Source organism: Trichosurus vulpecula, chromosome 2, assembly GCF_011100635.1.
Source record: "Trichosurus vulpecula isolate mTriVul1 chromosome 2, mTriVul1.pri, whole genome shotgun sequence".
NCBI classification, from domain to species: domain Eukaryota; kingdom Metazoa; phylum Chordata; class Mammalia; order Diprotodontia; family Phalangeridae; genus Trichosurus; species Trichosurus vulpecula.
The window spans coordinates 218,840,675-219,129,032 of NC_050574.1; the positions used below are offsets into that span (position 1 = coordinate 218,840,675).

At 37.0% G+C, this 288,358-nt stretch overlaps 1 protein-coding gene across 3 annotated transcripts; it reads right to left on the reverse strand.

Moving 5' to 3' along the window:
- Window positions 1-14,755: 14,755 nt before the first annotated feature.
- Window positions 14,756-147,919, reverse strand: LOC118835675 (sodium channel protein type 1 subunit alpha). 3 transcript variants are annotated; one of them, XM_036742904.1, is made up of 27 exons: window positions 147,613-147,919; window positions 132,088-132,206; window positions 128,485-128,574; window positions 125,156-125,284; window positions 122,004-122,095; window positions 120,853-121,122; window positions 109,584-109,647; window positions 108,739-108,880; window positions 107,905-108,111; window positions 105,441-105,725; window positions 103,791-104,138; window positions 102,002-102,134; window positions 98,762-99,000; window positions 96,688-96,861; window positions 95,491-95,847; window positions 80,851-81,333; window positions 61,445-61,565; window positions 57,317-57,471; window positions 54,528-54,701; window positions 53,219-53,341; window positions 50,209-50,277; window positions 41,845-42,126; window positions 40,933-40,986; window positions 31,633-31,770; window positions 26,428-26,532; window positions 23,924-24,194; window positions 14,756-17,399 (listed from the first exon to the last, which is right to left on the reverse strand). In XM_036742904.1, exons 1-27 carry the CDS (start codon window positions 147,874-147,876, stop codon window positions 16,234-16,236), a joined length of 6,054 nt encoding a protein of 2,017 aa, XP_036598799.1. In that variant the 5' UTR covers window positions 147,877-147,919; the 3' UTR covers window positions 14,756-16,233. The 3 variants fall into 3 exon arrangements, with proteins under 3 accessions (XP_036598799.1, XP_036598798.1, XP_036598797.1); XM_036742903.1 differs by lacking the exon at window positions 50,209-50,277; XM_036742902.1 differs by lacking the exons at window positions 50,209-50,277; window positions 122,004-122,095 and adding an exon at window positions 122,190-122,281.
- Window positions 147,920-288,358: the final 140,439 nt, after the last annotated feature.

Genomic DNA, 288,358 nt, shown 5'->3' on the forward strand with positions numbered 1-288,358 from the left:
ATGTTTGGATTATTTTATGTGGAATATGCCTGTGCTTAATTTAATCTCTCTCCCTTTATATACATGTATAATCTCACATTTTATTTATATGTAGGTTATGTGATATATGTCACAGTATATCATGCTAGTGCTGACACTTTTGTTTTAACGTAATGGTTCATTTAACTGCTCCTTATTGTCTCCTAAATCAAATATAAAATCTCTGTTTGGCATTTAAAGCCCTTGATAATTTTTACTTCTTTGTACCTTTCCAGTGTTAAACTTTATCCCCCTTCAAGTCACTCTGTGATCTAATGATGTTGGTCTGCTCGCTCACATGCAACACTCATCATCCAGTGATAGTGGCCTCTTTGTTATCTCTTGCACATGATAATATATCTCTCAGTTTTGTGCATTGACTGCCCTCCCCTGCCCCCCACCATGCCTGGAATGCTTTCCTTCCTCACCTCCAACCCCTAGTTTACCTGGCTTCCTTTAAGAAACAGTTTGAATTCACCTTCTGAGGAGCCTTTTCCTGGTTCCCCTCTCCTGCCCTATAAAATTTTATATATACACATATATATGAAATATATAAAATTTAAATATATTTTGTAAGATTTATGCATTATTTATTTATATTATATTCATCAAATATATTTATATAAATAATGTATAAATATATTGTATCATATTTATATTTAAATTTAATGTATATCAAATATATTAGTATTTGTGATATGTATATATTTACCAAATTAAATATTTAATAAATATAATATATATTTTATAAAATATAAAATATAAAAATTCTATTTATCTACCTATCTCAGGTTTTAGTTGGGGGAGCAGGAAAGGAGAACCAGGAAAAGGCTCTTGTCTAAGGTGGTTAAAACTGTGTCTTGAAGGAAGCCAGGCTAGGGGTTAGAGGTGAGAAAGGAAAGCATTTCAGGCATGGGAGGACAGTCACTGCACAGAATTGGGAGATGTATTGTATATTATAGGTTAAGCTGTTGTCCTTCATTCTTGAAGAGGACCAAAATGACATCACTATGTTAGAGTCAAGTTATAGTGTGTCTGACTGTGGCTGATCAGACTAATAGGAGTTCAGAATGCCCTACCACAGGTTGGGCAGAAATAGACCATGTGAACATTGGGGGTGGACTCTCTAAATTTGGGCATTTTGTGTTTCTTTTGAGTACTTCAATTCTGCTTTGCTCATAGAACACAGCACCTTCTCTGATGAGGGCATGCCATGCTGGGGAGTCCTGTGCCAGTGTCTCCGATGTTGTACGATCAATTCCAAAGTTCTTAAGGGAGCCCTTGAGAGTGTCCTTGTACTGCTTTTTCTGACCCCCATGTGAATGCTTATTTTGTGTGAGTTCTCCATAAATTAATCTTTTAGGCAAGCATATGTTTGGCATTTGAACAATGTGGCCAGCCCACTGGAGTTACACTCTGCAGCAGAGTTTGAATGCTTGGCAGTTTAGTTTGAGAAAAGATCTCAGAGTCTGGTACCACTTTTATTGAATGCAAATATTTATCTTGGAGGGATAAGTCTATGATCAGTCTAGTACTCTGTGCCACATGTTGCCTTCGTCACTCTCATATCCTATCTCTTCTCCTTACAATCACATGGTCTATTAAATGCCAATGTTTGCTGTGAGCGTGCATCCATGAAGTTTTATTGCATTTAGGTAAATGGAAGACAGTATATAGTATAAAAGGAAGGTAATCTCACTATAGTCTACTACTACTACTACTACACACACACACATACACTATATATTAAAAGGAAGGGAATCTATATTCTATACATAGTATAAAGGGAAGATAATCTCATAGGGATTAACAGTGAAGAAGGTGGTGGTGGGGACCAGGATGTATAGTATATACACACACACATACACACAGTTGTATGCATGCATTATACACACATATGTCTTATATGCCATTGCACATTTTCTCCCCCATTATAATGCTAGTATGACTGAAAATAGTGACTATTTTTGTTTTTCTTTGAGTGTAGAGCACTTTGCATAGTGCTTAGCCCTTAATACATATATCTGTTAACTGACTGACTGTCCTCTTTATGGTGCTAAAATGCAACAGCTAACCTTAAGGTGAAAAGACAATCTACCAAGTCAATTCCTTCCCCTGTCACACCTAACAAATATGACACAGATAGCTCCTAATGAAGAGTATAGCCATGAGAGAAACTGGTACTTCTGAGCACTCTTCATTTCCCTCAGCCTAATTATGGAAGAGATACCAAGTTGAAAATTGTATTGGCTGTCATTTTATTTCAAGATGGTAGGGTAATCCATAAATATTATTTAAGGTACATCTTGAGATTCTTTAGTAGTATACCAGATTTGCTGAAATCGATGCACTCCTGGAAGATATCCTTGAAAAAACAAACTGATAGATAAACAAATGGGAAATGCCAAGTGGTCAGACCTCACTTAGTTCAGTCAATAAATAAACCACTATGCGGAGAATCACTTGTTCTAAACCTACACATGGACCTCCTTGGATGTTTAATGCTGTCCTGTAATTGTATGAACCTAAGGATTGAGTGTTCTACTTTGGGAAGGGGTATGGTGGTAGCTAATAATTCACTTAAAATGCACTGATGACAGGAACGGGGAAAGCAATCCAAACTGTCAGTTACCTGCCAGCCTTAGCTCCTTGTGTCTGGCTTGTCTCCCTGATATCTGTGACCCACTGGCCTGCTTAATGGGCCTATGAATTGGCCCCAGTTTCTGATCCAGTTCCAGTTTGACTCTTCTTGCTCTCTCATCGTACATAGTGTTTTGCGCCTACTTCTCTCCTTGCTGTTAGCTGTTCTCTGCTTACCTTGAATTTTTATTGATTCTCCAAACCTTACCTCAGTCTGTCCATGATCAATTCAGGATGCTTATTTTGTCACCTCAACCTCCTGAACCTGGGGAATGGGGATGGAGGATGGTGTGAGAAGAGGAAAATTTGGACCTTGTGGAATAGGACTTCACATTTTTCTTCATTAAAATACTTTCATCAACTTTGGCTCATCATTCTAGCCTATTGAGATCTTTTTGAATATCAATTAACTGTCCCTCCAACTTGATGTTGTCCAAATCATATCATTTTAAATTTCATCTAAGTCATTGATAAAAATATGAAACAGGATAGGACTAAGTACAAAGCCCTGTGCCATGATGATGAGTTTTCCTTCCATGTTGACAAGGACCTATGAATTTTTGAGCTATATATTACCAAAGTACTTAACACCTTTCCTTCTAATCCACAGAGACTTTGAAAAAAAATACCTTTTTGAAATCAAGAAATGTCATTTTTGTTATATACCTTTTATCTATTAGTTAAATAATCATATTTAAAGAGGAAATAAGAAAAAGTAAACACATAAGGTCATTGTGGACATGCTCTATTCTTTGTGAACCTTGCAGCCACTACTTACTTAAATGCTCACAAATGATTTGTTTAATAATTCGCATTACAATTTTGCTAGGGATCAACGTCAATATGCTTTTTCACCTGTACCATCCTCCTGCCAAGAACTAGGACTGAATGGGGTCCACGTTGCAAATTGATCCTTCATAGATTGGGAGCAGGGGAGAAGGACGCTTTGGTATAGAAGCATAGGTATCATTGTGTCAAAAAGTATGTACACGTTAGTGATTTGGAGGGCATAGTTTCAAATTGATTTCCAGAATGACTGGACCCATTCACAGATTCCTCCATACATGCATTGATGTGTCTATTTTGTCATACTCCTCTCAACAACTGTCATTTTCCTTTTTTAAAAAAATTATCTTTACCAATCTGTTGAGATGAAGCGGAACTTCAAAGTTGTCTTTAATTTTGATTTCCCTTATTTGTGATTTGGAGAGTTTTTAAAAATATGATTGTTGATAGTTTGCAAATTGTCTTTTGAGAACTGTTAATATCTTTTTATCATATATCTATTGGGGAATAACTTGAGGCAGCTAGGTGATGTAGTGGATAGACTGCTGGGCATGGAGTTAGGAAGACCTGAGTTCAAATTCAGCCCTAGACTCTTACTACCTATGTGATGCTGGGAAAGTAAATTAGCTACTCTCTGCCTCAGTTTCCTCAATTGTAAAATGGGAATGATAATAACACATCTCACAAGACTGTTGTGAAGATCAAATGAGATAATATTTACAAAGTGCCTAAGCACTTTATGTCTAACATATAGAAGGATCTATGCTCATTCCCTTCCCTCCTTTCCCCCTGCCTTTTTTTGTATTTCTAATAATTCCATGTATATCTTGGCTATCAGATTTTTATCAGAAAAATTTGCTACAAAGATTTTTTTTACTAGCTGACTGTTAACTTCTAAATTCTTACTGTGTGGATATTGTTTATGGAAATATTTTTATATTTTTTTGTAATCAGAACTTGGTTAATTGAGAATTCTCCTCCTTTCCATAGTTGTGATGAGTATTTCCTTTCCTTCTATAAGCTGTTTTAACACATTGTATATATATATATATATATGTATGTATGTACATATTTGTGCATACATACATATATATGTACACACATGTGGTATATTCTTATGGAAATTATTTTAGTATAATGTGTAAGGTGTTGCTTTGAGCCTAATTTTCCCCAGATTGCTTTCCAATTTCTCCAGCAATCTGTAGCATAACAACTTCTTACCATGTGGTTGGTGTCGTATTAACTGAACACTATGTTACTATATTCAAATACTTCTGGGCATTGTGTGTCTAATGATCCCATTGATAAATTTTTCTATTTTTTTAAACAGTACCAAATTGTTTGATTATTATTTCTTTGTAGTCCTGTTGTGATCTCGTACTGCTAGGTTCCCTTCCCTCCCTTTTTTTCTCTCATTATTTCCCTTCAGTTTCTCAATGTCCATATGAATTTTATTATTATTTTATCCAGTTCTATAATGTAGTCTTTTGATAGTTTAATTGGCATGCCATTGAATTTGTAAATGTACATCTTTGCTCTCCCCCTGATCTTACTGGAAAAGCCTCTAGAATTTCACTTTTACAAATAATGCTCACTGTAATTTTTAGATAAATATTCTCTACCACATTAAAGAAGGGTTCACTGATCCTTTTTATTTTTTTAAAAAACATAAATCAGCTTTGGATTTTTTAAAAAAAATCTTTTCTGCATCTATTGGTGCAATCATGCATTTTAATTTTTTCTTATTAAGGTGGTCTATTATGTTCGTTTCCCCCCTCCATACTATATCACTTCTGAATTCTTGGCATGAATCCAATCTACTCACGATCTTACTATTTTTCTGCAGCCTCTTTGCTAATATTTTATTTAGTATTTTTCTCATAGCTATTCATTAAATATATTAGTCTATGGTTTTCTTTCTCTACTTCCTCAGTCAGTTTTTGGGTATTGGGATCATATTTGCCTCATGGAAGTAATTTGGTAGGAAGCCTTTTCACTCTATTTCCCCAACAATTTATGTAACATTTCACTTGATCGTTCTTTGAATATTTGATAGAATTCATTTGTACTCCCGTCTGGTCCTGGTTCTCACTCACCATCCGTCCTCCCCCCAGTTTGTGAATTTCTTTATGGTTTTGTGAACCAGTGAAAACTAGTTTGCTGGTATGGTCCCAGTCCCAAAGGGGCTGTGTATATTAAAGCTGATAAACCCAGAGGCTAGGCATTACCCATTATCCCCATTCTCTGACCAGATGGCACAGTTGGAGTTAAATTCCTCATGTCCCTGAATCTCTGTCCTTTCTCCTTATTCAGTTTATCAAATACTCTCACTCCACTGGTCCTAGCTCTATTCCTATGGATAACAAGACAGTCTTCTTTTAGTGTAGTGTTAGCATTCTGTCTAAAACTCTATATAAGGTGATCTTTTTTTTTTTTGAAGGACTCTTGGTCTTTGACCAGAGTATGAAAGCCATTCCATAGTTCCACATCTGTAAACTATATCATTGTATATTGCCCTTGGCCAAGGACAATGGGTAGGGGGGCCCACACTGAGATTGCTCTCTGCTGGCATCTGTCCTCCCCTAGTGAGTGGTAATGAAGTAACTATCATACCTGTGTGGCTTTTCCATTCTTCATCATGTTAATCTGGTTATTTTATATGTTTGTAAATATTTTTACCTATGTATTTATCAGTTTTGTTACTGTATACTTGGCCAAATCATATGATATAACTTACCAAGATAATATTTATCTGATAGGCTCCTTTATTTCCTCTTTATCTGTAGTAATTTGTTTTTTCATTTTTGATTTTGGATAATGGTTTTTTCTCTCTTGTTAAAAATCAAATTAGACAACAGTTTTTCTATTTTATTAGGTTTAAAAAATTTCAAACCTCCTAATACTTAAAAGAGCTCATTTTCTCTATTAATTCAATAGGGTTTTGTTTTCAATTTTATCTCTTTGATTTTCAAAATTTCCATAATTATGTTTTTTTTTCAAGTTGACATTTTAAGTTTTTTTTAAAAAACTTTTATGTCTAATTCAATGATCTGTTTTTTCTTCTTTTCTTGGTAATGATGTTTAGAGATCTAATCTCCCCCTTATGACTCCTTTAGCCATATATAAAAGTTTTGTTGTGTTATCTCATTTTAATAAATTTTGCAATGAAATTATCTACTGCTTTTATGATTTATTCTTTAACCCACATATTTACTTATAATTTTTATTGTGTTGTAGTCAGTAAAGAATGTGCTTGATATTTCGGCTTTTCTGCATTTACTTATAAAGTTTTTATGACTTGTCATATAGTCAATTTTTGTAAAGGTGCTGTATATATTTGAAAATATGCATACTTCTTTCAATTCCCATCCAGTACTCATCAGAGACCTATTCTATCTAACTTTTATAAAATTCTGTTTCGGTTCTTGACCTTTTTGCTCTTTTTGTTAGATTTGTCTACTGTGCTAATGTGTGAAAAAAGGCATATTGAGGTCCTCAACTATTTAGGTTTCTCCCTACAATTAGATTAGCTTCTTTTTAAAATACTTAGATACTTTGCAACTTGGTTTCTATTTATTAAATATCGATTTTATTTCATTATCTAACATAATTTTCCTGCTTATTTTTTTAACCAAGTCTATTTTTTACTGTATCTGTGTCTGAAATTGTGCTTGCCATACCTGCTTTTTAAAATTCATCTGAGGCCTGATAAATTCGGCTCCAATTCCCCATTTTAATTCTGAGAATCTTTTTGTTTCAAGTGTGTTTCTTGTAAACAACATATTGTTAGGTACTGTTTTGTAATCCATACTTCTACCCTTCACCATTTAATTAATGAATTCATCTCACTCACATTCATAGTTATTTGCATTTTTCTTCATCATACACTCTTATATTTTAAAAAATTCTCTTTGCTTCAACCCTCCCCCGCTTTATGAAGAAGAAAAAAGTGGTGAAAAAAGGAATGTGATCAACACTAGTAATCTATAATTGAAGTAGTCTGCTTGTTTCTACTCCTCTTCCACTCCTCCTTTCACCTGACCTAGATCTCAGCAATTGGGTCTTACACTTTCTTTTTCTCTTTTTACTCCCTTCTTTATGGTGCAATCCCAAGAGTTGGAGGATTTTTCTCTTGGTACTATTTCCTTCCTGACTCTACTTTTCCTCTTAAACCTCTCTTCCCTTTTCCTGTCTGTTTTTTCTTTCCCTATAAAATATAATGTATGTTTACATAAATTCTTTGCCTAGTTGAGTGAGGTTAATGAAGTATTTGATCTCCTCACTTTCTCCTTCATGTTTATATTTCTTCTTCTGGCATACCACAGTTATGAGAAATAGCAAATTCCTCCTCTTTCTTCTTCATACCTTCTTTAGTATATTCCTTCCATCACTTCCCTCATCCTTTTTAGCCAACAACATAAAACAAAATCACTTCCAGCCTTTGTATCTTTCTTATTCTCTCTATATGCCTAATAGTCAAATTCTGAAAGGGACATTTATCTAATTTATCCCATGTGAACACAAGTAATTCATCATTATTAAGGCTTTTCCAATTTGTCTATTGTATTTACTTAAATTTTTCTTATCTTCTATGTTTATATTTTGATGATTCTACCCAGCTCTGGTCTTTTCATCAGAAAAACTTGAAAGTTTTTATTCTGTTAAAGATTTTATTTTCCTCTCATTTTATAGAAGTTATAGTATATTCTTGTGGGCTTCTGATTGTAGTTCCTTGGTACTTGAACTCTTTTTCCTGATTTCTTAGAAGTTATTTTTTCTTTGATCTGGAAGTTCTGATTATGGCTATGACATTCCTAGATGTTTTAAATTTGAGGTTTCTTTTAGGAGGTGAATTCTTTTGAATTCTTTTTGAAGTGTGAATTTTTTTAAAAAATTCTTTTAAATTGAATTCGTTTAAAATTCTTTTTAGTACTTACTCTTCTTAAAACCACTTTTTCCTTTGCTTTTAATAGCTCTGTGCTATTATGATTTCTTGAAATCTGATATCCAAGTTTCTTGTTTGATCATGGTTTTCAAAGAGACTAATTATTGATAAATTATCTCTTCTCAACTAGATTTCCAAATCAGGATATTTAGTTAAAAACTCTTTTTTTTGGCAGTGGGAGTAGATGCCCTACATGTTCTAAAGTTTTTGGCTTTTAAAATTTGTTTTAATATATCTTGTCTCATGGAATCATTGAGTTACGTTTATTCCATTTTATTTGTCAAGGAGTCCACTAGTTGGATAAAGTTTTCCACATATTTTCTAACTATTTATTTGCCTTTCTTTTTTTCCCTGAAGAACTGTATTTTCATCAAAAAGTATCTCATTTTATTTCTCCCGGTCACTGTGCAGTATCTGTGGCCAAGTCATGTACTTATTGTGGAGCTGTTCTTTTCTGGGCACGTCTCTTTAAGTGTTAATTTTTTTTTTTTTGTATTTTGAGTTTTCTTTTTTCCCCTTCATCTCCAGCCTCAGTTCCTGGATTTGGACTTCATACCAAGGCCAGGCCTTGTCCTTTATGCCTCTCTGGGATGGGATGCCCCATCTCTGCTCTAGTTTGTTTCTTACTGCTGCATTTCTGGGTGTATGACGTTAGATCCCTACCCTTTGCTATAATCCGTGGATTCTGTCTCCCTCGGTGGCTCCACGCATTCTTTTTTTGGTCCATCTTTGTCCCTTTTGCCTTGCACAGTCCAACGGAGAATTATCAGTGTCTCTCTTATAGCCAGTCTCTAATAGGGTCTCGGTTTCTGACAGTCCTTAATAGGATATCAGAGATCGCATTAGTCTCATACCTACCGCAAAGTCCTTTGGTATGCATGCCAGATTGTTAAGCTGTCCCTGTCTCTGAATGCTCCAAGGAACATACTACTTGGCCTTGTTTTTCTACACCATGACTTATCAGGAGCTGGCTGTGTATCTCATTACTTTTTTTTGACAGTCTAGGGCCCAGATTTTGATGACTTTAGTTCCTATTTATAGGAGGTCATGCTGGCTTCATGTATCCTGGTGTGTTCCAACTCAGAGCACCTTCAGGCTTCAGGCCTGATTTAATAATGATAATTGATGATTGTGAAGATGATAGTTAACATTTTATAGCACTTTAAGGTTTACATATTACTTTACAAATATTATTTCATTTCATCCTTACCACAACCCTCAGAGGTAGGTGCTAATACTATCCTCATTTTATGGCTGAGGAAATTGATGCAGATAGTGGCTAGACAGAGACTTACACAAGGTCACAACAACTAATTAAGTATTCAAAGCAGGATTCCTTGTCGTTGTTGAGTTGCGTCCAACCTTTGTGACGCCATGGACCATAGCACACCAGGCCCTCCACTATTATTTGAAATATATCCAAGTTCATATTCGTTGTTTTTATGATACTATCTATTCATCTCATCCTCTGCTGTCCTCTTTTCCTTTTGCCTTCAATATTTCCCAACAACAGGATCTTTTCCAATGAGTCCTGTCTTCTCATTATATGGCCAAAGTATTTAAGCCTCAGCTTCAATATTTGACCTTCCAGTGAATAGTCTAAATTAATTGCTTTAAGTATTGACTGATTTGACCTACTTGTTGTCCAAGGGACTCTCCAGCACCACAATTCAAAAGCATCAATTCTGCAGCATACAGCTTTCTTTATAGTCCAACTCTCACAGCCATACATAGCTACTGGAAAAACCGTAGCTATGACTATATGGACCTTTGTCAACAAGGTGATGTCTCTGCTTTCTAGTATGCTGTTCAGATTTGCCATAGCTTTTCTTCTAAGGAGGAAGCATCATTTAATTTCTTGTCTGCAATTGTCTGCAGCGATCTTTGAGGCCAAGAATATGAAATCTTCATTGCTTGCATTTCTTCTTCCTGTTTTCCAAAAAGTAATGGAACCAGTTGCCGAGATCTTAGTTCTTTTGATGTTAAGCTTCAAGCCATCTTTTACTCTCCCCTCTTTCACCCTTATTGAGAGGCTTTTTAATTCTTCTTCTCTTTCTGCCATGAGTGGTTTTGTTTGCATATCTGAGATTGTTGATACTTCTTCCTTGATAATATTGTAACTCTCTAGTGACAAACTATTTTCTCCTAGCTCTTTGGAACTCCTTTCCTACTTGACTCTTTCCAGGACAACAGGCCTTACAAAAGAGACAGCAGAAATGAGTGGCTTTATTTTCTTAATAGAACTGAAATTCTTTGGTTTGAAAGAAATTTTCCCTTTTAAAAAGAGGCAGCATCCTGGTGACCCTTACATTTGGCAAAGAGTTTAGGAAGCAAAAGGTGTGATTTTTACCTGTAGTCTTCAGGGATAGTTGATAGAGTAGAGAGGGTATAGCAAGATACTGGCAATGGTAGAAAGGATATAAGAACAAGCCATAGAATATAGATCCTCTATTCTTCATCTGTTTTTCTTTTCTGGTGGCTTCATTAGAGAAAGCATTGCAATTTCTCCATTTGGGGGAGAAATTTGGTAAACCATAGCTCTTTCTCTGTATTCTTGTATGTGAAGTGGCCTAATGACAAAATATACTCAACAGGGTCTAAGACAAGTGTAGGTTTGTATTCTAATTCCGTCTGTTTGAGAGACATACTTGCATATGTATATTTTTAAAATTATCGTTAAGAATAATATTCTCAGTCCATGAGTAAGTTTTGATAGATACTTTTGTATTGTCAAAAAGTTTTCCCAAAGTCCATGGATTTGCAGATTATTGCATATTACTTTCGTGTTTTCTCAAGTACAATCATCTGAGTAGTTTTCAGTATACCGCAACACCTTAACAGCTACTGCTTAAAAGTTGCCCTTTAATTTGTTAAACTATGCAAATAGGTGGGTAGTTGGTAAATTGTTTGTTTTGCTCCTGGCCACCTGTGGACATCATTGTTGAGAGTTAGTCCAGGGGTTTGCTATCTTTGTCAGTGAATTGCCAGTTTCACAGATGAGCCTTTCATAGTAGGCCCCACCAATATCTGAAAGTAGGAGATGGGTAGGATTGAATCCTAGTCACTTGGCCTGGACATATTCCTAACAACTTACATTCACATAGTGCTTGCAAGATTCAGAAAGTGGTTTACATGATTTAATGTAAACACACAACTTTATTTTACAGATAAAAAACTGGCTTAGAGATATTAAACAACTTGTTAAAGTTTATACATCTGGGAAGTAGTAGAATACAGGAAAGGACCTAAGCCCTTTGACTCAAAATTAAAGTCTCCACTCTCAAACCACATCCACTGTAGAACTTCCCAAGGAACTGAATAAATTGGCATATGGGATTGCTAAAATTTTGTGTGTGATTATCCATCCTTGAGGAATTCCAGAGAATTGGAGAGATTATAAAGCCCATTTATTTGGGGGCTGTCTGAAAATTGCTGTTAGCCAACAGATCATTCCAAAACTGTAAAGCAATCCTGAGGCAATGAAGAGCTCTGTGGTGGGCTTAAGAAATAGTAGGAAACAATGGTTTGTACATGAGTGGCATAAATATATCAAGAAACTGTGTTATTAGAAAGGCATGTACTGGTCATGTAGTGAAAGCAAAAGATGACAGATGAATAGTGTAGTCTATAAAACAGGTGACAAGAGTATTTAAAGACCTAGAGAAAAGCCCTTTATCCACTCATACCTCCCATGGGGGATTTATGGCAGGACATAGACAAGAATCACACTGGAGTCAGAAGGAATGAGTGGATTGCTACTCTCCTTTGGATGGAGGATTCACATCCATGAGATAGATGATGGTTCCTTTGAATTACATAGAGAATAAACCATTGACGTGGAGTTGAAGAAAATAAAGTAACTATTAATTTAGATAGCAATTTGCTTGAGTACAGAGAATTGACTCAAGAAAACTATAGGAACCTCTACTGGTAAAGGAAAATCAACCAAGCAATAATATTAATCAAATACCTACTTTGCAACTAAAATAGTCCAACTTGTAGCGTATTTTCTAATTTCTAGTGGCAGCAAAATCTCTTTGAGAGAAAGGCTATTACGTACTTATGTGAAGAAATAGGTGACTATATAATTTAAAATGAAAAGTGTCCCCCGACATTTATGATTTTAAAAGTGAAACCCAATGTTGTAGTATATAATGTAAGGCCTTTTTATGGCAAGACAAAACCCAGAAGCCAGTATACTAAAGGCTAATGAGCACTAGACTATGAATCAAGGGACCCGACTTCTCTTTCTGGTTAAAGAAAATATTACTTAAATTCTTTGGACCTCAGTTATCTCATCTATAAAATAAGTGACTAGATGCTTTTTCGGGTCCCTTGTACCTTGTATGACCCATAGGCATAACTTGGGGTCCCTATCAAGTCTCAGTTGTTACGGAATATAAAATTAGGAACCAGTGGAATGGGGAAAAAGACTTTTCCACTGATTGCTGTTTTGTTTTATATCTGGACATATGTCATCACTGTAGTAGAAAATGTATAAAATGAGAAGTAGAAAATGTATTAAATGGAAGTTATAGGGCTTATAATCAAATGGGAATACTGAGTAACAATTAAGGACAACAATTCAAATGACCATCAGCTTCTTCATCTGTAAAATGAGGAAGCTGAATTTGATGGTTCACAAGACCATGGATTCAGAGTGGGTAGGTACCTCCAAAATCATTCAGTCCAACCCTCGCTTCCCCAATTGTATAGGAAAAGAAACTGAGGCCAGCAGGATTTAGTGATTCACCCATGGCCCCACAGTGGGAGAAAGAGAAAGAACCCAGGTCCTCTGTCTGACTCCAAATCTGGCATTCTTCCCACTGTACCACATTGCCTCAGTGCCTTTCAGGGCTACAATTCTATAATTCTTAGGATTCAAATCTCAGTGAGACCTAAATATGATTATGATAAACATTACCATTAGCTATAATGAATAAGAAACTTTCTAGATCATTTTACTCAAAGCTCTTAATGGAATGGTATGTTCACAATCTGCTTAATCTTCTCCTTTGTTTCTGGGAAGAAACCAGCAAACAGTAATCCTTGTGTAGAATGCAGAAACCACTGGAGACGCTCCCATATTTTTGGCTTAGCTTGGTTAAAACAGTGAATTTCTCCACCAGCAAAAGAATTGTTTTTTTCTGTGTTGTGGAGAAAGGCAGTGGCCAAAAGAGTGGGATGATACTGTTTGCTCCTAAGCCTATCTTCTGACATGCTCAGGTCATACTTCTCATTTCTCCTGCCCAGCTGAGGCTAATAGATACTAATTATATTAACTACCAGTTACAGAGCACGTCAAAGTTTGCAAAGCACTTTACTTGTGTTGTCTCATTTAACCCTCACAACAACCCTGTGAGGTAGGTACTATTATTATTATTCCTACTTTTTAGATGAGGAAGCTGAGTGAGAGAAGTTAAGTGATTTGCTAAGGGTCACATAGCGAATAAATGAGGCAGAATTCAAACTTATTTTCCTGACTCCAAAACCACCATCTATTCATATCCATTGTGATGCTTCATTCCCTAAGTTCTGATGATATAGTGCTACAGCATGTTGAATGTGTGTGTGTGTGTGTGTGTGTGTGTGTGTCCAGCCAAGTCCAGTTTTTGCTTTAAAAACTTGTTTTGTCTCTTTCCTTCCTCTGAGGAGGAAGCTTCTCTGCTTTTCTAACAATTATAAAGTGCCTACAGTAATCATAAAGGGATATTCCTTAAAGTGATAAAAAGAGGTTAGCTAAACATACAATAAAAAAGTAATCTTTATTATTTTGGCGCATTTGTAATGTTGCTTAGCATCATTTAGGGTAATAGTAGCATTTTCCTGCATGCAGTTCACGAATACAGTTTACTTAAATAGTTTTAAGGGGGGAAAAGGAGTCTACAGTTTGTGTAAGAAATACAAAATGTTCTGATGTGACTGATCATACAAGTTCGCTATTTGGTTCTTGTGAAAAAGAAAATATGGTGGAACCCATATTATATTTCAGACAGTTCTAGTGCTGCATGACTCCAAAGGAATAGAAAGAATGGAAGGTTAAAGATTAGAACCGAAGGGCATGACCACCTTAAATTGTCGATGCAGGCAGTTCCAGAAATTTTCAACAAAAATGCACACCTTTTTCTAATCTCAAAGTATAACTTGGAAGCAACTTGTGAACCCATTGTTTTCTTTTTAAATTTAAGTTATTTAACATTGGCAAATATAATTTGAAAAAGCAGAAATCTACAACTACCCATTCTTCCATGAGAAAGTGCTATGGACAGAAAGTAAGAAAAGTGACTGTGACATCAACCTGAAGTTAATTTTCATTTCTCATTTTATGTACATAATGCTGAAAAATAAAATAAAATGTTTTTTTTACAGTATTTATATTTGGTTATAAAATTCTAAACACATTTTTAACAGTTTAAGCAGTTTGTATCATGTCTGTACAAGTCTGGCTATACACCATAAGTTATTTACTTAAAATTTAAAAATACAAACCCCAAAGCTCTTAAAGTGCTGCAAACTATTGCTTAATGATTTAAAGGAATGAGCTCTGTTGAACAAGTTCCATGACTTTACCACTGACATATGGTTTCCCATATAGGAGAGTCTCAGCAGTGGAAAGAGCAGGATACAGCAGCATAGGCAATATAAACATGCATTGATAGCATCCAAACTATCTCTAATGGTACAGAATACATTATATTACCTGTTGAAAGCTTGCACTCTACACTTCTTGTGGTACATATTTGATGCAATAAATACTGTGCTCTGGTCATTATTTGTTTGCTCAAACATGCACCACAGAGTAAAATGTCTATTTACATAACACAGGGCGTTTTGTTAACACAGACATGTCAACCTTGTTGAGAGCTGAAGATGGCTAAACAAAGTACAGGATTAAGCAGAACTTTATAAAGGGCTCTTTTGGTCAATTCTGTTTTCCAGGGGCAGCCTCATTAAATTATTCAGTGTTCTGTTTTACACAATAAAGAAAAAACATAACATGTGTGACTCCAGACGTTTGTATGAAGTTTGCACCTACTGAGATATAATGACCTGCCTAAAAACGATCCACTTATTATGTTCTTGGGTGGGGATGGGGGAGGCTTTCTGGGTATAAAAAGACTTATCTGGCTTTGATCAAACACAATCAGATAAGCACCTCCAATTTATTACCCAACTCCCCTCCCAGAAACACTGAAGTAATTGAAAAATCCATTGGTTTCCTTGTAACTTTTTCTCATGCATGATCTCTAAGTGCAGCATGCCTTCATGCAAACCATTTCTTTGTGTATATTGGAGGATCCATAGGGTAGAACCCTCAGAGGTCATACCTGTAAAGTAGTTCTCAACCCCGTTTCCCAACATAAACCCCATTTACAAAAATAGTCACATATAACAGTCACATATAATAAACAACATATGAATTAAAAAAAAGATGAATCCACTAACAGATTTTGTAAAAATATGACAAATGTGGCAGTTGAGATGCAAACAGTGGATACAATTACTATACTAAAGTATTTTATGTTACCCCCACCCAAAATTTTAGGTTTGCACCCCCTTTTAAACTGGTCCCTACAGTCTGAGTAGCCATTTGTCTCTTCTCTTCAGCAGTGTCAGCTGGTAGTAAGAACAGTAACCTCTTGTCAAGGTGGTCTCCTCTTTATGCAGAGTCACAGTTTGCTGACGAGGGGTCACTGTCTTATTATAGGCACTGACCTTAGAGTATATTTTTGTAAAAACAGTCAGTTTGGCATAGACCTCTGAATGGAGTCTTGTTGACAAAAATACATCACCTTCCTAGACTGTAAACAATTTGTCACGCAATCATTTTTATTTGCTTTAGTTTACTTTCCCTTGGCCTTGTCATCTTTGTCTTCCCTCTCATGTTTCTCCAGGATTGGCTTTGTTACTCGGTCATAGGAAGGTGGGCAAGCTGCTGTGGACATGGTCAGATCTGTTTTTTCTGTGATAGAGTTTTCAATAAGAATGTCTTCTTTCACCAGAAGGTTTGCCCCACCTTTGAGTTTATTTTTGTTATAAGTAAATGAGGCTTGTTTTACCGTTCGCTTTAAAAGGTGACGTCTGTAAGCCCGTTGAATGATAACAGCAGACACTTCTTCTTGTTTTCGTTTCAGTGTTGTGGTAATTGGCTCATAGGAGGCTTTGGAAGGATTAGAAGCCATGAACCTCTCTTCCATCTGTATTCGGAGGGCATCCATCTCTCCACTCTCTCCCAAAACACGCTTTGTAAAAGCAAATAGGATGTCAAGGCAGTGAATTCGGTCCCCACTTACCATGGGCAGATCCATGGCAATAAGTTGAATTTTGTTTGGTTGTGGCAAATTGAGAGGCGGATCTAGAGCAGCTGCAAACTGAGAAAGTTTTTCGAATTCCATGAATTGAGTAGCATCAGGATCAAACTTCTCCCAAACCTCATAAAACATCTCAAAGTCATCCTCACTGAGTGGCTCAGCACTCTCTTCAGTAGCAACACTGAAGTTTTCTAGGATAACAGCGATGTACATGTTTACTACCACCAGGAATGAGATAATGATGTAACTAACAAAAAAGAAAATCCCAACAGAGGGGTTCCCACAATCTCCTTTGACAGAGCTTCCAGGGTGAACTTTTTGAGGGTCACAATCTGGTGGTCCACTGTTAAGAATGGGTGCAAGCAAACCATCCCAACCAGCAGATGTGGTAATTTGGAAGAGGCAGATCATGCTGTTGCCAAAGGTTTCAAAATTGAACATGTCATCAATTCCAACTTCCCTCTTGACATAGGCAAAGTTGGACATTCCAAAGATAGCATAGATAAACATGACCAGGAAGAGAAGGAGCCCAATGTTAAACAGAGCAGGGAGGGACATCATCAAAGCAAAGAGAAGTGTTCGGATTCCCTTAGCTCCTTTGATGAGACGAAGGATTCTTCCGATCCTGGCAAGACGGATTACACGGAACAGGGTAGGGGACACGAAATATTTTTCTATCAGCTCTGCTAGAAACATGCCTGTTAAAAAATTAAAAGTGAAGGAAAAACATTAATATAAGAATTCTTTTTTACCTCTGAAGGATACAAAATATTAACCTACTGATCTGGTTACCAATATTCATTAATACAACTCCAAATTCAGTTTAATTTTAACAAGTGAACACATTTTAACAATCAATCATTTATTTAGAATTTATTAGGTTGACTGATTCGGAATTTTAGAATATTTAACAGTGCACATAGAAGGCATTCATAAATATTTGCTAATTAAATTGAATTGAATTAAAGACCGGAAGAATTTTAAAAATTATCAAGTTCAATCACCTCATTAATTGATTAAATGCCTACTGTAGATATAGTCCATAGGAATGAAGAAAACAGGCATTTATTAAGCATCTACTATGTGTCAAGGGAAGAGTCAACAAAAGTAGTAGTTCTCATCTCAACTCTCAAAGAACTTACCATACAATAATAGAAAAAAGATGCATATATGTGAAACAACTAGAAAACAACTCAATGCAATATAGAATTTCCTTGTTCTCTTCAAAAGTTTAATAACAACTTGTAGGCTATTTTACTTTATGATAAACATACTCTACACCTGCTTATGATTAATTCTTATGTCTGATCCTTAGACAAAGGAAAAAATGATTATTTTAGGTGAAGAAGTCGACTGTATTGTCTGGCCAGCAGAATCACGAACCATACCAATTGTGAGGAAAAAGTTTAATTTGTCTTTAGTTGAAATTTTCAGGTTGTTTCTACCATCCCTACAGTCTAAGTTAACAGAAGCCTAAATATTTTAAAAGTACACAATGACCTTATGTGAAGGCTCTATGTGAAACATACTATAGTACTATAGACTTAATGGTTCTCAAAATGTTCTCAAAAAGACTCTTTTGGGGATCTACAAGGTTAAAACTACTTTCATAATAAGATTAAGAACTTTTCATTTCTAATATGGTAAATATAAAGGAAAGCTTTTTGGGAGGTCCTCAATAATTTTCAGGGAGTCCTGAGACTATAATTTGAGAACTGTTGAACTATAAGAACAAATTCTGTAGGAATCCAGAGTAGATAAGCATCTTTATATTCTGGAATTGTATTATAGGAGTGGTTTGAAGCAAAGCCGAGCCTCAAAAAAAAGCAGGATTTGGCTTGAGAGAGAAGGAAGAATATTTGAAATATTCTCTAAGGTCTTCAAAATCACAGGAGCTCCAACTTAAGTCAGGGAAAAATGTTGAAAGTTTCAATTGAATATTCATGGTACCAGTTTGCAAAGGAGAGATTTAATGGCAAAAAAGAGACTAGTTCTGAGGCTAGGTTTTAACTGCAATTTGGAAATATAGACTAAGGGATTGCGAAAGTAGTGAGGGTAAGTAGAATGTTGAATAAGTTGATAGGGCTTTAATCAGAATCCAGAGGGAGAAAGAGAAAGTTTCAGGATGTTTTGAATCTCACTGTGATCAGAGGGGTATCAGGAGATTAGAATGCCTATAAATTTGTGAACATTATTTGGAGTCATGCTGGTTATAATTGATTTTGAGCCTTTTCATTATCTCTGAGTTATATTTTAGCTATTTAGATTTTTTTCTTGATAGAGGAAAATGGTTAGAATCATAGCATGATTTAAAATGAACAGAATTCTGTTTATTCATAACATTTAACAAGTGAAAAATTTCAAAATGAATTTGCAGCATGGAATTATTTCAGTATAATATTCTAATATATTATATTAGTATAATTATATTTATAATTATATTAGTATAGTTATACATATAGTATATATAGTATAAGTATAGTATAATATATAGTATATATATAGTATAGTATGTGTATTATAATATATAGTATATATACTTATATATAAGTTTATAGATAGTTTATATATAGTATAATTATAATTATATTAGTATAAATATTATATCAGTATAATATTGTTTTTCTTTGAAGGACCAATAGAAAGACTTCAAATAGTTGCAGTAAAGTTATCCTTTTCTCTTTATCTCATCTGAAAAAAGTATGTTGTAGACTCCTTTGTAAAAATTTAAGCACTTTTTTGGTTTAATATCTGCCTTCTCCAGCTTATTATCCTCTAAGTGAATGTTTGCTTTGTAAGAAGCTGTTGGTCCTTCTGGCTCACACACCTCCAGAAGAGGACAGATAGGCATATCATCCTTGAAAATGGCACACACATCCATCACTTATTGATAGGGTGTGTGAATCTCTTGAGTGAATAACTGCATTTTTAAGCAATTTTTTGGAGGGGGGAGGGCAGGGCAATTGGGGTTAAGTGACTTGCCAAAGGTCACACAGCTAGTTAAGTGTGTCAAGTGTCTGAGGCCGAATTTGAACTCATGTCCTCCTGACTCCAGGGCTAATGCTCTACTCACTGCACCGTCTAGCTGCCCCCGAATAACTGCATTTTACCTATCTATCTGTATCCTGTGCTAGTTTCTAGCAAGGGGCCCTAGAAACAATATTGTAATGCAATCTCATTTAAAGTGAGATTTTTTTTCCTCTTAGAATGATTGTGATATTTGACCCTCTATAGTAAAATAGATCTTAATGGAAAATACATTTGAAATCTGGCATTAAGGTAAAATGTTTGTAGACTACAAGAATAAGAGCCACTTTTGTAACCATAAGTTCAATTATATTTATTTTATATTGATCGCTGAATACCTGTTACAGAATGCCTAACTTGATAAACTTTCTGTAAGATAATTCAGAAATGTATTCAACTATAATTAATATCATATTATTGGCAATAAATTTGTTTAAGTTCAATGTTTTAAATTTGTGATATTGTGTTATTATGCTTAATTTCTTTCACTGCAATTTGGGAAACCATTATATGAGAAATGCTATTAATTTGAGATAATGATACCTAGAGTATAATACATTTATTCTAGATAATTTATTTAATCTGAATGTTATGATTATACTGTAATAGTTAAAGATAGCCCTGAATGTATAAAGGGGACTGCTCTGGTTTGTTTACTTAGAAAGAACTGTTGATTTTTTTATGTGAATGGCAGAGTTTGTTTCTAGTTAAAGAGGATCTATAATATTTTGATGGGGATCTTCTGGCATACTTGGAAACCCCATTGTCTGTGAGATGACTCTGCTAGCCCCACTAAATTTTGCTTATCAACTCTGTGTAAAAGGTATGGAAATAAAGACTTTTGTAAATTCTACCCTGAGACTATAAGTGGCTTGAGTCATTATCTTATGGAGATTCTAAGCCTTTCTCCCAACATACATCCTAAAGTGGGGAATAACTTATTTGTTATTATATGATGAACTCTCTGGTCACTGACACTGAAAATTGTGGAATTACATCCAGAATAGTATGTATTAAAATCACATCTTTGAGCCAACTTAGTGTTACCTGAATACCTTAATACATCCAAGCTAATAGTGACCAGTATTTTTGTTCTGGGTTATTAGTTAATTATTATGTATTCACATTATATATAAACCTCCAAAATGGGAAAATTTTAAAATTTCTTCTTAATTGATTTTTATGTCAGGATATATTTAAACTAGAAGAGTAAAATGATGAATGAGTGCTTTTTGAAAGATCTTGTATGCACTCAATAAGTACTTTCTATGAATGTTTTTAGTGTTATTAATTTTTAACCAACTGTTATTACTTGATAAAAAACAACTATATACAGTGGAACTTGCTATGTGGGACAAAAGTGTAATTCGATTTGCTTCGAATTTTAAATTCAGATATAGCTGTTTTTGCTGTGCCAATACTCCACCATTCAAGGGAAAGGCTCAGAAAAGTTGCCTTCTGGAGACTGCTGTTAGTGAATGCTAATGACTGGGAAGGTCGAGAAGATGACTTTACAAAGGTAATGGTAGAAGCCTGTTGACTCAGTTTTCCCTACTGTGCTGTTTCCTTTCTGAACATGAATGTTTCCCATCTGGGTGATTCTGAGCCTGACTGGGATATTTTGTTGATAATGTGGAACGCTGTTCCGAAGGTATCTATGACTTTTACCTGAAATCAAACAGAGTTATGGGATTTTTTCTCCTTGTATACACTTATGAAAGGTAGTCTGTGGCTATCCTTAAGCCTAAGGAAATAGTCCTGATTTTTTTTTGCAATAGTATCCTTCCTTGTTTCTTAACAGCTTTCTCTAGCAATGGCAAGAGAACTACAAATGTTTTATAATAGATCTTTTCATTATAGTCAGCAAGCATCTCTGAACTGCTATAATGGGGCACAAGGGCAAAAGACCCTATTGCTTTGCTTTTACTATTTTATCTTTGTGCGCATTTCTTGTCTTAACTTCCTCATTTGTGTGACTAGGGAAAATCTGTTCTTAGATTTACACAATATTTTAATAATTACATGTTCATGTCTGAGATTATATAGTATTACATCTTTCTGGATGATATGTGGATAATATATACCCTCAAAGAGGGATAGGATTACATACACCTCTCTCTCTCTCTCTCTCTCTCTCTCTCTCTCTCTCTCTCTCTCTCTCTCTCTCTCTCTCTCTCTTTCCTTCCCTCCCTCCCTCCCTCTCTCTCTCTTTCTCACACACACATGCACACACACACACTTTCTCTCTCTTTACACACACACACACACACACACTCACACATACATTCTCAAAGTGGGATAGGATAAAGATGTGATGTGATAAAGACAGAAAAGTTTATTTTATTCTTTAATGTGGTAGTAAATTTTCCTTTAGTGAAGGCAACAAGATCAGAGTTTCCACCTGAGGACTAGGATATATATGATTGGCTCTCAAATGTTTTATTGGTTAAAGGAACATGCCTAAAACTTCCTGAGATAGCTGTAATTGTATTAGTATCCTTAAAACTTATGCTGTTGTGCCAGTAAAAATAATAGAAAAGGCTAAGTAATGATGACACTCTTAAATGACATACTTTTAAATTTTACCCTGGAGCTACTAGGGAACTACTGGACTTCTTTCATGTACATGTGAATATTCAAAGATGCTACAGATGTTTTAGTAATAGGTTTTGAACATGTTTTATTAAAGGGCTTTAGATATATTTTAGTGATCGGCTTTTGGATATGTTTTAATAATTGTTGACAAAGTCTCAAGTTCGATAGAAACTCTCACATATCGAATTATTTTTAATTGTCAAGAAACTTTTAAAACTACTATACCTGGCAGTACATACACTGGGAAAAGAGAAGGAAATATTTGTGGTCTTCAGTATGAGAAGTGGAAAGCCCCTTATCATACCACATGATGAGTTTTTACAGTCACAAAACCTTAAAGCACTAAACTTTAGGAAAAAAGTTTCACTTAATTTGTTGAAGCTCACACATTAAATGTAGTGGTTGTCCATAATATTTCAGTGCAAGAAAGATAGTTAAACTCATGTAATTTTTAAAAAAATAAAGTCTGCAGTGTGTTCTAATTGCTTGATTAAAGGCCAGTTTTCAACTTACGACAACATTAGGGAGTTATTCATTACAAAGAATGATTTTTAACATCATAGCTAATTTTTTTCTTACTAAAACTTCAAATAATTAAAAAAGTTTCATATCTTATTTTCTGAACTTTTTAAAAAAGGAATTGATTTTTTTCTGTTTGAGATCTTTTTCTCTCTCCTATAATATCAGGAGACAGCAAGGCTTATTCGAACAAAGTCTAATTCTTTGGCCTATAGATAGCATTATCTATATCATGTACAGGGTTCAGGTACACATAAAAAGAACAAATGGTATGTGAAAACTGAAATTCTCTAAACTTTCAGATAAGTTACAGGTAGGCTAATTTGATGTTCTTCCTATAGTTCTGTCATTTATAATATTAACTCCATAACATTTGAACTGGCTTTTATCATATAAAATAATTACTGAAAGGCCAATTTGAGTAGTATTATTACTAGCAGGTTTAAGCAGCATTACCTCTGGGAATCTCTGCAAGTGACTTGGAACCTGGTAAGTGGATCTATTGGGAGAAACATCTCTTTAAAACTGCCCTAGAAAAAAAGGCCCATTCCAGATATTGTTATCAACTGAAACCCCAATTAGGGATACTAGGTTGTTGACTCAGGGATGCATATCTGTGAGTTTCAATATACTGAACTGAATACTTTGTGAAGAGTTGTCGAGGCCAGATCCTTCTGACAAAATTTCTAAGGGAAAATGTTTCCCAGAAGCAGACGACTCTGTGAGGTAGACAGCTAAACCCAGGATGACAAAACAAGAAATATGTTGTTTAAATGACAAAATGACCAAATCCTTAATCTTTTAAAATGGAAATAAAATGCATATAAAACCTTTAAAAAAAATTAAGAAAGCATTAATGAATTACATAAATACCTTGTCTTCCTAGGAAAAAATATGTTTCAGATATGAGGAGAATATAAAACTCTCAAGTCTCCTCAGAGGACACCTTTTAGTGTGCAAGGCTAAATATGAATCAAAGATGAATTCTTATCATCATTTATTGTCAGTCACTCTACACATGATAATTTAGTCTTTCATTTTTATGAAAGGCTAAAATAAGATGAAACCGACCGCTTCTTACCTACAATGGATAGAATGACCACCACAAAATCAAAAATGTTCCATCCTATGGTGAAGTAGTAATGGCGGAGGGAGATCATCTTCAGCACACATTCTCCAGTGAAGAGGACAATGAACACCAGGTTAATCCGGGACAGAATGCTAGTCATTTCTTCACTTTGATCATCAGTCTCTACCATCATGGTGACCATATTGAGGCAGATGAGAATCATTATGCTGATATCAAAGACTTGTCTGGTTACAAAATCAAAGACCATTCCCTGGAATTTGTTCTGAAGAGAAGAAATCACCTTAGTAATCATGCCTTGCATGTGTATATTAACACTGCAGCACTATTTTTTACAACTGGCCCCCAAAAGCATGGAATTATGGAGGCAAAGTGATGTAGTAGGTCATTTTGTCAGCTCTCAGAGAGCTGCATTCTATTCCTCATTCTTAATTAAAAATAATGATAATAATAATAGTAATAATAATAATAATAGCTGACATTTATGTAGCACTGGAAGAGCGATAAAGTGCTTTCTTCACAACAATTGGGTGCTATGTATATTATTAATCCAAATTGCATATCAGAAAATAAGCTTCCAAATATGATGTGTCAGGACCTAGGCCTTTTGTACCCAAGTCTTTCGAGTCCAAGTCAAGCACCCTTCCATGATACCATGTTGTCTCTCTTACTATTGTTTGGAATAATCTAAGCTCCTTATTTTTGAGGAGTCTCCCTCTCTCTAATACAAGGTGAATGATTTTCTAGATTACCAACTTTCAAGGTACTTGGTTTCCCTGATGTACTGGGTATATTTTTACTTTTTACAGTTGGCAAGTTTACTCCCAGAGAGTAGGCTATCTAGTTCTTCACAAAAATAGGAGAGCTATTATTTACCTATCAATAAAGGTAACTTTAATGAAAGCTCACATTTAAGTCATGCTCTGTTTGTCTGCCCTCTACTGAAGTCCTCACTGTGAGGAGTTATGGGAATGATTTCGGATTTTCAAAGAGATTAGCTTTGGCACATCCTTTCAAGCTGGAAAGGCTTCCAGTCTGAGCCTGGTGATGAACCATATGTCCCTTGTCTGACGACCAGTCTAACTAAGTTCAGAGAGACTTATCATAGCAACTCTTGAGCACCATCTACTAAGGTTCAGATGGTTGTTATCTGTGTTAACAGAGGAAGTACCCGTCACAGCAGGAACCAGGGGCATTTGAAAAATTTATAGTCTACAAAATGTTCATGTCAGCTATTCTGTATTGATCAATCAATCAATATTTGTTAAGTGCTTACTATGGGCCAGGCACTGTCATAACATATGCAGCATGTCATGTGAATGTGAATTCTTAGCCTTACTATTCATTTCTAAAGTCTTCTAAATAATCCCTCTAAATTTCTATGGAAAAAGCACAAAGGAAAGAACATCTGACTTGAGGTCAAAAGACCTAGGCTTAGATCTTGGTTCTGCTTAGTTGTTTAACCCTGGGCAAGTCACTGAATCTCCCTTAACCTCAGGCTAACTTGTAAAATGGGAATAATGTTTTCAGGGTTGTGATCAGTGACTTAAAAATGTTAGGCATATATTACATGAAGGAAGTTCGGCAGCATAATGGCTATAGTGCAGGCCTTGGAGTCAGGAAGGTGTAGATACAAATTCCTTCTCTCAAGTTGTGTGACTCTGGGCAAGCATCCTTCCTGAGCCTCAGTTTCTCCATCTTTTAAATGGGTATGATAATAGTACTTACCCCACAAAGTTGTTGTGAAGATCAAGCAAGATAATATAATGTAAAGTGGTTTTTGTAAACCTTAAAGAACTATATAAATGTTAGCTAGTATTAGAAATGCTTTACTGAATTGTCACAGTATGCAGAACAAGATATGCAAGTGTGACTTGTCGGTAGTGGTTACTGAGCCAGCAGCAGCAGCACCTCTGTGCCTGATGAAACAATTAGAATGGATTTTTAATCTGACTAGCTAGATTATAAACTCTGTGAGAGCAGGACTGTTTCTTTTCTATTCTCTCAAAGTACCAAGTAATTTTCACCACATAGCAAGCTCCCAGTAATTATGATTGATTTTGGGAAACTAGTGTTGGAATTGTCAGATGGTAACTTTCTACCCAAGCTCTATTCAGATGCCTTACTGTGATGTGGAGGTGAGATTGGGGTCTTAAGGAGAATGCCAAGAGAATTATAGCTCGGTTAGGACCTAACAAGCTCAAGAGGGCAGAAAAGGACAACTGTAGGCCTGTTTCCATAGCACCAGACAAAATAAATTCAGAGCCTCAACACCATTTTGGCTGCAGGTAATGCATTTTTCAGCCAGTTACTATCTGGTGATGGTGCATCAAGTAGCTAGCGGGTTTGTTATCTGAATTGATGGGACAGAATGGCCATACCAATGAAATCATGTCTTCTTGAAATATTCAAGTTTAAGTAACCCATGTGTTTATAATCTTATGAAAAAACATTTTTTATTTCATTTCTATTTGCACAAAACTCATAGCATGGCTTACCCCTGGCCGTGGTATTGGCTTTTGTGGTTTCTTGGACCCCAGTTTTTTCATTGCATTGTAGTATTTCTTCTGCTCCTCTGTCATGAAGATGTCCTGGCCTCCAAAGTATAGAAATGAAATAAAAATTGGTTAATATTGTCTTTCCATTCAGAATTTAATCCTTAAGACTTACAGATTTACAATAGGAAAGCTATGAAAAAGAAAACAGAAATAGAAGCTTTAAAAGTAGATATAGGCTTTACCTTGAGGTTGAAAAGTTTCATGTATTAATATTTCCCCTGACTAGAATGTTAGACTGGGTCTGTATAGTCTTTTAAAAAAAAGTCATTTCCTGGGATAAGACAATGATCTAGTAAGTTTTTTATTTCTCCCTCAAATACACCCAAGAGGTCAAGAAAACATTTCTATTACATCAGAAAAAATAAGCTACATTTTAATGTCTTTATTACCATTTGGTTCCAAATTCATAGTACTGCTATCTATGTTCAAACTGCAGGCTGCTCTGGTACCCTGAAGACAAGATGGAGGGCCTGAGAAATGCCTCTCTGTGCTCCAAGTTATCAGGAACAAGGAAGAGTTTATTTTTTTAAAAATGCCAAAAACCCAAACTAGGACTTCTATGCGAAAATAAAGAAGTTAAAACATCTGAAGACACAAAGGTGAATCCTGAACTTTGGCAGGAGATGGAATAATGGAAGAATGTCACACAGAAGAGGGAGGGAAAAAACATTAAACATCTGGTGCTGACAACAACAACAGCAATTCCCAAATGAATTTGAAGCTCTTGTTGAAGAGAAGGGAGCTGAATACTAAGAGGAAGCAGATGTTTGTCCTCAGGGAAAAGCTAAAATAGATCCACCAGCACTGAGCTAAGGTATCAACCAAAAGAGTTGTAGTGGTTAATGATTTCACATAGAGGGCAACAAAGGCAGTTATTTGTTGACCTGCTGACAACGGGGACATCTGCTGTCTCCTTGGGGCCAGTATCCAAGACTTGATAGAGACCTTCTAAGACTTGCGATACCTGATGATTCCCAGCTCCAAGCGAGATATTGATGATATTACCAAAAGAAAATTAGAAAGTACAGGGGCCGCTAGGTGGTGCAGTGAGTAGAGCACTGGCCCTGGAGTCAGGATGACCTGGGTTCAAATCCAGCCTCAGACACTTGACACACTTACTAGCTGTGTGACCTTGGGCAAGTCGCTTAACCCCAAATGCCCTGCCTTCCCCACTCAAAAAAAAAAAACGAAAAAGAAAATTAGAAAGTATTGACCAGATGGCAAAGTTATACATAGTAGGTGCTTAAGGATTGTTTATTGATTGATTGGGCAAGAAGTTGAAGGCTATGGGGAAGAGATGGTGTCTTCATCCCTGCTGTCCATTGAATGCAAGGGATGCAAGAGGGAAAATCAGATTTGGGAACTGAATGGTCAAGAAGATGGCATCTGAGGATGGGATTCATATTTCTGGATTATGGCTTAAATTACATAAATAATCTACTTCAGGACAAGGTTGGAGTACATTAACATATGAATGAATTTATATGACATTTTGCAAAGGTAATTTAAAGGGTTTTAAACAGAAAAAGGAGGGGGAAGAAGAAACTCCCAAACATATCCATTAAGCTAAACTCCATAGAGAATAGCTACAGTGTAGGAAGAAAAGCTTTGGAGATATCCAGAAGTATGTAGGAGACAAAAGCTAAAAAAAAAATGAGTAATAAAACTCATAATCTCACATTTTTCTATATAAATGCACAAAACACAGGCAATATGCAAGAATGTGTTGATCTCTAACCTCTTGAGCATAGAATCAAAATTCCATAAAGGCACATGGCCTAGGGCAATGGTGGCAAACTTAAATAAAAACAGACTACTAATCCATACAGAAGAATTTCTACAGGGAACATATTGACCTAGTTTTAAATCTTAATTTTTTCTATCTTTTATTGTATTTTTAATTCATTTTAAAAAGTATTCCAAATCATATCTTAATCTAGTTTGAGCCACACGCAGGAGGGTGTTGGCTACATGCAGGCCATGTGTTTGACATTTCAGGTCTAAAAGATTTTGAAAAAGGAGATGTAGAATACATTCTTGAAAATTTTAAGGATGCAAAAATGGCTCTTCTACTTTCTGCCATGGTACCAATATGAAAACTTGAGGAAGGAAGCTACAAGCCTGGCACAGATGTATCATCTATTAGTAATGAAAATTTTCAGTTATCTAGCTATCTCCTGGAACTTATTCTGTCTGCCAAAAACAGAACACTAATAAGATGTTGATTTGCTTTAATGATGTCATCTTTCAAAAGGTGAAGAGGAAATTATCTTCTGGATATGGTTCTCACTCATATGGAGGAGCTGGTTGCTGGGGTGGAAAAAATGGAGGAAATTCAGTTCAACAGAAATGAAACAGTAACTGTCCTCAAGGACCTTCTCATTTACTTGGAGGAGACAATGTGAACACCAATATGAAACAGTAAATATATATGAAGTAATTAGCTTGATGTAGTAGATAGGGAGCTGGTCTTAAGAGTAAGAAAAACCTGGGTTCAAGTACTACTACTGAAATTTATTGGATGTGTAACTCTAGCTAATGCTCTTAACTTTTTAGTTCCTTTGAAAACTTTCTAAAGCTTTCAATTGTGGAGCAGTTACTGATCCACATTAGTAAAGGAAATGTCCTCCCTGTCAGTTCCATACACCAACAGAATCATAGTTCTGAGTCCCAAAAAAGTAAATGTAAAGCAGTTTTTGCATTAAGGTAGGTAATGCCAGCAATTGGTTAATGATTCTGAGGTTATTAATCCCAGTTACTGGAAGGTGGTGATGCCTCAACAGAAACAGGGAAATTAAGAAGAGCGGATTTTTGGGAAGAAGATAATTAGTTCCATTTGGACATGGGGAACTTGAGATGCCTATGGGACATCTAGGGGTAGATGTCTATGAGGCAGCTAGTTGGTGATACAGAACTGGGAGCTTAGGAGGAAGATGAGGGCTGCTTGTATAGATTTAGGAATCTATAAATCACCGAGAGGTCTATAAATCAATAAGCATTAATTGACAACTTGTGCAAAGCACTGTTGTAGGCCCCAGGGATACAAATACAAAGAATGAAACAGTTACTCTCAAGGAAGTTATACGATAATAGTAGAGACATAGATATATAATAGATAAAAGAATAAATACAAAGTAGTTGGGGAGGGAGGGCACTGGTGAGGAGGCAGTACAGATATACAGGATATACAGATGATGATTGAATCAATGAGAATTGAGAAGTTTTCCCTGTTAGAGAATCTAATAGAGAAAGAGAAGGGAATCTGGCATAGTCTGATGTGAATGCTAGAATTTGGAAGAATATATTTCAAAGAGTTCAAAGGAAGGATAAGCGGGAAAGACAGATAAGAAGGACCCTATGCACTAAAATTCTGCATAGGAAGTTAAGTTAGGACGTATAGGAAGCTCTCAAAAATAAAATTTTGAAAATTCAAAGAGAAACAATTCTGAGAAGCAGAGAAAAATAGGATTTGTCTGAAGATATTCAGGTGGATACACAGGGAATTCACCAGTCAATATAGAGTTAAAAAGACATGTGTGAAAGATGGAAGGAAGGGCAGGTAACAAAAACAAATATAAAAGTGTGGCCTGATATTGTAAGAATAATGTCAGTATTGCTAGAGCTCTAAATGGGAAGCTAAGAACACCAAAAAAGGCAGGTGTGTGTGTGTGTGTGTGTGTGCACGTGCGTGCGTGCGTGCGTGCGTGTGTGTGTGTGTGTGTGTCTGTCTGTCTATCTATCTGTCTGTCTGTTTAAAGCTATATTGAGAGAATTGAGGAAGATAAAGCAGGGATTGGACCACTGCTTATGGTGGTAAACTCATGAGAGCTGGCATGTGGAAGAGGGATTAAGGTTTATTCTGTTTGTTCCTTGATGGATAATTAGGAAAAATGGGTAAAAGTTGGAAAGAGGAAAATTCAGGTTTGATTTTAGGAAAAACTTTCTAACAATTATGAGTTTCTAGAAAATTAATACCCCCAAAGGAATGGGTAACCTCAGGAAGTAATATAGTCCTTCTCATTGGAGATCTTTAAAAAGACTGGACCACCACTTATCAGCTAGGTAGCAAAATGGATTTTTAACATATATTTTTCCCCCATCATGTGGCAAATAGGTAGCATTATGCATAGAGTCCTGGGCATTGGGTTTAGAAGCCCTGAGTTAAAATCTGGCCTTAGACTAGCTGTGTGAACCTAGCCATGTCAACTTAATCTCTCTAAGCCTCAACTTTCTTATCTGTAAAATGTGATAATAATAGTACCTATGACCCAGGGTTCTTGTCAGGATAAAATGAGATTAAAATTTGTAAAGCATTTTTCAAACATTAAAGTATATAAATGATAGCTATCCTTATTATTATCATCATTATCATTACAATGTACAGGTTGGATTGGGTAGCCACTGGGGTTCCCTCCAACTCTGGAGTTCTATAATTCTTATTTTGGAACAAAACTACTTTTGAATATTGACTTTTCTATTTTGTATATTGACTTTTCTATTTTAGCAGATTAGGAAGAAATAGCATGATGTAAACACAGAGGTGTCAAACTCTTCATAAAGCTCCATTGGGAACAAACTTAAAATGTAATTGGGAACAAAAGAAATAAAATACAATACAGATAACATTAATTTATGGTTTTCTAACTCCAATGGATCCATTTCTATTTGAATGTGACACCACTGGTATAGTGGATAGAAGGATGACCTTGGATTAGTTACAAAGGTTCTTAACCTGGAGTCTGTGAACTTAAAAAAATTCTTTTGTAACTATATTTAAAAATAATTGGTTTTCTTTGTGATTGATTTGATATATTTTACACATTTAAACACATTCTCCTGGGAAGGGATTAAAAGGCTTCACCAGACTGCCAAGGGGGTCCATAATACAAAAAATGGTCAATAACCCTGGAAGGAAGATGAAGTTCAAGTCTAGCCTCTGTCATGCTAGCTGTATAGGCTTACCTCTTGGTGACCTGGGAAATTCACTGAGAATATAAATTACATAGGAGTTGCTGATATGCATTGGTAGAAGTATCTTCCAAATCAGGCATTCTCTGCCTCAGTGAAATCCCAGAACACAACATTCCCACCCTCACTCCCACAAACCCCAAAACAAATGTGTTAGGCAATGTTATGAATACTTATCTTCTTTTTTTGTTGATTGAAATTATCAATGATGACACCAATGAACAGATTCAAGGTGAAGAATGACCCAAAGATGATGAAAATAACAAAGTAAAGATACATGTAAAGGTTGTCTTCATATTTGGGCTGTAGTTCCACCTACAAAAAAGAAGAATTTACAAAATTTAGTAACATAATTTGATGTTGGAAATATTGATCCTTTTAGAATGAGGATGGACAGGTTTATTATTTATTTATTCTTATTTATTCTGGTATCACTGAATACATTGTTGCCAAAGAAATTTTCAGTGGATCTCTTAATGTTAATGGGCTTCAATGAGAACAAATGACTGTGAAGAATTATTTCAAAGAAAGAGGCAATTTATTCTCACATTTTAATATCTACTTTCAGTCAATAAGCGTAGTTTCAATAATATTGTGACAACTCTCCTTGTTTACTATTCTTGGAACACTCTAAACTTTTTAGGAATTTTCTTCAATCTTTTTTGTTTGTTTTAACTAATAAAAGCTTATGCCTTAATCCCAATATTTATAAGGTATGTTTAGAAATGCCAAGATGTTTGGTATGATGTACAAAAAAGCTAATAACAATAATAGCAATACTTGGCACTTACACAGTGCTTTTAGATTCCCAAAAATCCTAGGAGGTACATGCTATTATTATCCCCAACCTATAGATGAGGGAACCAAGGCAGAGAGAAGTTGTGACTTGCTCAGGGTCACAGCTGGTAGATGTCTGAGGCTAGTCTTGAACTCAGATTTCTGACTCCTCATCCAGCTCTTTATCCACTGTGCCATCTAGACTAGTGATAAATATTTCAGTCTTCATCTAGATGTTTGCACAGATATTAATGAAAATTTAATTTCTTAAATTATCTCATGAGAAATTAATACTGTTGTTTTCCTCCACTAAAGTCTTACTTTCACATCCCCTTGTAATAATTAAGTGACTGTAGGGTCTTTAAGCACACTTGACATGCTAAATTAGAAAGGCTTAGAGAATGGGTCCCTCAATGGACCATATTTATATGGGGTGAAAGTCAGCCTAGCTAATCAATGAGAGAAGTTTAGTCACTGGGTGATGGATTTTTTGGGGGGCAGGGAATAGTATCTCACAAAGATCATCTATTAAGGCACAGAGAGGGTTGATGTCTACATCAACAAATACTTCAACAAATATTTATTAGGAACCTACTATGGACATGACAATGTGCTAGGTAGGGCATAAACACAAAAATGAAATAGTCCTAATCCCCTGCTAGCTTATATTCCAGTGGTGAGAAGACACCAACAGAGATACAAAGGGTAATTACAAATGTAATGAAAGGCAGCAATGAAGAGTACATTCAAGGTATAGGAATGGCTCATATAAATATGTGAGGTATGAAATTGTTTAGGAATTTAGGAAAGTGCAAGCATCCAGTTTAGCTAGACTATAGAATGCATGTGAGGTGGGCAGGAAATGTGAAATGAGTTTGGAGAGATAGTTTAGAGTCAGAATGTGGAAGGCCTTAAATGCTAGGCTAAGGAATTGGTATTCAATACCATTCTCCTCCTGGCCCTGCTCCTGGCTTCCAGACTTCAAAACAATATCTCTGCCATTGTCTTATCTGGAACTTTCCTCAGTGCTCAGGGCCTCCTAATACTGAACATCCAAATACCCCTTTAGTCTTCTCAACCTGGAACATTTCTCTGTAAGACCCATCCTTTTCTCCCACTGGTGAGTTCTTCCTGGAGCCTCCATTTTGTTGAGGGGTCCATGCTGCCTTTCACACTCCTCTTGAACCTGTTCTTTGTTTCTGGACTTCAAAACTATTGCCCTGGTTTCAGGTACTTTTATCTCTCGTCCCTTCTGATTTCTTCCTCCTCCCACCCCACCCCCACTCACCTCTAAGCTTGTTATCTCCCTCTTTGGTTATTTGAATACTTGTGCTTTCACTTCCCTCATTAGAATGTTAGCTCTTGAGGTCTGGGACTCTCTTTCTTTTTGCTTGTATTTATGTCCCTAACAATAAGTACAGTGGCTGGCAAATAGTAATTGCTTAATAAATCCTTGTTTCCTTCTTTCCTTCCATATGCAATAGGGAGGAACTAAATATGTATGTAAAGGTGTCAGTGATAGTAATACTTAATGAAATTAATGATATGTGCTAGGTTTGGGGGATAAAGTGCAAGCAATTCCTATTCACAAAGAGCTCATATTCTAATGGGAAAAATAACAGGTACATGAAGATAATATAAATAAATACAAAGTAGTGAAATATAAAGAAGTCTGAGGAAGATGGTATTAATGGTTAGGAGAGAAAATCAGGAAAGTTTTCTTAAAGATGGTACTTGAGCTGTCTTAATGCAAGAGAAAGGCTTTATGAGGTGAAGGTAATGAGAACTGAATTCGAGGCCTCTGGGATAGCCAGTACAAAAATACAGAAAGTGACCTGGTTGAGGTATAGAGAGAAAGACACTTTGGCTGAATCATGGAGTGAGGAAGGGAAAGGAATGTTTAAGGTGTCTGGAATGGGGCCAGATTGCACAGGGCTTTAACAGTTAGACAGTGGGAGGCAGAGGCAAGATGGTAGAGAAAAACCAGGAAGTTGCCTGAATTCTCCCTAGTTTCCCTTGAAACAACATTAAGTCAAGCCTCTGAATGAATTCTGGAGCCACAGAACCCATAAAAATACAGGGTGAAATAATTTTCCAACCTAAGATAACTTAGAAGGACTGCAGGAAAGGTCTTTCTCACTTGGGTAAAAAGAGAGCACAGCCCACTGCAGGCAGGGTCTGGGAAAACCAGTGGGAGACTCTTAGCAACCACACAGATCAGCAATGAAGGCCTTGTAGTCCTGACTCAGCAGGTCAGAGGCACAGCAGGCCATCTAAGAGGCCACCAGCCCCAGTACAGCAGGCAAACTGGAATCCCTAGTACAACAGGCGAGACTAGGCCAGGCCACCCCAGCTCAGTGGGCAAGCCACCAGCCCTGGAAGCCAATGACCAGGCCCATGGCCTCGAGTGAAAGAAGCTTGGGACAGTGGCCCTGTACTCCAAAAACAGAGCTCAACATTAAAAGTCATGAAATGGCCTGGGAAATGAGCAAAGAACAAAAAAGAGCTTTGGCCGTAGAAAGCTAGTACAATGACAGGGAAGTTCAAAACAGAAACTCAGAAGAGGACAATAATACCTATGTGTGAAGCCTAAAAGAGGAATATGAATTAATCTCAAGCTCAAAAAGTCCTCTTGGAAGAGCTCAGAAAGGATTTTGAAAATCAAATAAGAGAGGTAGAAGAAAAATTGGGAAAAGAAATGAGAGTTATGTAAGAGAATTATGAAAAAAACAATCAACGGCTCGGAAAAGGAAGCACAAAACTTAACTGAAGAAAACAACTTCTTAAAAAGTAGAACTGGCCAAATGGAAAAGGAGGCACCAAAGCTAACTGAAGAAAACAATCCCTTAAAAATTAGAACTGGGCAAGTGGAAGCTAATGACTCTATGAGACATCAAGAATCAGTCAATCAAAATCAAAAGAATGAAAAAAATAGAAGAAAATGTAAAATACCTCATTGGAAAAATAACTGACCTGGAAAATAGATCCGGGAGAGATAATTTAAGAATTATTGGACTATCTGAAAGCCATGATTAAAAAAAAGAGCCTGGATGCCATCTTTCAGGAAATTATCCAGGAAAACTTCCCTGATATGCTAGAAACTGAGAGTAAAACAGTCATTGAAAGAATCCACTGATCGTCTCCTGAAAGATATCCCAAAATGAAAACTCCAAGGAATATTACAGCCAAATTCCAGAACTATCAGGTCAAGCAGAAAATATTGCAAGCAGCCAGGAAGAAACAATTCAAATATTAAGGAGCCACAGTCAGGATTACACAGGATTTAGCAACTTCTACGTTAACGGATTGGAGGATGTGGAATATGATATTTTTGGATTGCAACAAAGAATCAACTACCCAGTAAAATTAAGCATAATCTTTCAGGTGAACATGTACTTGCAGACCTACTTTGAACCTTAAAAGATAGTTTTTGGATAAAGATAACAAAGTATTATTTATTATTCAACACTTCAATAGATACATGATCTCATCAGCATGAGCACTCTCTCAACTGCTCAGATGACTCCTTTTCATTTTTTGTGGGGACTTGTATCAATGTGTTCCAAAACACTGGAGATCTTGTTCTAGTGTTTTAAATATTTTATGGATAACTGTAGCATGGCTGGGCTGTCTATTCATTTACCCTTAGCTCAATATGACAAGCCCACATCCTTTCCTGGCTTTGATCTTGTCATGGACAATGTTTTTTTTTAGGGCTATTTTTGTGCAGCTCATTGTTGCTAACACATAGCAATCTGCTTATAACCACCGCAAATCTTTCCATTTGTCCTTCGGGTCACCCACAATTGTGGTTATTGCCAGACTGCGGTGATCCATGATTCATATTCACATAGGATCCCATGGAAAATAGTTGTGTGTAAAAAGGCAGGCTTTTGGACAGTGAATGGATAGTTTGGGATTATTGAAAGAACCACAGCATATTCCAAATGTTATCTACTGTGATGTCCTGTTGTTCAGTTCTGTGTCACAGACCAACTGAGTGGGCTACCTGCCCGAGTACATATCACAATCACACAATGCCCACTAAGGGCACTCATTTTGTGCTTCATTCTTTCTATCCGGATTGATTGGTCAATCTCCTTGAGCAAGTTTTCTTAGATTTCATTGAAGCAATCAGCAAAATGTCCTCTTCAAACAAGAGAATCTGTAGAACCTCTTTATTCAGGAGAGAATCCCTCTTATATTTAGACTCTGACTAGGATGTTCTGCATGACTTCTAGTCCCTACATCCCTGGATACTTTCCCAGATATTTTGCCACCCCCATTTTTTCCCTCATTTTCCCCCTTTCCAAATCTGACCCTATAGTTATACTAGTTCTACGTATTGTTGTTGTACAGTTGTTCTCAATTATATACAACTCTTTCTGACCTCAAGGGGACTTTTCGGATATTGGAGTGGTTTACCATTTCTTTCTCCAGCTCATTTTACATATGAAGAGACTAATGAAAACAGGGTTAAGTGACTCGCCCAGGGTCACACAGCAAGTAAGCATCCGAGGCCAGATTTGAACTCAGGAAGATGAGTCTTCTTGACTCCAGGTCCAGAATTCTATCTACTATACCATCTAGCTGCCCCTAGTTCTACTTTACAGTATCCTTTATCTAAAATCCTTTCCCCTAGAATATTGCTTTTCATGGATTACTCCCACCATCCTCCTCCTCCTCCACTTCCACTTATATACTTCTGTGAAAGTAACACAATTATTCTGATGAGGTCTACAGTTCATCTTACTTAATCTCAACTAGGCCTTTACTACAGCCAAACTCCTAGGAAAAGGTTGCCTACACTTGTTGCCTCCTTTTTGGCCTTCATTTGCTTATTTTCTTGAAATGTATCTTCTGATTTCATCACTCAGTCAATATTTGATCTAATGTCTTTTTAACAGTCTTCATCCTTGTTTTTATCTTCAGCATTTGACATATTTGACCACCCCTTAATTCCTCTGAGATATTCTCTCCTCTCTTGGTTTTTGACACTGCTCTCTTTATTCTCTTCCTACCTGGTTGACTGTTCTTCCTCACTTTCCTTTGATGGATCATCATACATATCCTGCCCTCAACTGAAGCTCTGTCTCTGGGCCCTCTTTGATTCTCTCTCTCTACTCTCTTAGTGACGTCATCAGCTTCTGTATGTTTAATTATCAGAGTTATTCTGGTAACACCTACAGCTATGAATCCAACCTTTTCTTTTTTTCCCCTTGAGATCCAGTGTTATGTCACCAACTACTACTAGACATTTTGAACTAGATGTACCACAGACATCTCAAACTGAACATGTTCAAAATAGAACTCATCTTCTTCCTTCTAGGAAAACCAACCCCTCTCTAGAACTCTCCTGTTTCCGTGGAAGTGCCATCCTCCTTCCAGCCACCCAAGTATGCAGCCTTGGTGTCACCTTTGACCCCTCACTCTATCCCTTATTCCACATATCTAAGCAATTGCCACGTCTTGTTGATGCTAACTCCACAACTTTTATTCCATCCATTTCCTTCTTTCTATTCACAGAGCAACCAATCTAGTTCAGGTTTGTACCTCTTTCTTGCCTGGAATATGACAATAACTTTATATTGGACTGTCTACCTTAAAAGTCACTTCATTTTAGAGTTTAAGGCAAGTCAACAAGTATTTATCAAGTACCTACTATGTTTTAGGCAGGATGTTATATGCTAGGCATACGAAAAAGGGCAAAACTCAGTTCCTGATCTCAAGGTTCTCAGCCATACTTCACACAATTGTCAAGATGATTTTCCTAAAGCACCTAAAGGTTTGACCATGTTACTGCCTTCCTCGAAACTTCTTGGCTCCTTATTGTCTCTAGGATTCCTGTTTATTATCTAAAGACCTTCATGATCTGGCTTAATTTCCTGCCATTAATTTTCATTCCCTTCACAAAATGGTCTGCTTACTGTCTTTTGCACATGACTTCCCAATTTTTGTCTCTGTACCTTTGCGTAGACTTGTCACAATTTCTGGAATTTATTCCCCTCTCTCTCTCTTCTGCCTCTTAGAAGCCCTAGTTTCCTGCAAAGCTCCATCCAGACACCATATCCTACATTAATCCTTTCATGATACCCTCCTCACCAAGCTAATAGCTCCTTACCTCTCCAAATTCCTCATATTTATTTTACATATGCTGATGTGTGTATAGGAGGCAGTATGACAGAGTAGAGAGAAAACTGGCCCTGTAGCCAGGAAAACCTGCCTCTGACATACAGGCTACATATGACCGTAGCAAGTTCCTTAACCTCTCAGTTTTCTAGGCAACTCTCTAAGATTATAAATTGAGGAGAAGGTATTAATGTATGTTGGTAGGTGAAATTCTTCACCAGGAGCTCCCTACAGCAATGAAATCACAGATCCTGTCCCAATTCCTAGATGTACACTTGTTTTCCCCAATTAAATGTCAAATACTTGAGTGCAGGGATAGTTTTTTCACACAGCACAAGGATTAAAAACACATGTTGAGTAACTAATGATACTGGCAAACAATTGTGGTGATTAATGCCTAATCTTGCTACTCAGGAGGTTGTGGAAAAGACCCTTAAAGATTTCACTTTGTTGCACTAAGTCAAATGAGTTTTTTTTAAACAAACAACAGATATTGTGGGACCTTATTCTCTATTTTCCTTTGTTAGATGTGTGATTATAATGAAGTAGTCTGCTATGGAAAACAATTTCTGAGATCCTGCCTGTTTCTTTCTTTTGTTTTCACCAAGAATACCCTGGATATGTGCAAAGACCATTTTCATAAAGACTTTGTAACCCTGAGAAAGAAGATACATGGTCAGTAGATGCAGATGCTTTTATCTCTTCCTTGAAAGTAATAATATTAGCTGTCATTTCCCCACATTGTGTTTCAAAATTGTGTTCCTTCTGGTATGGAGTTCATCTCTTTGTATTTGGCTAAAGCAGCTCCTCTTTCTAAGTTAATCTTAAGGGTCACTCTCAGTCTCTTGCATGGGTATTGAGAACTGTGAAGAATCAAATCCCATTTATCTCTGCTGATGAGAACAGATTACCATAGAACCAAATCCTAGCAGGTTTGTTCCATTTCATGCCTATCTGTAGTCCTCTTCCCAATTTCATCTACAAATATTCTCAGGATAATCTGATTCATTTGGATATCAAAACAAGCTTTCTGCAGGTTCATTTTCTTCTCAGTAGCTTTTCACTGTTTTGTGAAATGACACTTTTCATAATCTTCCATCTTCCTTTTTATTTTGGAAGGGGGATGTCAGGGGAATTGGGGGTCAAGTGACTTGCCCAAGGTCACACAGCTAGTAAGTGTGTCAAGTGTCTGATGCTGGATTTGAACTCAGGTCCTCCTGACTCCAGGGCCAGTGCTCTATGTCTTCTTCTTTAGTGTTTTACAAATGGGCTTTTAAAAGTTGGTAAAGTTCTGAGGAATGCTTAGATAAATTTAAGGATTTTAAGGACAGTATTAAAAAAAGTTGTTGCTGTATAGGAACAAGACCTCAAGCAACACTGCCTTCAAAGAGATAAAAGAGGAACATCACACAGAAGGCAATAGAAAGGCACATGGTGGGTGTGAGTAGGCTGTAGCATATAACCAACTCCAAACTCCTAAAAGAGTGGGAGTAAAGAATGTTGTTAAAGAATTATATGGCAGAAATGAAAATTGAGTCGGTTATGTAGCTAGAGCAAGGGATTAGAGCTAGCTGGCCAAAATGCTTCACTGGTGTCCTTGAAATATTAGGACAAATCAAGGAAGTCTTTCAGCATAGGATGAGAGTCACCAAGGATGGACAGTCATGTATATGTATATACATATGATGAGAGTTGATGAAATCACTGATCTATCTGAGAATTAAAATAGGATAAAGATGATACAGATTATCTAAATTATCTACAATATGTCCCCATAGTGTACAGGCAGGCATAGTTTCCCATAAAATTTCCCTTAGTACTTATCAGAGGGAGGCTGCTGGATGCAGTGGAACATTTGTCTGACTTATTTTGACCTCTCTCTCTCTTTCTTCATCTTTCTCTCCTTCTCTCTGTCTCTCTGTCTCTGCCTCTGTCTCTCTCTGTCTCTCTCTCTCTCTCTTTCTGTCTCAATCTCTGTCTCTGTCTGGCTCTGAACTGTTCTCTTTTTTTTGCCCCTGGAGGTAGTAGTCATCACTATCATATTTGGATGCAAAACCCGGATGTGACTATATAACATATGCATATATGTATATTATGTAAGTATAAGTATTGCATCAATACTTTGAGGATGATTGCTGTGTAGGTGCTCCCTTCATTGATTTACATCAAAACCTCTTTAAAGCTTTATAGATAACCTTTAAGAATTGCTATGGCCAAAAAATTCATTCATTTTCAGACAGCCTGATGATGGATCTCTCTGAAGTTAGCCAGGTCCTTGGAAAGCAGACATACAGTCTATCACCAGGCCCATTCGATATAAGTACTAAATAGAATATGATACATTTATCATCTATTATTGAACATGAATAATTCAGAATGTAATTTTAGTGGGGCTTTCTTGCAATTTAACTTCTTTAATTTACGTACTTCATGAAATCTTCTCTTAATAATAATTATACTGGTTTTTTCCTTGTTATATAATTCAGTTAATTATACAAGTTCTAGTAATTGCATCTAAGGACTTACAAAACACCCCCAAAAAACCTGCTTTAGTACATTGATTGTACTTACATTTCTTGAGTCAATAGCTGCATACATAATGTCCATCCATCCTTTAAATGTGGCCTGTAAATACGACATATATGTCTAACTTTGGTATAAAACAATGTTAAAGTCTGTCAAGAACACAATGTTTTATAGATGAACTTAGTGATATATTGATAGATATTTAAAACACAATCAATCTGTTAAGAGCATGATGTTTTATAGATGAACTTAATGATATGTTGATGGATACACTAATGATAAATTGATAGATATTTAAAACACAGTATGAGCTCTGTGCATTTTTTCATATAATGTGCTTAATATATCTATCTATCATTTTTCTACTTGCTAATAAGATAATATATACTTCCCATTTTATTAGAAGAATCTCCCACAATTTGTGAACTGTTATTTTTTGTAAAATTTATTAATTTACATATATTAGCATAAGTAAAGCTTATATAAAATTGAAAAAAAGTTAAATCAAAGCATTCAAACTGGAAGATGGCAATTGAGGAAGAGAGATAGCTAAATCACTATTTTCAGGGGTAAGGAACCTACAGCCTCCAGGCCATATGTGGCCCTCTAGGTTCACAAGTGTGGTCCTTTGAATCCAAACTTCACAGAACAAATCCTCTTAATAAAAGGATTTGTTCTGTAAAACTTGTACTCAGTTAAAGGGCCACACTTGAGGACCTAGAGAGCCAATGGGGCCTTGAGGCCCCCTGATTCCCCATCCTGCTTTAGATGTTACAAATTCCTGCATACCACACACTAGTATAGCTTCCCATTAGTTTATGCTAATATGTTAAAAAAAAAGACAAAAGAAATTAAGGATGTTTTCTTTTTCTTAGTGAACAAATTACAAATAAGTGTTTTTTAAATTTTTCATTAACATACACAATAATGAAATGTTGACAGAAAGAATTTACTTACTACTTGAAGTAAAGAGAGATACCCAAATCCTACATTATCAAAGTTTACTTTAACGTTTTTCCACCGGGCAGTCTCATTTCTTTCTATAAGTTCCAAACACTGAGACCGATTATAGACTTCTGAGATGTCAAACATATCACCAGTTGTGGTATTAACACAGTGGTAGAACTTGCCGGCAAACAGATTGACTCCCATGATGCTGAAAATTAGCCAGAATATAAGACAAACCAGAAGCACATTCATGATGGAGGGAATGGCTCCTAAGAGGGCATTCACAACCACCTGGCATACAAATGAAAGGAAAGAAATGTCAGAATGCTTAATCAGTAGAAGAATGAAACATTTTTCTACCAACCAATTTTCAGTCCTTCTAACTTGATCTATTCAAGGCTACTTGAGGCTTTTAAAATGTAAAATGAAACAAATAAAAAAAAAAGTTTACTCCTTTTTAAACATTTAACAGAATAGATCCATTCAGGGAAACAAACAGGGAATGTAACAAACAAACCCACAAGTATGAAAAGTGTAAATGGAAAGCAAAATCAGAAAAACCTTCTGGCAGATAGATGAAGTCAGAATATTTGGTGCTTTCTAGAAAAGAGAAATGGGAAAACATAATACAGAAAATTAACTCATTAAAAAGGCAACACATCAAATAATTAAAACAAGTAACAAAAAAAATTGACAATGGGCTGATTTGATCAACATATTTTTCCTAAGTAAAATTAAAAAAATGCGGATATCATGATCTAAAACCTAAGTGCTTGGTTCAAAATATTATTGAAAGCTGAAATACCTAACATATTTGTGACCTTAATTATTCATGCATTATTATTAAGACTAATAATAATTTTTGCATAAAAAGCAAGACATTTTTGCGTTATGTATTTCATTAGATCATAACAGTTTATTTCAAGCTCCAGTCATGTCATTTGTTTCATTTATTGAGTTTAATTCAATAAACTTATTTTAAATGAAACATCATAAAATCAGCCTTTTTGGGCAAAGAGGATAAGAGAAGGGGTTTGTGTGTATGGTAAGTTGTTCCTAAATTTGAAGCAATTGGACTAAGCTCTATTCTGTGATAATACTCATTTTGCACTTCCTTCCAGAAAATTTATTAAAAGATAAAATGCATTTGAATCTTCATGTTTAGCACTGCTGTGGGGGCTGTAGTATATTAAATTCTGCCCTTGGCTGCTCACACACAATTTCCAAGGGAGCTGCATGTGAGTTGCTATGAGCTAAATTAGGCTTTGAAATGGGCATATATAACTGAAGACAGAAGATGGCCCTGGAATTGAACATCAATAGCTAGGCACATAACTCTACCTAATGTGTCTCTAGTTTTATTAATGCTAGGAATCAATCAAATCAAAAGAATACCACTGGCACCTATTTATATGTTATCCTACTATAATTTCTGCTACTTTGCTGTCTTCTTCTTACTTGGATAAGGTTTTTGAAAGCCAGTCTCCAAACAAAATCTATTTGCCAACTCTTTGTAATGCTCCTGAGCCACTTATGATCTCTTTGAAATCTGACATGGTGTCCATGATTGGATTAATACCTTTGAAGATGCTGAACAATGAGAGAAATGACCCCACAGACATGTTAAAACTACCCAAGACGAAGGTGAGAAATGAACATGAAAAAGCAATCTAGGCTGTGCCTACTGAGAGGATCAAATAATAAACAGAGGTTAGTTGTCTGGTAAGGTGGGCCAATGCAGACTGCTAAAGTAGCTCAGTGGTCTAAATTAGTAGTATGGTTATCTTCATTTATCAATCTGACTGGAAAAATCCCCAATCTCCATTTCATTTTAAATCCGGGGATTTGAGTCTTTCAGTTTTCTTTTATGTTCACTATCTCCAACTTCTTCAACACTTCAAAAGACCTGGGACTTTATCAATGAGACCATTCCAGTGACACTGATTGCAACCTCTCAATACCTTTGGAAATGGTCTTCGTGAATATTTGTGACCTTCTTTCAAAAATATCTCTGGTCAACATTCTGATGATAAGCCTCATTGAACTTAACCTAGTCCTTGGGCAACAACTATATATTCTATTGCTAAACCCCTATTCAAAGCCTTTCAAGCTTGGTCTCACCAGTTAGACCTTGGAAATCATTGGAATAGCCTCTGAGAGCCCAGGGTCACCTTCATTGTCACCATAAAATAATAGCATTAGAATTTAGTGAATTCTTTTTCTAACTTCAAAGTTAATTTGTTATTTATTTCTTCCTCATCTGAGTATTTGAACAACCATCTAGATCAGTCCCTATGGGCTGTATATTGACTTAGAAAACCACAAATTAATATTATATAACTTATATGGTATTTTTTATTTTTAAAAACATTTTAGTTACATTTTACTCTTCATCAAGTTCTGAGTTTAACACATATCATCTAGATAATAGTGAAATAGAGAGAAAAGAGAGTAACAACTCAGAGCTAGAAGGTACTTTGGAAGGAATTTAGACCCACCCTGTTATTTTGTAGATGAGGGGACTGAGACCAACAAAAGTTAAGCTACTTGCCCAATGTCACACAGGTAGTTACTGGCAGAGGTGGGATCTGAACTCAGGCTTTACTGATTTTAAGGCCAGTATTATATCCCTTATGCATGTGGATTTACAGATAATACATAATATATAAAAACATGCAGGTGCTTCAGTTAGGTGAACAGCTAATCCAAAGCAAATAGAATCCTTCAGAAATGATGGATAAATATGCCTCCAGATTTATCATATTACTTCTGGGATTTACAATAGGTGCCTCCACTTTCTTCCTACTCTTTTCTAAACCACTTACAATCTGGCTTCTGACTATCATTCCACTAATACTGCTCTCTCCAAAGTTACTAATAATCTCTTAGTTGCCAAATCCAATGGTCTTTTCTTCATCCTTATTCTCCTAAACATCTCTGCAGCCTTTGACATTGTTTATCTCTCCCCTACCTGATATTCTCAGCTCTCTAGGTTTTCAGGACACTCTCTCTTGGCTCTCATCATTCCTATCTGACTGCTCCTTTGGGTAGATTCTCTTCTAGAACATGCCTTCTAACTGCAGGTGCCCCTCAAGGTTCTGTTCTAAGCCTTCTTTCTCCCTCTATACTACTTCACTTGGTGATCTTATCACCTTCCATGGACTAAATTACCATCTCTATGCTGATGATTCTCAAATCTACCTCTGCTGACTACCAATCCTACATCTCCAACTGACTTTAGACATCTTGAATTGGATGTCCAGCAGACAACTTAAACTCACCCCCAAATCCTTAAATACCCCAGAAGGAACCAGTTATCTTTCCTCCTAAACTCTCCTTCTCCTCCTACTTTTCCTGTTTCTATAGAGGACAACATCATCTTCCCAGTCCCTCAGGCTCACAACCTAGGAGTCATACTGGACTCCTCACTATCTCTTAACCCCCATATCCACACTGTTGCCAAAGCCTCAATTCCACCTTTGCAACATCTTTCCAATGCCTCCTTATCTCCTTTGACACTGTCACCATTCTAGTGCAGGTCCTTATCACCCCATACCTGGACTATTGTAATAGCCTGCTCATGGATCTTCCTGCCTCAAGTCTCTCCCCATGCTATTCGGCTATTAGAATTATTTTCCTAACGCACACATGTCACCTTCTTATTCAATCAATTCCAATGGCCCCTTATTACCTTCAGGATCAAATAAGAAAGATTTTGTTTGGCATTTAAAGGCCTTCATGACCTAGCCCCCCCCCCCCCACCTTTATGTCTTACATCTTACTCCCCCAACAGATACTCTTCAATTCAGTGATGTTGGCCTCCTGGTTGTTTCATGAACAAGACATTCCATCTCTAGGCTCCATATCTACAATGCTTTCCCTCTTCTGCTCTTTCTACTACTGACCTATTAGAATCCCATCTTTTACTGGTATCCTTCCCCAAACTCTCTTAATTCTGTTAATTATTTCCTATTTACCTGTATATAGCTTGCTTTGCACATATTTGTTTGCATTTCTCTCCCATGAGATTGTAAGCTCCTTGTGGCCTGAGACTATTTTTTTTTTCTTTTTTTGTATCCCTTGTGCTTAGCACAAAGCCTGGCACATAGTAGGCATTCAATAAATATTGATTAACCTAAAACTGCTTTGCCAAAAATTGGTTGTAATGAGTTTTGGATTTTTTGATTCTCAGGGTAAATCCTTTGACTGCCATAATGAAGACAATTATGTATCTTTTACTCCTACTGGGAGGTATTTGAAAGTAAAGCTTTAAAGGTATGATAGAAGACAAATTAACACGGAAATAACTACAAAATATCTGAAATTTTTTTTGTTCTGCTCGTTAAAGAAAGGATAGATTCTGCAAAAATTTCATCACTTTAGATAATATAATCACAAGCAGAGCAGGAAGGACCCACAAATATTGTCAAATAAAGTCTCTTCATAATTCAGAGACCTGTTTTTACCAGATTTCTTGAGAGTTAACTGTGTCAATAAGAAGAGTTAAGCAATAGTATACCCATGAGAATGTAGCGAATGCAACCATTTTCTTTTTAGCTTAGTCCAAATTCCCTCAGATAATCCACAGGACCTGGAGGAACAATGGACACTTGAATACACCAGGGCTAAGGTAGAATTTCCTGAATGGTTTGATTGAATATTATATTGCTATATCTGATATCCTCATAACATATAGGCCCATATAACATATCTGTTATATAATATATAATATATAATAAATGGCATAGATGCCATTATTTGTTTGATATTAAGGCAATCACTTAAACTCCCTGTGCCTTATTTTGAATAACTTTTTAAAGTTAACATTTTTGCCCAATTATCTTAATATTTTTTCCTTAGAAAAATATCCATGTTTTCAAAATTATAGGAGTATGTTGTTTTAGTTATTCTTAAGTAATATGATGTTAACACCTATCCAGTTCTAGAAGGAAAATCCAGACCCAATGGGTGGCAGTTACAAGACAGTGTTCTCTAAAATGTCAGTGGATCTGTGATCTCACCAAAGGCAGCATTTTGTCCAATGCTACAGATCACAACCAATCCATGCCCATTTATCCTGGATGACTCTCATGTCCTCATATCAGTTTGCTAAAGGAAGTCCACCCAAGGTGCAGAAGTACTAAAAGAGTAAGCAGGGTGATCATCTAGTTTATTTTGTCCAAATAAAATAAATTTCTAATAATTATAGTTGTCTCCAAATCAAATAGACTTGCCTGTGAGATTCTAAGTTCAAAATTCTTGGAAATATTCAAGGAGATTCTGGATGACTGTCTCTCAGGGACACTGTAATATTAATTCTATTGACAAATACACACATTTGTATCCAGATTCTCCCTATTACTTCTGGGGTCACATTGACTGAGAGGTGATGCAGAAATTTATTAGACCTGATGACTCCTGTAATCCTTTCTAATTTTAATGGTTTTATGAAGTTTTACCTCCATAGTGTATCATTCCAGGAAACAGAAAGATTATAATGTGCAATATTATAATATGTAAAGAGAAGGCTATCTTCTGAACCAGTATGTTCTAAAGAGTTCCAAGCTAGACCAGTAGAATTAGATAACCACTGTCTCAAAGATCTATCACTTATCTTTTATTCTCATGCCCTAGAGCTAGATAGTAGAATTATTTATTTTAAATTCAATTTTATTTTATTTTCGGTTCCCAATGGAATAGCAATGGAAAAAATACTATTACAAAAATCACATAGTAAGATTCTAACATTCTCAATTCTCTAAACAAACTTCATCTTGAATATAATCCCAGGAAGGTACTAAGCTCATAGAAGACAGTTATCTGTATAGTTTCAAGTAAGAAATAAAAGAAGTGGATTTTTTTTCAATTGGAGGAAGGCCTAATTCAATTCAATTAAAAATACTTAGTATTCTTTTACTATATATAGTCATGACACTGTGCTGGGCACTGGGGATACAAAGATGAAAGAAAGAGAGAGAGACAGGAAGAAAGAAAGAGGGAGAGACAGAGAGACAGAAAGAAAGAGGGAGAGACAGAGACAGAGAGACAGAAAGAAAGAAAGGAAAGAAAGAAAGCAAAAGAAGGTGGCTCAATCAATTGAAAGGAGCAGATTTAGGTTTCAGTATACATAAAAAAGAGGTTCCAGAAAGGAGCTATCTTAAATGAGGTAAGACAAACAGAAAATGTACTTCTCTTTGCAGGAAGATTTCTACTTTGACACCTTAAATGTCACCATATGCTTTCTTTAGTCTAGTACTTTCTGGAAAATTTTATAAGATGTATAATTTGAAAATAAAAACATTCATCATCCAATTTTTTATAACCTTATATTCTAACAGTTTATCTTTTGAATAAGTAAGATTAATAATATCTCTTATGCTTAATCTAACTAGGCTGACTAAATATATTTATTTATATAAATGTTTAACTATTTAACATATATAATGTGCAATGTTATAATATGTAAAGAGAAGGCTATTTTCTGAACCAGTATGTTCTAAAGAGTTCCAAGCTAGACCAACAGAATTAGATAACCACTGTCCCAAAGATCTATCACTTATCTTTTATTCTCACTATCTAGCTCTAGATAGTTTCTGAATGATAGGGAATTATCATTCAATCATCATATCTAAGAGATTATCTGTTGTTTTAGTGTTCAAGGAAACAGAAAATGCTAAAAGTATCTAGCCTTGCTCTTATATATTTAATTTTGGTGCCATTTCCCTCCCCCCTTCCCCATCATAGTGGCCCATTCTAGATTGCTCAGTGACTTGAAACCAGTATAGAAGATGGACAAAACTTTGAATTTTCTGATCCCTTTAAAATAAATATCTCTGCATAATTTACATAAGTGGAATAATTAAAGCCCTATAATCATAATACCTAAGGGTCAGAAGAACTTTATAGACCATCTAGTTGAATCTCTTCCTTTTACTGATGAGGAAAAAGAGATGGAATGCCTTGACCAGGATAGTAAACTAAGTGAATAAAGAGCTGTAGTAAAACCGATGCTCCTTGATTCCCATTTCAAAATACTTTCCAATATACTGCACTTTAAAGTCATCCAATCATTAATTTCAACATAAAATGACTAAGGAAACAAACAGATTTTGACAGTGATCCTACTGTAAAGATTACCTGGCCCTTTTCCTTGAATAAATGGTTTCTAAACTTAAAATCAGTTCCATTCATGGGTTTCAATTATTCTGTAATCTCAAAAGAGAGGAAGTGCTGAATTGACTGGTGCCACAGATCAAAATCAAAAGACAACAGACTGAGGAAACTGAATGTTGGGTTGACAATTTTTATGGAATATGGTATTTTAAAAAAAGAGATCCCTTGGTAAAAGGTCTGGAGCAGAGTGGCAGTATTCTTTTTTCATGCAATGACAGCTCATAATTAAAATCCAACCCTGCCTCCCCCTTAAAAATAGAAGCTATATTTCTTGACTAATGCTTTTCTATTTCAAGATTGAAAAAATTTAGACTCTTTTGCTACTAATTTTTGGCTTACATATATGTATTTGTATATATTCATATACATATGCCTTCTAAAGACTAGGAAATCAATCAGTAATGACATATCTCTCTTTAATCAGAAGAAATAATTTCTTGTCTAAAACCTACCAAGACTGTCAGGACTTTACAACAAAAATGATAGTTAAAGACTTAAAATTGTAAAACTGTAGGATGGGAACATGTGTATGGACCCAAGAGAGTGGAGGTTTTTATGATATAATGTGTTTTTTCATTTTCTTACAACAGTAACCTCATAAATTTACTGACCACTTCTCTATTTTCTTACATTTATATTTTGAAAAGAATCTCCAATAAACATACATTTAACAAAGAATGAGAATGGTTACACAATCAATATCGATTCCTATGAAGCCTAGCACACTGGACACTTGTGTCTGCTCAAAGCAGCAGGACAAGAAATCTACTGCATATTTTCTGAGTTTGCAATTTCCATGACTTCAACTTTCTAAGAAGCAAAGGTTATCCTTTCATGACAAGTTTGAGGTTTTAAAACAACCATTCTGTATGAATTGCCCAAGGGTTCCCCCAACCCCCAAAAGGCATCTGAACACGTTTTCTCCAAGTGTGTATTACTTAATTTGTAAATGGTTAAATCAATGTTAATGAACTTTTCCAAATAAATTGATAGCTGGGGCCAGGGATCACACAGACCAAATTCAGGCCCCAAAGGCAAGTTTTGGAGAAAATGTAAAGCAATTGAAAAGGGGAATTGGAATGGAAAGTCTGACTATGATGTCCTACTGTGACACTCAAATTAACCTGTCCACTCCCTCCCACCCCACTGCACATTAACTAGTCACAGCGAAAGGATTAAAGGTAGCAAAAGGGGAAATACAGTACCCATTATAAAGGGTTGAGGGGAGGAACCAGCGCTCCACCCCATCCAAGTTGGAGAAAGATTATCCTATATAAAATAGAAATATATAGTTTGTTATTAGGAACCTGATATGACAGAACATTTGGTGTTAGTTGTTGTATATGATGCTGTCAGTTTCCCTATTAATGAAGTCTAGAGTACTTTTGTAAAATAAGGCATTTATCTTACCAGATTTCTTAGATTAGGAAATTAAAGAAATACAAATTTAATGGTACTATAGATATTTAAAGACATCAATTCTCTCAGTTCAATTTTACATGTTAAAGAATTTGGACTGGAAATTTGAAATACAATAAATGTATAAAGCTGTCAGCCAGAAATGTGCATCAATCATGCAAAACTAAAAGTGCCAGTATGATGATAATTGATAGATCATTTTATGCCTCCTTGTCAAGCACTGTAAAACATGCTTTATTCAGTGATGCTACACATAAGCACATGCTTTGAAATGACCAAAGTGTAATCTAGCAAGCAAACAAAAAAGGCTGCTTTTTATGTTTAGCATACAATTTTGCAGCTACTCAAATTTTGGGCTACAAGAATTAGAATTAAAAAGAAAGTATCTGAACATATTCAAAGCTCAGTTTCTGGGTAGAATCATCAATCGTCATCATCTCTCTCTGGGTCTCCACAGTGAAAACAATTGCAAATGATTGAAAAGAGAAAAAAACTCAGTCAATTGGCAATGCCAAATGGTGTTGGACTGAAGTGGATGGAGGTTTTAGTGGTGTGAAGATCCTGCTGCAAGATGAGACTACATAAATTTTTTACTAATTTGTTGCAAGTAAATAATTTCTCTACTTTTCCTACCAGAGGCTACTAAGAAGCTTACTTCTTAATTTCCATTAGTTAAAAGTATAAAATTATTAAAAGCAGATGCATTTTAGAGAGTTCTTTATTGATGTATAGCAAGGAAAACACTGCAACCAAGATGTATGGTAATCTTAATATGGGCAATACCTCTCTAGAAATAGGTCAGTAGTCATCTGGTATAGAAGATAAATCCTAGAGAGGCACATTGAAGTTAAAAAAAATTGCCCAGGATCCTGATGTAGGATTTGATTCTAGGTTTTCCTAACCTCAAGCTCAACTCTACCCACTATACCAAGATTAAAGATAGTGTTTTAAAAATAAAATAGAATTCTGAGTCTCTTTCTGTGAACGTCTAAACATGTATATTATTAGCAATGATATCACCATGAAAGAGAAACATTTGACTCACGAATTTATAAATGATTTGAGGTTTTAAACAAAACAGTTATATCATAGAAAATTTAAGATGTGACAGCTTCAAATTTGTAGTGTTGTGCAAAACTCAGATTCTATACAAAATTGAAATTTTCCCCAGTAGAAAACACATCTTCAGAACAAAAAAGAAATTGTCAACCCACAATAAAATAAGTGACAGATTTTATGTATAAATCATGCCAATTGTTTTTCATGGATAAACATAAGGTAGTATCAGAATTTCCTGCACAAATTTCTTTATGAAAATATGATTAGCTCTGTAGGAAAGCAAGTAAGACATTCCTATTATCTATATTGCACTTAAAGGCTAGTATCTTCCTGACCTGCCTAAATTAGTTCATGAGTTTACATGAACCATGAATACAAGATAAACCGCATATTCTTAAATCTAATCAGCTAGCATTTATAGTATTATTTGACTAACTTTTGAGACTTTAGGAGTCACATTCTAAACTATTAAGTACAAATTGAAATCTAAAATCACTGTTAGTTTTTAAAATACTAAATCTTAGAGAGCAAAGAGATTGGTCCACAGGAAATCAATCTATTTCACTATGCTTTGTGGAGTTGTAAGTTTAATTTTCTTAAAGTGGAATAGATTTTTACAACACCATAAAAACTCTTTTAAAAAAGAATATGCCTTTATAATAAATGAAAGGAGTAGAATGTAAAAGAAAATCACAGTATACTTATATGATATTTGGTAAATGAGAATGTAAGTTTGGGTTACTTAAGAGCCATAATTCAGTGACAAATTCAAAAAAGTCTGAATTATTTTATTGTTATTTGCTGATGAGAGAATAAGACATATTTAAAAATACATTTGTGACAGCAAAATATAGGTGCTTCCAAAGAGGGATGTAAATTTTAGATTTTTTATGGATTACATTTCAGGTGGAAACTTAAGTTGTAGTCAACATCGAAGCATCCAATAGAAAAAGTTAAAAAAAAATCCCAGTCAATATTTAAGCCTAGCTATGTTAAAACCTGGATATTTCCCATCATTAGTTGCTTTGGTTTTTGCTTGTTTTTAATTTTCGGTCTAGAGCCATGATTACTTTGATGCAGGAAGCACCAGGTAAGGAAACTCCCTCTACTGATGCAGATCTGCACTTATTCAGTCACTTATTGTCTTAGTGAGTTGCTTAGATACTGAGAGGTCAAGTGACTTGCCAGGTTCATAGAGTCACTGTGTGACAGAGGAAGGACTCGAACACAGCTCTTCTTGAATTTGAGGCTGGCTTCTTAACTACTATATTACTCTGTCTCTCATTTGGGATCATAGAAGAAAAAAAACAAAACCCTAAAACAACACCCTAATGATATATTTTACATTTCATCCAGTTCAGGCATTATGCAGATAAAGCCAGTTTTGTAATCAATGACCAGAAGGAAGCACATGGTTTAGAATTCTCTTTAATTCACTACTAGGGCTGGACAAGTGACTATAATAGCAAGTATAACACTCTTCTTATTTGTACTGGCTAATAGAAAAACTCTTGACATTGACCAGGATGTGGGTAAAGCAATTTGGATGAGCCCAGTGATGTGTGATCCCTATTAGTACCAGGAAAGTCCAGTCTTTTGCATATCTCTGAATGGTAAATATGCAACAGATAAGAGGAAGAGTGTAGCATTTCTGCAAAGATTTGCCATTCCTTTTGCATGCATGAGCTCTTTCTACTGCATGCATTACCCTAGTTTCCTTCATTTGTCTTACCCTCATTCCCTCAAATCTTGATAGGGCTCTAAGAGGTCTCAGAGCTCTTAGTGTTCTGAGGGATTTAATGGCACCAAGTTCTGAGTAGCCCAAGGCATTTGCTGTTAAACTAACCAAAGAGACCTGTACAAAAGAGAAAAGCAATGTATTTCTTTTAATTTAGAATGACTTTTGCACATATAACACGATAAGATGAGCATTGGCTTCTAAAAAAGAAAAAATATATAGAACAGTTTCAGGAAGCCATGAAAGAAAAGAACTTTTTCTTTAAGAAAAAGAAATTCATTGATAATTGGTAAAGAAAACCAATTAATTAATAATGCTTGATATGTCTGTATCTTATAAAATACTCCACTGACATTTACTGACAGAGGAAGTCATCTATGTAAAAGAAGCAAGTGAAAAAAATTTTTGATCATAGGTGAAAGCTGTAATTTTGTAATTTTTTTTAAAAAGGTAGCTGCCATTCTGTTCTGTTTTTCTTCAAATCCTGATTAAATCTTATCAACTTGATTGTGGCTCATTGGCAAAAAGCAAGGGCTGATACTCCAACTGAAATTACAGGAATACTGCACTCTCTCATCAGTAGATGCAAATCTACCTTTCTTTGGAAACACATTTACTCCATCCATATATAGCTTGATCTTACCTTTGTGTTTGGCATTTCATTTCAACCTATGGGAAGAATAAACTCTAACAGTGTAACATAGAGGCATTCGAACAAAAATCTACTTTAAATTTCTCCATATTAACGAGTGAGAAGACAAAAGACAAAGCTTTCTGAGTCTGGTGGAAGTTTTTTTAATGTACCTTTTCATTTTCAAAATCTCTTTTCTTTAAAGAAAGGAATAGATAAAACTCTGCCTCTAAGTGCTTGTTTACTCTGCCTTTTAGTTATGCAGCTCACGTTTTTATGGTGCTTTAAGGTCTACATAGCATTCTGACCCCAACACTGTAATGTCATTTTGGTCTTCTTTGATTATGAAGGACAACAACCAACAAAGGAGCATTCAAATGACAATAATCCTAAGGAAGGGAGTAGCATAAACATTATTATTTTCATTTTACTGATGGGGAAACTGATGGTGTGAATATTCCCTACATCAACAGTCAAAGTTCTCTCTATGATGTCATTTTGAGAGCTGCTGTGACTGAAAAGTCATTACCCAAATCTCTCTATTGTTAGTTAAGTTTGTCCTCAGCCAATTGAATAGAGTATTCCAACACTTATTAAAAAATAAAAAATAAGATTTGTGCCAAGCTCAAATATAAACTCTATAGATAAAAGATAAATACATAGAATACCTACATCAACAATCAAAAAGTCTAACCAACACCAGGCATTAGTGAAATAAGTTTGATAGCCGTATGCCACCCACTTTAGAAGCATTTCTAGAATGAAGATGTAAGTGAAAACTTTGTCAGCATATTCCAACATGATTTTAATAGTCTTGCGCTGTTCAATGTAAATGTCTTCAAATGCCTGTATAAAAAGACATATATAATTTAGTATTCATAGCATATTATGATCTGTAAACTAGGTTGAATGGTTAAGAGAAAAATTAAAATACTAATAATAGCTCATGTTGGTAGAGTATTTCAAAATTTGTAAAGCACTTTTTATACGTTAGCTCATTTGATATGGACTATGCCTGCGTGAAGAAGGAGCTAGTATTAATACAATTTTATAGATAAGGAAATTGAGGTTCAGTTTGCCCTCAGAGATTATAGGATTTGCTCAGGGTCATACAGATAGTGTTTCAGATGGGATTTGAATCTAGATCTTTCTGCTTTCCAGTTCATTTCACTATCCACTGTCTTGTGCATGTGTGTGTGTGTGTGTGTGTGTACATACACCTACATACGTATGTATATTACAGCATGGTATATTACTGTATAGTACAGTATGGTATTATTTTGGTCAGTCATGTCTGACTCTTCATGACCCCATTTGGGTTTTCATGGCAAAGATACTGGAGTAGTTTGCCATTTCCTTCTCCAGCTCATTTTACAGATGAGGAAACTGAGGCAACAGGGTTAAGTGACTTACCCAGGGTCACAAAGCTATTAAGTGTCTGAGGCCAGATTTGAACTCAGGAAGATGAGTATTCTTGAGTCTAGGCCAGCTGCTCTATCCACTGCACCACCTAGTTACCCATATGGTATTATATGGCATGGAATGGTATGATAGAGTATGCTATATTATGGTAGCGTATAGGACAGTACCATCTATACAGTACAGTGTAGTATGGTATGGTAGGTTAAGGTAGGTTAGGGTAGGATGAGGTAGATTGAGGTAGGCTAGAGTAGGGTAGGGTGAGATAAGGTAGGTTGGGGTGGGATAGGGTATGGTATGATATAGGATGGCATTATATGGTATCATATAGCTTAGAGTGTAGAGTCTATAACATTTTGATATAAAAAGAATGATTTCTCTCTTTGGGTTACTTCTTGGCCTCCACTTACTTCATTAACAGATGGGATGTAGGAGGCCTGCCTGCTAATGCTGGTTACTGCTCTTTTCTTTCCAAAGGCCTACAGATGTCCAGCATTAAACATTTTGGGTGAAATATGCTTATTACTAGGGAAGCCAAGAAATAAGAAGAAAAAGGTAGGTTTTCACTGAATCAGTTTATCAACAGCTTTATTTGAGAGGTTACTCTAGATTTCAAGTTTTGATTGGCTGCTATTAATTAATTAAAAATAAAGATGAGACCAGAGCTCAGCTATCCAGGTTTAAAGTTGGAGGATTACCATTTTCCCCCCATTTGCTATCCACCTCTTGGCCGTTTTGCTGCTTACTAGTACTACCATAAGTAAATAGAGAAAGTAAAAGCAAATGAATATCCTGCAATTCATGTCCTCATAAAGTAATATTTTGACCCATCCTCCCTCATTCAACCTTTGCTAAATACTGATTTGACCTAGCCCCTTTTTACTCATTTAGTGTATTAGATAGTTTTTATGCCTCAGTAGAGATGAATGCATGACTTGCCATGATGAATTGGAATCACACATCATCTGTAATCCTTAGGATATATCTGCTTCTGGGAACCTCTCCTTCATGTTTTCTACATAGGAGAAATTTTACTTCAGTCACTGGTAGAAGATGGAACCCTAGAGATACGACTTTCAGATAGGATTACACTCAATGTGACGAAATGTAGTCAGATTGAAGTCCTTAAATCATAGGCCTCTATCACAATTTTCAGCTTAAAAAGAAGAAAATGTCCATGCAACAATATGGGCTTTTTTTTTTGGCTGGTCCTCACTGAAATAGAACCATATTTTTAGATGTCATTCACAGGATCATAGGGTTTAGAGCTTCAAGGCATCTTAGAGATCATCTAATCCAACTCCTTTAATTGACAGATCAAGAAACTAAAATCATTCCATCTTTACTTAGTGGTCCTTTTCCCCCTAATGTTTTCTGTAAAACTATACCTTAGGTTTCTTAGGGAGGAAAAGTCTAACTCACTCAAAATGTTGATTGACTTTGATAAGAGTGAAACACTTGCATATTAAAGGAAAATAAAATCTTTTAATGAGCTACTTAGGCATGCTGCCCATTGTTTATTATCATCAACATTTATTGTTTCCTGAGTAGCAGGAGAATACTGAACACAATACTAAATAGATTGAGAAATGATCCCTAAAGACTTAGAGACTCTTTCTCCTAAATTGTTCAAAAACAGAAGAGCACAACTCTGAATATATCCTTGACCCTAGAACCTCGCATAATGTACATATTATTAGATATATTATGTCATAGCTTTGTTTATTTACCTAGCAAAGTAGTAGAAAAACTAGTGATTTATATCCACTGGGTGAATGTGAAAACATTTTAGGCATAAATTTTCAGGATTAACTACTTAACGTCCACAGAAATAAAAAAATTAGTTCATTTAAAGAGCAGCTATGAGAAATGTAGGTCCAGAAATGGATTTGTAGGCTGTAAGTTTATAGTATGGGAGATTTGAAGTGTTGTTATATGAATAAACATTTTGGGTATGACATTGATTTGGAAACAAATTTCTAATTTGAAAATTCTGGGAAATTTCTTTTGTATGAAATAATTTAGCTTAATGTTTCACTCACCAGAGCACCACTACTGAGAAGAATCATGAAAACAATGAAAGTCTCAAACCAGTTATGTTCAACTATCCTGAAACAGGTTTTTCTCAGGTTCCACCACTGTTTTCCTCTGCCTTCTTCCACGCTGACTTGACAGCATTTGAACCTTCGTACACAGCCTGTAGGGAATAGGTTCAAACATGTGGAGCTAAGACATCTCATAGCAAAGTAAATAATTTTGACACTTCCTTCTTAATCATTTAACTAGCATTAACTTATCTTAACTTTCTGGGATATAATTTTCTTTGCATTTTGAACCTTACCATAAAATCTATGGCATTTGACATGTGAAGTAAAAAAAAATTATCAAAAGAAAGTTACCAAGAGAAACTTACAATAATAAAGTCAGCCTCTCCTGACACATTAGGAACATAGCCTTAGAGCTATAAGGGATCGGAGGAGACATCTAGTCCAACCTCATTTTCAGAGATGAGGGAACAGAAGACCTGAGAGAAGTGACTTTAAAACATGGGTAGGAAAGTGCAGAGATAAGATTTGAAACCAGATCTTGTGACTCTGAAGCTGGCGCTCTTTCTGCTTTTGGGTTTTCCTTAGGAGAGTTTAGGGCAGCATTGTAAGTGATTTTCCAAAATTGCATGGTTCAGAAAAAATATGAATGGCCCTGGTAATGCCCACATTTGTCAATAACCCCTTCTTATTTCTTCCAGTTTGTTTTGATGTTATATAAAAATTAAGTCAATAAAATATTTGCTGAGCACGTACTACATATAAAGACGTACTACTACATACTAGACACCCTGGGAATATGAAGTGTGATGGGAGGAGCAGGGAACAAGGACACGAAAAAGTTGAGTAATAACAGTTGGCATTTATAGAGGGCTTTTAGGTTTACAAAGTGCTTTAAATATGTTATTTCACTTGATCCTTACAAGTGCTATTGTCATCCCCATTTAACAGATGAGAAAACTAAAGCCAGAGAGAGGTGAAATGATTTGCCCAGGGTCACACATCTACTAAATATCTGAGGTAGGATCCAAATTCAGGTCTTCCTAACTCCTCATCCAGTGCTCTATCTTACTATGTCACGTGACTCATTTAAATAAGAGTGCAAGAAAGCAACAGAAGAATATCAGGGAACGTTCATGTGGAGAAGGTGGGATGCAAGGTGGGTCTTGAGGGGGGATAGGCAGAGAAGAGAAAGGAGAGCATTCTAGGCTGATAAAGTAGCATGAGGTAGAAAATACTAGGAAGAATGCTAGCCTATAAACTCTCAAGGTCCAAGAGATTCAGATTCCCATGAAAACCAAACAAAATGGGATTAAAAATTCTGGGCATTATCTTAAGCCTACTGTCTTATGTTCAAAAGGCTCATCTCTTTAGTGGCAACTAACTGGTGCAGTAGAGAGAGTTCTAGATCTGGAATCCAGAAGATTGCGTTCAAATCCCCCTTCAGATATTAACTGGCTGTGCAACCCTGGGCAAGTCACTTAACCTCTGTCTGCTTCAATTTCTTCATTTGTATAAAGGGAATACTAATAGCACCTGCCTCTCTGGGTTGTTTTGATAATAAAGTGAAATAATATTTGTAAAATTCTTTATAAACCTTAAAGTGCTGCATATATGTTAGCTATTATCTGCTAGGCTTAATTAGTATTCATTTTCATAGTTCATCTAAGGAAACTGACAAAACACGCATTCTTAACTACTTTACTAAAACTGGGTACAAGTATTTTGTCCAGTTTTCATGCATAGTCAAGTGCCTATAAAGCAGATTCTGTAAATATGAATTTAGACTTCTCTTCAAATGCCAATGGGTCCTAAAGCTCTTCTTTAAAAAAATTAAGGGAACACATTAAATCAAACATCTGTTTTGTTTCCTTTAAGAGAACATGTTTACTTAATAGTAGGCCCAGCGCTTAGCATAATGACTGGCACAGAGTAGGTGCTTAATAAATGTTTCTTGATTGATAGTTAAGATTCCTTTCAGTCACTTATAATTAAGGCAGGAACTACCTTAATTGAAGTGACAGACAAATGCCAGTTAAGAAACTGATTGACCTTCAATAATATCAACAGGATATATTCTGAGGTACAATACTATGGCAAATACTTTTGAATGCACTTGCATATTGTGTTTTCCCCCCTTATTTTTTAGCCCAAATATATTCCTCTGCTTCAGGTATGTTCCACTGTTATCTCAAACTCAACAAGTCCATAACTATCTTTTTAATCTGTTCTTCCTTCTGACATTACTCTACCCACCATTCACTCACTTAATCTTCTATATTTGCCACATTGGTATTATCTTCAACTCCCTCTCCCTCTCCTCTCACATGCAAGCTGTCACCAATTCCTGTACACTGGTTGTACCTTTATATTACCTCTCACATCCATTGCCTCCTTTCTACTTGCATTACCATAGTGTAGGTCCTCATTACCTCCTTCCTAGTGCTTTTTACTTCCCTTGGCTACATGATAGCAGCTCCGATTACTGCAAAAGCACTCTAATGGGTCCATCTGCCTCTCCGCTCTTCTCTCTTCAATTTAGCTTTCATATGACTACCATATTCATCTTCCTTATGCATCAATCTAGTCCACTCAGTTCATATTATTCTATACTCTAGACAACTGGACTACTTTGTCCCTCAAACATTTCTTGGGTCATCTTGCCCCTATTCCTTTGTTTATGTTATTTCATATGCCTAAATCCTCCTTCTCCCTACTAAATTCCTATCTGTCTTTTAAAACTTGAATCAAAGGGAAATTGCTCCATGTAGTTCGGCATCACCTAGGACTGTTGTAGCTTGACATCAAATGTGAACTTCTCTTTTTGGCATATGAAGCCCTCCCCAATCTGGCTAGACCCACTCTTTCCTGTCTTATTTCACCTTATCCCCCCTTTTTTGACTCCAACTCATTGGCCTACTTTCAGTTTCCTACACATGGCATTCCATCTCCTACATCTGGGCCTTTAAAAATCCTATTCATCATCCTCAAATGCTTTCCTTCCTCTCCTCTGTCTCTAGCAATACCTACCCTCATTTAATACTCGCCTTATGTCACATTCTAGAGGATTCCTTTCCTGACACCATCCCCAATTATTAGCAGTTCTCTCTCCCCCTCCAAATAATTTCACATTTACTCTGCATATGTTTCTCTTATATTTATCTTTGTGTACTGTTTTCTCCATTAGAATGAGCCCTTTGAGGGAAAGGGCTGTTTAGTTTTTGTTTTATAAACTTGGTGCCCAGTACAGCACCTGGAACATGTTGGGTGCTTAATAGATGCTTACTGAATTCACACAATATAAAATTATATTTAAATATTGTATATTATTGTATAATATCATTTATATGAGATGCTCATTATTGTATGAGACATAGTATGGTATAGGTTCTCCACCCCTGAAGACTATCATAGACAGCTGGCCTTGGAAGTTGAAAGATCCAGGTTCAAGTCCTGTCTTTGTGAGTAATGCTGGGCAAGTGATTTAACTTCTCAATGCTCTGGGCAACTCTCTAACTGGAGTTCTTAACCTGGAGTCTACGAACTTGCTTTTAAAAATATTTGAAAACCATATTTCAATTTAATTTGTTTCCTTTTCATTAAATGTATTTTATTTTAAGCATCTAAAAATTATTATGAGAAGGGGTTTCACCAGATTACCAAAGGGGTCTATGACATACAAAAAAGTTAAGAACTCCCTGTTCTAAGACTCTTTGTTGTCCAGGAGGTGTACATCTGTACTGGCAGAGGGTGTTCCCTTATGTGGGAGTGCCCCAAGGCAAGGAAATGACAACTTAAGCTCCTGTCCCTATCTTATTTTATTGTTTGCGTGTTTTTATTTTTCCTGGATCCATCAGAGATAAGACCACGTCTTCTCCAAAGTTTGTATTTCCCCCAGCACCTAGCACAAGTGTGCTTCACACAGTAGATGCTTGATAAATATTGGACTGCTTTTCTACTTGCAACATAACTAAGTAGTTCATGGCTTTGTGAGGGAGGAGGTAGACAGATGGATAGTTTCGTTTCTTAATTTGTCATCGTTTAAATATCCCAGGTTACTATGCACCCAGTTCCTTTCTTTCCTTCTGTCTTTTATACAATAGAACAGACAGTTGACTCATTTACCTTCAGTGAAACAGGCTTCAGGTTCAAGGGCTTCTTCAGGCTCTGCTACAGGCTGTTCCTCCTCGGGAAGCCCAATGTCTACCGTGCTGCCTTCAGATGAGCTGCTGCTCTCATTGAGTTTCTGCATAGAAAGGGCACAAAACAAAAGAAACCACTTTATTTCTGGTAACTAACAAAGGACCTGAGCAGCAAGGTGTACTGCTATGAAGGTGATCTAGCACCGAGCTGTGAAATCTTCTTCTAGGAGTTCCCTGGAAGTTAAGAGAGTTAAAGGAGGAAACACAATCAGAATAATGAGAGACGTTATTTCAATACTCGGTGGTGTCAGCAACTAATGTGTGCCCATCACGTAGAATAGATTGTATTAAGAAGTACTGGGGGAGGCGGAAAGAGGAAAAGAGAGATAAGAGACAAAGAGAGAGACAGAGACAGAGAGGAAAACAGAGACTTAGACAGAGAGAGACAGATGGAGTAGAAAGGAGAGGGGGAAGGAGGAAAGACTGTTTTCTTTTTGAGGACAATGACATTGGTTGTGTTATTTTACATTTTAATGATTAATTTATGAATTTTTCCTTCATCTCATGAATAAATGCAGTGGCCTACTTTCACTTTCCCTAGATGGATCTCATAATGTTAGAACTGGAAAGGACATTAGAATTTATATAGTCCAAGTTCCAAATTTTTATGGATGAGAAAGTTGAGACTCACAGGGACCAAGTGAATTGCTCAAATAAACAGTGGAACTTAGACTTGAACCCAGGATTTTTTTTAAAGCTTTACATCCAGTTTCCCCCCTCCCCCCTTCCCATCTCCCCATATCCACTGTATAATAAATAGGTCCTCCTGTGCAATTACCATTATAATGGGTTTCTGCAAAGTTCATCTAGTTTTTGTTGTTTTGTTTTCTTTTGTTTAAGCCCAATTCTTTTACCTTTTACCTACAAAGACTGTGCTGACATAAACCTGGGAAAACTAAGCATAGTGGATGAGAAAATTTTATTTGATCCACAACAAATTATCTATAGAGAACACAGCAAGTTTCCAAACGCTTTCCAATGTATTCTGTGAAACTAGAATGGGTGCAATAGGCTGACCAACAACTCTTAGAATGACTTTCATCAATTTTAGATAGTACTAATGAAATACACATGGTTTTTTTCTAGGATTTCTAAAGAGGCCAGTAATGCTTGAAATGGAATGGTATACACACTTACCTATTTGGATGAGAAACAATATCAAAAATCCTGGATTGTAGAATTTTAAAAGTTTCTGTGAATTTTGGAACTTCTAGTGAGGCAAATTGTTTTACTCCCTGAAATAGCAGCTTGAATACAGTGTGATAAGATAGTCATTATTAATTGCATTTTTGTTGCAAATACATCATGTAAAAGAAAATTATATAAAAGAAAGTTTTAAAGCTGGTTTAATAATGTAAATCAAGCAAGTGAAGCAATCCATCCATATTCCTTGATAACTTTTCACAAATTTCAGAAGTTACTCTCTAAACAGATAACATGATTAATAGCCTCAAAAATTAAGAGAATGAATAATACTGATAAAGAGAAAAAAGACACTTATAGCATTTATAAAATGCTTTAAGGTCTGAAAAATGCTTCATATTTATTATGTTATTTTATCTTCACAACGACTCTATAAGGGAGGTGTTAGATGAGGAAACTGAGTCAGAGGTTCAAGTGCCTTGTCTAGGGTCACACAGCTACTAATTATTTCAGACAAGATTCAGACTAAGGTCTTCCTGACTCCAACGCCCACATTCATTCCATTGAAAACACTTAACTGCCTGTTTTCCAAATTATGGAACTGTAACTGAATTGTTTTACAAGTTTTGGAAAGACCAGAAACAGTCAATTTTCCTCACAGAAATGGTAGATCAGAACTGAGTGCATGTGTCAGAGGCTGCTTTATCAATATTTTTTCATGAACTCTTACAAGTCTGGGTTTTTAAGCAGTTGTAGAAGTGAGCTCTTTTTAATTTGTGTCTTAGCTGATTCTGTCAACATATTTATATCCTTGCTTTGGAGCAAATGTAATAAAAATATAAAGGCAACTAACAATAATGATAGCTAACATTTTTATATAGTACTTACCATGGGCCAGTCACGGCGCTGCACACATTACAATTATTATCTCATTTCATCCTCATAACAACCCTGGGAGGTAGCTGTTATTATATACCCATTTTACAGATTAGGAAACTGAGGCAAACAGAGGTGAAGTGACTTGCCCAAGGCCACATAACTAATAAGGGTCTGAGGCCAGATTTGAACTCAGGTCTTCCTGACTCCAGTCACTGTACTCTGTCTACTTTGCCACCATTCTTTGGCATAATGTTTTGGGGTACTCCTGGGAAATAATGAGAGCACGGCCTTGCTCAATAATACAAAACCAAATGCATTTGTTTCAAAATACAGCCTACTAGACCACATGGAGGAGGCACCTCAGTGGCCTCCCCATCCTGCTAAATTGAAGAAGTCACAGGAGAGGCTCAAATCCCCAGTCAGCTAAGATGAAGCCTGTAATAATGGCAGAACAGTTTGTATATGAACTACACACAGATCTCCTCCCTGTCAGGCAATCAGCACCAGTCCCTGAACTTTGATCTGTATACCACGCTTGTAGCAGCAAGCCTCCCTGATATCTGGTCTTGCCTGACCCAGATAAGTACACTATAAAAACACACCGGATGAGTCTCAGTGCCCCTTTCTAACGTTCCCATCATCCCTGATTGTCTTTCTTGTAAATATTCTCCTTCAATGGAGCTTGGCTTGGTTTACTTTCTCTCTGCTGACTCTTTGTTCTGGATTCTTAGGCTCCATTCTTCCTTGTATAGCATTTTGGAATCCTAAATCTTGCCTGCTGCATTGAGGCACATGGTAGGTAGTTAGAGATTTGGTAATGGATACAGAACTTAAAAGCAGGAACATATGAGGAAAATTAATAATATTAATAATAGCAGTATGACAACATTCTTTAAAAATATGTATTTTCAAATGCCAAAAGAGAAAAATTGTGAATCTTTTCTGAACAAGGTAAAATTGCCAAGTCTACTGTACAATCTTTGCTGATGATGGCAAAATAGATAAGTAGAATTCAAGTGTTATGAATAAGTCATGCTAGATCTTCTTGGGGATGCTCTTTAGATCAGACTGACTTTTCACAGGGAAAAGAGGATGGTCACCAATACATTTTTATCCTTTAAAACTTGGTAAACTAGAATGTAAGCTGACAGAGGTAAAGGATCTACATGTACAAAAATATACTTGCTTCCTTCCAGGGATGGAGGCGATGGATGGATTTGAAGTGCAGAAAGAGATTTACATTTTTAGATAGTACTAATGTGAGAATTTGTTTTGCCAGCCTTTGTAGATATAGGTACTGAGGTATCTGTACTTTGTGTTTCCTTAAATGTTTATTTTGCTTAATGGGGAGAGGCTGTAGGGAGAGGGGCAGATTAATTAAAAAATATTTATTACCAGAAATTTATTTTTAAAATAAGAGCAATAGAATATAAGCTTAAGAACGAGGAGTGTAACATTTTTGTCTTTTTAATAATAATAACAAATTAATAACAGCTAACATTTATATTACACTATGTCCCAGGCATTGTGCTAAGTGCTTTATAATTATTATCTCATTTGACCCTCATAATAATGGTGGGAGGTAATAATAATAATAAAAATATTGATAGCTAACATTTATATCTTGGTTCTCACAATGACACAATGTGTTAGGTACTAAAAACACTATACGGCTAGGTCCCAATTAGTGAGAAAGTCTTGAAGTGGTTGCATTATTCGAATTTGCACTGCATGTTTTCATTGGGCTAGAACCAATTACCAAATTTTATATAATGATAACTTTGAATACTACAAATTCAAATACAGGCAACCACTTCAAGACATTATTTCTCAAATTCTTAATTTTCTCTCTCCCACCAGCCCCTCCCCCAACCACTGAGAAAGCAAGCAATATAATGTCATTATAATTTTATTTTATTTTTTATTATTTATTTAATATTTTGTTTTCAGTATTGATTTCCACAAGATTTTGAATTACAAATTTTCTCTCCATTTCTACCCTCCCCCCACTCCCTTCTGTCACTCCACTCCCCCCCATCTCCTTTTCCCTTTCTTATAGGGCAAGATAGATTTCTATGCCCCATTGCCTGTGTATCTTATTTCCCAGTTGCATGCAAAACCAACTTTTTTTGAACATCTGCTTTTAAAACTTTGAGTTCCAAATTCTCTCCCCTCTTCCCTCCCCACCCATCATTATAAGAAGGCAAGCAATTCAACATAGGCCACACGTGTATCATTATGCAAACCCTTCCACAATATGCATGTTATGAAAGACAAACTATATCTTGTCCCCCTATATTCAGTTTTCTCCTTGACCCTGTCCCTTTTCAAAAGTGTTTGCTTTTGATTACCTCCTCCCCCTATCTGCCCTCTTTTCTATCATCCCCACTTTTTATCCCCTTCCTCCTTCTTTCCTGTGAGGTAAGATATCCAGTTGAGTGTGTATGTTATTCCCTCCTCAGGTCAAATCCGATGAGAGCAAGATTCCCTCATTCCCCCTCACCTGCCCCCTCTTCCCTTCCAACAGAACTGCTTTTTCTTGCCACTTTTATGTGAGATAATTTACTCCATTCTATCTCTTCCTTTCTCCTTCTCTCAATATATTCCTCTCTCATCCCATAATTTGGTTTTTTTTTAGATATTATCCCTTCATATTCAAATCACCCTGTGCCCTCTGTTTACATATATATGTATATATATACATGTATATATGTATATATATACATGCATATATGTGTATGTGTATGTATATGTATATGTATATATATATATATATATATATATATATATATATATATATATATATTCCCTTCAGCTACCCTAATACTGAGGTCTCATGAATTATACACATCATCTTTCCATGTAGGAATGTAAACAAAACAGTTCAACTTTAGTAAGTCCCTTATGATTTCTCTTTCTTCTTTACCTTTTCATACTTCTCTTGATTGGTGTGTTTGAAAGTTAGATTTTCTATTCAGCTCTGGTCTTTTCACTGAGAAAGCTTGAAAGTCCTCTATTTTATTGAAAATCCATATTTTGCCTTGGAGCATGATACTCAGTTTTGCTGGGTAGGTGATTCTTGGTTTTAATCCTAGCTCCATTGACTTCTGGAATATCATATTCCAAGCCCTTCAATCCCTTAATGTAGAAGCTGCTAGATCTCGTATTATTCTGATTGTGTTTCCACAATACTCAAATTGTTTCTTTCTGGCTGCTTGCAGTATTTTCTTCTTGATCTGGGAGCTCTGGAATTTGGCGACAATATTCCTAGGAGTTTTCTTTTTGGGATCTTTTTCAGGAGGCGATTGGTAGATTCTTTCAATTTCTATTTTACCCTCTGGCTCTAGAATATCAGGGCAGTTGTCCTTGATAATTTCTTGAAAGATGATATCTAGGCTCTTTTTTTGATCATGGCTTTCAGGTAGTCCAATAATTTTTAAATTATCACTCCTGGATCTATTTTCCAGGTCAGTGGTTTTTCCAATGAGATATTTCATATTGTCTTCCATTTTTTCATTCCTTTGGTTCTGTTTTATAATATCTTGATTTCTCATAAAGTCACTAGCTTCCACTTGCTCCAATCTAATTTTTAAGGTATTACTTTCTTCAGTGGTCTTTTGGACCTCCTTTTCCATTTGGCTAATTCTGCCTTTCAAGGCATTCTTTTCCTCATTGGCTTTTTGGAGCTCTTTTGCCATTTGAGTTAGTCTATTTTTTACGGTGTTATTTTCTTCAGTATTTTTTTTTTGGTCTCCTTTAGCAAGTCATTGACTTGTTTTTCATGGTTTTCTCACATCACTCTCATTTCTCTTCCCAATTTTTCCTATACCTCTCTTACTTTCTTTTCCAAATCCTTTTTGAGCTCTTCCATCACCTGAGACCAATTCATATTTTTCTTGGAGGCTTTTGATATAGGCTCTTTGACTTTTTTGACTTCTTCTGGCTGTATATTTTTGTCTTCTTTGTCACCAAAAATGACTCCAAAGTCTGAGTCTGAATCTGAGCCTGTTTTTGCTGCCTGTTCATGTTCCCAGTCAACTACTTGAGCCTTGAGCTTTTCATCAGGGTATGACTGCTTGTAGAGTACAGAGTACTTTGTTCCAAACTTGAGGGGATGTGCTGTTGTTTTCAGAGCTACATCTACACAGCAAGCTGTGCCACACCAGTGCCCCTTCTCCCCCAAGTACTGCCAACCAGGATTGTGGTCCAGATCCAGGCAGGGCAAAGCAGATTTTGCACTCCTGCTCTAATCTGCCACTTAATTCCTCCCATCAGGTGGGCCTGGGGCCAGAAGCAACTGCAGCTGTAGCTCTGGAAGCAGCCTCAGAGCTGTACCACCTCCTGGGGTGATGGTCCACCAAGAACTCCTTTCACTCTGTCCCAGCAGTTTTTCCCACTAACTTGCTCTGTTGTCTTTGGTGTTTGTGGGTTGAGAAGTCTGGTAACTGCCACGGCTCACTGATTCAGGGCACTAGGGACTGTTCTGCCTGGCTCCTGGTCTGGTTGTACCTGGTACAGCCGACGCTGGGCTCTGCTCTGCTCCCAGCTCTGTGTGATAGATCCTTCCCAGAGACTATCCAGGCTGTTCTGGGCTGCAGCCCTGCTTCCCTCTGCTATTTTGTGGGTTCTGCAGCTTTAGAATTTGTTCAGAGCCATTTTTATAGGTGTTTGGAGGGACCTGGGGGAGAGCTTAAGCAAGTCCCTGCTTTCCAGCTGCCATCTTGGCTCTGCCACCTATCATTATAATTTTAAATAATGGCTGAGATAGCCTAGTACTCTTCAGACATGACAATAATGTCAGCCATATGCAACAGCCAGAGAAAACACTTTTGAGGCAAAGCAGAGATAGAACAGAACTGGTTAAGAGATTTTGACAGCAATACAACTACTGGTTCCTATTCAATGATGAAAGAATATTTAGTTTCTTATGTATGTAGCCTTTTATCTGAACTGAGTGAATGTGATGAGAAATCTATACAGACTCAAAAAAACTGAGCAGCTACTGGCTAGACTTCAGATTAATTTAGATTTGAATCCCAAAGGAATTTCAGGAGTCATCCTGTATCTAAAGTTTCAGGGCAAACAAATGGGTTAATTCCCTTTCATTCTTAATGGATTAAGTAATAACAATTCAGAAAAGGATAGCTTCCCCTCTCCCCATTTCTCAGGTTTTGGAAAACAGAACCAGAATAAATTTTTTTAAAATTGACCAAATGTAATCAAGGGTTCAAATTACTCAGACTGGTTTTGATGGCTTTCCAAAAATCTGACCCAAATCTATCTGATCTCATTTCCTCTACACTTGGGATGACCCTAGTTCAAATCAACGAAGTCACTCAACTTCTGTTCTGCTTTCCTCAACTAGAAAACTGGGATAATGATAGAATCTACCTCCTAGGTTATTGTGAGAACAAAGTGAGATAATATTTTTAAAGTGCTTTGCAAACCTTAAAATCTATATATAAATGCTAGCTAATATCATACTGCTAAAAGTAAATCCTTCCATCTGTGAAGATAAGTCTTCCCAATGTCTCAAAATCTGGGCTATTAAAAAATACAACAACCCCGCTAACCTTATTTGGACCTTGTTTTTTTTTTGTTTGTTTTCACTTAGCATGGAAGGACCATATTTCTGTGTCCTTTGAAAAATAATGTTGTGCCATATTCAGAATGAAAGGAAGATCCCTAAGAGAAAGAGAACTATGGGTGATATAAATAGGACTATTACATTCCTCTCCTCGAGAGGGACTGGAATTTAGAATACTTGGAAGGACCAAGCCTCATCAACTGATGCAGTGACTTTTATTTTATTCATAAGACAAAGAAAATAGAGATAGTAAGATGAAAATTTTTGTTTCAACCTAAAGTTATGTCATCTTGAAATTATATGTTTTCAAGTTGTATTTACACAGGTAGGAGAAAGAAAATATTATCAAATAAATTTCCTTGTCAATTGAAATGCCTGGACTTTCTAGTGTTAAAAAACAATTTAGAATCAGAAAAAAGACAGCAGAGATCACATGAAGAATCTTGGAAATAAAGAGTAAGAACTTTCAAAACGCAGTTAGTAATAGAGTGGCTAGCAGAAAGGAGATAATATGGTACTTCACATTTGTATTCTATCTTGCTCTGAGCTATCAATGAAGACTATTCTTGACTTGGCTTCCTTAAAGCCCCATCTAAAATCCCATCTTTTACTTCGAAGCCTTCTCCAGTACCTTAATTCCAGTGCCTTCTCTCTGTTAATAATTTCCTATTTATTCTGTATTGCTTTGTATATATTTGTTTGTATGTTGTCTTCCCCATCAGATTGTAAGCTCCTTGAGGGAAGGGACTACTTTTTGTCTTTTAAAAAAACCTCCAGTGCCTGGAACATAATAGGCACTTAATAAATGTTTACTAATGGATTGACTACCCAGGATGTGAAAATGGCCTGGAACTGAATGAAGGTAGAGAAATTTAAAAACAAGAATAACAATGAAACCCAGTGTTTTGAGAAAGAGCTTTTCATAAGCTTAAGACAATAGAAAGATATATTAACTGTACTTAGGCTATTTTGTTTTTCTAAAATTTGTTCTATATATATTAGAAAGTGAAATTAACTAATTTATGTTTAGATAGAAATACTAAACTCTCAGTTATACCTGAAGAGATTGAAAACAGTGAACCAAAAATATTACCAACCAAACCCTTTTATTGAGTTGAAATAAAGTTGTCACTAAAAGTTTCACTCTTTTGAATTCAGTTAGTTTTTTCCAATATATTAATTTCATTGATTTAAATTTCCTGTTAATTTGATGAAATAGTTTTTTTTAAAGTGCACCTGTTTTCATGCTGCCTGTTTTCAAGATTGCAACAAAAAAAGTATCTGCACTGTTTTGTTAGCCTTTAGTTAAGATTTATTAACTGTGGAAAAGTCCTACCTGGCAATTCCCGGATGGGCTGACCCATTTGAAAATAGACAGATATTTGCATATGGCCCTTAGCATACTGCATAGATATTTGTGACAGACTGATTTAATGTGTAAACTTTCAGAAAGCAGTGATACCACACTGCATCTATGGACTATACTTGGCTTCATACCCTGTGGACACTCAACAAACATTCAATGACAATAATTGATGATGTCATCACTGAATTATTAAATTATTCCTCTTGAACAAATTTCTTTATATTTGGTTCTGAAAATAAAAGTTGTCTACTCTAGTAGATAATTTTAACCTCAAGGTGGATGCAAGATAATTTCACTCACCAACACTCAAACAGCAAAATTAAACCATTTTTCCTATTCTCTGAATTGGCACATATACTTATTCTATAGCCAACATTTTGGCTAGGCTTGGTAATGTATTCATGAAATTCCTTCTGTAAGGCTAAGGCTGGGGGATTGCTTTAACTCATGAATTCAGACCTGCAATGAACTAAAGCTGATTCAGTTTCTACTATGTCTAGTCCCAGTATGGTGAGCCCCTGGGACCAGTGGTGTGCCAGGCTGCCTAAGGAGGGAGTAATCAGCCCAGGATCTAAAGGGAGCAGGTAAAAGCTCCCATATTTTATCAGTGGAATCTGGCCATGAATGGGCACTGCACTTCCAGGTTGTGTCAAGTCCATTTTTTTAACCATGAATTAAACTAAAAACATAATAAGAGATAAAACAAATTAAAATGGACACAAGACTGAGAATTTAAAGACTTCTGAAATGGTTCAGTATTCATTCATGATATGGTTTCAAGTTGGCTTAAAACATTAACAAAAAGTTAAACATATCACCATAGGAATACCTTAAAGCTTTGTATGCTCTAAAATAAAAATGTGTTGATACTCACATATTATAAATTAATGAGGTTTACTGAAATTTATAAAAAATTAACATTAATTTTTTTATGTCCAATGTAAACCAACAAATATTTCATTCTAGGGCATATGTATACATATTAAAAATTAAAATCAATTCTATGAGAGATTGTCAGTAAGATTGTAATAAAATATCTAAAGGACATTAGTAAGATTTGCATTCCTAAAGAGGCTTTCACCTAATAAACTGAAGTATTATTGACTCACTAATCTAAAGATCATCCCTGGGAGAACAACAAACAATATATCAAGTTTTTTTTTTATTCTAAGTTAATTTCAGTATATTACTGATATTTAGTAAGTACTATACATATTCAGTTCATTTTGGTGGGATGATATGATCTGGATAGGTTATCTCATTGGCATAGGGAACTCCCTGGATGGTGATTTCCTTCACTGAGGCACATTGGCAACTTATTAATTATTTACATTTTTAGAGAGTTGCCTGGGCCACTGAGAAATTAAATAGATATCCTGACAGTCACACAGTATATGTCAGAAGGAGAACTAAAACCCAAGACTTTCTGACCTTGATGCCAAATTAATTCCCTTTTATTCAGTTCAGAATCCAGACTTAATCATGAATTTGCCTGGGAGAAAATTCTAGTCCAAGACATTTATATAAGGGTCTCCTTGGTAAACAGATAACTTCTTTACCCCTAGGGTAACAGAGAGTAACTTATATAGGATCAGACACCTAGAGTTGGAAGGGAACTGAGAGGCCGCTTTGTGCAGTGGTTATTCCTTCCTTGTTGTTGTCCTTTGTGTCCCAATTGGTGCTCACCCAAGCTCAGTTCTCCCCTACAATATTCTTTCAGTCTTCAGTGAAGTTTCCTTGTGAGCATGTGGAATGCAAACATGGAAAAAAATTCCAGATTGACCATGTCCAAAAATTGCCTGTATCATTCTGCAGTCTGAGACTTTTACCTCTTTATCAGAAAGTGGGTAAGCATGTAGTTCTCTGCAATTCTGGTTAGTCATTATATTGACTGATAAGAGTTCATCACAATAGTATTTCATCATATTTTTATATACCATAACTTGTTTACCCATCCCCTAATTTAGGGTAACCCCCTAAGATTCCCCTTCTTTGCCAACTCAAAAAGAGCTATGAGGATTTTTATACATCCTTGGAGTTTGTTTTGTTTAGGACTAATTCCTCATTTAATCTACCCTCTCTCTAATTCTCCTTTCCTCCATTTTCCACTTTCCCTTCTATTTCCCTGTTGAGTAAAATGCATTTTTATACCCACCTCTCCCTCTCCCTCTCTATTCTTCCTTCTTTGACCAGTTCAGTAATTCAGATAAGACAGAGGGTCATGTCAGACACTTCCATCAATCACTTTCTCCCCATTTTTATAGACTTCCTTTTTGTGTGCACTGATTATGTGGGATAATTTCCCCTAAATTCCAGTTCTCCTCCTCCCACCCCCCCGCAATATACTTCTGTTGCCCTGTCTTTCCATTCTTTTCTTAGGATTATCAAGACACAATAGAACTACCCTCAGGCCTTGTTGGACTCCTTCTATGAACCCTGATGAAGATAGGGTTCAGAGGAAAATATGTATCATATTCTATATTTGAATGTAAGCAGTTTATCCTTGTTTATTCCTTTCTTCTTTTTCATTCGTTTTTATCTTTTGATGTTTCTTTTTACTCTTGTGTTAGACTTTCAGAGTTTCTCTATAGCTCTTGTATTTTCATTAGGACTACTTAAAAGTCCTCTATTTCATTAGAGGTCTATTTACTCCTCTTCCCCCCACAGCATTATATTCAGTTTCACTGGGTAAATTATTCTTGGCTGTAAGCCCATATCCTTTGCCTTCTGGAATATAAATTCCAAGTTCACTGTTCCTTTGTAGTTGTGGCTGCTAAATCATGTAATCCTTAGTATGGCTCCTTGGTACTTGAATTCTTCATTTCCAGCTATTTGTAGTAAATTTTCTTGGACCTGAAGCTCTGGATTTTGGCTATGATATTTCTGGGAGTTTCTTTGAGGGAGCTACTGGGAGACTCTTTCTACTTCTACTTTGTCCTTTGGTTCTAAGAGATCTTGGCAATTTTCTTTCCAGATTTTTTGAAATAGAATGTTTAGGCCTTAAAAAAAATTTTTTTTAGTCATGGTGTTCAGATAATCCAATGATTCTTCAATTTTTTTCTCCTTAATCTCTTTTCCAGGTCAGTTGTTTTTTTGCTATGGGATACCTTACATTTTCTTCTATCTTTTCAGCCTCTTGTTGTATAATCATTGGATTCTATTTAGTCTATTTTAATTTTCAAGGAATTGGATGCTTGAGTAAGGCTTTGTGCTATTTGTGCTAAACCGTTAATTCTCATCCCAGTTCTTTCTTCTATTGCTCTCATTTCTCTTCCATTTTCCCCCTCAAAAACTCTCATTCCATTTGTAAAAACATTTTTTAGTTCTTTTAAAATGCTTGCTTCCTATCTTCCAAGGATTCTAGCTGAGTTTGTGCCCAAGCTGTATTTTGCTCTAAGGTCTAGCTTATAGATGTTTTAGAGTCATTCTCTTCTTCTGAGCTTGTGTCTTGAGCATCCCTGACACTTTAATGGATCATTATTGTGTGTGTGTATTATTATTTGGCAATTCTCTTAGCCTACTTCCTGACTTTGAATTTGATGTTAGGGCTCAGCTTGGCTACATGTCTGAAGGGATGGTCTGGATTCGTCCTATTTCTGCTTTCTTTGGGTATTGAGTATTGTGTTATTCCAGGGTCTCAGAGACCTACAAGCTCTCAGTGCTCCACAATGCTATGACTCAGGGCAAAGTCTGATTGTTGTCTCCTGCTCTGAACTCTACAAGTTCTTGACCTGAGTTTGAGTCTGTACAGGAGTAGACTGCTTCTGGACTCTGCTTTTATCAGCCACCTGGAACACCCTATGGCCTCACAGGGGCAGAATTGTAGGCTCCCTTTTGGTCTGGAATTCCTACCTTGCTTATTCCTCTGCAGGCTGAGCTAGAAGCTGGAAGTAAGATTCTGTTCTGATCTAGGAGTCTAAGCCACACCATTCTGCTGTTGCTGCTGGTTTCTGAACTCCTCCTTTCTTGGTACATGTTCCAGCTCTTCTTTACCCTGGGACACCACCTCTGTGAAAAGTCCCCCTTTTTACTTCACCCTGAATCTGTGACCCAGAACTAGAAAATGAGCCACAAAGTTGCCAGTTGACACCTGTCTCCATCATGGAGCCCTGTGGTGACTCTAATGGAGCCCTAGTTAAGTCTGGGACCTTTTCTTGTGCTAGTGCACAGACTCTCTGAGTGCTAGAGGGCTCAGCATGTTTTGTGCCCCTGCCTGTACCCTATCCTCAGTGTCAAGCTGGGCCAGGCAAATGACTCACTGTGACTTTTTCTGGATTTCCTCATCTGGATTTGGTCTGGTACATTTTGTAGATCTGTTTGGAGAAATTTGGGAAGGAAGCTTACTGCAGTGCTTCCTAACACTCTGCCATCTTGGCTCTGTCTCCACCTTATGTGTCTTAAATAACTTCACAGCTATATAAATGTAATATATTACTGAACTGGGTATCTCTTTGTATGTAAGGGTCTCCTATCAATCAATCACCTAATATTTGTTAAGCATTGTGTTAAATGCTGAGGATACAAAGAAGAGCAAATTAGTTCTTGGTCTCAAGGAGTTCAAAGTCTAATGGGTAGACAAAATGTAAATTGCATAAAAATAAGATCTATACAGGATAAATTAGGGATAATCTCATAGGAAGATTAAGGAAAACTGAGAAAGGCTTCCCCAAGAGATACTGTCACTGTTAACAGGCATGACATGGATGAAGATCCACCAAAACAATCACAGAAGGATCAATCACATAGATAGGTGGGGAACCAGGAGGAAGCAGTGTCATGAAAAGAGAGAGAAAAGAATACCAAGGAGAAGAGAGTGATTAATGCTTTCAAAGACTGAAGAAAGGTTTAACAGGATGAGGATTGAAAGTAGACCTTATATTTGGCAATTAAGAGATCTTTAGTAACTTTTGAGAAAGCAGTTTCTGTTGAATAATGAAATCAGAATCAGACTGAAGAGAGCTGAGAAGAGAGAGAGAGAGGAAAAGAAGTGGAAGCACCCATTGTAGAAAGCTTTCTCAAGGAGTTTAGCCACAACAAGGAGGAGAAACACAGGACTACAGATTCTGGGGAAGGAAGGATCAAGTGAGAGTTTTTTGAGAATGTAGGAGTCAAAAGCATGTTTATAAGAAGCAGAAAAGCAACTGGCACACAGGAAGCAATTAACTACTGGTGAGAGAATAAGGATGATATAGGGAACAATTTCTTGGAGAAGATGGGATTAAATAGGATCACTTGGATTTGCTTTGGCACGGAAAAAGACCACCTCTTAATGTGAATAGGAATTTAGGAAGATGTAGTGGCAGAAGTCATCTGAGTGATACAAGATGAGGAACTGAGAAGAAGACGGAGCTTTTAGCAAATGCCCTCAATTTCAGTAAAATTGATCTTAATAACTCTTCTCAGGACTCCTCCTGGTAGAGCTATTTTAATAGTCTTTGCATGGAATTAACATCAAGGAATATTAAAATTCCACTAAGGGAGAAAAGGAAAGTGCTCACAAAAAGTGGAGTAAGGTGCTCTGTGGGAAGCACTTCCTATCATTACTGACCTATGATGCTACTAAATTCCATGTTAGGGTATTGGAGAAAGGGTGGTTTTGTTTGTTTGTTTGTTTTTGGTAAGAGGATTATCGTTGTGGAAATTCTCCCCTGTAGCAGGAGAGTTCTCATCAGCCAATAATCAGGATGTGATAAGAGAAAGGACTTTAGGGATCATCTAGTCCAACTCTACCATTTTACAGATGAGGAAACTGAAGGTCAGAAGTGAATGACTGCTCAAGGTCATGTTGATAATAAAGGGAAGAGGTAAGATTTGAACCTACATCCTCCAATGCCAGCTTTTGTGTCCTTTCCTCTATAACATACTGCCATATCATCTTTTTAAATAAGGTTTCAAGTCAGTCACAACTACTTCTGCCTTCTATTTTTGAACCAACTATATAGCTATATAAGCATAAGATAGAGCTATTTTTGTTGCCATTATCACAATTTTATTATTGTTAGTTTTTTTTGTCCAGCAGTGCTAGACACATAATAAACAAAATAAATATTTATTGGGTTAATAAAAATCTTACTCTTTGTTGATAAAATCACCAATAAATATATATAAAGTAATTGAGATGTTAGACAGAAAATACCCATTTCATATTCCTCCTTTTTTTATGTGTTTTATATGGCTACAAAAATACCTATTCATAATAATGAAGATTTTTGAGGAAAAGTTACCTTAGAACATCAATTTTTGTAAAGTTTTTACAACCCACTGTGTCATCTGTATCTATTTACTTTTTATTTATTTGTTAATTTATCTATTTAACTAAAATAGTTTATTTTATAAGCATTTATAATTTGCCCCTCCCACTGTCCTCTTACCTATTGAACACAAAAGAAATACAAAACTCTCATCATAAATATGCATAGTACAGCAAAACAAATTCAGCCATGCTCAAAATATGTCTCTCTGCATTTTGAGTTCATCATCTCTCCGGCAAAAGTCAACAACTCTTGACCCAGCAATACCACTTCTAGGTCTGTATCCCTAAGAGATCATAAAAACAGGAAAAGGACCCATATGCACAAAAATATTTATATATAGCAGCTGTTTTTGTAGTAGCCAAGAATTAGAAATTGAGGGGACGCACCTCAATTGGGGAATGGCTGAACAAGTTGTGGTATATGAATGTAATGGAATACTATTGTGCTATAAGAAATGAGGAGCAGGCTGACTTCAGAAAAACCTGGAAAGACTTACATGAACTGATGCTATGAACTATGCAGTCTGAATGTAGATCAAAGCATACTATTTGCTCTCTTTTTTTGTTTCTCCTTTTTTGTAGTTCTTCCCATTGGTTCTAATTCTTCTTTACAACACGACTAACATGAAAAGATGTTTAATATGAATGTATATCTAGAGCCTATATCAGATTGCAAACAGTCTTGGGGAGGTGGGAGGAGAGGAAGGGAGAGAAAATTTTGTATTCAAAACATGGAACTGAATGTTGAAAACTAAAATTAAATAAATTTAAAAAAACCCCAAAAGTCAACAACTCACTGTTAAACAAAAACAACAAAGTCTTACAATAATGCCATGATTAAGCTATGTATGTAAATGTTATGTGTTTTATTATCTACCTAGATGCAGCTAAGTTGCATAAAAGATAGACTGGACTTGGAGTCAGGAAGACCTGAGTTAGAATCCTAACTCAGACACATTATCCAAGAGACCCTGGTCAAACCACAACCTTTGTTGACCTTCCTTTCTTCATCTATAAAATAGAAATAATAATTGATGCTTCATATGATTCATATCAACCATAGTGTTGATAAGAACATAAAATCACACAATATATGTAAATTTGTAAACTTTAAAATAGTATGTATGTTTTTATTATTATTACTAGACATATCTCAGATTCACTTATTCAACAAGTTTAAAAAAATTTTTTTATTAAGGTCTTACTGTGTCAAGACACTCTACTAGGCATTAAAGTTAATACCTTGCCTGGCACACAGTAGGTGCTTAATAAGTATTTATTGGTTAATTGATTTAAGCAATGCCTCTCTACTCACAAAGAGCTTTATGCTAATGGGAGATAAGGACATTGTTCTGCAGACAGAAATAACTTTGCTTTCTCTTTGTTGCTTTTGATTAATATTGTAGTCATAGAAACGTAACAAAATCCACTAATAATAACAATAGGAGCTAACATTTGCAACATATGAATGCTTTACATATATTATCTTATTTGGTCCTAACAGCAACTTTCTGAGGTAAGAGCTATTGTTATCTACATTTTACACAAGGTGAAAATGAGACCAAGAGTTCAGTGATTTGCCCAGGGTCACACAGCTAGTCTAAGGTAAATTTTTCATTCAGATCTTTCTGCCTCCAAACAAAATCCAGTGCTCAATCCACTATACCAACCTGCCTCAAAAAGATAGGATAAGACTGAATTTCCAGAAACCACTGGTCAAATTCTCCCCTACAACAAACATATGTGTCATACGTAACCTCAAGGTATTATAAATATTTACATTAGCTACCTTGTGTGACTAAATAAAATTTCACTATGTTGTGTAGTGGGGTGTAATGTTTTGTTTTGTTTTGTTTTCTAGAGAAATGTAAGCTCCCTGAGATTAGAATTTGTTCCATTTTTATCTTTGTATTATCAGCTCCTAGAACAATGCCATGCGCACAGTGGGAATTTAATTCAATATTTGTTGAATTTTGTAGAACATCATTGTCATAACATTAGCAAGAATAAAGATACAGTATTATTAGCAAAAAGAAATTAATAATACTTTTATTTTAATTGCCAATATTGATGACAACATGCTCTTCATTCTAAGTGTGGATTCATGACTATCATTGGTGAAGATATCTGATCCTATGAGTTTGGCCTACATTCATTTTCTTTGAGTATGGCCTCCAGGTTCTGGGAATTATCTGTACATCTTGTCATTTTTGTCTTGTCTAGTGGAGCAGGTGAATCCACACAGAAAGACAGGGACCACACTAATGCATGGAAGGTAAGAGATGGCTATAATGCTTATTAAAACAGAACCAATGTCCAGAGAGACAATAGTGTGGGGAAAAATACTGAGAGAGAGAAAAGGAGATAGATAGATAGATAGATAGAGAGAGAGAGAGAGAGAGAGAGAGAGACACTGAGAGAGACACTGAGAGAGACAGGGGGAGACAGAGAAAGCTAACAGAGAGGGATTCACCTTCATTTCTCTCAAATCTTACTTAAATCTTCCTGATGCCTTTTCTTTGCACTGAATGCAGTGAAAATGGACAATATCTGGAGACATAACATTTCTTACCCCTCTGAGACAAGCCATTAGATTGTAACTGATTGATAGGAATAAACACCCAGAAAAATTATGACGATGGTGACCTCAGTTTTAGAAAGATGCATATAATAAGAATTTCATGGGGGAAAATCTATTTGGCTGAAAGAGAAATTTTTTTTCCTCAAGATCTTATCGAAGCTTACAGAACTAACATAAAAATCTGACTACAAACAGATAGACTTGCTTGTTTAAGTAGATAGTCATATTTTAGAGAGATCAGTGGTCCTTTAGCCGTGATCTATTCAAAAGAATACAGCATCTGGAGTAGCTCACATCTAAAGCTGTAGAAAAAAAACCCTTGTCGTAACTACATTTGGGCTTTTTGCACTGGAATACAGTATTTTTTAAAAAAAACCAAGTAACCAAGTAACATTCAGTACCTATCAGCTTTCATCAAATATTAAAAATGACTCTGAAGAATCAGACAAGCAACCAGACCATGAACAATGTCATGACATTTATTTTAGTAGAAGTCCCCACCCAATTTTGAACTGAAGCATAACGTGAAGCATATCAGCTCCCACTGCAAAGTGGCAAAGTCCATGGCAAAGTCATGAACCAAATTATTTATGGGGAAATGGGTGAGTATAGGAAGATACACATATTGTCAAGCTGGAAACCTTAAAAAATAATTGCCTAAACATTTGTTGTTGTTCTATCCAGCACATGAGGATTCAAAGTAAGCAGATATGTTAAGGTTATTACCATGTTTTTCCCTTACCTTCTCCCTTGTAGGCTCCTCAATGACCTGAAAATTGTGGGGAGGGAGCTCAGCTACTAGCTGCCACCCATTTACTGATTTTCCCTAATTAAGAATGATTCCGATATGATTGAAAATTAAAAAAATGTAACTTCCCCACAAAAAATTATAAATAATGGGAATATCATATTTCTGCATTAGCTTTTGTGGATGCCTATTAAATGATAATAATCTATTTTGGTACCCAGTATGAATCTAAATTTTAGAACACATAGAAAACATTTTGCAAATAAGTCCCCCGGATAGTTCTTTGCTTCCCTGCCTCTATACCGTTTAGCAAGGTCCTCATTATATACCCATGAGGGAAGCTAGCTCTTTTTTAGGCCTCCCTGCATACACTGAGCAGTAAATATATCCTAAATATGTTATCCAATATCATGTTAGTTCCATGATTCCAAGTATATCACTGTCATCTTGATCTGAAAAATATACATTATTCTGTATTAGGTGACCAATAAAATGAGTGTCATTTGACACCTACACTTAACTATATCTGCTTTTCAATTGCCCTTTTGTGTAAGCAGTAATAAAATTTAAACCATACATTATGCTATTTAGTATGGAAAAACACAACCACTGCCCCATTTTTTCATTTTTGTACTGTTTCCACGTACTTTTCACTGATACAAAACTACCATGATTGATATGAGGTTATCTTCCATCAACATTTCTCATCACGGGTACATATTACATTATGTAGGTACATGTATCTATAGCTACCCAGATCTGTAAGACTTACCTCTTTGCTTTCTTCCAGATCTGATTCGCTGCTGAAGTCTTCTGTGTTTAAATTTTCAAAGTCAGATTCTCCAACAGCAATTGGCACTGTTACTGTGAGGCTGGGGTTGTTTATGAATGACATGTAATCACTTTCATCAATTATATATTTTTCCACACTGCTGCCTGTCCCAATCCCACTTGTAGTCCCATTGGCATCTTTCAGATAATCAAGATCTTTTCCTGCTTCTGTTGTGTGATTGGACATGCAGCTATCTTTCTTGTTGTTCAGATCATCAAGTGGTTTGATTTCATCTAAAACCTTCTGTTTTCTGACAAAGGCCTGCTGAATGAATTCGTATATTTTCCTTTTCACATAAGCTACTCCCCGATGCATTCGATCCACAGCAATCTGGAGGTTGTTCATTTCGTTATCATCATCTGTAGCAGCAAGGTTGTCTGCACTAAATGAACTCAGTAGTAAGGCCAGAAACAAGTTCAGTACCTTTAAAAGATAACAAATATATAAGTTACTACTCACTCTTCAGGGTAAAGAAAAATATATTATGACTATATGCTCTGAGAAATAAGGCTCATAAATGCCTCACATTTTGAGAGTGCTTAAAAGTTTACAAAGGGTTTCCCTTAAAACAACCTTGTAAAGTGGGTAGTGCAAATGTTATCACATCAATTTTATAGATGAGAAAACTAAGACTTACAAAGATTAGTTGACATTCTCATACTCACATAGTTGGGAAAGCTAGAATGAGAACTTGAAATGTTTTTTCTAGTATATAACACTTCCCTTTCCCCCATGAGACTCAACAATTGAACAAGATGGATCATAATCTAGTGGAAAGAATGGCGGGTTGGGTTTTAGAAGCCCTGAATTTTAGTTCTGACTCCAAATAATGATTTGTGAGGTCTTTGATACTTTGTTGGATCTGTGATATTCCTGATTTTACTGCTCTGGTACAGATGGCAAGTGATCCACACTTGTAAATTTTTAATTGATTTTTTTCTTTCCTAGACCTGTGATTTAATCTGTGGAAGGAATTCCTGGTGAGGAACTTTCTTCTACCAATGCACAGAAGTCATGGATAATATCTTCTGTTACCTTATTTTTTAATCTAATTTTTCTTTCTTTTTGAAATCTTTCTCTTTTTGAGATGTAGTGAAACCTGAACCCTGGGTGTCCTTAGAATTGTCTTGCCTTTAACACAGATTTATTCTGCATGTATTTGGACTTGTTCTTCCTGACTTCATCTTCTTAAAGGCCACTTTGACTTCCTTACTTCCTATGTTAAATAAGTAGCTGCTGGAATCTAAATTTGGTGATTACATTGCCATTGATGAGTATAGATTGGTATAGAATCAGTAAACAAATCTATTCCTTTTTATTTCAGTTTGGAATCCCCATTCCAGTTTCACTTATTTATACTCCCAGGATGTTAAAAATTATCATAAATTATACCGCATTGGAGCATTATTACAGAGCAAACTGTTGCCTAAAATTACTTAATAACATTGGTCCATAACAATTTAAAACAAAAATTTTCGTAGATGTTACCATACCAAATACTCTTCAAGCTAGATAGAATAAAGAGCTTCCAGAATAGAGGCCTAACAAAAGAAGTCAAAATTGTGTGGGTAGAGGATGAAGTTCCCATGGTCTTGTCCTGATATTGACCAAGGATGCTCTTAGTGAGTCTACAGAAATTGAACTTACATCCTAACACTTTTATTCAACTACAGAAACAGTTATTTTATCTATCTGTGTCATAATCTATAGAAAGGCAGACATAAAAGAATAAGACAAAATAATGATTTATCCCAGGATCATCTATCTGAACTCTATTAAATAAGATAAGGAGAATGAAATGATAATAATAACTTATATTTGCATAATGCCAAAAGGTTTATCAAGGGCTTTCCTCAAAACAACAAGTGAGGGAAGTAATGTAAATTTCAAGCTTTGAAGGGACCTTGTAATGACTCCTGCAGCATCTTCAATCCACTAATCGAAGAAGTTCCTAGGGAAACTTTTGGGGTCATCCTATCAGATTAAGACCAGCAGTAACTGCCCAAAGTCTCTTTTTTCAGCCACTAGGGAGTTGCTAATATGAATTGGTGCCAGTTCCCAGTTTCAGATTTCTCATTTCTTTTTACCAATGCATGGTCCAGCAAGACCCAGATAAGAACACTGTAAAAACTGACCTGATCTGAGAAGAGTACCTTACTCTCTCCAGGGCCCCAGCAGGATTAATCCAATTCTACCTGGGGCTCCAAAAGGCTGAATCTATTTCCACCATCTTTCCTAACTTCATATTCTAAGTATGGCCTCTCAATAAAACTGTCTTGCTTTACTCTCATGTTGTGTGTGGCATGTTTCTTTATATTCAATCACGGTATCTTAAGCCTTCCTAATTCTTTATTAAAACAGACTTCAAAGGCCACCTAGTGAGACCCATATCTGAACATACCTAAGAAGCAATTATTCAGCCTTTATTTAAGGACTCCCATTGAGGAGGAAACCCTCTATTTTCCAAGGAAATCCATTCTACTTTTGGATAATTAATTTTTGTAGGAAGTTTTTCTAGACATCAAGACTAATTTTTTTCTTTGCAACTTCCATCCATTTTCCTTAAATCTACCCTCTGGGACTAATCAGAAAAATTCTGGTCTGTTCTTCTCATGACAGCCCTTCAAATACTTCAAGTACTTAAACACAGCTATCCTGTCGTCCCCATTCCATCAACCATTCTCATTTGGCATGAACTCAAGGTCATTCACCATTTTGGTTGGCCTCCTCTAAATGCTTTCCAACTTATTCATGTCCTTCCCTTCCTAAATTGTCAGTTAGGCAAAAAGCACTCACTAAGCATTTACTATGTTTCAGGCGCTGTGCTAAGGGCTGGGAATTCAAAGAAAAGAATAAATGGTTCCTTTGCTCAAGGAATTTATATTCCATCATGAATATAACTAGGTACATGCAATATAAATACAGAATAGATGGAAGTTTATTACAGCGAGGAAGGCATTAGGCACTGGCTGGGGTAAACATTTTGATCTGTGTCTTAAAGGAAGCCAGAGAAACAAAGACAGAAAGGTGGAGGGAGAAAACTTCAGGCAATGAGAACAACCAGCGCAAAGACAATGAGATGGAGAATTTAGTGATATAAGTGAAGCTCAGCAAATAGGCCAGTGTAGTTTAGATGGTAGAGTGTATGAAAGGAAGTAAAATATGAGAAGACTGAAAACGTAGGAAGAGGTCACATTGTGAGGAACCTTAAATGTAGAATCAAGGAATTTATATTTGATCACAGAAGTAACAGGGGAGCCACTGAAGCTTGTTGAATAGTTGGTAGTTTATTTAGGAGGCAGCATGTAATTGTGGATAGAATAATGGACTTTAGAGTCAGAAAGATCTGGGTTCAATTCCTACCTCAGAAGCTGTATGAAGCAGTCATGTAATGTATTGTCTGTGTGCCTCAGTTTCCTTACAAGTAAAATGAGTGTTGGACTCAAAGGTCTATAATATCGCTTTTGGATCTAAATCTATGAATATGGGGGAGGGTTAACATGGTCAGATCTATACTTCAGAAGAGTTACTTTGGCAGATGAGTAGATAGTTGGAATAGACTTAAGGTAGGGAGAACAATTTGAAGGTTATTGTAATAGTCCAGGTTACAGGTGATGAGGACCTGTGAGAGGGTGGTTGCCGTATGAGTAGAGAGAAGGACACATAAACAAGACATATTGTGAAGGTAGAAATCACAAGATTGGATATCTGGGGTGAATGAGCATGAGGAGATAAGGATGACACCTAGGTTGGGAGCCTGGGTATCTGGGAAGGAAAGAAATAAACCTGTATTAAATGACTATTATATGCCAGGTGCTATGCTAAGCATTTTACAAACACTATCTTATTAATCATCATAACAACACTGAGAGGTAGATACTATGATTATCCCCATTTTACAGTTGAGGAAACCGAGCCAAACAGAACCTCAGTTGTCACACAGTTGCCTAGGGTCATATAGCTAGTGAGGGGAGATTAGTGAGGCCTTCAATAATAACAGGTAAGTTTGGAAGAGGGGTGTTTGGGGAGAAAGATAATAAATTATTTTGAAAATTTTAAATTTGATATACATAGTGGTCATCCAGCTTGAGATGTCCAAAAGTTAGTTATCACTGCAGGACTGCAGTACAAGAGAGATTAGGATTAGATATGTAAATATGAGAATCATTTAAATAGGGATGAAAGTTGAACTCATGGAACCTTATGAGAATACTAACTGGTAAAGTATAAATGGATAAAAGAAGAGGACCAGGACAAAGCCTTGGAGGACACCCACAGTTAATAGGTCTGGCATGGGTAGAGAGTCAGCAAAGGAAATTGAGGAGGAGCAGTCAGAAAGGTAGGAGGAGAATCAGGAAAGGGCAGCATCATTAATACCTAGAGAGGAAAGAGGAGAAAAAATATTCAACAGTGTCAAATGCTGAAGAGAAATCAAGAAGACTGTGGATTTGAAAAAAAAAAGCTATTCAGTTTTGCAATTAACAGATAATTGGTAACTTTGGAGAGGAGGTTTAGAAGGTTTAGAAAAGAGCAAGAGAAGAGGAAGCGGAGGTACCAAATGTGAAAAGTTTTCTTAAGGAGTTTAGCCAAGAAGGTTAGGAGACATAAAGAGCAATACTTAGCAGAGATGTTAGATCAAGTGAAGGGTTTTTTTTAAGAATGGGGAGACATAGGTGTGTTTCTAGGCAAGAGGGAAGGGTCCAATAGATAGAGAAAGATCAAAGATCAGAATGTCTAGTTCCCTCACAACTGTACTACAAAGATCCGAAAAACACACCAGACCAAGTCCTAATTGGGAAATCTAAGAAAAAATCACAGTGAGTCATTTTTTCCAGCCCAGATAAGTAGAGGGAGATAGACAAAGAGGTCTGTAGACACTGGGATTGGAATCTAACTGGGAAGGTCCTGATAGAGTGATGAAAAGAAAGCACTGAAAGAGAGCTAAGGGTATGTACCAGGGAAAGAACAAGCCCTACACTCACACAGAGGCTCCTTACCTTGCTCCACATTCACACAAAGGTGCCAGCTGGCAGCTCTCTATCTCACTACCCATTTTCAGGAAGGAACCTGCACCTAGGTGGTATTCCATGGTAAGTAGTGTTCTGGGCTGGATATTGAGCAAGAAGCAAGTTCAGAAGCAAGCAGCAGTTGGTGACTCTGACCTCAGGAGCAAAGCAGAGCAGGGTCTTAGTTCCAGACACCGGCCCACTCTGAAGCCTACAGTGAAATTCAGCCAAGACAAAAAACCCACACCAAATGGGATCCTGCAGCTCTGTCATTTTAAAACATCAGAACTTTCCAGCTGGCTGATAATGTCTAAGACCAGCAGCAGTCTACTGGAACACCATCAACGAGTAAACCCATAGGTATATTGCTCATACCCAAATTCAGGCCAAGGATTTGTAGGGCTCAAACCAGGAGGGCACCTATTAGACTTTCCCTTGGATCAGACTACTTTGGGAGCACTGAAAGCATTTAAGTTCCTAGGATAAGCTTCTCTGAGATCCCAAAATATAATACAATACTCAGTACCCTAAGAAAGTCACAGAAGGACATCAGTAGATACAAGCTTAGCCTATATATTCACTATAGAAGAAACATACAGAGTCCAGACCTAAAATGAAGTACAAAGTCAGGAGGTAGTCTGGAAGAATGAGCAAATAAAAAAAAGACTCCCACCATAAAAAGCAATCATGGTAACAGGTGCCCTTAAGATAAAAAGAAGAAAAGAATAACTCTAAACAATCAAAATCCCAAGAGCACATTAAACTAGAATTCCTAGAAGAAATGAAGCAGGAAAAAAAGTTTATATAAATGAAATGAGAGCACTAGAGGGAAAACAGTATAAAAGAAGTGGGAGCTGTAGAAGAAAGAATTGATTTGGCAAAGAGGCATAAAACCTTACCCAAGCAACAGACTCCTTATGAAATAGAAGGATCTAATAGAAGTTAATGATTTCATGAGACAATAAAAAATTTTGAAACAAAATGAAAAGACTGGAAAAAAAGAACAAAAGGAACAAAAAAAACATACTTTTTTTCAAGAAATCACAAAAGAAAACTACTTATATCTCTTAGAAGAAGAGGGTAAAGTAAAAATAGAAAAGATCCACCATTGATCTCCACAGAGAAACCCCAAAATTAAAACTTTCAGGAACATTATAATCAAAATTCAGAGATTCCAGGTCAAAGAAAAAAAATACAGCAAACATCCAGAAAGGAAGAATTCAAATATCTAGTAGCCATTGTAAGGATCACAAAAGATTTAGCACCCACCATTATAAAGAAGTCAAGAGTTTGGAATATGATATTTCAGAATTTAAAAGATTTAGGCTCACAACCAAGAATAACTTACCTGATGTGGGAGGAATGGATCTTTAATAAATAGAGTATTTTTAGGTATTACTGATGAAAAGACCAAAACTTAGCAGAAGCTTTGAAGTGCAAATAGAAGCAAATAGAAACATAATAAAGATAATCATGAGTGAACAAAATAAGGGCCTAAACAAGAATAAACTGTTTACATTCTAACATGGGGAGATGATACATGTGTCCCCTCAGAACCCAAGATAATATAGTCATGGATCATAAAGAAAATCTAATGACATAGATAGAGAACCTAGGGGGTGGTTTTGTTATGTTTTAATTTAAAAAACAGAAGTGATGAAGTGAGGAAAATCAGCTCACATAATGAGGATTTTCAAGTAGAAGACAATGAAAACAAGGAAGAAGGGATGGGGAAAGCAAGAAATACTTGTACCTCATTCTATCTGAAGTGGTCAAAGGAGGAAAGAATGTAAACACACAGTTGGGTACATAAATATATTTAATTCAACAGGGAAACAGGATGGAAAGGGGGAATAAAGGAATAACCATTTATATAGCACCTACTATGTGCCACGCACTATACTAAGTGCTTTAAAACCAAAACAAATATTTCATTTGATCCTCATAACAACTCAGTGAGGGAGGTCATATTATTATTCCCATTTTATATACAGTTGAGGAAACTAGGTGAACAGAGGTCGAATGACTTGGCGAGGGCCACACAGGTAATAAGTGTCTAAAGCCTGATTTGAACTTAGATCCTCCTGACTCCAGGACCAGTACTCTATCCACTACACCACCTAGCTGCCTCTGATGGAACAAAATCTGTTGTACTTCAGCTGAAGCGGACTTAAGAACTCTGACCAACTTGAATTCCAGAGGTCTGATGACGAAGCATGCTACAAAAGGGTGATGAACTCAGAGTACAGAATGCATTTTTGGACATGGCCAATATGAGAATTTGCTTGATCATACATATGTTACAAGAATTCTGTTTTTCTGTTTTTCAGTGGAGGAGGATGGTAGAAGAAAGGAAAAACTAATGACTTTTAATTGACAAAAATTAAAATTAAAAAAAAAAAGATTAGAGGGCATGGAGATGATCATGGGGGCAATCTCCTGGAGAAGATGAGAGGACATGGGCCAAGGAGCGCAGGTAGAAGGCTTGTCTTGGTAAGGCAAAGGGACAACTTTTTGCCTGAGAGAGATATGGAGGAGAAATTAAAGAAAGATGACTGGGTGATATGACAGGCAGCTGGGTGGTGCAGTGGCTAGAGTGCGGGACTTAGAGTCAAGAAGACTGTGTGTGTCTCAGATACTTACTAGCTGTGTGACCCTGGACAACTTACTTAAGTTCTCAGTTTCTTCCTCTGTAAAATGGGGATAATAATTGTTCCTATCTCACAGGGTTGTGAGGATCAAATGAGTTGACATATGTATCGTGCTTTATAAACCTTAAAGCACTATATACATACAAGGCATTATTGATGATGATTATGTGATAGTAAGAAGAAGGCATTCTCAGTGAATTGCCTCCATTTTTTTTCTGGAAATATGGAGTGATGTTCTTGGCTGAGAGGGTTGATAGAACGGGTACTATATGAGGTTTGAGGAGAGATAGAAAGATTTGGAAAAGTCACTGTGGAGAAGGGGCTAATGTATCAATCAAGGAAAAGTGGGATCAACTTGCTGCAGTGAAGGCCTGGTTGTGATTAAAAATATAAATTTACAATGGACCCAATCAGCAGGGTTTCATAATTTTGCCTAGCTTCTTTCCATAGCATATGAATAAGAACAAAGGAGGTGGATGGTAGTATTAATTCAGGATTGGAGTCTGGCAAGGTATGATTAACAACAGGACAAGGGGGCAAAGTCTTAAAGGATAGTATAGAATTGAACTGGTTCCCCAAGATATCAAGAGAGGGAAGAGAGAAGGTAATGATTTTGAAAAGAACTGAGAGGTGGAAGAATTGGAAGTTGTAATGAAGATATATATCAGGGTTAGGGGTCATCAGGGTTAGGGGTCATAAGGCATAGGGAATGATGAAATGACAAAATATTATGATCAGATAAAGGAATTTAAGAGTTCATTAATAGACATGAAACACTTGTGGATAATGGCAAGATCAAGGATATAACCGTCTCTGTACAGTTGAGGTACAATGGAGAAGTAGGTCACAGGAACTGAGTAAACTGAAGAACTGGAAAGTTAGGGTACTTCAAGGAGCATAAATATGTTGAAGTCATCCATTTTGAGAGCAAGAGTTGTGGGGGATAAAAATGCTGTGATCCAGTCACTGAACTCATTGAGGAAGAAAGGAGAATGTTCTTGGGTGGGTGGAGGAAGTTGGAATGGAAAGGCATGGATAGATACCAGCCACCAAGATCTTGATTGTATCATGCATTTGAAGAGTATGAACCTCCAAGAAAGAGAAGTTGCTGAGTGACAGTGATATAGGGAGCCTGGAAGTGATAATGGGGGTGGGGGCAAGGAGTATTCTGACTTTCCCAACATAGTGTGAGGTAAAGCGGATACATGAGACAAAAATGTAGTCACTAATGGAAAGGGTGGTGAGGGAAGATGAATCATCAAGAGGGAGCCAGGACTCAGTGAATGCCAGAAAATGGAAGGAGTGAGAAAGCAAGAGGCTTAAGATCAAAGGAAGTTTGTTAATTATGGAGCAGGAGATCCGGAAGGCATAGTGGAGGAGGTGGGAAGATCTAGAATTAGGGTATGAGGTTGAAGTGGATGGTCTTAAGGTAAGGATTGGTTAGGGATAGACAACTGGATTTGTCCACCAGTAGCCAGGGTTTCAGGATCACTGGGATAGGGAGAGTATAAGAGAGCGGGAGCAGGATAGCCATTAAAGAATGAGTCCAGGAAAAAAATGGTTCAAGAGCTATTCATTGAGGGAGGTATGTGATTAGACTGTTCAAGACAGTGACATTGTATCCTGTGAGGCCCTGGAAGGCTAGGCTCACAGCAGGTAAGACTTGGTGGAGTTATGGCCAGGAAAGTCCAGAACTGAGCACAATAAGCCAGACTATTCCGACAAAAATAGAGTACAGAGTGGTATGATTACCACCCTCTTTCTTTAAAAATACTCCACCTGTTTTTAATACAGCTTTAAAATTGATTAGAGTTTTTGATTCATGTTGAGTTCAGAGAGTATTAAAAACCTCTAGATTTTTTCATATGAACTAAAAACCCTATTTCTCCTTAATCTTGTACTTGTGAAAATATTTCATGCTAAATTTTGATTTTAAATTATTCTCTATTAAATTCACTTTATTAGACCTGCCTCTATGTTTTGACCCTTTGAAGCCTGAGTTTGTCATCCATCCTGTTAGCTATCTCTGTAAACACTGTGTAATTTGCAGATCAGACAAGCATAACATCTATGCCTTTGTCCAGGTCATTAATAAAAAAAACGCTAAGCAGAATAAGGCCATGCATAGATCCTTGGGGTACTCCACTGGAGACCTCTTTCCAAGTTGACATCAAATATTAATGATAACCCTTTGGTCTAGATGTTTAACCAGTTCCAAGTCCACATATTTGCTCAATTGTTAAGCCTATGTATCTCTTATTCTCTATAAAAAATCACAATTAATCAAATGCTTTCCTAAAATCGAGGTAAATTATATCTCTAGCATTCTTCTGATCTATCAGTCTGGCAACCTTGTCTAAAAAATAAATGCAGTTAGTCTGGCATGACCTGATCTTCATTAAGCAATTCTGGCTCTTTGTGATTACTTCCTCTTCTCCTAGATATCCACAAACTCTTTAACAATATGTCCAAGAATTTTGTCATGAATCTAAATCAAACACACCAGCCTATAGTCTGCAGACTCCATTCTCTTCTCTTTTTTATAGATTAGAACAACATTTTCTCTTTTCTAATCCTATCGTCTCAATCCCATTCTCTCTGACCTTTCTATAATCACGAGAAACAATAACAGCCACCAATTCTTTTAGCATCTAAAGATGTTCATGTAGATTTGGTAACTTGAATTCATTAAGTGGAGCTAGAAGCTTTCTTACTATTTTCCAAATTATTTTTGACATTAACTCCCTTTTAGCCATTTTCTTTCTGACTTTCCTTGTCCACAGGTCATTCTCCTGCATGATCCTTTCTTCAACCCCTTCCCCAGAGACAAACAAAAAAAGTCAAATGCTTTGCTCTCTCTCTCTCTCTCTCTCTCTCTCTCTCTCTCTCTCTCTCTCTCTCTCTCTCTCTCTCTCTCTTTCTCTCTCTCTCTCTCTTTCTCCAATTTGTTTTTACAATCAATCCTGCCAGCCCAAGCAGCCATTCCTTCTTTGATCCTCCCTTCCCCAATAAAACAACATCAAACCATTGTTTTCTTTAGCTTTCCTAGACTCAGTTTTTTCTCAATATTAGTACTCCTAAACTATTCTTACTAGTGTAAGAACAGTAACAGTACACACTTTTGCATTTATTCATTGGTTCCCTTTCTCCTATCTTTTGTATGTGTCTTTTTTTAGATATAAACTGATTTGTGAATGAACTCCTTGTTCATACATAGCAGTGTTTAGACAACTCCCCTTTTTCTTCCATATCACAATGATGTCTCTTCATATTTTCAGAATGTCATTCTTGAGGATACTCATCACTCCTGGGCTGATTTTCCCTGGAGGGTTTCCACCTATGGGATCTATCCTCTTTCTGAATCCTCTGAAATCTCTCTGCAGCTAGGTGGTGCAGCAGATAGAGTTCTGGACCTGGAGTTGGGAAGACTTGAGTTCAAATTTGGCCCCTGATACTTGCTAGTGGTGCGACCCTGGGCATCACTTATCATCCTTTTGACCCAGATGGCTTGTTTGTAAAATGGGTTAATAATAGCGCCTACTACCTCACAGACTTATTGTAAGGATCAAATGAGATATTTGTAAGGTGCTTTGGCACATATAAGTACTATATAAATGTAAGCTATCATCATCATTATTATTATTAGGGTTCCTGTCAAACCGTTTTGGGTTTTTCTCTCCTATATCAGAAATTCTAAAATTGTATGGCCATTTCCTCACAATATTCTTAGATTTTTTTTCACTCTATTAACCAATTGTTCCTTGAAGATCTAGAATAGAATTTCCCCTTGATTCAAATACCTTTTAAAGGATGGAATTATCATTTTAATTCAAGAAATTATCAGGTGCTCTGCTTTTGGCAGAGAATGCGAGCAAAAATCCGAATTATTGATGTCCCTGATTATTTCTATTAATGTCACTAATTTTACTAAAGAGGAATCTGAGACAAGTGAAGTGACTAGGCTAAGGTTGCATAACTAGAGCTAGAACTCGATCTAATCTCTGGACTCCAGGTCCAGCCACTTTTCACATCACCACATTGCCTCAGGTCTTGCTAGGTTTTAGGTCAACTTGTTTTCCATTGTGTTGCCTTTTAAGACTCATTTTCCTCTCCACTTTTTCTCTCCTTTGCAAGATGATTTCACACTCAATCTTCTGCAGATCTTCTTTGAAGTGTCTGGCAAATGAGCTTTCATTTTAAACTGGTTTTGCCTTTGGTTGTGTGTCTCTTTAGTAAAGAGATCAAATGATTGCTGGCTCAAGCAGTTTCTTTACTCTTTTAGATTCTTTGACATGGCAACTGGTTTATATCAACTAAGCTTTTGTAACAAACATATGATATTATCCCTAATCAATTCACAAAACTTTCCCAGGCTAGTTTCCTCAGCTGCCAAATAAAGGCCTTGGACAAGATGCCCTTCAATTTTTTTTCTTCTTCAAAATGTAGGCTCATAGGAGTCTATGGGGAAAAATTATATATGTATACATACATATATGTGTGTATGTATATGTATACACTATATATATGCTTACACACATCATGTAGCTTAAAATTCCTATTAAAGCTTAAAGCTACGCTAAGTCTGTTGGGACACTCTGTATATATATACACCACAATAAGCCCAGGAAATAATAAAGCTTATAATTATGGCTAAAAACAACAACAAATTGTGTTTTGTGTTATTTTAAAAATTATGATTAGAAACATACTAAGAATAACTTAGAAATTCAATCTGAAATTAATGTTAGTTGAGACATTTAAACTAATTTCCCCAATTTTCTAAGTTTTTCTAAACTGCTTTGTTGTAGTCTGTTTCAGCTGAAATGGCTACTTACAAAAAGAATTCCATCATTAGTATTTTAATGAGCATTGGGTATGCTAGTATTTTCTCTTCCTCTTCAGTTTACTGTATATTACATAATTTTGTACAGCAAACAGAAATAACCCAAATTCACATTAGAGGATTGGAAAGGATTGATCACTTACTCCATTAGCATACTCTCTGGTTGCATTAGTCTTCTTTTGTTTTGACTTATAGCTAGAGGACTCGCTAACCTAGAGCTGTCTGATATATCTGCCATATTACACTTGTAGCAAGTAGATACTGGGGTCACAGTGGGGCAGGATATAAGCGTATGCATATACGCTGATATCAATGTATGCATACATGCAATATCTCTAGTTCCTAGACCTATATTGGCAAAGAAGTAGGGGCATTCATTCCTGATTTTGTAGTGTTCTTAGGTTTGGCTCCTGATGATGAGAAGAGATTGTAACTAGCAATTTTGGTGTCTAGAGCAATCCATTTGTGGTGAGATTGTATAGATGTTTTCTTAACTCCATGACTAGAGACCTTGGGATAACTTGGGGGTGAATTCTTTTGCTTTGGCGAATGGCATAGTAACTACCTTGGGTCATGGCTGTGGGAAAGTGAAAGTGCTGTCTGACCCCTTTAAATTTTAGATCTTCCCCAATTCTGTTCCAGATTGTGTTCTTCCAGTATATAACCCATGCCCTGCTCCCAAGCCTGGATTGGAGGGGGCAGGAGAGTGCAGTGGCAAAGGCTCTGGATTTGGAGTAGGAGGACCTATGTTTGAATTCTAGTTCTGCTATTATCTTTGACCTTGGGCAAGTCACTTCACTTTTCTAGGTTTCAATTTTATTGATTGTAAAATGGGGAGGTTGGGTTCAATGACCTCTCAGCTGCCTTCTAGGAGATCCTAAGGTGAATGCAGTGGACAGATTGTAACAATGTTGTTGAGCATTAAAATGTTATTGGATATTACCATACTAACCTATTTTACTATAACAGGAAGGTGAAAAAGCCCTGACCTAATTTTTTTCCCCATGAATATCTAAAAATTACTTTTAAAATGCTCATTATTCATTAGTGCTATTTTCCTCATCATATTATCTTGTATAACACTTATTTATGTACATATTATATATCCTAAAAGAATGTAAGCTCCTTGAGGACAGGAATCATTTTTCTTTTCTGTCTTTGTATTCTCAGTACCTAGCACAGGGCCCTGCACACAGTAGGTGTTTTAAAATAAATCATAGAATTTCAGAGTTGGAAGGAACCTCAGTGATCTTCTAGTCTAACTCATACCTGAAAAAAATATCCCACCAACCACAAACCTAACAAGTGGTTAGCCAGCTTTTCCTAAAAGGCTTTCAGTGAGGAAGAAGTCATCATCTTTTTCTTTTGTATAGACATAGTTGCTAGAAAGCGTTTTTGTTTGTTTGCCACTTAGCAACTTCTGTCCATTTCTCCTAGTTCTTTCCTCTGGGACCAAGAAGGACAAGAATAACACTTGAAAACAGCTATTATTTCTACTCTTTGCTCTTTTTGCCAGTCTTCTCATGCCCTCTTCCTTCAACCAGTCTATACATGTCATGAACTTGAGGCCCTGCATCATCCTGGCTCTCCTCCTCTAGATGATAGCCATCTTATCAAGGTTTGTTCTAAGATGTGGAGGCTAGAACTAAACACAAAACTCCCAAAGAGGCCTTACTAGGAAAGGGTATAATGGGACTATCTTCCCCCTTATTTCTGTCTTCTAGATTTCTACTGAAGCCTAGGATCTCATTCATTTTGTCACATCTTGCTGTTGACTCATCATGAATTGGCAGCCCATTAACAGCCACAGATTTTCTTTAGATAAACTGCCAAACTGTGTCATCTTGTAATTTTGAAGTTGATTTTTTGAATCTAAGTGTAAGAGTTTCCATTTATTCTTTTAAAAAATTTCAACCTTCTTTCTTCGACCCAATGTTCTAGTCCATCAAGATTTTTAAGAATCCTGACATATCCAGTAAATAAACTGTCCTTCCCAGCTTTGTGTTTGCTGTTTATTAGTGAACCACATTATGTCATGCATCAGGTAAAAATATCTACAATAGTCTCAGTGTGTACTTACCACTAGATTTCCAATCACCATGACCATCATGAAAACAGTAAGACACATGGCTTGGCCAGCAACTTCCATACAGTCCCACATGGTCTCTATCCATTCTCCACATAGTACCCGGAACACAATCAGGAAGGAATGAAAGAAGTCATGCATGTGCCAGCGTGGAAGTTCACAGTCAGGGGCAATCTTGCAGACACAATCTTTGTAGCTTTTACCAAAGAGCTGCATGCCAACCACAGCAAAAATAAAAACAATAATGGCCAACACCAATGTCAGGTTTCCCAGAGCTCCCACTGAGTTGCCAATGATCTTTATCAGCATATTTAGTGTTGGCCAAGACTTTGCCAACTTGAAAACTCGGAGCTGGAAAACAAAAGATGATAATTACTATGCACTATTTTAAAGCTATACAACTGTCATTTGCATCTAGATGTACTAAGAATTTATGCCAAAGTTCTATTTTTTTTCTGATAGAAGTATGGGAATAGTTCTTTTGCCCTCTTTTTTCCACTTTGGTCTAACATTCTGGGTAGATCATATGTATGGAGTATGGACTGAATCTAGGTGCCATGGATTTTATGATACTTTTTAGGGATGTGGTGTTCTAACTTCTACATGAAGGCTCTATTCTTCTGTCCTAGATAGCAGGGAGAGTGATGTCTAATATGACACTTCTCTTCCCCGACCCCAACCCCATCATGTTTCTTTTTCACAATTCCCATATTTATTTATGATGTTTAGGGGCCCTTAGGCCCCTATTCTATGCCAGATTTTTTTCCCACAACTGCATGGTCTAGGATCATAAAACCATGGTTAATGTAAATATGAAGAAACTCCATACGTCTTTCCATTATTGAGAAGGGACTGATGTATGAACTTCCAAAAATGTAGTAACTTCAAAGGCTTTTCTGCTTGGATTGGGTGAGAGTAAACATATTGTTTTACATTTCTGTAATAGCTGTAACCCACTTTGCATGAGATTGCCATCCTTTCTTATAAAGGTATTAATATTTTTTAAAGCTAGTAATACAAAGTGATATCTTCATTTACATTTCCCCCTCCAGATCTGGAAACAAAAGACAAATAACCCCCAAACCAATATTTAGTCAGACATAATGGTAACTGGCTAACATACTAGATTATACAAACAGCTGCCCTCTTTGGAGCAAAGGCATTGCGTAAAACTAACGGAATAGTGTTTACCAGTCGAAAAGAACGGAGAACAGATAATCCTTCCACATTGGCCAGTCCGAGTTCTACTAAACTAAGGGTCACAATAAAACCATCAAAGATGTTCCAGCCTTCTTGAAAATAATAATAGGGGTCCATGGCAATTATCTTCAGAAACATTTCTCCCGTGAAGATCCCAGTAAAGACCTAAGACCAGAAACAAAGTTAATGTACTGTCAAACAACATGGCAAGGTGAGGATATCATGAGTCCTCTTGCTTTAAGCAATACACTCATTGATGAAACATATAGACAATTTCATTACCATCTGTAGTATCTTCCTTATTCAAGTATGTAGGGTAATTGTCATTACAGGTTTATATTCCTAGAGTGCATATATAATTTCTATAATAATTGCATATCATAATGCAATTCAAAAAATCATATGACTTTTCTTCTAAAAACATAAAAATCACTTGACTTTTTAAGGGGCCTTTTTTGGCCATCCCCTCTCCCCCAATTATTCGGGCCCCTTTTAAAACAAATTGGCATTTATTCTATCTATCCATATTAATTAATATCAATAGCTATCTCTCTCTCTGTATCTCTTTATCCATCTCTCTATGTATCTGTCTTGCATAGTTGTATAAGCCCCTCTCCCCTACTCTCTTGCAGGAGTACTTTATAAGTTCCTTGACAAGAACATGAAATGTCTCACTTTTAGATTTGTATCTTCAGCGCCTAATCCATTTCCTGGATTAACGACAAATACTTGCTGATTTATTGACTGGGTATTTAAGAAAGAAAGAGCACACACACACACACACACAAGGTAAAATGAAGACCATTAAACAGAAAGTTTCTTTCTAAATCTCTCAAGCCCCAAAGTAAACTACAAGGAAAAATGCAAAAAATGCTTTAGAGGATTGTCTGTATCCTTAAACAAATAATAGTATAATACTCCAAAGCTACCCAGATTCAATTGACAAATACCTAAATAGTTTATTTTTTCTAAAACATAAAATGGAAAAAAAAACCCCTAAGTGGTAACCTTCGCCAAAAATGGGGCTGCTAAATATCTGATACACAGTGTACTGTAGGTTATCAATATTTTATGGCTTTAATATAAAAGGATAAAACAACACAAGTACTGAGACTCTTTAAGAGGGAAAGCCTGAAATGAGACAATTTATATACTATAAAAGTACACTTGATTAACCCTAAGGCCCTCCCATGCAACAACAGTTAGTTGGGTAAAAAATGTGGGGGAGGGGGGAGACTGCGATTTGGGTTTTCCTGTAGCAATGCAAACTGTAGAAGCAAAGTTCAAAAGCATTCAATTGAACCATGAAAACCAGATACCAATGAAGATTATAAGAATGGAAGCAAAGCTATAGGATCTTCAGACTTGATAAGAACTACATCAATGCTATGGAAATATTACTATTTTGGCACTGCAGAGTTGGCCCATCCTTGAATATATTAGTAGTTTCATTTCTCAATTTTTCCTTTGGCTTTAAGGGCTAGCCCTTCTAGTGGAAAGCAGATATTATCCATTATGGATTTAAAAGAGCTTGTCAATGAACCATCTCTACATCAGAACACTCACAGCCGGATTAAAATACTTAACATTAAATATAGAAGATTGATTGGAGGATACCGATAGGAGGATAGGAGGATAGGAGGATAGGGAATGGTACTCAGACCATTCATTCTCAGCTGATCCCTATCAAGAAAGATGAGAAGAAGCAACAACAACAACTATTACTACTACTACAATAATGGATATGTATTCAACTCCTTAAGATTTTCAAAGTACTATGATGGTGATGCCTAGTTTTCTATAGCACTTTAAGGTGTGCAAAATAATCTTGTTTGATTTTCACAACATTCTTGTGAGGTAGGAGCTTCAACGTGTGACCTCAGTTGAGCTTGATGAGACAGATGACTCTTCATGATTAATGTGTGCATTCTCATAAAACATCATTTTCCTTTTTAATTTTCGGGCTCTGAAAGCCTGCAACTCTTTGCTATGAGCTTTTGAAGGAAAATGATTACTGAAACAATAATTTTAAGGCAAGAAAACTTTTACCTTTCAATATGCTTACCAAGTTTCCTACTGAAAGCACATTATTGAAATGAGGAGTCATTGGATAATGTTCCATGGCCATGAACAGCGTATTTAAGACAATGCAGATGGTAATTGCCAGGTCAACAAATGGATCCATCACAATTAGATTGACAATGTGTTTCACTTTCAACCAGTGTGGGGAACAATCCCAGATTAAGAAAATGTTGGAAAATTTATACCAGCAGGGTGGGCACTTCTGTCTGGATTCTTCAAGTTCTGGAGATAAAAACCAAAACAACAATAAAAATATAGTTGAGTTATTCTCTTTACTAACTGATATATTTCTATTTGCCATTAAAAAAGAAGCTGCCTCCTTATTCTATTACTCCACTAGGATTTGCATCAAGGATTATAGAAGTTACTATGTAATTCCATGAATTTTAGATAATTTTACATAGAAATACACTCTATCTCAATGCATTAGAGAGAATAGTTACTTCTCATACAATAAACCCTGTGGCTACACATGTTCTTAATTTCTTTATAAACTTCTAGACCGAAAGTCCCCAAAGTATGACTAATGGATGCAGGGAGGCAATTTTCTGGGCTGTTGTTCCTAGCATTCTTGTAACTCTGGGGTGCTAGGTAGAGTAGAGATTGTAAAGAAATATAAATCAAGGATTCGTTAAATTTTGGTGGAAAGAAACTACCCTTTACTTCTTAAAAGTCTTAAATCTTAAGTGAGGCTGAGAAGAGATCTTCCAGGATGGCACAATGACAGAAAAACATAATATAATATGTACATAAAAACCAGTTTTATGCTGAATACTTTTATACTGTATTTTATACTACATGAATTAGAATTGATAAAAACCTTAAATATTTAAAAAATTAACAGATGGAAGAAAATGGAACAATGCAATTATCCCATTGTAGACAGTAGATGACTTTCACTATTCATTGTATATTTATGAGGAATTACTGGGAACAAGATTTATATTCATGACTAAAATTTTAAAAGAGTCCATACATAAAACCATTATAACGTAAAGAAAACTAAGGACAGATTAGGACAATAACCATGGCAAATGTGATATTTAAAATTATCGTTTAAATATATAAACCATTTAAAATATGCATAGCCAAAATCCAATAGATCTTCAAAGGATATGAATAATTTGCAAAGGACAAAACTAAAATTGTTAGTATTCACTTGAAAAAAATGATCAATTTCATCATAATCAATGAGGAACATAGTACCTCACACACAAGTATTCAGAAAAAACTCCAAACTTTAAATGGTTTTGGAAAGACAGGTACACTTCTTCATAGCTGATAGAATTGTGAACTTGTAGAACCTTTTTTTAGAGAGTCATTTCAGAGAATGCAGTAAATGTTACAAGTATATTCATATCCTTTAACTCAGTCAACAAATGAACAAATCTACTATGTGCCAGACATCGTGCTAAGTGTTTCAGATATGGAGAATAAAAACAAAACAGTTCCTGCCCTCAATGAATTTATATTTTCTTCAGGGGAAACAACTCATACATACGTAAGTAAAGACAAAGTATATGCACTGTAAATGAAAAACCATTGGGGGAGGCATTCATAGCTGTGACAATCAGGAAAAGTTTCAAGTAAGTAGGACTTGAACAGAACTTTGAAGAGAGCTGTGGATTCAAAGAGGAAAAGGTAAGGAGGGAATGCATTCCAGGAATGCATCTGTTGATGTTTGTAATTTGTTTGTATTTGCTCTGAAGTTCAGGGTGCTGGCTTTTTTCCCTGAACTAAGTGAATGATACTTGTATGCTGGATTAAAGTACAATTGCTAATCCCTTAACGTTGCTTTCCTTAGTAAAGCAGATCAAAAGAACCTGTGCTTGCAGCGTTCTTGCTGTTGGGCTTGTTTTTTTTCACCCCCCACAGAAGCTTCTAGCTAAATTGTCGCAACACAGACTTATTTGTAACTGTAAGCATTTAGAAGCAACATAAGGGGCGGAGTCAAGATGGCAGCTTGAAAATAGAAGCAACATAAATGTCAACAAATGGAGAACTGTTAAGCAAGTTCCATAACTAATGTGACAGAATACCATAATGTGACTAACACTGCTAAGTATAAGGAATACATTGAAATCCAGAGAGATTTATGAAACCATAGAAAGAGAAAAAAAGCAGAACCAGAAGAAGACAGTACACACTATGATCATATTAATAGGAAAAATAAATGAGAAACAAAACCAAAAAACTGATGAAGTCTTCAAGGAAGTGTCTGAAAGGTTGTGATATTTTTTGAGGTGAAATTGATGGAAAGGCGAATAGTTTTACAGCAAGATTAAAAATTGTATTGGTGCTCAATGTTAAGTTTATAATAACTTGCTCCTCCTTCTGATTTCACTATTTCTTCACAATGTTCCTTAAGTTGTATGTTCTCATGTTCTCATATCACTCAACTACTCAAGAACTTTCAGGGTCCTGATGACTGACTGTGAATAACATCTGAACTCCTTTAACTGGCATATAAAGGTGCCAGCTTTCATCTCAGCCTCATCACCTTCCCATATACTCTGTGCTCCAGTTGAACTGTATTACTTGCTTTTCTAAAAGATACTTCATGCTTTTCTGACCCTTTACTTTTTGCTCACACTTTTCTCTATCCAAAATAACTTCCTTTAACTCCATTTCTCTTTTCCTGATGAGAAGGCAGCTAAGTGGTGTGGTAGAGCTCTGGGCCCTGAGTCAGGAAGATTCATCTTACTGAGTTCAAATCTGGCCTCAGATACTTCCTAGTTATGTGACCATGGACAACTCTCTCAACTGTTTGCCTCAGTTTCCTTATCTGTAAAATAGCTGGAGAAGGAAATGACAAACCATGCCAGTATCTTTGCCAAGAAAACCCCAAGTGGGGCCAGGAAGAGTCGGACTTGACTGAACAACAGTAACTCTTTCTGAAGAGCAAAATCTGCCTAATTTTTCAAGATGCAACCTAGTTACCAATTACTCTAAGAAATCTATCCTGATCTTTTAAGTTGGAAATAATTCCCTTCTGTAGAATTCTCATAGTGCTTTGATGGTCCCTTATCATGTTCTATTTGACATCATAGTTATTTGTGTTCTGCTATATCTCTTCTGCTATACATGCTGAAAGAGCAGTGACCATGTATTATTTAATCTTTGCATGTGGTCAGCATCTAACACAATGTAGACAATTAAATGTTTGCTAAATAAATGAGTGAATACATAAATGATATAAATGAAAATGAAACTTTTTACAAACCTTCCACAGTATTGGTTAATATACTGGCTATACTCATTGCTCTTTGCCTTTGGGTAGGATCTTCTAGAAAATCCATGGAAACATGGAAAGAACTTGACCTTCTCTTTTTAAGTTCTGTTTCCGTAGTTGTGCCCTGTAAGGAAAATGATGATGTTTTAAATGACCATTTTGAGCAAAGTAATAATCCAGTAACCAAATTGTGAAGCCACAGGTTTCATGGAGCACATGCACCATGCACCTTCATATCGAATCAGTTTGTGTCTCTAGAGTTTTTGTGTCATTAACTTGGAATGTCTAAATTGTCCTTTAGTTTTACAGTGATAGCAAATGACAATACTTTTTTGAGCCCATGAAGTATTTAGTATGATATGGAGTATGATAAAATTCATAAAAATACAGAAAAGGATCTAAACTAGATATAGTCATTGAACCAAAATTTTTTGATAATCAAATTTAAAAGCATTTCTCAGCAAATAAGAAAAAAAGATGTTCATAACTCAAAGGCCATGTTCAATATTTCTCACATATGGACATCATATGGTTTGGGACATCAACTTTTGACAGGGCTCCTCCTTCCTTCCCTCCCTCCTGCTCTCCATTCCTTCTTTTCTTTCTTACCTTCCTTGCTCTCTACCTCCTTCCTTCCCTTCTTTTTTCTGTCCATTCTACCCTTTTTCCTTCTTTCCTTCCTCCTCCCTCCTCCCTCCCTTCCTTCCTTCCTTCCCTCCTTCCTTGCTTGCTTTCTTTCTTTCCTTCCTTCCTTCCTTCTTCTCCCTTCTTCCTTCCCTCCTTTTTTCTTCTCTATCTCTCTGATGCTTTTTCTTTCTTTCTTTTTCAAATACAAATGATCAAAACATGATGAATTGATAATCCTCATTTTTTTTTGTACACAGGGGTGGATGGTAGTTACCAAATACTAATCAGCATAAGGGAAGGGGGTGAGGGGATGAGGAGCCAAACCAATGCCATGCTTAACAATTTCATCCAAAATGGCAAAGCAATAAGTAATCTAAGCCTGACTTAGTCATGCTTCAACATGCTGATATAATTCCAAGTAAGTGGGCACCCTGGAAAGAGACAAAATCATTTTTGGTACTATCCTATATGCATATGCATATAAGACATATAACGTACATCTAGGTCAGGCATATTTTCATATCATTCTGCAGAAATATGTTCTTTGGTTTCCAAGGCCCTCTCCATTTTGTTTAATTTTTCTTTCTGAAGTGACCCATATCAGCAGTTTTCATAAGGAGAATGGATGAGTACTAGAAATTGTTATCAATATAAGAATGAAGCTATCTATAATTGAGCACAGTGTTCTCTAAAAATCTTCTGAAATGAAGTAGATTCTTAAGGATCAAATTCAGTTGGTAAGATTTATTATATACCCTTTATATCAGTATATCACAATTATTTGTTCTCTTCTATGACAGGGCCACATAGAACTTTCTAAGATCTAAGTTCCAGTATGGGTATATAACAAATTTTCTCATTTGAGAGTATTAATGTATTTTAATGCCTCATTTGTCATAAGCATGTTTGTAAGTAAAGGAATTCATAGTTGCTACATTAGGGAGTAAAGCTTGAGGTTTTCAGTTTTAGTTGGTTAGTCAATTAAAGGTATTACAAGATGCATTTGCATTCACAGCTTGACCAACCAGGGATCATTCTCAAGGGATTCCATTCTGTAGAAACACTGGCTGGTGCAGAAGGAATGGGCCAGCCATGCCTAGACTATTTAAAACTTCCTTACATTGTCATCAGTAGCTGGCTTATCTATTATCACCTCTGGCAGAAGCTGTCCAACAGGCGATGTAGGAGCTGAAGGTCCACCAACCAAGGAAACCACACCATTGCAATCTACAGTGCTGTGCATCTTCCCATTCACTGGAAACACCGCCAGCATCCGGGATGATCTACTGGCCTGACTTATGTTACTGTTGCGCCTTTCTCCATGGCGGCGGGGCACAAAGAGGGAATCTCTCCTGCTTTCATTGTCCTCAAATGTGCTGTGTTCATCATCAGCAAAGTCATTCTCAGATCCCACATCCTTTGCTCGCCCTCTAAAGCTGAAAAGGCTTGTTCTGCTGTTGCGCCTTGGAGAAAACAGGGAGCCACGAATGCTCAACAAGGACTAAAAAATTGACACAAGAGATGAGAATTATCATATATAGTACCTTTTAATGTACTTCTTGATATTTAAAAAAAGAAGTTGATTTGAAGGAAATGTCAGGTTCAGAGAAAACTTGCAGCTCATTCCTTACATATAGATCTCATCAATTCTTATGTTTTCATTTATAATTGCAAATTATATGTGTGTGCATGTGGGTAGGAAGATACTGGGGCCTGGATTGGGGACTGGAGAGTTAGATTACACCATGCTCAATTTGAGTGAAAAAAGATACCTGAAACATTGTATTCTCCAAATTCATGCAGAAAAAAAATGTGTAACCTTTTAGATAGTAAGTAGGAATAAATAAATAAATATTTGTTGATTCACTGTGCTCTCCTCAAATATTCCTCCCAAGTCAAATATGTTTTTAATGATCCCCCTTTTCCCTAAGAATTTCAAGCATTTCTCATTTTAGTTCATCATTATCATCACTACTAAAATTTATAAAGCACTTTAAGGTTTTCACAATGCTTTGTATCTATTATACTTTATTTTATCCTCACAACAAGCATAGGAGATAGGGCCTATTATTTATCCTCATTTGACAGATGAAGAAACTAAAGCAGACAGTTTAAGTGACTAGCCCAAGGTTATATAGCACAAAAGTGTCTGAGGCAGGATTCCAAATTCAGGTATTCCTGACTCCAAGTCAACATTCCTTCCATTAGCTACCTGGAGGTCTCAAATGTCACTTAGAAGTAAGTATAAATGAATGATTATTTTCTTCATATTACCTTTTGGGTAAAAAGTTGTTTTATGACATGTTAAAGGTTTTAAACAAGTTAGTAAAAATAAAAATTACAATGACTAAAATATGACATTTATAAAAAGCCTTTTACAAAAACAAGTATTTTAATTCAATAATCATTAATTAATGAGACAATATTTTATTTATGTTATTTCATTCATTTTTATAACACATCAGTGAAGTGGGTAGCCAAGGTGTAATATTATTCCAATATCCAAGAGAAGAAATTGACTTAGAAAGATTATGGTCACACAGCATAGCAAGGATTAGAACCCAGATCTTCTGATTCAAAGTACAGGATTCTTCCTACTAGTCCATGTAGTATTCATGCGCAGCCTAAATCAAAATCTCTTCCAAATAAAAAGCTAGATCTAAGGAAATAATACAAATCTTACTTCATAGGACTAAAATTAATGGGGCCACTTTAAGTTTCAGTCTGATTCACTTTCTAGTTATTATGAAAGATATTCTACACATTTACTTTACGTATCACTTTAATAAAGACATTGCCATACCTGGTGTGGGGAGGAGTACCTCTTTTCATAGGTCAATCGGTTCCCTTCAATGGAGAATCGGAAGCCTTTCCTCCTAATACTCTCTTCAGATTCAGATTTGTGGAATTCATCCTCATCTTTCTCTTCTCCACCTGACTGTTCTTTCTGTTTTCTTTTCTTCCGCCTGTTCCTTCTTTCTTTTGCACTCTTTGAACTGAGCTTTGAAGCTTCTGAAGAACTCTCTGAGAGGCCACCTGCTGCGCTGGGTTCTCTGGAATGCTCAGAGGCAGTGGCTGCTGCTGCTGCCTGCCACATTAAATGAATAAATGAATTAAAAAACACTTATTAAACACTCACAATGTGCCAAGCACTATACTAAATGCTGGGATACAAAGAAAAAAAGCTAGACTATCCCTGCTCTCAAGGAGCTCATACTTTTATTTGGGGAACCAAAAAAAAATAGAAAGTTCAACTATGGGGTGGAGAAAAAAGCCTGGAAATTTTAAGGGTTCAGGAGAGGGGCAGATGGCAAAGCCTAGGAGTGCTTAAGTTATATCAATAAGTTAGATGGTTTTTCTGGGGGTCCACACTGCTGGGCATAGATGCAGGATTGATGGTAAGTCCTGCTATAACTCTACTAGAAGCATTTTACATTAAATATATCTTTATTATTTCACATGTACATATTTGTTTTTCTTTGAAATGACTCAAGTAGTTTTTTAAAAAATTTAACAGTTGCTATTTGAGTCTAATTGCTAAATTAAACAGTTGCTAAGGTTGTGGTAGCTTTATAAGATAAAATGAGCTTTTTACTTCCCACTTAATAAAGGATTTCAAGGCTAATGTAATTTTCTGTGTCAACTTTTATTATGTCTGTATCTGCTTCCCAGGGAAAAACATTGTTCAAAGAGAATAAATCAGGCATCAGTAAGAACATGAATGCATATTACTTAGTATTAAAATTGGTATTTAATTATCTCAAAAGGACATTAAATTGTAGAATGGCATATGATTAAAATTTCCCACTAAATTTAATGGAAGGATGGAAAGAAATAGAATGAAGATCTTCTCTCAATTGGCACTAGTGCTCACTGGCTATATGTGGTAATATGTACAAGTTATGGTATCCCAGCAAGATTCACTGTTTCCTTCTCAAACTACCATAGTCTACATATTGGCAGAAAGTTAGAGAAGAAGAGTAGGAAGTTCTGATCCTGTTCTTAGTTGACAGAAGATTTTCATTGGCTTTGACAGTATTCCACCTAAAACATAGTCACAGTACATAATCTATTCAGCTCACCAGTGATGCCACAGTTTAGTCAGTAAGTCATGCAACATGGATTTATTAAGTACCAGTATGTGCCAGGCACTGTGCTAGGCACTGAGGATACAAAGAAATCCCAAACCCATCCCTCCTCTCAGGAAGCTCACAGTCTAATGGGAGATACAGCATGTAGGTAATTAGGCTTGTACACAACGTATACAGAATAGATGGAATGTAACCTCAGATAAGAAGGCATTTGCCACTGAGGGGGACCAGCAAAGAAGGTGAGATTTGAGTTGAATCTTGAAGTAAGCCAGAGAGACCAAGAGGCCAAGATGAGGAAGCATCTCCAAAAGTACAGTGATGGAAAATATTGATTCCCATCAAAATCTTTTTGGATACCTGTGTAATTGATAGTACTATTACATTATCTATTTCTCGCTTATGTAAATAAGACAGGAGTTTGGTGAATGGCATTCACACCTAGAAGACTTTCAGTGGAACAGGAATATGCAAAAGCCTTCAGAAACTGGGGAAATATCTTCCTTTATCATAACCAATGAAAAGGTGATTTTATTTTGATTTTCTCCTAATGGTAGCATGCAGGGTCAGCAATATTCCACCCCTCCAATCATGTAAAAAGGACACAAAAATGCTATTTTAAACTTTCTTATTTCACCCTTTTCTTCTCAGAATCTTAAGGTGATTTACAGATAATTTCCTTCTGAGAAGGGTTTGTTTTAAGTATTTCAAACCTCTTTTTGGTAGTTTAGGAATTAGAATAAATAAAGCAAAATCACCAAGAGTAAGTCCAGATAGAGATGTCACAGAATTCAGGGAAACCTTAGAGAACAAACTTTTCAAATCCCTCCTTAGGAAACTGAGGTGTTGGAATGTGTTGTGACTTACCTCAAAAAATGACACAGTACTAGCCAGGAAAGCTGGGATTTGGACCAAGTCATCTAACACTAGGAAACTGAGACATAGAGTCTTGATATGATTTACCTCAAAATCACACAGACGGTAGCTAGCAATGTTGTCTAATTCTGGATCTAGACTTTCCCATTGCCCCTACTGTAGTTCCCCCAAGTCACTATCTTTTCTTCTTGGATACAACCAATTTGCTCCTTTGGGAGAGTTGTGGAGGATGTGGTATTAAACTAGAAGAAGGGGACAAAGAATGAAGTCAGACTGATGGGTTATTTCCTGCAGAGAATTTACCTGAGCTGCTTCCTGTTGCTTCTTAAGCTGTTCCAGCATCTGCTGAAACTCAGCCTCCTTCTGCTCTGCCTCTTCCAAGGTGGCCTGATTCTGCTCCTCATAAGCCATGGCAACCACAGCCAGGATCAAATTTATAAGGTAGAAAGAGCCCAAGAAAATGACCAGGACAAAAAATATCATGTATGTCTTGCCAGCTGCACGTAGTGTCTAGAAACAAAAATATGAGAGTGACTACTTTCAATGTTTCTTAGGATCATACGATGAGTGATATTGAGCTAGCAGGAACTTCAGAGGCCATTGAGTCTAACCCCTTCATTTTACAGATAAGGATATAAGATCTGGACAACTTAAGTGTACTGCTCCAGGTCACACAGCTAGTAAATATCTGAGGTGGGACTTGAATCCAGATCTTCCTGACTTCCAGTCCTGTGAGCTAAGTACTACTACACCATCAGGTCCAGGCTTCACAGGTATGGACAAAGAAAATTTCCAAGGTATTTTTGTATATATTATTTCAACAGATTCACTCATCAATGACCTAAATAGCACAGTTTTTTCTTTAGAATATTAAACTTTGGAGCTGAAAGGAGTCTCTAAGGTCACCTAGTCCAACCCCCTCCTATTTAAGAGATGAGGACAATGGGCTCAGAGATGTAGAGTGAATTGCCCACGGAAAAACAGCATTGGGAGCCATGATGTAAACTTACTCCATCAAATTCCTACTCTGTTCTCTTTTTAACTATATCACAACATCCTTGTGGTGTCATGAGAGATTTAGAGCACATAGATTAGTTGAATCTGATAATCTTAGCATTCGTTTCTCTAGGTCCTCACCAGCTGATAAAGGTTTTCCCAGAAGTCCTGAGTCATCAGTCGAAACAGGGACAAGAAAGCCCAGCTGAACGTATCAAAGCTTGTGTAACCATAATTAGGATTTCGGCCAGTTTTTACACACATATATCCTTCTGGACACTGGCTACAAATGGAGGAGGAAAGGAAGCATTAGTGGGGACTCTGCTATCTCTCCATGCTAATAAAGCACTGTGCCAACAGTTTGGTCAGAAATATGTATGCATTACTGAAAATAATCCTAGATAGTTGAGAAGCCAATTATTGCAGCAAAATATTACATTATAGAGGGTGTTCAAAAAGTCTCAATGCCAATTTTAAATTAAAGGTAAAGCTTCAAGTGGCCCTAAGATTTTTGGGACACTTTGTATTGCTATCATACTTCAATACTATCAATTTATCACATGGTGTCAAGAAATGTAAACCAGAGAATACCAACTCATTCTCTTTATCCAAAAAAAGGATTTTTAACCATCTGTACTCTTGCTTCACTGATGCCTGATCACAGATATCATAATATCTTGAGCCTACAAATAAGTTCACCTGCTATTAGAGATAACAGTGATGCTTCTTGGTCAGCTAATAATTCTTATCTACCCACTTCAAGAACACTTTGATTAAAAAGATCCAACTAACCAAATAAAGTTCAAAATCAGGTATCACTTAAATATTGAACTCCAAAAAAAGTTTTTCCATGGGAAAAATAAGGAACACATGAAAAAACTTTATAGTTAGTATGCCATATTTCTCTATTTCTCTTAAAAAAATTTAAACTATAAGCTTAAAACTGCACTAAGACTTTTGGTATAACCTGTATAATATTGGCTTACCCGGCATCTGAGCTGTTACCACAGAGGAGCGCATCCATATATCCTTCCAGAACATAAAAATATTCTGTTTTGAAAGATTTAAAGAAAGCAAAACTTAAATGGAGGAAGTTTACACAGCTACAAAATGACTAAAAGGAAAATAGATGTATCAGAGTCAGTTGCTAAGATTAAGTGAAAAATATCTAGTCATAAAGATACGGGGAAGGACCTGTGATTTTTTTTGGTATGGAGGACTTCTGGATAAGAAAACTCCCTTAGCCAAAGCAGGTCAGCACTTTCTCTGCAAATTAAAGAGCTGCCTAGGGCCATGATGTTGAACTCACAGAAGCAGATGTCTGTGGCCTCATATTGACTTAGAAAACCACAAATTAGCATTATCTATATTGTGCTGTATCTTCATTTACTTTGTTAAACATTTCCCGGTTAAACTTTAATCGGGTTCAGACCACACTCCATTCCACAGCAATGAATTTGACTACTCTGGCCTGGAGCACCAAGAGACTGGTGACTAGCCCAGAGACAAACAGCCAGTCTATGTCAGAGGTAGGACCTGAAGTCACATCTTACTGGTTCTAAGAGCAATTCTCTACTACACAATACTGATTCTCAAATCATACTGTGCATGTCAGTGAAACTTCCTCCCCTCCTCATCAGAAATATTTAGAAACTACACCAAGCAGGTATGATTTTTTTAATTGCCTACATTTATTTCTTCAGCATAAATTTAGAAGATAATCCTTATATAATTCTTTATAAGTATTGGTTTTCTCCCACAATGCAACAAGTACAACTATGTCATATGGGTCATAGAAGAATTGTCAATATAATATTTATTCATTTCATCTAAAGATGCCCAAATCTAGAGAGGTACAATAATTTTTTTTGTTTTCCATTTAAACAATCTTTAGCATGGACCATTTTCATTAATCTCTGCCTCCTAGCTTCCTTGGCTTCCTTCAAGTCCCAGTTAAAATCCCTTCTTCTACAGGAAATTTTTCTTGATCCCCTTAAGCCTATTGTTTTCCTTCTGTTGATTATTTCCTATTTATCTTGTATATAGCTTCTCTGTAAATACTGGTTCGCATGTTGTGTCCCCCATTAGATCAAAAGCCCTTGAAGACAGAGACTGTCTTTTTGCCTTTCTTTGTATCCCTAGTGCTTAGCACAGTGTCTGGCACATAATATGTACTTAATTGATGTTTATTGACTAATTTTTCATGAATTTTATTTATTAGTGCTTGTAAAACTGAACTACTATACATCTATTTTGTTTGGTTCTGAGCCATCTGCTTTCATATATGGATGATTAGTTAGCATTCTATCTTGCATATTCTCAGAGGAAAAAAAAATCCTGAAATGATACTTTGATATTCAACTATTTAACTACAAGATCTTCACAGAGAACAACTTTCAGTACCCTGGCAACATGAACACATGCAACATATAAGGAGCCAAGGGTACATCATACTTAATTCCCTTCTCCCTCAATTTCTTCTAATATACCCATTCTTAATAAAAGCTAAGGTATAATTGCATTAAAACGTTAATACATTATATATTATGAAAGATATAGCTTGTCTCAAACCAGTGCCTTTCCTTAGACCAAAAAGATATCAGTTAAATCTTTCCCTTTTTATATATTTAACCATTAATTAAAAAGTATCAACCTAGGCGGAGCCAAGATTGGGGAGTAAGAGCAGACACTCGCTTGAGCTTTCCCCTAATCCCCTCCAAATAGCTGTAAAAAATAACTCTAAACAAGTTCTAGAGCAGCAGAACCCACAAAAAGACAGAGTAAAACAAACTTCAAGCCCAAGACAACCTGGATGGTCGATGGGAAATGTCTGTTGGCCAGGCTGGGAAAGGAGTGCAGTGCAGTGTAGGTCACACTAGCAGAGAACAGGGCCCAACAAACCTGGAGCAGGCCACAGGGGACTGAATCAATGGCAGCTGAGGTAGTTTCCAGACTTTTCAACCCCCACACACCTAAGATAACTTAGAAGGTCAGTGGGAAGGGTCTGTCAGACCTGGGTGAGAGAGGAGGACAGATCAGCCCTGGCCCCAGGGGAACGTCCAGCGGTGGCAACAGCAGCAGCTGCAGCTGTTATCAGAGTTCTCAGCCCACAGATGGTGAGGGGATGGAACAACTGATCAGAAGGAGATTACAGGGAACTCTTTGCTGGCACTGAGGCAGGATTCTGTTGCTTTGCCCATACTTGAATCTGAGTCACAGTCCTGGGTGACAGCCCTGGGGTAAGGAGGAGCTGGCATAGCAGAGCTTATGGCAGCAGTGGAGAGGGAACCCTCCTCACAGTTCCAGGGCAGAAAAAAGTGCTTATGGTCACTCATTGACCAGACCACAGGCCAAGAAAAGAGTAACACCTTTCTGTAATGGCAAGTAATGTGGAACTTTTTGTTATCTTTTGTTTTGGAGTGCTTTCCAGCACTAAGGCAATCAAGTGCCTTTGAGTCTTGCCTTTGTTTCAATCAAGAGTCTTTCATTGAACTGGGAGTCTTTGATGACCTGCTTAAGTCATGGGAAGGCCTAGGCCACATGGTTTTGAGTCACATGGTTGGGAGGCCCTCTGACCCTGAAGAAGCATATATATACTCAGAGGTTAGCATTTTGCTTTGGGGCTCCCTCACTGGAAGAGTGTCATGTGATTTGACCAGATGAGACTCTGGGTAGCTGTTGTTAAGGAGCCCCTCCCCCCCACTTTGAAAATCCACATATTGGTACCTCTCTCTCTGGTAACTATGTAGGTATTGCTATAGTCAGACAGAAATCTGTCTGTTGATTTGTGTTTATTTGCTCCGTTTACATAATTTATGCCTGTAATTTCTGTTTTTGTTTTCTTTGAAGTTCAGGGTGCTGACTTTCCCCCCTGAACTAAGTGAATGATACATGTACATTTAATTAAAGTGATATTGTGAACTCATTAAAGTTGTTTTCCTTAGAAAAACAGATCAAAGAACCTGGGCTAGTGGCCTTCCTGTGTGCTAATGTTATTGGCCTTATACAGCCACAGTAGCAGCAAGTAGCATTGTTGTTACACTCTCCTTAGATCATACTGCTTTAGAAGAACTGAAAACTTACATGTCCCCAGAAGTATATCTGAAAACAGCTACACAAAACCCTGAAGTACAACCTCCACACTGGAAGCAGAGCCCTAACTTAACAAAGAATTAAAAAGTCAAGTAATTGGCTGGGAAAATGAGCAAACAGTGGGAAAAATCTCAGACTATAGAATCTTACTTAGTGACAAGGAAGATGAAAGCATACACTCAGAAGAAGGCTACAAAGTCAAAGCTCATATATCCAAAGCCTCCAAGAAAAATATGAATTGGTCACAGGCCATGGAAGAGCTAAAGGATTTGGAAAATCAAGTAAGAAAAGTAGAGGAAAAATTTGGAAGAGAAATGAGAGTGATGCAAGAAAATAATGAAAAGTGAGTCAACAGCTTACTAAAGGAGACACAAAAAAATACTGAAGAAAACAACAACACCTTAAAAAATAGACTAGATTAAATAGCAAATTAGGTCCAAAAAGCCAATGAGGAGAAGAATGCCTTAAAAAGCAGAATTGGCCAAATGGAAAAGGAGATCCAAAAACTCGCTGAAGAAAATAATTCCTTAAAAATTAGAATGGAGCAAATGGAATCTAATGACTATGAGACATCAAGAAATTATAAAAAACAAAACCAAAAGAATGAACAAAAATAGAAGACAATGTGAAATATCTCATTGGAAAAATAACTGACCTGGAAAATAGATCCAGGAGAGATAATTTAAAAATTATTGGACTACCTCAAAAAAGAGCCTAGCCCTCATCTTTCAAGAAATTATCAAGGAAAACTGCCCTGATATTCTAGAACCAGAGGGTAAAATAGAAACTGAAAGAATCTACTGATCACCTCCTGAAAAAGATCCCCAAAAGAAAACTACTAGGAATGTTGTAGCCAAATTCCAGAGTTCCCAGGTCAAGGAGAAAATATTGCAAGCAGCCAGAAAGAAACAATTCAAGTATTGTGGAAACACAATCAGGATAACACAAGATTTAGCAGCTTTTACACTAAGGGCTTGGGATATGATATTCTGGACGGCAAAGGACCTAGGATTACAACTAAGAATCATCTACCCAGTAAAATTGAGTGTAATCAGTGAGGGAGAAAAATTGATACTCAATGACATAGAGGAATTTAATGCATTCTTGAGAAGCCAGAACTAAATAGGAAATTTGACTTTCAAATACAAGATTCAAGAGAAGCATGAAAACGTAAACAGGAAAGAGGAATCATAAGGGACTTATTAAAGTTGAACTGTTTATATTCTTACATGGAAAGATGATATTTGCAATTTATTAGACCTTTCTCATTATTAGGGTAGTTGGAGGGAATATATATATAGACAGAGGGCACAGAAAAAGTTGAATATAAATGGATGATACCTGAAAAACAAAATTAAGGGGTGAGAGAGGAATCTACTGGGAGGAGAAAGGGAGAGGTAGAATGGGGTAAATTATCTCATGTAAAAGAGGCAAGAAAAGGCTTTTACAGTGGAGGGGAAGAGGGGGGAGGTGAGAGGGAATGAGTGACCCTTATTCACATTGGATTTGGCTTAAGGAGGGAATAACATACACACTCAACTGGGTATGGAAATCTATGGAAAGTAGAGCAGAATTGGATAAGAGGTGGGAAGGGGGTAAAAGAAGGGAGGGAAGATTGAGGGAGGCAGTAATTAGAAGCAAACACTTTTGAGGATGGACAGGGTCAAAGGAGAGAACAGAATAAATGGGGGGCAGGATAGGATGGAGGGTGTGGTGCTAATGGCGGTTAAAGATCTTCCCCCACCCATTTAATAGGCCTCTGGTGGAGCTAGCTAAGGGAAGCTTGATTAGGCAAGGCTTATTTGTAGGCAGGCCCACACCCTTTGCTAAGTAGGTGCTAAGCCCCAGGGTCCCTGTGGGTAGGCATTAATCTCAGACTAGAGAGTTGTAGAGAGTAGAGAGGGAGGCAGAGGTGGAGGTGGAGAAGAAGAACGAGGGGAGGAGGAGGAGGGAGGAGCAGGAGGAGCAGGAAGAGGAGGAGAAGGAGAAGGAGGAGGAGAGGGAGAAGGAGGAGGAGAAGAAAAAGGAGGAGAAAAAGAAGGAGGAGGAGGAGGAGAGAACTACAAGAGAGACTGAGAAATGGAAGGGCTCTGAGAACTGGTAGGGCTTTCAGAACTGCAGGAGGAGAGGACACAGTCAGGCAGATAGTTAGGATTTGTGAGTGAATGTTTATGGGAAGGCCCTAGCAGAAGAGAAGGTTACACGATGGCTTGGCTCTTTGCTGTGATACTGTGCTTTAATCTCCTTGCTCTTACATTGAGGTGGACTTACTGGTTTTGGAATACAATTACTGCTATGTCTAATTGGGGTTATTGGTTCTGGGATTTGGTCCTCTGGTGTGTGAATAAATGTTTTACTTCTTCCTTCTATACAGAAAGTCTCTTGTGCTTTGCGATTATGAACTATACAGGCATATTCATGGTCACCATCGATATCATGAATCTTGCCTTACTGATAGAGGGAAATATAGTTAGTCTTTCACAACATGAATATTATGGAAGTGTTTTGCATGACTACCTACATGCAACTTATATCAAATTGCTTGCTCTTTCAATGAGGGTGGGTTGGGAGGGAGGAAAAGAGAATTTGGAACTCAAGGTTTTAAACATCAATGTTAAAAATTGCTTTTACATACAACTGGGAAATAAGATACACAGGAAATGGGGTATAGAAATCTATCTTATCCTACAGGAAAATAGAAGGGGATAAGAGAAGGGGAGTGAAAGAAGGGAAGGGGTAATCAGAATACACACTGTCATGGGGTGGGGAGAGGGGAGAGATTGGTAGAAAACTTGGAACTCAAAATCTTGTGGAAATGAATATAAAAAACTAAAATAAATAATTAAATTGAAATGTGAAAAACAGTATCAACCCCCTGGTACTTTATTATAATAATTTTTTTAACCACAAATCCCATATTAGTCATACACTTATATGCTATCAACCAATTTTTTTCAATGTAATTGCTTACTAAATAATTCCAGAATTCCAGAAAACAGCTAGGCTTCAAGAGTATTTAAAGTTTTAAAATCATTGGGTATAGTCATAATTTCTCTTAAAAGTATCTTCCTTTCCCTATGAATCATGCTGTGACTCACCTTTTCTTTTCAAATGATAGCACTTGAAGATAATAAGATTAAAGAGGAAGGTGTTGCTACTTTTTTCCTATGAAAAGGAAAGGGATTTTGATGCCAATTCTTTTATTCTTTTGAGAATGAATATTGGCAAAGACATTGAGAACTTGCATCAATACTTGAAATAAGCAAGCTGCTCTAAGTAACTTCTTTGATTGATTTAAAATTACCACTTTCCCCCTCTAGCTATGTGACACCATGTATAGAGAACTGGGCTCGGAGTCAGGAAGACCAGAGCTCAAATTCTGCATCAAACACTTCTAAGTGTGACCATTGGCAAGGCACTTAACTTTTATCTGCCTTAGTTTCTTCATCTGTAAAATGGAGTTAATAATAGCCCTTATCTCTCAGAGTTGTTGCAAGGATAAAGAAGGAGTAATATTTGTAAAGTGCTTTGTAAACCAAAAAGCACTCCATGAATGCTAGCTATTAGTTATTATTATTCACACTAGGCTGCTCTTTATTATAAAGCCCAATAAGATACATTACATTTCTATCAGGCTATCATTTCCTGCCCCCCCCACCACGAATTTTAACATTTTTATTTAAAATTTTGAGTTCCAAATTCTATCCTTTCCTCCTTCCTTCCCCTCCCCTCCCAAGATAGTAAACAGTTAGATATAGGCTATACATAGGCAATTATGTAAAACATTTCCATATAAGTAATTTTGTACAAAAAGACTCAAATAAATGGAAAAAAAAGAAAGTGAAAAATAGCATGCTTCTGTCTATATTCAATTAATATCAGTTCTTTCTCTGGAGGCGTATAGTATGCTTCATCATTAGTCCTTTGAGATTGTCTTGGATCATTGTATTGCTGAGCATAGCTAAGTCGTTCATAGTTCTTCATCAAACAATACTGCTATTACTGCGTACAATATTCTCCTGGTTCTGTTCACTTCACTATGCATCAGTTCATGTAAGTCTTTCCAGGTTTTTCTGAAATCATCCTGCTTGTCATTTCTTATAGCACAATAATATTCCAGTGTAATCATATACCACTTTTTTAACCATTCCACAGTTGATGGATATCCTTTTGATCTCCAGTTCTTAGCCACCACAAAAAGAGCTGCTATAAATATTTTTGTACAAATAGATCCTTTTCTCTTCTTGTGGATATTGTTGGGATATAGATCTAGCAGTAGTATTGCTAGATCAAAGGGTATACACAGTTTTATAGCCCTTTGGGCGTAGTTCCAAATTGCTCTGCAGAAGGGTTGGATCAGTTCACAACTCCACCAACAGTGTATTGGAGTCCCAGTTTTACCATATTCAACATCTAATATTTTCTCTGATATGTGTGATGTGGTACCTCAGACTTGTTTTAATTTGCATTTCTCTGATCAATAGTGATTTAGAGAATTTTTATATGACCATGGATAGCTTTGATTTCTTCATCTAAAAACTGCATATTTATATCCTTTGACCATTTATCAATAGGGAAATGACTTGGAGTCTTATAAATTTGACTCAGTTATCTCTATATTTGAGAAATGAGGCCTTTATTAGAGATATTTGTTGCAAAATTTGTGCCCCCCTATTTTCTGCCTTTCTTATAATTTTGGTTGCATTGATTTTGTCTGTGCAAAAACTTTAATTTTATATAATCAAAATTATCTGTTTTATATTTTTTAGTGCTCTTTATGTCTTCTTTGGTCCTAAATTCTTCCCTTATCCATAAACCTGACAGATAAACTATTATATGTTCTCTTAATTTGCTTATGGTATCACCGTTTATGTGTAAATCACATACTCACTTTGACCTTACCTCAGTATATGGTGTGAGATATTAGTCTATACCTTGTTTCTGCCATACTGTTTTCCAGTTTTTCCAGAAGTTTTTGTCAAATAATGATTTTTTGCTCCAAAAGTTTGGGTCTTTGGGTTTATTATATATGAGATTACTATAGTCATTTACTATAATGCAATTTGCGCCTAAGTTATTCCACTGATACGCCACTCTGTTTCTTAGCCAGTACTAGATTGTTTTAATAATTACCATTTTATAATACAGTTTGAGATCAGGTACAGCTAAACCATCTTCTTTTACATTTTTAAAAATTAATTCCCTTGACATCCTTGAGTTTTGTTCTTCCCAATGAATTTTGTTATTATTTTTTCTAGCTCTATAAAATAGAACTCCCTCTTCTTGCTACTCCCCTCCCCCTTCTATAATCCCTATCCCTTTTTACTTTCTTATAGGGTAAGATAAATTGCTATATCCAACTGAGTGTGTATATTATTCCCTCAGTTCACCATTTTAACTATACTTCAACTTAAGTTACATGATAACAATAACTAATAATACCCAACATTTATGTAGCACTTACTATGTGACAGTTTGTTTTATCAATAAACTCTTACAAGTCTGCATTTTAAGTAGATGTGAGCTTTTTAATTTTTGTCTTCGGTGATTTTACCACATAATGTTATTCTTTCTTTGGAGCAAATGTTGTAATAAAAATGTGAAAGTAACTAAAAATGTTAATAACAATAGCTAGCAATTATGTAGTGCTTACTAAATGCCAAGTACTAAGCACTTTACAATGATTATCTTGTTTGATCCTCACAAAACCCTGGGAGATAGGTGCTATTATTATCCCCATTGTAGGAGGTTAAGCGCCTTGATCAGGTTCATACCACTAGCAAAATGTCTGAAGCTAAATCTGAAGTCAGGTCTTCCTGACTCCAAGCCCAGCACTGTATTCACTGTATCACCTAGCTACCTTCTAAGAGGATCCAACTCCTTCAGTAGAAGAGTGGATAACTTTATAAAAACCATTTCAATTACATTTCCTTAAATAGTAAAACATAATCTAATTTATTTTTATTTATTCATGCTTCTTCAAGGAATCATTGTGAAATATCGTTTTGATAATTTTCCCTTGCATTTTTTTTGGAGGGAACTTCTTGGTATGCAAGCAGGGCTGACAAATCTTCTGGAATTTATGTTGTTGTCATAAGAATATGATTTATTAATAAAGGGCATTTTTCCTACTTGCCATGGAATAAATGTTTTCTGAGAACTCATACTAGCAAGCCATTCTGGTCATGATATTGAATATTTGAGAAGTTAAAGCAAGATTTCTTATTCATCAATATTAACTAAGTTGTACATATAAGAGGAAACTGGTTGAAAAAATGATGCATCAGAGATGTAAAAACAAATACCACATATTTGTTTGTTAGTTCAGTTTCAAGCTTTATATGTTGTAATGGTAAACACAGTATGAATGCAAACTCGATAAATATGGTGCTAATTATTTACAGCCCTTTAGTTTTAATGCTCATATTTCATTGTTAGGCAGAGTCTAGGAAATGTCTGATGGATAAAGAATCTGGAAATGGGAACTCTCTCTACTGTCATCTTGCAACTGAATCCTAGGGATTTGCTGGAAAGAGACGTAAGTGACCTGCTCACAAACAGTATCAGAGGTAGGGTCTAATCTTAGGTTTTTCTTACTCCAATCCTAGTATTCTACAAACTATGCCACCCTTCTGCTACATTGTAAATTACCAAAACTCAAAGAAGTCTTATGATACCAACTCAAATTTATGCAGCACTTTATAAACCTGTTGAATAAACTTTCCATGTGGCAATGTATAAAGTAGTATTACAAGTACCATGACCCCCATTTTTTTCAGAGGAAAAAGGTGAGGCTCTGGGAGTAAATGCTATTACTATGCTTGATAAATGGATGATTTGCTATTATTACTTCACAGCTTTACATCCGTTTATTAGTACAGAGAGTCAAATGGAAGGATGTGGAAAAGGAAGAGAAAATCAATATCCCTAAATCCATCAATGTGTTTGACAAGAGTAGTCATCCTCACACAGTCTTTACTAAAATGAAATGCTATCTCTGATATTTTTTTCCTCTAAAAGGAAACTGGTATTGTTTCTATTTCCTTTTCTCTAACTCACTTCTTAATCCATTCCAGTCTGGCTTCCAACCTTATCAGACAACTTGAACTGCTCACTCTAAGTTAATATGTTTTTTTAGTGGTTTTTGGTCTTGACTTCTCTGCAGTGATGGTAACTCTATCCTTCACGATATTTTCTCCTGCCTGTTTAACTGATACTACTCTGTCATGCTTCTTTTCATATTTTGTTGCTCCTTCTCAGTCTCCTTTGCTGGATCATCATTCATGTACTGTTCCTCTTAAATACCTGGTATTGAAATATTGTTGAAACAATCTACCACTCAAAGTATAGAATGTACCCGCTTCTTTATAGGTTTTAAAAAAACCCCATTACTTTTCCATCTACAGGACACAGTCACAAAATCCAAAATGATTTTCTTCTTGGCTTTGATTCTACAGTTACAGACAACATCTTTTCCCTCCATATCCATACCACAATATTGTATCTCTCACACCATGATGTAATCAAACAGGAAATGAGTAAATCACTACTAGAATTTAAACTCATACCTAGCTTGCTTCATCATTCTCCAAAGTAATGACACAAGCAACATATAGCAGCCAGAAAAGGGATGGTTTTATATGTAATGGAGAGGCAGATTAGGTTAGTGGACAGAGAACCAGCATCAACTCCAAGAAGGCCTGGACTCAATTCTCACTTCTGACACCTACTGGCTGTGTTACTACGGGCAAGTCACTTTAACTCAGGGATCTAGGCAACACTCAAAGACACTAAGTTGAAGAAAAGGTAACAACCTGAATGGGAGAGGAGATTCCCTCAGCCAGAGGCTTCCTATACTAATGAAATCTCAGGTCCAGTCTTTATATATGAGATTTAAATGTTCATGTAACCTTAGAGATCACAAAATATAATTAGAGAATCTGAACGTATCAGTTATCTAAAATCCAAAGGAAGGAAAAAACAAATTAAGAGTATTCTTCATGAATCTTTTAAAATAAATGAATTAACCTTTAAAATAATACATCATGCTATATTATCCACCTTTTTACTTTTCAAGTCTGGATGGTAGGCAGACCAACAATTTAACACCATCTATTCGTCCATCTGTCTATTGTATAAAGCGATCACAACAGTAATTCTTACTTTCATCTTCAATGTAAGATTTCCAGTCAAACTCAAAGATGGTTTCATTCACAAGGGTGCCATTGTAATCCATAGTAACATTCTTTTCAATAGTGTGTTCCTCATAAGAGGAATTGGTGGGAGGCCATTGTACACATTTATTCCTCAGGTTGCCCATGAACAACTGTAGTCCAATGAGAGCAAATACACTCAGACAAAACACAGTCAGGATCATGACATCAGAAAGCTTCTTCACTGACTGAATCAGAGCCCCCACAATAGTCTTCAAGCCTGGAAATGGAAAAGGTATTATTATGAAGGACCAAGGGATCTGAAAAGACTTATGTTGTTTTTTTCTAAGGTACTGATGTTCCATGCAGAAACCTAAGTAAATGGTTGGAATGTTCATGAAAGAACAACACTGTGGAGAGGTGAAGAAGCTCATGGATATGAACTGATGAAACCTGATGGTCACTTGAAATGAATGGAAATCAATGATCACGTTCCATATAAGCTGAGCAAGTGATAATGGGGTTCAAGTTCTTCATGAGCCCCATGTCAAGACAGATCTTATGGAGCTCCTCTTTTATAATGCTACTTGCTCCAAACTCATATTGGCACCAGTTTTATAACAAATCCCAGTTACAGAAAAACAGCAAATATTGGCCAGGAAGTTTGAAAGGATTTTGCTATAAAACTTGAGGTGGTTTGGAGAATGACAGACATTTGTTACAACAAATTCCCCATGCAGGCTCATGCTATTCTTTATTAGCTTATGAATTTAATCTTTTGTTAACAAAATCATGTTTTTCAACTGATTATAGTTCTTAGTCATCAATGTCTACAATAAATGGGAAATTGTAACATACTGGTAGGTTGCCATAAAAAGCAACCCTTTGTATTGACTGTAATAGAGAAGAAGCTTTTGTTGCATCATAAGATGCAGACCACAATATTTTGATTTCTCATGCAAGGATTCATTAAACTCCAAGGCTGATTTCAGAATGAAAGCCAAAAAGCTTATGTCAAAAAACCCCAAGAATCATAGTTCAGTCAAACACACTCTCTTATGATTCCTGGCTTCTTGTAACATTGCGTGGTGGCAAGTGACAAGGCTGATGTTGAAAATCTATGATGAGATAATCAGCCTCGGTGTTTAACCTCTCTCTCACCTGGAATGACTGAAATTGTTTTCAATGCTCGGAGAACTCTGAATGTTCTCAACGCTGAGACATTGCCCAGGTCCACAAACTCTGTCACATATCTGTATAAGGGAGTTCACACACAAACAATAACAGGATACAAAGAAATAACTATAGGTACAAGGGGCCTTATGCTTTACACTAGTTACTTCTTACCTGGAATTACAGAAATAGTTTTCAAAGCTCTCAAGACTCTGAAAGTTCGAAGAGCTGAAAAATTGCCTAGGTTTACAAATTCTGTTACATACCTGTAGAATTAAATCAGAGTTATTCAGGATTTAAGCAGGGTTTATGCTACTTACTTGGGTGTTTTTAAAAACACATTTTCTGGTACTTTTACAAGTTTAAAAAGCAACAATCAGAAATTAAAGTCACTGTCATTAGAGTTCACCTCCAATGTTTTAAGGCTACTGGCTAAATGTATATTTCACAGAAGTATATATCACTGACTTCATTTGAAATTGAATAATAAAAAATAATAATAATAAGAACTTTCATTACTCCACAGAGTGAAGTAAAAAAGCTTGGCTCCAGGAGAATATAAATCCCTTGAAAACAGACTAACAGATGTTTCATTTTTATCTTTACATCCCCAGGACCTAGTACATTGTGCCTTGCCCACAGTAGTACTTAATAAACATCTGTTGAATTGAATTCATTGAGATCTAATTCTGCTTAGAAAGAAGGCAAGGAATGAAATTATTTTATCAGTAACTATGGTGTAAAATGTCACCATCAATATATGAATGTTTTTTTTGACCAGGATAAATATTTTGAAGGTAGTAAGATAAATTAAGACAAAATATTTAATAAGTCCCTGTTATTGGTCCCCCTATCATCACTTCCTCTTAATGTGAAAGAAAGAAAAACTCCGATGGTTCTGCTTTTTTTTCTCTGAAATTCCCTTTGGTCAACCCTGTTACACACCACCTTTCCCCACTTTCTCAATTCTTCTTTTAAATACTGGAGAAAACAAGAAAACCCACAATTAAAGTGTCAGCAAGTAACTTCCCCACTCAGGCCTCAGTTTCCTCATTTGTAAAATGATAGGGTTGGACTAGATAAATTCTATGGTCTCTTCCAACTCTAAGTTTTATGATCTAAGACCAGATGGAGTACCAATGCCTATCACTTTCAGGTTACTCCTAAGCTGCCTCTTATTGTTCTCATAGATCTCTTTCTCTTTGGGAAGAAAGGACAGGTTGAAGAGATGATGAAGCAGATTACAAGGATATAGGATGCTTTTGTGTTGGCATGCATGCATGAGTGTGTGTGTGTGTGTGTGTGTGTGTGTGTGTGTGTGAGAGAGAGAGAGAGAGAGAGAGAGAGAGAGAGAGAGAGAGAGAGAGAGGGAGAGAAGAGGAGGAAAGGAGAGAGAATTATAATCAAGGAAGTACATACTTGTCTTTGTGCCCAAAGTCTAAAATAAATCACTAGAGAATGAAATAAGAACCAATGGGAATGAAATCAGAAGCTGAAGAAAATTAAGTAATATAATAGAGATGTAATAGAATTTATCTCTCCTTCTGATTTTATTTTGGTTGGATTGCTCAGAGCATTTACTGTACGCATATGCCCATGCACTCAGAATCACAGAATCCCTGAGTTGGAAGGGACATCAGAGATTATGTAATCCAAACCAAGTCTGACTGAGAATCTCCTATAACATCCCAAACAAGTGGTAATGGAGGGTTTAGGGAGGGAGAACTGATTCTTTCCTGGGGCGGCTCATTTCACTTTTATACGGTAGCAACAGAGCCCAAATCTGCCTCTTTGCATCTTCCATCCATTGCTTCGAATTCTGCCCTTTGAGGCTAAACGGACTGAACCTAGTCCCTTTTCCACATAACAATCTTACTACTTGAACATTGGCTGTCAAGTTCTCCCTAAGTTTTCTCCTCTTCTGGCTAAACGTCCTCAGGTTCATCAATTTTAATATGGCATGTTTTTGAGGCCCTTAAACAGTGAGTTGGTCACTCTCTCTTGGGAACTTTCCAAGTGATCAATGTCATTAAAATGAGGTGCCTAGCACTGAACATAGGACTCAGTTGACAACCTAACAAGAGAAGAATACAGTAGAATTATAATCTCCTGACTTCTGGATAGTATTTTCCTATTAATGCAATCTAAGGTGGCATTAGGATTTTTTTCAGAGTCAGAGATGGACTGGCATATTGCATTGATGACTTACATTGACCTAATGATTCACAAAAATTCCCAAATTTTTTCCAGATAAACTGTTTAACCACACATTCCTTATACTGTACTTTTGAAATGGAAATTTTGAACCCAAGTGGATGATTTATGTTTATCCCTATTAAATTTTATTTGCACAGATCAGCCCAAAATTCTAGCCTGTTAAATTATTGTTAGATCCTACGGACATCCAGTATTATCCATCTCTCCTAGCTTTATATCACCTACAAAGCTGACAAACATGATACCCGTGCCTTTACCCAAGTCACTACTACAAATGTTAAACAGCAAAGTCAAGGACAGAACTATAGGATACTCTAGTAGACACCGGGTTCTAAAAGTCAAGTGAGCCATGAATTACTACTCCTTGGGTCTAGTCATTCATCCAATTCTGAGTCTGCCTAAATTGTACTATCATCTCATCAATATATCTCCATGTCACACGTGAGGATATCATTAAAAAAAACTTGGTCCAATGCTTTTTTTCCTTAACCTTAAGAAACACTTGGACATAGCTTGGTGAGACACAAAATTTTGGTGGGGAATGAAAAGCAGAACCTTTGTTGTGCTTATGATATAAATCAGTGTGCAAGACTAAAATAGCATGTGTGTATCTGAGTGAGAATGTAGGTGATTATGTACATATATGTGTCTGTAAATATATATCAATGACTGCCAAATAAACATCATGAATAGTTTTTCAGTAGCTGAAATTTTTCTAAGCTATATAACTGATGGGAAAGAAAATTGTTTCATGCATTCTCAGCTCTTACTAAGATTGTACCTATTTGTATGAACCTAAAACATGTGAATCTGAATCTGTAAATCATCATAAAACTTCCTTTAGATGTAGGAAGCCCAGATTTTAAAACAAAGGCATTCAAAACACAAATTTTATTCTCAATTAAGTTTCAAAAAATACTTACGCAAATGTAATGACAGTGAAATCAAGCCAGTTCCATGGATCCCGGAGAAAAGTGAAATCTTCTAAACAGAAACCCCTGGCAATGATTTTTATAAGTGATTCAAATGTATATATTCCTGTGAAAGTATACCTGGAAGCAAATATCCAAAACCATAATAAATTGACTTTTTTCCTTTATAGAACATTAATTGCTTATCAAATATTAGTGAAATAAATAGATAAAACTGGAAAGAAATGGAACTAGTTCAAATTTGCATTTATCATAGACAATATTCTATTGATAAATTACATTTAGGAAAGCTAGTTATGCTAATACTTTTGAAATGATAAATTGATATACTCTCAAATAATAACTCTATTGATTAATTTTACTGAACTGTGTCTTTGTTAGAAGAGAGGGGTATGTGCATGTGTGTGTGTGTGTGTGTGTGTGTGTGTGTGTGTATTTCTGAATGTATATGGTGGGGAGTATATTTAGGGATGACTATAATAGCTGCCATAGAGCCACATGTCTGTAGTCCTTGCTACTGAGGCAGCTGAGCCTGGCAGATTCTGAGCTGCAGTGAGGCTAAACTAATCAGGTGTATGAACTAAGTTCAGAGCCAATATAAGTCTCTGGGAGTGGGAGGGTCACCAGGATGCACTAACCCGGGTTGGATACAGAGCAGGTTCTAAGCTTCTGGGCCAAGCAGCAGTGGGGTCAGGCCTGTGAGTAGTTGCTGTACTTCCAGCCTGGGTGAGAACTCAGTCTCAAAAATACCAACAGTAATAATAAAGATAAAGCAACATAAAGTGTACAAATACAAATAAAAACATCAAATTTCTTTAAGCTATGTGAGAACAGTATGAGGAAGTTTGTGGTATAGTGGAATGAAAACTGCATTTTGAGGCAAAGGGTCTAGTTATGAATCCTGGCTCTGCTATTTACATCCTACAACTTTTAAGGCAACTTGATTACCTCCCTGGGGCTTTTTTCCTCACCTATAAAATAAGTAAGTTCGACTTGGTGGCTTCTAAGTTTCCTTCTAGTTCTAAATTTATGATTTTATGGTATGTTCCTAGAGTTTACCTTATTGCTATGTTCTAATATAATGTGATTATGTCCTAAATGAATAGAGCCTCCTGGGAATTGTTTAGGGCATCTATATGACAGATCGGTTAATCAACACTATATCAGAAGCATACATACTTTCCTTCAGCGTGCTAAAATTTTGTTTCATTGATGTTTCATGAAGAAAAGCAAGGCCAAAACAGCTTCACTTTTGTTTTTCTTACTTGTGTTACTTATGTTTCTATCATGGAAAATAGGAAAACTGACAAGGCCGGTGTATTTTATTGGTACTAAGTTGAACCATGATCACTGAGCTTGAAGTCATAAAGCCACTAAGTCACTGAGCCTAGAGTCATAAAAAATTAAAATTTAATGGCAAAAATAGCCTGAGGTAGTGTCAGGTTTTCAATGCTGTTTCCAATGCACACTGTTGTATTTAGATGTGGACAACATCTTTTAGACTATTCATTTTTTATCCATTTCACCTGGATAGTTCTGTCTTCCTGACAGTCAAAGGACAAAGTTACAGATCTAGGGTGGATGGAGGATGGGACCTGTATCTAGGAGTGGCATTCTAGGGTAAGGAGTAGTGAGTCAGGTGATGGGCCCTAGGTTGATATTCTAGCAGTGGAGCAAGGGCAGAAGCAAGCATTATCCTTCCGGCTCTGACCCTAGGAGCAGAGTAGGGATTCAGTTCTATCCTCCAGCCTAGTCTAATTCATGCAGTGGAAAAACCAGGCCAAGAATTTCAGTTCAAAAGAGAACCTGCAATTTTGTCACTCTGAAACTGTAGAGCTTTAAGACTGGCTAGTAGTGGCTAACTCCAGAAGCATTTTATTGGAGCTCCAAAGAGGCAAGCCCACAGGCCTGTTGCTCAGACCCAAACCCAGGTCAGAACTTGCAGAGTTCAGACCAAAAAGATAAAGACAATGGCTAAACATACCAAGTCTACAAGTTTCTCTTCTACTCTAGATAGAGTGCTGGGCCTGGAGTCAGGAAAGACCTGAGTACAAACTCTGAGTACAAACTCATTTACTAGTTGTATGACTCTAGGTAAATCATTTAACCTCAGTTTGCTTCATTTCCCACAACTGTAAAACGGAAACAAAAAAGCATCTCTCCGAGCGGGATTATGAGGGTTAGATAATATTTATAAAGCACTTAGCCCGGTGCCTGGCACATAGTAAATGCTATATAAAGGTGATGATGATGGTGATGATGACTTCTCTTAGAATTAACTACTAGAAAGAAGCCAAGATCTCCACCAGACATTTTCTTTGCCCTCTCTTTTAGGTTCAATAGCACAAAACAATAGATTATTAGGGAAAAAATAGTAAAGACTGTATTATTTCCCTCTGGTGAGATACTAAAGATGTCTCTCCATGATACCATGAGACAAGAGAAAGGCTATGTGGGAGCTGCCATTGTCTTGGATAACTTTTAGTTTAGATTTTTTGACATTAGTTTTGCTACTTCAGCTTCCACTGAAACAGACCTAAATTGTTTTCATAAATTTCATAATAAAAATAGTCCCCGCCTTTGAAACTGACATAGGCCTGAAACTAAAGAAAATGGCAGATGGAAGGTGATGCTGGGCTTCTTACTGTTTTGGTTCTGGAGTGCCCACAGTTCTCCCTGGCTTCTTATTGCATCAATTCTGGGGTGCCCACAGTTCTCCCTGAGGCCCTAAGCTCTCGGGAAGGAAATTCAGCTCTCTGGGATCCTGCCAAAGATTTTACTCTTCATTTATCCTCACAACCATCTTTCCTATAATATGAGAACTACAGAGTAGGACAGTGGCCCATATTATTAGTTCTCATATGACCAGGCCCATTGGTAATCAAATCTTAGCTTTCCTTCAAAATTATCTTTCATTTATTTTGTATCTACCTACATGCAGCTTCAATAGCTTGAGTCTGCACTAAAATTTTGGGACTATACATATACATATATATGTGTATATATATATGTATATGTATGTATGTACATATGTATGTGTCTGTATGTATGTATGTATGGTCTCCCCCAGCTATTCTGTGAACTCCTGGAGGCAAGGATTGTTTCACCTTTGTTTCATATCCCCAGTGCCTAGCAAAGTACCTCCCACGTAGAGGTGCTTGTTAGATGTTTATCATTTGATAGTTTAGGGGTATAATCATATTTCCCAAATGACTAAGTTCAGTGACTTCATAAAAACCATAATACAAAGGTCCAAATGATGTCTTAAAATATATATACTCAAGTTATGGAAGTGATATAAGATAACATTGTTAACTTACTCTACATTCTTCGTCCAGTCAGGAGGATTGCTCATTGTCATAAACACGCAGTTTGTCAAAATAGTGCACATAATAAGCATGCTGAATAATGTAGGTAATAGTTAAGGAAAACACAAAATAATATAGAACTATCTTTTACATAAAGCTAACAAAGTGGAAGTAATTTATTGCATGAAATTCCCAAGGCATTTTAGTGGAAACTATACCTGCAGAACTGAGTTGGGCAGTTTTCTACCAGAAAGAAATAGCTTTAACTCATTCAGAGAACAAAAGAGAAAATTGCTGAGAGTACACCACTCCCTCCCATCCTCGAGTTTGACATTTATGAATTAAGATTTGTCCCATTTGGGTCGATAAAGTCGTCCATGGTCAAAGGGTAGCATGATGCTAGCATTGGGGATACACTTTTTAGGTCAGGTTTATACAAATAAATTAGGATTGGATGTGACTGAGATTGGGTGAATCTATTCCCCTTTAGTTTGTTTACCCTGACAGGCTGAGACAATGACTCTTTTGTGTTCTTTTCTGTTAGTTACATTTACTTCAGTTCCATTCTGTTCGATAAATATTTCTTAAGTGCCAACTGTGTGTAGAACATTGTTTTAGGTGCAAGGGAAGATATAAAGTTTTATATAAGAGAGTTTTCCCATCCTCAAGGAGACTACATTCTCATAAGGCAAAAAGACATATAGATAATAATAATAATAGTAATAACAATACACAATAATATATCAGAAGTGCATCTGAGAGTTATAATACAAAGTGCTGTGCGAGGTCTGAAAGGAAGGATGTTACTGAAAAGGGGCCTAAGGGCAGGCTTGGTGGAGGAGATGGTGCTTGAGTTGGGCTTTAAAGCATGAGTAGGAGCAGAAAAGGTAAACAGGGAAAGCAAGAGAAAAAGATACAGAGGTAGGAAAATGCAAGGCATATGTGGGGGATGCAAGTAGTTGAGTTTCGTCAAAGCGAGTTCATTGAGTGGAGTAATATTAACTGAGGTCAGAATAGCACGATGATGCTAAATTATGGTGGGCTTTGAATGTTAGGAAGCAGTTTGAATTTTGCCCAGGAAAGCAATAGGGTATTGACTTTTTTCAAATTTTTTTGTTTGTTTTTTTTTGTTTTATCTTTGGAGGGGGAAAGGCAGGTCAATTGGGGTTAAGTGACTTGCCCAAGGTCACACAGTTAGTAAGAGTGTTGAGTGTCTGAGGCCGAATTTGAACTCAGGTCCTCCTGACTCCAAGGACGGTGCTCTACTCACTGAGCCACCTAGCTGCCCCTTCAATTTTTTTAAACAGAAAAGGGACATGTCCCTATCTATGCATATGGAAGATTGGCATGTTAAGATGTATGAAGGATAGACTGGTGGGGAGGGTGCAGGAGAGTGCTACAATAATCCAAGTAGTTTATAATGAGTGCTTGTACTTTGCTGGTAGAAGTAGAAATAAAGAGGAAAGAATGAACATGAAAGATGTTGTAGAGATACAGCAGACCTAACTTGATGACTGGTTATAGGCAAGAATGTTACAAACATCGCTGACTGAGTAATAGTCAATACTAAAGTCAGAAGAAGAAGAATCGGGTTTAGGGGGAAAAAGTAAGACGTTTCATTTTTGTATTTGTATTCCCAATGCCTAGCACAGTGTTTGGCACGTAAAAGATGCTTAATAAATGATTACTGATTGATGTTGAGCTTGTGGTGTTGGTGGGACATATAGGTGAAGATATTTTGTAGGAATTTGGAAATACAGCTCAGAGGAAAGATCAGTGCTGGAGATACATAGATGTGAGAGTCATTTACAAAGAAATGGCATTCACAGCAGTGGGAATGAAAAAAGAGAGTGTGAATGACAGAATCATCTAAAGGAATGGTAGCCCATATATCAGTCATATCCAATTCTGCTATATTCATGGTGACCTGACCTTAGAATAATAACATGAAGGCAACAAAAATTTAACATGGAATCACAGGGCTGAAAGGAGGCATAGAGATCATTTAGTCTACGATTAAACCAAGTGTTCATGTTTTAAAGGAAACTAAATTCAAGAAAGGGATGGATAATTTGGTCATTGCCACAGAGCTAGTGACTGTCAGAGTCTGGACTAAAACGTAGACTTGCTGATTCCTGAACCAATTATTCTTCTCCTACCATTTTGTTTTGCTCTTTTTTTTTTCCTAGAGAAAAAGAGAAGTTTTAGAAAATGACCACACGATGGCGCCAAGAGCTGAATTATTGAAAGAAATCTTCCATTTGCATCAATATTCCCCCAAACATGATCTTTCTAATTTTAAAGTTATTTTAAAAGCTTTTTGAAATATGCATTTATGTAAGCTATAAAATAACACAGCCATAAGTTTTAAAATTAAATTGAATGTTTAATGTGAATATTATAGGACAAAGTTAGGGATATAGACTTAGACATAGGACATCAGAGGTCAATTAATATAATGTCCTCATTTTTTACATATGGAAACTGAGGCATAGAAAGCTGTTTATTATTAGGAGATGAGTTATGAAAATTTTGTTTTTAAATATTTCTTTGTTTTTAATTTTGTGGATATTTTAGTTTCATAGTTATTGCTTAAAAAACATACGCAGAAAACTGACCTCTAAAGTTTCTCCTAGTTTTAAGTTAGTGTAATTCTATATTAACAAGTTAACCACTGAAATGACTGATAACTGAGGCACTGTCAGACAAATGTTCAGCACTTAGAGAAAATGCGTTTTCCCGTAGGAGTACAAACAGATTTAGAAGAAGGGCTTTTACTAACAAAACCTTTAGAAGTCCAAAGTGGCTTAAAATTGCAAAGACCTTTGGGACACTGAGTAAGAAAGTTTGCCAAGGTCAAGGCAAACTCTGTGCAACAATGATGAACATTACACAAAGCTAGTACAGACAGCATAATCTTGAACAAAATTTGTGCTAGCAAACTCTGAGAAGCAATATGGTACAGTATCTAGATAGTCAGACAGTACTACAGTCAGAAAGATATGAGTTCAAGTTTTACCCCTGTACCTAGTACCTACGAGACTATGGGCATAGTCATTTTATCCCTCAGTGTCCCAGGGGACCCCATACTATAGATTAAGACTGGAAATTACGGAGGTGTATCTGATCAATGGATTTCAGTCAGAGGGATTTCCATCCTGGCAATTTCTAGAGCTAGAAGTTCATCTGCTTCAATTTTTGTTTTACAGATGAAGAAACTGAGTACTGGAGAGGTTATATAAACAGTTCAAGTTCACATATGTAAGAAGTGACAAAGCTGGGATTTGGCCTATCACAGGTCCAGGTCCAAAACAACCAAACAAAATCTTTTGACTTGGAAGTCACAATTTCTGAACACACACACATGTATTCTAAGCCTATGAGGTCAAATGTCTAAGTAACTTCTAAAGATTCTGTTTATTTCTCTGGCATTTATGTAAATGACCAAATTTGGAATCCACTGGTTTGAGGGAAGGCAAATAAATAGTCTATCAACCAACCCAAAAGGTTGAGAATTTCTCCCAAACTTCTTTGTGAACTGCAATTTAAAAACACATCTGGAAAGAGCAGATGTCAGAAAGTGACACTGGAAATCAACACACTGAAAAAGGATATGAATGTACCAAAATCTTAATAGCTATTTTCCTAAGAGGATTGAAGGGAGTTAAAATGTACAGGGCAGAAGTGGCACTGAATCGGAAGATTGCCTTCCCTTTATTCAATACTATAAAAGTCTGTAAAGAAAGGAACACAACAGGAGAGTGTCAAAGTATAAGCAGTTTAAAAATTAAATTGAACATCGTAAATTTGCCATCATAATTTTTCTCCATTTGGCAGGATAAGCCAGTACAAAGCATGTGAATTTTCCATATGTACTCTGAGTATAAAGCCGTAACAACTTTTAACTTAAAAAAGAAATCTGGCAGCCCCACTTACCTGCTGCTTCCTTGTAGCATGTCTACATTTGATTTTGGAGGCAGTAATTTCTTTTCTTTCATCCTATCCTAACACACAAGAAATCTGTAGAGATTAAGCAAACTTGGTACTTGGATGGTAAATGTGTATGAAATAGAAAGGAAGTTCTTAAATATGTACAGGCTTTGATAATTATTTTAAAAAATCTTTCACATAAAATTTACTTTCTATTATGCTACCAAATTTCACCATTCAGATATTATAAGAAATAATTCCAAAGAATTTTCAATAGAACAAGAACTATTTTTATCCTGAGATAAATTCTATCATCAATGCTTATGAAACAAATATTATCTTGATGTGTTGCAGAATAAAACAACAAAATCCACTCTGCACTTAAATGGGTGCAATCCAATCATTGATTTCTGGAACCAAAGTTCCCTGGAGAGTGTCAGATGTCCTGGAGTGCTGAGTTTTGTATTTGGATTTCTGAGTTAGCTGACAAAATTCTAATCCCATCTGATTCCCCATTTCATGCAGTGCTTATGCAGCAGAGAAAGAAAGCCCAAAGCCTTTAGGAATACATAAGGATAACCCCATACCCCAAGCCGTGCTGCCTTGCACGCATGTTCTGTGTGCTCTCAATAAAAGTGAATGAAATTGATTTTCACAAATTGTGCTTTATCTGAGCAATGAACCTTGAATAGATAAAAACAAAGATGTGATATGTAGATTCAGAATTGTGTTCTTCTTTTCTAAACACCACCCCCCAATCTTCAGACAGAGGCATGGGGGGGATGAAAAAAACCTTTGTCTCCATGAAGGACTTCTTTTGGGGAAGGCATATAATAATGGATATTCATAGCATTTTAGAAATTAAAAATTGAGTCATCAAGAAGCATTTATTAAGTACCTACTATGTATCAGCACTGTGCTAAGCAATGGGAATATTCTACTTTAGTTCTATTTATTTTACCCAGTCTTCAAAAGTGTATCCCAGAGGTCATGGTTTGAGGCAGGGAGGCTAAAATCTTTCTCTCCTAGTCTTTTAAAATGTATATTTACATAAGGTTTTTTATGGGATAGTGTCTGTTTTGGACAGAACCTATTGACTTTACACATTTCCTTTTTTTAGTCCTTTTTAAGGGCTTCTGGAAAGGGTTCAGCTCATTGATCTTCTTCTTCTTCTTCTTCTTCTTCTTCTTCTTCTTCTTCTTCTTCTTCTTCTTCTTCTTCTTCTCTCTCTCTCTCTCTCTCTCTCTCTCTCTCTCTCTCTCTCTCTCTCTCTCTCACTCTCACTCTCACTCTTACTCTCTCTCTCTCATTTTCTAAATAAGGATAGAGGAATCACCCACAAACATTTACTGAGTGTCTACTGGACAAATAATAGAGCACTAAGTGCTACTTACTCAGTGAAGACAGACAAGCTCTAAATCCAGTCCTTCACTGTACATTTCTTTCCCATTTTCTTTTTTAGGAGTGAAATTGTAGAATATAAAGAAAGCTTTAACAGATGCTATTTAGAGCAGAGGAAGTTTGACATTTGTGCATGACTGTAACCACCACTTAAAGCTGTGAGTATTCTTTCTCTTTTTTACCTTTTTCATTTAATACTTCTGTCTCCAAAATGCCTTTTGAGATCATTGTGCAGTAAGCAACATGAACAGACTTGTGCTGTTTAGTGTCATGACAATGTCTTTGCCCATGGGAGTTTGGGAACATAGACTCAGAAAAACAAAACAAAACAACAAAAAACCTGGTGTAGCCTAGACTTAGCTGAAATATGTTAGGATTTCTAATCTTTTTTCAATTATTAGATCTGGCTCTCAGTGTTTCCCTTATTTAACAGTAAGTCAAGTAAAAAGCCTAATTCAGAATTATTGGAGGAGGGGAGGGAAAAGAGAGGGAAAGTTAAGACAGCTTTAATTATACTGAGAAATGTGAAGAGACTGTTTCTTCAGTTGTTTTCCAGTCATGTCTGACTCTCTGTGACCCCATCTGGGTTTTTTTTTCTGGAAAAGATATTGGAATGGTTTGCCATTTCCTTTTCTGGATGATTTTACAGATGAGGAAACTAAGGCAAACAGGGTTAAGTGACTTTCCCAGGGTCACACAGCTAGGAAGTATATGAAGCTAGATTTGAACTCAGGAAGATGAGTCTTCCTGACTCCAGGAGAGAGACTCTATCCACTGGGTCACCTTGCTGTTCTAATCGAGAGAGACTATTAAAGGATATAGAGATAACTAAAGAAGGGAAATACACTTACTAGCAATTGGGTTGATTTAGGAAAGGTTTCATGGAGGAGGCAGCCTCTGAGATAAATCTTGAAGGAAGAAAAGGATTTGGATGGGGGAGATGAGGAGAGTAGAGGAGGTTGAGTGAACCTATGAAGTCAGGAAATGAAATGTCCAGTTTAGAAAAACAGTCCATTCTGGATAGAACACAGAGTGTATAAAAGGGAGTCATATGTAATAAGGCTTGAAAAGAGAGGTTAGAGCAAGATTGGGGAGATCATTAATGGCTGAGCTGAGGTGTTTGTCTTTTATACTAGAGGCAGGGAACCACTGGAAGTTTTAGAGCAAGGGGATGACGTGATCAGACTGCCTCAGGAAGACTATTTTTGGCAGCTTTGAGGAGAATAGATTGGAGAGGGGAGAAATTAGGCTCTATTTATGGTACACTAAATTCTTAGATCAGGGAGGGAGCCCAGTACAGCAGAAAAAGCACTGTTTCTGGATTCAAGTTCAAATCTCACTTGAGAAGTTTACTACTTACATGATTAAGCAAAATAATTTACCCTTCTTGGGCTTGTTACCAGCTGGGAAGCTGTTAGCACCATCCAGGTTATTAGAATTGGCCATAACTTTTTTTTTGTAACTGAATAATAAAAGTATTTTAATGTTAAACTCACCTTCTTTAAGCTCACTGAAAAATCATCTTTGGGATAACTCTAGTTGCAGACAGGATGAGCAGGTTTTAATTTCTTTCATCAAGTTTCTATATTTCAAGAGTTTTTTCTTTTGTGTAGCTTGAAAGGTACGCATATTTCCTAAGTCAATATCTATTTAAAATGTTTAAAAATGGTTATGGGTCCTTGTTATAGGCAATCACAGCCAACAGTTTTCTCCAGTTTATTGTTGAAATCTCAAGGATATTGGGGGAGAGCTTGCTTTTATAGTACAGGGACATTTTATCTGTTAGTTTTTGAAGGATGTGAAGTCTTTATTTGGCCACTTGATGTCTCTATAAATATTCAGATAGCAATTTTTGCAACCTCTTGTACTGTTGTACAGTTTCTATCCTTTCCTTGCAAAATGTGAACTGATCAATGTCTGTGTCTTTTAACGAGGACCTTTCTGTGATTTCTGGAAGCAATGACCTTATCTTTTATAATTATGACTATTACTATTGTTATTTCTAGTAGTAGGGATGGGAGTAGTAGTAGTCAGGGAAGTAGCATGTAAATAGGCAGAAACTCGAAATAAGAGGGAGGGAGTAGTTTATAAGGTAAGCTCTTAGGGGAGGTAGAAGACTCAAGCACAGGAGTTAGTCTTGGCAAAGAGAAGGGTGAAGCAGGCAAGAGTGGGTGAGGATCTGGAAAGGTTTTGTGGTTTGAGAGGAGATGAACCTATCCTGGCGGATGGCTTTGATTTACTTGGTAAAAGAATGTGTAAGGTCATCTCCTAAGAAAAGGGGCGAGGTTAGGGAGGGAGGTCTGAGCTAGGGGCATGAGTAAACAAAAAAAGAAGGCCTGTAACAGCTCCCTCCTTACCCACTTCACTGTGTTGTTGTGAGGTAAATGTTTTCCCAGCCTATAAAATATTATACAAATATAATTTGCCAAGTTCTATATCAGTAACTAGAATGTTTAAGGAATTATTTTGTGTCTTTGTAGTAATGGCCACAAGATGTTCCCTTTACTGTATAGCCACCTAATTTGCGAAATCTTGCATCAATGGAACTTATGTCAGAGAATTCCTCAAATTTTAAGTACAATCAAACTTAAAATTTTGTAACACATAATCCTTTTTTTAAGGGGGTAGCATAAATTAGGTGGTGCAGTGAACTTGAAATCAAGAAGATTCATCTTCACGAGGTCAAATTTGGCCTCTGACATTTACTAGGGGTGTCACCCTGAGCAAGTCACTTAACCCTGTTTGCCTCAGTTCCTCATCTATAAAATGAGCTGGAGTAGGAAATGGCAAAATGACTTTAGTATCTCTGCAAAGCAAATTCCAAATGGGGTCATGAAGAGTCAGACATGACTGAAATGACTCAACAGCAAAAATCTTTTTTTTTTTCTTCTGTTGTTTCATCAGTGCTCCTAAGCCCTGGCACTTTGTTTACACGGTCAGAAACCAAAAAGCTCAGTCTGCAAATGTTAAGAACAGCTAAGAGGTCACTTGCTTCTGGGCCTGCTCCTTGGAAATTCTAAGCATCGATTTCTTCAAATAAGGGTGGTGGTGGTAATAAGATAAAACTCAGGAGAAAATATATAGGGATCTCACATATTGCTTAAGGTTTTTCAGACTCTTTGTTTTATTAGCAAGGAAAGACTCATATAAGAAAAGATTAAGATCTTAGCCCTAGTGATAGAAAAGACTCCAAATTCTATCTAGTGCAACCCCTTCACTTTACAGATAAGATCCAAGGAAGGCCCATTGGTTACAGGCGAAGTCCAAGGAAGTTAAACAGTGAACTCAGTCACATAAGTAGTAAACTTTATAAGTGAGTTGATCTCAAGTCCTCTGATAGGGTTCTTTCTGCAGTACTGGCTTGCCTTCCTGACCTAAGATTTTCCTGTGCTATAAACAGAGAGAGGTTAAATTGAGCAAAGCCTGGATTAGGGGGATAGAGGTCCTCAGTTCAAATCCTTCCTCTTCAACATATTTGGACTACTGCATCTTCTCAGGGACTTCTTCCTCTGTAAAATAAGAACATTGCCCTAGATGATGTCTAAAACGCCATTTAGCTCTAAGCATATGATAAAACACCAATACAGATGTGCCTAGCTCTAAGTCTGATATATGAAATTCAGAATTAAAGAACAGATCAATTTGTATCATTATTCAAATTAGTGGATTTACTGTAGTATTTCAGATTGCATGGTTCTGTAGCATCTTTGAAACATAATTAGATCCACAAAAATTTCACCTAAAAACATTTCAAAGATATGTATTAAACAAAGCAAGTTTTATCTGACAGAACGTGGCCAAGATCAGAGATGAAAGAAGAACAGGAAGTACAACAGCTTTCTACTAGCAATGTCTACCTACTTGAAACCCAACCTTACTTCTATCCTCCTTCCTTTAGCCACAACTTGCTGGTAATTTTCCAAGGTCTGGTGGACACCTCTTGGGGCATGATACCACAAGGAAGAGACCAAGCCAAAAAGAAAGGTCAACAGCAATATAGCCTGTTTTTATGATGGACACACACAAACAAGATGTTTTTGGGCCTTGTGTTAGTATGTGCAGATTTGAGTAACTAGGATCCAAGGGGGTAGGGAGACTCACTGGTTCTAGAACAAGTAACTGTCAATAAAATCAGATAATGGGCAAATTAAATAAAATGCCTAAAATTAAGGAAAGATTAGGTGGTGTATGGAGGTAAAATTATTGTATACGGCAATAGCCTTCCTCTCTTCCCCAACCAAACTTCCTAATAAATCACAGATGTATATTGTTCCTGCTCACATCTGTTTCCTCTTTTCACTGAACTACACTATTCATGATTATATTATCTTTTAAAGTAGGCTGTCCATTCTGTGCGTGTGTGTGTGTGGAGGGGGATCCCATTTAAAAGATGTGTCGTTCAAGTATTTCTTCAATTTATCAATAAGTATCCTTTAATGATCCCCAACTTCTCCCAGAAACAAAAACTGGTCTTCTAATACCAAATCATCTTGGTATTTTCATGTGGCTATGATTCATAGAACACCGTAGCCTCTAAAAGATTTAAAATAAATGTAATATAGAGAGCAATGGAGAAGTGTGTGGTAGGCGTGAACATGTGCAGTGCATAACAGAAAAAGGAACTTCAAAGAAAATCTGAGTAAAGGATTTTTAGGGACAGCACATGGTGTTGTGAATAGAGTGCTAGGCCTGGAGTCAGGGAGACTTGAGTTCAAATCCAAACTCAGACACTTACTAATTGTGTAACCCTAAGCAAGTCACCTAAACTCAGTTTCCTCAACAACAATATGGGGTTTAATAATAGCACCCATCTAGCAGGGTTGTTATGAGGAGCAAATGAGATAATATTTGTAAAGTGATTAGCACAATGCCTGACACATAGTAGGTGTTTGATAAATGCTTGTTTTATTGGAGAAATGTATGAGCAACGGCTGGTGGACAGCCCTGTGGGTTAAGTGCTATTATTGCCCCCATTTTACAGCTGAGGAAACTGAGGCAGACAGAAGTTAAGTGACTTGACCAGGGTCACACAGCTATTAAGTGTCTAAGGCCAGATTTTAATTCAGGACTACTTGATTCCAGGCCTCAATGCTCTACTTTGCCATCTGGTTAGATGACAGAGCCAATGTTTGAATTTAAGTCCTCAATTTAAGTCTGATGCTCTATCTATGGCATTACACTTTTATTCTGGTAGGATGTATTCCTTATAAAACTATTTCTTTATTTCTATATTTATTCTTTTCAAAACTAGGTTACCACTTAGTACTTTTTTCATTTTCTATGTTTTCAGAAAATGATTAGGTTGGGATTTTTTCCGGGATTCTTTCTGCATTGGAAAGAGTAATTTTTTAGATTTATGGTTTCTAGGATGATTGGTTTCCTTTTCTAAATATAGGCATTACATTACCTCCTTATATAAGTACAAGAGCTATGTTCTTTTGACTCGCTATTTTAGACATTAGTTTAAACCTCTTCTTTCACCTAAACTTTTTTTGCTAAGGAAGAAAATACTTCAACCACTGTACTTGTGAACCTTTTGCTGGTGGTAGTACTGAATTACTATCAAAGCCAGGCCAGAAGAGAGGAAAATCTGCAGTGATCTAAAAATTGGGCATTCCATTCTTTAATTAAAATCATTCAAAATCATTCAATGATTCAAGGACTAAGATAAAGTATTGTATTGAATGTTGAATATGCCAGAAGATGAGGCAGTGGAACCTTTCTATTTTTATCTCTTTGGAATTTCTCTTAGTGTTTTGTCCTTTTGAAAGTGTCCAGTCATTGAAAGGAGACAGTGCAAAAGAGCCTTAGGAAGGAAAGGATCCATCGCACTAAACATGTCATCCAATACATTTATACCATTAGAATAGCCTGGGTATCAGAATTTGTCCACAGACTTCCTAAGATGTTCTAATTCTTCTAACACCTGACTCCTTTGCCATACACTCTGCAACCCAGTAACACTGACCTCCTTACTATTCTTCTCACAAGATACTCCAGACTTCATGCATTTTCACTGGCTCTTCCCCCTGCTTGGAATTCTCTCCCTCCTCATCTCTCCCTCCTGGATGCCCTGGCATCTTTCAAGTCTCATCTAAAATCCCACCTTCTCAAGAAGACTTTCCCAATCCTTATTAATGCTGCCACATGTTGGGTGCTTAATAAATGCTTATTGACTAGAGAACTGGATCTTTTAAGGGGGAGTCAGTATCATTCTATTTGACAAGGTCATCTCATATTTGGCGATAAACTCCAAATCTGTTCATGACCTAAATATAAAAGGTATAAAAGCCATAAACAAATTTGAGAAACATGAAAATATTATCTATTAGATCTAAGGAGAGGGGAAAGATTTATGACCAAACAAGGGACAAAAGGATCACAGAAAACAATTAGATAATTTTGATCACATAAAATTAAAAAGTTTTTGCACAAACAAATCCAATAAAGCTAAGGTTAGAGGGGGAACAACTAACTGGGAAAAAGCTCTGCCTCAAAATTTCTCAAACATCTCATTTCCAAGAAATATAAAGAATTGTTTCAAATTTGTAAGAATAACAACCATTCCTCAACTGATTAATAGTTAAAGTATATGAAGAGTCCATTTTCTAGCAAAGAAATGAGCCATTTACAGTTATACTAAAGGATGATCCACATAACTAAGAAAGAAATATAAATTAAAGCAATTAAGAGATTTTACTTCATACACATAAGAATAGCAAAGATTCTTAAAAAAGAGGGGAAGGATAAATATTGGAGGAACAGTGGGAAAAGAGGCATAGCAATGCACTGTTGGCAGACCTGTGAATAGGTATAACCAATCTAGAAATCAATTTGGAATTACACCCAAAAGTTACTCAACTGTGTATATTCTTTGCCCTAGCTATACCACTTATAGACCTATAGCCAAAAGACAACAAATAGGAAAAAGATCCTTTATGTCTAAAAATAATTTATAGCAGTTCTTTTTGTGGTGGCAAAAAAACCGAAAACTAAAAGAATTCCCATCCATTTAGGAATGACTAAGTTATGGTATAGGAATGTTATGGAATGGTATCGTGCTGTAAGAAATGAGAAAACAGATTTCAAAAAGACATGAAAAGGCATGCGAACTCATTGAGAATGAAGTAAACAGGACCAGAAGAACAATTTATACTCTAACATCAATATTATGAAAATGAACAATTTACAAGATTTTTATAAACTGATGGAGAATGAAATGAGCAAAACCAAGAGAACAATTTATATAACAACATTGTAAAAATAATTCTGAAAGCTTGAAAAACTATGATCAATATATCAATGACCATCCATAACTCCTGAGGACCTATGATAAAATATTTTAACTACTTCCTGACAGAGAGGTGATGTAAGGGTCACAGTAAGACACAAAGTAGTGATCACCTTATCTTTTGCCTATACTTCACGCCGCACACGTGTCTCTTGTTTATAAAAATCTTGTGGTGGCCCAAATTTGATTATGACATTTGAATAAACTCTAATGAAATATAGCATAGTCTAGGCCACTTGGTATTAGCTCCCAAAGGGCCCATTTTCATATGGGATGTTACTAAGAAGTTTCAGCCAAGGATACATATTGATTTTTCAGAACAATTCTAGGAACAGAACTTTTTTTTCCTCCTCAAAATCACTAGGAGGTCTCTTAATTCCACTTCACATTTCTGCTGCAATAATCATAGCTTTGGGCCAGTTGTGGGTTTTAATTTATTTTGATTTAAGGAATCTGTTGATGGGAAGTTTTTAACTTCCTATATACTTTTACTTAGACCATTATGTCTCTGGACTTTCCAAAGTAAAAGATCAGGCTGAAAGGGTAGAATGCATTACTCAAGCTCTCCTGAAGTGGATTGTTGGAGAAGACTGGTCAGAGACTTCTTAGGGTTCTCATCTCTGATCTATCAACAACAAGCATCTATCCTACTGAATACTCATGAGGTGAAGCCTCAAGACTTTCCTTGACCCTTTGCATCCAGATATATGGGAGGAAATACAAGACAAAGAAAGCCATATTCTGGATGTTGCACTATCTGCAACCATTTATTGTTTAATTTCAGTCTTTTCTAGGAATCATGAAACTCTACCAAAGAATGATCTTGAACTATAGGTGTCCCTAAAGTCTGGACACATAGGAAATCTCATTAACGTCTCATTAATTGTTTCACCGAAGACTCTGTGTTGTTCAGCGACTTCTTTTTCTGGGGTATGCTAAAGGAGAAGGTGCACTCAATGAAAATCACAGATGCAACACACTTGATTGAATGCATAAAGAGTGGATGTGCTAAAATTGACGGCAATGTGGAGTTATTACATTGAGTTCATGTGAATCTTGCAAAGCATCAATCTTGCACCACAAATGATGGAAATAATATTGAAGATGTTATTTGTTAACATTCCAATTAAATAAAAAGTTGTTGAAAGGTTCATTCATTTCCTTTCTTGAAAATATACATTTTTGCCTATGTGTCCAGACTTTAGGAACACCCTGTATGATAGAGGCCACAGGAACTGCATTATGCAAGTGTCAAGGTACAGATAGGCCAATGTGATATCACCATGCTAATGGCAAAAGTGTTTCTCTAAGGGTGACCTGACAACAGCAGAAAATTTCCGAGCACCTCTTTTAGAGTCATTTTGACATTGGTTTTTCAGGCACACTCCTTAAGGGCTCACCAGAGTCACAACGGGAAACAATCAATAATGTCTTAATTCTAGCAGTGGAATCACCTGATACTCCATCCCTCCTCCCTCACTAGCATAATATAGAAATGGCCCCACTAGCATAATATAGAAAAGTAGCAAAAGGCTCCTCCTTGTTTTTAAAAGACTGTTTTAACAAAGGGTGTTTTAATCCTTACAGGCTAGGAACATTGTATCACAATTTGAAGAATTCTATTCTTTTAGAGTTCCCCATAGTTGTGGGATTTCAAGGAATGGATTTTCTTCCTTAGAATTTTCCGTGGTAACGAGATTACTTAGTCACGTGACCAACAAGATGCAGGATTAGACACTTTCTTTGATACCCGTGACCTCTCAAATGTCTCCGAAATGAGAATTAGGCACAAGAGATTAAACACGTTCGATTTTCCAAACAGTCTAAGAAAACCAAGACCTCTATTACCTAATGAGGCAATAAAAGAACTGTCATTGGGAGATAGGAAAACCTGCTTGTCCCTTCCTTGTCTGATCCTGGATATAGCCCCTAGTTATATTCTTTTCCTACTTTATTAGTTTCCTCAAGGGAAAAATAAAAAAAAATACAAGAAGCTACTGAAACCCTACTGGGAATGAAAAAAAAATAGAACTACAAGAGACAGCATGGCAGAATTGCTACTTCTTTGAATTCACTTTAAAAAGTCTGTCTAATTATGCTGTTTTTCCTCTACCTACTATTAAATGTGAAATGTTCACCTGTGCAAATTCACTGGCAAAAAGGCCCAAAAAAAGATGTTCATATAAAAAGTATGAGAAATCATTTACCCTACTACAAGTAGAATAATATAATTCAATATGTATGGGAAATTTTCTAAATATTGTAACAACCTTGCTCATTAAAAAAAACAATTATAGACTTCAGGCATCTCATTCTCTTCCCCATAAAATGACATATTACTAAAATCCATTTCCTTTCATGGGATTAATGCCTCATCTATAATTTCCAGAAGTATATAACAGAGGAAAAAAGAGATGTTTCTAACAAAGCAGGTGAAGAAATTCACTGAAAATCAAAAGTAACAAAATCACATTTTCAATCACAGGAGAGCTATAAAAAGATTACCACTAGAAAGAAAATGTAGTTCAACACTAAGTTCTGAATATCACTGAATTAATTCTAACAGAGCATAGAATCCTTTTTTTTTTTGGTAATGTTGCTTTCTGGCCCTTATTTTATGTCATTGTTCTTACTTCGTGCTTTTCAAATCCTAAACCCTTTGTGGATCAGATAGGTTCCCACGTTTTCCTTCTGATAAGAATGTGCACAAGAAAATCTCTACCAAGTCCAGGCACCACTGCAGTCTCACTGAAGGTGGCTTAAACCATTTTAGCAATGGTAATGATATATTTTTGGAGAGAGGGCATGAAACTTACATAATTTGCAAAAGTTAAAAAGATAACAGGCACATGTTATACACTGGCAACAATGATCTATTTGTAAAGTCACTGACACTGTGGAACATCACAAATGCTCCAGTGTGATTTGTGCTGGTCCCATCCCTTTAAATTCCTCAGCTACAAAATATACTTTATCCTCAGACAATACATATTGAATTCTGCAGTGGTGTCTAGGACACAGCTACTTTTTCTCACTCAGAATGTTATCAGGAATGAGCCCTAACCCAATGTGATGACGTCAATGACACATTATTCATTTTAGCACTGTAGTCTTGGAGGGAGCAACACAGCATCCCTGATACTTATATAGAACAGCATCCCTTTGGTCCCAGCTCTGCCTCCTTCTCTCTGAAGAAGATTCCCCCTGATGTCAGCACTAGCTGGGAACATCAGAATCAGTACCATTTTCATTGGTCCGCAGCTTGACCATTCTTAACCCTTCAGCTAAACAGGTGATGAAAAACCTGAAGGACAATCTGTGCCTACTGCTTGGTTTTAATAAAAAGCATGCAGCCAATTTCAAATACCCATCACCCAAAAGACATTACTCATCCAAAAAATTAAATGCAATTAATTTTTAAAGGTTAAAATACTGTCAAGATTCCAACTTTAATAAGAACAAATAACTCAGGCATTTAAGGTAGGTTTTTTTTCATGTAATGAAATAGCTCCATTTGTAAAACAGCCCAAGAGTGATGTAGAGATCTGCAAATAAAAATTCAAGGATCTATCACAGGTGGAAATGTTACAGGAAGAGAATGCAAATGTTAACTTTATTTAGTGATATAGCATAAACTTACCTTACCTACATAAGCCATTCTTGCACTTTAGATGAGCTGTGTATATCACTCTAGTTACATAAGGATTTTAAGATGCAAAATATTATATCAACGCCACAATTACATATTTCTAAACATATTTCCTTCATTATTTTGACCAACTACTTTCCTGGCTTTTTATTAATTGTTCACAAAGTATGTATTTATAGACAAAACTAGAGGGAATTAAGAAAAGATGCTAATGCAATGTAGAAACAGTTCCAGCACCAGAATCAGGCTGGATAAACATTCTAGAAAGGCTGAGACTTTCTTCAGGGTTTTAAAGTCTGCCTATTGTCATATCCATCATCATTGGGTATTCCCTTTCAATACAACAACACAGATCCATCTGAAAAAGTTCCTTAAAAGGAATATTTCATGGACTGAATTTAGTTTCTAAATTATCCACAAGAATGAATTTGTTCCTTCCTAAATGTTAATTTGTTGTTATATAATTTTGGGAACAGTACATAGGCTGAGTGCCAAGTTTCTTCTGCTGTTTTGGGCAATGGCGGTTCTAATTTTTTTAGCTAGTTGAGGCAAGTCACGTAGCAAAAGTGAGGAATGAGTGGTGAATAGACCAAGCGCTCCACTGGTATCCATTACATGAGAAGAAAATATGAGGAAGGCTCTCAGCCTATTGGGTGGCATTCCTGACAGGGATTTATAGAAAGAAATGGACAATGGTTACACAGGAAGGGCAGTCAGAAATGGATTTCATGTCCTATTATTGGAGGGAGTATCCACAAAAATGACAGAGATACAGTGAAATATTGGAATCCTGGAGGCTCCAAGCTTGTTTGCAGTGAAAAGTGAAGGGATAACGTTTGCCTTCCTATCTTGGTCTGAAATATGAATTCTTGAGTAGCAAGGGGCTGGAGGGAAAGAAAGGTCGTCACAAATCTCAGACATTTAATATACTTTCATTACAAAACATACTATGCAAAGTGAACAGCTGGTTTCTAGAAGTACATAGAATAATGTCTGAAATCTCTAAATAAATAAACATAAATTTAAGAAAATTCAATCATTTAGAATTTAATTATTTAATATTGAGTTCTAACTACTCCTAGAGTTTGGCTTTTTGGAGGTCACATTACTGCCAAAAATTGATTTTAATGATAAAATTTGATATTCATACTAGTGACTAAAAGAGTGGAGTTATAAAATTGATAAGCTCTCCACTACTACGATTTTATGACAAAGTAAAGACAACAATTATGCAAGTAGAGAAATTAAAAACTATAGACAATGATTATCCCTTCACTTGATGCAAAAGCTTCAAGGTAAAAAATGTACTTGATTTAAACTAGTGTTCAGTTTTGATTCTATATGATTCTATATTTATATTCTATAAAGTTGCCAATTGCATGTGAGTGAGACATTAGCTCTGAAGCTCCTGAGGTACTAGAGTAATAATGACCTCCAAGGACACAGGACCAAAGCTACAAATTGGCTTAACTGGCAGGAGTTTACTCACCGCACAAGGAGGGTTGGGGGTGGTTGTGTGATGTAAAACAAGGCTCTTTAAGGTTTTTCAGGCATTTTAAAGCACGAGTGGACTACAATTAAAAAAACAAACCTCATTTGCTTAATTACCATCTCTCTTGTACTTAGAGCTTATACTGTTCACTCTGTCTTATGCCTTATGAAAGACCATAAAAATAAATAAATTTACTAAGACTATGTGTGATTGAAAAGCAGCAGAGTACAATCAAGACAAGGCTAGCTTTTGTGTCAGAAAGAAATCATCTGGTTTCAGTCCTACTTCTGACACATACTGGCTATGTGACCCTGAGCAAGCCACTTAACTTATGCTTTGTGAAAGGCCTGCTCATCTCCCTTGGAAAAAGAGCTTATTTATTGGGAACTACCTACACCAATGAAAACACAGGTTTAAACAAACAGAAAGCAAAAACTTAGTTTGATTAACCAATTTACTTGAGAACAATAAATGGAAAGAAACGATACCCATCTTTTGATTTCATCTTCAGACACTTCATTTGATTATATTATGATTTGTACTATGATTGAGTGATGTGTGTTTTGTAGATAGGTATGAATTCTGTCAAGTAAAATAAGGCTTCTCTGAGAAAAAGAAGGAAATATTCTAATTTGTGGATTATATATAGCGTAACCTCAAATCCTACTTCAGTGTCTCATTCTCATTATGGTTGGGGGTGATACTGAGTTCTCAAGGGCTATTCAAATGAGGTGCCAGCTTCTGGCAGTCCTACCAAGCTAGGAAGCCTTCACTGTGGGTTTGTGGACACTGCCATCTGAGAACCAGTCATCACTCAGTGTGGAGCCAGCACATCATCACTGTTTTTTAGCTACAGAAATTTATTAGATTATTCACTAAAGTAAGAAGAGGATTCGACTTGTATTAGCAAAGTAGCCACCCACATGAATGAAAGCATGGATCCCTTCAAGTGCTGAAGTAATGTGATTACTATGAAGAACCCTCTAGGTCTCAGGCCAAGAACTAAATATCACCAACATTTATTTAAAATACTTTAATTTGCAATGATTTTAACATTCGTGCATGCAGAAAATATATCAGATAACCAGAGAGGAACTAAACTATTGGGAGAATTCCTAATATGTTTAGGTTGCCTGTTGTTTGAGGCAGCAAATTTTTTATGTATTTATTTTACATATCCATCATAATGCATTTTGGAGAGTTCCATCTTTCACTACAAATCCTAACCCCTGTTAATCAATATGCCAACGTGTGTCATGTCTTAAGCAGCAACATACTATGGTTCTCATGGTAATAACAGCATGTGTTGTTGCTCTAACATTCCTAAGCATGCAATGTACTAGTAATCTGAGAATAAACCTGGTCAAGAACACTCACTTTTTTATTGATATAATATGGGTCCAGGTCCTCCAAGGGCTCAGACACCATTCCGGGTGGAATGTCTCCATAAATAAACGGAAGGGACTTTCCAGCTTCCAAGTCACTATTTGGTTTTGGGCCGTTTTCGTCATCGTCTTTCTTGTCTGGTTTTGGATTCTTAGCTTTCTCTTCTGCAATGCGTTGTTCAATAGCTGCAAGAGATTCTCTGGTGAAGTAGTTGAAGCTGTCAGGTCCCGGTGGTACAAGCACTGTTTGCTCCATCTTGTCATCCTGCACATTTTAATTACCATTTATTCTGCATAGGAAAGTGCTGAGAAAAACAAGAAAACAATTCTTCAGAATGACAGTTATGAGAATAGCAATGGTAGTAATTATACAGGCTTGATGTTATCAGCTACAGATAATGGGGCAGCTAAGTGGTACACTGGTCTTGGAATTAGGAACTTGAGTTCAAATTCAGCCTCAGACACTTCATTGCTGTGTAACCCTGGCCAAGTCACTCATACACTATCTGCCTCAGTTTCCTCAACTGTAAAATGGGGATAATAATAACACCTACCTCCTAAGGCTATCGTGAGAATTAAATGAGATAACATTAATAAAGCCCTTAGCATAGTGCCTGGCACAGAGCAAGAACCTAATAAATGTTTGTTCCCTCCAATAGATAGGGAAGGGAAGGGAAATGATTCCACAGGATTTAATTGTTGCTGAGGATACTTTTTTAAATTAAGTTTAAGCGTCTATTGGTTCTTGACACACCAGTTTTCTGGGCTAAATTTTAATAGGTTCTGATTTTTATCAAACCACAATTTTTATGGATTCAGGAGATGGCCTCAAACAAAGAAGAGAATCTAATTATAGTTTCAACTGAAATAAATGAGGCTAATTTTAGTTGCAAAAAAACTGACTGCTTATGTGTTGTATGACACTGCTCTTTTTATCTTTGCAACCCACCTAGAGGAGGAAAATGGGCTCATGTAGAGACAAATCAAGTCAATAAAGAGAAAGTGGGAGAAGATAAAATCTGCATCTCTAGTTGGTTTGTCAGACTGCCTGCAGCCAGCGGAGCTTGGTGATGCATGCCTGTACGCCCTACTACTGCAGAGGCTGATTACTTGAGTAGGAGAATTCTGAGCTATAGCAAACCAAGCTGATCTGGGGACCTCATTAAGTCTGGCACCAGTATGGTAAGCCTTCAGGACTGAAGTACCACCAGTCTGCCTAAACAGGAGTGAACTGGCCCAGGTAAAAAATGGAGCAGTTCAAAGATTCCTTCTTGATCAGAGCAGACCAAGCTCATGAGTGTCCCTTGCACTTGCAACTTTGGTGAGCTAGGGAGACCTAGATTTTTTAAAAATGTCCACACTCAAACTGGTAGATGGGGTCTAGCATAGTCAGCCTTTACCACTGGTTTCATCTCCTCAGCTAGACTAACTATGACCTCATCAACACTGAATGTTGAGATGGTGTTTAAGACAACAGCTCACATTTCTACAGCATTTTAAGGTTTACTAAGTGTCTTCCTCACAACAACTGATGAAGTAGGTAATACACGAATTATTATCCTAATTTTTACAGATTAGGAAACTGAGTCTCAGAGAAGTTTAGCCACTTGCCTAAGGTTATGACCCTGTGATGCAGGTAGCCCAAGTATTATTAGCCCCATTCTACAGATGTGGGAACTGCAGCTCAAAAAATTAGCAACTTATATCAAGGTCATGAAGTGAACAAGAGTCAAAGCTGAGACCTGGACATGAGCCTCTTAATTCTGAGTTCAATGCTTTTTACATTATGTCTTGATTGTAGGTAATGGGCCACATCGACTGGTTTTGCTGTGCTGGTTTTATTTATTTGGCCACACAGATGCATAGCACAAGGTTGGGACAATTGCTAAAGGTGAAAATAATAAAAGAGGACTAGTTTAGAAAGAAAAGAATCCAGAAGTTTGAAGGAAAAATAAAACACAGGTCGGAGAGGGAAGGTGGATGGCATCAGCATCAGGAGACTGTGGGATAGAGTCTCCTGTACTATGAAAGGTGAGCAGAATGAAACCACGGTGTCATAAACTCCTGTATGAATTGGAGCATTTGTGTTTTCACTATGATGAGGTTATTATGGATCTCCCTATAGTATTAAAAATACTATGGGGACCAGAGGTCTCTGAGCTCTGAGCACCACATTACAGAACTGAATTAGATTTGATGCCAGCTGCCAGGTCCCAAGTGTATTGTTTTAAGGGACATTTAATCTGAGCTCATGTTTCACAGGTGCTACTGAGCCAAATCTTCACAGTGCCTAAGCTACTCTCATTCTGCAAATTAGGCACCTTTGAAAGCTGCATTAACTCCTTCATACCATCAGGACATTATTCAGGGAATTATTATTTCAGTTTAAGTTAATGCTACAATAGGCCTAAAATATACCCCTATAAGATTTCAGAACCTTCTCTCCACCAGAATTTACAGCAGAAGTGTGTATTTTTTGGAGGAAAACGGGATGGAAAAGGGACCCTTTTGCCAAATTTGGCTTTAGGGCCTGGAATGTAAATTCTCATCACTGAGTAGATGTAAGTGAATTTCGTTTATTGAAAATTACTGTAAAATAAACTACCTTCCTCAGTTCTTATGTTTTTTTTATTAAACATCAGGAGCTTCGAGTCTCAACCACACAACTCAGATATCCACTAGTACCTAGCATCAGAGATCTAGAGCTAAAATAGACCTTAGAGGTCTTAGAAGTTCAACCCCCTCATTTTACAGAAGAAGAAACTGAGGCATAGGAATTTTCAAAACTCACAGTGTGTCAGGCATGATAAAACTTCTGAAATATTTTCTGTAGTATCTGGTCTCTGTGTTTCTATACCTTCCCTTTCATTATGCTTATAAGGATTTGGGGTTACATTTTAGAATTCTGTAACTGCAAATGCTATCTTTCTGTACTCTGAGGTATGTAAGTGGACCAGTATTGTTTTCTACAGAATATTTATGCATACACACATTTATGCATAGCTAAATTAATAAACAAGGCTCTTTATTCCCATTAGCATTGTGGTATATTAGGAGTTTGGGGGTTTTTTGTGCCTCTCCTGTGGAATCTGAGTTAGCATTTCACAGGTAGAAGACCAAAACAAGATAGGGAGAACCATAAAGATCTCTGTAAAGTCTTTGATGACTTTCTTGAGAGAACAATCCAGGGTCATTTTCTTGGCACTTTCCAGATATTAGGAATATAAACACTAAGTGTTAATTATCCCTTACTTTTTTGCTTTCACTCATAGAACCAGCTGAGTTTTCTTCACCCTTCATCCAATAACAACATAATAGATAATCCGAATAATATATAGAATGGAGTCACGTAGCCCCATAGCACCTGGGCACCACAATTCTCTAGTTAGTGAATGTTGAGTAATTCAAAGAATGTTCCAGTTTCATATGCTAATGCCCCTCATCAAATTATTGAACTCATATATCTACAAGGATTGATCTGGAAGTAAAGGGAGGAGATGACATCTTGTTTTACCAACCACCATCCTGGAACCCCCAACAGGAGAGAGAATCTCTAAGACACCTCAGCAAAATCTGCAACACTATATTCCTGGAGGAATTGCCACATTGCTACATCATCACTTCAGTGTGAATGTGATTTTAGAGTCCTGTAGCATCTCATTCCTCTCTCTAGCCAGCTGTAAAATATATACTATAATAAAAAACCTTTGGATGCATAAGTGTTGTGCATTTCCTTTTCTGTTCCTTTGTGCATACATAGAGATTCCACATGTTCATCCATTTGGAGAGGCATTTGGCATCAAATGAAGGAATTAAAATGGGGAGGAGAAACTGAGCAAATCTCCTCCACAGTTTTGAATTTCTGGAACTCAGGGAGCATCCAGCTGCTGCAGTATATGCCCCTTATTTACACAGATAAGCCAGGTGGAGGTGATGAGAACCTGCCCCAGGCTAGTGAAAGCATCAGAGGACAAAGAGTTGGTTTAAATGAGAGGTGTTACTTTCAGTTTGTAAATCTCTAATCATTCTCAAGTACTGTGTGCACATAAAACTTCGGAGCCAAAATTAATTTCATAAAATTTTTCCTTATAACAATTTAGAGGAATTAGGAAAAAAGCATCCTTAGATCAAAGGAGAATTTCCATTCAAATGCAGCAGTATATTGAATCCATTTTATATTAAATTAAGATTTAAAGGAGTAGCACATGGTAATTATTATATGAATTGCTATAATAGCTACTATATGAACTGTGATTTTACTATTTAAAATAATTACATAATAATACTTAAAATAATTATATAACAATACTTAACTATTAAATGAGTAAAAATAACCAATTCAAGTCAACTTTCTGTCAGGAACAGGTACTACTTACAAAACCAGTCTCTAATATATTTAATATTTAATAATATTATATGTTATATGAAATATATAAATATATTAAATGATTGAAATATAGTATTTAATAATATATGTATTCTACTATTTTGTCTAAAAATGAAAAAATTGGTAAGTTCCATTTCTCTCTTGAATGAGTCTCCAATTCTTTACTCCCACTGCCACCACTCATGTAATGGCCCTCCTTGCCACCTATTTGTTAACAAGCAATAGCTTCCTAATAGGTCCTCCTTAAATGCAGATTTGTCTATTGACTGCTCTGACCATGCGGTTCCCCTACTCCATTAATGCTAGTGGCTTCCTTTGACTCTAACATAAAATATTAACTCCTCTGTTTTGCTTTTAAAGCCCTATACAACCAGGCACCAACCTCTCTAGCCTCATTGGACGTGACCTTCCCTCCCTCCCTCTCTAATCTAGCCAAATGGTCCTTCTTTCCATTCCTCACACAGGGGATGCCTCCGGTCTCAATGCCTTTGCACTGGCCATCCCACATTGTGACGGGTGAGTTAGAGCCAACCCCTGCCCTCCTCAGACCTCCACACCCAGGGCCTACCGAGGTAAACCCAGGGCTCTGAGTTACAGGAGGAGTGGTCTCGCCTTTGTTGCCCACGTGGCACTTCTGGCTCTTTGTCTGGGCTTGATAAGACCACATGGAGCTTCCGGTTCTTTGTCTGGACTGCCTGACCACAGGGAACTTCGGGTTATTGCGGGGAAAAGAAGGAGAGGAGAGTACACGGAACCAGGGCAGTCCTAGTGCCTATGTAACCAAAGATATAAAAGTTTGCTGCTAACCTGAATAAATCGGAGTTACTGACCACCTCCGCTCCTGCCCCACTCATTGTCCACAAGATCAGGTTCTTTGCTGGACAAAGGCCTGGGTATTGGGGGGGGGGCGGTAACAGACCCCAACAAGTTGGGTGTTGGGGGTAGAGGACCCCAACACCACATTCCTGGAATGCACTCCCTCTTTACTTCTGTTTTCCTTTAAGATTCCTCTCACGTATCAGCTATCTTTTTCATGAAGCCTTTCCTGATTCTCCCAACCACTTCTGAATAGAAATTATTTCCATTCTTTGTGTTTTTATCCCCAGGGACTACAAAAATATTTGACACATATTAGGTATGAACTTGTTGACTTATTGATTCCCACCCCATTACTTCTTTCTTTAAACCATCTTTCATACAACTACCAGAATAACCTTTCTCATAGATCTTGTCATGCTGGTCCTCAGCTTAAAAATCTTTAGTGGCTCCCTATTGCCTATTGAGTAAAGTTCAAATCTTTCCCCGTTCTAGTCTTCAGTTGTGTCTTATCCCCCAAATGCAGCTTATCTAAAATTTGCATTTCCCCTAGTAACTGTCATAGTGCTATGACACATAGCTGTTATTTGTGAATTTTTCTTTTGCTGATTGATTGAGGTCCATTTTCACCTTGAAGAAAAACTCACTGTATTACCTGGAGAATTCAAATGGTTACCTGAGTTTAAGTGACAGCCAAGAAAACTAAGGACTAGAAAAATCTGTATGTTGAGGAAGTGCTTTCAGTTTCTTTGAAAGATTTGTGTACATTATTTCTTTACTTTCACTAAAGTTCAACTCTGATACCTTATCATCACTTGAGTTAGCCTTGGGTTCTCGATTATTTATGTCAAACATATTGGCCCATCAACCCATGATGTCATTGGAAGAATAGCTTGTAACAACAACTGTCATTTATATCGAACTTTAAAGTTCAAAATATTTACATACATTATCTCATTTGAGCATCATACAAATTCTATGAGGTTTCTACTATAATATTATTGTCTACATTTTACAGGTAAAGAAACAAACTCAGATAACCTAAGTGATTTGCTCAAACAGCACTCAGTGTCACAGGTTTGATATGAACCCAGATCTTTCTGACTCTGGGTCGATTATAGACCATGGTGTTTCCATCCTGAGCAAAGAGCAAGAGCTCTTTGCACTAGATGGCTGCTAAAGTCTTTTCCAATCTCGGATTTTCTAATTCTATAATCATATGATGGAAATGTTTTATATAATGATATTTATGAAATGAAATAATTTTAAATATGACTCTTGATAATTGGTAAAATATATTTCTCATTTCTGGAATATACATACATATATATATATATACATATATATATATGTATGTATATATGTTGTTTGTTTGTTTGTTTTGTTTTGGCAGGGCAATTGGGGTTAAGTGACTTGCCCAAGGTCACACAGCTAGTACATGTGTCAAGGGTCTGAGGCCGGATTTGAACTCACGTCTTCCTGACTCCAGGGCCGGTGCTCTATTCACTGTGCCACCTAGCTGCCCCACTGGAATATATTTTTACCTCTAGACAAATTTCTAGATTTGATTAGGGGAACAAGTTGCAGATTTGGTTTCTAGTCTGCTGGCTCTGAATTTAATGCTGGGTGTATTCTACAGAAAACTACATTTTGCTTTTGTCAATGTACAAAGTAAATTTAATTTTTTTTTTTATTTAAGTGATAGGATGATCAGATCTTAAGAGTATGGAAAGAAGACCCCAGCTTCTGGGATAAGAACTCACTATTTGACAAAAACTGCTGGGAAAACTGCAAAATACTATGGCAGAAACTGGGCATAGACCAACATCTTAGAATTGAAACGGTTCAAAGGAAATGCAGGATGCTCAAGTTTGGAATATCTACCCCAAATGTTCACACAGACTATTTGTGTCTAACCCGTGGTAGACCATTCTAAGCTCATATTGGCTTGATCAGCCACAGTTGGACATATTGAATCTTGACTCAAACACAGTGATATCATTTTGGTCCTCTTTGAGAATGAAGGACAACAACCAACACCGTATACCAAAATGAAGTCAAAATGGGCACATGATTTAGATATAAAGGCGGATACTATAAGCAAATAATGAGAGCAAGGAATAGTTTACCTGTCAGATTTATGGAGAATGGAATAATTTATGACCAAACAAGAGACAGAGCACATTATTAAATACAAAATGGATAATTTTGATTACATTAAACTGAAACGTTTTTGTACAAACAAAGCCAATACAACCAAGATTAGGAGAGAAGCAGAAAATTAGGATGGAATTTTTACAACCAGTGTCTCTGATAAAGGCCTCATTTCTAAAATATGTAGAGAACTGAGTCAAATTTATAAGAATACAAGTCATTCTCCAATTGATAAGTGGTCAAAGCATATGATCAGGTAGTTTTCAGATGAAGAAATTAAAGTTATCTATACTCATTAAAAAATGCTCTAATTCACTATTGAATATAGCTCTTTCACTATTGAAATAGCTCTTAGGTACCACATCATGCCTATCAAATTGGCTAGCTTGACAAAGCAGGAAAATGGTAAATGCTGGAGAAGATGTGGGAAAAATGGAACACTAATGCATTGTTGGTGGAGTTGTGAACTGATCCAACCATTCTGGAGAGCAATTTGGAACTATCCCCAAAAGGCTATGAAAATGTGTGACCTAGGAATACCACTTCTATGGCTATATCCCAAAGAGATCATAAAAATAAGAAAAGGACCCACATATACAAAAATATTTATAGCAGCTCCTTTTGTGGTGGCCAAGAACTGGAAATTGAGGGGATGTCCATCAATTGGGAAATGGTTGAACAAGTTGTGGTATATGAATGTAATGTAATACTACTGTGCTATAAGAAATGATGAGCAGGCAGATTTCAGAAAAACCTGGAAAGACATATATGAACTGATGCTGAGTGAAGTGAGCAGAACCAGGAGAACATTGTACGTAGTAGCAGCCATATTGTGCTATGACTGACTTTGATAGACTTAGCTCTTCTCAGCAATGCAAGGACCTAAGACAGCTCCAAAGGACTCATGATGGAAAATGCCATCCACATCCAGAGAAAGAGATATGGAGTCTGAATGCAGAGTGAAGCAGACTATTTACTCTCTTTTTCTCTTTTGTTTTGTGTTTTCTTTCTTGTGTTTCCTCCCAATTGCTCTAATTCTTCTATACAACATGACTATTGTGAAAAATATGTTTAATGGCAATGGGAATGTATCTATAGAGCCTATATCAGATTGCACACTGTCTTGGAGAGGGGGGAGGGAGGCAGAAAAAATTTAAAACTTAAGGAAGTGAATGTTGAAAACTAAAAATAAATAAATTAAATAATAAATAAGAATATAGAAAGAGATTATCTTAATCAATTATATTATCAAGGAACATCTGACATAGGATTCTGTAGTATAATGCTAACAGCAGGAGAATAAGAGACAGATGTAGCATGTATCATCCTCACTACACATAGTTTGTCATAAATGTTTTCCTTCCCAGAGAAAATTTCACGCATAACACTACTAGACCTGACAGGAAACAGTTATTCAAGCCAAGGTTTGCCCTGCAGTAAGGAGGAGGCTATGAATGGTAAACCACATGGTTGTGGTTATCTTTGTAGTGCCCTTGGCATGCCTTTATTTGAGGTAAATTTACTTACTCATGGATTCCTGCAGTCTATCCGACATCGGACTTCGAAACCTCTCCAATCCACACTGAGGTAGAAGAGTTTGTACAGCTCAGCTTGGAGTATTCCATACTAAAGAGGGATGGCAATCCCTTTATATAAATACGCTGTTTCACAGAATCATAGAAAAGTGATCTAGTCTATACCCTTAATTTTATAAGATAAACACATGCTTAGTCTTATACAGAGTTTTATTTTAAGAAAACTGGCTCTAGTAAGTTGGTTTACCATTGAATGGACCATGATCTTTTACACTGAAGCCTCTTGATTCTACCTTCCCAATATCTCTTATGTCCTTACTATACTCCTTTTGCCATTGTCCTCATATAGATCCTCATGACAGATTTCTGAATTATTGCAGTAACTTCCTTGCACATCTTCCTGCATCCATTCTTTTCTGGCCTCTAATCCAACCTTAAAATTGCCAAACTATTTTTCTGTATGTATACAATCTGGTTGGATGGATCTTTTGCCTAAAGATAATTCAGCTGCTCTAATTTCTTACCAAGCTAAGTTCCACATCCATTATCTGGCCTTCAAGGCCTGACATAATCTTCCTGCACCCTATTTTTTCAGCTTGATCTTGTATCATTCCCCTCTGGGTACTCTATAATACAGCCACTGAAGCACTCTCCCCCAAACAGACCCTGTGGCATAACCCTTCTACTTCTATGCCTTTGCTCAGGCTGTCCCCTAGCTTACATATTCTTAGAATCCTAAAATACCACTGCTTCATTGATTCCCCCTTATTAGTAACAACTTTATAGACTCAGACCTCTCCTACTGGTAGCTAACATTTATATAAAGCTTTAAAGTTTTCAAAGTACAGTATCTCATTTTATCTCCATAGTCACCCTGTGAGCTAGGTATTATTATTTCTATCTTACAGATAAATTGAAGATCAGAGAAGTTAAATGACTTTTCCATGGTCATACAATTAATAAGTGTCTAAGGCAGGATTCAAATCTATGTTCTTCCTGACTCCAGGTCCAGTCCCTTTCCCAGCATACCACACTTGCACCTCTCAGATATATTTATTACCTATTATGTATTATAGTTGTTTATGTGTCTTAGCAGGCATTTAGAGAGTAAGTTTCTTAAAGACAGGGACCATGTCTTTTATGCCTCATCCCACTCCCCTAATGTCCTCAGCACAGTGCTTTACACACAATATGCACTTAATAAATTAGTTGAATTGAAACGATTTGAATATAAGACTGTTTTTTTCCACTGAGTCACAGATTAATATGAAAGCATCAATTAAACTTCCCATGAGTAAAAGTCCTTTCTTTTAGTTTTGCTACATACATTAAAAATAAATCTTAGAGAGGCTGCTTGATGTAGTTCATGAAAAGCCAGACTTGAGGTCAGGAATATCTGGATTCCAGGCCTGCTTCTGATACATATTGGGTGCATGACTCCGGGCAAGTCTCAGTGCCCCAGGCATCTTTTTAAGGCTATAAATTGCAGAATAGATACTCATCTTCAGGGATGGAATGAATTATCTCACTAGGAATTCCCTATACTGAAGAAATCACAGGTCCAAATCAAAAAGATCCCAAACAAAACTTTTCCTATTGATAGTTTAAAATGAACTGGAAATATAAAATCCTACTTAGTAAATAAAATAAATAAGAAAAAAAATTAATTTGATATATTTCATTAAGAAAAAAGAGAAGAGGGAGATGCAAATGAAGGTAAAAGTAAAACCTATCTGAGAGAAAAAGAGGTATGCAAAGAGAAGAACGCACACAAGCACAAACACAGATACAGACTCACGAAAGGAGCAAGAGAAACTGATTTTAGAGAAGAGACAAAAAAAGAAAGATGTATGATAAGGTAGGCATGTTTTCTCTATATGTATAATATATGTTACATAACATAGAATACAATAGATACAATAATATGAAATATAATATTAAAACATACATGTACATACACGCTCATGCATATGTATATACACACATGCATGAATTCATGCATACATACATAGATGTCGGTATGATGTAATCACAGAGTAGCAGCTTCCTATTCTTGATTTATATCAATTAGAAAGAACAGGATCTCAAAGTAAGTCCTATAAATGTTAGTTTGTCAATTACTCAATATTAAGAAACATCTTCTACCCTAAGTAATAGTTACTATGAGCAGGGGAGGATATAGAGAAATATCACAGGCTCCACTCTCAAGGAGTTTACAATTTCATTAGCCAGACTAGAATAACATAGCAAAAAGGGCATATGACCGGGAGTTAGAAAATTGAGATTATAATCCTTTCTTTGATTACAATTATAAGATTATAATTCTCCGTCTTGATATGTGACCTTGAGTAAATCCTCTCATTTCTTCTTAAAGCACCATTTCTTCATATGTAAAATGGGGAGGTTTTTGTTTATGTAGGTTATATCTATTTATATATACCATATTAGAAATTAAAATGGCTCAGTATTAATATGAAGAGTTTTGACCTCACAGACCTAACATACTTGGAGAACCACCAGTCTATATAGCATCATTACTTACGACAGTAGTGGTAGAACTATCCTTCCCCTAAAGCTATGAAGCACTTCCCTCTGGACTTTCATTATAGACTATTATTTGCCTCTTGGTACAGAACAGAACTATGGTATGTTATGGGATACAGCAATCTCTTCTTCCTCTGAATTCATAACACTTATTGATTATGCCATTTGTTGTAGGTTAGACCTAACTCAGTCAAGTCTGAAAGTTCAGTTTCAAGATTGGAAAGAAATGAAACACTGATAGATTGTCTAACAGTTAACAAGCCCAGGTCTGGTCATGTCAACTCCTCTAGTCAATAAAATCCAGTGGTTCCCCTATTACTTCCAGAATCAAGTGTAAAATCCTCTGGGTTTTTTGTTTTCCTTATACCTTACTACCTTCTACATATTCTATAATCTAGTGACACTGGACTTGCTGTTACTTGCATAATGTAGCCCATCTCCTGACTCCATGCATTTTCTGCTGGCTATCCCACAAGATCCACTTAATGGCTATATTTTTGGCCCTTCTGGCCTAGAGTGAATGTCAATGGTAACTGTTTCTCTTTGGAACAGCAACCCTAAGGGTCTTCCCCTCCCAGCTTGATTTTTTTTCTTTATTTCTAATTAAAGGGGCCATCCCTTGACTCACTTCTTAAAGAGGCCTATTCACTGAGTGGGCTTTACCTCACTCTAAGTGAGTACATGAAAAAGTCTAAGCCTAAGAGGGCCAGGATCTCCCACTGAATCCTGGGCCATCTCCAGTCATCCTGATGAATAATATCTGGTCACTGGCTCCAGATGGCTCTGGAGGAGAAAGTGAGGCTGGTGACCTCGCACAGTCCTCCCTCACTCAAATCAAAGTCAACTGCAAGTCATGTCATCATTTCCCTGATGTCATGGTCCTCTTGGAAAACAAAGGACAAACACAACAAGAATGTATATGTCCTGTCTTTATTTTGATATGCACAAATCTCCCTGACCATACTATATTTACAATACAGATGTTATCTTTATTTTTTGACAGAGCTGTGTGATTTACTGAAGAGAGCTCTAGAATTGGAGCTAAGTGGAAAGGTAAATTCTAACCCTGGCATCAATAATTGTGAAACACATGATTTGAGTTAGTCACTCAACCTCTAAACCTCTATTCTCTCATGGACAAGACAGGATTAATTATACTTACATTATCTACCTCAAAAGATTGTTGGAAAGAAAGCATTTTGTAAACTTCAAAGTAACTAGCTGGGCTCGGAGACAGGAACACCTCAGTTCAAATACAAACTCACAGATTCTCTAACTGTGAGACCCTGGGCAAGTCATTTAACATCTCTCTGCCTCAGTTTGCTTATCTGTAAAATGGAGATAATAATAGAACCTACTTCAAAAGGTTGTTGTGAGGCTAAAAAAAGATAATATTTATAAAGTATTTTACAAAGCTTTAAAGCTCTATACAAATTCTAACTATTATTATATAAAGCATTAACATAAATGTGATATTGTAATGTCATATTTTATCTTGTTTGATTGAATTTAGATAGGAACAGTCCTGGGCAAAATCCCCATCCTATTATTATTCTTTTATGTTTGATTTTTCTGTGGATTATTGTGTAGGAGGGATAAAATGACTGTTTTTTGTAACTGAACGAAAGTTCTGGGATACAAATTCATCATCCTCCGTGGACTTAATGAAGGCTCTTCAGAACAGCTCTAGTGGCAGACAGGGAAATGGACATAATGTGTTTTTCATCCTGGTCTCACCTAGTTTTGATTTCTTCAGCTAAATTCCTATATTTTTAAAGCTTTTCACTTATTTTGGAGACTTAGAGTATTTGGTATGTGGCCAGATTTACTAAAATTGTTTTTTAAATTTATGGATTAATATTATATCTAGGTGATTACAAGCAGCAGGTTTTTTTGTGATAATGCTATGGTTCTAGTAATTTTATTTATTAAAGTCTTGTATGATATTTTGAGATCTGTTTTTTATAGTATCTAAATTTATCATGTATTCATTTACATAGGATAGAGAGTAAGCTTCTGGGGTAAAATTCTTGATACTTTATCATATCTTTTCAGATATTTGATAGGTCCTAAATTTTTGGAAGACTACAATGGTCTATTGTACAATTTCCACCATTTCCTTGCATAATCTGCATTGCACTAGAAGTCTCTCCTCCTTAAGGGTAACTTTTCTATAATTTCTATGGCAATGACAGCCTTGCACCACTATCATAAACTCCTCCTTCTCTGTAAACGATCCACGTGACCCAACCATTTGTTTAACACCTTTTTGTAGACATATAGTTGGTTGAGTTCACATGGCTGTCACCCATGGAGAACTTTTTGATTCTATGTTCTTGGATCTTAGCCATTTCAAAGCCTCCATCTGGAGGTAAGTCACTTTTAGCTAATTTCATAGGTGCAGTATTCTGTATCTCTTATTTTGTTGTTGTTGTTCAGTCATTTAAGTCATATTTGATTCTTTGTGACCCCATTTGGGGTTTTCTTGGCAAAACACAGGAGTGGCTTGCCATTTTCTTCTCTAGCTCATTTTACAGATGACAAACTGAGGCAAAGAGGGTTAAGCAAATTGCCCAGGGTTACACAGCTAGGAAACATCTGAGGTAGGATTTGAACTCAGGTATTCCTGATTCCAGGTCCCATGATCTATCCACTGTGCCACCTAACTACCCATATTTCTTGTTAGCCTTGACTTTGGCTCAGTGAAAGGATGCCTCTTGGTTCCAGAAGAATTTCTATAAAATTTTAACCTGTTTATAATGTGCTTTGAGAATATCGGTCATTATTATGATTTTAGTAGTATTAGTGTCATAAACACCAGGGTACTTACAATCTTCTCCCTCTTAAAAACTTAGACTAAGTATAAGTTGGCAAGTAATAGAAGGACAAGTTGACAAAGAAAAAAAAAGAATGCTGATACAGAAAAATCATAGATCCAAACACAGACACCCAAGTTAAATCCTGGTTCTGTTGAAAAAAAAAACAAAACAAAACACAGTACTGTGACAACCTGAGCTACCCAGTAGTTTTCTGATACAATGCCCACTGTAAGGGAGAAACCAAACAGACATCTGCCAACAAGGTTGCCAGACCCTTGTTGAGCTCCCTTACTATTCCAGGGATATAAACCATCTGGGCATGCTGCTTCGTGATACAACATTTCCAGTTCATTTCAGTGGTGTTCCTGCCACCCACTTTCCAAAGAATGTCACTGCCAACAACTAGTAAAAATAACAAAGCAAAATGTTATTCTTACAGTTGTGGTCTCACATCTTTTTTTAAACACTCGAGAGAGAAATCATTTTTATTTAGCATTTCAACTGCATATTCAAGACCGTGGTGCAATATATTATGCATTTCATAACAAGTTTGAGAGTGCTTAACTATATAAAGCCCTAATTTTATTTAGGCCTTTTAAAACACCAAAATGTAGTGGTTTTTTTTTCTAAACTACAACTACACACACACACACACACACACACACACATCATGCTTTTTTGTCAACTTATATACTTGCTAACTTAGTATAAGTATTTGAGAGGAAGATTATAATCTAGTCATTCATTAGATTAAAAATGTTTGGATGAAACTATTAGTACTAATACATATATTTATATTTGCTTATGTAAACATATTGGTTATTTCTAAAGGATAATCCAATTGGCAGAAAAGTGAAACATTCAATCAATTAGCTGGCCATTTGTCTATGCCACACCAAACAGCTGGTTTGACTAAACTAAATTAAAACCTCTATTATGGTAAGACTTGATTTAGATTATATACTGCACGATGTACTTTAGCAAAAGGGGTACTAGTCTTGGAGTTCAAAGTCCTGGATTTGAATCTTAGCTCTTTTACTAATTAGTTCTGTGATTTGAAGGAAGTAATTCGATCTCTATGAGCTCCAGTTTCTTTGTCTTTAAAATGAAAATAATAACGTTTGCCTCCTGTTGTAGGTGGGAGGAGTTCCTTCCTGATGTTGGCAGGCAGGCAGGCAGCATTTATTTAGCATTTACTATAACAGATCTTGATTAAGGCAGTTGTTATATTGATGTTATCTTTGTATGGAGGAGGATATGGCCTAGTGGCTAGAGCATTGGTCTAGAATCAGGAAAACCTGAATTCAAATCCAACCTCAGATACTAGTTGTGTGAGCCTGGGAAAATCACTTTGCTTCAGTTTCCTCAACTGTAAAATGGAAATAATAACAGTACCCACCCCCCCAGAGTTGTTGTGAGGTGTAAAGGAGATAATATTTTTTAAAGTACTTATTCTCTTTCCTTCCCTAGTGGACTTCCAAGGCTTCCTCAGTATTCCCATGTAAAAGCAGCCATACAGTGATTCAATTAGATCTCAGGTGCCCTTTGAGGGACAAGCGGCAGCAACCATAAGATCCTCCCCTCCAGGTGGCAGCCCCAACAAGGGTCCATGCCCATGATCCAGGTGATGGAGGTATATGGAAAGGTGGTTTGCCACCCACGCAGCCATACTCCAATTTGTCCATGATGCAATTTCAGCCTACCACAATCCAATTCTTGGTCCCCATAGTCTGGATTGCCAGTGTTACAAATTGCTGCAATGGCAATGGTAAGAACATAATTAATTAGCATAATTCAAAACTCAAGGTTGGCTGAACTGAAGCCACCTTTAGCAAAGACAGCCCTAGAGTCATCCCTGTGGTGGACACATACAAGGAACACCTTTTATCTATGAGATCGGAGAGCTAATACCACGTGCCAACTAGAATAACCACCAATAGAAAGACTGCTTTGTGACATTTAGGAAGTCTAAAAGCCATAGTTCCTGGGTAATAAATCTTTTTATGAATAATGCTAGCATATTACCAATAAAATGGGTCAGTGACACTCTTGCATGCCAAAGACAAATTATGGTTGTGGACTCGCAGTTTACTTGCCCTTGGAAGAGTGGGTGTTCTTGAGGATGACAACCAACTCTGATTGGTTAACAATTAATGAGAAGAATGAAAATCACAATGAGAAATGGACCTATTCTGATGAGGAACTGGGGAGTAGAGAATGTAACTCTGATCTTGTCATTTATTTCCAAATCACCCTCAACCTTGGGGAAAATTTAGACAAAGGATATATACCCCCCAACTCAAGCCTAAGCAGAGCACAGTGGGCTGGGTGTTTTACCTTAGAGTAAATTCTTTGTAAGGTTGGGTAGGGTAGCAAAACCTAGATTGAGGAGATATTAATCCTATCTGCCATCAGTCCTGTTCTTCAGCACCTGAACCTTGAAACTAGGACTTTAAAAAAAAGAACACTCTAGATGTCAATTGGTTATTAATAATTTCACTCAGTTTAAAGTATTAAATACAGTGTTTATCCTCAGTGCTATTTTTTTTTTCAGACCATGAATGGATTCTACCTGGGCAAAATAATCCTTTGGGCCAGGTTTAGTAAGAAAATGCTAGTTTTTCTTCACTTCATCTCAACTGCACCTCAAATTTTCCATATGGATTGAATTAATTTACTCATCAGCAGAACTGTATCAAATATGCAACAGATCACTGAATTTTATATCTTCTTAGATGGAATATGCTTTGAAAACACACACACGCACACACACACACACACACACACACACACACACACACAGCTTGAGATAATATCCCTTAAACCAGGAATGAGTATTAGAAAATTCATTAATCAAGGTCCTGCTTATATTGTTAGAAAGAACAATAAATAGCTTAAATAAGAGCCCTCACCTTCTGGAGAACTTTTGTTCTGTTAAAAAAAATCAATTGAGGATGTCCTCCTGGTATGAAAATGTAATTTCACATACTTTTTAAATGCAACCACCTGTAATAAAATAGGGAAGCTCCACTTGATACTAGCAAATATTTTTATTTACTACAGGAGTATAAACATAAGCCTAACCATTGTTGTCTTAGGATGTTGAGGGATACAGCATCTTTATTAACACTACAACCACGTCTTTCACTTGATAAATCATTTGATTGGTCCTTTGAGGTGTTCTTAAATTCTGGTATAATGCATTTAGAAATCAAATTTTAAAAAATTTTATTACTTATTTTATTTAATTTTATTACTTTTTAATTTAATTTTATAACTGCTTTATAGTGGTTAGTCGTATGGTAACTTTTAAAAAATCATTAAGCCTTTTGTTTTTCTTACACAATAATTTTCCTGCTTTATCTCTCTTTGCAATACTCTCCCATCCATAAAACTAATCTTTAGAACAAAAGTCAAGGAAAAAATACCCAACGTTGTAACCACATGTTGGTATATGCGGAATTCAACATCCATAGTATCCCACCCACACCATCTCAAGAGAAGAATGGTATTTAATTATCTGTCCTCTTAAATGAATATTTAATCATCTAATATGAATTCAGATATCTTTTAGTTTTGTTTCAACTTACATTTTTATGTCACTGTGTAATGTTGCTCTTTTAGTTTTTATCGGTCTCTATCAGTTCATACAAATGTCCAGTGCTTTCTTCACATACGCATTTCCAGAAATCTAAACTAATTTCAAGATACCGTGTAGGTCATAATTGGCTTAGAACCCATAGCTCATAATCACACATTGCTGTGTGTATTTTTTTAGTAACCCTAACTAAAGGACACTTTGTTTTAAAATAAAATGAAAAAAAAAACATTTGGACATACCAGACAACAGCAAAAGTGATAAGAAAGACAGGTTACCCCACCATCAGTGAAGGAGGGGACATACTCATGGAACACATGTCAACTGGGAAGACAAATGGAGAGAAAACTCATGTCTCTGATGCTACTAAGCCACTAAGGCTCCCTGGTGATATTATCATGCCATTCCCTTCTGCTCTCTGTTGGTTATCTTTGCTGAGCAGCCATTGCTGCTCCCTGGTGGGATGTGGGTTTTCTGTTGCAATTCAGCTTCTTCCTCAAAGAAAGAAGAGTTTGTCAGCTCTTTACAGTATCGCCTAAGGGCTATTTTAGCTCCTTTTTGATACATACCTCAATCAGCAGCACCCAGCCAGCTACCTAGAAAAGCCCTTATGTATTTTAAGTCTCTATCTTTGATTTTTTTTTATTGTGCTACCACTTCAGTTTATCAACCTAAATTCTTATTTTACTTATAATTTACTTAGAATATTTTAATTCCTTCCAATTACTTTCAAATGCCATGGAGCCCTGTGGTGTAGGCAAATCTCAGGATGGAGCAGAAAAGATTGAAAGGGCTTGTGACTCTACATCCTTCTAGAAACCAAAGTAGCACTCTCTGTACTTGTTTACTATGTCTCTCTGAATTTGTCACATCTGTCCTTTCTTACAGTGATCTCATTACATTCTTATACCATTATTTGTTCAATCATTCCACCATTAGTCAGCAACCACCTTTTTTCCATTTTTTTCCTATCACTAAAACTACTGCAACGAATATTTTTCATATATATGGTCTTTCTTACTCTATTTTTACCTCATTGGGTTACATAACTAGTAGTAAATTTATTGAGTCAACATATATTAGCAGTTAGTTACTTTTCTCCTGGCTATGTTCTTTAAAACAATCATCAGAAGTCATGGTGGCTTGTCAGCCTCAACACCAAAAGAGTTGGGGAGGGGGAGGTTAGAAAGAATGAAAGTTAAAGTTTCCTCAGTTCTGACCTTACAGCTGCAGTAGCTGAGAAAGAAGTTGACCAGGAGGCCAGATAGGTATTGACCTTTTTGTCCTGACTGAGGGCCTCCTGGGCTTAGAGGTAAGAGCAACATTGACTAGGCCAGAGGTATGAGCAGCCATGATGTAGCCAGGTAGAATTGTTAAGGCAGGGGGGGCTGCTTCTTCCCATTCTCTACTCTCTTTTTCTACCTGCTGTACTGAGAAGGGAACAAAGGAGGAACTTCCATTTACCTCTCAGATTCTTCATTTCCTCCATCTGACTCTCCCTGCTCTTCTCTGTTGTCGTCCATTTCTATCTTTCTGTCACTCTGCATTTTCATCTTCCTCCATTTTTATGGGATTTGTAAAACCCACCCTGTTTAATGACCAAAGCACTGGCTTGAAGTAGTTGGATAGCAACTCTACAAAGCTTATAGAGTTAATGCCAGTAGTATTGCTGCATTTTCTCATGGAGTCCAGGCATTTGTGCTGATTGTGTCACTTAAAGGTGGGTATAATGCAGCTATAAGTAGCAGCTGGGGGAAACAGTGCTGCTGTCAGCATCTGTTCTTACAGCTATGGGATGAATTAAAAAAAAGCTCTCAATGTTTTCCTTTTGAAAAGAAAAAAAAACAAAAAAAAACAGTGCTAGTATTTTAAAACAAGATAGAAAAAAAAATAAGTGATTCTTCTCTCAGTATATAACTAACAGCTTCAATCAAACACAATTTTGGAATAATTTTTAAACCTTCCTGGAGTTCTTAATATGGGGAAGGTAGCAGCCTTCGCATTTGTTTATCATTCTCCTTAAGCAAGATATATTCCTTTGTTCATAGATTCTGAAAGCTTGAAAGATCATCAGAGGTCATTCATTCAAACCCTAACCTGAATATAATTTTCATCTACAACATACCTGACACATGTACATCTATCTTTTGCTTGAAGACCTTCAGTGATGGGGAACCTACTACCTCATGTGGCAATCTCATTCCATTTTTGGACAACTAATTATTTGGAAATGTTCTAAATTTGCCTCTTTGTTAACTTTCACCCACTGCTCCTAGTTCTACACTTTAGGACTAAGCAGAACAAATACAATAACTCTTCCATATGATGGATCTTTAGATGCTTGAAGAAAGCTATCCTATTTCCCATATTTTTTTTCCATTATAAACACCTATATTTCCTTCACCCAATTTCTGTATAGCATCATCTCAAGTCTTTTCACCATCCTGGTCACCTTCTTCTGGGTACTCTCCATTTTATCAATGTCCTTCCCAGAAGTAAACAGAATACTACAGATGTATGAGCAAATAAGAATCCAGTGAAGTCATCACCTCTCTCATCCTGACCGTTATGTTTTTGTTATTGTTGCTTAAGATCACATCAGCTTTTTGGGGGTACCCCATTACACCACTGCTTCATATTGAGCTTGTAGTCCCCTAACTTCCTCATATCATTTTTTTACATAAACTATCTATTTGACTTTTGCAAACAATAGTAGGATAGTCAGATATTTTGGGTTCCTTTCCATTGTCATTTACAAACTTGGCTATCTATCTATCTATCTATCATTAAAGTCAAGAATTGATCCAGCTCTTTTGAACATACTCATATTAAGAGGCTTGGTAGTAGAAAGCAAAAGGGAAGGAAAAAAAAAGAATGGCTAGGGTAAACTGACTGAGGATGTGAGATACTCTGATTTGTTTTGTGAAAGAAACCAATCTGTGCAAAAGCACTTTATCAAGTATCAAGAACTGTGCTGTTTCAGCTGTTCAATCTCCGTGTCTTTGATATTTCAGAGATTTCTAATGTCCTCATTTACTCCTGAATTTGGAGGTAAAATGAGCTTATATGCCTATACCAAAAAAAAATTCACAGTCCCCCAAAACTTCATTTTTCATAATGACACTAACTGCATAGCCCTGCTGAATCTTCCTTCAGCTAAGCATATTTTGTTACAACTGGCTGGCCCATTCTGCCAACAACATTCATAATCTAGTTTTCATCATACAAAACCAAAATCCTCTTTCTTTAATGCAGGCCCATTTTTAAAGCTTATATAATTTTAAAATAGCTTTTGGTATATCAAACAAATTAAACACCAAAATAATAATGGCCAGTATCTCTCCCGCATTCTTCCCACCTGTCAGGTTTCCCCTTGCCATATGCCCTTTTCTCATGTGGCTATTACAACGTGTCAACCATGAACCAGTAAAAGAGTTTATTTAAAGCACAACTTCCTGAAGAGGAAATGCATTGTTCTGGATCCATTTCTGCTTTTCTGTGGCAATATGTCTCCAGATATCACATTTCTCAAAAACTGGAAATATGTTCTTCATCTTAGCTTTAAGTCATCTTGGTACTATTTGGCCATTTAAGTGGTTCAATGATCTATTTTATTATGAACTGGCAAATTCATTTTCAGTAAGGTCCAGAGCAAGGGTTCTTAACATGGGGTCCATGGATCTCCAAGTTATCAGTGGATAGATTACTTTGATGGCAAAACAAGTTATATCTTTATTTTTATTAAACTCTAACTGAAATTGAGCATCTTATTCAACCAGGAATATAGGCAATAAAACATTATTTTTAGAAGGGGACCAAAAAAGGTCCATGACACAAAAACTTTAGGAACCCCTGGATTAGAATATTTCTCAAGTCCCTCCCAGTTCTGAAATTCTCAGTCTAGAGGTTTATACCTAAGTTAAGCAAAATAGAAGAGGAAGGAAGGAAGGAAGGAAGGAAGGAAGGAAGGAAGGAAGGAAGGAAGGAAGGAAGGAAGGAGGAAAGGAAGGGAAGAATATACTTGGACTAAGCATTCAGTCATGCAGCAAGCATGTACTGATTGTCCACCATTTATAAATAAAAATAATCACATGCGTGCACACACACACATACACACAGACACATGGAGAGAGAGAGGTAGGGGGAGAGAGAGGAGGGAGGAGGGAGAGAGAGAGAGAGGGGAAGAGAGAGAGAGAGGGGAACAGAGAGAGAGAGAGAGGGAAAGAGAGAGAGAGAGAGGGGAAGAGAGAGAGAGAGAGGGGAAGAGAGAGACGGAGGGGAAGAGAGAGAGAAAGAGGGGGGAGAGAGAGAGAGAGGGGAAGAGAGAGACAGAGGGGAAGAGAGAGAGAGAGAGAGAGAGAGAGAGAGAGAGATCTTTAAGGTTTGTAATACACTTCCCCCCGCCCCCACAACCCTTTGAGGTAGGGAGTATATTTTAAAATTGAGGACAGTGAGTCTCAGAGTGAGTCTGACAGTCCTTGGTCCAGCACTCTTTCCACACTGCCATGCTGCCTCTTACAAAGCGTTTATGCTAAACACTGAAAGGAATACAGAGTTGTGGATTAATAATAATGGATGATGTATAAATAGTGCCTTAAGGTTCACAAAATACTCTACAGACATTATTTTATTGGATCTCACAAGAATTCCATGAGGCAGGTGTCATTAATATCCTCATTTTAAAGGTTAAGGAAACTGAGGCTGATAAACTGTATGACTTATCCAGGGGTTACACAGCTGGAATGTGTCTAAATTAGGTTTGAAATGCAGTTCTTTTTGACTCACTTCCAGCGTTTTATTCATTATCTCAAGAAGACTTAAGCTCCCAAAGGAGCTTAGAATATAATTGAGTAGATATTACTTATAAACAAATAGCTATAATACAAAGCAGGAAAAAATGTCATAAGATGGATATCATAACATTTTATAACATTTCACTCTTCAAAAATATCTCCATATAATTATTTTGATTCTTACACCAAGCCTATGAAGTAAGCACAGTAGACATTATTATTCCAATGTTACAAATGAAAGAAGTGAGGGAACTAAGTAACTTCAAGGAATCCCAGCGAAGCAAGAGTTTCACCTCCCCACTGTTGGCAATCCTTCCTTTCATTTTGTCACACTACTTGAAGCCTAAACAATCATAGATTCATTTGGGTTAATAAACGTTAATTTTTTAAAAAATGCAAACACACCTAGGAAATCTCTCATTCATAACTAAAGTGAGAATTATTTAATTCAGGTCACTTTCCTTCCAATGCCTAATTTCTTACACAGTATAATTTTTTATTAGTTTATTTATTTTTAGTTTTCAACATTCACTTCCACAGGTTTTAAATTTCCTCCCCCTACCTCCCACCTCAAGACGGCCTACAATCCGAAATAGGGTGTACATGTACATTCCTATTAAACACATTTTCCCATCAGTCGTGTCGTCCAATGCCTAATTTCAAGATAGCTGAGGCACTATGAGTTATGATGTGGAAGATAGGAGAAAAGGTAATTTTGTACAATTTTCTCTGGAGTATAGATCTAGGTAAGGTACCAAAGAGTGTCTGTGTGTGTGTGTGTGTGTGTGTGTGTTGTTGCTGTTGTTGTTGTTGTTGTTGTATTGTGTTGGGCTTGGGGGGAGAGGGAGGAAATTTTCAGCATGACAGTAGGGGAAACCTGGAGAAAAGAGCAGAGGAGACCCTGCATTTAGAAAATGGAAACATACAAAGAAGTGGAAGAGACACCAGAGTTCATTTAGTCTTGCTTATACCTAAGTAGGAATCCTCTTTAAAAATAAGTTCCTAAGTTCTCATTCAAGTCCTTGAAAGTGGACAGTAATGGGGAATTCATTTCCTACATCAAGGAAACCAATTCCAATTTGAGATACCTCTAATTGCCCCTAGGAGGTCTCTTGGAAAGTCCTTTAAACCAATACTTCTATGAATTGTTTTGAGTCACTGGACATTCTTATCACCTTCCTCAGGCTATATTCTGACTTGTCAGTGTCTTTCTAAACATGTGCTGCCAAGACTTGAACATAATATCACAACTGTGGTCTGACTGTGGCACAGGACAATGGGGTATCATTTCTCTTGTTCTGGACACTATCATATTAATGCAGCCCAAGATCACGTTAGGTTTGTAATGGCCACTTAATACTGTTGATTCATGGTGAGTTTGCAATCTACTGCAATTTCAAATGGACTGGTGTATAGCCCTAGCTGGTACCTAAATAACTGATATGGCAAACCCATATTTAGGGCTTTATTCTTGAGCAATGTATGTAGAAGAATATTTATACAACCATCATCTTGTGGAGTAAGACCAAGTGAAAGGAGCGGTGAAGGGTGCATATTGACTATGGATGTTGTAATGAGCAGCAGCTGCCAAAAGCAGTGGCATGCAGACACTCATAAGTGGCAGGGAGGGGAATATGGCAGCAATGACTAGCCTCTGTGCCATGGGAAATTGGCTCTGGGCCATGTTTGGTACACATGCCACATGGGTTGCTGATCCCTCATCCACACCATGAAAATGCCTCAGCCCAACTGACTCAGTTGATGATCTTCATTGTAGCTAATATCTTTATAAATGCTGATACAGGCACCTGAAAATATTTTATTGGACTTAGTGTCCTCAAAGGTTTTTAAGATTTTCAGCCTTTAATCACATACAGCATTTCTTGGCTCAAGTTTGGGGGCTTTAGAAGGGGAAGTATGAAAATATTTGAAGGAGAATATAGTTTGGTAGAAAGACCAAAGAGAAGCTGACTTGGGATTTGTTGTAGGGAAGAAGTGGTACATGGATCACCATCTTTTCCACTCTTTCCCAACTAGCCCAGGCCTTATAACATGCTGATAAAGAAGCAGAAAAAAAAAGAGCTGTCAATTAGATTTACTTAAAGAAATGCAGGGGGTTCATGGTAGCAATACGAGACTAGGTTATTGCTACCAGAAACTATAGGGAGTTCGCTCTTAAGATGACCGCACTTATTGATCAATCCCGACTTTACAAGGAAATGGGAGCAACTACATCTGTGAAAGCTGCAAAAATTTGGCACCTGTTGATATCTAGAGCAACAAAATCAAGTAGCCAGAATTATACACCAGAAGCTTGCCACTCTTCATAAAGTGCCAGGTGACAAATCTCCATATTACAAATAGTAACTCCAAAAAACCCTAAAGAATAAAACAAATAAAAAATGGTATCAGAATCAAAGCATTATTACAGACACAAGTACTGCTTACAATCATCCAAACTTAACATAGAACACAAAAACTTAAGAACAATATTTTCAATAGATTTCACTAAACCAAATGTGCAGAACTCCTGAATTACATGAAATGAAATCTCTCAAAATACAGAGACCTAACGGAAGAAATTAAAACTATGTGGGAACAAAATGAAGTCCCTTTGTTTTGTCTGCTACTGAAATTGTCTCAAATACATTTTCAATGATTCTACAGAAGATGACCTTGCATCTGACTCTTTCATTCAAGTACAAAAGTCACTTATTTTATCTGCCTCTTGAAAATGAAACATCAAAGACTCAGTAGAATGGCAGTTCATCTGGAGCCTGTCTCTAGCTGAATTGCATTAAACAAGATAAAACAAATGAAATAACAATAAGATGGTAAGAAGATTAACAGATAATATTGATGATAATAATAACAAACATTGATATAGTGTTTAAGCACTTTACATACACTATCTCATTTGATATTCACAACGCCCAAGTGAGATAGGTGCTGTTATCATTGTTCCTGTTTTATAGATGAAGAAACTGAGGCTAAGAGATGCTAAGTCACTCAATTGATAAATTCTAAGGCAGAATCAAAGCTGGGTCTTCTTGGCTCCAAGTTGAGCATTCAATCTATTCTGTGGAGTTGGAGCAATCCTTTGCTTCTGTGGTGGCAAAGACATTTTTAACCAGTGGCTCAGCTCTGTCAGAAGTCTGTATACACTTGCCAAAAAAATCACACATCAACTCTATTAGGGTGTCTGTTCAAAGAAGCTAATGCATTTAATGTCATGACTTCAAATTACCTAGTAAAGAGTCAATGAAAGCCATGGACACAGATGATTTAGAAATAGCAGAAGCTGCTTCTCAGATTCTGCAAAGAATGGGAAGCACAAGTAGTTCTCAGCTCACCATAATTTTTTTCTACAACTCCCTACTCCCAGGAAGGAGATGTTATAAATCCCAAAACTTTTTTCTGTTTGTATTAAAATAGGAAAGACTTTGAAATATAGACATAATATACACTAATGTGTTTTGGTAGGGCCATGAATTGGTCTAATCATTTTGGAAAGCAGCTTGGAACTATTCCCTTCCACCAGTACCACTGCCCCCCCCCAAAATCACTAAACTGTGCTACCCATTGACCCCATGATACTATTATTAGAAATATTCCCCAAAGAGAATAAAGAAAAAGGAAACTCTAAAATCTTTTTTGAGCCTAAACCCTCCATCTTCTTAATTTTATATTACTGTGGGGGGTATCACTATCCACAAGCTCACAGACCCCCATGGTTCACTTAGGCTCACAACCTAGGTGGCATCCTTGACTCTTCATTCTCTCTCAACCTCAATATCCAATCTGTTGTCAATTCCTGTTTGTTTCTACCTTCACAATACCTTTTGTATACATCCCCTTTTCTCCTCTGATGCTGGTTCAAACTCTTATCACCTCATGCCTGAATTCGTGTAATAGTCTTCTAGTTCATCTTGCTGCCTCAAGTCTCTTTGCCCTTCGGTCCTTCCTCCATTCACTTTTCAAATTGATTTTCCTAAAGTGCAAATTTGACCATTTTATGCCCCATTTTCAATCAACAGCAATGTCTCTATAGCTTCCAGCATCAAATACAAAATCCTGTTTGCCATTTTATATCCCTTTATAATCTATTCTCTTCCCATATTTTTAGTCTTCTTACATCTTCTTTTCCCTTCCTCCAAATGTTCTGTGTTACAACAACGGCTTCCTTGCCATTCCTTGAAATAAACATTCCATCTACTGACTTCAGTCATTTTTACTCCTGTCCCCCATGTTTAGAATATTCTTCCTCCTCATCACCACCTCTTGGCTTCACTGCCTTTCTTTGAGTTTCAGCTAAAATCCCACTTTCTGCAAGAAGTCTTGCATAATTCCCCTTAATGTTAGTGCCTTCCCTCTGTTGTTGTTTAATCATTTCAGTCCTGGCTGACTCTTTATGACTCCATTTGGGGTTTTCTTGACAAAGATACTGGAGTGGTTTGCCATTTCCTTCTTCGGCTCATTTTACAGATGAGGAAACTGAGTGCCCAGGGTCACACAGCTAGTAAGTGGTTGATATCAGATTTGAACTCAGGAAGGTAAGTTTTCCTGACTCCAGATCCAGCACTCTATTCACTATGTCACCTAGAAGCCCCTTTGTTAGTTATCTCCAATTTAGCTCACACATATTGTATTTGTACATAGTTTGCATGTTATTTCCCTTACTAGATGGTAAGCTCTCTGAAACATGGATTGTTTTTTACCTTTCTTTTTATCCCCGGCACTTAAAATAGTGTTTGGTCCATAGCAGTAAATGTTTAATAAATGTTTGTTGATCCTCTGACTTCTCAGTTACCTTGGAAACTATTTTTTGTCATTTTTTATGGTGCAAGAATATTCCATTATATTCATATATCATAGTTAGTTTAGCCATTCACCAATAGGTGGGCATCCTCTTAGTTTTTTTTTTCCTACTGAAAAAAGATTTTAGAGTTTCCTTTTTCTTTATTCTCTTTGGGGCATATTTCTAAAAATAGTATCACTGGGCCAATGGGTAGCATAGTTTAGTGATTTCTTTTTTTTGGGGGGTGGAGGGGAATAGTTCCAAACTGCTTTCCAAAATGATTAGACCAATTCATGGTCCCACCAAAACACATTAGTGTACATTATGTCTATATTTCAAAGTCTTTTCTATTTTAATTCAAACACAAAATGTTTTGGGATTTATGATCTCCCCTTCCTGGGAGTAAGGAGTTGGTAGAATGAAATTATGGATAAAGCCATTTTGCTCTTTGTTCACAATCAACAACATCTCAACTAAATTATTCTTTATCCCAGCTTGAAGCATTTCTTTTTGGATTTTCACCAAGAAGTGTTACTTTCTTCTCCAATCACTAGCTTCTCACTTTCTTTTTGTACTAACTTATGCCTGAAGGCTTTATCCCTTCAAAGAAAAGGAAGGGATGGGGTTTAAGAGACCTGGGAAATGAAGCCACTACATGTGACTAATATTATTCCTCTAATATGTACAAGGAAGCAGATATGAGTCATGGTGATCATAGATTTGGAGCTGGACAGGACATTAGAGGTCATCTATCTAGTTCAATCCCTTCATCTTCAAGAAAAGGAAATTTAAGACCAGGAGGAATTTGGTCCACGGTCCCAGAGGTACTATGATAGTGATGAGATTTGAATTCAAGTCCCCTGCTTCAAGAGTCGAGAGAGATACAACAATGCTTTGTTCTAATATGAGTTCCATTTCTGGCTTTGAACACATACTAACAAAGTAGGAAACTTTGGTATTTAAAGCTCTCTTTAAAAAGAATCTTCAAAGCCAAGATCAAGCACCACCCACTCAGTGAAACCTTCTCCAACCTCATAAACAGTGATAACGATCTCTCCTTCTTCTTCACTCCAGTAGCACTTATTGCCTTTCTTACCTCTCTCCCCTCCCTCTCCTTCTCTTTCCTGTCTCTGCCTCATTCTCTGTCTGTGTCTTTCTCACAAACACACATACATCACGGATCTGTGCTACATCCTGTGCTATTTAATGTGTTTACCAAATGGGTGAAAGCATAGAAGGTATGCTTTTCAAATTTCCACGTAACAGAGGGAACATGTTATGATTTGTCCTTCCTACTGGGTATGCACAGATTTTCTTTAGTTGGCTCTAGTCCAACATGTAGACTTTCAGAAGTCCATGTCCAGACTTTTGTGACTGAGGGCTGATATTTTGTGATGGCGAAAAGAATTATTAGCTGAGTTGTTGGAAGGCTTGCTGACTTAGGAGTTGCTGGGCTAGAATGGAATATGCACACATAAGTAGTGATCTCTTTCTATTGGCTCCTTTTCTTCCTTGGTGGCTTAGAGTCAGGAGGACTACTTTGATCTACTGGATGGAGAAGGGGCAGCTGGCCACACTTCTCCATCTTACCACTCTGTGCCCATGAGCACATATTGCTGCTTTTGTGCGTGTGTTTATTCTTTCCTGACCTTAAATGAATGAATATTTTAAGATGGAAGTGCTCAGACAAACTGGTAAGAGTTCAGAAAATCCAGAGGTCCCTCAAGAATTCTCACCAGAAAACTGAATTGGTTTCAAAGTTGGTGGAGCTAGTAGCAGTGGTCACTAGTAGCTGTGGTTTATGGCAGAGGAAATGCCATAGATAGATGTGGAAAGACCGTCCCATAAGTGACTAGAGGAGGCAGTAGTGGCTGCTAGAGAAGTATAACTGATAATAAAGGAAGTACTTACAGAAGGATGAAGAAAGACTGTCACTGGAAGACAAAAGAAACAATAGTTAGGGATCATAACTCCTGATGAAGTGAAGTACTGGCTATCGACTGAAGAAAGGAACTGCTCCTTGGAGTCCAGCAGAGATTTAACTAGAGGAATTTTATGAAAATTCCATGAAGAGAGGAAGGCCTCTTCCAGGGCCAAGAGTTGGAAGATCCTCCTTTACCACGTGTTAACTACGACTGCCACTCATTAAAATTGCATTTTAATTTTGAACCCATTCTCCTTGAGGATCTTGTGTGTACAAAGCAGTGTGCAACCCAGTTTTGGAGGGATATTTTGTTTCAACTCTTCTTGCTTTTACCTTCTCAGAAATCTTTTTTCTGAATTCTAGTGAAGTTCAACTGGTTGAATGGGAAGCACATTCAATGGAGGCTCAGGAATTAAACTGCTAGAAGTCACAACCCTTCAAGGTTACCCCTAGACCCCTGAGAAGATAATGATCAATCCTTTGGGTATTCCAACCTAAGGCTGCTACAGGCAGAAAACACAAAACATAGAATAGCTACTTTGCTGAGAGGTAGAGTCTGGATCTAGAAAAATCTCAATACCTAGAATAATGGGTTCAGTCAAAGTAGATGGGATTTAGAGAGATGTAAAGTTGTATGCTAAATTCCAAAAAGTCAACTTCACAAATACATGACAGGGAAGCATGACTAGGCAAAATTTCATATGGAAAGGTAGTGAGTCATAGCCTCGATGAGTGGCAACCATGTGACATGGCAATTAAAAAAAAAACTAATGCTATTCTAGGTTTCATTAAGAAAGGGATAGTGTTCGGAATTCTGGCTAACCTCTGTCTTGTTTAGGTCACATGTGGAATACCATGTTTTGTTCTGGTTATCCTACACAATCAACTGGGAGCATATCTATAACAGGTCACCTAAGAGAGAACTAGAATATATGCCATAGTGGAATTGGATGAAGGAAATAGGTGTGTTTAGAGTGGAGAAAAGACTTAGGGGGTGTATGATAGCCTTCTTCAAATATCTGGAAGATTTCATTTAGAAGAAGAAGAATACTTCTTAAGTCTGACCCCAGAGAGCAGAGCTAGGAGCAATGATGGGTGGAATTTGGAGAAAGACAGATTTAGACTTGATATAAGGAAAATTTAAAAAAAAAAACAACTTCCTAATAGTTAGAACTTCCCAAAAACAGGAAGTAGTTATTTTTTCCTCATTAGAGGTATTCGAGCAGAGTATGGATGATCACTTTTGGGTGATGCTGTTAGATGGATTTCTGTTCAGGTATGAACTGGACTAGATGGCTTCTGAGGTCCCTTTCAGTTTTTAGATTTTACAGTCACTGTTATCTAATTCCAGATGGTCAGACACACCTTCATTCAAGCATCAATACACCAATGCATTCCAAAACTGATAGAGATATAAATCTGGAATCTTTTGTTCAATTTATAGGGAAATATTAATCAAGAACTAACCATAGCATCTGTTTCCTGAAAGAAGTTATGTAAAATAACAAGCTTTCTTAAAATTAATGTCTTTCAAAGCATTATATCCTATTTCAGGTAATACACTTTTTACAGAATCATATTCAACACAGAAATAAAAGCAAAGGCACAGTTAATCTGTCTGATTTTTATAATTCTTCCTCATTAGCAATCATAAGAATGGAAGAGCATAAATTTGCACTGAAAAATTGCCGAGCAAATGATGGGCAAGTTCTACTGTGCACAGTTTTACTGCAATGCACCCAATGCAGCAAATAGATGCAGTAGAGAAGCTGAAATTAAAATCATTTCTTTCCAGAGCAGCAGCATTCTCTCTCAGCTGAGACCAAAAGGGAGATTTTCCTTGGTCTGCAAAATTTACATTACTATTTAATATCAGTTCCTTTTAGTAGTAGTTATAAGGAAATGTATTTACTCCAGGAAACAGGATAGCCATTTTAGAAACCATAGACAGTCATATTGATCTTTTTCCATTACCTAACAACCAACAGAATGACATTATTCATGCTAGTGACTATATTAAACAAAGGGCTGGTTAATTTACTCTGCCTTTTGTTTGAGATGACAATGAGGTTCATTTTGAAAGTAGAAAATGGCTATAAAATAATCTGGGAAAAATAAAATCTGCACAAAATATTACTTATGGAACAAAGGAATAACCAAAATATGAAATTTACAGGTTTTATCTGGGTATTAGGAGGGTAATAAGTCCTGATAGGTGTTATATTTTTAAATTTTGCACAAGCTAAATCATGTTAATCTTTTTGCAATTCAAATAAGACTAGTGTCGACTCCTCCAGTTGTGAAATCAAATTCTAGATGGCTGGTAAGTTAAACTCAGTTCTAAGTTCCATAATGCTGTTGCTGCAAATCTGTTGGTTCCCAGTTGCATATTCTTCATAATGATCCATGGCACATGGATAAATAAAAATTCTAAGCTCCAATCAATCACATAATTATCAACATTTATTGAGAACTTATCATATGCTTTACATTGCCCTCAATGTGGCATACACAGTACAATATTAGACTTATCAAACAATTTTAGCATCTAATCAATCCAACAGAGTTGGACTATATTGCAAGGACTAGGAATATTAAGCTTAAAATGTTTAAAACTGTTACCACCCAAGAAACAGAGGTTTTTCCTCTAAGGTACCATAACCTCAGGACTCTAATCTTTTCTTTCTTCATTTTTTTTTTTTGGTGACAGCTTTCTTTTATAATTGAACAATACATACAATACATTTAGAGTGGCCAGTCATTTAGGGTATAAAGTAGCCAATCATTAACTTAGGGTACAAAATTTCATTTCTAAATTATTAGGACATTTTAGGTTGCAACCTATATATAGGCAGGCAGTCTGTGGGCCCACAGATTTTTCCTGAACCAGCTTGCTTCAGTTATCCCAGGAATTATGTGTTTACACTCATTTTTAAAAATTCAATTCTGTGGGAGAGATGGCTTCATCCTCACCCCCAAAAGAAAACAATATATACTGGAAAGGTCAGGGAAGGTTTCATGGAATAGTAGGGACTTGATTTAGACCTTCAAGGATAGATAAGAAGAAAAAAAAAACTGAGGCATTGCAGGAAAGAAGAAAAGAAACAAGCATTTATTAAATACCTACTATGTCGGCTTACTTAACCCTGTTTGCTTCATTCCTTGCTTATAAAGTGAATTAGAGAAGGAAATGGCAAACGACTTCAGTATCTTTGCCAAGAAAATCCCAAGTGGTATCATGAAGAGTTGGGCATGACTGAAACGACTGAACAGTAACAAAAATGTGCCAGGCACTTTAGAGATATCTCATTTGATCCTCACAACAACCCTGGGAGGTAGGTATTATGACTATTCCCATTTTTTACAGATGAGGAAACTGAGGCAGAAAGAAATTAAGTAACTTAAGTGACATGGTCACACAGATGCCAAGTGTCTGAGACTAAATTTGAACTCAGGTCTTCATGAGACTTAACGCTTTATCTACTTCACCACTTAGCTACCACCTTACAGCGGTCAGAGCAGCATGATCTGAAGCACAAAGGTAAAAACGAGCATGATATCTTTGAGTGAGAAGACCTGCCTGAGTAAAATGGAGGGCTTGTGCTGGGAAGTACTGAATTATAAAACTGGTTCTATAAATAGGATGGAGCCAGGTTACAAGGACAATGGAAGCCAGGCTTAATGTTTAGACCTGATGCAATTAAACAGTAAGTATTTTAGCCAAGGGAGTAATAGGCACAAGGAAGTGGCTTTTAGGCTACATTAATGGCATTTGGTGGTACAGCAGGCTAGAATTAGGGAGATCAGCTAGGAAGTCATTTAAATAATCCAAGTTTCGGAGGGTGGTGAGGACCTAGATTAGAGAACGAAATAGAAGGGAAAGATAGACAGTATAAATGTTGTAAAGAGAGAACTGATAGTTTATGAAGTCATCTTTTATTTATTATTTAGAATTTCTTTTACTGCTAAATATTCACTATCTGATAACATAAAACTTGGCCATTCATTAACTATTATGTATTTTGGAATAGAAACAGATTCCCTTGGTATCTGAGGAAAATGCTTGTAGGTCAGAGTTGGAAAGAATGTGGAGAGGTCATTTGTTCCAAATTCTTACCTCCAGGAGAGTCAACGACAAGACTTTCATTCAGTTCAGTTTAACAAGGTTCCGAGCTAGATACAAGGGATGCAAAAATGTAAAGGAAATAGTTCTTGTCCTTAAACAGCTTCCTTTCTACTGGTAGGGGTGGAGTGGGACACAAAGGAATAAAGAAGAAAGAAATACAAAATAATTTCAGGAGGAGGGCACACTGAAAAGTGAGGCAACCAGGAAAGACTTCATGTAGGAGGCGGCACTGGAGCTGTGCTTTGAAGGATGACAAGGATTCTAAGAGGTGAGCATGGAAAGACAATACAACCCCATACAATGGCACAGAAGGAGATATAATGTCATGTATGAGGAATAGCTAGCAGACCATTTTAGCTTAAAACATTTAGGGTAAAAGGCAACTAATTAAATCAATCAATCCATCCACATTTTATTAAGCATCTACTATGTTTCAAGTACTGTGCTAAGCACTGGGCATACAAGAGAAGGCAAAAGAATGTCTCTGCCCTCAAGAAGTTTACAGTCTAATGGGAAGGACAACAAATGAATATAAGGCAAGCTAAATACAGGATAAATAGGAAATAATTAACAGAGGGAAGTCATTAGAATTAAGAAGAACTGGTAAAGGCTTCCTGTAGAAGATGGAATTTTAGTTGAGACTTAAATGAATCCAAGGAAGCCAAGACATAGAGTTGAGGAGAGTATTCAAGCATGGGGCACAGCCAGAGAAAATGCCCAGAGCCAGGGGATGCAATCATGGAACAGCCAGGAGCCCCAGTGTCACTGGATCAGGATGGAAAATAAGGTGTAAGAAGCCGGGACATGTAGGAAAGGGTTAGGTTATAAAGGATATTGAAAACTATCCTGGAGGTGACAGAGACCCACTGGATTTTACTAAGTAGTGGGGGATGTGTGACATGGTCAGACTAGCACTTTAGAAAAATCACTTTGGTAGCTGAACAAAGGATGGATTGGAGTGGGGGTGAAACTTGAAGCAGGCAGACACACTAGCAGGCTATTTCTGCAGTCCAGGTGTGAGGTAGTAAGGGCCTGTGCTAGAGTGGTGATACTGTCAGAGGAGAAAAGAGGGCATATATGAGAGATGCTACACAGAAGTTGGTGAGCTTTGGCAACAGATTGCATATTGGAGGTGAGAGAAAGTGAAGAGTCAGGGATATTTCCTAGGTTTTGAATTTATGGGACTGGGAGGATGGTGGTGTACTCCAGAGTAACAGGGAAGGTAGGAAGGGGACTGGGTTTAGAGGTAAAGATAGTAAGTTTTCTTTTGGATATATTTAGTTTAAGATGTCTACTGGATATCCAGTTTGACATGTTTGAAAGACATTTGAAAATGCAAAATTAGAAGTCAGAGGAGAGTTTGGGGCAGTATAATTAGATTTGAGGATCATCAGCCTGTTGTTCTTCAGTTGTTTCAGTTGTGTCTGACCCCATTTGGGTCTTAGCAAAGATACTAAAGTGGTTTGCCACTTCCTTCTCCAGCTCATTTTACAGATGAGGAAACTGAGGCAAACAGGGTTAAGTGACTTGCCCAGGGTCACACAGCTAGTAAGTGTCTGAGGCCAGATTTAAACTCAAGAAGGTGAGTCTTCCTAACTCCAGGCGCAGCACTATATCAACTGTGCCACCTAGTTGCATAAAAATTGTAATTAAGTCTGTGGGACCTGAGAAGATCACCAAATAAAGTAGTATAGAAGAAGAAAGAAGAAAGTTAAGGACAGAACCCTGAGGGACACCTACAGTTGTCCCTATGATTATGAGATATGATTTAGGTGAAGATCCAGCAAAAGAAAGGGAAAGATTGGTCAGATAGGAAGAGAATTAGGAGAGAGTGGTGTCCTGAAAACCTAGAGAGAAGAGAGTATCAAGCAATAGAAGTTGATTGACAATGTCAAAAGCTTCAGAGAGGTCATATAGAATGAGGAACAAGAAAAGGCCACTGGATTTGGCAAATTTCATCTTTTACAGCTAGTGACACAGTGGATAGAGTGTTGGACCTGGAGTCAGAAAGAACAGAGTTCAAATCCCACTTCAGAAACTTACTATCTGTGTGACCCTAAGCAAGTCACTTAACCTCTGTCTGCCTTGATTTCTTCAACTGTTAAATGGGGATAATAACAGCAGCCATCTTGCATGGCTATTGTGAGGATCAAATGAGATAACATTTGTAAAGTGCTTAGCACATAGATAAATGCCTAGTCCCTCCTTCCTCTCCCCCTTTACAGTTTCTATCATTTTCTGAGTCAACAGTATTCCTTATTCTTAGTAATACCATGGATGAATTCATTCCCAATAATTGATTATGTTTTATCACATGAATATTTCACTGATAATCCATAAGTTAAAAAAAATTCTTGAGTAGCTCCTGTGTATAATCCATTGGTAGCATCTGGAAGTGGATGACCATGAATGGCTGGGCATTCTTCCAAGTGCTATTCATGTATGAACCTCCATATAGAAGGTAAGCTTCCTGAGGGTAGAGACAACTTCATTTTTGTCTTTATATCCTCTGGGTGTAGCACAGAACCTGGTACCTACCTCTCAGGGTTATTGTGAAGAGGAGACAATATTTGTGGAGCAACTGACAAATCTTAAAGCACTATAGAAGTGCTGGCTATACTAACACATGAATGTAGTTACTATTCTTGTGACTAATCTGCCTCTTTAAGCCTCTTTTGTAATTTTCCGATTCTAATCTCCTGTGGTGTAAGAAACCAGTAGGTGGTTTTTTTTAATTGAAATGAACATCTATGTAGTATCAATAAAGGCCTGGATTTAGTGTTGTCCAAATAATTAATTTTGGTCATTTGCAATCCTATAACCTAAATTCAAAATTGGTTGTGGGGATTAATCTAAAACTAAGCAACTAAGTCTCTCTTGAAATTTCATTGACATTTAAATGTATGTTCATTAAAAAATAAAAACAAAGACAACCTGGATTGGGGTTGGATAGGGGCTTCCACATTGATGAGTTGTTGGGTTGTTGGTATGGTGAACTTCTGTTCAAAATCTAATCTTGGAGTTAAATTATTGTTAAGTTCATTTATAATTTCTAGTGAGAAAAAAATCTATTTCTGCAATGAGCATTCAAGAATAAATCTACATTCTAAGGCTTAATAGGAAGATATGGTTTCTGAAAATGTAAACATTGTATCTTAGAAATAATTTATGCTCCTCGAAGTTGCATATAAGGAACATCTTCCTCTTCTTTCTCTTAAGCTATCAGATATAAAACAATACAATGGCTGTCACAGAGTAGGCACTTAATAAATATTTGTTGGATTAAATTGAATTGAAGAGCTGATATAATTCTATCCAATAAGGTGAGCTGGACATTAGTTTGAAGACTCAGACTTTTTTTTTAAACAATCAGCCTAATTATCAACCTATTTTAAAATAATTTATTCTCATATAAGTTCTTTAACCTGCAAATTCATAGACCTCTTTAAAATTTTTTCCTATAATCTCCTAGTCAAGGAAAACAAAATTTCAGACTAAAGCCATAGTTTCTAGCACTTGCCTTGCCTTTCTATTATGTTGCACGTAATAATTTTCAACTCTGTCCCCTACCCCCACCCCCACCCTGAAGCAACTTGAACTGTGGAGCTGCTATTGTTCTCATGCAGGGCTTGGAAAATTGCTTGGTTTCCATCCACGGGAATATCAAACACCAAGTGTCTGTCTTGAAGAACTCTACAAGGGTCTTAATAGCTTAAAATATCCGAGTCTATCAGTTTCTATGAAATAGTAGGGAAGTTATGTATAGTGTTCAAGTAGGAAATTAGACATACTCAAACTCAGTTTGGCTGTTCCAGATATAACCTATCCAAATTCTAGAAAGTACCTCAAGTTAGATTAAAAATAATGAAGCTAATGAGCATCATACAAACACTATTACTAAATTTGGAAATTATTTTCTAATGCTATGACCAAAATAATTTGAATATTTAAATGAATATGTTGTTTTAAAAAAAATAGATTCACTTTTTTATTAAGATTCTAGAATTTCCCCCTGTACTTGGGGAGATTCTAGCCAGAACACAGAGAGGAAATACTTTCACTTGAACCTAATTGAGTCTTTAACAAACCTTAAGTACCTCCTACCTGTGAGGAAAGGTATAAATTACTATTTCATAACTAATATAAATAAAAAATAAAAAGTGATTCTAAGTTGTGTTTAAGTGCTTTGAGAGAACTGTAGCCTATAAGAGGCCTCAGTTTCCTCCTCTGTAAAATAGGGTTTTGGAATAGATAAGCTTTAAAATGAGCTCTAAATCCTATGGTCTGCGACCTGCATACCTATGTTACATATTAGAGACTTAAAAATTCACATAACTCACTCTATGAAGGATACCCAAACATTTGATCATTCATAATGAAACACGTCTGAGTAGCATTCAAAAGCAAAAGAATCAAGAAACATGATTGAAGCTTCTCTGTTATAAACATATTTGAAAGTTTGAAAGCCATCACTACTATCCACGATTCAAAGCTTTTGTTTAATACAATTATAATTTTTAAATTTGACTATGTTTAGCTATCATAATTTAGAAAGTTTCCAGAAATATTTTCACTAAGGATGAAATTATGCTTATGAAAATTAGTCAAATAGTTAAATTGTTTCTAAATATGGATGGTTAATTCAATCTTAAAAGGCATTTTAGAAAATAAAAATTTAAATGCAAAGAAAAATATATAAAAACATGGAAATTAAATTTGTTAATACCAGTTCGTATGTTGAGACAACTTAAATGGATTCAATATTTTAATTTCATAGTTTATTAACTCAGTATCCCTTTGTCTTTCAATATTTCTACTTGAATATAAAAATGTCATTTAAAAAGATAATACCCATTCTGTGACTTCTTAGTGACTTCTTAGATATTTGTACAAATAATTTATTTTTGGAAAACTTTTCTGCACCTCTGTGTATCTTTTTCAATATCTCTATATGTGTATCATGTGTGAATACATTAGTATTTATTGTACTGTTCTTTTTTTCTCTCTGGGTGCTCTATTTTTTCTGTTATGCTCTTTTTCTTCATGATTCTATATATGTGTATTTGTCTTTCCCTTTCTTTTTCTGTTTTTCTCTCTCTTCCTGTCTTTTTTTCCTCTTCTCCATTGATTAATTAGCTATAATATGAAACTGAAATATACTGGCCAAGATGGCGGCTGGTAAGCACAGACTAGAGTGAGCTCCGTACCCGAGTCCCTCCAAAAACCTATAAAAATGGCTCTGAACCAATTCTAGAACGGCAGAACCCACAGAACAGCAGAGGGAAGCAGGGCTCCAGCCCAGGACAGCCTGGATGGTCTCTGGGTGAGGTCTATTCCACACGGAGCTGGGAGCTGGGAACGGAGTGGAGCAGAGCCCAGCCTGGGCAGTGTGGACGATCCAGACCAGAAGCCGGGCGGAGGGGGCCCTAGCGCCCTGAATATGTGAGCTGTGGCAGTTACCAGACCCCTCGACCCACAAACACCAAAGACTGCTGAGAAGGTTAGTGGGAAAAGCTGCAGGAGTGGAAGGAGTTCGCGGTTCAGCTTCCAGCCCCGGGGGCAGCGGAGGTGGGGCAGCTACAGCTGTTGTTACTTCCGGCTCCAGGCCCACCTGGTGGGAGGAATTAAGTGGCCGATCAGAGCAGGAGTGCAACAGCCTGCTGAAGATCTAAGCCCAGCCTGGACTGGGGGTTCTTGGGGAAGGAGGAGTGCGGGTCTGACAGAGCTGGCACCTCCCCCCCAAACGTAGAACATAGAACTCGTTAGTCTACAAGCAGTCATACCCCACTGAAAAACTCAAGGGTCAAGTTAGTTGGTTGGGAATATGGCCAGGCAGCGAAAACGCGCCCAGATTCAGTCTCAGACTTTGGATTCTTTCTTTGGTGACAAAGAAGACCAAAACATACAGCCTAAAGAAGACAACAAAGTCATAGAGCCTACAACCAAAACCTCCAAGAAAAACATGAACTGGCCCCAGGCCATAGAAGAACTCAAAAAGGATTTGGAAAAGCAAGTTAGAGAAGTAGAGGAAAAATTGGGAAGAGAAATGAGAAGGATGCGAGAAAACCATGAAAAACAAGTCAATGACTTGCTAAAGGAGACCCAAAAAAATACTGAAAAATACACTGAAGAAAACAACACCTTAAAAAACAGACTAACTCAAATGGCAAAAGAGCTCCAAAAGCCAATGAGGAGAAGAATGCCTTGAAAGGCAGAATTAGCCAAATGGAAAAGGAGGTCCAAAAGACCACTGAAGAAAATACTACTTTAAAAATTAGATTGGAGCAAGTGGAAGCTAGTGACTTTATGAGAAATCAGGATATTATAAAACAGAACCAGAGGAATGAAAAAATGGAAGACAATGTGAAATATCTCCTTGGAAAAACCACTGACCTGGAAAATAGATCCAGGAGAGATAATTTAAAAATTATTGGACTACCTGAAAGCCATGATCAAAAAAAGAGCCTAGATACCATCTTTCAGGAAATTATCAAGGAGAACTGCCCTGATATTCTAGAGCCACAGGGCAAAATAGAAATTGAAAGAATCCATCGATCGCCTCCTCAAATAGATCCCAAAAAGAAATCTCCTAGGAATATTGTTGCCAAATTCCAGAGCTCCCAGATCAAGGAGAAAATACTGCAAGCAGCCAGAAAGAAACAATTTGAGTATTGTGGAAACCCAAATCAGAATAACCCAAGATCTGGCAGCTTCTACATTAAGTGATCGAAGGGCTTGGAATGCGATATGCCGGAGGTCAATGGAGCTAGGATTAAAACCTAGAATCACCTACCCAGCAAAACTGAGTATCATGTTCCAAGGCAAAATATGGAGTTTCAATAAAATAGAGGACTTTCAAGCTTTCTCAGTGAAAAGACCAGAACTGAATAGAAAATTTGACTTTCAAACACAAGAATCAAGAGAAGCATGAAAAGGTAATCAAGAAACGGAAATTGCAAGGGACTTACTAAAGTGGAACTGTTTTGTTTACATTCTTACATGGAAAGATGATGAGTATGATTCATGAGACCTCAGTATTAGGGTAGTTGAAGGGAATATGCATATATATATATATATGCATATATATATGTTTATGTATATATATAAGTGAATGTGTATGTATGTATATATCTATGTGTATATGTATGTATGTGTATGTATGTGTATATATATATATGTGTTTATATATATATATATGTAAAAGAGAGAGAGCAGACACAGGGTGAGTTGAGGATGAAGGGAAGATAGCTAAAAGAAATAAAATGAAATTAAGGGATGAGAGAGTAACATACTGAGAGAGGGAGATAGGGAGAGATAGAATGGGGTGGATTATCTCACATAAAGGTGGCAAGAGGAAGCAGTTCTGTGGGAGGAGGGGAGAGGGCAGGTGAGGGGGGAATGAGTGAACCTTGCTCTCATCAGATTTGGCCTGAGGGGGAATACCATACATACTCAGTTGGGTATCTTACCCCACAGGAAAGAAGAGGGAGGAAGATAAAAAATAAATAAAAGGGGGGTATGATGGAGGGGAGGGCAGATGGGGGTGGAGGTAATCAAAACAAACACTTTGGAAAGGGGACAGGGTCAAGGGAGAAAATTCAATAAAGTGGGATGGGTTGGGAAGGAGCAAAATGTAGTTAGCCTTTCACAACATGAGTATTGTGGAAGGGTTATACATAATAATACATGTGTGGCCTAGGTTGAATTGCTCAACTTCTTAGGGAGGGTGGGTGGGAAGGGAAGAGGGAAGGGAATTTGGAACTCAAAGTTTTAAAATCAGATGTTCAAAAACAAAAAAGTTTTTGTATGCAACTAAAAAATAAGATACACAGGCAATGGGGCGTAGAAATTTATCTTGCCCTACAAGAAAGGAAGGGAAAAGGGGATGAGAGGGGAGGGGGGTGATAGAGGGGAGGGCTGACTGGGGAACAGGGCAACCAGAATATAAGCCATCTTGGAGTGGGGGGGAGGGTAGAAATGGGGAGAAAATTTGTAATTCAAAATGTTGTGAAAATCAATGCTGAAAACCGAATGTTAAATAAATAAATTGCATTAAAAAAAAGAAATTGAAATATACTGTTATTGTTTATACATTGGTTGATGAATTTTATAGCCCTTGTTCCTAATCTAAGAGGAAAGGCACATTGTGTATTTTAATTAAGTTGATTTTTACTAATATGACACTTAATTTTCATTCACTGAATCAGTGGCTCAAAGCAGAAGAAAAGATTCCCACTTCAGGCCTAGGCCTGAAATCAAACTGGCCACTTCCCCTGAACATGGTGCTGAATTCAGTAGCAAGGAGTTCCTACTAAAAAGGACAAAACTAACTTACTCATCAATAATAACTCAGTGTTGTATATAAATAATAAAAATACACACACTAAAAGTTAAGGTGATTTCTCATTTTATTCTTACATATTTCAGGTACACCTACTAAAGGGGCAATGAATGGAACATCCCCCCTTATGTCTAGATTGTTTTTAGCACATCAAACTGCAAGTAGTTTTTTCTAAGAAAGCACAACATAGATTACCTAAAGTGAATGGTTCTGCTGGGTCCCTCCAGAGAAGATAGAGTACTTTGTCTTCACTTGTGCACACCAAAAAATAGGAGGAAACATTTGTAGACCAGATATTAGGCTATGTATATTTTTTCCTTAAAGAAGCTAGTTATTGATCCTAGCAACTATTGAAAGAGTTATTCTTACTAATTATCACTTTTTAGGACATTAAATCAGTTTGGAGGTAAGAATATTAAATACAGTTTAATATCACTTATGCTAACTTCATTTTGTGTCTACAAAGGCTCTTCTTGCACAGGGGGAAGTATTTTAAAATGTTTTTAACCTTAAAATACTCTACAGTTACATTAAGTTAGTTGAATCCTTGCTGTTATATCACTGAAATATGTAAGATATGTTAAATAACCCATTTAATTTTCCTAGTTGTTTTCCTTTGACAAAGGAATCTTAAGTAGAAGAATGGATAAATTCAACTCTTTAAAGAGACAGCTCCCAAGTATGCTTCCAAATATGCTCCTGATTAGAATCACTATTCAGTGAACTCTAGACTTCCAGTGCAAAAACATCTGTGTGACACCTGCTCATACACTGAATCTTACCTGAAAGACATTAAAATTTGAACAATATGTGACAATTTGAAGCTTTCTAAAATTTTCCATTTTATTTCAAGAAGCACAACGTACTGTGAGTTGAATTTAAGTTATATCTCAATAATTTTTTTTCAATGTACCAAATTTAGGTAAAACTCAATCCATTTCTTCAAAAGTTATCATGGACCAGAAAAAGTGGACAGACATTCATTGAATGCCAAGGCACTGAAATGAAATGCTGATCTCAATGTATTTGTTAATTGTTCTTTTCTGCTGGGAACAGTAGCCAGCACTTAGTCTTTAGCCAAGAATGGAAAACGCAAATGAAATATGCACTCTATTTGTGTGAAATCTAGTATAATTATAATATAAACTATTTGAAAGTCACTTCATTTCTCTGCACTTGTTTCTTCATCTATAAAGTAAGGAGGTTGTACTGACCTCTATGGTTCCTTCTAGGTATATATTTCTAATCCAATTCAATTCAGTTTTTAGGGACATTTACTGGCAATCTTCAGAATAATTTGGTGACTATACAAGAAGAAAACTTTATTAACACATACTGATAAGCTTGAAATAAATTTGTTAATAAAAAATCAGAATTCCTCTTAAACAAATGAATAGTAAATAGTTATGTATTCTCCATCGATGGTAATATTTCTTTGTCAGCTATATTCATTTACTTATTTCCTAATTTCTAAATAAAACTCACCTAGGTGTCCTGGCAATATTTCAGATTTGCCATATCTAAACTAAAATTATAATTTTTCCTCAAAACCTCTTCTCCCCGACTTCAATGTTTCTATCATTCCTACCATTATTGTCCAAGTCACCCTTTCCCTCATAAACTTTTATGTTATCTTTGATTCGCTCCTCTTCCTCTCCTCCCATATCTGATCAGTCATCTCGTCCTGGGATTTGTACCTGCAAAATAGATCCGCAAATCCATCTCCTCCCTCTCCTAGTTTTATTCCCACTGCCACCACTCAAATACAGGCTTCCATTAACATCTTCTTGGTCTACTGCAATGAATTCCTAATGGATCTCTCCACCTTCAGTCTCTCTCCCCTATAATCTACCCTTCATACTACCATCTGATCAATCTTCCTTATACATATATCTGATTGTTTTATTCCTTTGCTTCAAACCTTTCAAAGGCTTGTTACTATGATTGGAATAATATCTATAGTCCTTACTTGGGATTGAAGGTCTTCTGTAATCTGAAACCTTCTTAAATTTTCAGCATGTTTTATCCTACTCTTCACATACAGCCAAGTTGAACTGCATGGATAGCTTTGGTAAACTAGCACTTTGCTACTTCTCCTATTTTGCTCAGTTTTAGAGTGATCCTTGGAGCTGGAAGGAAATTGAGATTTATATAGCACAACAATAAAAGAAGGTCAAAATTGAGCCATAAAAATATCTGTGTTCATTCATTGATTCAACAACTATTTATTATCAAGCACGCACTATTTTCTCTATGTAAAGCACTGTTTTAAGCACTGAGGACAATACTAAGTCCATATGGAATTTATAATGTGTACTGACTAGATTCTATTGGGAGGAAGATAAGAGTCAGACAAGGAATACAAAAATATGCATTATTATAAAATAAGTATATTGTAGAATAGAATACAAGTAGAATAGAGCACAAGTGATACAAGAGTCAGAAGAAAAAAAAATTAAGGGAAGTGGGTCAAGGAAGACTTCCAGGAAGAGGTATCACTTGAATTGGACTTTGAAAGCTAGAAAGGATTTCATAAGCAGAGCTGAGGTACAGGAAGAGTATTCTAGGCCTAGAGAATGGTATAAGCAAAATAGCAGAAGTAGCAAAGTGCTAGAAGTTTACAGAGGTAATCCAAGTAGTTCAGTTTGGCTAAGTGAAGAGTAGGATGAAATAGGCTGAAAACATGAGATTCCATATTACAGAAGGCCTTGAATCCCCAGTAAGGAGTGTGGATATTCTAAAAGATCACAGTTTCACATGAAACAAGCAGATTTTTAAAATTTGAGATATTTGTTCTTATGCCAAAGAAGTATACCAAAGATATTTTTACACTATTACTTCTTGTATAATCATAATTCCCATTTACATAGTATTTTAAGATAACAATACTTTCCACAAAGTCCTTTGAGGTAGAAAGTACAAGTATTAGTAACATTACTTTTTATAGAAGAAGAAATAGAGAATTAGAGAGATGAAGTGACTTGTTTTATTTGAGGCAGCCTGGCACAGTGGAGAATACACTGGAGTAAGAGTATTGAGCCCTGAATTCCAGTTTTAGTGCTGTCAAAGCAAATAAAGGGTCTCAACTACACGACATTAACAGGTGCTTGGGTAAGGTTTGGGACAATAAGTTAGGCAATCAATAAACATTTATTAAGTACCCGGAATTGTTCTAAGTCCTGGGATACAAAGAAAGGCAAAAGCAAGTAAAGGTAAAGGTTCTGTATGTTTGCACCCCTAAGAGCATGGTCATACCATTGACCCATTGCTAACAATGACTAATTTCCAGCTGCTAGGACTGCCCTCAAGATGACTAGCTGATTTGGTTTAAGAGATGAGACTTGTATTAAGTGACACCCCTTTAGCAACTTATAAATAGGAGTTGGAGACAAGTCTTCGCCTTTTAACCTTTTTGCTCTTTCCTTGTTCATATTATAGTAGAGAATCATGTCTATAATTAGGAGGGAGGTGGCCTATGGAGGACACTGTTGCCCTCCTATTCCCTGCCTGAGAATGAAGGGCATGGATGCTTCTTAACTCTAACAATTTGGGTGGGGAAGGGGACATTTTGATTTCCTATGCAATATAATCCAGGAGTCTAGCTTTCTAGTTAGAGAAGGAAGATTTCCTGAATAGTATCACCCCTGGGATTATTTTATGGGTGACATTAAGTTGTCAATTTGCCAAGTGTGAGAGTGTGGGTATTAGCTGTTCTAGAGAGAGGGGCATTTCTGAACATCATTTCTTCTTGAAGATAGAAAAGGATCATCCCCATTGGTCCTTGTTAGCACCCTTCTAGAGGAGCAAAGCCATAAAAAGGGAGAGAAACAAGAAGGACTGGAGGAAGGGAGGAAAGAAATATTTATTAAGCACCAGTATTCCAGGTACTGTGCTGAATGCTTAATAAATATTCTCTCATTTGATCCTTACAACAACCCTGGGAAGTATTGCTATCATTATCTCAATTTTATAAGTTGAAAAAACTGAGGCAGATCAGAGGTTAAGGAACTTGCCCTGGAGCACACAACTAGTAAGTTTCTGAGGCCACATTTGAACTTAGGTCTTTCTGACTCTAAACCTAGCCCCCTATGCCAGCCAGCTCCAAGGGATCTAGACTTTGCCAGCTCCCATCATTAGAATGAGCTATTTAGATAATACTAGTCTCATGGGAAAGTAATATACTTTCCCATGTTACGAAGTCATTGAATTATGCTTACTTTTAATAAGAACTCTAAACCACAGGGTGGTACTATAAGTCTTGGAATACTGGAAGAGGGAGGGTATAGATAGGAACATGTGGGAAAGAGGGATTTGTTAGAATGCCAATTGCCTTGATCATAACCCTGCATTCTATTCCTTTACAAAGGAAGTTTATTGGCTATTTGAGAAATTTATGTATTTGTATCTGTTTATGGATTCTTGTGAGTCCTTGTGAGTCTGTGTGGTAAAATAAAGTCTGTCCTACCCGTAGGCATTGCTACCTCAAGTGCCTTGTATGGGAGCCATGTTCTTGTTGCTTACGTTTTTGGAAATATAGAAACAAGCTATATGTAAGATATATTAAGAGATTCTCCTTGAGTAACCTCTAGATGGGGGCAATGAGTGAAGAGAAAAAATTACCCTGGGAATTGGTGGGGTGGTTTATTACTCAGGATCAGACATATGAACCCAGAGTCTTACGGGGGAGGAGGTGGACCATGGGTTAAAACTCTATGACCTTGGATGAATCATTTCATCTGTCTAAGACTGTTTCTTCATTTACAAAAAGAGGGAATTGCAGAAGATGACTTCTTAGGTACTTAAGCGAATCTATGCTTCGTTGTTAGGATTATAACATCATAGTTGTAGAGCTAGAAGGAAACTTGAACATATAATATATGAAACCTAACATATAATCTGTTCCCCTTGTTTTGCAGATGAAGATACTGAGGCCCAGCAAGATTAAATGACTAATGTAAGGTCACATAGGTAGTAAGCAGCAAAACAATTGGGACTCAGATCTTCTAACTCCAAATCTGGCACTATTTATACTGAACCATACTATATAAGAATCACTCCACTGGATAGCACTGTTTCAAGGAAGACTAAGCATTGTTTGGTAAAGAACAATGATAGGGGTTAGCGTTAAATGTGCTTAATATAGATGCAGTTTTAATGGCCAGTTATGGCCCCTTGGAAAACTTTTGATTAGAAAGGCTATGTGTTACAATTTACTTAAAATAAAAGAGAATATGAGGGAGTTTATTGCTATTCTAAAATGCTGGCAATAGCAGAAAGATTAGGCAATAACTTCTAGGCAGACATTTGCACAATGTGCTTTAATTCTTTAGCATCTATTTCTAAAAATAAGAAGAAACTGACTGAGAATATTAATAGATTGGCACAGAAGGCCATTTTCTCTCAACAAAACTGTATTGGAAGTGGAAAAGTGACCTGCAGCCTTAATCTAAGCCCCAGAGGAAGTGATCTGAGGTTTTTTCCCAAATATAGACCAAAATGGGAGCATGAAGGCAGGGGGTAGTGGACAAGAACAAAAGAATAAAAGGGAGTAGATTGGAAGTCAGCACCTCTGAGTTTCTGTCTCATTTCCTACTATCTCCATGATTCATGGCCTGAAATTTTCTGGACTTCCATTTTTTAATCCATGAGAAGGTAAGAAGTTGCACGGCATAATGGTTAGTGGCTTTGGAGTTAGGAAGTCCTGGGTTTAAAGCCTCTGCCACATACTGGCTACGTGACCATAGATAAATCACTTAACCTCTCAGTCAGTGCCCCAGGCAACTGTCAAGACCATAAGATTCTGAGAAGATGACAATTGAATTGGTAGAGGAAGCTCCTCGCTAGAAACTCCTTTTACCCATGAAATCAAAGATCTGGTCCAAAAAAGGAACAATGCACTAACTATTAAAACAATTGTGAAATATGTCATGGAGGGGAGGGCAAGCATCTATTAAAATCTACTATATTCTAAAAGCTTTATAAATATTATCTTATTTGATCCTCTTGAGAACCCTGAGAGGTAGGTGCTATTATTATCCCACTTTACAGTTGAGGAAACTGAGGCAGATAGCAATCAAATGACTTGCCCACAGTCACACAGCTAGTAAGTGTCTGAGACTAAATATGAACTCAGGTCTTCCTGACTTCAGGCCCAGCACTCTATATAATGTGCCACCTAGTTGCCTCATAACTTCCTACATTTTATAACTTCAGACTACAAGAACTGAGACTTTAGAGATCATTTAGTCCAACCTCTTATTTCTCACAGATGGGCTAATTATGATGTGCTATAAAAACCCTCAATGATAATAATATGTGCCATGAAAAAAGAAAAGTTATTTTTATACCAGATGCCAATCATGTAATACCAAGTGATATCTTGATAAAATTTTCAGAGATGAATAAAATGATGAAGGTCATTATGAAGGTTAAAGTTAGTAACAGGGAGAAAAAGCTAGCAATGGAATCATGTCTAAGGACAATATTCAATCAGTTCCTGGACTCAATCCTAGTCTTTACAGAGGTATAAAGAGTGTGGGAACCAGGTCATCCTCTCCCTACTTTTTTACCTATTATTTTCTACCTCTGCTTTATGTATGGTAGAGTGGTAGATGTGGGGTCTCAGGAGACCTAGGTTTAAAACCTCTCTGATATTTATTTAGCTGTGTAACCACAGGTAGCGCATTTAAGCCCAAAGCTTCAGCTCCCTCATCAGTAAAAAGATTAAAAAAAAAACAACTTTTGATACCTTCCTCATACAGGATTCTTGTGAGGAAAAGCACTCCACAAGCTATTCAAACTCTTGTAAAGGAGACTAGACAATTAAAATGCTCAGAATCCAGCTCCCTACAGATGCAGGTGTACAGTTCTGCTCCTTCTTGATGCAGGTAAACTCCATAATCCCCTTCCCACCAGAAAAGATGTATGAGGCTGGATCTTGGAGGAGAACTTTGAACAATCTAAACACTTGCTTCTTTCAATGGTCTTCTCTTCAACCGTAGATTCCTCAACTCAATGCTTAGCATTTTTTAATGCTCTCCTCATCTTCCCTTCCCAGTGATTCTGAACCCTTGGCTGCCAATGTATAAATTCTATTCCCCATCCCTAACTCTCATATTTCGTACTTCCATCTCTCTCACCCCTACCTATTCCCACAATGTCACACTCCAGATACACCCAATCTTTCCAATATGCTCTCTGGAATGCCTGTTCTCTGGTTAAGAAACTTTCATCTTAAACTTTTTCCTTTTTTTGCTCCTTGCTTCTTTTGGCTCTCACTGAGATTTGGCTTCCCCCTGGTGACACTGCATTCCTGGCCATCTGTTCTAGTTGCACTTTCACTCATATCACCCACTCATGGGTCATGGTTAAGAAGTTGAGATAATCTTTGCTCTCCTTTACAACTTCTAGACTCCTCCTTTACTTTCATCATTCAGTAATCTTCCTTTTTTTGTGGTCCACACTCTTTAAATTAATTACCCAAACCGGACCCTGGTAGCCATCACCTATCAACACTCAAGACATTCTCATTTCTTCTTCAATAAATTCAGTATCTGCCTCATGGTTTTTTTCCTTTACTACAACTATACTTGGAGGCTTCAATATAATAGATGCCTCTTCAAATACCCTAACCTCCCAGTGCCTCAGTACACTCAACTTTCCTGACCTATTCTTCCCTTCTGCATCAGCTACACATATAGATGACTATAACCTTGATCTTGCCATTACCTAACAAATGTTCCACTTCCACATTCACCACTGAAATTCTTTTATCTGACCACGATCTTTTATCATGTCATCCTTTCCTATGCTTTACAATCCTTAAGCTTGTTCATCATCACCATGATCTCCAGTCCTTCCATACTTCATTTACCTACACCCTCTTCCTTTTTCTATCTTGACTTCTTGATGAATCAGTTCAATTCCACTGTTCTCTCCACCAGAGGTGTCAAATATATGGGCAGCTGGCCCATAATACTTTGGAGCACAGCCCAAACCAAATTAAAATGTAATTGTAATTTAACAAAGTAAACAAAAATATAATAGAACATAGATAGTGTTTCAATGTGGCTTTTCAACTCAGTGTGTGACCCACAGGAATTCCTCTGTACAGTTTGATGGCCCCCCCCTTTTCTATTTTTTTTTGACACCTCCTCCCTTGTCCTCTTCCCCAACCTTGCCCAAATCTAATTTTGGATTACTCCAAATATCTGTCTCCTTTCCTCTTATTAACGTGCTGCTTAAAATAATGAAATTGGGCTGACTGGGTCCACTACACATTTATGTTGCAAGATTTCAACTAGGTCCTCAGCATAGCAAGGCAATCCTTTTATACTTCTGTAATCAGTTTGCTAACCCATCTACCACAGTGGCTTTCCCAAACATTCTCATCATTCTTTAAAGTCCCCCACATCACCCCTCCCTTACCTTCTTGCTTAATTTGTTGTTCAGTTGTTTCAGTAGTGTCTAACTCTTCATGATCCCATTTAGGGTTTTCTTGGCAGAAATATTGGCATGGTTTGCCCTTTCCTTTTCAAGCTCATTTTACACATGAGGAAAGTGAAGTAAACAAGGTTAAGTAACTTGCCCAAGATCATACAGATAGAAAATGTCTGAGGCCAGATTTGAACTCAGGAAGATGAGTCTTCCTGACTCCAGGCCTGGCACTCTATCCACTTCATCACCTAGCTGCCTTAGCTTACCTAATATTTCCTTAAAAAAAGAGGCCAATCACTGAGAACACCCTCTTCTATCTTCCTCATCTCACATCACTCCGAAGTCTAACTGCTCCTTCACTTCTGTATCACATAGGTGGACCTTCTTCTTGCCTAATCAAACCCTTCTATATGCCCCCTTGATCTCATCCCCTCCCATATTCTCCAGTGGACTGCCTCTCTATCATCCCCACTCATTAATCTTAAACCTCTCCCTATCTATTGGCTACTTCTCTGGGGCCTATAGTCTCCTCCATCCTTACAAAATCCTCATTTGATCTGACCATCTCCACTAGTCATTGTCATATCTTTTCTCCCCTTCCTTCTTGGCTGAACTTCATAAGAAAGCATTCTATACTAGTTGCCTCCACTTCCTCTCCTCTTCTAAAACTTTTGCAATCTAGCTTCTCATCTCAGCATCCAATTGAAATTAATCCCTCCAAGTTACTATCTCTTAATGGAAAATCAAATGGTCTTTTTTCAATACCTAGCTTTTCTTGACTTGTCTGCTGCCTTCGACACCATCAATCACCTTTTCCCCCCAGATACTATCTCCTCTCTATGTTTTTATGACACTGCTCTCTCTCCTGGCTCTCCTGCTACTTATCTGACTATATTTTTCCCAGTGTCCTTTGTTGAATTTATTCAAGTTACATCCATGACCACGGATCTTTCATGGACCCTCTTCTCCCTCTATTCTATCTCACTTGGTTATCTCATCAGCTCCCATAAATTCAATCATCTCTCTTCACATAATTCCCATATATATCTATACAACCTAGTGCTTTTCTTGAGCTCCAGTCTCCCATTACCAACTTCCTTTTAGATATTTCATATTTAACATCTCCAAAACAGAATTCATTATCTTTCCTTCCAAATATTCTACTTTTCTCAACTTTCTTATTCCTGTTGAGGATACTACCATTTTCCCAGTCACCCAGGCTCAAAACCTTGGTGCTGTCCTTGACTCCTCACTCTGAACCACACTGGCTATGTGATTCTGGGCGAGTCATCTAACCTCTCAAGGTCCCAGGCAACTCTCTAAATTTATAAGTTGCAGAGAAGGTTCATTGATACAGGAAGTTTATCCCTAGAAGCTTTCCATTCTTAAAAAAATTATAAGTCTGAGTCTAAAACAAACACAAATCAATGTGTCATTTCAAAAAGTCACAAAATCACTGTTAGCATTACTAAATCTATATATGTATGTGCATATATATGTACACATATATGTGTATATAGCTATATCTGTATCTATAAAATGTTTTTGGGAAACCCTTCTCTCCTAGTTTTCTTCCTACCTAGTTAACCAAATCCTTTTCTGTCACCTTTGCTGGATTACACCCTCTAATCGCAGGTATCCCTCAGGGTTTTGTCCTGGGCCCTCTCTACTTCACTTGGTGATTTCATCAGCTCCTATGGTTTTAATTATCATCTCTATGCTGATGATTCTCAAATCTATTTTTCCTGCCCCAATCCCCCAGTTGACTTCCAATCTTGTACCTCCAACTTCCTTTCAGATATCTCAAACTGGATCTTAAACTCAATATTCTTAACTCATTCTTAAACTCATTATTCTTCTTCCTAAACCCTTCTTCCCCCCTACCTCCCCTATTACTGAAAATGGTAACACCCTCCTTCCAGTCCCTCAGATTTGCAATCTAGGAGTCATCCTGCATTCCTTGCTATCTCTCATCCTCCATACTCAAGCTGTTCCCGAGATCTGTCAATTTCACCTTTGCAACATCTCTCGAATAATGTCCCCTTCTTTCTTGGGCACTGCCACCCCTCTAGTACAGGCCTTCATCACTTCACACCTTGATTACTGCAATAGCCTGTTGGTAGGTCTACCTGCCTCAAGTGCCTCCTCATTCCCCATTCCAATCCCTTATCCATTCAACCACTAAAATGATTTTCCTAAAATGCAGGTCCAATCATGTCACCCCCTAACTCAATAAACTCCATTGACTTCCTAATGTCTCCAGGAGCAAATACAAAATGCTCTATTTGGCAGTCAAATTCTTTTACAACTTAGTCCCAAGCTACCGTCCTTGTCTTCTTATACCTTACTGCCCAACATATACTCTTCCATCTGGTGACACTGGCCTGCTGGCTGCTCCTTGAACAAGGCACTCCATCTTTCAGTTCTGGGCATTCTCTCTGGCTGTCCCTTATATCTGGAGTGCTGTCCCTCCTCTCCTCCAACTACTAACCTCCCTGGCTTCCTTTAAGTTCCAACTAAAATAAAATCTCACCTTCTACAGGAAGCCTTCCAAACTCCTCTTAATTCTAGTGCTTTTCCTCTGTTATTTCCTATTTATGGTGTCTATAGCTTGTTTTGTGCAGATTGGCTCGAATATTGACTCTCCCATTTGATTCTGAGTTCTCTGAGATTAGGGACTATCTTTTGCCTCTTTTTGTATCCCCAGTGTTTATCACAGTGCCTGGCACATAGTAGGCACACAATAAATGCTTATTGATTGATGTATATTTATATTTAATGTACCACAGGCAATAAATGATCATCTTTGGTGTTAGGAAGACCTGAATTCAAGTTCTTCCTCTGACACATACTAGTTTTTTTTTAATACTAGACTCTGGGCAAGTCATTAAAACCTATTAGTGCTGTAGGCAACTCTTAAAGACCAGTTTCTGATCTGCAAGATTTTTCCAGAGGGAGTACCCTACTTGGAACCATTACACTGAGTATTCTCTGGAGAAGTTAGAGTGAGAATCTTCTACTTTTTTTCTGCTTCTCATCTTACTGTTTGCTTTTTAGCTATTTCTTAACTATGTTCAGATATCTTTTTACAAAACTAGGTTCTTTAGCCTTTGCACTGGTTTTGCTCTTGTCCCCCAAATTCCTAGTCACTTCAAACCTGCAACTCTTCATTTCTCAAATAGCATTATGATTTTTGCCAGAATTGGAAATCAGCCTATTGCCTCTTTGGTGTTGTAATGACACACTGACATATAGAGCCCAAAATATCATTGGCCTTTTTTTTAATGGCATATCACATTCCAGGACAATATCAAATTTGCTGTCTAGCATCATTTGTAAGTCTCAGCATAACTCTTTCCAGGATTTTCAAATTCACTGGATGTCTGGGGCTGAAAGCTATAAATAGCATAACTATGGGTCTCCCATCCCCCTTCCCAAACCCACATTTGGTGACTTCAAGCACTACTTCTAAATTCTGATTTTGTCCTTTAACTTTTTTCAGTGGGATGTTCACAGATAATTCTAATTAATTTTTAGTATTAATATCCTACCTCTGACCCATACTGATTGTGTAACCACGGACAAATCACTGAACCCTTTCCATGCCAGAGGTAATCTTTTAAGGCATTTCAGAGAACTTGTCAATTTGCCTTATTATAGAAAGTTTCACCATTTGGGAAGTTCCCTACATCATTGTCATTCCATATGTCATAGATGGGGACCTCCCCCACCCAAAATCATTATGTCATATAATGTGCAAAGTACTCTCATTTCACTCTTACCCAAATATACGCGTTCATAAATTGGAATATGTTTTCCATTATTCATTTAACCTGGTGTCTCTGACTGGCTCAAAAATACAGTTCACAAATGGCCGACTTTGTTATTTGGGGTCTTTGGCAAGTGTTGAAATCATGTGGTACCACCATAATAACCAGTGTGAGTCAATTTAATAAAACTAATATAGTTTAATTCACAAATAAGATCGAGGTATATTACATTTTGCATGTTTTCTAAGATAGAGGTATATTGCATCTTGTAGAGTCATTTAATTTTCTAATCTTATAATTTGATTTCCAGAAGAAATAAAATTGGTTTGGGATCATAGTAAGTTGTTTATCAGCTCATTCTCAGTTGGGTTTTTTTGGCTTTCTTTGCCAGCTAAGGAAGCATTCCAGCATAGCAGTAGAGTGTTAGATTTGGATTAAGAATACCTAGGCTTGAATCCTTGCTCTGAAACTAGTTGTGTGACCATGGATGAGGCATCAGACTTTCCTTAATCTCAGTTTTTTCATCTGTAACACGGGGATCATAAAATTCAGGTAATAATAATTGCAGGTAAAATGCCTTATGGACTTTTTTTACTGTTGTTGTTATTATCTAGTGCTATGTCAGTTATGCTATACTAGGATAAAAAGTTGGATTGCTACACAAAAGGTCAAGACAATGTTCTTTTAACATTTCAAAACTTGTTTCACTTTTTAATTCTCTGGGTTTTTTTTTAAAGAAATGACAATTATGCTGCAGAAAACCCAGTAGCTAAGTTCATCAATTCATGATTAAAGCTATTCTCACTGACTACAGAATGATAGATTTTTAGGAATGGTGACATTCAAATTCTCCAAATGAATTCTCAAGAAATTTCAATAATTAATTTTATTTATAATCTCACCATTACTTACTTCTAAACTTTACAACCTGGCATAGAAGAAAGAGTCAAGAAGACTTGGGTTCAGGAGATTTGCATTTGACACCTCATCTTCCCCATCTGTAAAATTAGAATCATAACACTTGTACTACTTATTTCAGATAGGAAGCATAATACTTTTACTACCAACTTTAGATAGGAAGTAGCTTGTAAGCCTTAATTATGTAATTATTACAAGTTTTTAATTTTTTCTTATAAAAGAGAAAAAAAACTAAAGAAAACTGTTCTGAACCTTAATTTAGTAGTCACTTGTTCAAGCAGATATAACAGAGCCTTTTGATTCATTTAAGGAGGCTCTATCAACAGAATTTGTGGCAACTAGGTGGCATAGTGGATAGAGTTTTGGAGCCAGGAAGTTCTGAGTTCAAATTCAGCCTCAGATACTGGCTGTGTGACACCGGGCAAATTACTTACAGTGGTAGGATTCAAATAAATTAACAACCAGTTCCCTAGCCAAGGCACAGGCCCCGCCCGCACTAACAACCAGTCTGGAGAACCCTACCTGAAATTAGGTACCAGTTCGAGTTAACTGGTGTGAACTGGCTGAATCCCACCACTGGTTACTTAACTCCTATTTGCCTCAGTTCCTCATCTGTAAAATGGGGACACACTAAAGAAGGAAATAGTAAACCACTCCAGTATCTTTGTTAAGAAAACCCCAGGGATGCTGTAGGGTCACAAAGAATCAGACACACCTAAATAACAAACATGAAATCAATACAGTGCTTTTTTAATTCCTTCACTTTAATTCCTAGGATCATAGATTTAAAGCTAGGGAGTTTAGAGGTCATGGAGTTCAACTTTTTCATTTTATAGAAGAGGGGTCTGAGGCCCACTGAGGTTAAGTGACTTATCCAAGGTCACATATTTTAACCTGCATCCTAGTGACTTCAATTCTAGCACTCTGCCCACTCTGCACCAAATTACCTCTCCCTTCTAACCTTGTGCCCTTGTCCACTGATTTTTCCCTCCTTCTAGAACATGAGAGAATAGGGTGCTCAAACTCATGGAAAAATCCCTCCAAAGCCAGAAAATTAATGTTTTCTTACTGTTTTCATAGATGGCACTTTTATTTCCTGTGTCCATGCCTATCAAGTTATCTCCCATGCCTAAAGTATAGCCTTTCCTTATCCAGTCACTTAGAATCTCTACTTTCTCTCAGGATTCACTTCAAGTGCCACCTTCTAGGACGAATGGGTGGCTTACTTCAAGTGCCGGCTTCTCCAAGGAGCCTTTCCTATTCTTCCTAGATGCTAGGGCCTTCCTTCCCATACTATCTTGTATCTATTTGTCCTTCCACTGGTAGACTGAAAACTCCTCAATGGCAGATGCTTTTTTGCTTTTGTCTTTGTATCCCTAGCACCTATCATAGTGCCTGGCACATAGTAGGTACTTAAATGCTTATTATGTCTTTGTATTTCCAGATCATATATGTTCAGCTAAATTCTTCTAAAAAGCAAGATACTGAAATCTTTTTTTGAAAGCAGCTCTTTATAGATTTATAAGGAATTGTGAATTGAAGGCAAAAAATAAAGTTGAATACATACCTCCCTGCTTCCATTTTACTAAAATTATATCCTAATGTACAAAGCAACTCCTGACCCAAGACCCATAATGTCCTGCCACATTTGCTCCAATAAGACCATGTAATTGACATCCTACTGTGCCCAATAGGCAAGGTTACTCTGATTGGAACACTGCCTTGTGTTAATAATGTAGTGAGCTCAGAATATTGTAATGAGGGCAGAGGGAAGGATATATGGTACTATGTATGGCATAAAGAAAGATGAATGGAGAGAGGGCAAAACTTGGAGTAAGGACCTGTGTTCAAATCTCTGCTCTATTACTTATTACTTAGGTAAGTCATTTAATTTCTCTGCACCTCAATTTTTCTCATCTGTAAAATAAGGAGGTTGGACTATCAGGGTGGGGAATCCGCAGCCTCAAGGGCACATGTGGCCCTCTAGGTCCTGAAGCGAGGCCCTTTGACTGAATCCAGACTTCACAGAACAAATCCCCTTACTAAAAAGATTTGTTCTGTAAAATTTGGATTCGGTCAAAAGGCCACACCCAAGGACCTAGAATGTCATATGTGGCCTCAAGGCAGTAGGTTTCCTACCCCTGGAATAGATGGTCTCTAAGGTTCCTTCCAGTTCTAGATCTATGACTCGTTACTGAAGCAGGAAATAGTTGTTCACCCTTCACTTCTGCTGTGGTATTAATGGATGCTAGAGAGCTTGAAGGGGACCAACCCATGGTCATTGGGTGGTTTTCCTGCATCTCTGTTGAGGGTCAGAAGTCAGGAAGAGAGACGTCAGCCGGAATTCAATCCAAGCATGGAACACTGAGAGTTCAAATGACTTACCAATGGTCATACATACGGCCAGTATGTATGTGAGGTGGGAGCTTGAAACCCAAACCAGCTTCCTATCACCCAATATGCATCTCAGGAGTGATATGACATGTACAAACAAATTAGACTGTGATAAATGCATCAGATGTAGATAGAATAGGCTATTAGAGTTCACAAGATACAAAAATGGTTTCTGAAGTGGGGATCAGAGGAGACTCCATGGAGAAAACAGTTATGTGGCCTAGATTTTGAAGGATGAATACAATTTCAATGGGGAGAGGTGGGCAGTGGGGAATAGGGGTAGTACTAAAATGTTTTGCTCTTCTCAATCTCTAAGGATAATTTTATTTTATTTTTTGTTTTTAAACCTCAAGTTTAACATCCTCTTCATTGGACACAGGCTATAAAAACATTTAGCCAATTCTAGTTATTAATCAATCAACAAGGTTTTCTATAAAGGACCTAGTAGGTGCTAGGTACTGTGCTAGATGTTATGGATACAAATACAAAAAAAATTAAATAATTCCTTGCCACAAGGAACACACCTTTTAATGGGTGGACAATAGGTGCATATAAAAATATATACAGCATAAACATAAAGCTCATATGTATACATTTATATATACACACACACACAAAATAGTTAAATAGAAGATACTTTGGAAAGCACTATACTAGTATGTAGGGGATAAGAAAGATATTAATAAAGAAAATGGTGATTGGTTTGCATCTTGAAGGAAGAAAGGAACCCTATGATGTCCTGGCATGGTGGGGAATACAGTACAAAAGCAAGAAAATAAGAGATTTAGTGAGTGATGAAAGGAAGGAAGGCCAGTTTAGACAGATGTAGAACACAAAAGGCAAAGCAATGTCCAATGACACTAGAATTACAGGTTGGGGACAATTTGTCAAGGGCTTTAAAAAATGATCTGAGGAATTCCTATTTTATCTTAGAGGCAAGAGGAAGTCACTAGAGCTGGCTGAATAGAAGAGTCACATGGTCAGATTTGCATCTGAGGAAAACTACTTTGGCAGCTGAGTATTGAGTGGACTGGACTGGGTGGAGAGACAGTGCAAAGAAAACAATTAGGAAGCTGTTGAAATAATCTAGATGAGAGGTGAAGACAAACTAAGATATGAGGTGGAAATGACAAGATTTGGCAATTACAAATTGGCAACAACAATTGTTGGGAACAACAAATATGTGGAGTGTTGCAGAATAGGTAGCCCAGGATAATACTGAGATTATAAACTTGACACACCAGAAACATGGTGATATTTTGATATAAACAAGGAATTTTGGAGGGGCAAGGTTTAGGGGGAAAGATAATGTGTTAAATCTTTTAACAGACAGCATGAACTCAAGGACCATTACCATTCTGTTTCCCCAACCTCTCCAGCTTATTAATGTTCTTCCTAAAAGGAGATATCAAAAGCTGAGTCCAGTATTCCAAATACTGTCTGCCTAAGACAGGGAATAAAATAGGACTATTGATTGTCTTTTTATTCTTGGAAATTACATCTTTTTTTTTTTACTGTGGTCAAAAAGCTAATTTGTGTTTATGATGACATTTTCACACTGTTTACTCACTTTGAGTTTGAAGTCTACTAAAATACTTAGATCTTTTTCAGGCAACCTGTTGACTAATTAGGTTGCCACCATCTTGTGCTTGTGAGGTCAGTTTTTTTTTTTTTAAACAAAGCACAAGAACCAATTATCCCTATGAATTTCATTGTATTAGATTTGGCCCAGTGTTATGGCTGGTCAAGATTTTTACTTGAATGCTGACTAAAATGTCATCTGATATTTTAGCCAAGCCACCTAGTGCTGTACCATTAGCAAGTTTAGTAAGCATACTACCTTTGTGGAGGTCACTGATAACAGCACTGGGCTGAATAGAAATCACTATCTCACTTCACTAGAGACCCCCTACTTTATCACTGAAACATTAATGCATACGCTTTGAGTCCATCCAGCCATTCAACCACTTCTGAATCTAATTAACAGCTACTGTCTAGGCTATATCTCATCATGCATGGGAGTAGATAGTGATTCTACTCTGTAATCTTCCTTGGTTATTTGCTTTCATATCAATCCTAATTAAATGTTTTACTATTTGATTTATAGGTACCATTTAATCCATTGGTACAGATTTCACTGAGTCTTTAAAAATATGTAACGACTTACTGATTTGATATAATAAACATGCTTTTTATCCTTCATAGGTCCTTAATGCGATAATTATAAAGATAATAAAGATTTTGCTCAGCAAAATAAAACATTAACAATAAAGATAATCCATTGAGATATTTTCAGCAGAGTTTAGGGGTTTATTTTTGCCTTTTGTTCCTATTGATTTAAACCAAGCTGTATACAACAGCCATATATTGTTGTGGCCAGGACATTTGCTTGCTATCTCCTTTGCTAGTGTATACTAACTATATTGCTAGTGTACCACATTCCTGTTCTAAAATAATTGGGCCCATTTGGTGATGAGCCTACAAAAACAGTCATTTTTGACAATGGAAATGTGGAGTTCGGGTAATTAGTAGACTCTGGTATAATCTATGGGAAGTTTAAGAGGTAATTACAATCATCTAATAGAAATGATTACTTTATCCTCCTCTTCCCTTCTTTTTTTGTTTCCAAGAATGGATAACTCTACTTCCATGTCTTATAAAGGTCTTTTCCAGCGAAGCAAATAGGTTTATGCTAAAAATATACATGATCATTAAAGATGTCATGGTTGGGCTGCAGGAGAGCATTTAGCAACTGAAAAAGCTGGTCATAAAGCAAACACCATTAAAAGTGAGTAAAGAGAAAATGATGTCCAGGGATGGAAGAAGCATTCCAGTACATCTGGAATGTTCTCAAATTTCAAAGATTTAAAATGCACTCAGATTTCCAAAGTCTGAAAGGTTCCATGACATAGCAGCTCTTCTGAACTGAAGAGAAGTCCTGTTGTGGCTTAGCCAGAGCATTTCTGAACAGTAACATTGCTGAAAACGTCCCTGATAGAGACCTGGCCACAATCAAATAGGTTTTCCTCTCTTCTTTTCTTGAGTCTAATCAGGACTCCAAACAGTTGTGCTCCAATCAGCTGCTTTAAATTGTAAATAGCCAACAGTCACTGAAAGGGCAGCAACAACCAAAGATAGAAGAAATAAGTAAAAAGGGAAAGTGAGATAACACCAAGAGAAAAGTACTTCCATTAAAAGGGAAATCCTAAAAGTTTAAACCTGGTCAAAGTTGGAAGAATAGTGGATGGTTGGTGGTTCAGTCATTACAGTTGTATTGGACTCTTCGTGACCCTGTTTGGGGTTTTCTTGGCAAAGATACCAAAGTGGTTTGCTATTGCCTTCTCCCTCTTATTTTACAGATGAGCAAACTGAGGCAAACAGGGTTAAGTGACTTGCCCAGGGTCACATAGCTAGCATGTGTCTAAGGCTACATTTGAACTTAGGTCTTCCTGATCCCAAGTCTGGTGCTCTATCCACTGCAACAGGGAACAGGCTATAGGTAAAGGAATACCACAAAATAGCTATAGAAAGTGGGTTCTTAGAAGAAAGGAAACTGGAAAGTAACATGAGATTCAATATAGAGATTCATTAATTTTACAAGCATTTACTGAGCCCCTATTTTGAAGTTCTATGGGAAATACAAAGATGATAGAATTTAGAGTCAGGAGTGACTTAACTAGTTCAGCCCTCACAATTTATAGATGAGAAACTGAAGCTCAGAAAAGTTGTGACTTTTTCATGATCACACAGACAATAAAAGCAGTAAAGCTAGAATTAAACTTAGGTCCTTTGACATCAAATACAGGCCATGGCCCCTTACATAGGTAGAGTCATTGTCACTGTCATGGACTTTAAAGAGGTTCTGGTAAGGGAGATAACATGTTAAACAAAGAACTACGTAGTCAAGAAATCCTTGACTATACCTATTCATTATAAAAATTTTGTTTCTCTTTTCTCTACCCTGCCCTCCCCTTGCTTCACCTTTGGGGTAAGGTGGGAAGAAGAGAAAATAGATTTTTTCTAAAGAGAGCAGTGCGGGCAGAGAGGTGCCATAAATGTGAAATGGGAGTAATCTGTAATAATAAGAAATATAAAAACCAAAATATTTCAATAAATCTCCTAAGTAAAGGACTACATTAACAAATAAAACAAAATTCTGGCAATATCATTTCAAGATTTTGTCTGATTCTATAGCTTTTAAGCAATGTACAAAAATGGATGATTCTTGCCCTGTTATTTTAACTGTTAATTAACTGTTAATTAATTAATTCGATTTAAATGTTAATGTAAGTATTTAAATATCTAATGTTATTTTTAAATAGTAAAAATGAAATGCAGAAAAATAGCGAATAAAGCATGAAACTCTAAGACCATGTCTGGTGGAAAAAAATGGCAGGAATTGATTTCTCATACTTACTTTGTGTTCCCATGGTGTTTGCAAAAGTACAGCAACACTGAGCATGTACTTAGTAGGTATTTGCTGGACTGAGACAGAGAAAGCCTGAGGTGCTATGAAGTGGGGTCCATACAACAGAGAATTAACTTAGGACAAATCTTCAATAAAAGAAAAGTTGTAAGGAGGAGGTGGGGGGGGGGGAGAGAGAGAAAGAGAGAGAGAGAGAGAGAGAGAGAGAGAGAGAGAGAGAGAGAGAGAGGAGGGAGAGAGAAGGAGAGAGAAGGAGGGAGAGAGGGGGGAGAGGGGGCAGAGGGAGAGAGGAAGAAAGAAAGGAAGGGGGAAAGAGAGAAAAAGAGAAAGGAAGGAAGAACAAGAGATTGAAAACAAACAATGGCTTAAAGTAATTTGCATTTGTGTCTTTCCTCTGGACAAACCTGGGAGAGGGGTGGGAGGTGCAGGTGGATTGTCCAAGTATTGTTGTTCCATTTTACAAGTGTAACAACATAAGTGGTGAGACCCGTATGTAGAAAAAAGGCCCACATGTGGCAAGGGGCCTGTTGTGTGGCTCAAAGAAGAGAGGCAGAATCTCTAGCTTCTTCTCCCTCCACCCTTCTCTACCCTCTGAAGGGAGACTTTCATTCCTGCCAGGAGGGGAAGCAGGAGATTGAAGGCCACTACTCTGCTCTCCACTGAGAGAGGGGGAACTGGGCTAAAAGTATATCTGTCTGATCCCTCAAATATTATTTGTGTCCTGTAGGGGATATGATCTGGTTCCAGCTAACTTTTGATCACCTTGTCATTTTAGGGGGAAGGGGGACCCCAAGCTCCATATTCAAGGCTTGACTCCTTTCCCACCTAATACCAATTCCTTAATGAACACACATAACGAATAGCAAAGAAACCCATTTAGTTAAATCATAACAAAACAGAAACCAGAGGTGGTATACATAGGATTCTCAATAGGAGAATATATACCAGGCAATACAGAAAGAAGGAGGTCTCCTTTTGGGAGCAAGATAACTCAGCTCAACTGAGTGTCCATGATCTCACTGAAGGGGATACTCCCCGAAGTCTCTGGAGTGGCAAGCTGGGAAAATGGGACATGATGGAGAATGCCTGATCTAATATCTATCCAGTCATTTCCTTCGGCAACCTGAAGTGGTTCATCTTCTCTTGTGAAGCTGGAAACCCGGAATGCCCAAATAACGAGTACCCAAAGGGAGACTGCTGAGAACTGAAGATCTTGCCTCTCACCTATTCTGCCCCACCTCTCACACAGGGCAGAGCCTTCATCTCCACCAATGAGAGAGTCCCATACCAACAGGCTTTGGGACAGGGGTTACACAAATAATGGACACTTGTAGGTGGTCACATAAGAAGGGTTGGAGATAGGCCTTGAAAATAGGTCTCCTGATTTTAAGTTTAAGGCCCTTTTCCTTATATTATACTGTCCCAAAACAAGATTGTCTTAAAAAAAGTTTTCAATCTCTTCTGTTTCTTAAATGATTCTGAAGTAAAAGATATACAATCAGTAGAAACTTAATATGGAAAAGATAAGGACTTTCTATATTTGTAGAACATTTTAGAATAGTATTTTTATAGAAACTGTAAGCTACTAAAGCTTAAAACTGTATCAAGACTTTTGGACACTTTATATGATGCTTTTCTCACAATCATCCTGATAGGGAGGTAGTGCAAATATTATCATCTTCCACCTAGGAAAGTGAGTTTAAGCAAATTGCCCATGCTCACACAGCTACTGAGTAAAACAGGCAGGATTCACAGGCCTCTTACAACAAATCCAGCATTCCTTCTACTTGGCCATGCTGCAACCCAACAAAAGAACAACGTAACATATGGATAAATGACATACTCAGTTATAGTTTTATCAATTTAAAATTTACAGGGATACTACACCTGCATGGCTGTTCTTCTCTCACCTCTGAATTAAAAAGTTAAATCTTTAAAGAACGAAATTTCCTAGAAGTTGCAAAGAGATCAATTTTGCCTTGATATGAGAAAAAAAATCCTAAAGATTATTGCTATTCAAAAGTGAAATAGGAAGCCTAAGGAGATCTATCTCTTTAAACAAAGGTCTTTAAGCAAAGCTTGGATGGCCACTTGTCTGATATGTTATAATAAGAATTCTGGTTCAGTCATGAATTGGCCTAGATAGCCACTGAGCTCCCTTCCAACACTGAGATTCTGTAATCTATCTAGCACCAAATAAACAGATTGGCTTTTAAAGGAATAACATGACAAAGGCTCCCAGCATATTAAAAAGACTTTATGAGGCCAGGAAAGAGAGGAATGGGAAGGTGTGGAGAGCCATACTCTCTCTTAAAATTCTTATTTATAACATTTTGGAAAGGATAAGATTTTGTCTAGGGCTTTAACTCTGCTGACCACTATATCCATCCTGATGTAGAGCTGCATACTTCCTCTCAAAATAGCTACATACACCTACCTGAAAAAAGTCTTTGTCGAAAATATTTCATAGAGAAGATCTAGGTTCAAGTTATCCACAAAACTGACATTCTTTTCCAGAATGTTAATTATTGTATAAACTTGGGCACCATAACAATTTCCTTCTGCTGTTATGGACCAGTGTGGCTTTAATAATTTTTAACTAGTGAGGATCAGTAAAGAAGTAAGATTGAGAGATAACTAATGGACTGCCCTCAGGCTCCAGTGGTATTTATATAATGAATTTATGAATGAAAACGCAGTGTCAAGAGAATGTGAGAAAAGCCACTAGCACGATGTCAGGACCTCCCTTGGTGCCTTTACAGGATTATATGGGCAAGAACAGCACAAGATAGGAAGGCAAGGATGGGATGGAATATGTAATGTTGGAGGGCACGTCCACATCAGTGACATCATAGCTCCACTGGAGCACTGAAATTAAAGTAGCTCTGTTTGAGATATCATCTTAACCTAGCCTACAAGAATGACCATATATTAAACTTATAACTTGAGCCTCAAATCCCATTTGTATTGGACTCTATTGGTGGAGACTGATTACTCAATTGTTAATTAATTACTCAATCAATAATTAATTACTCAATTACACTGAGTGAGGGGCAAAGGTGGGGGGAAAATAGAGATCTTTTTGCTTCTGATTTCTGACTTGACTCTTTAGGTCACTGAAAAGACTTTCTCTGGGAAGAAGTTGACAAGATTGAGATGCTGTTCTTCCATATGTTGTTTTCTTCCCAGAGTCTCTCTCCCTTCAAGGAAGAGTCTAGAGTCTCACGTCTTCTCGCTCAGAGCTGGAAGCCAGAAGACAAGGATCTCACTTCTCCCAAGGTCTCACCAAATCTGCCCCTCACTCAGGAGCAGAGCTTTGAATAATAAATCTCCACCAATGAGGATAATCCCATGCAAATGGACCTTTGAGCCAAGAGTTACAAACTACTGATAAAAAATCAATGTCTACATCTTTTTTTACTTTAAAATGTTCCAACAGTTCAATCAGTTCAGGAAAGGGAGGGGGAACAGAGGAGCAATTACTTGTTCTCAGCAGTTTATCACTCCAACAAGCAATAGATTGAGTCGACATTTCATCTTTCAACTATTACATATGTTTCTACAGGCTCTTGTAGAATCTGCAGCTTGAACAGTATTTTGTTTTCCTATCAAAATGAATGGTGACTTTTATTTTTAAATGCGAGCAACTTATGGCATTCGAGGAACTACAGTATAACTGGCACTCTAAAAGTTGCTCAATCTGATATTTCACGCTTCTTTTTATGAAGATATTTTCTTTGTTTCTGAACATTTTTGTTTTGTTTTTAGATGAAGAGGAAGATTTTCATGCAAGTAATTTCTTGGCATGATTTTCTTAAATGGGCATGTCGTTGACATGCAAGCAGATGTAACAGAGGGGTTGGCTGTAGATATTGTGTGTACTGAACTAATCTGTAACACTTTAGAGCAAGTATGGAGAATCTTGGTCCTTACTGAGATTTCAACTAATGTTAGGATGTATTTGTCTTGGCCACTGAGTGTATGAGAATAATATTCCTACAGGATGTCCTGAGCAGAGAAAAGTTTTGAACAGTGGTTAGTCCAACTAATTATAAATTCAAAGGTCAGCAGTAACACTCTGAAACCCAAGTTTCAGTGAACTGAACGTGTGGCAAGTGTGATTTAACGTGAGAACCTACTGAAGCTTTTCTACCGTTTTTGGTCTCTTTCTTGGTCCCTCTATCTCACTCTTTGAGTGTGTGTGTGAGTGTGAGTGTGTGTGTGTGTGTGTGTGTGTGTGTGTGTATCTGTCTGTCTTGCCCTGCTTCCCCCTACTTCCCCAGCAATGGAATGGGCAGCAAAAGGCTCCCTCATTGATTAGCTATGTGACCTTCATGAAAATATCACTCTCTGGGGTTCATTTTTCCAGCTGCAAAGTAGGGGCAATAATATTGAATAACGGTTTTACAAGTCACACTTTGAACAAACAGAACGGACATCTCAGTCCTTAAAATAAATTATTCACACCCTAGAGCCCCATTCTAATACAACTATGTCAAAATGACCTAGTCTATAATGTCTAAGACATAATTACATATAGGAGATACTCTGGTGCAGCTGCAACTCCTCAGTTGCCCAACTGCCTTACTGGCCATGACTAGAGATAACTCAACACATTTCTCTCTCTTTTTCTTAGTATCCCAAAGTTCCACCTCTAAGTAAAGAGATGGAGGGTTTCTTATTAGATTGTTCTATAGCTTTCTGGATGCTCCACTCCCAGCATGAAGCCAAAGTAACCAATATCAACTGACAACTAGTCAGTCATTTTTTGTTGTTCATTTTCAACTGTGGGGTTTGTTTGGGTTTTTTTGGTCTATGTGTCTGGGCAGGATTTCCTGGGTGACAACTTGGTCTATCACTCCCTGCTAGGCTACCATTTTGCTTACCACCAATCAACTTCTTGATACATTCCATTTACTTCTCAAATACTGTATAATTAATTATGTTACTACTTATACCTATCCTTCTTATAATAAGGATCCCTCTTGGCCAGCCCTCAAAGGCTTATTATTAAACAACTAAGGAGATTTTAAAATGCCTTGCTATTTCAGCAAGAAGGTGCTATATAAATCCAAGTTATTATTATTGGCATTAGGATTTGATAAGTCATTTTAATTTGAATACACCAGATGTTCTGGTTATGGGCCCAAAACAAATTGACATCTGAGTAACAGTTAGACAATGCAATGGCAACAAAAATCACAAAAGATCGAACTTCAATAAGTTTAATAAAACTTATTCTACTATAGATGACATAAATATCCACTTAAGCTTTGCTCTGGTCATTGATAACATCACCTGACCCTCACAACTAAATTCTTTTCCTGTATGTCTCTATAAAGTCATCCATTTCTATCTATATGAGATGTTCCTAAAATAGACACAGTCCAACAAATATCTTCAAGGAGCCATGGGGAGGAAGGCCTGAATTGCCACATTCCTCTTATAAGAGAAACATAGTACCATAAGTATAACTACATAGCCATGTAGAGATTTAAATACTTTTTCCATTTTTTTATTCTGCTCCTAGTGTACATCTACAACGTGAACACAGTGTCAGACAGCTCCTAAATGTGAGGCTGCTCAGAGTTTGGGTTGCATCACCCTGGAATGCCTAGGTATTGCAGCAAACATTAAAGGTAAGCTCAGTCCCTGCTCTGAGAAGCAGGAATTGGGCAGAGGAAACTAATCAAGCAGAATCAGCCAAGACTCTATATGGAATTTTCCCTTTTAGTTTTTTTTTTTGGCATCAGCCTCTTGGGGTGATTTTAAAGTACTTTCCAGAGAAATTTTATGTATGTGACAATATTAGTGCATAGAACAGTCGCAAGCCAACCCAGGCATCCACAGAAAAGAAGCCAGATTTCCTGGGTGTGATCCTAACAACATTTGTCAATCCACAAGTTTGTTACTGCACCTCTGAAATATTTTAAAACACAATCACACACACACTACACTGCACTGAATTTAAATAATTGACTCTAACCTAATGAAAAACAAAACAGTCCATCTGAAACTCCTTCATAAGGACCAATGAAAATCTCCTTTCAATGGAAAAAAAAATACAAATACATCAGAGAACATTGAACAGGCAGCAAGCCTTTTTATACACATACCTCAAACAGGTAGGAATGAAGGAATCCATATTAGAAAAGATGTTGAAAAAGCTTCATGTCCACTTGTGCTGTTTGGGAAAGCAAGACGGTTCAGATTATGAACCGAGCAGCATCTGCAGTATCATTGCTGGCAATGACCTCTATCTAATTAAAAGTAAGTCGGGCTTTCCAATCAGGTATTCCATGGCAAAGAGCTATGTTTTATTATTTCCCTCAGACACGCAATTTGTGTTGGGTGAGGGGGAGCCCAAATATCAAAGACCCCCAACCTGGGCCAAGCCGGGGTGAGGCATATGTCCAAAGCACAGCAGCAGCCTCAAGAAGCTGGACACCCCTGCAGTGCTAGGCTTCTCAAGCAATCCCACCGCCTTCCTCCTATGGGCTGAAACCTGGGCTCCAGCTTTTGCTTCATCCTCAGGAACAAGATGACCTCTATTTAGAGCCTAGCGATTTCAATTCTAAAGCAACAGTGAAGGAAGGGGTGAGGGTGGAGGTGGGGGTGGGGTAAAGGGACCTTGGGCATGGTAGGAAAAGAAATAGAAAATAAACACAAGAAATGGCAAATGTCCAAGGTCTATCAGGCTGACAAAACCCATCTTGAATCAAAATGCTGATCTGCAAAACAGCCCTGATTTCAGCTTGGGGAAAGTGGAAGGGGGTGCTGGTGGGAGGGGGGAGGAAAGGGAAGGAAGGGAGGGGAGGGGAGACTAGTTGGGATTCACATGCAAAAATAGACTTCCTGCTCTGCCAACAACGACAGGCTCTTTTTAAAAGGGTAGCTGGCACATAGGGACCAAGGACTGTAATGAAACAAGCCTTCAGCCGGCTTACCTGAGAAAGAGGAAAATCACCCATCTGCAATGAGGGATGACAGGATCTCCTAGAGCCTGGAGGATAGCGCGCCCTTACTGGGAATTGGCCCGATTTTTTTGTTGCAAAGGGTTACCAACTATTACAACTGCTGCATTCTCCCTGAAAGGAAAGCCTCACACATACACCAAAGAGACCTCTGCAGTATCCTCTCGGCTTCATCCTCGGCTTCCTGTATTGAGGCTCACTCTATGGTACCTAATACAAATCAGCAAATAGCTTGTTTAAAAAAAAAAAAAAAGCCAGAAGACAGCACCTTACATAACAGCTCCATCTACTGGGCAAAAGTTAAATATCTTGTCACCAACTGGATTTGTGTGATCTTTCTCAGCTTCCCTCTTTGCTCTTCCTCATAACCTCCTTCTCCTTTCTCTTCCTCCTCCTTTCTCTATATGCTACTAATTTCCCTGCTCCTTTCCTCCTCTCCTCCCTTTCTCTCTCTCTCTCTCTCTCTCTCTCTCTCTCTCTCTCTCTCTCTCTCTCTCTCTCTTTCTCTCTCTCTCCCTCCCTCCTTTCCTCCCTCCTTCAACCTCATATGTCTCTCATCAATGAGAAAAATTTAACAAAAATGTATAGTCCTGTTCAAAGGTATAGGATCACATAAGGTCACAGACAGAGCTAAGAGGGACATACCTTAGAAGTCATCTAAACTAATCTCATTTTACCAACGAAGAAATTGAAGTCTGGAGAGGTTAAAACAATTGTCTAAGGTCACACAAGTAGTGAGTGACAAAACTGAGATATGAACTTGGGCTCTCTCTGACTTCAAATACAGAACTCTTTCCATTGTGCCACATTGGTACCTTAGAATTTTGCCTTGGTAAACATGAACGTTTCCTCATGTCTATTGTCAGAACCAGGCTGAACAAAATAGTCACTTAAGCAAAAAAAAAAGTTTCTAAAAAGAAAAAAAAACAGATTACTCTGAGCACTCTTCCCATTTTACATAGAATAGCTCTACATTTTCATAAATTTGAAGAAGTAGTTTAAGCAACAGTAGGAAAGTGTCAAAATAGCAGTTTGTAATTTCTATGTTTTCATTCTAATTCTGTGATATTTATGTTTCACATTCTATAACACTTTGCCTCATAAGCATCCTTGTGACTATAAAAGTATGACAGCCACAGTGGTTCTGATTGTCAAGATTGATCCAAGCTAGATTTGATTTTGTTCTTCTTCACTATTTTTAATCTTCTTTACCTCTAGAATACTGAAAAATATGATGAGCTAGACCTTATGGGCCTTTGAAGTCGTTTTTGAAGTCATCCAGAAATTTTCATGGAGTCATAGATTGTTAGATTTGGAAGGGACCCATATTGCTCTAGGTCACACTGTAAGTTCTTAGGTCCACACTTGTAACTTCGTAGTTTTGAACTGCCACCAATTTTTTTCCTTGGTAAGTTATCTGCATAGGAAACTATATCTGGAATTTCAAGGGACTCCAAAGGCCATTTAGTCCAACTCCATCATTGTACAGATGAAGAAACTGAGGCCCAGAGAGCTTAGGGGACTTGTCCAAGGTAAGAGCCATTATGTTTGAGTGGATGGCAGGGCAGCCTGGGGTCAAGGCTTGCCTCTGATATAAACTAGCTATATTACCTAGAACAAGTTACATAACTTTCAGTACTCCAGGCCACTCTTGAAGTTAACAGAATAGTTGCTAGTCTGAATAAGTAGAGGGAGTTCCCAAAGTCAGAGTCCCTTTCATTAATAAAACAAGAGGTCCTAGCTTCTTTCTTTAAAAAAAAAAAGTCAATTACACATATGGTAACTGTAACCCCCTTTTATGGCTCATCCAAACACATTTTCATATGTGATAGGTGTCATTTCAACTTTAACAAAAGGTCTTGTCGAGCCAGAACAAGTGTTAACCAACGAAGTGACCACAGACATTGCACATGACAATTACTCATGAAAATAACAAAAGGAACCAAAGATACCACTTTTATATAACTTAATTGTCTAAGAATAAAGTATTCTCTAGTAATAGGTTAAAACTGTAGAAGTCTATAGCTTTGGATGTATAGTCAATTCCCAATTTATCTACATGTGGATTCTCCACTTGCAGCCAATATTTGGTTCCAGGCTGACTTCTCCCTTCCAGGCAATATATTCTAAGCTTCCTCTCCACTATTGTCAGCTACTATATGATCAGGAAATGCAAATTTGAACACCACCTACCTCGAGATTCTTATGAGGAAAAGATTTCTTTAACCTTTAAGTGCTAGATTTAGATAAAGATATTGATAGATATGGAAAGGATTTATCATTCCATTGGTGGACCTCTGAGCAACCCTGGCATAACTTAGTAAGTAAGTCTTGGAGAGTTGCCTAAGGATCAAAGAGGGACTTGCCTTTGGTCACACAGATGTTAAGTGTCAGGGGCAAGATTTGAAACAGTCTTCTTGACTCCAGCACTAATAGGTGCTCTATTCACTACTCATGTTGCCTTTGTATTTCTGTGCCTCTGTATGTGAGTTATATTAAGGCTAAGCAAAACATGATTAAGATGTCAGATCCGCCACTCTCTTCCAAAATATGACCTATCCTAAAACCAAAAAAAGTGATTTATGCAAGTCGTTATTTTGACTAATTTACACTTCTACCCTAAGGGTATCTTTTAAAGCTTCTTTTTGGCTGTAACTTTAAAAAAAATCCAAGCAACCACATGGAAATACAAAAAGGAAGTCAGAATTTCAATGTTTCCTAACACACTGCATACTACATTGTATACCATCCTAACTCTGGGCAGCAAGCAGGTATACAAATCTCCATACAACACATTTCACAGGGCCTTATAAAGCACTGGACACTAGAAAAACTTCTGTTAGAGGGAAAGATTAATTTAACCACTTGAATTTTTTAAGGACTTTATTTTAGATGATTCATTTTCTAACCGTGATATGTATATGGCATCCAACAAACATTTATATACCCCATCCCTAAAGTGAGAAAAACAAAACAAAACTCTTTAGCTTTAGACATGATAGATTCTATTTTAGCAATGGAGAAACTTCTTAAAAGAAATGACTTTGGCCTATGTTCTTATGTTAACATTTTCACACAACTTTTATCCAATTTAAAACAGCTAAAATTGAATGTGGAATTTACTTCCTCCTAGATAAATATAGACATGCAGAGAGTGTAATTAAAACCCTTCAGGCCTTGAGCCAAATAGTTTCCCAGCAAGGGTCATGGTATAGTTTTATGTAGGACATATAATCTGTTCGAATCTACACATATTTTGAATCTGGCCCACTAACTTTCGAACATCCTTTAGGTTCAAATGTTGCTTCAGGAAATTGTGCTTTTTCTGTATGTCCCCAAAACTTTTTAAATTGAAAAGTGAAAAGCTCTGTCACCCAAATGTTTCATGTACACAATATCAAACAATTTTTTTTTCACAGAACTGCTTTGGGATTCTACAGATGTTAACTTAGGTCATGGATTATTTTTTCCTCAAGGCTGCCAATCAAAGCCTAAACAATTTCAATAATTGGGTTTCTTGATCCGACAAAAACATCATCATCTAGCACCAAAGGTCAAAATAACAGAAAATCACATTTTTGAGAAAACATTAAATGAATATTTTATAGCTCTATCTCTATAATTATTACCTTGAAACCTTATATATTTTCTTTTTCCAAAATCTCCAAAAAGTCGTACTATATTTCCAAAAGATGTGCTTCCTTAATATATTTTTTTATGAGGAAGGAATTAATAGTAAGATTCTCTCCATCTTGACTACCATGCCATCGTGGAGAATGTGGCATTTTAATCTGCTTGGTCAGATTCGATTCCTCCTCCCTCCCTCCCTCCCTCCCACCACGTTTACCACATCTTTCCAATTTAATTTTCTTCCAACCCCATAAAACATCATTTGAATGCTAAAGCTTACTTGAATTGTACAGAAAGTCCTAATCCTTAGAGAAGAAGAAAATAGTTTCCCCAAATTAAAGTGGCTCTGTTGGATAGGGACTGAAGTATTAATTGATCATAGAAGATCTAGAGCCAGAAGAGACCACCCCCTCCCTTCAGAGAAGAAGAAACTGAGGCTGAAATTGATTCTTTCTAGTTTTCAATGAAAAGGCCTGTGAAATATGTTGTATGGACATTTGTACACCTACTTGTTGCTCAGAGAAATTAGGTTCCATCACTTCAAAATATGACCTATCCTTAAACCAAAAAAAGTGATTTCTGTAAGTCGTTATTTTGGCTAATTTACACTTCTATCCTAAGGGTTATCTTTTAAAGCTTTTTCCCCCCACTTTAGCTAGCATATCACATCTAATTCAGGAAGCCTAGAAACAAGTAAAATGGATTCAAAGGTCTTCTAGCTCACAAAAAATATTTACTGGTTCATAAAATTCATCACACCTTTTCTCACCAAGATCAAAATGAAACCATAACTGATAGGAGTAACCAGCAGTATCATAAAGAACAGTACCAGTGCTCTAGGTTTTCTAATTTAAAAGCTTAGTTGCCAAGAGCCTGATTTCTTTTAGGTCTCTTTCTTGGGTTAATAAATAGTAATAAATACATAATAACAGTATATGTATATTATATATGTACCTATATAATAAATAAATAATAAATCCTTTGCATGTGTTGAAGGTAGAAGAGAAAGATAAAGTGTTCTTATATAGGTTGTTTCCACCTTCTGGCTTTCAATGACTACTGATTTACAGATGATTCTTTAAAAATATCCATGGATGCGATGAACCACTTTTCTTTTGGCCTGTTTCTTCTTTCACAACATGGCTAACATGGAAATATGTTTTACATGATGGCACATACATAACCTTATATTACAGGGTGGAGAGGGAGATAGGGAGAAAATTTTGATTTTTTAAAAATGAATGTTAACAATTATCTTTACATATAATTGGGAAAAAATAAAATATTATTTAAAAAAAAAAGATCAACCAAAAAAATCCCATGAAAAAGAATGGCTGGTACCTTGTAACTATCCCCATCTTGCTACATGAAAGTGCAGAAGAATCTTATAGACTTAGACATACTCTAAATCAACCCTATTATTTATAGATGAGAAAACTTAGATATTTGGAGGATTTTCTAGAGTCATGAAGCTAGTTAGCAGCAGAGTTGGGACTAGGACCAAGTTTTGTAGTATGGCCAAAAATCTCTCAAATTCTTTGCCCTGTCTGTCCAATGAAGGAAATTAATATTGAGTACTTAAAGAAGCACATACCAAGAAAAATGCAAGCATGTAGAGTATTTCTAGAACTATCTCAATTGATTTTCATTCAGTTTGACAGGTGATGAATGTGCTGGAATTTATAAGTGCATTTACTGTTTAAGAAGGTGATAGATTAACCAACACTGGGTTTAGCAAAATATAGGAAAAGTTCATGTACTTTTATCCAGTTCTCTACTAAATATCAACATTAAAGGAAATCTCTGGATCCATCATTGAATATAATGATCAACTTTTCACATGGAAAATCAGAAACCAAGATGAAATCTATGTAGTTACCAAAATTTCAACTGAAATCAGCAAACATTTATTAAGCACCTGATATGTGCTAGGCCCCATTATGGGTGTTGGATCTGGAAAGATTAAAAAGCAACCCAACAGTTTTTGCCTTCAGAGAGGCTATAATTTAATGGAGGTTGAGGACATGACATTTATGTAAATAAACATGGTACAAGGAAGAGTATTTTGGGGACAAAGGTGAAATCTAGACCAAACACCCTAGAAAAATTTAAGAACAGAGAGAACAGTTTTGGTTGGGTGACCAAGTACATTTTCATAGAAAAGGTAGATTTTCAATGAACTACAGAAAGAGAAAGATTTTGATAGGTGGAGATAGTAACCGAGAGCGTTCAAGACATGAGGCACAGTCTTCATAAAAGCACAGAGTCAGCAAAATGCAGGACAGGACTGGGGGTATTGCTGTTAGTCTAGTTTGGCTGCAACAGAATGAGTGAAGAAGAGGAATGTGAAAAATGGCTGGAAATATAGGTTAGAGTTATTCTAAGTGGAAATCTTAAATGATGGAGCTTGTATTTTACCCCATAAGCAGTAGAACAAAGAAGTGACTAGCTAATGATCAGGAAATTATTTGGCAATTGTGTGAAGGATAGACTGGCTAAGGGAGAAAATAGTAGCAGGAAGATGAGTTAGGAGATGATAAGAGATTAAATTAGGGTGATAACTGTGTAAACAGAAAGCAGGAGACTCCTTCCTCCACTCCTTCTAGAAGGATGGATTGTAGTCAAATAAATTCTGCCATTGTTCCTGGATGTGCTGTATCTCTTTACTCCCCAGTGATCCCACTCACCATTCCTTTAAATGTCCTGACCAAAGTGTACTTTCATAGCTACCTTTCAGTAATGTGTGCTGTCCCTAAAAATTATATAACTATATCAGTAGTTGCAGAAAAAGCTTTTTCACAACATACAATACCCATTTCTGTTAAAAACAAAACAAAACTAGAAAACATAGAAATTTAAGAACAGATATAAGCTCCTCTTTATTTCTATCACTGTATCCCTAACACTTCAGTATTATATAGTTATTTTTATATAACAGAGAGATAATAAAAACTTTCATTCATTCACTCATTTTAAATTCTCAGATATAAAGAGTTTACATATCCAAACTACAATTTAGCTATCTGGGTCAGCTAGGGGGTGTAGTGGATAGAGTACTGGGCCTAGAGTCAGGGAGACCTAAGTTCTAATCTGACCTCAAACACTTGCTAGCTGTATGACCCTGGGCAAGTCATTTAACTGTTTGCCTCAGTTTCCTCATCTGTAAAATGAGCTGGGGAAGGAAATGGCAAACCACTCCAGTATTTTTGCTGAGAAAACCCCAAATGGGGTCACAAAGAGTCAGATGTGACTGAAATGAATGAACATTCAGCGACCTTAAGACAATAGATTAAATGCTTCAGATGCCAGAACATAATGAAGTGGATGGATGGTTTATGGCTTTTCTGGTCTACAATCCTCATGACTTTTTGAAGCTTTGGCCATTGTGACTGGATAAAGATAATTTTTGTTATTCAAAATGTTTAATCTCGTTTCATGGAAATGGAAGAATAAGAAGAAAGAATAGAGAGGCATATTTCCATTTGATTTAACAAACATTTATTGAATGCTAACTACATGAAAGGCACTCTATAAAGTTCTGGAGACACAAAGGCAAGAAGGAGTTTTTTGTCTAATAAAAAGGGAATAATAAGAAAGTGTAAGATATTTCTGGGCAAATATGATCTTCCCAATTTTCTGAAGTCAGTCTGTATGTAATATTGTGAAGTACATATGAATTTTACCTATCTCAATTCATTCAATTAACTGTAGTTTGGGGTAGAACAAAAGCCAGTCAAGTAGGTGTTTGTGGAGACTAGCATTACATATTGGTAACAAAATGTAGGATTTATCTTTTAATAATTTATATCACTGACCACATACATGTTAAAGAAATTCAATTGGGTAATTTTTTATGTAGGTGGCTTTCTCCACAGAATTGACAGTAGCTGCTACTTTATGAAGATATGACCTTTGCCAGAACTGATCACAAATATTAAGTTCTTGATTCCCTACACAATTGTTCCCAATATTTTTTTTCCTTTTTGTAAAAATCCAGCATTTAATGTTCCAAGGAAGGATTCAACTCCGGACTATAAGAGGATTGAAGTTTAAGGTCTTGCCATGTCCAATATTGGGGTTAGGTATGGTCTTTTGCCTCAAAGTTAGACATCCCTCTAGAAGAAGGTACTCAACCCTATATTCCCAGCAGTTCCAAGTTCTCAAATGGCATGTGGTCATTCTATATTATATCACATCTGCCCTGGGGAAGAAGAGTCTTATTTGGTCCACAACAAGCTCTCTATTTTAGTAGAAAAGAAATAGACTGGTTATAGGCTGGGGGGGTGAAGGTGGTTCGAGGCACTGCTGGCCAAGGAATTTGAGGGCAGAATAGTCTTAGCTCCTCACTCTGGAATTTCCGAAGTGTCAGTTGAAAATCACAGACTGGGGAAAGACGGTAAAGGAAGAAATTTCCTGTACCAGTCAGTATTTGTAGTTGTTTGTGACTATATTGAAGTCAGTTAATCATTAATTAACAGACATTTATTAAGCAGTTACCATGTGCCAGGTACTGTGCTAAATGCTGAGAATATAAATAGAAGCATAAAGAAAGCCAATCCTTAACACCAGTGATTACATTCTAATGGGGGAAGACAACATATGAAATAAAGCTGGAAAAGTAAAGGTGATAAAGGAAGGTATGGAGTTTGAGGCATGGTAGAAAGTCCAGGGGAGATGAATCAGCAATTCATTCTGGAGGAGCATGAAAACATCTTTGGCCTGGGTCTCCTCCTTAAATTGGAGGATGTGGAAGGAGGAACCAGACAACAAGAAGGTAAGACTTTGAGGCAGGATTGAGGCAGAATTGTGTAGCTCAAGTGTTATCTTTTACATGAAAAGCCTTTCCTCCTCCTCCTCCACTCCTTCCCCAATTTCTAATTACTTTCCCCCTAAGACCACCTTGCATTTCTTTTCTATATAGTTTGTATAAAGGTTGGGTTGAAACCACTGTATTTGGTTCCAGGAACCAGACTAGGTAGGAATACTTTTTAATTGAATCAAACAATCAGAATTGAGTACAAAAAGATTGTAAATGGCAGAGATGAGAAAGGAATTCTTTCCAAAGTATGGGGATGGCTGGGTGGTGAATAAGTGGAGATGGTAAGTTCTAAGGAAAATAACATGAGAGGCTAGAAAAAAAAAGAAGCTGGAAAGGTAGAATAGAGCCAGATTGTGAAGGCCTTTAAATGTCAATCTAAAGAGTTTTTTTTTTATCCTACAGCCAACAGGGAGCTACTTAGGGATTGCTTTGTTTCGTTATATTTAGGAGAGTAACAGGGTCCTGCCAGTGCCTTAGGAAGTTGATTTTGGCAGGATATAAAGGATGGATTTGACAGGGTTGGAAGTGATGATAGGGAGACAAGTTGGAGGACTGTTATAATAATACATCCAAAAGTGAATAAATATCTGAGCTAGAGGGGTGGCCATTTGAATGGCCAGGACTAACAGGTTAATTCAAGGATTGGAATACAATGAAACAATTGCGGACCATAGGGATAGGAGATGGATCTGTGAATCTAATCTGTGAATTAATAATAAAAAAGGAGATTCATTAAGGATAAATCACCAAATCGCCTTTCTAACATCAACCTTTGTAATGGGTTGGGTGGAAAAGGAATAATACCCAGTTAAAAAATGTGTTGAGTGAACATTGATGCTAATATTTCAAATTAAAAATGAGCACATAGGCTACAACAATATATTAAAAATACTATACACTATGACCAAGTTGAATTTATATAGGAATACAGGTTGGTTCAATATAAATTAGACTATGAACATAATATACCTTATTAGTAATATATGTAATAAAAACCATATAGTTCTATCTAGAGATGCTGAAAAAGATTTTTAATAAAACCCAATACTTGTTTCTCTTAAAAACACAAGAAAGCATTGGAACACAATTGGTTTTTCCTTAACATAAAAAACAGCATCTATCTTAAAATAAGAGCAAACACATATGAAGAAGAGTGTGAGGTCTTTCCAAAAAGACTGGGTAAAGCAAGAATGCCCATTATCATCACTGCTCTCTCACATAGCACTAGAAATGCAATAAGAAGACAAAAACAAGGAAATCAATGGAATAAACAACGATGAAACAAAACTTTTGCAGATGATATTTATGGTTCATCTAGAGAACTCTAAAAGTCAACCAAAAATAATTCAAATGATAAGCTCAAAGTTCTAGGATACAAAATAAGTTTATAAAAAGCATCAGAACTCCTGTATCTATCAATTAAATTCATCAGGAGGAGATAGTTTTTTTTAAGTTTTTTTTTTGAGGGGAGAAGGCAGGGCAATTGGGGTTAAGTGACTTGCCCAAGGTCACACAGCTAGTAAGTGGGCCAAGTGTCTGAGCTGGATTTGAACTCAGGTCCTCCTGACTCCAGGGCCAGTGCTCTACTCACTGTGCCACCTAGCTGTCCCCAACACGAAGAGATAAAAAGAAAAACTGCATGCAAAATAACTATAAAATATACAAATAATTGGGAGTCTACTAAGATGCACCAAATAATCTTTACAGAAACAGTGAAATACTCATTGTTCATGGGTTGTTGAGCCAAAATAATAAAAACTATGATACTACTCAAATTAATATGCCATACCAAACTACCAAAGGGTTATTTTATAGAGCTATAAAAAATAATAATGAAATTCATTTGGAAGAACAAAGGAGAAATATTATAAAGGGTGATAATTTTTAAAAAGTCAGAAAGAAGAAGGCCTAGTAGTGTCGGATATCAACGTATACTGGAAAGAACCATTGTGGTGATTTACATAAAAATAATTTGGTACCAGTAAAGAGAGATCTAGATCAATAGTACAGATTAGGTATATATTAGAAGAGCAAACTGATACAATAACACCTTTGGGGTTAATTGCTGAGAACTCACTATTTGACAAAAATTGCTGGTTAAAGTTAAAAACAGCATGGCAGAAATTAATTATAGACTAACATCTAACCCCATATATCAAGACAAACTCCAAATAGCTATAGTATTTAGATATAAAAGGTTTGTCATCATAAAAACTTAGAGAAGCAAGAAGGAAATAAACTTTCCAATCTACAGATAGTGGAAAAGATCACAACCAAATAAGGGAACAAGAGGATCACAAAAGGCAAAATGGGCAATTTTGATTATATAAAATTTAAAAGTTTTTGTATAAACAAAAGCAACAAAGATCGTATTAGAAATGTAACAGGTAACTGGGAAAATTGTTGTAGCAAGGTTATGTAATAAAGATCTCCTATCAAAAATATAAAAAGGAAGTGGTTAAAATTTATAAGTCTAAGAGCTTTTCCCCAATGGACATATGCTCAAAGTATATGAATAGGCAGTTTTCAAAGGAAGAAATCCAAGCTATCAACAAACCACATGAAAAGAGGCTTCAAATCACAATTAGGTAGAAAAATGCAAATTAAAGTCTGACTCTCCACCTTATAAACTCATCAGACTCTGATAAAAATGAGAAAGGGGACAATTACAAATGTTGAAGGAGCTACAGGGAAACAGACTCACTATATACTATTGTGAAGCTACGGATTGAACCATGCATTTTGGAAAGCAATTTGGAAATATGGTCCAAAGTCACTAAGCTGTGCATATCCATTCACACAGTAATACCACTACTAGACCTATATCCCAAAGAGAAAAACTCTTATATACAAAAATATTTATGGTATCTTTTATAATAGCAAAACCCCAAGAACTGAGTGGAGTAGACACTTCTTAGGGTATGGCTAAGTCAACTATGGCACGTGAAAGTAATGAAATATTATCATTTCATAAAAATGATGAAATGAATAATTTCAGAGGAAACTGGAATGATCTATACGAAGTGATACAGAGTGAACTAAACTGAGCCAGGAGAACAATTTACACAATAACAACATCATAAAGGGGGACAAACCAACTTTGAAAGACTTTAGAACTCTGATTAATGCAATGATAAATGATCCAACAAAACATCCCTTCTACCTGAGGCTTCAATAGCTTCAGAAATTTAATAGTCAAACTATTAATATGAATTTACATTAGATCAAGGAAATTTGATAAAAGAGACAATAACCAGACTACATTTGTAACTATTTCTAATATTTAATACATTCCTTTTACTTTCCTGTGAGATTCTAAGCTTTCATCATGGACTGCATCCAAAAAGTTTTTTTTTTAAATTTCACCCTTTTGATTTTTAATTTGTAAGAATTATGGGTCATAAAAATTTCATAAGAGTAGCTCTCACTGGTGCTGCCTGCTTTCTCTAGCAATAGGGTTATAAATCATGGGGTCATAGGTTTAGAATTGGAAGAGATATTACAGGTCAGTGATTCCAACTCCTTCATTTTACAATTGGAAGCAGAGGCCCAGAGAGGTAAAATGATTTGTCTTCACTCATACAGGTAGTAAATTGAAAGATTATGCTTTTAAACCACAATTTTCTGATTCCAAATCCAGCCATCTTTTCGAGTCAAATCAACAACTATTTAATGAGTGCCTACTATATGCTAGGCAATAGGCTAAGTGCTTTTTACTGTGTGAGACTAGGCAAGTGTAATGGTAATTAGGGTGGCACTTTTTTGTTTTCTCTTTTAGAATGCTATAGTGATCAAATACCTTTGATGAGTGTTGCCTTTCAAATATAACGGCAAGCAAAGTGGACTTTTTGTTGTCTTTTGTTTCTTTGACTGAATCAAGAATCTTTAACCAGGGGCGGAGCCAAGATGGCGGCTGGTAAGCACGGACTAGAGTGAGCTCCGTACCCGAGTCCCTCCAAAAACCTATAAAAACGGCTCTGAACCAATTCTAGAACGGCAGAACCCACAGAACAGCAGAGGGAAGCAGGGCTCCAGCCCAGGACAGCCCGGATGGTCTCTGGGTGAGCTCTATTCCACACGGAGCTGGGAGCTGGGAGCTGGGAGCTGGGAACGGAGTGGAGCAGAGCCCAGCCTGAGCGGCGTGGACGATCCAGACCAGAGGCCGGGCGGAGGGGGCCCTAGCGCCCTGAATACGTGAGCAGTTACCAGACCCCTCGACCCACAAACACCAAAGACTGCGGAGAAGGTTAGTGGGAAAAACTGCGGGAGTGGAAGGAGTTCGCGGTTCGGCTTCCAGCCCCGGGGGCAGCGGAGGTGGGGCAGCTACAGCTGTTGTTACTTCCGGCTCCAGGCCCACCTGGTGGGGGGAATTAAGTGGCGGATCACAGCAGGGGTGCACAGCCTGCCGAAGATCTGAGCCCAGTCTGGACTGGGGGTCCTTGGGGAAGGAGGAGTGCGGCTCTGACAGAGCTGGCACCTCCCCCCCAAACGTAGAACATAGAACTCTGTAATCTACAAGCAGTCATACCCCACTGAAAAACTCAAGGGTCAAGTTAGTTGGTTGGGAATATGGCCAGGACGCGAAAACGCGCCCAGATTCAGTCTCAGACTTTGGATTCTTTCTTTGGTGACAAAGAAGACCAAAACATACAGCCTAAAGAAGACAGCAAAGTCATAGAGCCTACAACCAAAGCCTCCAAGAAAAACATGAACTGGCCCCAGACCATAGAAGAACTCAAAAAGGATTTGGAAAAGCAAGTTAGAGAAGTAGAGGAAAAATTGGGAAGAGAAATAAGAAGGATGCGAGAAAGCCATGAAAAACAAGTCAATGACTTGCTAAAGGAGACCCAAAAAAATACTGAAAAATACACTGAAGAAAACAACACCTTACAAAATAGACTAACTCAAATGGCAAAAGAGCTCCAAAAAGCCAATGAGGAGAAGAATGGCTTGAAAGGCAGAATTAGCCAAATGGAAAAGGAGGTCCAAAAGACCACTGAAGAAAATACTACTTTAAAAATTAGATTGGAGCAAGTGGAAGCTAGTGACTTTATGAGAAATCAGGATATTATAAAACAGAACCAGAGGAATGAAAAAATGGAAGACAATGTGAAATATCTCCTTGGAAAAACCACTGACCTGGAAAATAGATCCAGGAGAGATAATTTAAAAATTATTGGACTACCTGAAAGCCATGATCAAAAAAAGAGCCTAGATACCATCTTTCAGGAAATTATGAAGGAGAACTGCCCTGATATTCTAGAGCCACAGGGCAAAATAGAAATTGAAAGAATCCATCGATCGCCTCCGCAAATAGATCCCAAAAAGAAATCTCCTAGGAATATTGTTGCCAAATTCCAGAGCTCCCAGATCAAGGAGAAAATACTGCAAGCAGCCAGAAAGAAACAATTTGAATATTGTGGAAACCCAATCAGAATAACCCAAGACCTGGCAGCTTCTACATTAAGAGATCGAAGGGCTTGGAATGCGATATTCCGGAGGTCAATGGAGCTAGGATTAAAACCTAGAATCACCTACCCAGCAAAACTGAGTATCATGTTCCAAGGCAAAATATGGACTTTCAATAAAATGGAGGACTTTCAAGCTTTCTCAGTGAAAAGACCAGAACTGAATAGAAAATTTGACTTTCAAACACAAGAATCAAGAGAAGCATGAAAAGGTAATCAAGAAACGGAAATTGCAAGGGACTTACTAAAGTGGAACTGTTTTGTTTACATTCCTACATGGAAAGATGATGAGTATGATTCATGAGACCTCAGTATTAGGGTAGTTGAAGGGAATATGCATATATATATATATGTGCATATATATATATGTTTATGTATATATATAAGTGAATGTGTATGTATGCATGTATCTATGTGTATATGTATGTATGTGTATGTATGTGTATATATATATATATGTAAAAGAAAGAGAGCAGACACAGGGTGAGTTGAGGATGAAGGGAAGATAGCTAAAAGAAATAAAATGAAATTAAGGGATGAGAGAGTAACTTACTGAGAGAGGGAGATAGGGAGAGATAGAATGGGGTGGATTATCTCCCATAAAGGTGGCAAGAGGAAGCAGTTCTAGGAGAGGAGGGGAGTGGGCAGGTGAGGGGGGAATGAGTGAACCTTGCTCTCATCAGATTTGGCCTGAGGGGGAATATCATACATACTCAGTTGGGTATCTTACCCCACAGGAAAGAAGAGGGAGGAAGATAAAAAAAAAATAAAAATAAAAGGCAGGGGGATGATGGAGTGGAGGGCAGATGGGGGTGGAGGTAATCAAAACAAACACTTTGGAAAGGGGACAGGGTCAAGGAAGAAAATTCAATAAAGCGGGATGGGTTGAGAAGGAGCAAAATGTAGTTAGCCTTTCACAACATGAATATTGTGGAAGGGTTATACATAATAATACATGTGTGGCCTAGGTTGAATTGCTCAACTTCTTAGGGAGGGTGGGTGGGAAGGGAAGAGGGAAGGGAATTTGGAACTCAAAGTTTTAAAATCAGATGTTCAAAAACAAAAAAACTTTTTGTATGCAACTAAAAAATAAGATACACAGGCAATGGGGCGTAGAAATTTATCTTGCCCTACAAGAAAGGAAGGGAAAAGGGGATGAGAGGGGAGGGGGGTGATAGAGGGGAGGGCTGACTGGGGAACAGGGCAACCAGAATATACGCCATCTTGGAGTGGGGGGGGAGGGCAGAAATGGGGAGAAAATTTGTAATTCAAACTGTTGTGAAAATCAATGCTGAAAACCAAATATGTTAAATAAATAAATTGCATTAAAAAAAAAAAAAAAGAATCTTTAACCAGCTTAAGAAACAAGAAAGCCCAGTTCACACAGGTTTGAGTCCCATAGTTGTGACACCCTCTGACACTGAGAAGGGTATATAATATCTGAGGTTGGTGTTTTGTTTTGGGGCTCTCACTTAGTGGAATAGTGTGTTGTGTGATTTAACCAGATGAGACTCTGGGTAGCCATTGTTAAGAGCCCCCTGGCTTTGAAAATCCAGATGTTGGTGCTGCTGTTTTTGGTAACTATGTATGTGATGTCTTGATCAGACAAAGCCTGTCTGATGATCTATTTGTAGTTTCTCTTTGTGTATTTGCTCTGAAGTTCAGAGTGCTGGCTTTTCCCCCTGAACTAAGTCAACGGTATATGTATGTTTAATTAAAGTGAGATTATTAACCCCTTAAAGTTGAAGTTGCTTTCCTTACAAAAGCAGATCAAAGAACCTGTGCTAGCAGCCCTCCTGTGTGCTGATGTTGTTGGTCTTTCACCTCCACAGCAACTGCAAGCAACATTGTTGTTATAGCAAGTCACCTAATTACCATCTACCTTAATTTCCTTAATCATAAAATGAGGATAATAATAGCACTCAACTCACAGGATTGTTGAGAGAATCAAATGAGACAATAGTTGTCAAGTTGTCAAGCACAGTGCCTGTCACACAGTATGGTAACAACAATGCTACAAGCAACTGCTGTGGAAGTGTAAGATCAACAACATCAGCACAGGGGAGTGCTGCTAGCACAGGTTCTTTGATCTGCTTTTCTAAGGAAAGCAACTTGAAGGGGTTAATAATTTTACTTTAACTCAACATACATATATCATTTACTTAATTCAGGGGGAAAAGTCAGCACCCTGAACTTCAGAGAAAACACAAGTAGAAATTACAAGCAAAAATTATATACACAGAGCAAAATAACACAAGTCAACAGACAGGCTTCTATCTGTCTGGCCACAGCAATACATACACAGTTACCAGAGAGAGAAGCACCAACATCTGGGTTTTCAGAGCTGGAGGGCTCCTTAACGGCTACCCAGAGTCTCTGCACCAACACTCTTCCAATGAGTGTGCCCCCAAAGCAAAACGCTAACCCCTGAATTTATATACACTTCTTCAGGGTCAAAGGGCGTCACAACCATGGAGCTCAAACCCACACGAGTTAGGCCTTCTTGTGACTTAAATGCTTGCTCATGGTCAGAGGGCGTCACAACCATACCATTCCAACCCAAGTGAACTAGGTCTTTCCTTGATGCAAGCAGGTCATTGAGACTCCTGATTCAATCAAAGATTCCTTAATGCTGAGAAGCACTCCTAAACAAAGACAACAAAAAGCCCACTTTGCTTGCCATAACATTTGAGAAGCAAAACGCATCAAAGGTACTTTATTGCCTCAGCATTACAAAAGATAAAACAGTAAAAAAAAAAAAGTCCCACTCTAATTACCATAACAAGTATGTGTTATATGAATTTTGGTTATTATCATTATTAATGCTAACCCTTATCACCAGTAATCAAGAAGAAATGAAGTTAGCAACCAAGCAGACATCCTGATTCTGAAAAGCCTTTTTGAGTTAGGATCTAGGCTTTGATTGGGGTATCAATCAGTTTATCAAACCAATCAAAAAGTATTTATTAAATGTCTACTATACGTCAGACGATATGGTAGTCCCTTGGGATACAAAAACACGATTAACCAGCTGCAGACCTGAAAGAGTTTACATTCTATTGGGGGGAATTTCTCCTTCCTAAATAACTTCAAGGTTTAAATTTTGACATTAGCTACTGTTTTATTCTTCTTTCTATTGAATACCATCCTGACAGTGAGAAAAATGCTGAGGAAGGTGACCCATTTTATATTTATGTAGGGTGATTGTATAGCCAAAATGTTTCTATGTGAAAAGGTAAGGGGAAATCCTGTTCAATTCTAATAATAAATGCTTTTAGGCTTCTATGCATTCCAACCAAAACCAGCTGACAATAAAATTGATCCATCAATATAGCTTCTTATTGGTTAAATTCATCAGAATCCTTTCTTTTTCTCCCAAGGAGCCAACATACTGCATTCAATCTTTAAAAAAAATCGTCTTTGAAGTCATAGTGTTAAAGTAATGATTTTAATAAAGAATATATTAATTATATACATTAAAATGCCCAAATAAAACAAATTGGGAAAATATTTACAATGAATATATCAGTTAAGGCCTTAAATCCAGAATCTGTAAGAAAATGGTATATCTTTTAGAGGAATATTATACAGTATCCAGTGGAGGAATGGTCAAAATACTTTAACAGAAAATTTATAGCAGAGGAACTATAGACAGTTAATAACCCAGAACCAGATCTAGCACTGTGAAGGTGAGGCTTTACCCATGGTAGGGAAGCATTTCTTTTCCCATATCTCCCCATCTCCTGAGAACCTAACCAGCCTGCTACCTAGTTCACCCTCAAGGCTGACACTTCTCTGAGCCCTCAGGGACCCATGCCTTCATGTCACATGTTTCTCTTTCCTGATCCTCTCCTGGGGCCTACCTTCTCACTGAAGCTAAATGCCCACATTACACTCCTTGGCCTAAGGACCCATGCCATAATTGGCATTAACAAAAGCAGAGCATGCCAGATATTGACTCTATCTCCATAGCTAACTCGGGATTAGACCCTCCTAAATTTCTATTCTCCTTTGATTTTTCTATCTATTGGGCCCTGTGGAACTTTCCTTTATTGCTAACAAACTCCCTTTTATCCTAGATTTCTTTCTGTCATATTTCTTCCACCCTCTGGCGCTCATTGAAACTAAGTTTGTCCTGAAGATACTAGGTCTCTTGCTTCTCTCAACACCCCTTCCAAGATGGCAGCTCCTTTTGTGACATAACTTGTTTCACAGAGCCAGGAAGAAGAACTGACATTATTTTCTGCTGGCACTTTCAAACCTTCCCTTTGCCATCATTGTTCAGCAATCCAACTATCAAGTTCTTGTCATCAATGGACATCTAGGCCACTTTCCTTTCTCCCTTCAAAATTTACTACTAGACATAGTTTTTGCCACCTAACTACGGCTACAAATATTTTGTCCTTCAGATTCTTCCATCTCTTCAACTCTTCTGACCTCTGTCTCTAGCTAACTTCAACCATGAACAGAATGGTCATACCTTACATACTCCCCTTTATGGTCCTGGATTCAAATGAAATTGGTCCAGATGCTGGAGTTCCTGGCAGCTCTTTAAGAGCCACATGAAGAATGCACAAAGTCATTCATAATTGGAAATGAAAATCAGAAGTACTTTAAGGTAACCTTTCCATCACTGAGTTGGTAAAAAATAAAATAAAATGCTAAAAGTCCAAGGCTAAAAATTCAGCAAAGCTACAGGGAAACTGGCCACCTTGTTGGTGGGACCCTAAATGATACAATTATTTTCAAGAGCAGTATGACCATATGCAATAAGTCATAAAACTGATCATACCTCTTGACCCAACTATTCCATCACTATCATCTCAAAAACACCATAGAAAAGAAAATAGACCTATTCTTTACAAAGATATCTTCTTTGCAATAGCAAAAAAATGGTCAATAAATGCCAATAATTAAAGAATGGCTAAATAAATCAACAAAATAGAATATAACACGGTATCACAAAAATTATACATTTGACAAGGAAATATGGAGAGACGTATGAGCTGACATAAAATGAAATGAGTGGAATCATAACTATATACCCACATACTGTGACCATATAAAAAAGAAGGAAGTAAACATTGAACCAAAGAGGGTAAACTTTAAGGAAGGCCTGAGAGGGGACATGGATCAAAAGTATTTATTTTGCTTTTTGTTGTTGTTGTTGATTATTTTGGTCCAGCCTTTTTATTAGAGATTTGGAAGCAAGACTTTTGCTCCTGTTTTGAATGTTTATTTAATTTTTTTGGCTGATGGTTATTAAATATAGTAAAAGAACTTCCATTTTTGAAAGATCCATAAAATAAGAGCAGATAAGTAAAATGGATAGAGTATATAGAAGCAATACTGTACATTATATTAGTTGAGCCTATAGTATCAATATTCTAAGGTGAATATTATAATGTAAGTTTTAAGAAAAATGTTACATTATAGCAATTTGCAAATATTGAAGCATTTCTGAAAAAAAATGCCATAGAATCAACCACAGGTGGTAAGGACCTTAAAGATCATCAGGTCTAACTCCTTTATTTTACAGATGAATAAGCTGACTCAGAGAGGTTAAGTGGTCCAAGGTCATACAAAAATTTGAGCCAGAGACAAGAAAAAATACATAGACTACATGCACAATTAAATGGTTTTCATTTACATGGTGTTGTTGTTCAGTCACTCAGTCATGTCCACTTCTTCATGACCCCATGAAGTGTACTGTTACGGGTTTTTTTGGTTTGCTTTTTTTGTTTTGTTTTTGTTAAAGATACTGGAGTGGTTTGCCATTTCCTTCCCCAGTGAATTAAGTAAGCAGAGGTTAAGTGACTTGCCTAGAGTCATACAGCTAGTGTTTGAGGCCAAATTTGAACTCAGGTCTTTCTGAATCTAGGGTCAGGTTTAATCACATGCTTCCTTTTATTCACATGTATTTCATTAATTTTTCATCCACGTATTTATTTTTATCTTGCTTTTTGTGACTTTTAACATTTGATGTGAATAAATCTGATTGTATGTAACAAGAATTGTTTTTATAAAAATTAAATGTACCATTGTTAAATTTGGAATTAAGAATCAGTATCCATAGGTTCTACTACAGCAGAGTGGATAGAAAGTAGGACTTGGAGTGAGGAATGTCTGGGTTCAAATACTGCCATACTAGCCACATCCTAGCCATATACATCCATATACTAACCATATGACCAAAGTTATATCATTTGTTCCTTCAGTGGACCCCACAAAATTTCAAGACTATGGGTTGCTGATCTGTAAGGGAAAAGGCAGTTCCCCACACAAATGGAATCACCAGTCCAGATTATCCTCTCACCCATAAAATGTTTGAAATTAATTTAACACAAAAAAGAAATTGGCAAATGTTAACTTTGACATCCATGATGTAATTATAATTATTTCTACACTAATGATAACATTATAATTCCAAGAACTATTTGAACCATAACTTTTGGCCAAATTAATCAATGTAATCTTCTTCTATAGTGATATAAACTGGTCAAATTACTCCCTCTGACAGTATGAGGAAAACTGAGTTGTCTAACTAAAATTTATCAATTAATATGTTTTTATGAAGCTTATACTCTATGGTTACATGATGGAGTTGAAGGGACCCTGGGATATTAAAGGATATGTTGTCAGAATAAAAACCCTGGTATGTTCTACCCTGCTGGAAAGACTTTTACCATAGTCTTCTTAAACCACAAGGGTCCAGCCTAGCAAACTGTAATGCGATTTGTCACCTACACGTTGACCATGGGTGATAAAGTCTTTGGTTTCATGGCAACTCATGAAACAAAATGTTTAAGTAGTCTTGACTCCTCTGAAGTAATCATATGCTTCCAACATAACAGTGACATAGTAAAAGAAAAGTTTATATGCTAGTTATAAATCATTATTTTAACCATAAGTAATGAATATGTAAGGTTTTTATACAATAAGTAGTTTATACAATTGATTCACAAACAAGGGGAATGAACCACATCAGTGATCACATTCTCATGATTATTGTTGGAAGAGATGTCAGTGGCCTTCTAGTCAAACCTGGACCTGAAAAAATTCTTTCTGAAAAAAAACGAAACAAACAACCAAAACCAAACCAACTCAGCAAATGGTCATCCAGCCTTTGCTTGAAAACTTTCAATGTCCATGACCTTCCATGGCAGATCATCCCATTTTGGGATAGTTCTAAATGTTAGGAAGGTTCTTTTCCAGCCTAAATTTCCCTCTTTGCAACTTTGCCCTGTTCTACCCTGGTGGGCCAAGTGAAAAAAAATCTATTCCTCTTTATTGGTAATATTACTTAAAATATTTGAAGAGTGCTATCATGTATGCCTTGTCTTCTCCAGTCTAAATATCCTTCATTCTTTCAACAGGTCCTCATATGGCATTAAAAATAAATTAAAGACAAAAATACGCTGCAACTAAGTGGAGGAATGGTTCACAGTTTCTCCTTGGAAGGGAAAATAGAGGTATTGGAACAGCTAATTTTGTCATGTGCACCAAGATAACAAGAAACACAATTTCATGGGATGCTTGGTTATCTTACCTCATAACAAAATAAGCAAAAAGAACATTATGAAGAAAATTACAGTTTATACACAAAATTCTGTTGGAGAAGATAAAGTAGGGGTATTTTATAAAAATTGGACAAAATCCTTCTAACCCATTTAAAAATAATTCTTTGATACTCAATAACTTGGATGTGAAGGTGGGAAAAAGGAGAACAGCAGAAAATGCTTGAAAATATGTGTCAGGATAAAGAAATAAATGAGTCCAAAAGCTCATATATTTCTCAAAAGACTAATACCTATATGCCATGAATAATTTGTTGAAGAAGAGAATTTATAACAGCAGATTTGGTTGGCACTGAACAAGATCAGAAAACCTCCAACAGACCAGACACAGCTGGCTACTGATATGGGTGTCATTTCAGACTCAGCTGTCTATGTGAAATCAACTAGTTAGGGCAAAGGCCAAAATTAATGTCAGGTTAGAACGAAAAATATGAAGGGGACACTTCATACAATGACAACAACACTAAGCCAACCTATTTTAAAAAGCCATCGACAATGAAAAATGGCTAAAGATGTTGATGCTTATTATTTCTTTTCTTGGAAAAAATTTAACCTCGTATAATGACATCATTGTACCAAGAACAATTTGGACCATACCTTTTGGCCAAATTGATTAATTTAATCTTTTTGTTTAGTGATGGAATCTGGAAGGATTGCTGCATCTGAAATAAAGTAGTAAATCTAAGCTGCCTGAACAACAAAAAAATAGCCGTTACAGTTAAAAGGTCAAAAGAACTCCCACAGCTACTCAAGCCAGAAAAATCTTGATTCCTTTGCTCAACTGAGGCAGAGACACCAAGAGCATATTGTTTTAGAATATAAGCAAATGATATTTGCAAAACATTATGGAAGTGCATGGCAGAAGACTGTGAGTAGTATTTTCTCACAGAACAGCAAAACAATAATGGAGGGGAAAACATGCTTGACACTAGTCAAAACTGACATAACGAATATGATGGAGGACTAGACATTTCCTCCAGTCTTCATGAAGTCTCAGTACTCTCCCAAATGAGAATCATGCATGAGAAGTAGAATATGTCATCTAAATCTTCTCAGGCTAGGACACCAATGAATCTAATGAGGTAAATAGCTGATAAAATAACAGACTAGAAGGCTAATTCCTAGTTTCTAACATACTAACTCAGCACCTTTTCTGCATTAATCACCTCACTCTGACATTAGGGCATAAACCAGGAACTTGTTCTTAGGAATCCACTAAGCATTTCCCTTGCTGATGATGTCTCTGTCAGCATACCCTACCCTTGTCCTCATGGTAGCATTCTGTGGCAACAACCATCAGACCTCAACACGCACTCCACTCCCATCTGCTGTGCAGAGGAGGAGAGGTATAGGAAAGTGGAAGCATGGCTCAGCCAGAGAATTAAAGAAGAGAGGAAACTGAGGCAGGGGACCAACATGTGGCTGGCCTCTACTTAGGGCCAGTTCTGTCCCCTAAGAAGTCACTGGGGGCAGTGACTGAGGCTGATGAAAAGTGATTTCTCCTCAAGGTGGAGAGAGATGAGATAGTTTTGAGGTCCATCTTTCATGGGTATCTGCCATCTAAGAGGGAAAAAGGCAGAAAGTGAGCAGTAGGGGGAGATAAGCAAAAAAAAAAAACCCACTGAAATTAGCAAATATCTCAGGATGAAGAAAACTTAGTTAAAAACCTTGAGCACAAGAAGAGAAACTAAAAGGGGAAATGTTAAAAGGGAAGACAAGATGGTTACCAGGATGTCTAAACAAGTCCAAACATCTCTACATAAATATTGCATGACAAAGGAAATTGAACCAATACTTGGTGAGGGAGAAGACCCTTTGAGCTCTCAACAGGATGTTTCTACTAAATGGTTTGAGATTGAAATTAGAATGATAAAAGCAGAATGTATGGTCTACAAAGCAGAAGTAATTAGTGAAATAGTAAGACTTTAGTCCATCAGAACAAATCTCTTCCAAGGGAATACAAATACACAGAAGTGAAAGACAATTTGGAAGAAGAAAAGTAAAAAGCAATAACATTAATATTATACATGAAAACATTTACCTTGAAGTTAGGATGCATTAACATAACATCTCCCAGGAGAACACATATGGTAAAATAAACTGAATACCATACTGCAGGAAATAATATGAGAGCTACTTAGAACTTTTGAATGCAGAAAACAAAATACCAATGAAAAGAATCAATAGTTTGCATCTAGGGAAAAACAAAACCCCAAACATCTTATACTGTACACACCAAGACATAGAGTAATTAAAATGAACAATTCTGAAGGTGAACAACAAATTTTATAAGTGACCAGGAGAAAGACCTTCAACTATAAAGGGAAGGAAATTTGAGTAATACAAGACCATTCTGCATCCAATGAAAACTGCAAAAGACAATGCAATAAAATGTTCCAAAAAGCAAAGGAAATCATGATACAACCCAAGGTGACAACCCCATGAATTGAAATCTAATCATCAGTGAAAAAAAAGATGTATGTTCAATAAAAAGAGTCATTTGAAGCATTCCTATAAAAATTAAATACGTGAAGATTATTCCCTTTCAAATAGTCCAGATAACAGAAGTACAGAAAGATAAATATAGCTACCAAGAAAGGCACAAGTAATGAAATGAATTACACCAGAAAAAAAAGAGGAAAAAAGCTAGAAAGAGAAAGACCACCTGTGGGGCAAAAACCAACAAAATAACAACAGAGAGACCATTAGGAAATTTCTCTTTAAAAGTACATAAGGAGATATAGATAAAAACGGAACTTAAATAGAAGCGATTGTGGAGGAACAGGTTTGAAAAGCCATGACTTTAATGCATGCATTAAACTTCACAATACCCAACCTACATGTGAATTATTTTTTGTATGTGTGGGACTTACTTGAAGAATGAGAGCTAGAAAGAAGATACTCTAATCACATCAATGATAAGCAGTGAAAGGGAAATAACTCGTATAACCTCTCAGGAAGAAGTAGTCACTGAGGGAGAATGTGAGAAAGTAAAGGGAGGTATTGAAATTGTGGGAAAAGGAGGTAATCTTCAAATTCAGTGGTGGGAGGGGGCCACTGAAGTACATTCCCACGGGGAGCAGGTTAGCAATGTATTCTGTAATGGGAGAGAGGGTCCTTACAATCAGCATAATCTACAGGGATTTGGTGCTCAGAAGGACTATTACTTCTGAAAAATGTGTCAGTTTTTTCCTCTCCTCTGCAATTCCTGCCTTGCTAGTAGGGTTCATGCATATTGATTCTCTTTCAAACACTCTAGCCACTCAGTTCCTCGACCTATTCATTTCCTATGACCTAGTCTTCCACCTAACCTCAGCCACACACAAAAATGGTCATAGACTTGATGTTGCTTTCACTTATGAATGCAGCACCTTCAGATTCTAGAATTTGGAAATCCCCTTATCTGACCACAATATATTGGTTTTCCATGTCTTCCTGCACCTTCCCTTACCAAACCCTACTCTTCATCCACAAAGTCATCACCCTCAACCCCTCAGTTCTATCCTAGGCCATCTGTCCTACACTAGGTTTTCTCTGCTCTTTTCCCCATCTTTGATCCCTTGGTGAATTAGTTCAATTTTACACTGACCTGTTTAGTCTGTGTCCCCTTTATCATCTTGATGATTGTGCTCTGCCAAGCCTCAGCCTCGAATCACTCCCACCATCTACAACTTCATTTTTTACACACATGCTGCTGAGTGAAATTGGAGAAAAATCACACAACTCTTCCGACTGAATGCACTAACAAACTTATTTTGCTCAGCCTCAGCTGGGCTCACACTGCTAGGCCAAGGATTGCTAGGCAATCCTTCTAGACCTCTCTTATTAACTCATTATCTCCCTGACCACAATAGCCTTTCCAAATCTTGTCATCCCTCTTCCAACCTCCCACGGCTCTCCCCTCCTGTCATCTGAGAAGCTTGCCTCATATTTTACAGAAAAAAATTGAGGCAATTTGCTGTGAACTCCCTTTGCTCCCCTCTTCCTCATCTCATATCATCCAGATGCCTTCTTCCACTATCTCCTCCTTCACCCCTGTGTCACATAAAGAGGTGACTTTACTCCTTACCAAGGCTAATGCTTCAACCTACATCCCATTCCATCCCATTTCCTCCAACAGATTGGCCCCTCTGTCATCTCCATTTTATCACCTATTTTCAGTCTTCCTCTATTATACTAACTAGCTCCATCCCTACTGGCTACAAACATGCCTTCCTTTCCCCCATCCTCAAAAAATCCTAACTTGATCCTTCCACCCTGCTAACTATCATTCTATATATCTTCTGCCTGGCTAAACTCCTTGAAAAGGACATCTGCAATAGGTGCCTCTGTTTTCTCTCCTCTCACTCTTTTCCTAACCTATTACAATCTGACTTGCAAACCTCATTCAGTTGCTGTCTCCAAAATTACCAATGATACCTTTATTTTCAAATCCAATGGTCTTTTCTCAGTCCCCATTCTTCTTGACTTTACTGTGCCTTTAGATACTGTTGACCACTCTATGATATTAATATTTTCTTCTCTCTAGGTTTTTGGAACACCACACTCTACTGGTTTTCCTCCTTCACATTAAATTACCCATTCTCATTCTCTTTTTCTAGATCTTCATCTGGGCCCTACTCACTAAACTGGGATATCTCACATGGCTCTTTAAATTGAAAAAAAAAATGTGAGTCCTGGAACCAATCATAAAATACTACATGTGTTCTGACTAGAATGCAAAAGGACTACTGTCTCTGTGTTTCTAGAAATTTTTCCCATTTCAATGCAGTCCAAGATCCTATTAGCTTTTCTGAATGCCATGTCTCACTTGACTCATCCTGGATTTTCAGTCCACTGTAACACCTTTTTCAGAAAAGGTATCATCTAATGATGATTATTCCACCTCATGTGTGAAGTCATTTTTTTAAACCAGTTGTATGGCTTTACATTTGTCCATATCAAATTGCATCTTATTCAGTTTAGCCCAATGCTCTAGACTTTTAAGATCATACTTGTTCTAATGCTTAGCTTCAGCATTTGTTGCTATAATGGCAACTGATTGACTAATGACAGTCATGCAAATGATATGCAAAGTCTACTCAAATCCTTGTCATGGAACATCATGACTATGCTAATAGAATATATATATATGGGGTAAGTTGTGGTGAGAGATAGAGGGCTGACATTGAAGTCAAGAAGACCTACCGTGTAACCAAAGGTTAGTCACCCTGTCCATGCCACTTGACTGAAGAGGCAACTGTCTAAAACTGGAAGTTAGAGATAAGCTGCTTATTTGTATTTGTGGAGGGAGTGTCTACACCAGGGAATTCTTCATTGCTGAAGAACACAAGTTTAGACCACAAAATATTGTGGTACTCAAGAGAGCAATTTTGTCAGAGGCCACAGAGAAGATAGCTACGAAAAATTGGTACCTGTACTAAAGTTAAATACTTTAAAATGTATTTAATTAATTTAAACATCTAAGTACAATATTTTCATAGCCATCCACAAAAATCTTTCAAATCCCAATGGTTATATCAAGTGTTATACTGTACTATATTATACCTATTTACATAGATACATATAATAGATGAGAGGCATTCACAATGCTTATCCTCCCATCTACTATCAATATTTTCTGAAAGGGATTCTAGCATAATCACTTAATTTCTCTGAGTGCCCCTGTAAATAGAGTAAAATAATATTTGCATTATAATTGACATTATTCAGATATTGTGAGATAACTTGAAAACTAGAACTATGAAAAACTAGAACTTTATGTAAATTATATATAAACTTCAAACTATAAAATACATAAGTTATTATATCCTTAGTTATGTCTTATACTTTTCCAATTAACTCAAGTTCCAGGGAGGAAGTATTACTTTTTTTTTAATTGACAAGAATAATCCAGATCCAAATCCAGATCAAACTTTTTTTCCCTTCTGTGTGGAAGAGCATATACAAAAAAAGTTTTTCACAAGAACATTTAAGCCAGTTAGCATTGGTAGACGCAGTCTATAGGTTTTGAGGTGTGAAAATACAATAATAATAATAGCTAGCATTTATTTAGCACTTTGAAGTTTGTAAAATGCTTTACATATATCAACTCAGTTGATCCTCACAATAATCCTATGAGGTAGGCGCTATTGGAAATTGAGGCTGAAAGAGGTTAAGTTACTTGGCCAGGGTCACACAGGTAGTTAAGTGCTTGAGGTAGAATATGAATTCCTGAGTCCAAGACCTGTTCTCTATTGACTGTGCCACCTAGCTTCCCTAATACTAAGCATACACATGGAATCTCATTTTCTGGAAAATCATACACAACTCTGCCTCGGTGATAGATTCAATGCAGTGATGGCATGAAGAAGCATTTGATGGCCCCTTGAATTCCTCTCTGGATTTACCACCTTCAGATCATGTAATTCTACTGTATAAACATATGTCAAATAAATATATTGTAATATTTTAGAGAATGTAAAATATTTCCGTGTAACTATGTTTCATATGGTAAAATATGATAATAAAATAAATCCTAATGAATCCACATTGCTCAATTAGTTAATTACTATCTGGCTACTGAGCAACAAAAAAATTTGGTTGGATTATTATGACCGTATTATAGTTAACTATAAATAATTTTTTTTGGCAGCATTAGAACTGAGCAGTGTTTTGGAGGAAACAATCTTACTCTAACAAAGTATAACCAGAAAAGGTGTTGTTAACCTGGCTTCTCCTGCAACAGCTAGCTCATGTGTTACCACAAGAACAAATCCTATGTAACAAAAGGCTGATAACAACTACATCATTAAATAGGGATCATAATAAAAGCTTGACAATGTTATCTCAAGGGAACTGAAGCTCTTGAAGATTATAAATGGCAATTAAGTCATTTTTCATTACTTTCCATCAAGATGTTATGAGGAAAATATTAAATGCCTAACTTTTCAAAACCTGCTTAAAAATGGCCTTTACACCAATCTCTTTCTGTAGGGTAAATTCCTTTTGGCATCAATAGCATAAAATAAGATCCCAATGGACTATAATTGCCTAACCAAATTATTTGAGGAAATATGCATATTTTAATCAACGAAGTGAAACACAAAATAATAAGCAATACATTTTCCTCATAAATAATTACTTTCATTTTAATCTTGTCCTAATATTAAATTTACCCCCCCCCAGAAAATCTGCATCAATGAATACTAATACATTATTCATTACTCATATTAATATGAATAAAAGCATACATAGTCTCATAAAAGTTCATATTCTAAAAGTTTCTTTTCAATTTGGCTAGTAGACAATATATTAAACCTAATTAACATGGAATACCTAAATATTTTGAAATGTCTAGAGGTTAGACAAAATCTTAGCTTTTCTACCAGATATGACATCATATTTAAAATGATCTTTGATTTTCATCACATTCTGTTACCTAGTTCCTCCTCTGTATTGCTTTATTTCAGCCAGCATGCCTCAGTTCTGTGCACAGTACTCAACTTTATTTGCAAAGGATTGTAGGCAAGTAAAAACACTTTCAAATGTGTTGCACACACTTTGAATAGCTATGTATTGTCACAATAATGCACTGCCACCTCTAGATGGATCTTCTTATAATTTCTTGACAACATCAGACTTCTGCAGTAACATGACCCTGATATTTCTTGCTGCTTTTTAAAAAAAACATATTCCATCAGTAATTCCCTTCCTCCCCATCCCCCATGATTCTGTGACATAATTTATAAAAGAATCATTTTTAGAATTTCTCACTCATCACTTAAAATTAATTCCACCTCATAATTTCTCTTTGATTTTTTTTCTCAAACTTAGACCACTGCAAGTTTTTTGGTCACTGCAGCTAAACCAAAATTAATTCAGAGCCACCATGAAATGCAGCTCTACTGCAGTGCTCACTATAAATATTACTGAAAATATACCTCAATTTGTGGAGTCACTCAATGGTCAAGCTCTGTGCTCTTTATCACCAAATTGACACAACAGTAGTAAGAAAAGCAAGAACATGAAAACAAATAGCCCATTTTTGAAGGAAGAAAATCTGCAGTCCAGAGGCCAAGGCAATTCGACAGCCAAGAACTGCAGTGAATCATTTGAAGCTAACAGTCAATGCTCTCCCACAACACCTTCAAGCAAATGGATTTCACTCACATTTTAATCAGTCAATTCAGCAATAATCCCAGATGGATAGAGATGTTTGTTAAGCAAACTCTAATTTGCAATTTATTTATTCATGAAGTAACTTAAAGCTGGCTTTGCTAGAAGAATTACTATGCTTACTGAAGTATGCTGACAGTCTTGGTTTCTCCTGGTAATTTCTCCTGCAGCTCGCAGCATGGCTGACAATCATCTGCCAGGACTCTAGTATATTAATCATTGAATCATGCAAACATATTTACCTCCAAAAGATGTAGCAAAAAAAATCAGTCTCCTTCAGTTTCCATAGCCCATGCAGTATTAATGGGAAGGAACAGTCCTATTAGCTTGTACAGGTCAGCAGTGTGTATCTCCTACACTTGACCTAGCCCGCCTTACATAAGGAGAAATCAGTGCTGGATCCTGTGCAGTACAGCTAGCTGAATGTCATCCCTGGCAAGAATAAGGGGTATTGACAGCAGGCGAGCACGCAGGCAGGCTGGTACTTTGCATGGAGATCACGGACTCTTTTCCTCTTTTCTGTTCAGGAAGGAGCGTTAAGAATAGCAACTCAGAGAAGCTGTTCTCATTCTTTTGGGCCGAATTACCGGAAGCCGCAAAAGGTAAAGCTGTCAGCAAGTTCTGAGCAGCTGGGTAAAGAAAGCTAACACAATTGCTTCGAAAGGGCTCTGCTTCCACACCTAAAAGGAAGGGGCAGAGTATTGGCTCAGACACATAGACTGCTGCTGCTGCTGCACGGTTTTGCCTACATTTAACTCCTCATGGTGAGTACAGGGGCAGGCAGGGGCAAGGAACCGATCCCAAGAAGTATACTTTCCTAAAAGCTTATTTCACTTTTCTTGAGCAAATATATTGTTGAATGCAAGACAACAGTGTTTGTGAGCTTTTGTATCAGATCGGGAAGTAGGTAGGTTAACATTCCTATATGGTTAATAGCCAAAAAAACAAACAAAAAACCCCAACGAACAACCCAACCCCCTACCCCTAAAAAAACCCAAAAACCAACTATGCGCTTGTGTTACAGTACTGTCCCAAGCATTGCTTGTTTCTTTAGCCTATGCTTAACCTACTCAGAATGCTTCAGTATCTGAATTTGCAATTATAATTGGCATATTTCATGCATTAAAAGTATTTTCCCAGGGGGGAAGCGAAAAGAAACAAAACTTACAGATCACCTTTGTTGAAATCCGTGTGTTTATCCCTAGAGACTGATGGCAAGTTGAAATGCATGCTCTCATCCACTGATTTTTCCCACTTCATTATATCTAATTTGTGCAATGAAAGATGTCCTTGAGGATGTGAAATAAAAAAAATAGCTTGTGAGAATAGTTTGATATGACACCCTTATATGGGAAGGAATAATATTTTTCCTTGATACATAAAGCAGTTGTAGTTTAATATGGATATTATATCATATTTATAATTTATGAGTCAACACATATCTAGAAGGAACCACAAACCATTTAAAAATAATGGTGGTGTATTGTCATTCCCCCTGGAAATTCCCCTATAATCTGGCCAAATGGAAATATTATAAGTAAATAGAAATAGAATCATAAGATTTTAGGAATGGAAGAAACCATCTTATTTAACTTGGTCATTTTATACTGAAAGTAAATTAGGCAAAAAGGTATTAAGTAACATACTCATCAATACATTATGGGACAATGGAGATTTGAATACATCAATATCTGATGCCCTAGTGAGGATCTTTTACTACCACACCACAATGAATATCTATCATTTGAGGCTAACCAAGTAACTTTTAACCTCATGATGTAGAAGAAAGCTTGGAATCGGCACACTTTGATTTGAATCTCTGCGATCATGGACAAATTACTTGATTCCTCTAGGTCTCAGTTTCTTCATCCATAAAAGGGGATAATAACTTGTACTACCTACCTCATGGGGTTGTTGTAAGAAGTATACTTGTGGTATAAGTGAAAAAGTGCTAGATCTGGTATAAGGAGACATAAGATGAAGCTAAATTCTGCCACTTACTGACTGTGAACACTGGAAATGTACTTAACTTTTCTAGTCCTCAGTTTTCTAATTTGAAAAATTAGATGATGATATTTGTACTACACACCTTCACAGAGCTCTTGTGAGGATATGATGGAGTTTGGAGTGCTAGGAACTCTGAAATGTAAGGGTACGGGACTAGTCTGCCTGGAATGAATTCATGAACTCAAACCTTCTTTCAGTCAAACTGGGAAAGTTTATTCTAATACCAATAGGAGGGAGCAGAAATTCCTAGTGAGTTTTCAATTTGATGAGATTGGGACTGATACTTATAAACAAGAGGGGGATCTGGATGGGATTAAGGAGCGGTAAATAGCTTGGGGTGATCCAGGTGCAACAGTGAAAGGATATCAAGTAGGCTAATTAGATGATGTAGAGGGGATTAAGGAGTATCAAGTAAGCTAATTAAGTAATCAAGGTGGTTTCGGGTGGGCAGTCAGTGATCTAAGCAGCTGAAAGTGTATGGGAAAGCTCAGGGACTGGCTTGCTTAAAGAGACAGTCTTTTCATTTAGTGGTCTAGGTCCCATACCCCCATCAGATAGTGCTATTATTATATATCCTATGAAGCACAGTTACATAGAGATGACATTTTCCATTCTTTAAAATGTTACAATATAGTTATTTGACCTGTTTATACAATGGAGTTATAAAATCAGAAGGTGATAAGTTTGTAGAGGAATCCAAGGGGCCATCAGGTCTATCTTTATGCCAAAACTGCATTGAACCCATCGCTAAAACTTATATATATATATATATATTTAAATATTAATTTAAAAAATTAGATTCCACAAGTAGAATTAGTGTTGGGGTAGCTAGGTGGTATAGTGAATACAGCACAAGACTTAGAGTCAGGAAAACCTGAATATATTAAATAAAAAATATATGTATATTATATAAAGATATAGGATATGACATAAATATATCATTACATGGTCATGTAGTACTATAATAAATAAATTACATATCCATACTTCCATTTTCTCTTGTTCCACCCTTTCTTAACATATGAATTCTAATACTGACAAATTTTTAAAACTTTCTGTATCATATTTCAGGGTATACTGCTTTAACTTCAAAATTAGATGATTGAGATACAGATTTTTTTCAAATCTGGTTCCTACAGTGAAAACATATTTGCAATAGAAGGTTACCTGAGTAATAAGAACTCATATTTAGATTAGCACTATAAGCTTGACAATGAATTTTTAATAAAACAGTACTCTGAGGAATGTAGTATATTTTATCAATTATCCAGATTTTGTAGGGGGGTAAACCAACAAGTGGGCAGTTGGTGGCAAAGTAGATAGAGTGCTGGGCCTGGAGTCAGGAAGACCCGAGTTCAAATTTGACTTTAGATACTTATTAGCTGTTTGACCCTAGGCAAGTTACTTAGCCCTGTTTTCCTCAGTTCCCTCATCTGTAAAACAGGCTGAAGAAGGTAGTGGCAAATCACTCCAGTATCTTTACCAAGAAAACCCCAAATGGGGTCATAAAGAGATGGACTCAGACGTAAAAGCCACAAACCAACAAGTTGCCAGCAGTTAAGTGGATTGTTGAAGATTTTACCGAAAGTAAGTAATAGAGAAAGGATTTAGCATCTAGAGGTCACCTAATCCAGCTTCTTTATTTTTACAAATGAAGAAACTGATACCTGAGAGGTTAAGAGACTTACCAAAGACCGCAAACAAAAAGTTGAATAATTACAAGTCAAATTCAAATCCTTTGGCTCCAAATCATGTTCTTTTCCATTATATCTCCTCCTGCCCCACCCTCAGGTGATTTGACTGCAAAGCCAGAGTTCATCTCACCCACTCCACATTTGAAGATCCACAGAAATCTTGGACTTAGATGTTGTCTTAGAGACTATCTAGTCCAACACATATCTCTGAATTTAAATTTGAATATCTCTAGTGCTGGAGCATCCTTGATGAATGAGTTCCCCAACCAACTTGATTCGATTGGAGAGCATGAGATTTTGTTTGGAGATATTTGAAGGGGTACATCCTCAGGAGAGTGTAAGCCTGGCCTGCTTTGCTAAGAGTTCACAGAAGTCTTGATTGGTTGGCTATTCCCGTTCCCCTCTCTCAGGATGCAGACCTGCTGTTCTATTCAATGCTAGCCTAGGAATATGTGGGAAAAGGCAGAGGGAGAAAGGAGAGAAGGGGACCAAAGGGGAGAAGAGAGGAGAGAAGGGGACCAAAGGGGAGAAGAGAGGAGAGAAGGGGACCAAAGGGGAGAAGAGAGGAGAGGAAGGGATGGAGAGAGTAGTAAAGTAGTAAAACTTTGCTTTCTATAGAAGTTAGTCAAGGATTTGAGAATCCAATTTAAAATTATACCCTTGAGAGTAAATTCTATGAAGGCAAGGAAAATATGTTATATAATTTTATCTCCCCAGAAATAAGTACAATATTCTATATATAGTAGGCTCTTACTATTTGTTGCATCGAGTAGAAATAACCTTTTTAATAGTAGGAACTCACATTTTATACTCATATCTGCCTCAAACTAAAGTGATTTTACAACAGTTTGTAGCACTGACTAAATAGATAGAGTTCAAAGTTTTTATAAGTAATTTTTTCCCCACAAATTAATGTGGATCAGAAGATATGCCTAGTGGCTCTGCTTGTGAGGTCAAGGGGCAGGAGAACAAAGAGATACAAAGTTCAGGGTAAGCTCCCTAGTTATAGTGGACAGAAAAAAGAAAGTTCGCCAGGGTCACAGAGTTCATGCTCCCAGACCTCACTGCCTAGTCCCCCTGAGACAAGTCTTGGGAGGTAGGGACAGTTATTGTATTGGGAGTTTAAGACTCCTATTTTTCAGAATTTCAAACTAAGGAGTCTGCTGCTGTCAAAGTTCAGGGAATTCCAGGGATGCTACTTGTGCACAGGTAAAATGAGCATGTTTATTCAGCACTAACTCATGATCAGAAATACCTCAGGCCGGGGCAGGGACACCACTGGGATGGATTGTCCTCTCCTGGAGAATGGCTCCAGAGATTTTGTTATGTGAGGAGACTTACACAGGGGCTAAAATGGAGTCAGATGGTCCTCTCTTTCCCAGGTCCTAAGTCAAGAGGGTTAGGCATAGCTAGGACATGATGCCAACTAAGCACTACCATGGAAAGGATTCTGGGTTCCCTTGGTTGAGGGGGCTCAGGTCTTGATATGCTAATCAGTCAACCTGAAGGTGGTTAGAAAGATCCTGGTATTGAAGGAGCTAGACTGTTCTGATCACAACACAGAGTGCCCCAGTGCCAAAGATCACTATATCTAACCTGGCTAGAAACAGAAATTGCACATTTTGGGGGGGTAGGGTCCTGAAGATAGATCCTGGAAATGTTTCCCTAGCAGGAAGGTAGACTAAGGAGATTCCGGATTATAGGTTGGAAGTATGTTGTGGACTGGACACAACAGAGCAAAAGTGACCAATAGAGAGTTAATACTCAAGATAAGTAGAGAGATAGTAAGTTACCTTGATGAATTCAATTCACCACGTACAGATGAACTACCTTGCTGAATGAACTGAGAATTGTGATTACTGTAGCATTGCCATTGAAAGACTACAAATAAAGAAACAGGTACTAAAGAACAGGAGAAAGAAAATGTCCTATTTTTTTCCCAAAGGAAAGACAAACCTTCAAATTGTAGACCAGTGATACTGACTTCAATTCCTGGCAAATTTTTAGATTGTATTGTTCAAAGGATGGCTGGTGAACATGACTGGTGAACATCTACAAAGGAAGCAGGGATCACAGTGATACAGCTTGGCCATAACAAGAAGGAAGGAGGAAATGAGCTTTTATTAAGCACCTACTATGTGCCGAGCACTGTGCTAAGTACTTAATAAGTATTATTTCACTTGATCTTTACAACCCGAGGAGGTAGATGCTATTATTATTGTCATTTCACAGTTGAGGAAACTGAGGCAGAGGTTGAATGACTTGCCCAGAGTCACACAGATAATATCTGTCACTGGATTTGACTCAGGTCTTCCTGACTCCGTGTGGTGTTCTGTCTACTGCACCACCTTGCTGACTCTACAGTAGGTTATGTGGAGGTACCATTCATAGCTATGGCTAGGGGGAAAATTCCTGACCATAAATGGAATGAGTGATCATAAAAGACACAATAGTCAGTTTTTATTATACAAAATTAAGAACCATTTGCAAGTCGATATGTTGAAAGCATTTATCAAGTACCTACTATGTGCCAGGCACTGTGCTAAGATGCACAGAAAGGCAAAAGCAGCTCCTGCTTTCAGGAAGCTCACAGTCTAACAGGGAAGAGAGCATGTAAACAACAAAATACAAAATAATACAAAAAATAATACAAAAATACGAAATACAAAAAAATACACCCAGGATAAATTGGACATAATCTCAGCAGGCAGGTAGTAGAACTGAGAGGAATAAGAAAGTCTTTTCTCATAAGGTAGGATTTTACCTAAGACTTGAAGGAAACCATGGAAGGAAGAGACAGAGATGAGGAGGTAGAGCATTTCAAGTAAGGACAGCCAGTGAAAATGCATGAAGTCAAGAGATGATTGCCTTGTTCAAGAAACAGAAAAAAGGCCAATGAAACTGGGGGTGAATGGAATACATAGACAATACATGAGCTCTAACCAGAAAAATCCAGTTTTAGGGAAAGGTATGTCACGTTACTTAAGTGTTTGATTTTGACAAACTTCTTTAGTCAACTGGCTTATTGAAATGGTTTCTAATTCTTGCCCCCGGGGAAGTCATTTTGTTCTCCAGTCAATTTTAAACCCGGGGAATAATGGCAGAATGAAGGTTTTGTTGGTAAAATGCTAAGATGAATAATCAATTTGTGAAAAAATTAAAATTTGATTAAAGTTTTTAAGTCTAACTAAACTGATTGACATGACCAGCCAGATTTAGTCCTGGGTTCCTGTAAGGGTAGGGTTAATCCTCAATAACTCCTGAAGGTACTCATTAGTATGACTTGAACCGCTGGTGGTGGGTTGTGGTAGGCTATGATAGTGGCGGTAGGGGAAAAGTCACAAAACTAACCCAGAAGTAGCTTCAATTGGTAAGCTTGGATCCCAGCCAACAAATGTATTGTTTCTAGGTTTACAGTTGTGTTTCTCCACATTTTTAGTCTGTCACAGATTTCATAGGTTCACCAGTCCAACCATACTATCCTTCCATCATACACCCTCACTTTCCTCCCCTCCCACATAGATATATACCCTAGACAAATAATGTTATTATACAGGAAACACAGAATTTATGGTTTCACAATTTGGACATTAATGTTTAAAATATTCTGGCACAAAAACCCTATTGCTCTACATTACTCCTTCTTTTCAATGCCCTTTCATATTAAGGTCACATCAAGGAGATTGATTACATTAAGGAGAAATTTTCTTTTAGATGCTAATCTCTTTCCTCTTTCTGGCTCTGTTTCTGGCTTCTTGACTTCAAAACCATGCTTTCTCATCCTAAACTTCTCTCAGTTCCTGAGGTCTCCTCATTCTGGAATATCCAACTATTCCTATTATCTTCTCAACATCAAACATCCCTCTATATGGCCTCTTTCCAGCTCCCTTTGATGAGTTTCTCCTGGAGCCTCCATTTTGTGAAGTAGCCTAGCCTGACCCTTTGTTCCCATCACATCCCTATTCTTGGCTTCTGGACTTCAACAATCCCCCATTTTTCAGCTCCCTTTTGTGTGTTGTCTTCCCCTAACAGAACACCAAAACACTATAAGAAATTATGAATATGAGTAATTCAGAGAAACATGGGGTAATTTGTATGAAATGACAGAATGAAGTGAGCAGAACTGTGAGAATATGCACAATGACAAAAATAGCATAAAAGAAATAATATTAGAAGTCAGTTGAATTTACATAAATGGTAAAAATGACCAATCTCAGTTAAGCTCAGGGCAGCTCAGAAAAGAGGCTAGAGTCTATGGCTATTGAATGTGTCATATGCTATCAGATGTAATCATGGTCTTTTTGTTTGGCTTAAATATTTTTCTTTGTTCCAAGAGAAGATTCACAGGGAATATAAATATATACACACACAAAATAAAACATACACACACGTATGCTCATGCGTGCAAGCATGTACGCATGCATACTTTGCCTCAGTTCCTCATCTGTAAAATGAGCTGGAAAAGGTAATGGCAAACCACTACGGTATCTTTGCCAAGAAAAGAAAAAGCTGGCAAAGATACCATAGTGGTTTGCCATTTCCTTATCCAGCTCATTTTACAGATGAGGAACCGAGGCAAACAAGGTTAATTGATTTGCCCAGGGTCACACAGTTAGTAGATTTGAACTCAAAAAGATGCCTTCCTGACTTCCAGCTTGGCACTCTATGCACTGTACTTACCTAGTTCTCTCTCTCTCTCTCTCTCTCTCTCTCACACACACACACACACACACACACACACACACACACACACACCCCTCTTGTGTGATCTTGGACAAGTCACTTAACTTCATTGTACTTCAGTTTCCTCATTTGTAAACTGGGGATAATAATAACCAATAATAATACCTTATGAGACTATGGTGAACAAAGTGCTTCACTAACCTGAAGGTATTAAATGAATATGGACTATTATTCTCTCTCTCTCTTTACACACTACAGTTTTTTTCCAAACCAGGATGTCAGTCTGATTTATGAGCCCAGTGCATTTTTGGTCAGTCAACCAATCAATCCATCAAGAAATATTCATTAGGCATCATCCCTAATTTATTGTTTCTGAAAAATCCTTAAATCGTTTGAGTCAGTATTCCAACTTGTTGTTGGAGTTTGGAACCTGCTATTCAGAATTCAACTTTCTATTCACAATTCTTAGCTTATGACTACAACGTGATGTGAAGATGTCATTATAATAGGGGGAGGGGCAATGAATTAGAGGTACTCTTGTCTTTGCATAGTGTTTTAATTAATAAAATTTTGCTATTTATATAGCACTTGAAGGTACACAAAGTACTTTACAAATATTATCTCATTTTATCTTCATGAGAACCTGGGAAGTAGGTGCTATAACTCCCAATTTACAGATGAAGAAATTGAGGCAGACAAAGGTTAAGTGACTTGCACATAGTAAATATCTGAAGTCATATTTGAACTCAAATTTTCCTTCCTTCAGATTCAGGGCTCTAGCCACTCCAAAGAAAAGAAAACAAAAGGAAAGGAAAAAAAAGAGGAAAGGAAAGGGAAATGAAAAGGAAAGACAAGGCAAGGGAAGGAAACAAAAGCTAAAAATGCACTTAGAGATTTCAGTTTCCTCAAGAAAGCAGATAATAGATATGTTCCTTACCTTATGAGAGCTTACAATCTATGAGGGGAGACAAGACACACCTGCATAATAATGATCACCAGGTTTGTTTTCTTTCCTTTCTTTCCTACTTCCTTCCTTCCCCCTTTCCTACTTCTTTCCTTCCCCTTTTCCCCCTCTTTCCCTTTTTTCCTTCTTCCTTCCCTCTTTCTTTTTATAATAGACTGTGAGAGCTGGAAGGGATTTTTAGTTCCTTGACCAATTACTACTTATGTGACCTAGGGAAAGTCCCTTAACCTCTCTGGGGCTCCATTTCTTTATCTCTAAAATGAGGAAAACAGGGAGTTATTCTAAATAACCTGTAAGGGTCTAAGCTTATTAGACCATCTAAGCTCTAAGTTTATTAGAAGGGAAACCATCTTCTCATTCCCTCAGGCTTACCTAGGAGTCATCCTTGCCTGTTTCACACACACCAGCCCCTCTTACCCAATCTGTTGTCAAGGCCTATCAATTTCACCTTTGCTACATCTCTAAAATATGCCCCCCTTCTCTTCTGACACTACCACCACTCTGGTGTAGGCTCTTATCTCCTCACATCTGGAAAGCGGGTGCATTTGTCTGCTTGCCTTGAGTCTTTCCTTACTTCTCCATTTAGCTACCAAAGTCATTTTCCTAAAGTACAAGGCTGATCATGTCACCTTCCTACTCATTAAATTCCAGTTTCCATCTTGTCTCCAGAATTAAATACATAACACTGTTTGGTGTTCAAAGCTGTTCATAGCTTTGTTCCTCTCTACTCCTCTTTTCCAGTCTTATTACAATTTATTCCCCACCACATACTCTTTGATTCAGTGACCCCCGGACTCTCGGCTTTTCCTTGAACAAGACTCCATATCTCTTGGCTGTAGACATTTTCACTAGCTGTCCTCCATGCCTGGAATGCTCTCCCTCCTCATCTTTGCCCACTGACTTCCCTTGCTTCCTTTAAGTCCTAGCTAAAATCCCTTCTTTTCCAGGAAACTTTCCCAATCCTTAATTCTAGTGCCTTCTCTGTTAATCGTTTCCTATTTATCTATATAATTTGTATATAGTTATTTGCACGTTGTCTCTTCCATTAGATTTTAAGCTCCTTGAGGGAAGGAGCTATCTCTTGCCTCTTTTTTGTATTCCCAGCACTTAGCACATATAGTAGGTGCTTAATAAATGTTTATCGATTGATTATCCTCTGACTCCTTGTGTATAGATAAGGAAACTGAGTCATCAAACTCCGTGTCAACCACTCAAAAGCAAAATTAAAATCTTGGTCCTGTGCCCTCATGCAATGTTCTTTCCACTTTGCCAATACACTGTTATCCACTAATCTAAATTTCTATTCTCCTTCTCGATTGTTTCAGTGTATTTAGCATATGGGGAATCTTTTTTAATTTAATTTTAATTTAATTTAATTAAATATTTAATTTAACAAAACAATTCATTTTTTCAAAATAATCAGTTTAATACTTCTGCATTGACATAACTTGTCAAAAGTCATTACCACTGAAAGAGACCGTGAGAGAAACTACAAAGTCATCTACAAATCATGCTCTAAAGGGCATCCCAGTCATGAAATGGAGATCTTAACCATATATACCAAATGAAAAAAACAAATGGCTTCCTAAACTGGGTTAGATTAAGGATGATTTAACTTAGCAACAACCCATTAAGTGGGAATGCAGAATCCAGTTCAATAAATAAGTCATTCCCTATGATCAGAAGCTGTCAACAAAGTTGTGCCTAGGTGAAGTAGGAACAGAGAGAACTCAGACACTTCAGAAACCAGCACTAGGATTCAGTAGAAGCAACACTGCAGAATCTATAGAATTTGCTTGTTCCCTGTATGCAAGCTTTGTTCTAATTTTTAGCCCAATTTCCCCCTACTTTCTGATGTCCTGCTAGAGCTCTCACATTCGGTTAGTTGCAGGCCTTGGATGCAGCTGATACATGCAACTTCAGAATGCAAATGTGCTGTATTTAGTGAAAATTTAAACATAACAATTTTTCCCCCACAGTGACTGATAATTTACTTAATGGTAAATTATCCTCTTGGTACACCTTTTGTGCACCTGAAGAAAATGATGAGAAATTGGGCTAATGTACAATATCATGCTTAGAAACTAAGCCTCTGTCGAATATTCAAATCTTATGCATGTGGCCTATGGAAGAGGTGTTTATTAACCACAAACTTGCCATGAAACCTTTGTCTTACCCAACATTCTGGTACAACATTTGGTTCTTCTAAAAATATCATCCAATTGTTTCACCCAGAGCTGGGATTAGGATGAGTGAATAATTGTTCAGCTCTTTAAATTTCAATGATGAAAAGGTCTTCAGAAGTGCCGAGCCTTGCAATTCTTTTAAATAGCTATCATTCCCAAAATGACTTATGCTGGAGGGTTGAAAGTCTCAGAAGTGATTAGTCAACTAGCCAAACAGCTGCACATTTCTCGGGATTTAAAAATGCTGTTTTCTTCGCAGCCACATTCTCAATGCAAAGAGATTTTTTTTTTAAAAAGCAAAACCTGCTTTGTCAGCATGATTGACTAAGCAGTACAATTTTATATCTATTCATCCCAACTTTAAGACACTATAAATAAATAAATCATAAGTTGAGATCAGCAATGACAAACTTTATTTTTTTAAACAGAGTAGGAGGAAACCCCAAATGTGGCCCATATCAGCAAAGCTCACCTAGGATTCAGAACTGGAAAGGACCTTAGAGATTGCCTAGTCCAATCCATTCACTTTATAGATAAGGAAATTAGGGCCCCAGAAAGGAGAAGTAATTTCCTCAAGGTCAGAAAGGCTCTCTGATTTCAAATCTCTCACTCTTTCTGCTTTACCATGGTGACTTTGGTTGCACAGAAACATATTTTAACCCTTGTGGGAAAAGCTTTCATGACATGAAAAGGCCAGATATACTTTGGGGGATTTCTCATCTCTTTGGCTTGTTATCTACATCCAGAAAATCTAGGAATATCAAAGTTTACAAAATTCAAAAAGTGGATTGAGGGAGAGGATTCTGGGAAGATGGAAGAATAGGTAAGAAAATTTCAAGTTCTCAAGATTTTCCTCCACAAAAGAGTTAAAATAGTGCCTCTGGGCAAACATAGAACCTGAAAACAAATAAGAGCAGGGGCAGAACAGGAGTCCTTTTGGGATGATCAGAGAAGACCAGAAGAAAAATCCCAGGACTAGATTTCCTCTCTGTAAAGGGTAAACACCTCCATGCTAGGGTCCACTTTAACAAGTCCCAAGCTGCTTAAACAACAAGCTGCAAGCCTTGGGTTAGCTGGGTTGGGAGGCTGCCCCAGCCTGGCCACAGGAACTTTTACCCCTGGGACAGTGATAGGAATTGGGCGTCTATCCTGGAGAAGACCTAGGAAACCTCTGCTGACAAGGAACTCCAGACCCAGCTGTGCTTCAGAAAAGATGTGGGAGGTGGGAGGTAAGGGACCAACCAGCACAAGCCTGATGAGTGCAGAAGCAGTGGGGCAGGGCACCACTAGCTGTGGGCACTTATAGGACAGGCTGGACATCCTGATTTGAGTTCAGGGTCAGAGGGGAGAACTGAAGAGGATCAAAGGCCAGAGGCACCATCCCCCATGCTCTAGGACTAGAGGTGATTATAAAAACTAAATTATTACCGAAAAAAGTACACAGGCAAAGGAGAAAGAATCCAGCTATAGAGAACTACTGTGGGAATAGAGAAGATCAGACAAAGAAGAAAGAATTCAACCAGAGAGAACTACTATGGGAATGGAGAAGACCAGACAAAGAAGAAAGAATTCAACCAGAGAGAACTACTATGGGAATAGAGAAGGCTGGGGTTTGACTTCAGAGGAAGATATTGAAGTAAAGAAACCCTCTTCTACCCCAAAGAGTAATGTCAAATGGTCACCTGCCCAAAAAGAATTCGTTGAAGAACTTAAAAAATGACTTTAAAAATCAAATGAGAGAGATGGAGGAGAAATTAAAAAGAAAAACAAGAATAATAAAAGAAAAACAGGAAGATTATGACAAGAAAGTCAACCAATTAGAAAAGGAGATCCAGAATCTTAAGGAAGAAAATGACACCTTGAAAATCAGAATAGGGCAAGGGGAAGCCAGTGAAGTTATAAGAGATGAAGAAATTAAAAAAAAAATATATATATATATATATATAAAGAATGAAAAAATAGAGAATGTGAAACATCTCATAAGAAAAACAACAGATCTAGGGAACAGATCAAGAAGAGAAAACATAAAAATAATTGGATTACCTGAAAGTTCTGATCAAAAAAGAATCTTGATACAATAATATGAGGAATAATTAAAGAAAGTTGTCCTGAAGCATTATAACAAGAGGGGAAAGTAGAAATAGAAAAATCCACCCATCACCCCCTGAAAGACATCCTACAAGGGAAACTCACTATCTTTTGCCCCTTTTTGTAATTCCAGAACTTAGCACAATGCCTACTACATAGCAGTTACTTAATCAGTGTCTATTGATTGATTGGAATGCCTTTATGGTTTTGTCCTTGCTAAATAAGATGGGTTTTTAGTTAAATTCAATTCATCAAGTTGTGTGCAAAGACAAAAATTAAATAGTTCCTGTATTCAATAAGCTTATGTTCACTTGGGAGATACAATGTGTAACAGAGTCAAAAAAGTTCAAGGTAATATGAGGAGGGAGAGAGTTTACAATGAAGTTAAGAGCTCTGAAAGGTGGAGAAAAGAAGAGACTGCATTCTAGGTAGGAGAAACCAGTTAAATGAACACAACCATGCAAGAGATGGAGTATTAAGTCAGAAGAACATTTCATAATATAATTTGGCTGGGATATTACACAACCCAGGTGCTTCCTTATTCAAGAAGTTAACAGTGCCATTACCTATGGAGAGGTCAACAAAGATGAGGCCTGAGTAAAGGGTTTTACATTTAGTGCTTAAGATTTTTTATAACCCTAGAGCGAGCAATTTCAGCAAAAAATGAGGTCATTACCTATATTGTGAGGGATTATAAGTGAGTCAGTAGTGGGAGTGAGAGAAAAAAATGAGCAATTTAAAGTTTTACCTTTTTTTGGTTTAATCCTGTTATTTATTGGTGTAGAGAACTATCAGCAAGGAAATTCACCCTACTATCACATCTTTAACTCTTCTGTGACTTATATAGTACTATAACATTCATATACACTACATTTTGTACACCCTCTCATATTGATTGAACACTCACTTTTATTTTTACTACTACCCAGAGCTGCTGTAAATATTTTTATTTATATGGAACCCTTCCTTATACCTTTTTCTTCCTTGAATACATATCCTCAGTAGTAGGTTCATTAGATCAAAGAATATGCACAGGTTAGTGGCATTTCTGGTTTGTTCCCCAATAAACACACACTTTCTAAATGCTTACTTCAGAAAATATACCATCATCGCTAAACACACACACACACACACACACACACACACAATGTAGATTAATGACAGTGTGTATTATGACATATACAGAACGCACCTACCAAACTAACCTGTTGATGTTCCCCAAGTCTGGACAGAAAAACAATTAATGTAGGAGCCCAGTTTTGGCAGAATAATTTCATTGTGAACTCTAGAACTCTTCTAGAGAAAATAATGCTCTAGAACTCTTCTAAAAAATTGAAGAACATTTTCCAAACACTGCAAAAAAAAATAGGCAAAGCATAATGTTTGCAGTTATCAGTCAACACTGCTTACTGTTAGACAAAGACTTTAGTTCAAAGGCAGATTCAAATACTAGCTGACCCTGTACAAATCACTTAAACTGTTTGCCTCAGCGTCCTCTTCTTTAAAATGGTGATAATAATATCACCTACCTCCCAGAGTTGTTGTGAGCACAGAATGATGTAATATTTGTGAAGCAATTTGTAAACTATGAAACACTCTATAATGTTGTCTATTATAATTAAGCTATAATTAATTGTAATATCAGTAATAATATTATCAGTAATAAAAACCAGAGGATACTTTTTTCCCACTTAATAGTATTTTATTTTTCCAATTACATATAAAGATAGTTTTCAACATTCACTTTTGTAAGATTTTGAGTTCTAAATTTTTCTCCCTTCCCTGTTCCCTCCCAGCTCCACAGGACAGTCAAGAATCTGATATAGGTTATACATGTACAATCATGGTAAACATATTTCCTCATTAGTCATGTTGTGAAAGAAGAATCAGAACGAAAGGGAAAACCACGAGAAGGAAAAAACAAAACAAAAAAAACAGCAAAAAAGCGAAAATAGTCTGCTTCAATCTACATTCAGACACCATAGTTCTTTCTCTAGATGTGGATAGCATTTTCCATCATGAGTCTTTTGGAATTGTCTTGGATCATTGTATTGCTGAGAAGAGCTAAGTCTGTCATAGTCAATCATTGCACAATGTTGCTGTTACTATGTAGAATGTTCTCTGGGTTCTGCTCACTTCATTCTGCATCAGTTCATGTAAGTCTTTTATGGTTTTTCTTAAATTCTCCTGCTCATCATTTCTTATAGAACAATAGCATGCCACAACTTGTTCCCTGATTGATGGGCATCCCCTCAACTTCCAATTCTTTGCCACCACAAAAAAGAGCTGATATTAGTACATGTGGATCCTTTTCCCTTTTTATGACCTCTTTGGGATACAGATTCAGTAGTGGTATTGCTGGATAGAAAGGTATGCACAGTTTTATAGCCCTTTGGACATGGTTCCAAATTGCCCTCCAGAATGGTTGGATCAGTTCACAGCTCCACCAACAATGCATTAGTATTCCAGTTTTCCCCCCTCTTCTCCAACATTTGTCATTTTCTTTTTCTGTCATATTAGCCAATTTGATAAATGCGAGGTGGTGCCTCAGAATTGTTTTAATTTGCATTTCTCTAATCAATAGTGATTTAGAGCATTTTTCATATGTCTATAGATAGCTTTAATTTCTTCATCTGAAAATGGTCATTTGACCATTTATCAATTGGGGAATGACTTGTGTTCTTACGACTTTGACTCAGTTCTCTATATATTTGAGAAATGAGGCCTTTCCCAAGAACACTTGCTGTAAAAATTATTTCTTAGCTTTCTGCTTTCATTCTAATCTTGGTTGCTTTGGTTTTGTTTGTACAAAACCTTTTTAATTTAATGTAATCAGAATTATCCATTTTGCATTTCATAATGTTCTGTATCTCTTTTTTGGTCATAAATTCTTCCCTTCTCCATAGATCTGACAAGTAAACTATTTCTTGCTCACCTAATTTGCTTATGGTATCACCCTTTATGTCTAAATCATGTTCCCATTTTGACCCTATCTTGGTATAGGGTGTGACAGGTTGGTCTATGCCTAGTTTCTGCCATACTGTTTTCCAGTTTTCCCAGATGGTTTTGTCAAATAGTTATTATCCCAGGTGCTGGAGTCTTTGGGTTTTTCGAAAAGTAAATACTATAGTCATCTACTACTGTATACCTAATCTACTCTGCCGATTCACCACTTTACTTCTTAGCCAGGCCCAAATAGTTTTGATGATTTCCACTTTATAATACAATTTTAGATTTGGTATGGCTAGGCCACCTTCCTTTGAATTTTTCCCTTTAGTTTCCTTGATATTCCTGACCTTTTGTTCTTCCAGATGAATTTTGTTATTATTTTTCTAGCTCTATAAAATAATTTTTGGCAGTTTGATTGGTATGGCATGAATAATTAATTTAGGTAGAATTGTCATTTTTGTAATATTAACTTGGCTGACCCATGAGCAATTTATGTTTTTTCCAATTGTTTAAATCTGACTTTATTTGTGTGAAAAAATGTTTTGTAATTGTGTTCATATAGTTTCTGGGTTTGTCTTGGCAGGTGGACTCCCAAATATTTTATTTGTTTACAGTTATTTTAAATGGAATTTCTCCTTCTATCTCTTGCTGCTAGGCTTTGTTGGTAATATATAGAAATGTTGATGATTTATGTGGGTTTGTTTTATATCCTGCAACTTTTTGCTAAAGTTGTTAATTTTTTGAGTAGTTTTTTAATTAATTCTCTAGGATATTCTAAGTATATCATCATATCATATGCATATCATCATATCATATCATCATATCATATTCAAAGAGTGATAGTTTTGTTTCCTCGTTGCCTATTCTAATTCCTTCACCTTCTTTTTTTTCTCTTATTGCTAGTACAATATTGAATAACAGTGGTGGTAATAGGCATCCTTGTTTCTCCCCTGATCTTATTGGGAATACTTCTAGTTTATCCCCATTACATATAATACTGATGGTTTTAGATAGTAGCTGCTTATTATTTTAAGGAAAACTCCGTTTACTCCTATGTTCACCAGTGTTTTTAATAGGAATAAGTGCTGTGTTTTGTCAAAAGCTTTTTCTGCATCTATTGAGATAATCACATGATTTCTGTTAGTATTGTTATTGATATGGTCAACTATGCTGATAGTTTTCCTAATATTGAACCAGGCCAGCATTCCTGGTATAAATCCCACCTGGTCACAGTGTATTATCCTCATGATAAATTGCTATAATCTCTTTGCTAATATTTTATTTAAAAAATTTACATCACTCTCCATTAGGGAAATTGGTTTATAATTTTCTTTCTATGTTTTGGCTCTTCCTGGTTTAGGTATCAGCAGCATATTTGTGTCATAAAAGGAATTTGGTAGGACTCCTTCTTTGCTTAGTTTTTCAAATAGTTTATATAGTATTGGAATTAATTGTTCTTTAAATGTTTGGTAGAATTCACTTGTAAATACATCTGGCCCTGGAGATTTTTTTCTAAGGGAGTTCATTGCTGGCTTGTCCAATTTCTTTTTCTGAAATGGGGTTATTTAAGTATTTTGTTTCCTTTTTTGTGAATCTAGGCAATTTATATTTTTGTAAATATTCATCCATTTCACTTAGATTGTCAAATTTATTGGCATACAGTTGGGCAAAATAGCTCCTAATTATTGCTTTAATTTCTTCTTCATTGGTGGTGAATTCACCCTTTTTATCTTTGATACTGGTAATTTGATTTTCTTCTTTCTTTTAATCAAATTAACCAAAGTTTTATCTATTTTATTGGTTTTTTCCCATAAAAATCAACTCTTAGTTTTATTTATTAATTCAATAATTTTCTTACTTTCAAATCTCTCCTTTGATTTTCAGAATTTCTGATCTGGCATTGAATTCAGGATTTTTAATTTGTTCTTTTTCTAGCTTTTTTTAGTTGCATGCTCAATTCATTGGTCTCCTCTTTCCCTATTTTATTCATGTAAGCATTTAGAGATAAAAAATTTCCCCCAAGAACTGCTTCGGCTGCATCCCATAAGTTTTGGTATGTTATCTCATTTACTCGTTCTCTTTAAGGAAATTACTGATTGTTTCTATGATTTGTTGTTGACCCACTCATTCTTTAGGCTTATGTTATTTAGTTTCCCATTAATTTTTAGTATATCTATGCATGGCCCTTTATTACATGTAATTTTCATTGCATTATGATCTGAAAAGGATGCATTTAATATTTCTGCTTTTCTGCATTGGATTGTGAGGTTTTTATGACCTAAATACATAGTGAATTTTTGTGTAGGTCCCATGTTCTACTGAGAAAAAAGGCATATTCCTTTTTATACCCATTCAGTTTTATCCTGAGGTCTATCATATCTAACTTTTCTAAAATTCTGTTCACCTCCTTAACTTCTTTATTTTGCGGTTATATTTATGTAGTTATGGGGGGGCTATGAGGTCCCCCATTAGTATAGTTTTGGTGTCTATTTCTTCCTATAACTCACTTAACTTCTCCTCTAAAAATTTGGATGCTGTACCACTTGGTGCATTTATGTTTGGTATTGATAGTACTTCATTGCCTATGGTACCATTTAGCAAGATGTAGTTTCCTTCCTTATCTCTTTTATTTTGCTTTTGGTTCATCTGAGATTAGGATTGCTACCCCTGCTATTTTTTAGTTTAGCTAAAGCATAATAGATTCTGCTCCAGCCTTTTATCTTTACTCTGTGAGTATCTCTCTACTTCATATGTGTTTCTTGTAAACAACACATTGTACGATTCTGGTTTTTAATCCACTCTGCTATCCACTTCCATTTTATGGTAAAGTTCATCCTATTCACATTCACAGTTGTGCTTATTAGTTGTGTGTTTCTCTCCATCCTATTTTCACCCCATTCATACTTTTCTCTCCTTTTACCCTGTCCCTCTTTACCAGTGTTTTGCTTCTGACCACCACCTCCCTCAATCTGCCCTGCCTTCTATCAGCCCTCTCCCTTTTCTTTCCCCTTTCCCCTCCTACTTCTGCTGTCTCTTCTGCCCTCCCTTCTATGGGCCTCACCCCCACCCCCAGTGAAACCTGATGAGAGTAAGGTTCAAACAATGCTCCCTCCCTTCTTTCCCTCTAATGTAATAGGTCTTTTGTACCTGTTCGTGGGATATGATTTTCCACATTCTGCCTCCTCCCTACCTCCTCTCCCAGCTTAATTCTTTTTTTTCAAATTTTCAATTTTTTTATGTCATCACATCAATCAAAGCTAAATTACACCCACATCCTCTGTTTATGTATACCTTTTCTAATTGCCCTAATAGAGATGCAGTTCTCAAGAGTTACAAGTATCATCTTCTCATGTATGGATGTAAACAGTATAACCTTATTGGAATGTTATTTTTTTTCTTACCTCTTTACCTTTTGGTGCTTCTCTTGAGTCTCGTATTTGAAGATCGTATTTTCTATTCAGCTCTGGTCTTTTCATCAGGAAAGTTCGAAAGCCCTCCATTTCATCTAATATCTGTCTTTTCCACTAAATGATTATGCTTCACTTTTGCTGGGTAGTTGATTCTTGGTTGCAATCCAAACTCCTTTTCCTTCCAGAGTACCATATTCCAAGCCCTTCAATCCTTTAATGTAGAAGCTGCTAAGTTCTGTGTAATCCTGACTGTGGCTCCTTGATATTTGAATTGTTTATTTCTGACTACTTTCAGTATTTTCTCCCTGACCTGATAGTTCTCAAATTTGGCTACAATATTCATTTTCATTTTGGTATCTCTTTTAGGAGGTGATTGATGAGTTTTTTCAATGACTTTTTTATCCTCTGATTCTAGAATATCAGGATAGTTTTCCTGGGTAATTTCTTGAAAGATGCTGCTGGGCTCTTATTTGATCATGGCTTTCAGGTAGTCCAATAATTTTTAAATTATCTCTCCTGGATCTATTTTCCAGTTGTTTTTTCAATGAGGTGTTTTACGTGTTCTTCTATTCTTTTGATTTTGTTTGACTGACTCTTGATATCTCAAAAAGCTTCCACTTTCCCAATTCTAATTTTTAAGGAATTATTTTCTTCAGTTAGCTTTTGTACCTTCTTTTCCATTTGGTCAATTCTATTTTTAAAGGAGTTGTTTTCTTCAGTGGAATTTTTTCCTTATTTAGCCAATTTTATTTTTAAGGAGTTGTTTTCTTCAGTCAATTTTTTGGGCTTCTTTTTCTAAGCTGTTTTTCTGAGAACCCTTTGTAATCACAGAGATGCAACGAGTGGGTCTGTTTCTTTATAATATGTTAACCCTTCTTCTTTAAGTTTCTAGTGCTCTTTCTATACTGAGCTACAGTAGAACCCTGGCAATAAATCTGTTTCCAGAAGTGTAACAGAAATATCATCTCACTTCTGGAATCCATCCTTCCTCTCAACATTAGGACTGCTCATTCTTTCTCCAAGGGTTAACAGAGCACCCCAGTTGTCACCCAGTTTATTTGCCCAATTTATAGTCTCTCTATATAGGCAAGAATTGTCAGATCACTGGAGACTGAATGCAAAATTCTTATCATGCTACCTATTCTAGGTAACATCAAATTCAACAAACATTGCAGCAAATACAGGTAAGGTCTTAAAACATTGTTTTAACAACAGTTCCTAAAGCATTCAAACCCTAGGATCCCTGCCTGAAATCCTCCTTAGGTTGGGAAGAGGAGTCAGGGCTCACAATCTTGGCTCAAGCTCAGCAGGACTACATTAAAAAATTTCCAGAGGCTGACCAACTGTGCTTCTAGCCTTCTCTTGTAAAATGCTCCCTAAAATGGTTCTGAAACTAGAATTTGTTAACTATTTAATAAAAAGAATTATAGGACGCTATCCATCTTAGTGGTTTACTGGAAGTCTAGCCCTCTAAGACCAAAATCCAATGATCCCAAGACTCTATCACTACAGAGGAGAATGATTAAATTGACCCATTTCCTATGGACCTTCTGAAGATTTGAAAAGGCAATGGTCAAAAAAATGATGTCTGGAATAAAAGAAGTCTGTGTATTACTGTAGGTAATAGGTTACTGTACTCTTACTTCAAAGAAAAATGTAGAGCTACTTTAAGGTTAGGTATTTTGTAAAATGAGCAGTGGAATTTTGTCAGTCACTCAACAAGCATTTATTAAGTGCCTACTATTTGCAGGCACTGTGCTAAGCATAGAGGATACAAAGAAAGTGTGGGGGGGGATAAGCATTTATATAGTGCTTATTATATTCCAGGCACTGGGCCAATGGCTTTTTTTTCATAAATATTATCTCATTTATTCTCACAACAATACTGCAAGATAGGGGCTATTATTCTCATTTTATAGTTGAGGAAACTGAAATAAGCATAGGTTAAATGACCTCACCAGAGTCATATAGGTAGTGTTTGAGGCCAGATTTGAACTCAGGTTTTCCTGACTCCCAGCCCAGTGCTCTATCCAAAGCATCATCAGCTGCCAGGTGCAAAAATCATCCCTGATCTCAAGGAGATCAGAACCTAGTGGGGCAGGGGAGCTATACAAACTACTATGGTAGTACATCTACTATGGTAGTAGTATCATATACATATATGATAAATTGGAGATAATCATCAGAGGGCTTTCTGGATGCTTGCAATATTTTCTCCTTGACCTGATAATTCTGGAATTTGGCTATAATATTCCTTGGCATTTGCAATTTGGGATCTCTTTCAGGAGGTGATTGGTGGATTCTTTCAATGACTATTTTGTCCTCTGGTTCTAGGACCTCAGGGCAGTTTTTTTTTGATGGTTTCTTGAAAGATGCTATCCAGGCTCTTTTTTTTTTTTTCATCGTGAATCTCAGGTAGACCAATGCTTCTTAAATTATCTCTCTTGGATCTATTTTCCAGGTCACTTGTTTTTAGAATGACATATTTTACGTTTTCTTCTATTTTTTCATTCTTTTGATTTTGTTTGACTGATTCTTGATATCTCATAGAGTCATTAGCTTCCACTTACCCAATTCTAATTTTTAATGAATTGTTTTCTTCAGTTAACTTTTGTACCTCCTTTTCCATTTGGCCAATTCTACTTTTTAAAGAGTTGTTTTCTTGAGTGTACTTTTCCCCATCTTGTCAATTGTATTTTTAAAGGAATTGTTCGATTTTTCTTCTACCTATGTAATTTGACTTTTTAAAATCCTTCTTGAGCTCTTCCAAGGAGGCTTTTTGGGCTTGATACCAGTTCATATTCACCTTTGAGGTTTCAGGTGTGGGTATAGTGACAATGCTGTCCTCTTCTGAATTTGTGTTTTGATCTTCCCTGTCTTCATAATAAGAATCTATGGTCTTTGATTTTCTATGTTGCTTCTTGCTCATTGTGTTTACCTTTTTCCTAGCTTTTAAAGTTGACCCCTCAGTGGCACAGGGGCCACTGAGCCACACTGCTTGTGCTGGCAGCTAGGGGCCTGGTTATTGGCTTTATGTGCTGGGGCCTCAGGTTTGGGCTGCTGGAGGCTGTGGCTTACCTGGTGGTGGTGGCTGGTGTGTGCAGATGCCACGTAGAGTTTTATTGCATTTCCCCTGGGGTTGCACTGAAGATCAGGGGTTGAAGTGTGGGGGTAGGGATGGTCTGACCACTGGAAGTCACCTCTTTGCAGGGGCCTGTGCTAGAGGATGGGTAGGCTCAGCTGCTGGTGGACACCTGCCCTCTGCACAAGTGGTGGTTCTCTGTGCTGGTGTCTGCTGGTTCCCCTGTCTCTGCGAAGGTACGTGGGGGTGAGGGTGTGGGGTTGGGGTACTGGTGTTGGTGCTTGCCTGCTCCAGCACCCTGAGGCTCAGGATCTCCCCCTGGTTTGCTGATGTGGGGCTTGCTGCTGGCTGGCCGGGATAGCTCCCATCCTGTACTGGTCCCTTTCAGTCACAGCATGAGGCACCTTTTCCAATTAATGCCTGTAGCCTCATGAGCTAAAAAACTATTGCTCCCTGGCTTTCTGCTGGTTTCACTTTTCTAGGATTTTTCCTGGGGCAGTATTTTCTGGGTTTTTCAAGGTCAGTAAGGGAGAGTGAGAATGACTTACTGCTTACTTTGCCATCTTGGCTCCCAGAAGTGGGAAGACACTAGCATTAAAGGGGATCAAGGAAGGCTTATTATAAATGTTAGAATTTTAGCTTGGACTTGAAGGAAGCCAAGGAGGCCAGATAATAGAGATGAGGAAGGAGAGAATTCCTAGTATGGGGGACAAGCAGTGAATATTCCTGGAGTTGGGAGACAGAGTGCCTTATGCTAAGAACAGCAAGGCATTCAATGTCATAAGACAGCATAGTATGTGGGTTGGAGGATGGGGCAAGAAAGTCATAAACAGACTGGTAAGGTAGAAGAGGATAAGATTATAAAGAGCCAAGCAAAGGATTTTATATTTTATACTCAAAGTAATAGGGGGTCACTGAAGTTTACTGAATAACAGTGTGACATGGTTAGACTTATGTTTTGGGAAGAACAGTTTGACAGCTGAGTGGAGGATGGACTAAAATGGGGAGAGACTTGAGGAAGGGACTGGCCAGAAGGCATTTGAAGTAGTCCAGGTATGAGGTGATGAGAACCTGGGCCAGGGTGATAGCAGTGTCAGAGCAGAAAAGAAGGCATATATAAGATATGCTACGGAGACAAAATTGACAGGACTTGGCAAAAGATTGGATATGAGGGTGAGAGAGTGAGGACATGAGGATGACACCTAGATTGCAAGCCTGGGTGCCCAGGAGGACAGTAATAGAGAAAAAGAGAGGGTTGGGGGAAAAGATGTTGAGTTCAGTTTTAGACAAGTTGATTTTAAGATATCTTCATGACATCCAATTTAAGATGTTTAATAGGCAATTAGAGATAAGAGACTGGAATTCAGGAGAGAGGTAGTAATAATAAATAGATTTGGAAATCATCAGAATAGAGAGGATGGTTAAATCCATGGGAGCTGATGAGACCACCAAGTGAAATAGTATGGAGGAAGAAGAGAAGAGGGCTTGGGAAAGAGCTCTTTAGGACATGAATATTTAATGGACATGACCTTGATGAAGATCCAGCAAGGATGACTGCAAAGGAGTGTCAAATAGGTAGGAGGAGAACCAAGATAGAGTAGTATAATGGAACCCGAGAGAGAGGAGAATACCAAGGAGACAATGATGATCAATGGTATCAAAGGTTAAAGAGAAATTGAGAAGGATGAATACTGAGAAATGACGAGTACATTTGACAATTAAAAACTCATTGGTAACTTTGGAGAGAACAGTTTTCTTTGCGTAATGAGGTTGGAAATTGGATTGTAGAGAGTTAAAGAAGAAAGTGGGAGGAAAGCAGGTGAAGACATTGACTGTAGATGACCTCCAGGAAGACTCCACGAAAGGGAGGAAGTATATGAGATGATAGCTAGGAGGGATGCATAGACCAAGTGAGGGTTTTTATTTTTTTTTTAAATAGGAGATCTATACATATGTGCATTGGCTCCTTTAAGGTAATAATATATAAAACCATGGGAAGAGTTTGATTATGGGAGAACAATCATGGGATGGCATTTATATCACCTGGAGAAAATAACTTCTTCAAAGTATTCCATCAAGCAATTAAATATCTGCATATTTATCTTGAAAAATCAGTGCAATAGGATTCTGAGAATTATCTAATGCCTAAAAGCCTAACTGTTCTTACCTCATAATACAGTTTTAATATATGTTTTAATCTTTTTCTGATTGCAGTAGAGAAGAATATTTTAATATTTCCAAAATGACTCATCTACTTGAAACATATTTCATATATGGAAGTAATTATTCAGGTTTAAAAGATCTTATTATACTTTTAGCCAAATTGTCATTTTGACCTTCTTTAAAGTCAGCTTCTACTTATTTGAAGTATCTTCTCACAAAAATTAAGACTGCCTTTAACCCAAAGCAGTACGTGGAAATCAATTGCTCTACTTAGATTAAAGTCTAAAATATTCCCTTTGTTCTACCATCGTCATTAGGAGTTTGACATCATCTGATATTGTACTGGAAGGCAATGACATCAGAAGATATTAAGGATTTCAGCCCAGTCTTGTCTTATTTTTATAAAAGAGATGTTCTGAGGTTATCACCACAGAAAACCCTTACTATAATCCCTGGCTATGAAACACCTAGTATTAGAAAACATTAGCTCTGTAAGGGACCTTAAAAATTATCTATTTCGATCCTCTCATATTAAAATTTAGCAAACTGAGTTCCTGAAACATTGTGACTTATTCAAGTTCACAAAGTTCTTAGCGACAGAGATGGAATTTAAATGCATTGGGCTCTCAAAGGCTCTTTCCACTACCCTGGGGCTAGAGATATATATTAAGTCTCAGAACTTTTAGAGTTCCCTTGGATTGAGATCCCTTATCCCTAGAGTCCCTCTTGGATTGACCATTCCCAATTACCTAGAAATTCTCTAAAACTGCAAAAATATGGTCATAAAAATGACTAGAAGTATCGTGGAAGTTAAATTGTAGGTCTAAGTTTCAGCTCTATCTTTAACTTGCTGTGTGACCTTGGGCAAAGTCACTCAACCTCTTTGAGCCTCAGTTTTCTAATCTGCAAAATGGGAACAGTAATTCATAGACCACTTTCCTCATTGATTTAATGTGAGAATCAAGTGAAATCATGAGGAAATAGTGTTTTGTAGGCTGGATTCCCCTTGGAGGATTTCAGAAGGATTCATACAGGAGTTTCTCAGCTTCTGAACCATTGGAAGGAGTACCCATGTTGATAAGCTCACACATTCATCAGAGAGCTGAAAGACTACTTTTTTTCCTGAAAATGTAAATATACTTCCTGAAAAAAAAAACAAATGGACAAATAAGCTAAGCAGTGGACAGGAAAGAAGCTGATATTTACTAGAAAATAAAAACTGAAACTATACTTTTTTCTAGGCAGCAAACCTGTAAATGGCAACCAATGCTTGAGTCCTGATAGCTATTTGTCCTTAAATCTCTCTCATGTCCATCTCCAGGCACGGAAGTAGAGATTTTCTTTCCCACTGGTCCTATCTACATATCAGTTGTCAAGTCCCATCATTTCAACTTTTACAACACGCTTTATATATATATCCCTTTTTCTCCTCTGACACTGCCATAACCCTGGTCCAGACCCTCATTACCTCAACTCCTGGACTATTACAGTAGTCTGCTGGTTGGTCTTTCTGCCTCAAGTCTCTCCTTGATCCAGTCCATCCTCCACTCAGTTATCAAAGTGATCTTCCTAAAGTGCAAGTCTGACCATGTCACTGAACTCTACCCCCCAATTTAATTTATCCAGTGACTATTACCTCCAAGATCAAATATGAAATCCTTTGTCTTTTAAAACCCTTCATAACCTTGCCCCTTCCTATCTTTCTAGTCTTCTTATACTCACTCCTCTCCTAAATCTGTGATCCAGTGACACTGGCCTTCTTGTTGTTCCTAGAAGCAGACACTCCGCTTCTCAACCCTGGGATTTTTTTATTGGTTTTCTCCCATTCTTGCAATACTATCCCTCCTTATCTCCCATCTCTGCTGTATCCTAGTTTTCTCTAAGTCTCATCTAATGTCTCACACTCTGCAAGAAACATTTCCCGATCCTCCATAATCTTAGTACCTTCCCTCTGAGACTACCCTCTCTCATTTATTCTGTTTGTATTTAGTTTATTCTTAGTTGCTTACATGTTTTCTCCCCCATGCGAGATTGTAAGCTCCTTGAGAGCAGGACCCTTTTTTTCCTTTTCATTATATACTTGGTGCTTAGAACAGAGCCGGGCACATAGTAGGTACATAATAAATGCTAGTTGACTGATACATCACTACCAGAGTCCCATTGAAAAGATTATAGAAACAGGGGCAATGAACCTAGAACCTTTAGGATTTATAGGTGTGAGGGAGGGCAAAGAGTCATGAAAGGCAAATCTATCAATAAAGGAAGAAATAAGATGGGAAATTTTAAGTGATATGATTGACTTGAGGGTATAAATGGTGATAATAATCCTAACTTTCCACTAGATACCTACTCTAATATCTTATTGAGATGACAATAAGTCCTTGTGGGCTGTGCCAGAAGAGTACAGCTGATGAAATCACATATCCTTTAGTTGTTGTAATGTTAAAATAATAACTAAAATCTTCATACCCTCTTGTTTTTTTAAACTCTTTACATACACAGTCTTATAACCTCTCCCACCCCCATAACAACCTTCTCTTGTCAAGTCTGTACTGTAAGTATTAATACTCATATTCTACAGATAGGGAAATTGAGTCTGGGAAAGTTTATGTAACTTAATGAAGTTCATTGAACCAGGACTCAAACTCTGGTCCTTCTGACTCTAAGTCACATGTTCTTTTGACTACACCTCATTGTTAAGAGGCTCAGTGGTCTTACCACATTGTCAAACTGGTTGCAAGAATTTTAGAAAAGAAAAGGCATGATGATGTTACAGTACATTCACTTTATTTTTTGCTTGGAGCTTTGGGAAAACATTATTGCCATTATTCAGTGGGTATGTAAGTACTTCTTCTATCAGTGTATTTTGTAATTTACCCATTCCTTATCTTTCTATATAATCCATCTCCATGCCCTTCCATAAATCTTTGATAGAGGATCTGTCCAACTATCAAGAAGCTTTCGTCTATGACTTTTAATCTAGGACAGTATTCAGGCTAACCATTTGTTAATTCTTGCTACACCACTAGTCAAACTCTTTGTCCAATTATGAGTCCTTGATGATGCCTTTTATACTGTTTCTCCTGTGTAAAATCATCTCTTTTCCATTTGTTCATTAATTCATTCATTCAGCATTTATTAAGAACGAGCTATATTTCAGGTATTGTGCTTGTCATCAGGGATATACAAAAAAGAATTCTGCTACCTATATATCTATCTTGCATTTTTCCCACTCTTTTTTGAGTACCTTACAAATTTGATTCTTCTTAGATCATAGTATTCCATGACTTGTAGCCATTACTTGGAAAAGTTGGTGTTGGGAACATGAACCATATCAACATCCGCTTGGGATTATTGAAAGCATTGTGCCACTTCGCACGTGTAATTCAGATTGTTCCCCCTCTTCCTATTGTATTATGATGAGATCATTGCCCATGTAAACTGCCTGTCCAAGAAATGTATACTGATGAACTAACTTAACAAGCTGCCCACCCAACTAATGTCATAAATTGGACAATACGTTTGTCATCCACTTGATTTTTTCCTTTTTTAAAATTTTTGAGTTTTTTTGATAAACTGATTTTTATTGAGGGACTATGAATCCTATTCATATGGCAACATAGTGTTTCAGGACTCCATGTAAATGTCATCCACAATAAATAAATATTGAGGAAAACCATCACCACCTATATAAAAAGTTCAATTTCATTAGTTATCTAAAAACAAAATGAAACAGTGATCTATTCCCTAATACTACTACATTTTCCTGGAAATTGAATACAAAATTAGCAAATCCTTTGCACCTCAGAACATCAGAATTTTTAGACATCCCTACAGACTTCTCACAATAAAATTAATTTTGTTTGTTTATGAGCAGGTAATTGGGAGTTGTGAAATCATTAGCCTATGCTTTAGTTAATTTTTATACATGGAATTAAATAAACTTAAAAATGCTTTTCAATGCAAGCTTACTCCTCTCTGGAACTGTTAAAACAGTGTTTAAGGATGGTCTAAAAACCTCTAAAGAAATAGTGTTCAAAGAAAGTAAAGGCTATCAAATTTAACAGCTACCATTTACTTGTTTCCATAAATGAATGAAGGAAACCTGTTAGAAAAAGTCAGTGGGGATGTTTTAAGCAGTAAAACATAACTAGTCAAGAAGTACGCTGACATTTCAATAGCCATGTTAAGAGAAAAAAAAGAAAAAGAGGGAAAGATCTTTTGAGGACAATTTTAAAAGTATTTCAGTGTGTTCATTGTGTGGAAGCACAAAAAAAATGTAAAGGATTAGGTATTGTAAAGCTGTAGATTTTAAGAATTTTTAAATGCAGGCATTTGGGGCAAGCTATTATGTTGTACAAGTCTTAATGCTAGACTTCAAGAGCTCTGATCAGCGTGGCTATCCTCTCTGTGATGCAGATCTCAGCTCCTTCGTGCTTCAGTAGATGGCATTTATGAGTTACTGTTGACAAAAGGAATCCATAGATGGGTGGCTAACCTGGTGGAGAGTCTCTCCATTCTCAGGTAGGCCGGTCTTAAATTGACAGGCATGCATTTCCTCACTGAGCCTAACTTATATTTGAAAATTTAATGACTCAGTAGGTAAGAGCTGTGGGTTGCTACCATATATCTTAGTTGAGCTATGTTTTCACAGCACAATGATGGCACTCAACTAGAACATGAACATTTTTGGTGGAAAAATGGAATGGTTGTAACCAGATAGCAAAGCAACTGATGTAGGAAACATGCATGGGAGCATGGAGCATAGATTTTAGGTGGTAGAGCCCTTAGAGGCTATTGAATCCAATTGTCTCATTTTATTTTGGAGGGGGAGGGGGAAAGGCAGGGCAATTGGGGTTAAGTGACTTGCCCAAGGTCACACAACTAGTAAGTGTGTCAAATGTCTGAGACTGGATTTGAACTCAGATCTTCCTGACTCCAGGGCCAGTGCTCTACTCAGTGTGCCACCTAGCTGCCCTCAGTCACCTCATTTTAAAAACTAAGAAATGAGGCTCTGAGATGTTAAATGACTCATCTAGGATCACATAACTATGCATCTGATGCACAATTTGAGCACGGTCTTCCTGACTGTGGGTCTTTTGGACTTCTGATCTAGCACTCTCTCCATTGAGCTGGACTAGAACTCAGGAGACTTCATCCTGGCTCTCCCCATATTCACTGTGTATTCTTAAGCACTTTTTTGTGAGTGATGCTGCATCACACAGAAGGCCAATAAAACATCCCCATTTCAACAGTTCTGAGTTCCCTGTCAGCACTGCTTTGTGATCAAGCCATTTTTTTTTCTCTGACTCATACTTATTGTTCTCAAAAGTAAAATAAAATAGCCTTGGCTCAGCCCTATATGAACAGTGTGTGCAGTCTTTGGGCTCACTCAGAAGACTCCAACTCAAGGAAACAACTTAAAATCTGTTCTTTTTCAAGAAGGCTTGCTGGCTCTAAATAAGACATGAGAGCTCTTGGCACCCAGGCTGAGAACCCTGCAGTCAGGGATATATTTATTACACAGTTAGCTTGGCACTGATCATTCTTTGGGACAAAAGAAGCAGTGAAATTAACAACAACAACAAAAAACAAATATATAATTCACCCTCCCCTTCATTAATTTTTCTTGGTTTGAGAGAACTGTCATTTTAATATGATAATTAAGGAGCTTATGAAATATTTTGCCAATTTATTGCCTTAGTTTAAAAAATTTGTGTTCACATTCGTATAGCAGCTTTCATAATTATCTCATAAGAATCTTATTAAGTAGGTTGATAAAAATTATCATACCCATTTTACAGATGAAGAAACTGAGGTTTAAATTTCTGATGAATCATTGGGCAGCTTGCCTCAATCATAACTCAGGTAGTGGATCCTTTCTGCTTATTTTTCTATTTATTACTTGCCATTTGGTTTAGAAGTCATTGAACACTTGACTGAGATAATCAACGGGATACTCACACACATGTGTAGATTTTACACTATGAAATCACATCTAACTTGGTAACTCCACTTTTCAGTGAGTTGTAAAACACTGGCCAATTTCTGATTCAAACAGAAATCCTGAATATGGATTTAAGACATTCTACTGTCACATCGCTTTTGCATTTTCTACATTATTTCACAAATCTAGTTGTAACATTTCCCCATAGGGATAGAAAATTGCTTTCAAGGAATATACTGTTATCCTTCATTGTATAAGCTCCCATGTCACTCCTGCTCACTTGTGGTTTGCCCCATGCAGTTTATCTCACGTTGAAAGTTCTTTGGATTGGTATCCCCTCAAAAGCATAGCTCACTTGGAAGTGCATCTTTACAGTGGACATTCTTTTGTTATTTGAACAGTGGACAGAATTAGCCAAAGAAAGGTAGATATAATATTTGCTGCCTGACAACTCCAGAGGAATACCGGGAGCTCAATAGAAGTATGTGCAAAAAAATCTGACCAAGACCTTTGATACTGTCAGCCGTGAGGACTTGTGGAAAATCATGACAAAATTTGATTGCCTGGAGAAGCTCATCAGTATAAGATGGCAATTTCATGACAACATACGCATGGGTTCTGGACAATAAGATGACGTTCTCGTGCTTTCCCAGTCAGCAATGGAGTGAAGCAAGGTTATGTGTTTGTTTCCGTGCTTGTAAATAGTGTGATATTTTCAGCAATGTAGTCAGTTGCTTTCAACAAGGATGAAAACATCAAGGTCAGCTACCACACTGATGGTAAATTATTTAACTTGAAAAGGCTGCAAGCCAAGACTAAAGTGAAGGGAGAGTTGGTGTACAACTTTTTGTTCACAGATAACTGTACACTCAGTTTCTAAGGCTGAGATACAACAGAATGTGACTCAGTTCTCTGCCACTTGTGCTAATTTTGGCATGACAACTAATACCAAGAAACAGAGGCTCTCCACCAGTTAGCATTGCACCATCCATACGTGGAACTATTGGTTATAGTGAATGGAAAGATTTTAAATGCTGTGGATAAGTTCATTTACCTTGGCAGTATACTTTCCAGGGATGTATACATAGATGATGAGGTTGATGCGTGCATTGACAGAGCTAGCTCAGTGTCTGAGAAGCTCTTAAGAAAAGTGTGGTAGAGGTGTCATGTTGCTTACCAAATTAAAGGTTTACAGAGCTGTGGTGCTGACTTCATTGTTGTATGCCAGTGAAACCTGGACAATAAACAGTGCCATGCCAGGAAACTGAATCACTTCTCAAGGTCTCTCTGAAGAACTTTGGAATTGATTGTGAGACCTGGGAAACACTGGTACAGGACCCCCCAGCATGGTGTGCCTGCATAAGTAGTTCAAAAGAAATGTGAGATGTGCAAATTTAGAGACATCTCCACTCCAAATGTTCATACGGACTATTTGTGTCCCAGCTGTGGCAGAGCCTACTGAGCTCATATTGGTCTGATCAACCACAGTCAGACACACCGTACCTTGACCCTGACATAGTGTTGCCACTTTGGTCCTCTTCAAGAACGAAGGTCAAAAATCAACCGTTACGGAATAAACATAAACAAAATTAAAAAAAATTTAAAGAGAGGATATAGAAGAAATATTAGTTTTAAAAACTTATTTTTAATTGATTACTGGTACAAAAAACATTTTTTGCCCAAGTTTAGACTTTTTATAAGGTGTGCACCACTCCTGAGGTAAAAGGTAAGAGAAGGATGGTGTTACATTGAGGGGTTAGTGGGGGTGGGGTGGGGAGAGCAGACCAGATGTGGAAGGATTATGCGCCCTCCTGGCTGTCTTCAAAGAAGTATGAGATGTTGAGTATTCAGAACAATTGCGCTAGGCTCAGGCAGGGGACAGAGAACAGTATGGGGAAGTAGTGGCTACACAAGCTTCTGTAGTGCTAACTTTGCTGCTCCCCTCAGTTCTTGCATTTTCTCTATGTGTCTCAGTGTATTGACTTTTATACTTCCTATATTATGTGTACCCTCTTTGGGAGATCTCTTATTTAGAGACGTATGATGCCTTTTAAAAATAATGCATCTTACTTATATATTTTGTTTTACCTTGGCTAGATTTCCACCTATATCCCTTACTTCCTTCTTTCAAAGACCATTCCTTATAATAAGGAATTTTTTTAAAGAGGAAGAAAAAAATTAATTCACAAAACTGGTCAATATATAGAAAAATTATCTGACAATGTGTGCAGTATTCTACACCTGTGGAATGACTCCTTTTAAAGACCAGATATCTATATTACACCAATTACACATAGCTAAGAGACCCAATTTCTTATAAGCCTTTTTATTGTCTAGTCTCATGTGGTTATTGGGTTAAAAAAATATTTTCTAGCTCCCACTTGATTTAATTCCACCATTTAGTCATATTCCCAAACTAAGGTTCACCACTGAACAATTGCATAAAATAATTACTATTTTAATAGTAAGTATTGCATAATCCAAAGGTTATAGGAACATGGTGGGGAGATGATCAAAAAAGAGTTGTGGGAATTACATGTACCAACAGGTTGGTTATTGGCATAATTAAACAAGGTTACTGGGGATAGAAATACCTGCTCTAGGGGGAAGCTAGGTGGTGCAATGAGTAGAGCACTGGCCCTAGAATCAGGAGGACCTGAGTTCAAATGTGGCCTCACACACTTTCTAGCTGTGTGACCTTGGGCAAATCACTTAACTCCAATTGCCCTGCCTTCCCCCTCAAAAAAGAAAAGAAAGAAATACCTTCTCTAATTTCCTTTATTGCAGATAGGAATATAATAATTTTTAGATTCAATTATTTTCATTCATTTAAAATTAATAGTTAAAATAATTTAATAACAATTAACTAATTTTTAACTAACTCAACTTTGCTATTAGTCTAATTCCCTTCTCTTTGACCCTAAAGATCTTACTCACTGGTATGCCATGACACTTGAAATGTTCACTCTTAGAGATAGATGACAGCTGAGTATGGCCTGTAGGAATCAGGGACCTAAGTTCTGATGAGAAGACAGAAAGAGAGCTACAAATAGGGCACAAATCTCTGGAGCAGCTTTGTCCTTTTGACTTTGAGGCCCAAGGAGCCAATGGCTTTGCTCCACCACCTTCAGCCCCATTTTAGAGATCTTTTGAGAAGCAACTCCAGGGTGATTTTATGATCCAGCCAAGCAACCCCAGGGCAAGGTGGGGAAATGGAATAGTGGAGATAGAACAAGGAAAAAGCAGGCTCCATGGGAGCTATAGACTTAAATGGTCTGCAAAGTGCCTAGTTGCTGGAGGAAAGAGGAAACAGATCCTACAGACTTCATAGGAATTAACCCAGAGTGGAAAATAGACCAAGGAGAAGGGGTTCTTTTGTCCACCGGGCAAGATTTGAGACTCAAGTATAAAATGAGAGAACTCTGTGTGTGTGTGTGTGTGTGTGTGTGTGTGTGAAACAGCTATAGTCCTGTCATCTGAGATGTCAGGATAGTTTTTTTACAGGCCAGCAGCTCAAATCCTTAGTGAAAAGGTAAGAAGTACAGTCAGCTAGAGGAGGACGGAAAAATGGGGAGCAGTGAAGTAGCCGAGGCCGCAAGATTTGGGCCACCTGTAGAGCAACGGAACCTCGGTGGGGGAACAAGAACTGAAAAGCTGGAAAGGCCCAGGGAAAGTTGCACTGACAATGGAAGCTGGGGGTGGGGAGTAGGGGTGATGGCACAAGGGAATGAACATCGATTTCCTGTAGGTCCCAGGGATTTTTCCCATACAGGGGGATACTATAAATTAGGGAGATTGTAATTGGGAGTAGGATGGCCTACTGAAGGATCTCTAAGCTCTATTTAGACTTAGATGAGAGTTCCTTCTGTGTTCTTCAAATAGAACTTGTATATTTTGAAGCTTTGTGAGTTTGAATACTTGTAAAGAAAGCTACTTGCTCTTTTTGGGGGCAGTGGTGTACCAAGTACTGAAGTTCTACCAATTTTTTGTTAGGGACAATAAATCAAATAAAAGGGATGTCATGAAAATGTACCTAAACTCTTCATGCTGGGGACTGGGCAGAGTAGGGTGAGAGGCACATATGGGGTACTGTCCAGGTAGGGCTCGGCTCTGAGGATCCAGAGGCCTATGTGAAGGGGAGGTGGGAGAGGAACATCGAAGATACATTTTGTCTGCTCCCCAAATTTGCCTACATCTAGCATTGATAGTAGAAAACTTTGTGGGGCTTAGAGCTTTGTTTTTCTCATCTGTAAAATGGGGATAAAAATACTTGTAGCAATTACCTCCCAGGATTGTTATAAGGTTCACATAAGATGATGTATATGAATGAATAAAATATTTAATAAGTGCTTACTGTGTGCAAAGTACTGCGCTAAGTACTGGGGGTACAAACAGAAAAGGGAGACAGTCCCTGTTCATAAGGATCCTACATTTTAATGGGGGAAACCACATATAAAAGAGTCGAGCTTCTGCTAGTAACTAGCACATGGAATCAGATGATGACATTCCATAGTCCTTAGGGTTCAGCAGCAAAGCAGATAGGAATGCCAATTCTTTTGATGCATTTGCACTGATAAAAATGATATCACTTTCTGATGTTGAAGCATCTGCAGTGCCAGCGATTCTAGTGGCCAAAACTGAGGGCTGGAGCACCTGCAGTAGCAGCTTCCAGGCTGCATCTCCACGAGGGCTGCTTTTCAGGTGGAAGGCTGAGGGCACTGGGCTGGAAGCATTGTTATTCCTAAGGTTCTCAGGTCCAGGGCCCTGGACTGTCTCCATTAGGGTGTGAGATAAGATGGCGGTCAAGGTGGTGGTGGTTTGACTTGCCTGACACGTTCTGCCTCCTGTTTCCCCCCTTAGGAGGCCTTCTTGTTTCAGCAAGGCTGGCTTGCCTATCCTCCTTTAAATATTTAAAGCTCTATATAAATGGTAGCTATTAATAAGTTATATAACTTATAGAGATTAAGTAAATTTGATCCACAATGTAAGAAAACAACAACAATAATAGTAAATCACCTTTATACAGTACCACATACGGTAGAAAAACCATTTATCTTTATTGACCCTATTTTATTACATAAGAACTCTGTGAAGTAGTACATATAAATGTTATCCCCACTTATAAATGAGAAATTAAGTGACTTTTCCAGGATCAAACAGCTAGCAAGTGGCTTTAGTAGGACTGAAATTAAGTAACTTGATGCCAAATCCAAGAATTCACTTTTTTCTCCTACTAGAAAAAAAAAGCAAGGGAAGGAAAAATAAAATTATCATAAAAGGATATCCGAGTAAAATGAATTCCTACACTGATCATGTCCAAAAATGTGTCTTTCATTCTGCATTTTTATCCATCCTTTCTCGGTCATAAGGCGGGCATTGTTCTTCATTAGTCCACCAGAAGTCCACAGCTGCTCATTGCATTGGCCAAAGTCTTGAAGTTGAAGAATGCCACAGAAGTTCTTTTAAAGGAAGATATTTTGTGAGAAATCATATTTACCTCTTTCAGAACAGTTTAAATGTTTACATAAGGATGGAGTATAAGTCGATTTAGGCTCGAGCTTGAAAAATGGACTGAGAAGTATTTATTTTGGTTGCCAGCAGATGGGGCTATTACATAAAAGGTTAATGAGGTGGAAAAGAAAACAGAAAAATATCTACTAAACTGTATTTTACTTCTGGTTTTTTGTTTGTTTGTTTGTTTGTTTTTTACATTTTACTGAGCATGAACATAGGCATAGCTTGGTGTAGTATAGAGAGTCCTGGGCTTGGGGCCAGAAACACCTGGTATCAAATCCTGTCTCTGACACATAAACAGCTAATTGATGGGAGGGTTGCCTGCCAGGTGGTTCTTATATCACAAGGTTGTCCAGCTAACGAAAGAGCCTTCTCGTGTTGAATCTGGGCATGACGGAGAGAAATTATGGGCTGGATTTAATAATAATAAACATTTATATAGTACCTACCATGTGCCAGGAAGTGTGCTAAGTGCTTAATAAAGATTGTCTCATTTGATCCTCACAACCCTGGGAGATAGATGCTGTTACTATTCCTGTTTTACATTTGGGGAAATGAAGGGAAGCAAGTGTTAAGTGACATGCCCCCAAATCACACAGCAAGTGTCTGAGGCTGGATTTGAACTCAGGACTTCCTGACTCCAGCTTGAGCACTCTATCTTCTATACCACCAAGATGTTTTTAAAGTATTTGCTTTTAAAGTGAAGGGTCACAGTTTATAATCAAGTATTTGTGTCAAGGATCTCATAATCTGTGAATCAACAGGGCATGTGAAGGACTTGTTGATATGCCTTGGGATTCTGATTTAGACTTTTTTGGGGTAGCCAGTATTCTTGGAGATTCTAACAGAGACATAGTGTCGGTATTCATAAAAATAAGGCAAAATCTATGAACATAGTTGTTAATAATAATAACAGAGTTAATAATAAGGGCACTTCAAAGCTGTTTTTGGCAAAATGTCAGGCTGCTATTCACACCTGTCCAGCATGATTTGGCTTATGTGACATTTATACTCTGACCCTATCTCCCAGAGAAAGGCCTGCTATTTTAGAGTACCATGGTGGGGGGATTTTTCTCTACTACCATGTTTTGATCCCCCATCAGGAGGTTAGTAACTGGTAGCCCAGTTCCATTTAGTTACTTATTGATTGACTTTTACAAAGAGATACTTTCTTCAGATATAGCAAGAACAAATATACAAATCTTTCCCCAACACCTTGGGAACATTTTCTCCTGTATTACCTGGGATTCAAGGTTGAGTAGGTTTAACTTAGCTCATTTCCAATGTAATTTCAGTCCCATCAAGTTCATCTCCAGATGTGACGTGATTGCTGAATAAGTCCAAACCTCAGCTGTTCCTGGGCTATGCTTCCAGTAGTCACCCCCAAAGCTTGCTCCTTGTTCCTCAGGGTGTCCGTGCTGAATTGGCTACAGACTGGTACTCTGGAATGAAAGTGTGTCAAAGAGCCCACTAGACTTTAAGTCATAAATTCCACTCTTTTCACTAGTCACGTATCTCCCCCAAAAGTAAAGATAGAAAGAAAGGTGATGAGCCTTTTTTGAATGATTCCACAGTGAATCAACCACTCTAATATCTCTGCTAAGAAAACCCCATGGATGGTATAATCCATGGGGTGGCGAAGACTTGAGCAAGACTGAATGACTGAACAGGGACAGCCATAGCAACAGCAACAGCAGCAATAACCAAAGAATCTCATCTTTGGTTTACTCATACTTGGTTTACTTCCCAGAACCACTTATGGCATGTCTACACATATTCCAGTTACTTCAGGGCACTTACATTGCACATCATCACCGCTCTCAAAGAGGACCATCTCTCCATTGTCCTCTGACCACCATTACACTTGTTTCATACCCAGGGTCTCTCTAATGAGGAAGCATGTTTCAGGGTCAGTCCTCTGAAGCCATGTTTGTCTTAGATTATGATTCATTTAGAGCTGAGGGAACTTCAGAGGCCATCTTGTCCAATTCCCCTCATTTTGTAAATAGGGAAATTGAGGCCCTAAGAAGTAAAGTGACTTGCCTAAGGTTATATAGGGAAAAAGTGGCAGAACTATTGTTTGAATTTAGGTCTTCTGACTGAACCCAGTGCTTTTTCCATAGTACTAGGCAGCTTCCAGTACTGTTAGTTAGCTGGGAGCAGGGCCCTACAGAAGCAATATAGAAGAGGTAATAAGTGTTGACTGGAGGAGGTTAGATAAAATGAGTCAGAATAAAGGAGATAAGGAGCAAAGGTCTGGAAAGAGTATTGAAACAAGGGACCCTGGAGATGCCATAGATACATAAGGTATGAGAAGGGAGAAAGAGAGGGCCCCAAAATGAATATCCCTTAATTTGGCACTTAGGGTTAGCACTAACTCTTCATGTGTGTTTTATGACTAGGTCATCAATGAAGCAAAACATTTGTGCCATTTAAAAAGTTTGAGAGACATAATTTCTGAGTAATTAGTGATTTTATTACTAATACCAGCATTTTAATAAAAGAGGTCTATTGCACTCTTGAATGCCAAAGACAATCATAGCAGCAGGCTCAATGCTTATATGCCCTTGGAAGAGGGGTGTCCCTGAGGGTGACAGTCAACTGTGATCATTAAAGAGAGAATGAATATTACAATGGACCTGTTCAAATGAACTTTGATTATGTCATTTACTTCTAAATTGCTCCCAGCCTTGGGCAGTGTGTTCAAAGAATTTATCCCCCACCCAGGCCTGAACAGAAGGGAAATTCATCTTAGATTAGAAGTCTGATCTAGTTGGGTGGAGTAGCAAAATTCAGAAAGAGGAGAATATTTATCCTATCTTCCATTAGTCCTGTCTCTGAGAGATTGGAAAAGGAAATGGGACAGGGGAAAAAAAGCTGGGGTCTCCCCAGTTTTAATAGTTGGCTACTAATATGAGAGAGAAATAATCATTTCTCTCATATCATCAGTTGGATGGGTAATTTAAAATGGTAAATGAATGAATGGAGTAAATGAATACTGCATTATTAAGTACTTACTGTGTACAAAGCATTGTGCTAAGTTCTGGGGATACTGGTGAAACTAGTAATACAGAAAAGGGCATTTGCCAATTTTGTCTGCTAACTGGAAAGTTGATGAGTCTCAGACTCAGTGTTTTCTGAAACTTCCCAAATGGTTCAATTCAGTTAAGTTTCCTGATTGAGGAAAGAGACATTACAGCTTGTCGCTGTCTTAGTTATAAATCACTTACTTTGTCATCATCTTTATGATATGCATCCAGAAATATTTATTGAGTGCCTATTATGAGAAGGACATGAGGCTAGGTGCTGGCAATAAAATGTCTACTCTTTTTTCCCCCTACCATTCCAAGGTTTTAATTGTTTCCATTTTCAGAGAGCAAATGATCTGGCAAATGGCTATGTCACAAAATAGCACCTAGGGTAACTAAGGGTGAATTGAAGATAAAAATAATGGCTTTGAAAGAGTTTAGGTGATTCATTAAACTGGGGTAAATTGGTGACAATCTAAATGTAATGGAGGGTGAGGAGGAGGATGAAAGACTGTGAGTGCATATCATAGCAAAGATGGGTTGGAAGGACTGGGCTTGTTCAACCGTTAGAAGGAAGGAAAGAAACAAGCATTTGATAAGCATCTACTATGTGCCAGATACTGTGCTAAGCATTTTACAAATATTACCTCATTTGATTCTTACAATAACCCTGGGAGGTAAGTAGTATTATTTTCTCCATTTAAAATTAAAGAAAATGAAACAGACAGAGAGCTTAAGTGACTTGCTCAGGGTCACACAGCTAGTAAGTATCTGAGTTCAGATTCGAACTCAAATCTTTTTCCCCTTTTTGGTATAGCACTCTATCCACCATGCCACCTAACTGCCTACATAGCTAGCTTCAAGTAATTGTGAGACTGTCATGCGGAGATGGGATTAGATTTGTTCTTTGGGGCTCTAGAGAGCAAAACCAGAAGCACTAAGTATAAGTTGAAAAGAGACAGATTTCGGCTTGATGCCAAGAAAAACTTTCTAACAGTTAGAGCTGTCTAAAAAGGTCATCGTCTGCTTTGGAGATGATGGATTCTCCTCCTTGGAGCTTTGCAAGTAGAAGCTGGATGACCACTTGTCCAATATTTTATAGAGTGGATTATTTTCATGCATGGACTAGACTATCTATCTATTTACCTATCTGCCTACCATCTATATTTATTCATCTATTACCTCTATCTATATAAATATGTATCATATCTATCCACCTATCACCTACTTCTGTGTACCTATGTATGTATCTTTTTGCTTATCATCTATATCTATTCATCTATCCAAATATCTATCATCTATCATAATATCTTTCTATCTAAAACCTACTTATATCTATCAGTCATCCATCCATCCATCTATCCATCTATCTATCTATCTATCTATCTACCTATCTGCCTGCCTACCATCTATATTTATTCATCTATCACCTCTATCGATGTGCCTATCTATCATTATATCTATCTACCTATCACCTACTTCTATGTATCTATGTATCTATCTGCCTATCATCTATATCTATTCATCTATCTAAATATCTATCATCTATTATTATAAAATCTTTCCATCTAAAACCTACTTATATCTATCATCCATCCATCCATCCATCTATCTGTCTGTCTACCTATCTATCATCCATCCATCCATCCATCCATCTATCTTTCACAGTCTGACTATAGCCTACCTTTTGGGGGTTGTTGAGGACATCCCCTTTCACACATTTCATGTTTCAACTAAACTGGACCACTTGTTGTTCTCTGTCCATGTCCTTTAATCTCTCATCTCCAGACGTTTGTACAGACTGTTCCCCATGCTTGAAATGCAGTTTCCTTACCTTCACCTCTTTAGTTCCTCTTGCTTTTTTTTTTAATGAGACCCATCCTCATTCTCCCAATTGCCATTGCCTCCTTCCACAACAAAATAGCTTTTTTATATTTTTCCCTCCAATAGGATGCAAACTCTTTGAAGGTAGATTCTATGTGATTTTTGTCTTTGAATCCTCAGCACTTAGCACAGTGCCTGGCACAAAGGATGTGCTGAGCAAATATGTATTGAATGAATGGAAAAAAGTCACAGTAAAGTCATAGAAAATAGGGTATTTAAAAATACTCTAGGCCTCAGAATAGAAAAGGCTGAAAGGCCTGGTACTTCCTTTTCCTCCTGGCTTAAAAGGGATATTCCTCTTGACTCTATTCTTTTATGCTTTCTGAAAGTGCAAAAGGCACTTGGTTACTAGTGACCTAGACCAAGACTGGCTGTCTCTTTTGGTAAGAGTATTTATAGAAAGGGTTTCTCTGTCCTCCTTCAAGTCTCAGCTAAACTCTTACCTTTTCCTAGAGCCTTTCCTGGTTATCCTTGCAACTAATGAGTGATAGAGATAGAATTCAAACCCAGGTCTGCCTGACTCTAGACCCAGCACTCCATCCATTATGGTGCTAGACTGGGTATATAAAGATAAAACGTGACTCAGTCGTTATTTATGTTACTCTTTTCATTCCAGTTATTGACTTTTGTGGTCTAGAAACACCATTGCCAGAGTTACAGTCCATTGGTGGTTCTAGGTCTAGAGCCATTTAAGAACAAGGAGGAAAGTTTACTCGTCTGCTTTCCAGTCACTC

Excerpts from the sequence above, each read along its gene's own strand:
- LOC118835675 (XM_036742904.1), bottom strand. The coding sequence starts at position 147,876 with ATGGAGCAAACAGTGCTTGTACCACCGGGACCTGACAGCTTCAACTAC. Across the intron at positions 109,648-120,852 it reads ATCTTACATTGAAGATGAAA|AATATTTTTATGTTCTGGAA; the intron begins GTAAGAATTACT and ends CTTTCAAAACAG. Across the intron at positions 96,862-98,761 it reads TGCTTTCAGTAGGAAACTTG|GTCTTTACTGGGATCTTCAC; the intron begins GTAAGCATATTG and ends TTCTGGTCTTAG.